Raw genomic sequence first — 216,148 nt, 5'->3', positions numbered from 1 at the left:
TTTTGTGGGACTGAATCCACAGAATGCTTCTTATCATGCTTAGCTCTGTAAATAACATTGCATGACTCAATATTTCCTTTGAAAATGTGCTACCAGTTCAAGAGGTGTTTTCACTCATGTTCCTAAGTATTTTTGATCTCTAAAAATTAAGAAATACATCAGATAACAGAAGTCTGAAGATCTGACTTTATCGGCTTGAATCATAATGTTCAGTAACTAATATTCCCAAAGCCACTTTGCAGCAGATATAAAAATCCAGTTTGGAATATTTCTGAGGACAATTCTTACCATATAATATAACAGTGATGTTAAGAAAAAAAAGTAAAATAATGTTTTCTTTGTTGCATTTTGCAAAATGCTGTGAATACAAAGAATGGGTAAAGGTTTCTAAATCTCAGCTGTTTATCTATACAACAACTTAAGTAATTTAGGTACTACAGAGGGATCTGGACAGGCTGGATAAATTCGCTGAGGCCAATTGGATGAGGTTCAATATGGTGAAGGGCCAGGTCCTGCTCTTGGCTCAAAACAACCCCTGCAGCGCTGCTGGCTGGGGAAGAGTGTCTGGAAAGCTGCCCAGGGCAAAAGGACCTGGGGTGCTGGTCAGCAGCTGCTGAACATGAGCCAGTGTGTGCCCAGGGGGCCAAGGAGGCCGGTGGCATCCTGGCCTGGATCAGGAATGGTGTGGCCAGCAGGAGCAGGGCAGGGATTGTCCCCCTGTACTGAGGCACCACCTCGAGTGCTGTGTCCAGCTGTGGGCCCATCACTGCAGGGAAGACACTGAGGGGCTGGAGAGTATCCACAGAAGGACAATGGAGCTGGGGAAGAGGCTGGAGGACAGGTCTGATGAGAAGTAGCTGAGGGAGCTGGGCTTTAGCCTGGACAAAAGAATGCTCAGGGGGGACCTTATAATCTCTACAACTCCCTGAAAGGAGGCTGTGGTGAGGTGGAGGTTGGCCTCTTCTCCCAGGTAACGTGACAGGACAAGATAAAATGGCCTTAAATAACACCAGGGAAGGTTTAGGTTATATATTAGGAAAAATTTCTTTGCTGAAAGGGTGGCCAGGCATTGTAACAGGCTGCCTAGGAAAGTGACAGAATCATCATCTCTGGAAGTGTTCAAAAATGCGTGGCTGTGCTAGGTGGGGAGATAATTTGCTGGTGATCATGGCAGTGCAGGTTTAATGATTGGATTTGATCTGAGGGTTTTTCCAGCCTAAAGAATTCTATGATTCTATATTGGTCAATTAAAAATCACTAAATAAAAGCAGAAAAAAATTCCAAATGAACATATATGTTTTTAAAATGTCTCTGGAAAATCATTTGGTATGTAATAGTTTGGTCATTTGGTGTCTGTATTTTATAAACAACACAGATTCAAATACCTAGTAAGTGAATAATAGCTTGGAAAAATAACAATCAAGTAACAATGCTGTAAATGTTAAAGAAATGTATTTCCTGAAAAGTTGGCTCTACATCAGTACATGTTTTAAGTCAGAGTGTCTATGGTTAATAACCTCATGCTAGCTCCAAAATACTATGCTCAGGTGCGACTTGTATCAGAGCATGTAAGGGTCCTGCTGTCCTACTGGAGCATGCTGGCGTCAGGAGCTATTTTTTATAGCTTTTTACCTGACTGCAGCTGCTGCCATACCTTTGCATCCTCATCAAAGGATAGTTGGACAGTACAAGCTGCCACAGAAACACACTGGGTAAAATAAGAAGCATCAACGACTTTTTTCATGCACTCATCATACACTCACAAATAAAAAAGGGATGAAGGATCATGAAAAAATAAATTTTTGATCTTAGGCAGAAAGTATGTAATAATAAAAATAAAACATAAATAAAAATGTTATAATAATTATTATTATTACTTTAAAACCACCCCAATTATTATTAAATTAAAAACCACCTGAAGACAATCCAAGAATTACCCAGAAGGGAATAAAACAGGGAAATCTGAAGCGTCTAGAAATGCCTGACCAAAAGTCACTAAAACTAAAATTAAATGAAGTTGTTTCTACAGTGAAATCTACCATAATATTTTATTTTTATTAGCACCATCATAATTTGTTAGAGGAGGAGGAAAAAGAGGAGGAGGAGGAGGAGAAGAAGGTGGGTAAGGAGGTGGAGAAGGAGGAGGAAGAACAAAACACTCCTAAGTGTCACACAATGCAAGTAGAGTACTGTTCTGGAAGTACGGCTATCAAATACAAAAATCCAAAAGCTACCCAGGATAAGAAACAACACATCTACACAATGTGATTTCACTGCAGAGGAAGTGGTTTTGTTGAAGGAAAGTGTACTCTCTCACTTAAGTTCCAAATAATTACTTTTAAATCATAGTCAGAGAGAAGCAAGAAATGAAACTCTTCTGCTTGGACTACTTAAATAATCATCAGAAGCTAAGCTGAAAGAGAAAGGGCAGTATTTCCTTGTTTCTGGGAAATCAGTTTCTAGATAGAAAAAAAATTAAACATAAGACGCCGTACCTGCATACTGGAAAAGTTTTAATCAAGTCCTTCATCAGATAACATGAAATAGGAAATAACTCTGATCCTGTAAATTAAACTGGACAGTTGCCATTAACTTTAATGGAGCTGGATCCTTACCAGAGAGACTACTACACTGAGTGATAAGACAAATTCAATTCAGACAGTTTAGGTTAGAGCAGAGTTAGCCAACAAATATTACTAAAGGAAGTACAAATCTGCCAACAATTTAAAAAGTTTTAAAAAACTTTCCCCTTTACACAAAATTCAAATGTGAACCTTTGATATATTCTAAAATGAATATGTACATTACTGTTGCTCCTACTACCCTCAGCATCAACCTCGAAATAGGAAAATGGGCACCAAGTTGGTTATTTTCAGAATTGTCTGTTCTGTCTGTAAACAAACAGAGATAAGATGACAAGTTTTAGCACTTAATCTTGAGAGTTCAGATTATCTAGCTTTTTATTCAAACAGCACACAGGAGGATACTGGGGGTAAAAATAGAGGGTGCATTTACATCCACAGTGAGATAAGTATTACAGGATCAACGAAGAAATCTTGACACATGCAGAATGTAATGAGGACTGGAATGAAACAAGTATTACAAGAATATTACTAAAGGCAAAAAGGCTAAAAGAATTAAGCACTGGGATATAACTACGTGTTTTTCAATACATCTAGTAATCAAAAGAGACTTCTAAGGCTGTGATGGACGAACAAAGAGAAAACAATTATTATGTGTCTCAAAAGGGAATTTGGAAATACTGAACACAATTTTTGGCCTGGCACAAAAAAACACAAGTGTCCTTCAGGAAACTAAAATTTACATCAGACTTGTCTGGAATTTAAGAGAAGAAACCATTTTAGAATTGTGCTAAGAATTTGCTTTAACTCATACTTCTGCAATCCAATTCCAATATGATTCATTTATTAGTTTCCTCTAAGCAAAAGAGATAACAAATCCTTGAAATCTTACTGAATTATTTGAACAAAATGCACATTATCCAACATTTATACACCGCATTCTCATTTTTATTATACTGCACTGTGTAATGGAAATTATGCTATTACGGGAAAGCTGAAAGGCTAAACTTTTGCAGAATTTGGACACTTAAAACCTTCGCCACTGGTTTTGTGATTTATGGCCAAGGAACTGTGGGGAAGAGAGATGATCCTTTTGACAGAGGAAATTTAAGAAAAAAAAATGCATAAGGAAACTCATCTAATCTGATATTCTGTTTCCTGTGTCAGCAATAAAATTCTTCATGGCACTTCATTCCTGTATCTGCATCTAGAGGCACAATTTGAGCCTTCACTAAAAATACTCAGTTCTGGAATCATAACTTCTGCACAGGACCCCAACACAGAAACATATCTCTATGTCCCATCAACTTGAGAGGTCAGAATCCTTCTGTGGAAGGCTTGACATTCTAGTGAGAGGATGCAGCAAAGTCTGACTCAACAGTTCTTCAGCTTCATATCAAAGAGGTGTTACAAAAAGTCCATACTTAGGTCTTAGGTCCCCCATTCAAACTGCAGCCCTCACACATCTCAGGAAAGATACTCTGGGGGTGTGCACTGGGGGTCTGAGTAAAGAAAGCCTCTTACAGAGTTTCAGACGCTTTACAGAAGCAGCTGGGATGAAGAGCTTTCACCCCATGCAAAGAGTGTCTGATTCCTCTGCAGGACGATCGTAACTAAAGGAAAAGAGCCAGAGGACTGTGATGTAACTCAGATGAGAACTAATCTTGGAGGGAAAACTCACATGCATCAGCAAAGAAGGAATGACCTTCAGGCACCACATGCAAGTAGTACCTTTAATATGGTCATATCTTGATAAAGTAACTGAAAAAAAAAGGTAGCTAGAGGACATGTATGAAGACTGCTGATTACATGGCTAATACAGCAGGAAATGATCTGCTAGCCTCAATATTTTCAGTTCTCAGCAACCTGCCTGCTCTATGGGTTATACATTCTCTCATTCCTCAGAACACCTGGATTTTTGGTTCCCAAAGCTTCCCCAATACTTTGCTTCTCCTGACTACCTCCACCTGCTTTCTCACCACCTGACAATAATACAACCTCTGTATAGCCCCAGGAGGGGGAGGAGAGCATCACTGACTCCCTATAATTTTCATCTCCGGATGGTAAGGATGAGATCTACATTCAGATCTATTTAAAGGGTTGTGTCTGTTTCAGGAATTGTAACTTTGTACCTAACTACAAAAAGAACACCAACGCATTACCCTGTAACCCACATCACACCTCACAATTGTACTCCACATCTAACTTGTCATCTATTGCAAGAAGGAAAAGAAAAAGAAACATCTTAAGAAAGTTTTACCATCTGCTTCTTTTCCTTTTCTGGAATTTCTTAAATACTGTATACAAAAATAAATGCCTCTACTTCCTGCATTATCTTTCTCAGGCACCAGCTTCTCAGTTAGGACACTTCCTGTCTGGTCAGTCTGAAGGCAACCAGAATCCACAAAGGTGCCAGATAAAATAATACAGAAGTCTGATAACTTGAGTAGATTACAGAAAAGCTAATTTCTTATTTTCTTCTATTCAAAGGCACTGTCCACTTTACAGAAAGAGCAAAAACTTCATCTAATAATAAATAAAAGCCACTAGAGAAAAAAGTCCCTACTTTTTATCTTAGTCTTTTGTTAGTGGCAAAAATCATGCTGTGGAAATTCCAAACTTCATTTCTAAAAAACTGAAAGTATGATTTTAGTGGTGCTGAATCTAAAAATGAAACTGTTGGATAGCCTTGAAATCCACATAATTAAAGTGCCAAGTGCTGTATTCCAAGACAAACTTTGTTTGGATAGCTGAGCTCCTGTTGTCTTCATAGTGACACAGGTAAAAAGAAGTTTATGTCCTGAAATACTATTTAGTGTATAATCAGAGTCAAATACAAATATGAGCCTTGGAGTATTCAAAATGTCTTTGGAAATTCTGAAGTAAGGCTTCAGATCTACTTTTATTTTGATCTGAATATAACAAGGCATACCAAAAGCATTTGTTCTCACTGGAGAAAACAACAAAAAAACTCCAGACAAAACTCATTTGAAATGCACATAGTGAAAAATAGAGTGGGCTTTGGGTCAACATGCAGATGATAGCTAGAACTTAGGATATAGCAAGGTAAAGTCAGAAGAAAACATTTAAGAAGGAATATGAGCAAGTTACTTAATTCCCCCAACATTCCACAGGAAATTCCAATACCATTAAATCTTGTTGTGTACTTTATTAAGGCCAGTATTTCACATGGTCAGAAGAAGTTTATCAAGACAGTGGTGGAGAACTGTTTGACCAAGGTTTTTTCTTACTCACCAGCAGCAGCTGTCCAATACATTTGTAGGTCAGTCACTTCCTTATTTCCCACGTCCTTCCTCCTCTCTTCAGCCATGAGGAACATGGATGTCCCTATGAGCCAAGAAAGAAAAAGGGCAATGATGAGAGCAAGATCTATAACTGACCTGCAAGAAATACAGCACTTGGATTATCCTAGACAGGATACTGAGAACTGCACTGCTACTAATTGATTATCCTTCAACTTATCTTCTAGAATATATTCTTTTTTATTCTCTTACAATGGTTCATATTCTGAAATACTATGCTTGGCTGTGTATTTTTGCTGTCATGTGTTACAGAAATGTTATCCTTGTTGTTCCACAGTGGACTGGCTCACTAATATTAGATAGAGATATTACACAGATGTCAGAAAGTAATTAAATTACTTAACTTTGCAGGACCCAAGATTCATAATTTTTAAATCTTACATATAGGTTAAGAATTACAGGGATTGCTCCATTTATTTTATTTCTTTTTTTTAAAAGAACCACAAAAAGGAAATCTTTCTTTTACCTAGATTTTGTCACCTTCTCCACTCTGCAAGTGGACTGGAAGTCCTGAAGAAACTGACCTTCCAAATAGAAACAACTGGGAATGAGCCAACTTTTACTTCCATCAAGCCAAAAAGACAAATATTCAAGAGGAAGTATTTTGTAGTAGCAAAATATGTATGTTAGTGTGTCTGCACACAAACTGATAAATCAAGTGATGCTTGAAACCAGCTGCAACTCTATTAAGGATCTGGGACCTTGCTTTTGTCTCTTGAATCTGCTCTACCCTAAATAAAAAATATGCTATTTTGTTATTTGGACTATTTATCTCTCTTTTTTTCCCTTCAGACTATTAGGTATCATCTTAACTGCTTTGTTTGTTAACACTTCCATGAAAGGAATATGCCAAAGTAGGAGTGGCTAAGTGATAAAAACCATAAGCAGCTGAATTTTTCTTGACAGGCAAGAAAGATGTGAGTTACTGGAATTTATTTCCCCTTCCCAGACAATTACTTGGCTAGGCATCAAAGCCCTTGTAGTCTGATACAGACAACTGAGAAGGAATGACTTTCATAGTTGTGTCACCTTTTATCACAGAGCACGTTACTCTCTAGTGATAAGAGAGGCAACTTGAGAAATGTGTCACATGTTTGGAATTGCTCTCAGGCAGGATAAAAGTCTGTGCTGAATTAGTATGAGAAATACCTGACTTCCAACATTTCAATACTTCTTAGCCAAGGGTCTCCCCAGAAATTTCCCAAGAATTGTATGTGAATACCAAATCATAAGTAACAGATGTTTTAATGACCCTCTTGGTTGGATAAATTTTGCCTTTTTCAACTTAATTTCTTACTATAGTTAGCTCCACACCATGAGGAATGGATATTGGCAGCTCTCTTTTAACAGCTCAGCTCCAGGCAAACCTACATGGCTCCCTTGCAGCTGAATGAAATCACTATTGACTAAGTGAGAGGCCCTTGCACCTACTGCCAGGGCTTTCACTTGGAAGCTGAGACATCCTAATGAGAAAGGGAAAAATTCTGTGCAACCCACAGTTTCCAACTGATAAAAAATACCTAAATATTTCATAAGCAGTGTTGAACCCTTTTGTAGATCAAGGATCAACCAGTTAAGTTCTCATAGGTTCATGAGCTCAAGATTAATCTTACCTCTGCAGCACCTTTCAGTACTCAGGATATCAGTAGCATGGTGACTTGGATCTGCAAGACCATCAGGATCCAGGCACAGGAATTTCCAGAGATGTATGAGGGTGAATTCATTAAGATTTTAAGCAAATCATATTACACCGAGTTTCCTAGGTTATTTGAATGAATGTAATACAAACATCTCACACTAAAAAGAAATACACTCTGTGAATTCTATATTATTGATTTAAAGTGTTTGATAGAAACCCATCAGCCTTTAAGTGATTTATTATTAGATTTTATTATACTGATTCATCTGCTATGGCACCAAGATCCAGCTGCTGACTTTGCTTTTCTTGCACTCTCAGGTCTCTTGTGCCATGACCATTGAATTTTAGTGGCATAAAGAGATTTTCATTCTACCTCTAAGGTCAGTATATGGATAGTGCTGTAGCTCACGGTTTCACAAAACATCCTCTTACATAGCAAATATAGTCTATCAACAATTTAGGATCTCAGACAATTTAAGAAAAAATGTTTCATTTATCCTGCATATTGTATATATTAAAGGGGAAATTTAAATTTATTTTTCTAATTAATTAACTGGAAAAGTAATAAATAAAAATTACATTTAAAGATTACCACAATATTTGCACATCTAACATAAAGGAGGACAAATTTTCAGGTCTAGTCTATAGTACAGAATGATTACAAGAATGAAGAGAAATTTATCACATGACTGAAAAGTAAGCAGTGTATATGTTCAAAACTTCATAACTACTCAAGAGGAAAGAAATTACTAAATTAATCTGCACTATTTACTACTTCCTACTAGCTCACCATATTCCTTTTCTAATAAAAGAAACAACTGTTTTCTACGTTTTTGAAAGGATTGTACAGTTGATAAATGCTACTAATTTACACTAAAGCTGCAGATAGTTATAAAGATGATTAAACAAGGAGACAACAATCCTGCACAACATTCCTTGTGAAGTTAGTTTTGGGTTTGTGAATCACCTGTAAACTTAACTTGATCTTTTATTTTCTTACTCTTCCTAATAAAATCTAATGTTTCAATGAATGCATTTCATATTATGGCACTAAGCCATTTTTGTGAGGATTTCTATAATGTGCCATTTAAGATTCAGTTTATCCTTCCAATGCCGTTTTAGACAGAAAATTAAATCAAAAACTCAGACAACCACGTTAGTGTTTTGATTGGCAAACACAATTACCTATGGGACTCGAGTGCGAATAGCACTTTTCTGGCACATGGCTGTAAAGCAAACCATTGCGAATAACTGGAAATCCTGTCAGGATCTAATTAGTAAAAATAGGACATAAAACCAAGCGAGAAGTCATCTGTGACTTCTTGGTAATCTCATGATAACAGAGTGACATCAGTTGCAACAATTTCATAGTAACTCCTTAAAGTCACCAAAGGTAAAACACAGTGCAAGCCTAACTTGATATGTGATTGCAACTTCAGTTTCACCTTGACTGTAATTGCTGGCTGTCTCAAAAGTGAGACTTCTACATTATTCAGAGAGCTCTCTGGAGCTCGTGGAATGTCAAGAGCCTGCAGGGAAGGCGAGTGTAGCCTGGATTGTCACGTCTGGGTTTACAGCACACAGAAGTGTTCAGTAACAGTGAGAGCAGCTTGATGATTCCCACATGAAAATAGAGGAACTATCCAGGAGCCCAAGGCAGCTTTAAAATCTTACTGTTAAAGAGAAATTAAATTGGCTATTCCTGCCAATGTAACAGTGCTTTACATAGAGATAAATTTCACGGCTTCTTCTCTGAGAAACTTACTACTCAAGGTATGCATGAATGTCAGACTCTGCCACAAATGTCTTTGTAAAATTTCCAGGGTCCACATATTGAGAGGCTATTTGAAAGAGTATTAAAACAATTTATTTTAAAAATTGTAAGTTCTCCCTATGCTAAAACTTAAAATCTTTCTTGAAAAAACAGGAATCACTTACCATTACTCCACAAAACACAATCAATAGTGCAAATAGATAAAAGAACAAAAACCAGAAAAATGGAAAATGGGAAGAAGTATTAGGAAAATTCTGAAAACATTATTATATAATCTTGCTTCAGTATCTTATGTATTGCAGGAAAACTTTTTTTCTTATGAAGTAGCTCAAATTAAAGGACAAATGGTGCTAGCACATACAGTTAAGATAAAAAATATTATTGAGACTATTCCTATTCTCCTATTATTATTTCCACATATTACAAAACACATTACATATTCTGTGTTGGAGGTTATGATTTTTAACTTCTTTCACCAAAAGAAAACTTTTTCACAAGTGCTGCTGCTGTTTCTCCCTTACATTTACAACTACTTGCTTATTATCTTTTCCAGTGTATATTAAAAGAAACACAATCGTACACCAAAGCATTTGGCAGAAAGGTCTGCTTTTGCAAGAGAAAGAAGGTTTTTCTAGTTAATTCAGTATTCCTCTAAACTTTGCTAAGGATCATGGGAAGTGTGCCAGAAGCTGGCTAGTATCTGAGCTCTCACCCTTATTCCCCCATTTCCAGTCTTTTGGAACTAAAATCCTGTTTGGATGTGCTCATCAGTGTAGTTGTTACAAGGAGACAGAGATGGACAGAATATGCCTAGAATGGGTCAGTCAGAATTTTTTCAAGCCAGAATCCCATCCCTGACACAGGCCAAAAGCATATTAAAAGATAAAATCTTGAGACTGGTGGAAGCACAAGTGATGCAATTACTTACACATGGACTCAGACAGAAATGGTCTCTGCACTGAGTCTGTGTTTTTGAGAGCATAATTCAATACAAGAAAAATCCTATGAGGAAATGAAATTTGAGAAATAGCTAAGAGATTTGGAAATACAAGTTTATGGATGTATTTCTAAAGCTCACAGCCTTTTAAAACTTACCCTAAACAGAATAGAAAAATAGAAATTAATAGTATTAACTTGTTGCTGTTGGACACGAAATAAGTCACATGGACACAGCTCAAGATATGATGAAGGAAAGAGAGAACTTTATTTCTTCTCTCGCAATTTATAGGTTTCTGAGCACGGCCAGGGATTGGATAGTCAGGATAACACCTTTCCAACTGCACTGGCCATGAGAGATGTCCATCAAGAGACGTGTAACAGAAGGAATGTATACATATCTATATTTATAGTTACTGTCCTGGGGAAGTTCTTTAAAAACTATGTCAACAAGCCCCAAAGCTGAGTTTTCAGGGCGACATTAACTAACATTATTTCAGTTAGAACTAGGCATCACATGCTCTGTTCTGCCACTCTAAAATCAGCTCTGCTGCTTTACTCTCCTCTTGCACTACTACTGCAAAACCTTTTTCTCCTGCAACTTCAAAATAATCTCTGTCATTTCTGAATCTAGAATGCCACTGAACTTTATCAACTGAACTCTTCTTATTATCCCAGCTTTGCACAGAGCCTCTGTCAAAGTTTTGAATTGTCCCAAAGCTGTTGCTGCCTGCCAGGGCACTGTTCTCAGGCCATCTCAGTCCTGTTACCACAGTTTGGTTGTGTCACCATCCGCTGAAATTGCACCATAAGTGTCACAGAGCTGTCTGTTGGCACCCACCTGTAAAGGTAAGATTTCCCTAAACTAATCATATCACCTTCTTAGGTTTGCATTCTGGCCTCGTCTACAGCCCAATGGACTCAGACAGTCTTCTAGATATACAATTAGACTTTGCATTGTCTTCTTCAGCTGTGTAATGACTTAGTAAATTATTTTTTAACACTGAAAGCATCACATTTACTAACACTGCGAACTGGAATGACTGAAAGGCCAAGGAGGTGCTTTGCTTGTTTCTTTGCAACAAGGATTGGTATAACCAAATCATGAGGAACATGACAATTTATAGAGCTCCAGCTCTGCTGGTCTGCCCAGCTCATGGCTCAAGTGCAAAGCACGGATGTAGTTCAGAAGGCTGTCTTTGCCACAGTACAGAAATTTGCAAATTTTGTAGCAAGAATACATATATTTACTTGAAGAGTGGGAGTTGGCTTAGCAAAACAGTTTGAAAATTATGTCAAAACTGATCTCAAAATGAAAAGATGTCTCAAATGAAATATATGAAATAGTAAACCTCTAATGCATATAATCAAAATCACCTTTCTGCGGTGTTTCTTTCCATTCTCCTCTTGGGAGAAAGTTGGCATTTATCATTATAGTAGTATCTATTATCTCTCTTTAAACAATTCTTAATTTTAGCAGAGAAGCCTCCACCTTCTCTCAATACAAAATAGATGAAACCCTTCTAAGGCTTCGACCCTTTTCAAAAACCCAAAGTCACATATGGGATAAATAAAGAAACAGGATGTTCAAGTAAATTAAACAAAAATAGGAAGAAGACTGTTTATGGAATGGCAACCAGAGTCCTGACATACACAATATTCTCACTGTTTTTTCCTTTGCCATAAGTTTTCTGACCCTTCTGGTTTTTTGTTTGGTTTTGTTTTCTTTCTGGCTGATTTATTCATCAGCTTTTTCTATCACTATGGCAAAGGCAAATATCCTCTGGAAGGAAGACGTTTTCCCTCCTCCACACTTCCTCTAGGACAGAGAAGAAAGAACATCAATTTATTATTCTGCCAAAGGTGGACACCTGGACAGTGAAACCCATCATTCTCAGAACAGAAGTTCGAGACTGGAGTGTGCTTTGGCAAAATCTGCCTAAGGAACAGATCATTTCCCACATTTGCCTTTACTGTAGGTCCAGTGTCTAATTTTCAGCAATATTTAACAGCAGTGGCTTTAGCTTTGCTCATAACCAGCAAAGTTCATCATGCAGTTCTTTAAATAATGTCATTATTTGCTGAGATAATGAGTCCTTGTTTGAGGTATGACTTCCTTCTTTAGCTTGTCTTACTTTACTGCAATTATTATTCCTTCAACAGTGAAAAACCATAAAAGTGTTTTAAAAGTCAAAACCCATTCAGAATGAACAATGCATACAAACAATGGTAAATACTGGTGCATATAAATTTGTCTAATCGGAACATTTTATCTCTGAACAGAGGAAGAAACTTCCCAAAAGTTTCCCACCTACAAATTATTGTATAATCAGACAGTATCAGTTTCAGAAATCTCAACATACTTAAATCAAGGAAATTCAAAACATTTACTGGAAATGAGAGGAATTTAAAACACAGTTCATGCTAATCTTCAGATTTAAAAAAGTAATCTTCCTCATTTCACCTATGCTGTGATATTTATAACATTTGCACTGCCTATATTTAGTCTGTGACCTTTACATTTGACCTTTAATTAAAATAAATCATAGAAAAGCAGATAAAAAGATATTTTTTTAAAAAAAGAGGAATTTAAGGTTGATTTAGCAACTTATTTATATACTACAGATTACTCCTGAAAATGTCTTTTGTACACTACCTTTATTAAAGGTATATAAACACAAACTTGTTTTCTGGTGCCACAAAAATGATTTATCTGCATCTATTTTGTCAGGATTAAGATTAATTTTAACAATGAATTTATTAGTCCTATTCTCCCAACAACAGGGAATTTATAGCTTAAATAATCTCAGATTTATTTAAATCTCAGTTAATTTAAATTTTTTTCTAAATTTGTGGGTGAATGCCAGTATCACCAAGGTATTTGCATGCATACAAGTGGAGGCCAAGGACTACTCTTTCTGACGGAAACTGTCATTTGATTTGCCTAATAAGCTCCAAGGAAATGGAAAACACTGTAAATGAACTACACAGGAAAGTTTAAGACGTATCTGTAGTAGCAAAAAGAGAGAAAATGCTTCAGTATTCCAAGTTCTATTGGAATCCTTCTGGGCAACAAAAATGTTGAACCAATGTATCTATATGCTGAATTACATCAATCTTCAAAAGTACTGTATTCCCTACAGGCCACATAAAATCCATATACAAGCAATTAGGGAAGTCATTATCAATTTCACTTCTCTTTAAAAAATGGTTGAAAAACCTTTTTAATTGAAAACCAATAAATACTCACCTATCTCTTCTTTTGATTTTGATGTAGCTGTCATGTGTGTTCTCCACCAAAACACAGAATTGGTCTCCCTGATGCAGGTACCAAATTGCTTTCAATATCCTGGCTGAATTTTTTCCTTGTGCAAAACATTCAATTTCTTACCATATTATTATAGTTGGGGTCTTTTGGTTTATATCCTAGTCATATCTTTACAAATGTCTATCAGCATTGTCATGTAGTAAAGCATCAGAGATAATAATAGTAACAACAACAACAACAATAATAATAATAATAATAGTAGTAATAATTTGGAGGGAAAAAATTAAGGCAGTTGAGAGGCACTAAAATTTCTTATGTTCTTCTCTATGGAGAAATGTGTGACCGGGATGATTTGGCCCTACAAACATCCATGAGTCTTTCTTAATGAGGGCCCTGTAAATTGTGCCACCAATCAGGTATTGCAAGTTCTTTATTTGCAATAACGTCAGAAAATTATTGACAAGGATTAGCACTACCCACTGAATTTTGATTCTTTTGGACCAATTCAAAGAGTGTTGTCTTCCTTTGGAAGGGCTTCAAAGTTATGAATGACTGCCGAGAAAAGCAGCCTTTGCTAGGAAAAAACAATACAATGCAAGTCATTATGCAATAGAGGAAGTTTCCCTCTAAATTTTTTTACATGCAGCCTTTCAGGGAGCAAAGGGAGGGAAGGCTTTCCATTTGAAATAATGAACCCCAACTACGTTCCAGAAACCTATGGTTACAGAAACACAGGCATTCACACTATTATGTTAAAGAACATTAGGTGCATCTGGAGTCTCCACCCTGAAATGGTTTCCTGTTTTTCAAAACCTCAGCTACTGATGCTAAATGCTAAAAGATTTGCTTTAATGAAGCTCATCTCATTACAGCCCCTACATCCTGTTTGTAAATCTGTCACTGAAATTAAGCTTTCATCCAGCTGTGAGGTATGTCCAAATTGACCACTGTTACATGCCAAACTAGAAACTGGTGTGAACTTTCCTGACTTAAGAACATGTCTTCTCATTTTCACCGTTGGACATCTCATGTTTCTGAGATCTGACAGGAATAATTAAAAACCTTAAAAATACAAACATAAAGGAAAATTGAACCACTAAACTCATCTTTTAATTCTTGAAGAATCTGTTCGTACAGCTATAGGGTTAGCTATAGACTTTAAAAACACTCATTAAAACCATAAAGATACATTTACAGAAACACAGCTTCACAGGATAAAAGCAATTAGTCACAGATCAAATACTGTTAATAAAATGGAAGTGCTTTGTACTTCCAAACTTATTCTTTTGAAGATGACTATTGATCAAAACACTTTCTTAGAAACTCCCACATCAATAGCTATATGTAGAAACAGAAAAAAATTACATAGTCAAATCTGTATTGACATCATTTGATTAAACAAAATCCATCTCAGGGTCCTTTCCAAGGCATATCTCTGTTCTAGCCCATTTTCTCTCTTTGATAAAAAGAGACTGAATCAGGTTTATAAGAAACCTGGAGAACAGGTTTAGGAAGTATTGCACTTCCAGGTTATGCCAAAGATCTTAGAAGACTTTCAAATTATTTATCCCCTGACATCCCAAGCAAAGTCCAGGCTGCAACAGCATGAAATCCACTTAGATATGCACTGTTGCATCACTGAACTGATCTGATTTTCAGACTTTCATATAACCTCCATGGTTAAAAAAAAAAAAAAAAATCAGAAAATTCAAAGCCTCACTCACTATTTTTACAGTTCATGAGATAAAGCACATTGATGGGAATTACTGTATTTTTTCCTATAAAGGCTTTTTGGCTTTGAGGTATCCTCTGGCAATTTAGATTATTTTGAAATTGTCTGCACTCTTAACTCCACTTGATTGTGTAAATTTCCATACTACCAACATCCTTAAAAATCACTACAGAATCATGTCCTAGATAAAATCTGAAAATATTCAACATCCTTTTTGATATTTTAAATTTTTTTCAATATGTTAAACATTGAATTGTGATAATTTCCTACACAAATTAATGCCTGCATAGATCCATATTTTACAAATACAGCAGAAAATGCATTTTACAGTTCTTACTCATTTAACCATACTGGAATATAAATCTATATCACCAGTATTTTATCAAATCTCATGAAAAACAGACAGGTCATAGCAAAGTCCTCAGTAGATGTCATGGTATAAATGCTACTCTTACAAAAAATTTTTAATATCCTGCATCCAAAAATATATAGTTGTTCACATTCCTTATTTTAAGATGCTCCTTAAAGCACTCACAACTCTGCGAATTTTCACTGTTTTATTTTTTTTTTTTTACCAAAAACTTCAGTTATTTCCAAATGGAGGTATTATCCAAGTATAGTGTATGACCAGACCATACACACAACCCATCAATCCTTCAGAGCTAATAAACCTGTCTCAACTCTTGCATGTATGTGCCCAGGATAGTTCTAAATGCACCTACATTGTACCTCAACAGCACAACTGGTCTGCTGGAGGTGCATCCCCATGGTCTCTGTCTATGGCATCCTATGAAGGAATTTTTGCAATGAGATATTTTATATAAAATTGCTATTAAGGTTGCAAATCCACATGCTATAAAATGGAAAAGAATATAATTGAAGTTTGTATGTTTGTATGTTCCTATATATATATATATATTTATTTTTTTTTCCAGGAAACCTTCCATTTCTATACTAAAAGAGATAAATTGATTGTGGTAAGGAGTGAGAGGCTGGACTATGAAGGAGACTCTTTGCACCTGCACTTTGTCTCATTTAGCCACAATTAAAACTACTGAACATTGTCATTTGCCTAATTAAAGTAGTAAGGAATGTTCATTACTCTGAAAATTCAGGTGTTTAACTTAGGCAATCAAAGTTAATAGAGTTGAGGTGCTCCAGAGAAGTGGGTAGAAAACACCAATAAATTAATCAATGGCAGTTGTCTTTCATGTTTTGGTGATCTACATCAAGTATGTTGGCCTAGGTACAATAAAAACACGCGTTCAGTTCAGTACATCTATTATCCTCTGAATAAGCTGCAAAGGAAGAGGTTTTTGAATCCTGTTACTGATAGGAATTGCTGTAATATCCTCATGATTATGAGGAAATGCTTTGAGATTACAGACAAAAAAGAAGACAATAACAGAGCTACAGAGAAAAACAGTTTTAGGCCATATCCACCTTCTAAACATTTTTTACATGAGAAGTAACACTCATTTTGTCCCATTTCCTGCATCCACCACCACTTGTATGCTTGGGATGCAGTGATCATGAAATTATAGAGTTCTCAATATTTGGTGAAATAAAGAGCAACATCCATAAGACTTTTACATTAGATTTCCGGAGGGCAGACTTTGGCTTATTTAGGAAGCTTATTCAGAGAGTTCCTTGGGAAACAGCCCTTTAAAACAAAGGAGTCCAGGAAAAGTGGGTATGATTCAAAACAGATCTTGAGGAACAGACTGTCCCTGTGTGCCAAAAGATGAGTCGATGAGGCAAACCTCCAGCCTTGATGGGCAACAAGGTTTCGAAGGAATTTAGGAATAAAAAGAGGATGTATCATCTTTAGAAGGAGGGTCTGGCTCCTCAGGGAGTATTTAAGGGGGCAGCTAAGGGATGTAGGAAAAATATTAGGGAGGCCAAAGCTCAGTTCAAACTTAATTTGGAAACTTTTGTAAAGTTATTTTTACTTTTTTTTTTTTTTTTTTTTTTTTTTTTAGAAAATGTTTTTACAAATATATTCATGGTAAAAGAAAGGGTAAGACCAACCTTTTTTCTCCATTGGATGCAGGAGGGAACTTAGTAACTGCAGATGAGGAGAAGGCAGAGGTGCTCAATGCCTTCTTTACTTCAGTCTTTAGTGGGAAGACAGCTTGTCCTCAGGACAACTGTCCTCCTGGGTTGGTAGATGGTGTCAGGGAGAAGAATTGTCCCACTGTTATCCAGGAGGAGGCTGTCAGAGAACTCCTGAGCCACTTGGATGTTTATAAATCTATGGGACCAGATGGGATCCATCCCAGGGTGATGAGGGAGCTGGCAGATGAGATTGGGAAGCTGCTCTCCATCATTTACCAACAGTCCTGGCTCACTGGTGAGGTTCCAGATGACTGGAAGCTGGCCAATGTGACACCCACTCACAAAATGGGTGGGAAGGAGGATCCTAGTAATTATAGGCCACTCAGCCTGACCTCAGTACCTGGTAAGGAAACGGAGCAGTTTATACTGAGTGTCATCACTTACAGGATGGCCTGGGTATCAGACCCAGCCAGCATGGGTTTAGGAGGGGCAGTGTTGCTTTATTGGGAACGGCAAGAAGAATGACACAGACTCTCTTGGGAGTCAAACAGGAGAATTTCTCAGTTTATTGCCTCAGGTCTGTTTTATAGACCGATACGTGAAAGTACAGAAAGGAAAACTCTTATTGGTTAGTAAATTAGCACATCACTATCATTGGTCAGTGGGGTTCACCACCCCTCAACCTTCTCCTGCAAGAAAACAAGGAACAGACAAACAGCACCTGCAAGGCTGTTTTCTATCTCTGAGGATTGTTTTTATTCCTCCTTATGATTTCCCAGGCCACTTTCTCAGGCAAGACTGAGAAAGTTATGTGGCCTTCTATTCCACAGGCACTATGCTGCCTGCTTCAGAGTTAGCGTCCATAGGGCAGGTCGTGTCTGACCAACCTGATCTCCTTTTATGACCAGGTGACCCGCCTGGTGGATGCAGGGAAGGCTGTGGATGTTGTCTGTTTGAACCTCAGCAAGGCCTCTGACACTGTCTCCCACAGCACACTCCTGAAAAAGCTGCAGTCCCAGCTTGGACTGGAGCACTCTGTGCTGGGTTAGGAACTGGCTGGATGGCCGGGCCCAGAGAGTGGTGGTGAGTGGGGCTGCATCCAGCTGGGGGCCAGTGACCAGTGGTGTCCCTCAGGGGGCTGTGCTGGGGCCAGTTCTGTTCAATATTTTTATTGGTGACATGGATGAGGGTATTGAGTCCTTCATTAGTAAATTTGCGGAGGACATTAAGCTGGGAGCATGTGTTGATCTGTTGGAGGTTAGGAGGGCTCTGCAGAGAGACCTGGAATGGTTGGATGGATGGGCAGAGTCCAATAAGATGAAGTTTAATATGTCCAAGTGCCAAGTCCTGTGATTTGGCCACAACAACCCCTGCAGTTCTACAGGCTGGGGATGGTGTGGCTGGACAGGGCCCAGGCAGAAAGGGACCTGGGGGTGCTGGTGACAGCAGCTGGACATGAGCCAGCAGTGTGCCCTCAGGGCCAAGAAGACCAAGGGCATCCTGGCCTGGATCAGGAATAGTGTGGCCAGCAGGAGCAGGGAGGTCATTCTTCCCCTGTATTCAGCACTGGTGAGGCCACACCTGAGTGCTGTGTCCAGTTCTGGGCCCTCAGTTTGGGAAGGACGTTGAGACGCTTGAGCGCGTCCAGAGAGGACAACGAGGCTGGTGAGGGGCTGGGAACACAAACCCTGTGAGGAACGGCTGAGGGAGCTGGGGTTGTTTAGCCTGGAGAAAAGCAGACTCAGAGGTGACCTCATCACTCTCTACAACTCCCTGAAAGGTGGCTGTAGTCAGGTGGGGGATGGTCTCTTTCTCCAGGCAGCAGCTGACAGAACCAGAGGACACAGTCTTAAGCTGTGCCAAGGGAAATATAGGTTGGATATTAGGAAAAGTTTTTTACAGAAAGGGTGATAAAGTATTGGAATGGTCTGCCCAGGGAGGTGGTGGAGTCATCCCTGGATGCGCCTAAAAACAGACTGGATGTGGCACCCAGTGCCATGGCCTAGTTGGGGTTAGGGCTGGGTTGGACTCAATGATCATGAAGGTCTCTTCCAACCCTGTGATTCTGTGATTCTACAAGGAAGAAACAGCAAGCAAGACCCAGATCCTCACAGCAATTTCCCTTGACAGAAGTTCCCATGTTTTGCTATACTAAGTAAACCTAAATTCCAGACAGCTCAAGGGAATAACATCCTTGAGCAGAGACTGCGATTTTAGTCCCTGGAACAGCACACCTGTGGAGTCCTTTGGTTACACAAAGAAAACACTTATTTATTAGAAATAGGCCTGATAAAAAAACTGTTCTGTGACAGGCCATCTTATAAAACACAATAAATCTGAGATCAATGAAGTTTGCATGAGGAGGGACTCACAGCTAACAGCCCAGCACCTGGAGAACCTAGGTGCCTGAACTCAAGCAGCCAGCAGTGCCTGCAGTGACCCCCTCCACAGAACAGACTCCTCTGGGTTCCTATGAGAAAATCTTCCAGTTAACCATTAAAAATCCATCCAGAGAGCTCATCAAGCAAAGAGCAACAATTAGACTATGGAGAAAAAAATCTATTAATTTAGATTTAACAGTGATTCCTAACTGTGGGGGATATTGTGTGATGCAACACTTGTCGTATGGAGTTTCAACAGGGAAAAACTACTGAAATTGGGCCTGTTTAATATCAGGTAACTTTATATTTTTTACCATAAATAGATTACAATAAACACACAAAAGTATATGCTTTGGAGGTTTCAAAAGCTTCAGAATATTCAAAGGTTAGATTTAATCTTGGAGATATTTTCCAACCTTAATGATTCTGTGATTATTATTATCTCTATTTTCAAACTCAGATGGGCCTATGCTATGAGGCAAAACTTTGCTCACATTAGACTCTTCTGCTGCAATAAGTTGTGGTACCAGTCATTGCAGCTAGACATCCTACGAACAACAGGCCACGTTATACAATGATAAAAATAAGAGCCTGCCTTTTAACATGTTTACAACATACACAATTTTATGTACAATAATTTCCTTTTGTTCTTCACCTTTTGAACAGTCTGAAGTTGTGAAAATTCCTTCCAAGTATGGCAGTGGTCTCCACTGATGCACTGGAGAATAGGAAGTCAGTATAAATATCTAATGAGCACAAATATATAAAAACCCTTAAATAAAAAATCATAAATACCTAATGAGAAGATAGTTACAAAGAGAAATGCACCCCTGGGAAGCTCCCTCTCTGCCAAGAAGTTTTGCAACAGCAAATGCCTCAAGTTATTTTGGTGAGATCAAAACTGGGGAAGCACAGCTGTGCAAAGCACTGAAACAAATTACATGCTACTGTCTGAAAAGTATCTGCACAATGCTCTCACAAGCATATAGATCTCCAGATAGAAAAAACTGTTCTCCTACTGAAAGGAACTTAAAATATTTCCTCCTTCACTATCACATGTATACACTTCCTTCTTGATTATTATGGGCACAGCATCCTCTGGTTCTCTGCAACTGTTGGGCACTTGTGTCCATGCAAACAACCTAGAATGATGAAGACAATCTGTTGAATAAGGTAACTTTAACTTGTTCTGACACTCTGTCTTTACAAATATGTAAAATTCAAAACACTGGCTATTCTCCTGCAGTAGGTGCAAGTGCTAACATTTAAAGTCACAGCAGGTATATAAAACTTATATAAAACCAATATCATCCCTTAAGTACCTGAATTCTTCTTTTTACATTTCCTTTCAGCTATCAGTAAATTAAGAGTTATTTTGAAATTCTTCTTTCTGGTAATTAGTTTTTCATCTTATTTTCAGTAGTTCAGTTTGACTATCTTTTTCTTAATTATGAAATCACCTGCACATTTATACACTAGTTTCAGCACATCCACTTTTCCTTTGCATATTTATTTTCTCTTCCCAGTTAATCAGAGGGTAACTTCAAAACTGCTTTTATTTTCTTTCAAGACTCTCTTCTACACTGACAGGTCTCACATTTCCTACCACCATAATGGCTCTTGGGACTTTTTCCAGTAATCTCAAAATCACATGCTAAATGTTCCCGTTTCCTTTCCAATATGCCTTTCCAAAAGTCAGTTTCTTACACTTTGAATTACAGCCAATCTCTCATTCATTATGCCGAACACCTTTCTTATGCCTTTGCAAACACTTCCTCACCAGCACCTGGAAAAAGTTAGCAAGATCACTCAGATGACTACATTTTCACAAACCATTAACGGTTTCAGGCATTACTGAATGTAGCCTGCAGTTGCCCTGATAGTTAAAACTAGCAGAACTGTAAGATATTTTATAGCAGGCATATTTGCAGGCATTTAACTTCTCTGCATGTCCTATAACTTCCAATACTAGCTAAATTCTCAAACTCCTTGCTTCCAAATACTTCTCAAATCGAGCCCTGTATTATTTCTTGGAATTGTGAGCTCACACTATTTTTTTTCCACCTAGCTCCTGCTCAGTCACTCAGTCACTTCATTTGTACAAAATCAGTACAATTAATTAAGATTTCCTACTCTTCTTTCTCTCAGTTATCCTGTTGGAATGCCCCCACCTACTTAGAAACATGGAAAAAAATTTCTGAGGTACTGAAACTGAAACCTACTCCAGGAAAATAAAGAAAAAGAAAAAAAAAAGGATAAAACGTCGTATTTGTGAAATGAAACAAAGCAAGATAGCATTAAAAAAATGTTCTTGATACTAAGTTCAGTGTAGACTCTCAGCACATCACACAATCTCAAAACTGAAAAAAAAATATTAGATGTTACTTCACAGGTATGTATTTCTGATTATTTGTTGTGTAAAATATTGAAATATATACATAATATCAGTAGAGGGTATTAGTTTCAGTTAACTGTGTAATAGAAGCCTCATATATGCTTAAATGTTTTGCTAAAAAAATCCTTACTGTCATTAAATAAGAATTGTAAATCGAGGTATAAAAATGCAAGAAACCATCCCTTTAGCTGGCAGAGCATTCAGCAATGAACTCAGAGGCTCACAGGCTTTGTGTAAAAAATCTCTAACATTTTCTACAGGAATCACATCTTAATAACTCTGAACATGTTTTTTACATATGTACTAGAGCAGACACTGTTTAATGAGGGTTTGAAATCTGTGGAAATACCCTTGCAAAAGAGAGGAAATGGAAATCCCCTTTGTGTCCATTATTACTTAAAAATATTTTATATAAAATTAATATTGTAGTCATGATGGAGTTCAATGTTTGGGGATACAGAAAAACCTTCCTGCATTCTGGATATTTTATGAGGATCTCTAGGGACCCTTATGGTTCCAGAAACTCCTGCTTATAACTACTTTCTCAGCAAAAACTTAATCTCTTTTAAATATTGGTCCCTTTAACTTAAGTTGGAATAACTCCAGTATTTTGCAAGACTAGACTAGAACTGAAAGAAAAAGAAAAGGTATGTACGTGTTTAAATTAACCCGTGCTTCAAGCAAGTGCTGCAGACAGACCAGGCACAGGGAGGCGAGGCTCTTTCCTCTGCCTTTTTACACAGGTTATGAACGTTCTCATCTTTTTCTTCAGTCCTCACCTGTGCTGGAGCAAGTTGCTTTTTGACATTCCTGCTGATAATAAAAATACTGCAGCTTAGAACTTCAGTAGTGGCCAAACCTTACATTCAGAGAGAAAACACAGAGAAGAAAAGCAAAAAAAAAAAAGAAAGAGGGGCAGGCGGGAATCTCTGTCGTTCTCCCACAGCGTGGGGCCCGGGAGGAAGGCCGCTGCTCCCCGGAACACACACGGCTCCTGCGTGAGGAGCTTCGGGGACGCTGTGTTTAGTCCTTGGGCAGGCAGACGAGGGTCACCGCACATAAACCTGAACAGCAATATCAGCAGTTGCAAGGGGAGATGAAAAGGAGGATTGTGTGGCTTTCCACAAGCTGTCCCTTAACTGCAAATGCAGCAACAGGCTTGGGTTTGAATCCTAAGCCGAGGCAAGCAGAAAAATGGTCTTTCAGCCTCAGCTCTTAGTCTGTGCTCCTGCCTGCCTTCCTCAGCAGGCAGCCAGGGACACACACTGTACCCGAGTTAGGGCAACCAGCCTCGGGTGTCTCTGGAAACAGCGAGCCAGCGCTGGGAATTTGTCATGGAATTTGCAATGGAATACACCAGCGTATATTTACAGATGATTGAAATAAACATAACTAATTTGGCACCTTCCAATGATGTTAAACAAATTAATTTACCAGAAACTAATTTTTATAATAGAAGAGTGATTTTCAAGTGACTATTGCAGTACAAACGTATTCATAATAATAATCTGAAATTCTGATCTGCTCTTCAAATCAGTATGTTGCAAAATGCCGTGTCAATGAAGAGCCTATTCAACATCCCATTAGAATGCTGTATATTTCTAATGCACTTCTGGTATTTCCAAGAAACGATCTTCATTGTAATAAATAATTGTTGATTTATTCAGAGCAATTAACAAATTCAAGAAATGTTAATGTTTTCATGTACTGTCTGTGTCTTCTGCTAGAAGATTCATAAGGCTCTAGGCCTATTTCATAGACCCTGTTCGGACTTACTCTGAACAACCACCAGCCAAAATTAAACTATCCTGCTACTTTTGGTATTTTATAAACATATAGCCCTTAAAATACACTGCTTTGATGAACCATCTTGTGAATAAATTCATACAAGGATAGTAAAGTAAAATAAGCAGTTTCAATGTGTGATGAGCAGCTTTAAAAATATTAATGTTTAGAACTCATTTTTAAACACATTCACAGATTGAAGGTACATGAAATTTATCAACTCATGCTATCTTCAGTTCACCTATGACACTAAATCCAAAAACAGTCATGCTGGATTTCTTGCTGAGTGTGCCTATTTTATGGCTGTTGCTGCAATCCAAAATTAGTACAATATATAGTATCAGCACTTTCTTGAAAACAAATACAAAGTTGACAGTTATTTTTAAGAATGTGCTGCATCACACATTTAGAAAAAACAAATAATGCCAGCAAACATGAAGGAGATGTACCTTATAGAGTGTCACAGGAAACAGAAATCTCACAGAACAAAAACATCTTCCTATCACCAATAACTAGAATTTAGACCTATTGTTTATTTAAAACATAGGGAAAACTCTGCTTCCTCTCACTATACATGTATTTTGCTCCATATACAACATGACCCTTGACTTAAAACAGACATTAGAAACTCCTTGGCTTCCACTCAGTTTAGCCACTACAGGCTGAACCTGCAGAAGGTTCAGCCAACATCCACACTACTTTAAAAGGATTTGACAAATCATCAGAAAAAACCCGAAATATGAGTTTCCTTGAATTCTAGGGGGAAAGCACTTGAATGACAAAAAGAAAAAAAAGAAACGGATAGAAACATTGCCAGGTCAGACAGTCCTGTTCCTTGCTGCTGAGGCAGCACAAAGCAAAACTCCCAGCTGTACAAGTATTGCATCAGCCCTACAATATTTCTTAGGGCTTTTGAAGGCTGAAACCTGCAGCCAGTTCTCCAAAGTCCAGAACCAAGTGGCAAACTGCATAGTACAGTCCCCACTAAGGGAAAAATGTGTCATTCCTAAATAAAGTAATAAAAGAAATTTAAAAATTAAGGCAAGTTTTTAATAAAGCAGCAGGAATCAACTGTTAACTAATGACAAGGCTCATGATCTGCCATGTCTGAATACAAGCTGGAGGAACGGTAGTACTCACTGGATGGTGCTCCCCTTCCCAGGTAATCTATAGCATCTCTGTATTCGATGCAAATGGGCAGAGCAGCAAGTAGGCGTTGTCTCTAAAAGGTGTTAACAGGAACAAGAGTTTTTCATATGTTGCTGACAGAAGGGAAATATTTAGTAACTTATAATTTCCTCTGAATTTTATTCCTAAATCCCACATCTTCACCATTTTGGTGATGGAGGCCCTTTATGTTTTCAATCTCTTGGGAAGCATCATTCTTCCCATTTAAACTTCAAGTACATCCTTCTAGTACACTGATACTAAGTACAGGAGTTAAAAAGGACATATGGAATGACTAAATACACAATAAAGCAGTTGTCAAATTCAGTGTATCTTGAAATGGGAGGAAGATGTAAAAAAAAAATGCTGTGAGATTAATTTTTTTTTCCTTATTTTTAAACAGACTGCCATGCTAAAAGTAACTGATTTTTTGCTCTTTGCTAATCTAAAGGATATTTTTTTTTGCTACTACTAGTTGTTCTAATAACCTTAGGTTCTTCAAATTTGCAATCTCACTGCCCAAAATAATATGCATCTACCTTTCTGCACACTTTCTACAAACTTTTGAACTTTCTCCACTGTGCCTTCTGTCAACAGATGATTCCTTCTCTCTAGCCTCTCCTGAAGCTTTTTTAATAAACTTTCTGTTTTCTGGACAGTGTTGGCTATGTCCTTATCTCATTTTCAGTTCCAAGAAGGTTTGTTGCTCTCCCGTTCCTTCTGATCCCGTTTTCTCCTCTTTGTTCCTACTTCTTTTCTCAATTTGTTTTCCTCCTTGTTCCTTTAACACTGTCCTTGTAGGATTACAGTTCTATGAATTTGCTTCACTGACCATCATATACTGTCCTGCAAACATGCGAGCATTAAAATTCTGCAATTATATTAAGCTTTTATAGTCATATTGCTCATCCTCTTTTTGCAGGATTTGTAGAAGTTCTGCAAGTGTCTTCCTAGCAAATACTAGCTACGAAGCTTTCCTAGCATTTCCAAAGTAGTTACATGCTCATCCATACTTCTCACTGTCACATGAGTGACATACTGAACTCTGAAGGAACACTATGGTATTTTTTAGTAAACTTTCTGCCATGATAAAATCCTACTAAATCAGTTATTTTTTGCATCTCCTTTGTGACAGATGCACATTTGTGTCATTTGTACAGCAATACCTCACCTCTAAGACAAAAACTATTGAACTACTCTAAAACAAAAGGGCTATTTCTTTAGCAAAAGACCGTGGTTCAAACATGACATGCTGCTGTGCAGACCCCTTCACTGCATAAGCAAAAGATACAAATTAAAAAGCCTAGAGGCTGGCTTTATTACACATGCCAAGTTGTTTCTCTGATGGGGTTCTATTTACTTTCAAATGTTGAGACTTTAAAATAATTATAAATTGAGACCTCCCCAGATTTCCAAAGCTCACAGATGGTTTTGTTTATTTTTTTGTGTGTGTTTTAGCAACTTTGACATTCTCCTAAGGAATTCTTAAGCTTAAACTGCTTACTTGTGCAGACTTCCAAATCTTCCAGATGTTTTTGTTTATTTGTTTTGTGTTTCAATAACTTTGAAATTTTTCTAAGGAGTTCTTAAGCTTAAACTGCCTAGTTGTGCTCTTAAATCGTAATTACTGGTTAGGTAAAGGCTTTGGTTTGCCTTACACTTTTAATAAAAACTATATTAATATATTCTTGTCTGACTTTCTGATAAAAATACAAATAAATGAGTTACATATATTCATTAATTACAAAATAGCAAAAAGTAGAGAATAGAGAAACTGACATATCATAGTGAAAATATATGTATATAAAGACAACTTAATGAGTGTCTTACAATAACCCAGATATATGCCTGACTGAAATGTATACTTTGGTATTGTAGGTCTCTTTACCTCTATACTTAAAGTTGTAAAAGGAAGGTTTAATGAGTGCTTCGGGATGGATTATTTTTCCCCTCTAGGCTGCTGGACCAAATTAAACGAGTGTGTTGGTTTCCTGTAATTGCACACATGTGGTATGTAGCTTATCTACTTCCATAACAAATAACATGTATAAACAGATATATCTGAGCATATGTTTAAAAATCACCAATATGTTTAAGTTATGCTAAGGCAATGATGCATAAACTATTTCTCACAGCTTTATCTGTGTAGGCAATCTTAAAGCCATTTTACATCTGCTTTCTTTTTCATGTCTATATGCTTAAGCCTGTTTGTGTTATAAAATCCAAAAGGTAACTAATTGTATCAGCCTGTTCTATCCCTAATTCCACTCCAAAAATTCTGACTCTGTCTTTGCTGATATTTATTGAATTCTAGAGGCATTTTAGACCAGTTAACTCTCACAGCTTCACCCTGTTCATGATCCCTTTGGACCATAGTGCCATCTAGCTTCTCTTTCCCTGACCTCAGTAATTCCACATGCAGAACACAGTTGAGTGATGTAGCAAAAGAAGGGCCAGGGAACAATCATTAATAGAATTGTCAAGTTTGTTGACTATTTATCTAGACATACAGCTAAATTAGCTGACAATAAACCCCTCTTTGATAATCCAAATGTGAGACAAAAGCATGTATTTTCCTTTGGAATAGGTCTTACTGCTTCCCTTCAAAAATGGGAAAATCAAGATCCTTACTAATGCTCTAGGCAAGGTACCAATGCCTTTGGAAAAGCTCTGGCACCGTATCAATAGTAATACACACTTTACAGGACAGCAAGGACAACATGGCTAAATCCTCACGCATTGCTGAAGGCATTTGTCTCCTACAGAAAAATCTCTGCTTTCAAATGAGTAAAATTTGAAGAGACTGGGAACATTCCTTGAGGTACCTAGAAAGAAAAAATGCTAGAAAAAGTATCTTTCCCTTCACATTATGTGGTGGTAGGGTACTGGACTTCCTTGCATACATATGGAATCTGAGATCCACTCAAAGATGCCTGGGTTTCATTGGCCTTTGCAATATATACAGGATCTAACTCTATGCAACATACCACAAATCTAGTCCCTTTAATGAGGGCATAACTTCAGAACTAGAGCTGCAGTTTCTGTTCTGCAGAACAGAAAAAGTCTTTTCCAGGTCTAGGTCTGACTCATGTCCTTGGCAGCTTCTGGTGAGCCAGGTCTACAGAAGATCCAATCTAGATTGCTTAATCTTTCTTTCTAATTCACTGCTGTGCTCATTAGTACCAGGAGGGATAGATATTTCCTGCTATGTCCCATGTCCCTCCACTGGCACCATTACATGAACTTCTTAATACTGGAATGCCAAGTAGTTAATGCTGTTAATATCTAATAAGAAAATAGCTGAATCTTCAAACATTTACTTCAGAATGAATGTCAAGATAAAGATTTTCCATTAAATCCTACTAATCAACCAACCATTAAATGATTGGGGTATATATATTAAGGCCTTAATCCCTAAATAATTAACAAATTAATTGAGATTTCACTGGTCTTATTCTTTTCCATTTAAACCACCTTAAGTCTGTGAAGAGATGAGGATAAATGGGCTACTGAACATATAAAGGTGGCATAAATGTGCAGCTCTCAGAGATACGCAGGAGTTGTGGCCTTTTGCAATGGGCTTGAATGAGGGAGAGCAACTTAGATCGCTGGCTGGCCCCTGTAGAAGAGCAGCTGCAGCTCAGCAGCCTTCTTGTTCCCAAAGAGCTGACAGACACAGCTGTCTGCACTGTGACAGCTTCCACCAGCATCAGACACCCTTGGCTAACAGCTACGGACAGCCTTGGCATCACTGAATGTTTTTATGGAAATTCTTGCCAAAAGCTTGTTGTCCATAGACTTTCTGAATAAAATTATTTATACAATAGGTGCCATCCTAAGAATGGCTGACACATAAACAGTTTTGTAGACTTCTGTTTGAAACCAAATATTGATGTCAAAATATTACCAAATACATATGACAACAGTTCACCAACTTTGTTCTCAAAATCAATTAGTAGAAAACAGTATTTCAATATAGTACTGTGTAAGTGAAGAGAATAAGAAACAAACACTTCAGTATTTCAATAGGTATCTCATTTACAGATATACACTTGTATGGGCCATTCTACCCTGATTAAGTTGATCATAATTACTTTCAGATTACAGGTAAGAATAACATAAAATAAGCTATTTTATTCATTAGGGTAACATAATATTTATAGTGTTAGATGTTACTAAATGAGAAAATGGTTACTATATTCTTAGTTTAACATGTAGTGGGTTTTTATTCTGAATTATTTGCTCCACAAGTTGCTCTCACACCGATTCCTCAATATGCTTTTCCTAGAACCTTTTTTACATTTGGGAAGAGATGGTTTATACATTTGTATACTTATGAGATCATATTTTTTCTTTATAATTTAATGAAAATTGTCTCTGAAATCTAAAAGAAAATAGGCGAACTGTATTAATAAAATCTGAAGAAGCTACCAGATAATGCCTTAATTTTTTTTTTTCTCAGAGTTCTGCCATACATTCTACAGAAATCAGGCATATTTTATCTTCTGAGAAGCCACATTCTCTCTGCCACCCACAACCTTATGCAGTAAACGTGTGTCTCCCAGGAGTCCTGATCTCCAGATCAGCTTCTGGGCATTAGGGCTCACCAGCTTCTGACATGACAGAGACCGTGGGAGGAGCAGCCTGAACACCTGGGGCACCACGTGCTCTACTGCAAAAGGGTATGGGCTCATCTACCACTCTGACACATGCTGTCAAACAAACAAGATTTCTCTGAGTAATAACTCCATTTTTAAAATATTCCTAAATTCCCAAACTCAGCCAAAGGGATGCTCATCAAGGCATATGAAGTTCTGACAAGTTTTGTCTACCTCAAATAAAATAAAGCCATGATTCAAAAGGCTACATATTTTGTAATTACATACACATATATGTACATGTAAGTACATAATTCTTGAATGTTAATAACTTAGTAACAAAATATCTTCCCCTCAACAGTCTCAAAATGTATTTTTGTTTGGGCTGATACCAAGTATGGGGCACTATCATCTCAAGGATTTTTTTAGCATAGTATGACTACATTGCAGAAGGGACTATAATTATAATCTTGACATTACCATAACGACCGTGGTTGCTATCAGGTGACAGGTATTATATAGATAATCAGTAGACAGCAATATTTAATGATGCATGAGATAAAAGAAAATTAATTCATGCCTTTAATTCAGCTTAGAGCCATCATTTGTTAAATCTACATGTGACCTAATCCTGTTCATATGTACATAACAGTTACATTAAACAACAAAGAGCCGAGCAAAATATCTGCTGTGAAATTTAGAGAGCTTATATTTACTCTTTATATACAATGAATAGTTTTTGTGTTTCTATTTATTTCTATTTTTAACGCAATAGAGTTCTACTGCCTTGATTTAATTAGCCTACAAAACAAACAAAAAACCCAAAGAAACAAACAAAAAACCCCAAAACCAAACAAAACCAGACAAAAAGCTAGTAGCCACAGTGAAAGGTATAAAAATGTCTGTTTGAAATCAAATAGAAGCAGTAGTGAGTTTCCCATGTTGCAACCTACCAACTCTTTCATTTAATCTGTCCGAGAGAAATAATGCCACAAACTGAGAAAAACGAATCTAGAGTAAGGGAAGATGTTCTGTTGACTGAAAAAGGGACAGTTATGCTCACTGGAGGAGCTAATATGGCTGAAAATTTCAAATCCTACAAGATTTTACCACTACCTTTATAAAACAGAATTAATTGAAAGAGAGATTTTTATGGAGAAGGATACCCCTAAAATGAAGCTATTCCAGTATGTGTAGATGGCCATGAGTGACATGCAACAGAAGACAAAGGAGTAATACACAAACATAGATATGGAGAAGCACTACTCACATATCTTCACAATATTTCTGGTTACTAACTCTGTTCAAACCTTGGTGCTCCTGTCTCCACAGCGACAACACTGCTACAGCCATCTCACTGAACCTTAGAATGGAAGATGCAAAGTTTATAGAGAATCACAGGAACAGTGTTTAATGAAATTACATCAAACTCAGTGTCAGAGGTTCCAGGCTGAGAAGAAACTGGCTATCTCAGCACTGTGGTACACAAAGGCAAGGCAGATAAAGGCATCAGAAGAAAACACAGAGCATGTGCGAACACACATGAAGCAAAGTGTGCACAATGTTTTATAAAACTGACTATTTTTGAATGCATCATCTTTGTCTCTCAAGCTCTTCCTTTCACAGTTTTCCTCTGTTGCTAATGCTCACTTTGTTACTTTGCGGCTGACATTACACCTCCATCATATCATCAGCTTCGAAACAGACCAGGAGGGATGCAGGTCTCGCCTGAAGCATAGCTGTGTTTTTAATTCTGCCCTGAGACTATGACACTGCAGGTGAAGACAGCCTGAACACAAGGCATCTTTAGTCTTAAGTGAAGCTTTACAATAACAGCAGCTCTGTTCTTATTCTGTGTGCCTTGGCTCTTGAACCACCAGAGCTGATTCTGTCCAGTAAGGATGAGATTTATTCTTCATGTCTTCATGTTTCTTTAGTAATTAATACTAATTATGCTTTTCATCAGCTGTCAATTCTAGAGCAGCAGTAAAAAATGCTGAAAAATTTTGGCAGAGGCACATTTTTATTATTCATTATTTAAACCATTGTCTTCCAAGAGGATAAGTTCAGCATGGTGAAGTCTAAGGTGCTACACAGCTCCCTTGACTGGCTTGAGCTCCCCTTCCAAGTGGCAGTTTGCTTTTCTTCTGAACAAAACTCTCTAAACTGATGACAAGACTGGGGTTTCAGGTTAGACATCCTACAGTTTTCCCTAAACACCAGTTAACCTTCCTGAAGTGGTTATTATGCCTCTTCAGAAACCCAAAGCTTCAGGCAAGAAAGCAGCCACAAGTGGTTTTTTCTCAGGATTGTTTCTAGTTCTTTATTTTCATGACTATCCATCCATGGACAGTGTAGGGCAGGCTGCACAGGGACCCTTACCATATTGAACTCCTTGACAATGAACAGACAAGGTGGCCCACACTCTAAGTACAGCTATTTTCCTGTAAGGTCATGTTTTCCACACCAGAAGAGATGTAATGATCTAGTGATCTAATGATCACCATGTATGAGAACAGATTGGTTTGAATACCTGCATAACTGTGCTTATTCTGTAATGATGTCGCTTTTGTTAAGTTACTATGATTGAACTCTTCAGCCAAAAAGGTTTGTTCTCTAGCCTTCAAACTATTTTTGGATTTTTTTTTTTCATATTACCCTTTTTTTACACAGCCTTACTCAAATACAAATATCTGTCAATACAGACAAAGCATTTGTCCACTGCTCTGCACATAAAAGCCCAATTTCAATACCGACTCACTCTTTAAATAGAAATTTAAGTATGTGGGATTTGTCCATCATTTCTTTAGTCTTAGTTTACAATTGTCTCCCAAAACTTACCCTGCTCAAGCAGTTGTGCCCTGATCAGCAGAATCAAGAACTTTTCCCTTAGTGAAGAAAATTACAGAAGATACTGAAGAAAGGAGAGAAGGAAAGAAAATAGACTATTACCCTGGTAAAATGATGACAGTGCATGGGAAGGATTGACATAAAAGAGCAAAAAAAAGTAGCTTTCTTAGAAGTTAAACAGTCACGAGAAAAGCTATTTTCGCTGCCATTTGAGAAAGGGACTTCTGAATTTAAAGAATATTGCAATAATCTAGTTATGTGATTTAAGATGAAATAGAAAGCTAAAGTATATGTTGTCACTTTTTTCTTTAATGAAATGCTACACTTAAATGTCTTCATTTGAAAATAATCCGTATGTGGGTTTTTTTAAAAATAGCATCAACTTGGTAGTTAGAAAAAAAAGTTCACAGTGTGCTTATGGCTGACTGAATCTGGAGGTTAGCTAAGATGTTATCTCTGCTTGTCAGACCAGCACTGCTGTTGAATGCGGTCTCCACAAGACTGCTAATGCAACTCATACCTTTTTTGATTTCAGAGTTTAAAGAAAATTTGCTGGTGTACAGAATGTTTTGTTCAAAGAAGAAATCGAGATTACAAGTGCATACTTTTATTTATTAAGAAAAGCATTGAATTCTATTTCCTCACATACAAAGAATCAAAGAATTTGAGATAGTTCATTTTATCATAATCCCAGATCTCTTCTGGCTTTCAGATTTTTTTCTGTTGTTTCTCAGGATCAAACTCTTAGTGCCTCTGTCCTGCTTTCTTCATCTCCCCTTGTCATAATTTCCCAGCTTCACCTTGCTCCCTGTACTTTTTTACACACCTTCTTTGAGGGCAGTGATTGCCCAGTTTTGATGGAAACTCATATTGTTGTAGCTATCTAACTCCACAAAGCAGCTCTATGGTTTTTTATGACTTTTTTGAATTAAGGGTGACTTTAAAAGATTGAATCCAAACTCTCACTTCAGGAACACACTCTACAAGCAATTTTCAGAAATAACCCATGCCTCAGGGTGTTATTTTGAGGCATCAGAATTTAACTTTCAAAAAGCAGGTACAAAAACATGTATTTCTGCATGGACAATCCACAAACAGAGTGTCAGATTTATTTGGGCCATAATACACCACATGGCACTTTTCAAGCACAGCTGTGCAAGTGGCCACAATTCATCCAGACTATTACTAACTCCTACCTGCTCTTGTTTCCAGAAGCCCTGAGAAAATAGCAAGGAATAGGCAACTATTGCACGTGAACAGCATGGCTGATCTGCATTACTGTATCACTACTGCATTGTAAATCCAATGCTTTAATGAGCTCTCACCTCCCATCTAAAGCACATGAAGCCAGCTAATACATGTCAATGCCAGCCAATCTAGGAAGGGCAGCTTCTGGCCGTGCTCAGACAACTTGCTTGGCACAACACCAAAGGAAAGGAGCAACTCAGTTCAAGGAAACCTCATTTGAACTGCTGACTGAATTTTCCATTATCTTCATTTACACCTCTAGAAAGAGGGTTTGGTTGAGACATTTTAAAGGATAATTGTCAACATATCCCTTGTGTCTGTAAATTAGTTGTTCGAGCATGACAGAAATTCAGATTGAAGAAAAGTCACCATTAAACTAGCAGAGGACACATATAAATCAGCTGTAAATTAAAGCATAGAATGACAAAAACTGAGAATGAAATCCATTTCCTTAACCAAGAAGCAGTACCACAGAGCCAGGAGAACTTAAGCCAAGCCGAACTTCCATTGCAATTTACCATGGAGTATTTACAATGTGGAAATACAAAGATTATGGCTGTAGAACAAAGCATACAGGACTTTTCAGAGCAGTAATTTCTAAGAGAAACTGATCTTGAGACAAATACTCTTTCTTAATTACTTTAAATTAATTTTTCATCTGTGTAATGTTATTTAGGTCACCTGAGTATATTAAAACAGTCAAAGATTTACAGTCAGATGTAATTACATCAAACTTTCCAAGGGATTTCCAGTTGTTTTCTGGAATTGATGCATAGCAGAAGGATAGCTGTCTAGTGTTTTGTACATCATAGCATTTTTATACATGTTTGCATTTAAAATGTGGTCTATATAAAATACAGGCATTTCAGATTTAACTTGCATGCTATTTTACAGGGGAAGATATCCAGAAGTTCCGGTTATCTGATGGTTTGGACATTGAATTCTGAAACATGTTATTGCTTTAATTCCAGACTAATGTGTTCCATAGCCAAAAACAGGGGAGAGGAATTGTCTAATTTTTTGGTTTATAGTTTGATTTTTATTTATTTTTTTATTTTTTTGCTTATGTATTTTTGCTCAGTATTGTGCTTTACCAAGTGTCTTGAGTTCCTTTAGCCATGGTGGGAGGTGGCAATATGCATTCTTCTGTGGGTTCCAGCCTAAGGATTATTTTGTAATTGAACAGGGTATTACACTTGGGTGGCCCTTGTTGAACTTTATTTTGGAAGTGAATCAGGATATTTTCCAGTATTGGGATAGGTGAGGTCAAAGCAGTTTTCCTTCTCCATTTGCTACACAAAGACATCTAAAGCATGGCCTCTGCAATTAGGATGAGATATTACAACAAGGATATAGTGGCTCCTTCACTCTCCAAGATATGTGCACAGTGTTAACAAAATAAATCTTGCATATCTTATATGTTCAATGTTTCCTTGCTGGGCCTCCCCATCTTTCTGATGCCATCACTCGGAGGAACACTGTCTCCAAGATGAAGAAGCTTTCTGTATGCCTCAGACTCAAGGAAACTTGTTTTATTTTTACACAGGTACTTGCAAGTGGCTAAAGCTGTTTTCAACACGTTCATACATTTTCAGGATGTCAGTTAAAAAAAAATAATTCTTTTGAGGCCTTCATTGTTTGTGTTTTTCAAATCATGATCTTAATAAGTATCTCTTCTGTGATGATGGAGATTTTTTTATGCAGGAAACCAAAATATTGGTATGGAGCTTTTAAACACATCATTGTATCTCAGATACCAGCAGGTCCCAGTTTTGGGAAAAATAATAAATTATTCCCTTTCTCTTACAGTATTTTTTGGGGAAACTCAAATTCCATCAGGTAAAGTAAGCAAAGTGTGTGGAGCATTATAAAATATGGCCAAAGGGCCTTTTATGTTATTACTTATCGTGCATGTCTTTTCCTTGTTTTTAAAATCATTAAAATATCCTCTTGAAAGCTCTAAGTTTGTGTCACCAATGCAACAAACTCTTGTTATGACAAAGTTTCCTATGTTCCCACGAGTCCATTCTTCTCAGGACAGCACAATTTAGGTGATACTGCTTGTGGATGCAGATTCAGAAAACAACTACCTTCTCCAGACGTTTGTGCCAAAAGGCAAACACAGCACTAAGTATCATCACCATGAGAACAGCAACTGCGTTGGAAAAGAAGGAGGAAGTCAAGCAACAGAGAAGGAAATACAAGGATTTTAAGACCATTCCTGGGGGGAATGGGCATGCAGCACTCACCACTGCAGTTTTGGTGTGAGGAGCTGTCTCCTTTCCAAATGCCACACAGAATCTGTTATTTTGTATCTGGTAGAGGCTGTGAAATCATAATTCTGAAATAGTATATTTAAGAGAATCACAACAAACTGGTAACTGAACAGGTGACAAGGTTAGATGGACAACATCAGTCTTCATATTGCATTGTATTTTATCGCGTGCCCGTGGGCAGAGGCCTTTGTTAAAACAGGCCTTAAAGAGCATTCAAAACAAAATATCCAAACGACATCACCACAAAGGTGCATATGTTTTTGTTTTTAACAGTTTCCACAGACAGCATCATCCTGAAGTTTGCCAGAGAAAGCTGAAGGAGGGTCTTGCACGGAGCAGAGATCAGATATGCTGGGGGAAAGGAAGCAGCTCCTGATGTCTGTGTGCGTGTGTGTGTAATGAGACACCTGCCAGCTCTTCACGAACGAATCTTGTGTTCAGGGAGCTCACTTCAAAGAACTACTTTAAATGCTGGAAGAATTACATCGATTTTATAAAAACAAACTTGCATATGTCTCAGAAAGAGCTGTCTAGTTGCCTGTCTCATACTGAAATCTTTAGAGCATAACAACAGTTACGTGCGTTGCCATATTTACCAGTTATCCCAGATTCCCATATCCACCGCTTTGGCTGGAGTCCTGGCCGGCTCCCGGGGGCGGACAGCAGCCGTGCCGGGAGCGGGGCTGAGGGGGAGGGCGGGAGATCCCGCCCCAGTGTCCGTCCCGGTGCCTCGGGAAAGCGCCCGGCGCTGCCTGGCCGTGGGGTGGAAGAGGGAGCGGGCAAGAAGTGCGTGGTGTCAGACAGGAGCAGCAGGAGAACGTGTAGAGGAAGAAACGCTACCGGGGCGGGGGCCGGGGCGGCTCGGCTGCCCGACGGGCGGTGGCCGCCGGCGGGGGTGGCGGAGCGGCCTGAGGGGCCGCGCCCGTTCCCGCGCGCGGCCGCCGGGCTCCCGGCGCTGCCCCGGCCCCTCAGCGCGGCGCGGCCGCGGCGCTGGCGCTGCTCCCCGTGCCCCGGCGCCGCGGCAGCTGCGGGCAGGGCGGGGCGCCGGAGGGGCCCGCGGCGGCGACGGAGGGGCGCGGGGCGGCGGCCGGGCCCTCGCCGCGGGGCAGGACGGAGCGGGCCGCCCGGCGGAACTCCTCGCTGCGCCACGTGTAGAGCAGCGGGTTGAGGGCCGACAGCGAGCAGAGCAGCAGCCAGCTGGCGGCCTGCAGCGCCGGCGGCGCCGGGCGCAGGAAGAAGCCCAGGAGGCTCACCCAGACCAGGGGCTGGGTGCCCAGCAGGAACACGCAGCAGAGCAGCAGGACGGAGACGCTGCTGAGGCGGCGCTGGGCGCGGCGAGGCGGCGGCGGCGCGGCGGGGAAGGGCAGCTGGTGCAGCAGGTGGAAGTTGAGCACGCTGACCCGCTTGGCGCTGCCCCGCACCCGCCGCACGATGCCGAGGTAGCAGTGGAGCAGCAGCGCGGTCTGGCCCAGCACGGCCAGGGCGAGGAGCAGAGCGGTGTAGCGAGAGCTGCCGTCCGACTGGGCAGAGCCCAGGGTCCAGAGCCCGGGCAGCAGCGGGACCGGGAGCAGGGCGAGGGCCCAGGAGAGCCCGATCATGCAGCCCGTGTGTCTCCGCTGGTAGAGGGCCTGGTACACGCTGGGCAGCTTGGTGATGAGCACGTACCTGTTGAAAGCCACCAGCAGGTGCGAGGCCAGGGAGACGGTGAGGCCGAGGCCCAGGAGCCCCCCTCGGAGCAGCCGGTACTCCGCCGAGCGAAGGGAGGAGGAATTGGGGGGCAGCAGCCCCAGCACAGCCTCCTGGGGCATCCACAGGGCGCACACGCTCAGGTCTGCCGCACAGCCGTTCACGATGAAGGCATTGCTGGTTGTCTGCAGCTTTTTGAAGGAGAAGACTAAATAGATGACCATCACATTGGATAAAGTCCCTGAGATAGCTAAGACTGCGTAGAGCAGCGACAGAAAGATGCGGGTCCCGGAGGAGTCCTCCCAGAGCAGCAGCAGAGGCGAGCTAGCACTCCAGGAAGAGGCGTTGGGCATCTCGCTGAATGCAGCTCAGTTTTGACTTTGCCCTGTAAATCCCATCCTTGTCTGGGTCAGAAGTTCTGCTGCAGGAGTCCTCACCAAACACACGGGAGGCTGTGCAGCTGGGGGACTCTAAGGCAGGTTTCAGTCATAGAAGCTGTAAGGTCCAGAAAATGCTATTTGCAGTAACCATCCAAAAAATAGCAGTGTCCAAGGCAGGTAGGCAGCAAGAGAGTCCACAGATTGTAGCTGGTGAAGGTGGGTCCATAGGGAGGCAAATGGCTGTTGGCAGACCAGCGCACGACTGAGGTTTCTGTAGCTGTGAAAACAGCAAAAGCAGCAGCACCTTGCAATCGGCAGCAGAAACGGCAGCAACTGATACAAAGCTTTGCAGTTTCTCCTGTGCCACAGTACGTACACTGTATATCATTCCAGGAAGATTCAGCCCTTCCACTCTTCATGAATTATTCAGCAGATTTTCAACTTGTTAAATCAAGAAGGAAAAAAAAAAGAAAAAAAAAGCCAAACCCTATCATGCTCCAGAAATACTCCAACTACACAGTCTGACTCTTTTCTCCCTGCCTTACCAGTCTTCTGGGTCTAACCCATTTACACAACTTCCATTTGAAGCAAGGTTTTATACCAGTATCACTCACTTCTGTCTGAAATACAGTCCATAAACTAGAAATTCCTCTGCTGGATACTCGCTTTTTAACAGTTTTTCCTGATCTTATTTTTGTTGAGAGAAAGCTCAGTATGCTTCAGCAATTTTAATTTTAGAACTGGTCTATAATAACAATATACTTTCCAAATGAAATCTTTCAAACACAGTAAATAGAACAATCATTATAAGACAGTACTTATTTGGGGAAGCTGGTTCTCAATCTGAACATTTTACATCTCTTCATAAACCTCAGGCTGTCCCAACCCATAGGAAATCCTGCATTAGCACCCTGCCAGAGGTGAACACTGGTGTTGGTGAGCACACAGGTAACACAGAATCAGTGTAGTATTTGAAACTCCAAAATTAGTTCCTGGAGAGATGAATAACAGCTCCTGAGGTGGACTAAAAACTGACTGAAGAGAAGGCATGAACAGCCAATTCCCAAATGGAGAATAGTCATGGGATTCTCCCAGGAACTCTACCCTGCTTTACTCTAACAGGGACAAAATGTTAACTGTCCTTAACCTGGACAAGACTTAATAAAAAACTCAGTAAGAGAACTAACATTTACTTTGAAAAGCTTTTCAGATATGGAATACTGATTAATTTCATGATGAGCTTAAGAAAAAAAAGCTGCTTTTTCAGCTAGGTTAGATATTGGCTACAAAAGCAAGCAATTGCAGTTCATAAGGTATTACCTGTACCAGAGACCTTCAGAAGGCATTTCTAAATGCTAACAAATGGCAGTTCCAAAATAATATATTAGGAGGTAGTTATAGTTGCAGTATACATTTTATCAATTTTAAAAAGTTAACTTGTGTGGGTTAATGGATGTTGCAATACAGCACATCTTTTATTTGACAAAAAGGCTCATGTTAACAATGGGCAGAAATATTGATCCAAAGGTAGATTTGTTAAGAACATGAATATCTGTGTTCACTTTTAATTAATTAGATGGCTCATGTGCTTAAGGTTAAAGACATACCTCAGTGATTTACTTGATCAGGCCCTTAATTACCATATTTTTTGCCTGCTGCACTTTACAGTGTAGATCTAATCAAGTGTCAAACCTTTTGAGGCCTTTCATTGTTTAGCTGTCAGTAAAGAACAGTTATTATAGAAACTAAAATCCTCCTCTTTCTGCAGTACTGTAATTGAAAAATAGTCTCTGAATTTGTAACAAGAAATATCTCCCTAACTGAAAAGCTTCATAAAGCATACTTTAAAAGAAATGATGATGATTAACTGTTTCATAAGATGTTAGCCACAGAATAATATGCCCAGTAGAGACCTTTAGATTTATTTAATCCATCCATTTGTGTTTTTAGAGATCTTGTGTGCTACTGCTTGTTCTCCCAGAACCAGATATATTCATATTTGAAGGAACAGAAATAGCAAAGTTCAAGGACAAGTGAACACAGGATCTGAAATAATTTTCAGGCTATTTCTTAAAAGCTACAAGGTTCTAAAAGACCTTCTTGACCTTTCACTGTTCCAATTTTTTTGTAGTAGTTAAGAAGTTGATTGTTGCAGAATATTGACTTATTTATGAATAAAAAAATTGTACATAAGCTGGTATTTATGTATTTCATCTAATAAATCAATACAAGTCTAGAAAAAAGGCCAAGGGAGAGGTTAAGTCCTATGTACTAGAAACCCTTTAATTATCTATTCTTCCTGTTTATTATTTACTCTGCACATCCAAATCACCATCCATTATACACCCAAATGCAGTGGCAGAAGCCTTTCGTTGTCTTTTTAGATCAGACTGTCACCAGAATTTGGACAACTTGGAAAGCATCTGCTCTATTCCCAGCTTTCCCATTCCTTTTGAGTAACAGTTACACACTGTCCAGCTATTTCAAGAGGGTGATAGGAATACTAAGCACTAGTAAATAATAGATAAATAATCATGTAATATAACAAATTTGCTGAAAATCAGCAAGAGTTAAACAAATGTTAGAACCATTTGTGACTACATTTAAATTGAAGGAAGGAAAGACAAAAAGCTAAAGAAAGCTAAATTGTTTAGGATTCTTTTGCACAAAGAAACTGCCATTGGTGGAACTAAGGGACCTGTTGCACATGCAAAAGTCAAGGTATATTACACCTGTATAACAAGGGGCCTCACCCAAGAAAGATTCCTCAGTTCAGACAAAGCTTTGAAATTACCGTATTTTGAAATATAACCCCATCATTGTAATTTCAACATGTTGATTAAATACCTGGCATTTACAAAGCAAATACAAGAAGGTTTAGAGAGGTTGTTAAAAAAGGTCTCTCTCTTGCTAATGGCCTTTTGCAATGTCATCCTACTTTTAAGTATATTATATGGTGTACAGGAAAGAAGGTGATTTTGAAGAATTATATTCCATTAGAGATCAAATAATCAAAAGATCTAAGAAAAAAACCCATGAAACAAGGAAGTTTATACAAGCATTTTATTATCAATTAGCGGTATGTATATATATATATATCTACATTTCAAAATTAATCAGTATTTTATTAAGGAAAACTATTTATAACAAAGTACATGAGAAAATTCTTTATGAGAGGTAGAATTACCTTACCATTCATCTATAATTCATATACAGTATATTGTATATATAAGCACACACATATGCTACTTTGTGCATGTGTTACATATACACACTTGCAAAAATGTACAGTATTGCATGTAAATTTTATTCAGTGATTTTGATTTTTATAGCTGCTCTCAGTATTGCTTTTTAACACTTTCAGAACAATTTTCCATTGCAATTTGTGATCTGATCCTTTTAAAAAAAATATGTAGCAGTTCGGTTGTAAAGCAAATGGATGGTATTCACAGGTCTTCAGGAACAAAGACTGACTATTCGACTAAGTTTTGTTTTCAAATTTCTGCACATACTGCAAAAACAACTGGATAACAAATCCGGTTTTGTCTTGTACATGGGGGGAAAATCAAATCTTCACAGCTGCTTATATTATTTTCCTTACCATGCACTTGTGAGTTCTGAAAATTTTACACATGATCTTTAATACCTCCCTGTAACACCATTTCATCCTAAGCCTCATTCCTAAACACATCTGCCTGAACTGTACATTCCACAGAGTAAAGAGCATCTTTACTATGACAAAAACCTTCCATGATACAGGAGGCCACCTCAGCCATTTGCTTAAAAGCAAATGTAAAGATTTATGAAACATCCAATTGATAGATAAAAATTTAATGTATGTCCAACATTTACTGTGTGTTGCTAAGGAAATTGTACACATACTGCCAAATGTAGGTTAAAAGCATGCAAGTATGCAGTAATACCTAATTCATTGTACATTTTTACCAAATTCAGTTTGGTCTACCTTCGTTCTGCAGCATATATTGCATAGCAAAAGTTAACATTCTACACTGAAAATAAAATATAAAACCTTTAAGACAAATTGAAAGTGTGTTAACTGTACAATTGAGTCATCACAAATTTTTTTTTTTTGCAGTAGAAGATGCAATTAATTACATCACATCTCAACAAATATTTTCCCTTTATTTTTCTTTCATAGTGTTCCCTTAAGAAACATTAGCAGCTGGAAGTGGAAAGCAGACTGTGTATCAAGTGCTTTTAGTTGATATTGTAATAACAAGTCTCTCACTAGTTAGACTTCCATCAAATTACCAGAAGATCAATTAGTAAAAAAGTAAATTACATTAGGGTTTAAGCAATAATAATGGACCCAAAAAACAAGAAAAATCTCTTGTTCATAAAAAAAAAAAAGGTATCTTTGATAAACATGTACAAATTCTTTAAAATATACATTTTTGTAGCAAAGTAGACTGTAAATTAAAATATACTCTAGTTTTTACATAATTTTTATATATAGTTTACCAAAATATTCTCTTAATACATATTTTAACACTGTACACAAGTTAATAAATGTCTTAATGGAACTCATTAGAAATATATTTAAGCTGTCTCAACATAAAAAAATTTAGATTTGTATATAACATGGGGTAGTAATTTCCATAAATTCAACTTCAGTGCATCTGCAGTAGTCATTAACAATAAATTTCTGCCTGTTAAGAAGTCTCCTCTTGGTGTTAAGACTTTAATACATCTTGTATTGAAGGTTCCTCCTTTAATGAGCAGCTTGATTTCTTCATTTCTTCTCCATCATGAAGGACAGACTTGAAGAGCTCAGCAGGTTTCACCAAAGCAGCAAGGCTTTAGTACTGAACATACTCAGACTGAAGGGACTGTGCAGAGAAGAAAAACTGATTAAAACTCACTGGAGAGGTTTTATTTATATATAACATGTATTTTTCACTTAAAGAGTAGAGGAAAAACAGAAAGGAGAAAAATAAAGAATTGAAGGAGGACCTGAATCTCTACATAGCTAAAGATGAATAAAATAGAAGAAATTAAAATCTGAGTAAAGTCCATCAATTTTCCTATATCTACACTTTTCCAAATCAGTTTCTTGAGTATTAAAGGAAGTGTTACAACTCTTTTAAAATACCACTGCTACTGTAACTGAATTGTTTCCACTCGTCCTGAATGAGAATCCAACTGCTACTGTAAGAGTCAGCTTACTTTAGATGTCCATTCAGGTAATGATAAAGGAAACACACGATTTAGCTCATTATTGAGGAAAAAAGCTACATCAGTAATTACACAGATAAATTTATGTATGATTACCAAAACCAGATGAAAATGAAGCACTGCAAATGGTTCATCTGGATTAGTAATGAGTCAGTATAATTAACAGAAAACCATAACGTGCTCTACTGTATTTATTTACATTTCTGTTTCCACTCAAGTTTGAAGCTTTATTAAAAACTGATTAATCAGCTTAGACAGTATCCAATCATTTTACTAGCTCCTATACAGATGTTTAAGAAGTCATTCTATTAATATGAATCTTGTACAGTGATGAGCTGTCCCAGATTAGTATGGTTATAAAAAAATAGCAAATAAAACCCCCAAATGTATTTTAAAACCGCATCAGTTCTTCGGAATTAGAGAACTATGGGAGAGCAACATGACTCCTAAGACAGACTGGATCCTCACCGTCTTCTCTTCCAATTTCCTACTATTCCTAAGTAATCATTATAGAAAATGCCCTTTGGCACCCATAGTGGAACCTGCTAGTATAAGTGTATAATAGATTTATAGATACCTTTACAGCTCTAACTAGTATCACCAACTACTTTCCCCCTATATTTTAAGTCTCAGTGTGTATTTTCAAAGTTGTCTTTTAAATGCATGTTTACATCTCAAAGAGTTGAGACCATCTGGATATTCTTCCCTAGGTAGAAAAAGTGATGTCAGCATATAGATTTGAATACCACTGACTAAAAAATGTCTGTTTTTAGTAAGAGCAAGGCAGAAGGAATAGCCCTTCATTAACGTGTGCTTGAAACTTCTCCTCTCTTAATAATCCTCAAAGGCTTCACATTTTAAGAAATGTATTTTAACAACTGGAAAGATGGTTACACTTAATTAGCTGATCAATAAACACTTTAAAAGGCAAGAAATGTAGTTATTTCCTCTCATATGTTGTATAGTAATAGATTACGCTTTGACAGATGAAAGATGACCAGAAAGCACTGTACACTCTTAAAAGCAGTTAGTAACAAAGAACCGAGAACACCAGCCCTTCACTCAGCAGACAGCAGTAACCAGGAATTCTACATCATGACTTTAATAAAAGAAGCAAACCATAAATGAAAGATTTTGAAGTTCAAACTGTAATTCTTAAACTGTTAGTAATCCAAGTTACAAAAATATGAGAAAAAAAATTTCAGAAATCATATAAAAAGCTGCCAAATATCCAGCAGCATATATTATTTGGAAACAGGATAGTGTGTTTCGGCAATTTTCATTACAGATGGGTAGGCAGAGTTTATTTACTTTCAAATGGAGAAATATGTTTTTCAGTGTGTTCCCACCCTCATCATAACCCTACTTCACATCCCTATGATTTCTTCCTAATGTCTCGAAGTCTTCCTAAAGTCATAAAATCTTTATATAGGGAAATTATTAAATCTGAACAGCACTTTTTTCAGATTAATCTATGTGACTTCACATAAATTTTTATTACTAAAAGCATAGTGATAGGTGCAACAACTGAGCTACTGTAAAGTGTGTGGACTCACGTTTGAGAAATTTAAATATAGCAGGAGAGGCTTGTTGTTTTGATTTATTTTGCACTTTAAGAGCACGTATTACTTCTCTGAAATCTCTTCACATGTCTGAAGAGATTGATTGTAAAGTTTCAAAGCCTGTAATTGTGGTTTTCTCTTCCTTTTTTCTTTTAAATCTTTTGAGGACTTTTCTATTTTAAAATTTACATCTGCCATGACTCAAAGTATGGCCTATGGTTCTGAAAGCTTTATTAAAAGCAAACAAAAAAATCCAATCCATTTTTACAATTTGCTGGATTTAACACAATCTTGTTTAAAACAGAATTAAAAATAGAAGACAAAAAATCCAAAGAAAATTGACTGCTGAATTGCAAAGATGAGAGTATCAAATCAGTTAATGGAGAAGAAATCTCAGTGTGTATTCCTACAGTGGTCCCATGCCATGTCAAGCTTGTGAATTTATACTCAAATAACAGACATTTCTACAAAGAACTAAGAATTAGATAGTTTCACTACAGTTAAGGATATCTAATGAAGTTTATGCTGAAACAAGTGCTTAGATCACTTTCACTTTTCCTCTTCAAGAGAAGGCACAGAAAGCCTCGTGGAAGAGAATATAAGCAGCAAATCCGCTGAGACACTAGAACTGTATTTGCAGACATGAGACTGCAGGACCAAGTCAGCCTGAATTTGAATTCTGTTTCAAGACAGAATAACCCTTATAGCATTTAGGCTTATTTTTCAGGATTTGAACATGCCCTTTCCCCAGATAATTGCAAAAATGTAAGTTATGTTTTTGAATTGTGCAGCAACTCTCCCAAAACATTGTTGCAATAGAAGTGTTGCCACAGGCAAGAACTACTGGGAATACACAAGAGCCACTAAACTAACTCAGGATGCATTAGAGAAAATGCACACACATGAAGTGATCCTGACTTTACACATCAGCAAGATGCACTGGTGTTTGTCTGGTTTTTGCAAAGCCTGTCCTATTTTCATTAACGGTAAGTTCTTATTAAGAAAAACCATGCTACAGGTAAAGATTATGTATATGAATTTTAAAACACTGCCAACACTTCTCAGTTTTTGGCAATGTTTCCATCTTGCCAGTTTCCATGACAGCTATAGAAGCAAAAGGTGACTCATCTTAAGACTACCCAGTTACATATTCTTCAATAAAAATACATTTTAAAGAGCGATATTTGGATTTAGAACTATCGTAAGAACAAAGCCTTATAGCAGTACCTTAAGTGTGATTATAGCTGAAGAGAGTAATTCTGCAAATTGTTATTGTGAGAGATTCTGTTAATCAAAACACACACTTTGTAAAATAAAATATTTATTCTATTTGACTGAAACAGCAGGGTTTTTCTTTTCTTTGAAAATCAAGCTTTTCTTCCAGCTCATCAGCATGAACATGATAAAGTGGATTATAAGCTTGCACTGATGAAGGACAAAATCCTTACAGAGAAATACATGTCTGACAACAATAGTTATAGTCATGGTTATTTTTTATTCTTCCTTTTTGTTAAGTGGAACATGGAACAGCAGCATTAATGCTGTTTCATTGCAAAACAAGATTGGTGAATAACCTTCTCTTGCATACTGTGGGAAAAACTCCCTAATGAGCTTAGTGAACATAAACTAGAACTGAAAAATTGCTGTCCTAGCCATCTCAAAATGCTCCTGAACCACTTGTGATAACAAAGATATACAAGTAAGAGTGATAAGGTGATTTTCTAAAATCAAAGTACTGCATGATTACAGCTGGTTAGCTTGATATCTAACTGAGGGAAGGGAGATTTTGGCAATTAAGAGAAAGGGAATTAATCAGTATCATTCAAGAGTCCTTTGATGACCCTAGTGAGTAATCAAAGCACCAGGACATGTAATAGACTTCTGTCAGGTACATCACCTGATGTGCTCCAATTAGAAAGAACACAAACACTGCAACAAGCCTAGGCTGGGCTGTCACGACTTTCAAGCATCTAAAGCAGTGAAGTGGAAATGATTAAACAGAATTCTGTTTTTAAAAGAATTCTGCCAGAACTGGTATCTTGATACTATTCTGTATTTTGCTGATGAGCTTCAGACCACTGGTAAGTGCCACCAAAAGCAAAACAGCTGCATGTCTGTGGCTGAAGTGGTAAGGAAAAACCAATCTTCCTTGGTGGGTTAATTGGTCCCAGAAGAGGGGAGAGGAAGGACTAAAAAAAAAAAACAAAGATAACAACCAACCAATTAAAAAGAAAAGACATGATGCTTTTCCACAGTTTCACATGAAAAGAAAAAAAAAATCCCAAACCAAAACAAAAATCCCTTGAGGAATGCAGGGCATGGCACTTAAATACAAGAAACAGAAGTCACTATTATCAATGGCAAGAACTTTTTTTTTCCTCTCAGCTCCCAGTGCACTACAGTCAAAGAAAATAAAAGAAGCTATGTATTTATAAGCAGGATAGCACTGAGTAGCAGCTTTCTGGACCAGAAAGATTTAAAAAAACTAAAGAATTTGAACACTTTCCAAAAGGATTTTTGAGCTAACTTCACTTGTCAAAAGAAAATCAAGTTGAGATGAATAGCATGAGATAACTCCACAACAAGAAAAGAAGATAACAAAGGGCTATAACACTGATAGAGAGACAAGAAAGTTTCAGGTTAAAAGTGAAATAGTTTTAAGCATGACTCTGTTGAATCACTGGGACTAATCTTTCCAAAAAATTATGTTGTCCTCAAAATAAAGCATCTGTATTTGCCAGTGAGCTGCTCACTACCTGAAAGCATTCAGAGATTAAATGATTGAAAAACCTACTCTTGTCTTAAACCTCAGGACATCACAGTAACTGCACTCAGTCAATTGTGCATAAAACAGGTAACAATTTAATGCACTCCTCTGTGACTGGCAGAGATGCACAGGGCTACAGGGTACATTTAGAAGCAAATGCATTAATCAGAACATATCTGAAAAACATTACAAACAGGAACACTTTTTAGCCACTATTATGTATTGAAAAAATATTACTTCACAGGTAAATCATTGCACTTTGTTATGTAGACTTTGCATGGCATGACTCTTGCTAAGAAATGCTGCTTCTCACATCATAGCATCGAATATATAATATATAATATTTTTAGGTCACCTCACTCTTCAGAGAAGATTAGAGTAGCATCTTGTTTAAAGATCTTGCTGCATTTAACTGTGTATAACCTCTACTCCTCAAGAGCAAGCAACATCAAGCTAAGAATTATCCAAAGGTTATATCCTTTATACCCCTTATATCCTTCCATGCATCATTAAAGTCATTAAGATAGGGCGGAAGAAAATTAAAGATGTTCTTCAAACAGGAGATTTGTGCATTTTAGAAAATTGTTTTTCTTTAAAAATGTTTTCCATTCAACCGAAAACTTTACACTATGCCTCAGATATTTAATTTAAATTAATGTGTTAAGTGACTTCATAATTCTACTGCAAAGAGAGAATTTCCTTCCTCACTGTAAGCACCTCTCTGCTGTGAACTTGGCTATTTCACCTGTTCATGAATTGCTCCTTTCTTCTTCCTTAAACTACACAGTAACCAACATTCCTTGCTTTTCTCCCCATTCCTAAGTCATCCTTATCTAAGAAAGGCATGCTACAATTCTGGAAGTTACATTGTAAACCACCCCCTCTCCCCAATCAGATCTGGGGAAATTTTGTGCCAATGCCAACTACGTTGTACCTCGAGGGTTTATGAGATTAAGGAGAAACACAGCACTATTCTAAAATTTTGTAAATATCTAGACAAAAAATCCCTGAAGTGTCACACATACTTAATTTCCTGTCCTATGCTTATGGAACAAGCCCAAAAACTTGGTTCTCACTGTTAAAAATAATTTGTAGAATTAAGTTAGAGCAACTACCTCTCCAAAGGAGGTGACAGTTCTTAGCTTTTAAGATGTTATATTTACATTAGACCTTTTAAGCTTCTTGAGGAAAACAGGCTTACTGGTTCTGTAATGCTTGACATTATCATTTGGTATATCCTTGCAAATTCTGGGCTATTGTGAATGATGTCAGTTTATTTTCATGACTAAGTCATGTTACAGTTACAAGGAGTTTCTTCCTCTTAGGGTGCTGCATGTAATATTATGCATAGTATGCAGCTCTAAGTAAAATATGGAAAAAAGCCTTTAAAATGCTGCTGGTAGCATATAATTTACAAAAGAAACAACTGAAAAGAATGGGAATGGGCTGACTCTCCAAAGCATTACTGTTCAATACATAACTATGAGACAGTACTGAAAGTGAGACATTAAAAATAAAAATCAAATCAGCCAATTTACCATTTATTCAGATGAGTGATTGCTCTCACCCACTGTTGGTACACTGACTTTTAGTTCCAGTATACTCAACAGGAGCAGAGGACCAAACTCCTGAGGACTGAATTTCTGTAAGCATGTTGAATTAAAGACTGGGAACACCTAAAAAGGATGACTTTCCAGAGCAATGAGAATGCATGAACAAATCTAAGACTCATCAGTGTATCTCAAACATTCCCAGTTTGCTATACAGCTTTTCACTTCTCTCCTCATCTCTATGCCTGAAGCAATTAAATTGAATTAGTTCAACAAGAACAGTCCTCTTGTTCTAGAACTTGTTTAATCATAGAAAAACTATGATTTCTACATCTTACTTGAAAAATCTCAATTATATATAGTTTATTACAATCCCATGTAGTAGGGAAAAACAGAGTCAAATTTAAGAGATGAAGATGTGGCAACATTCCAGAATTCCCTTGCAAACAAATAAATTACTGCTGCTGTTTAAAGTAAAGTTTAAACTCAATGCCAAACAGTGATTCTAAGAACACGGAATATCAGCATTTATTTCTAGATAAACTGTAGTGGATAAGAAACTAATTTTGTTGTTTTTTTTAAACAAGGAGTCTGAAAGCATCAAATATTCTGAAGAGCCACTTTTGGTCAAGTAGATTCTACCAGGATAGAAGTAGGAAGAACACATTGAGTTAGAAAATACAGAATCACATTCCCTCAACTAACTTTAATGTTTTGTTTATATAGATTAGGTTTCAGTCATACGTGCAATTTAATTCCACAATGGAACAATGAGATTTTATTTCCTACTGTCATCTGTCCTCAGAAATAGCAATTCATACTCCCAAGCTACAAAGATGTGGCTTCTGAACTGTGAGTGCCATAACTGGCGCCACATCTCAGCTGTTAACAAGAGAGGAGGGTCTCCACTTCTGCAGGAAGAAAACACAGGCCATGAATGACCTTTCTCAGGACATCCCAGTTACGTGCAATGTACGTTATTAGCTGTCTTAAGACAGACTCATCACACTCAAAACCACTAGCAGGTATAATACCAGAACTTTCTTTATATTGAAACAATTTATCAGTGGTAAGGAGACAGAAGAGTGATGTGCAATACTCCAAAATTAATTTTACACAAAACCTATTTTATTCCCACCCAGTAAGAAAAATAAAAATCCTAAGTGTCAGAACTAATTGAGAGAGGCTGACAGGCTCCCTTAATCATAGGCAAAATCTTAAAAACAGTGTACTATTTTTTATAATTAGTAGGTTATCAAATCCTGGGAAACCAGGTATTTTAAACTGGTTTTATATTTATTGTAGTAGATATGATTATTTCTTCTCTAGAATAGATGAAGCTACTCCTGATTTCATAACTGAAGTTTCTCTAGTCTCTCTTTGAATTTTGTATAGAAACACTTTCAAGTTGCATTAGTTCATCTGTACATCCTCTTGGTACCGACTTTTATGCAGAAAAGAGCACAAAATAAGCCCAAGGCAGTAAAGCTGTTGAGGGATGAAAGCTGCAATGTGAAACCACTAGAAATATCTTGTTTATAATACTTTCTGCATTTGGTGTTAGCAAAGGAGTAGGTTTCAAGTTAAGAGCACTAATCGTTCAAATAAGCCCTATCTTTAAGGATATTCTACCCTCTGTTTACTATGATACATACTAAGGCTTCTTAGAATCTGTTACTGCAGAAAGATGAAGACACGTAATTAATTTACACACTGTGTTAAGGATAATTTGAAATAAAATCTAAAGAGTAAGAAGGTCCATAAAAAAAGTTAGAAAAAATGTTAAGTTTAGGTGTGATTTATTTTTATGAAGCTTCCATATAATAGATGCTTAGAAGAGATGGAAAAAAATGCAGCTGAAATGACAGGTAACAGACAAAGGTGCTGTTCAGAAACATTGGTGGAAGTCGGAAAATTATGCTGAGTTAAGATTTTTTTGCAATAGTTTTGCTCTCAGAAGCAAAGGAGAAAAGCATCAGTGAGCTGCCTGAATGTGCTGTTGGGACTTACAGGAATGGACTCTGGTATCGTGCTGGAGGACTTGTAAGGCCCATAAAGGAAGGCTGGCGCGTACTCATCTGTCACGGCGCTGTGAAAACTGCTTTGGCTGCTCAGGTTGTTGCCACTACTGCTGTTTCTGTTGTATAAGTTGTTGTTCAGTTCATGATTTTTTCTGTGTGGCAGCTGCAAGCTGCCATTCAGGTGACTGGAGATATGGCTTATAGTAAAACCTGTCCTAGAGGACGATGATGTCATTTTGCTCTCATCATCATCTGAAGCAGCATACAGGTTCCCTAGAGAACTGGCTAGTCTGGAGTTTATGGAAACGCTGAATGGAAAACACATGCAGGGAAAAAAAATATTCACAAGGTATGTAGAGACATATACAAAAATGCAACAGACAATTAGAAGACATTAGGTGAATAATACAGACCATTCTGAAATAATCTGTGTTGGCACACAGGTTCACTTTCTAGCTCCTAAGTAACGAAAAGCAGAATTCTTTGCAATGACTTTCCAAGGGTTGCTTATTCAAGCACTACACCATGGCCACCTTTCACCTCTGTCAAACCATACACACATACAGGAGATGGTGTTAAAAAGGTTTAGGCAGTATCTGATTTACACTGAAGTACTTTGTGGATGTGGAACAGTTTAAGAACTCTTTTTCTAGTTCTTGCAATCAGCTTTGTGATACAAGCCTTCAAGTAACCAAGAAGTAATATAACAAAATTTGAGACTAGAAGTAGGGTGTCCTGAAATACCTCAAGCTGGTTACTCTGTTCAGGCAAATTTTTCTGCACACAGTTATTAAAAATGCATCAATCATTCTGAGTGTCATTCAATATATACAATTACTTGGGACAATAGTAATAATGGAGCTAAATAAATAGTAATAATGGAGCTAAATAAATCAAAGGTTCATAAAAAATTAATTATCACTCAGTATTCTGAGAGTAACAGTATATAGACTTGTGAGAATATGTGCAAAACATCTGTAAACTGAGATGAATGAAAGAAACCTTAACAACCCACTTGAGCAAGACAGCACTGTTTCTGATGACACAATCTCAATAAAACTCTCAAACTAGTTGGATAGATTTTGGGTTTTGCTTGTTTTTAAATCTGCAGGCAACTAAAGTTTGGCTAGAACAGCAGATCACTGTTCTTGTTGCAAAGAACAGCAAGGGCTTCATAGGCTGCAGATGCACTGATAGCCAACCACCATATGACACTGTAAGCATTTGTACCAAAATGAGAAGAAGAAAAAAACCTTTTAAGGTTAGAGCCTGAGGACGCGGAAAGTCTGCTTATTCTTTCTGCAGGTGGTGAAGTAACTGCCATCACTCTGGAGGCCTTCAGAGGAGATATGAGTCCTTCTGTGCTACCTGAAGTATTGAGTCTAAAAAAAGTGCAGAGTTCCACTAAGAAGCAAGATTTTACAATTAAAATATACATCTCCAACACATATAGTCTTTCAGTACATAGACTGGTATTTCAAAAAGTGTGAATTATCAAGTCTGTGAACTCAACAGCAAAAACTCAAGTTTGCCTGCTTAAACTTATTTAAAAAAAACAAAAAACCAAAAACTGTCCAGATATCCACTCCAAGTATTTCCCCTGTGGCACCTTATTAAAAAGTTATAGGCTATTTTCACCTTGCTAATTTATGAAGGCCAAGTGTCTATTTTTTATAGATTTAAGTTTTATCATAAATTTTAGAACTCTAAATGTGAATTTGATTAAGACTACTTTTTGAGTTTGTAGAACAAGTACAAGTAGAAAAACCCAAAATTTTAGCTTTCATGAGGTCAGCATCATTTCCAAATGAAAAGTTTCACAAAGTTGCACAGAACATGCAGCTCTTTCTAGGGTGGGATTCTTAGTGACAAGATCCTTCATGTGTTGATAATGAGCTGTATGTATGTTACACTGGACTACTCAAATTATTACTGTAATGGCTGTCCACATTAATTAATTTAAAAATGAGTTTTCTCTAACCCTAGATCAGGGGATACAACAATCAGACCTTAAAGGATGAAAAAAACTTGGGTACAAGTCTCCAACTACAAGCATAGAAGAAAAATTACATTGAGCAGCTTAAATTACACACCAAGAAAGGGTAAAATACTTGTTTTTAATGCTAGCCATCTGGCGAAATCCAACCAAAAATTCAGGTCACAAAACTGAAAAAAAAATGTGCTCTTTTCTGTATTAATACTTGGTAACGACAGAATTTTGGTCTTACATTTGTATTTTAGATTCAATGGGGCAAGGCATGCAATTTGCAGGCATTTAAAAAAGTTTGTTACCTCTCTATGGTCAGAAGTCTGAAAATAGTAATTACATCAAATGATCAGCAATAAGTCAAAACACTGAAAATTAAGACCCTATTCAAGTGATACACATTTAGAAGTAGAATTTTAAAGTCAGTACCTGAAGGGTTGTGATATTGACCTGCTGTGCAGCTTCATGTCTTGCAGCCTAAAGAAACAAAAGCAGCAATCTTTATCCAAGGATAAAACACCTTTCCCCTCTGCCAAATCTTATCTGTGTCTCTCAGGTTGGCTTAAAATATAAAAATAAGAGTTTGAATTATTGACAATCAGTGTTTTAATTTACAGCTAAAGAACAGACAGTTACTTCAGGTTTAATTTCAAAGTTCATATTTTTACTGATTCTGAAAAACTCTTAATTTCTATAAGGAGTACTGAAAAGTAATTATAGAAAGACAACTAAGTTAGATTAAGAATATTTTGTTCAAGTTTTAAGTTTTAAAATACTAGATATAAATTTGAAAATTTTGAAGTATTTTTTACATTATCTTTTATTGCTACATAGTAAGAAGGCATCCCTAAACAGGAAGACAGAGGGCAAAAAAGGAGAGAAGATCAACAAACCAAATGTGCAACTAATAGATACATACCTGGAGAAGTTTCCACCACAGAAGGTGGTACAGGTGGTACTACTGCCTTAAACAAGAGCATGTACTTACCCACACAGATCTGATAGCATGGACTGAATTTAAAACTGCAAATTACCTCAGATTGGTATAATTACCTCAGAGCTCCAGCTGTAATGGAACAAGGCTGTCGCCGACTTTTTAAGGCATTCAGCTTATCTCCCTGTGTCATCCCATCCTGAGCTTCCACATCTTTGTCTTCACAATCATTCTGGGAAAAAAAAGTATGCAAGCAAGGGAATCTATCAACTCCTGGGGGCAGCGTAGTTTCCAAGCACTGAGTATCTCCTTCACAAAGATCAGAATCCAGAAGGCTGATCTACTGTCTTCTGCAGACATGGCACTACTCTGCATAGTTCTAGTACATTAAATGTGCCTCTGTACAAACATATTCATGTAGAGCTTTTGCAGAATCTAACCTCAGTCAGTTCATGATGCTCAAGCCTAATGCTAGCATTTATTTACTTCAAGGAAGTCTGTTGGACATCTATACACACCTGCATTATTAGTTAAAAACTTTGAATAAACAGATTTTTTGTTTCCAGGAGGGAAGCTGACTTTTTGTTTTCCTTCATTCTCAAGAAAACAAATGAAAATCCTGAGAGAATGACTTGAAATAATGCAAACCTTTTGAAGCTTGAAAAATCACCTGTAACAGTTTTAAATATTATTTGATCTTTTTTATTTTTAAGTGGATATTTGTTCTAATTATGGCCTATAAAAAAGCTAATCTGAGAAAAATCAATCTAATACTAATACAAGTCTGAAAAAACCACAAATCTAGAAGTTATCTATAGCTAGCTATTAAAAGCTCAGCTTCAGTCTGTTTGAAATTTTTCCTAATAACATTTACCTCCTTGTATTGATCCAGGTCTTGTGCTTTATTCAGACTGTCACTGATGGAAATGTCATTCAAGCCACAAAGAACTCTGTTAATGTTTCCATCAATTCCTCGCTGTTTCTGCTTGGATCGGACGAGATCCCCCTCCAGCCATAACATTGCTTGCTTCCTTCAGGATACAAAACCAAAGCCATTCTGATCAACAAATTTGCATACATATAAAAAACAGTATGAAAACATGCATACAGATTGCTAACATCAGAATCTTCTGTACATCTTCATCTCAAAAATAATTTACATGTCTATCACAAGAAATTTTAAAACCTCAATACTTAAAAACAACAACAAACAACCCTCCAGAATCACCAAATTAAGTCTGTAGTCACCACAGTACTAAAACTTCATTTTATCAAATCTTCTGGGGAAAGAGGTTAACTAAACAGGAATCTGTAACCATATTTTAAAGGCTCTTAAAATACAACTTAATAATATAAAACAGTGCTTTCATAAACATCATGTGTAGCAAAACTGATGATACGAGACTTTGCAACTCACTAGCATGAGTTTTCTGGATACAGATACTGTGCAGTGAAACTACAGCTGACCTGTGCAGTACAAGTGGATGTAGTCATCTAAAGTCCACCAGGGCTTTAATACCAACTTTTAGAAACTGAAAGACTATATCCTTCACACAGGTGGTAGAATAATAAAAATTTCTTCGCTACAATGTGCATGGGCATAACAGACTTTTTTGATGAGGCTGCATTATTCCTTGATAAGGAAGTTTGCTGGGTAGGTACCAATCATGCTAGCTCCATCCAAGAACTGAGACCCTATTACATACTCTTGAAACATTAAATTCCTACACTGAACAGAGAAAAAAAAAGTGAGGAATTAAATCAGAACACACTTTCACTGGAAACTTTTGTTTGGAAACGAAATATTATGGCAAACTGTAAGAGCTAAGGGATCTGAGCCAATTGCCTAAGCTTGCTCAATAATAAATGCAAAAGGTTAAGAACTTCAGAAAAATTTCATTACATCCCTAGTAAACATCATGAGAAGGCAGAACAAATGTGTGGGGGCTTAGAGGGAGTTCCATTTAGTCCACCTAACAGAAGTACCCTGTGTTGGGGGTTAGGTGTCCTTCTTTTAGCTACCTGTGGAATTTTTACCCATTAGTTTTGGGGAAAAAATAACTGTGGGTACTTGGTGGGTGCTTGAAGAACACAAAGAGTTCGGCTGGACCCAGGGGGGAAGGGGGCAGGAAAAGGGGAGGGTGGGGACAGTTTGGCGGCTTCTTCAGTTTCGGAGAAGGACACTGAGTGCAGAGCTGTTGTGGTGGGGAGAAGGGAATCTCGCCATCACCCAGACAGAGCTGCGGCTTCTTCTCCTTCTTCCCTCTTCGTTGGTGGCCTCGCACCCCCTGTCCTGCCGGGACGTGTGGCAGTGCCAGGCACCGCCGCGGAGCTGCTGATCCACCTCAGCCACCGGCCCTGGATCTCAGCTCATCCCTGCTGTTCCAGCTGAGTGTTCCTCAGAGCCCTGCAGGAGCACCGGCACTGACTGCCCGAGGGAGTTTGTGAAGCAAAGCCTCTCCTCCATCCCTTCCTGTCTCAGCCGAGAAGGCTGTCACGGGGTCCCTGGTTCTGTTTTCTTGCTAATGCTGTAGTTATTGTTGTTTGTTTGCTTGGTTATAAATACTAGTAAAGAACTGTTATTCCTATCCCCAGATCTCTGCCTGAGAGCCCCTTGATTTCAGAATTATAATAATTTGGAGGGAGGGGGTCTACATTTTCATTCCAAAGGAGGCTCCTGCCCTCCCTAGCAGACACCTGTCTGCCAAACCGAGACACCCTAGAAAACATGCTTGAATTTAAATATCTTTGAAATCTTTCAAGATTATTGCATACACAGTAATACACTGATCTGATACACATTTCAGTGGAAGAGTTTCTATAAAAAATGCCCCTAAACTAGTCAAAGCTCCCTTATCAAACCTCAAAGAACCGAAGAGATTAGACTTTGACACCTATTAAGCTTGGGAGATTGAAATTGCAAGAAAGATGTTTCTGAAGATGTTGTTCTACCTTTTTGTCAGATGCAACTTTGCAGCCCAGAGGGCAAGATATTTAATACTAGGAAGATGTAACTGACATTCCCAATCCCATTTTGACACCACTGGTGACATTGCTGGACTTCTGTTTGATTGTTGAAACAGGTATCTACTACCCTTAAGAAAGTAGAAAATTCTTACTGACCAACACTACAGCTCTCAGCTATGACAAACGTTGATAGATCTGAAGGACCTTTGCCTGTCTATAAAATCAAGCCAAGTATTCCTTCAGTCAAACCGAGAAAAGACGTGGGCTTTGTTTTTCCTATCTTGTAGCATAACCTACTACCTTTCTTGTAATTTTGCTCTATTGTGCAAGTCATTTTTAAGAGTGTATCATCCAAGCATCAGCACTGTCTGAAGAAGACTTATCTGGCTCCAGTGAATACCTGTAGTTTAAGAAAACTTGTAGTCTGCAGTATTTTGAATAATAGCAAGCCACCTCTCAAACAGAGGAGTGTCCATTTAGTTGCACTGGAAAATAAACCCCTCATTCATGCTCTATTTCTCTTGAATTACAGTAATTACAGAATTGCAGTAATGCATCTTTATCTCCAATATCCTATCAATTTTAAGATGCAAGGTCAGTGAATCTTTTACAGTATTTACACAGTACCTAGCAGAGTTTATGAATTCTTTTTCCTACTTGTAGTGGATTTTTGAAAAATGTTTTGTCCCATAAAAGTGAAAATGCCTCCAAGTAAATATCATCATGCCATCAACTCAAATATATCAGCATAACCATTACAATAGTAAACACACAACACAGAAACCACTATGACATTAAACTTTCTGTCTACATCACTGTCATTCATTTCCAGTCAGGATCAAATCTGAAGCTGTATTGAAACAATACATTTGTTTGGCAACAACTACTAGTTCCAAATGAGAAATGTTTCATACATCATCCTGAAGAATCTGATGGAGATCATAAGCTCCCTGCCAAGTACTTATTTAATCTTTAGTTACAATAAAGAAAAACCATACAAATTATACCATTTTGAGATTAATTTTAAGTGCCACAGATGATACATAAAGTATTTAAAGACTACTCTTTAAATGCTAATATTTAATAAATCCTATTTGTTGATTTAATCTTTTGTACACATCTGTCTGCTTCCAACACATTTGTCTAACTCCTAAATTCCCCACAACAGAAACATGCAGTCTTGGGGTCCTGTGTCCCTTTAAGGGAACAAAATGCACTGAACTCCAGAGAAGCTGACTGCTTCTGAGTAACTCAGATTAATCACATATTAACTAACCTTAAATATATTGAACAGGCAATAACTTACAAATGTCAGTAGACAAATTAGACCCTATAAATAGTTCAAGATGGATAGGGATGGAGAAGAGCAAAGAAAGTATATATATACATACTCTTCCAAGAAGTGCTGCTGGGGTCCTATAATGGAGCCTGGGCGACATATTCTTATCCAAGCAATGGCTTCAGCATGTGTGAACTTGTAGTGCTTCATTATGTAACAGGCAATCAGTGTTCCTGTTCTCCCCAGGCCAGCTGCAGAAACACAAGTATCAACAGCCACACATGAAGGGATGAGCATTCCAGAATTATCAAATAAAAGTATGGGATGTAAGAAAACTTCCATGCAAAGTTATTCACCATATTAGTATTTGAAGAAATAATTTCTGATTCAGTGTCCCATTTATCACATAATTCTATTTCAATGCTGTAGATATAGGGACAAATCTTTCATACTTAGGAAAAGTTCATGTTTAAAAGAACACCAGCAACAGCGATCACTTGTGGCACTTCAAAAATTCTACTCTGACCTTTGTTTAAAAAAAAGGCCAATATTTTTAAAAAAGCTGTGATCAGGCTGGAGACCAGCTTCATATTTATAGTATCAGTAAAAAAAAATCATAGCTCCTTTAAGAGGCCAGCACAAGTACCTAAAAACCATGGTGCAAACAACATCACATTTCAACAGAGAGCAACTCAGTGGGTTTTTCTTTTTGAACCAGTTTTGTTGTGAAACCAGAACATAAAACTATTCATTGCTATCTATATAAACAGCAATGACTGTTGACCAATGTGTAATTTTAGACATCAATAGCGTAAAATAATTTAACCCACTGCCCAACAAATCCTAAACAAATCCTGTTTTTAAGGGGAAAACAGAGACATATAAAAATTAGCTTTTACTAACAGTGAAATCTCAAAATACAGAGTGAGAATTAATCTCTTTCTAGCTTTGTGTGCCATCTACTAGTAAATTGCTTCCCCATTTAAATCTTATTTCCCACAAATACAGTATTTGTAATTTACAGTCTCACAGTAGCCTACTATTCTTTATACACCAACAATAATCCAAATGGAAACTCTCCAAAGTAGCCAGACATCTCTGCTGACAATTTTATACACAACTACAAGCTCTTCACATTTAACCAGTAACTAACTGACTTTTTTGAAAGTTAAGATTTACGTATGATGAAGGTAGAAGTTCACACATAGTGAAGTCCCATAACTGTAGCTTGGCTGACAAGCTCTAAAGACTCATTTAAAAGGTGAAGTATCGATTTCAGTTCTTTCCTCCAACATTCTGCTAATGTACAAACTTTCAATTACAGCCCTTTGCAATTAACTGTTCTATCTCATCTGAGACTAGCAGTTTCTAGTGTAATAGCTGTGCCCAGGATACCTCTGCAATATAACTCTGCTTAAGTAAAGACTGACTTAACTGTTATTAAACACTGCAGAGGATTATTTAGGTTGGTGTAAAAACTAAAAAGAACAAGATTGTTGATTTGCTTACTAAATATTCAGACAAAAGACCAAAAATACTTCAGTGTAGAAAGCACATCTCTAACTCATCACCAAGTATGCAATCCTTTAGCAGCTAAGCCTAACAACCTCCTGCTAATCAATAACTTATACTCTTATTTAGCCAATTAGCAGATGCCCAGCTTATCAATGCCAGAACTTCTGGGTTCTAGCAACAACTTGTTGGAAAATAAATCTGTTTAACTTTGATATGCACATTTATTGTTCATGGGAAAATTATGAATAGTATTATTCTTGCTTCTGATCAGGCAAGACAGTCTCCACAATGTCCTTACACAACTCTAAACATAAATCAAGCTGAACCCTTAAAGGCCTTTGTAAATCTCTCTCTTGACTAAGCATGTTTTGTGCATTTTCTGGCTGGTTTGCTGAATTAGGCTGGTTTGAAATGCTGGCATCACAATAACTCACATCAACTTGAAATGTAGAATTCATACTCCACAGAAAAATGCAGAACAGTCAAAAAGCACAAAGAAAACCTTTTAGTGTTTTGCATTTCCTAGCTAATTATCATAATGCTGTGAAAGCATAATGCAAAAAAGAAACCAGCATCAACTAAATCTTGAGTTTTCAAGTCACATTAAAAAAACCCACAGAACAATGAACAACAGATTGTCAGTTCCTGCAAGTAACAGTGTAGGATGTAAGGGCTTCATATCCACAGGAAAATAACAAATATTTGGCATATATTTAGTCAAGAACCATAAAGCATTATTACTCTCACAATCTGAAAGTGTTCTTTAATGTTGTATTTCTGGGATAAACTCTATGTATTTATACTTATTTTGAATTTCAGTCTGAGAAATGAATAGGTGCACGTACCTTTACAATGTACTGCAATGGCACCATCAGCATTTTCACAGATGTTCAGGAACCTCTGGACTATACTGTCACTTGGTGTGCTGCCATCGATGAAGAATAGATCATAATGCTCAAAACCAGCATCAGTAAAGCGTTTTGCCTCATAAATTTTTTTGTTTAGTCTTATGATTGATGTGACATTATGCTTCTTGAAATAGGGAAAGTAGGCTTCAGGTGCATGAAGAGGATAACCTATAAAAAAATAAAGCCACAATCATTTAAGGTTTCATGTAGGTTCATGAAGTTCAAAATCCCACTAATCAAAAACTTTTTTGAATTATAAACACGCTAATACTAAAAATGCTTTAATACTTTATTCAGAATAGGCATGTTAAATATTATTAAAAATTGTCCAAAAAATGCTTATTAAAACCACTTTTATATAGAAAGAATTAGGAGTTAAAAAGTTAAAAGAGGGTCTATATGAAACACTATACTGTCTCCCATTAAGCCCCCATTCTTCTCTGCAAGGGGTATTTTTACATAAAGCTGGGGACATGTATGAAATCAGTGTTCCAGAACAGCTGTTTATCTAGAGTCAAGCTGCAAATCAAAGAATAAAAGCATGCTTGAAGAGGAAACACAGCTTATAAGGAAAATAGATGGCTCATCTATATTATGGGCAAGAGAGACAAAGGATAAACTGCAGTACCAAAAATATTCCTGTCCTACTAGGAAGTAAGAGAGCTTTACTGCCTTGATTCTCAGTGGAGAGACAGAAGGATCCTCTAGATGAAGATGGGGGACAGGGAGGCAGGTCAACGACCAACCACAAGACAGCTGTTCAGGACAAGTCGTATACGGATAAGTAAATGCAATTCAAGCCACAACATAAGGAGAAAAACGTACTTGCAATCACCTGGGAGAGGGTTATTTACAGTTTTGTAACTGGATTTTGAGTGTGTTAATTTAATCATTTTCACGATTTTCATAACATATACATGTTATAAATAAAATACAGGTTTTCCAAATTCCATGGAGAAATTTAAATAAATTTAGAAAAAAATTCTGCAAGAAAGGGCTGCTACAATGATTGGGGAAGAAATCCAAACCAAAATATTTTCTTTCTGGATTTTGTTTACATTTTCAGTGGACACTATGTAACTGGCAGCATTTCAGTCATAAAAGAAACATGAGAGAACAAAGAACAGCATGGGGAGGGTAGATATTCAGAAAATATGCTCACATAAATGAAAGGACATGGCACAAATAATATAGTCAAATTCAGAAAAAAACTGATGATAGAATTTTCCTTTTAGCTGGACCAAATCTCTACTTTCCCTCTGTCAGTCAAACAGTCAAGTTTCTCTTGTTTTCATTCCACTAGAATCACATTCCCTAGGTTCTTCACATCACCCCAGGTATCTTCAGTAGGAAAGGCAAGCTTCTTTTAAAGGTCTTTCCTGGTCTGTGTTACAAAACCCTTAAAACAGTCTTCTGTGTTTAATGCAACTCACCTTTAATTCTGCACACTTACTGCATCAAGTGTCAGGTTCCCTGAGAATAGTAAGCGACCTGAGTCTCTCAGGCACTTTGTCACAGGATGAAAAGTCGCTGACTGTTAGAAGAATTGAAATTCTTCTGGCAAAGAATTCCAAAACATTTTGAATTAAATTGTTTGAGCATATATAAAATGCTCACTGGATAACTATTTCTGAAGATTAAAACTGACTTATAACCCTCTATTAATCTGCTCATTTGCTGTGATGCTAGACATGCTGGAAAAATAAGATCATAGCACTGCATTATACATCATACCATTTTCAAGTTTGCTTTTTGGGTGTGGTCCACTAAAAGCCAAAAATTTTCCTGGAATAATCCAGTTGAAGTCACCATTTTCCACTCTCTACAAAAATTTCAGAAGAGAAAAACATTTTAGTATCTGTATATACAAGGTAAAAATAATTACTCAAGATTTAATTTCACTCTTTACTATGTTCTTGTTGTATTAAAACAAAACACTTGAAATGTAATTAACTAGCTTTACTATATGGCACAAATTAATCATAAGCTGCTTCTCAGATCTATCTTAACAAAATTAAATGTAAAGAAAATTTGCTTAAGTTTTCCAATAAAAGCAGAAAGATCCTTTATGTAAGGTATTTCTTCTTGAGAGGGTTCAGTGTTTCAGGACACCTATTAATACCACTGACAAACACCAACATTCTTCTATATTTTAATCAAAGTTATGGAAAAGTGCTTCCTTGTGAGGCACTACCTAAAAAACCCAATTCACAGAAAACAAATTAAAAACCAATTAGCCTTCAAAACAATTACCCTTTGCCTGTAGAAACTGAAATTTACATATTGGCATAAGCTCTGATGAACCAGTAATCACAGAAGAAAAGTGTAAATTAAATAAAGAGACTAGATTTTAATAAAACTTTCAAACTATGACATTTTACATTTCTTGCTCACTTTTAAATGAAAACCTAAAAAGGCTCTTCAAATTCTGTCACTGCTGAAAATGAAAGCTTCTTTGGAAATATGTAACATGAACTGTAGTTCTAAACTGCCTTCTTTTCTTTCTTTAATTGAAGACTGCTCATTCCTCATTTGGCAATGCAGTTATTCTCAGCATGACTTTTAAGGACATGGCACTTGGTTCAGCTGCATTATTAAGCTTGTGTTTTTAGCTCTCAGCTCATGAGAACATCCTAATGAGTGAAAGGTTCTGATAATGGACATCACTGTAATCAATTCAGCAACTGTTTGCTTAGCTGAGCCCATTAGGCTCGCTCCCAATGTCCCTGCACAATGGAAACTCCTGGAAGTTGCCCAGGTTGCATAAGGACTAGAGAACCAACCTCAGTGCCAAGCCAGGACCCGTGCCCCCCACTGGTATCACACACTGACATCTCAGCACCACAGCACCTCCACTCCCTTTAGGGAAGAAGTACTGTTCAGTAAGCTAAAAATATTTTTGTATTTGTATCACCAGTTTTAGTTGTGGATTAAGTTCCTTACAGTTACAGGAGTCATGGTGAATAATTTCAATTTTTATCAATATGAACTACAGGATTCTCTGTCTATGTGTGTGTGTATATATATTCTCAACACTACATGCAAACATCATTATTACTAAAAAAACCCAACCAGTAATTTACTTTCAGTCCAACAAAAGGGGAATTAGCTGCCTTGATAACATAGTAAGATGAAAGAACTGCAAACATGAAATAAAATTTCCTTTCAGCCTGCTCCATTTAAGTCGTATGCAACTTTTGTCAATATAACCACACATCTGAAGACCTAACATAGCAAAAACCTGTAACATTTAAAGTTTTTGAAATACAGCACGGGACATAACTATACACAAAGCTGACCACGATGTGTGAAAAAAAAGAAGACATACCAAAAAATGGACAAAAAATTAAAGATGATTCCAAATTCTTGCTTCTTAAACTCAGCAAACAGCATACTATAAACGTCATTCACATGTATGTACTTTTCACATTCTAAAATAATGTTAAGCCTTAAACAAGATAATGGGATAGCTTTAGTCAATTATTTTAGGACTCTTTTTTAAGCAGACTAATGCCTACTATACGTACAGAATTCCAAACTACCATTTGTTTATAGTTTTCCTTTTTGTACAGTCAACCAGAAAGCAAAAAGCAGCCATTTCATATTTTAAATTTCAGTTCTGTTCATTTAATTCTGCAAAGAGTATACCAATTTTTTTAACCTAATCATTATGGAACATTGCAGGATACAGAAATCCTTCTACAAATGCTTTCAAGTTTAGGGAAATAGGGAGATTTGTGGTACAGACTGCCTACTGCAGACATCTATTGTATAGATGTGCTGTCAATTAACTTTTCCCACTGTTTATTCCACTTCTGACTTCTCTTTCTTGAACTTTAATGAAAAATTTCAGTATGTACCTGAAATACATACAGCTACAGGAAATGCTTTTAAAATGGTTATTTTCAAACTTAGCAACTTTACTCTCATTACTTCCAAGTTTTCTGAAAATTGCAATAGAGGGGAAAAATATGGGAAGAATACTGGCTACAGTAAAGCAACTCAAGTTTAAAAAGAGATTTAAATTTATATTCAAATATTTAGTACACCTCTAGTTTATAAATCTTTCTCCTTAGCCAATACAACTGCAGGAATTTATAGGTGTTCCAAAGATAATGTCCAATAAACTAAATGATTGTCACTGATTCAGTAAAAACCCTTTCCCTTCCTTTAGGTGAGATGTGGTATACAAAGACCATGCAACTCTTTTGGACCAGATGCATGTACACCTTCTGTGCCTGAGAGTTCCTCTGCACACAGCCCAGTCCACAGGTACAGCATGGCATATTTTTAAAGCTCCTCTAAAGCAATGTAGCTTGAGACAACTTTCTACTACCAGCAGATAAAGTTGTGCATGTTACAGAATCCTAGAAGCATTGAGAGCCAACCAGAGTATCTACGCCTAGGTTGTAATAAAGCTGGCAGAACAGTACATGACACCTGTTAGCTTTCTGAGACTTCATTAGGGAAATATTCTAGCTGTACTTCCTTTATTAGGACTCCACATAATGCATCCTTACTAAAAAAAAACCCTCAAGATGTGCATAATCTATGTAACTATAAAAAATTCATCATATATTTGGGACAAATAGGAATGGAAGACAGAGCTAACAAGTGCTGGAAGAAAACATATTTTGTGGGTCAGCTGAGAAACCTTGGATTGTGTCCTGGGAGAAGGTTGGGAAAGCATGAGAGAGGTCCCAGAAGCCAGAAGGGCTACAAGAAAACATTAGATTTATGATATGATGCACTGAAATTGCAAAGATAGTAATCCTGCATGTTCTTCACCAAGAGCAGATAGGTTTCCATGTACATACCTTACATATGAACACTGGGTTTTATTTGAATTAAAACGTGTTTCCAGTATGTTTTAAGTTAGGGGATACTGTATACTCTTATTTTAGGTAACTCAAACACATTCAATGCATTATTAAATGTACAAACCTCATAGTGTTCATATTCATCCACATCAAATGTCTTAAAGTCAAAAAATCCATGCTGCAAGGCCTAAAAGGCAACAAGGTGTCAGTTTACACTGAAATACAATATACAATCTAATTTTATAATATTTTTTTGAGCAAAACTAGATCCCTAAATGTTTGTGGTTGTGGTTTATTGAAGCATTTACATTAAGACAACATTACATTTTGCACAGATTAACAACACAGACAACAAAAACTCCAACAATGTCACTGAAACATGTTAGGCTCAGTATTTCCCCTCCAAAGACATGAGGATGGGACACAAAGTTGTTGCATATCACTTAAATCGTGATTCTCCACACCCCACCATGAGGGTCTTTTTTTTCTGTAAGGCAGATGACAAGTTAAAAAGCAATTCCCTTTTTGTCATGCACTTATTTAATGATTCCTATGCCAAACATATTTTCATGCAGCTGGACATAACAAAACATTGAACACTCGAGAGTTTTTTTATTTTCTGCACTTAGTATGATATTCTGGTTATACCATCATAATACCTAGGCAAAACAGCATATACAAAATGCAGTGCCATGTATAATCTCTATTTTATTATTTCTTTTAATACACATTTCACAGGTATAATAAAGCCCACTAGACTACATTAAACAGTATTTATTACAGGACTGAAAGAAGTTTTGTATTTGATTACTGTATTATTATTAATTATGTCACTTCTGTACTGAAGATTTGTATATAATAACCATATTGAACCATATTCAATTCTATGAATATGAAATTCATAGCCAAAATTTATTCCAAATGGGTGGAAGACATTTCTGCAGCATGTATTTATACTGAACCTATTGCATTTTGAGAAATACAAGTATTGCACAAAATTCTGGAATTAAGGTGTGATAAGAACACATCACTTATCTATGATTTAAAACCAATTATCATCAGACTGCCATTATTTGCTACATACAGAGCACCTTTTTAGGACAAATGAAAAATAGCTTTGTTATAGACAAGATAATTTTTTATCTTGTTCAGTGACTGTTATGAAACCTAAGATACTGAGAGGTTTGTCTGAACAGCTGATTTTGAAAAATGTATTTCATTGAAACATGGTTGGATGGCTGCACTCTGGAACTTGCAGGTCCCCTGAATTACATGTATATGATATACACACATACAAACACCAAATTTATCCAGGTAAATTAAGACTACTTTCAATTAAGGCATACATTTTCTGCCCAAAGTGTTTTAATCTCTGTAAGTGAACTAGACAAAAATTCAATAATAAATTATATGAGAACAAAGGAGGAAAAACTGATTCTCACCGTCCTTTTGATGTATTAGCTGCAGATAAATTACAGTGACTGCACTGACTACTTCAGATCTTCAGGATCCGTAGAATGCCTCACAAATTACAGTCTTTCTGGTAAATGACAGCTCCTTTCCCACCCCCACAGAACTAAAAATATTAAGCTTGATCTCTCTTTTTCCAATTTTTAAAAAATACTTGTTTTGCCATGCTTTTAAGAATTACAGGTGGTCTATAAAGCGTCTGTACAGAATTGTTCCTATAACTTGCTCCCTTAATCAAGGCCAATGGGAAATGAACAAAATTTAAATGTCACCAATTAGGAAATTTAAAAAAAAAAATTTAAAAAATCCCCAAACTGGAATTTAGTAATTCAGGACTACTTAAAATGACACATCAAACGACTAGTAAAGACACATTAGTTTTCACTGGTGTTAAACAGTATTGAAAAGATCAAACACTGAACCAAGTGTTTTGGGGAAAGCTGGGGCCAAGTACCTGCAAAAACAGTTCTGATTAAATCACAGTGTACTTAGGTATCTGCTTCAGTTGACTCCATCAACCTGTCATTCCCTCTCATCAATGGTTATAAATGATCAGATTTAAATAATGTATATAAATACATAAATTCATCTATCTATATAGATATATATATGCATACACACACTATATATATGTGTATCTTAAATATCTATACATACACCATATACATATATAAAAATATATATAATATATATATATAAATCAGATATAAAGGATCAGATTTTTATATATATATGTATATATATATCTAAAAATCAGATATAAAGGATCAGATTTAAATGCAGCCCTAGCACAGTGTCTTGCATTAAGAGCTGTCCCCAGCCAGGCCTGGTGCATTCCAATTCATGAGGTGAAGTTCAAAAAGCTGTCAAAGGCCAGGCTAGACAGGTCAAAGTGCAACCTTCCTCAGCCCTCAGTACTCAAACACAGGCCTCAGTAACTTAGGCTTCACCACTACTCATTCACAGAGTCTGCTCTGAAACCATGTTTTATAACCTATTTTATATTAATATATATATTTATATGCTCTTTTAACAGTATTTTTCTTCATGTTTTAAAAATGAATTTAAACCTGTTTTGCAAGGAAAAAATGTTGTTACCTTATTTACTCCCTGTAAACAGTCCAAGATCGTAAGATTGTATGTGCAGCTCCCAAATGAAGCGTCCCTATAGATTTAATACAGATGAATTTAATATACACAGAATTATTTTAAGAACTAGGGGAAAAGCAAAACACAACAAAATACATTCAAGCTATTTAATCCCCTTTGAGAACTCTGAATTAAAGCTCAAAGACATCTTTTTAGAAGCTTGTTCAAGCTAAAGTACTCCCCTGCCCAAGATGTAGCTCAGACTAAATGCAGTTAGATACTGCAAGCTACTTTAGGTGCATATTTTACATCAGGTAACTACATGCTCTTTACAAAATTATTTATGCTATCCTAGAACATGAAGGTTTGCATTGTCTCTGGATTGTGTAAAGATAATAGCAATTAAAGTACAGTTTGCTTTAACCATTATTCAAGTCTTAATTGAGTGACACTAACAGGCAGGCAAATAGGACTACCAGCTTGGAATTAATTTACAGGCTTTCATTTTGATGCCCCATTACAGATATGATTAAAAGTTATACCAATATAATTAACTTTAAAACTACTTAACCTTAGTTTACCACGTGAAAATTACAACTTGTATGTAAAAGCCGAAGTGAGATTCACCATCAAACACACACCACCAAAAAAAAGCATTGTGGAAAAATGAAGAAGTACTTTTTGAAGTGTGCTTCAGATCACTCCGATTTTAACAAAACTCTGCCTGAGCAGATTATTTCCTTACCACTCTTTAAGGAAATCTTTTATAGCTGTTCTCTTAGCTACCTTAGAGTCTTAAGAACTGCAACTTATCAGAACAGTAAAATTTTATGTTCAGACAGATACATATATAATCTCTAATTTATTCAAAATTTCAATTTCATTGAAAACTTTCCTTTTTTGATAAAACTTGCTATAAGTAGTATGAAGTTTTTCATATGCTCCTTCAGTTCTCAAGTACTTTAAGAGAAGAAAATTCACCCCTATTCTTTAAGAGCAGAAAAAGTTTAGCAGTTTTGAGCACGCAGTGCTTGTAGAAAATGATTTTAAGAAAATTAAAAGCTACTGCTTTGGGAGTGTCATATTGCAGACAGGCCAATCTAAAAATGCTTTCAAATTATTACATTATTAAAACACTCTTAACCATAATGTTTTCGAATGGAAACTTTGAAATGTGTATGAATCTTCCCTTTTCAAATCCAACAGAGTTCTAAAAATGAGAAGCCACAAAGCATTTTCATTACATGGAATAAGCAGAACATATCAAAATTTAATATATGAATTTTGCAGACAATACATTTTTGACTGATAATAGATTAGCATTAATATTTTGAATATCACATGATAACAGATCATTTTAGCACAAAATTATTTTAGCAAACAAAAATGTCTTTTGAGCAAAAAAATTAAGGGCCCCAATGGGAGCACATACATAGCAGAAAGGGTTTAAAATCTGTACCAGTTTTCTGGAGGGGCTGATAAAAATAAAATCCAAACAAATGGAAACCACAAAATTATATGTATAGAGAAATATGAACAGAAGATATGGTCACAGAAGACAGGTTCTATTTTATATCTTATTTTATCATAAGAAGAATAACTTCTATTTTATCTGTATATATAATTACTTCTTTGGCTGATAAGGCATCTGATAGTGCTGGACATAAAAACTATGCTGGGGGAAAAGAAACATATAATCCCTAATCTATTAATAAGGAATACTATGAAAGCGGGAGGGAGGATGGTGACCCAGATGTACAATTCCAAGTGTACAATATTCTCAGCTACAGTTCCTACAGCCAGCTGTTACCAGTGACCTGCACACAGATGCTGGCAGCTAACACAAATTGCCTCCAGCGTCCTTGTCTCAAACGTCTCATTTCTGCCGATGTGCACCTGACTAAAGTAGGTTGCTGATCGTGTTTCATTACAGTATTCTTCCAGTTTTTTATGCCCAAATGAATCGCCAGCTTACTTTTCAAACAGTGACAGAACTCCATTCACTTTCAAAATGAGAAAAAATATAAGTATTTCTAAGAGATACAGATTCACTATGAATCTGAGCTGGCATTACAGAGCTGCATATCCCACATCCGATTTCACAGTTGTTGTAGCTGACCTCATTACTGCATAATGCTTTCCCTTTCCCCAAACCTCTAAATACTGTCAATAACAGAACAGTTTGTTTCCCCAGCATTTGCCAATAAAGAAACAACCCCCAGAAGCTATAAACCAAAATCCATCTTTGAAATTCACATCATTATTTAGAGACTGAACATAATAATATTAAAATATATTTGTTTTTTCATCAATACAGAGTAGTTTGAGGTTAAAAATCTGAAACTGCTTCTCAGTAGGTAACTGGTATTCATGACAATTTGAAATGGTGTTAGCACCGCTTTTTAAATGGAAGTGAGAAGATACAGTACAAGATCTTCAAGAGACTAGAGCGTCACCAAGTGACAGCAAATCAGCCAAAAATAAGACAAAAGTGTCTCAAAGACAGTAGTGCCTTATCCTGCCAAGTTATCTTTAGCTTTTCTATTATAAAAACAAAACAAACAAATTTCCATGAATTTTATAAGAGAAGTGATCTGATTTTTCTCCACCCCTGAACTGTATTTGCTGAAGCTGTCTTCAAATGAAGTACCAGCTGAAGACCTAAGCCGATTAGGGCTTTTTGAGGTCACCAAGCTACATGAAAGTAGATCAGTTTCCCAGTGATCACTTCATGTAAATCCACCCCAGTACTGCACAAAGAATCTGACAGCCTACAGCTTTTCCCTATCAAAGCTGTCTATTTTTTTCTTTTCAAATAGAGGACTCTTCAGGTATCAAATTAACAAACTTGTTAAACAGTCCAGTTGTAACACTGAACTGATCATTGCTCACTAATAAACTCTTGAACAGTTTAATTCAAACAGAGATGACCTATACCACAGAAGTTATGTAATATGTAAGTTCCAGGCTGCAAGAATAAACTCAAGTCAATAAATACTGAACAGCAATAACTAGTATCTCCACATTATTTCCTTCATAGACCTTAGAACATAAGGAAAGAGGTAAGGCATTTGGGATATGCTTTTAATTGTACATAGGAGTTATTTTAGTCCTTTTCAAGGCACTAAAGGTGTGCAAAGAGTGCAAACTTCCTCATAGCACCAACTTCTTTCCTCATAGTACAGTCTGATGCCAAGCAGACACAGTACCTAAGGCAGAGCTACTGCTTCCAGCACAGGTTCAATTGCCTGAGGCTCTGTACTATGCTACATTTTGCAACAGAGAGGGTCCAAATGTCTTGGAACATGGTGGAGGGAGGGGGAAATATCTCAAAGGCCTTGAAAAAGCAGGGGGGATGAATAAATTACTGCTTTCCCATTTCCAGCTAATCTAGATGGTCCCACTGCAGACCCTCATCAGATCTAGCCCTTCTCTCAGCACCAGTAATTCTTGAAGTTTTTGTATATACCCATCTCTACCTATAAATTCAACACCCAAATAGCCCCTCCCTATCAGACTTCCCATTTCTCATCTAGCTTCTTATCTTATCACAATCCTTCTGTTTATTTCCTCACTGCTCTTTGTCTCCCCTCCAGTACAGCCAGATTACACACCCATCTTCCCCAGCAGGACAAGCTACACTGCAGATAACAGAATCTGCTTAGGCTCTAATCCAGAGCCACGACCTGAGGTAGTCAAAAGCAGAGCCAAAAGAAACATAAATGCTTTCCAGCCCCACACCATACAAAAAAGAATGCTCAAGAAATCAGGATGTTTAATTCTTCTAGCAAAAGCTGCTAACACTGTGTTCCTTCTAGAGACAGCAAGGCCTAAGAAGAATGTCTCCCTCTAATGTTGCCAAAGCTTTGAGTTAAAAAACCTCAAATGAAGCAACAAAAGCCCTAACATTTACCAGATCCCATCCCACAGCAGACAAAATCTACCACTAAAACACTGTAATTGTCAAAAGCTTTAGTTGCAGACAATCATTTCTTTCACAGCAACCTGGGGCTTAAAACACATGGAAAAAGACTGCAAACTAATGTTTCAGAATATCCTACTCTATGAATTTATTGCTGTCTTCTCCTGAAGCTGACAAATGCAATTAAGCAATTATTCTTTTGTAGGCATTTTTCCAACGCAGACAGCAAAACCCGAGTAGTCCCTTGGCTGGACTTTGCCTTCTTCAATGTTTTTGCATAGCATACTCTTCCCAGCGAAACGCAAAAAGCTTTTTTTTATGTTATATGAAATTCTCCCCAGAAAGTCTTGCTGTTTCTTCTATTTTTTTGATCCCTCCTTTCACGATTCTAGAGTAGCTAACTATTCTATTGTGGAATCAAATTTCATTAATCCAAACACACAAGGATTACATATGAATAATCAATTAACACTTAACAGGAAATTGTTTTGTGTCATTAAATTTTTTACCGTGGTTCCAATCAGCCTCACAAGAAATCAGAGGCAATTACTTTCATTAGCCCTTACCAGTCAAGCAAAAAGAGCATTTTCTTATCATTGCTACTACAATCAATATCAGTATTATAAGGAATTAATTGCAAAGCAAGAATCTATAGTCTTTGATTGCAGCAAACAGGGTGCTGTAAGACTGTTCTGCAAACACACTATTCCTCACAAGTTTTCCTACAATTTTGGGATATGACAACTAAGTTTCTTCACTTTGTCAAAACCTCTTTTCTACCCACCTATATTTGCACCTTGGCAGGGGTGAGAAAAACAAAGACATTCAATTTACTACAATTTCAAACAGCAGATTACTTTAATTGGTCAACATGGGGTGTGATCAGAGGTATCTCCCAGGATCCTGAGGGAACTGGCTGGTGTTGTTCTAAGGCCATTCTTCACCATATTTGAAATGTCACAGCAAACAGGCCCAGTCCTCAGTGACTGGAAAAAGGGAAACATCACTCCTATTTTTAAAAAGGGTAGAAAGGGAGAGCCAAAGAACTGCAGGCTGGTGAGCACCACCTCTGTACCTGGGAAGATCATGGAGCAGATCCTCATGGAAGTAATGCTAAGGCACATGCAAGACATTGTTTAATGTAGATCGTGACCCCTGTACCTTACACAGAATTTGGAGATGTTAAAAAACACTGACATGCTTAAAGTAACTGGTACTTTTAATGCATTGTACCAAGTATCTTTTATAATTAGCTGAAAAAAAATATGGATACCAGTAGCTCAGTAAACTTCTTGGGCTCTGGAGAGGTATCAATGACCAGGTCAGTGTACAAATTCTCTGCCAATAAAAGCCAATACTGATTTAATACCTTTTTTTAAAATGTACCTGATGGTTTAAGATTTCATAGTCAAACTAGTCTTGACATAAAAAAAATCTACCACCCCAACAGTTTATACTGCATCTGGCTTCTGTGCAAAGTATGAAAAGAGACAATCTGATCTTCATTTGCTGAGTGGCTGAAGAATCAGAGGAATTTGATATAGACAAGGTAGGTCTACATTTACAAATGCATTGGCTGACAGTGAACACTACTTGCAAAATGCTGATTCCCCTAAAAGAGAGGATATTGACCTTCCTGAAGTTGACTTTTATTGCCAGTGTTTGCATAAGAATAACATAAGGTATTCTCATTCACAAAGCATAAGGGCATTTTATAGCCCACACGTGAAAAATATTTGGAAGTCTCTATTAGATAAGCATGATAGCTAAAATTCCTTAGATTCAAGCCTCAATGTGACCTTAAGAGAATAAAGACACATTGATAGAAACTATGATTCAGTGAAAACATTCCATGACCTTAGCATCAGTACCCGTTCTGTAAAATAGAGAGAATATAACAGCATAAAACCCCCTTCAATCCTGTAAGCCTCACTAGCTAAGGACTAGGTAATTTCAAATATTTTAATGACTTCCAAATAGCAGAACAAGATACATTATGAAGAAAAGGTTTAAGTACTAATCACAAACAAACTAAGAACTATTTTCACAACCTGACAGTTTGGTAGACTGAGTTTTAAGTAAGACTTATATCAATCTAAATGATTTATTATTCCCCACAAACAGCAAGTAATTACATGAAATGCAAAAAAATTTTTTCTGGAGATCAGTCATTTTGATATAATACCTGTATCAGACATGAAACACCTTTTTGGGAGGCAATCTAAACCCCAAATTTTTAGCATATTTCAAAACAGAGAAGGTAGCCTCATTTCTTATGTTCACGTACCTAAATGGAAGATATGGTGGATTAGATCCAGATAAAAGCATCCTATAAGCTTCTTCTGGTGTTTTCTTCAAGTATATAACCTAAAAAGGATCGGGGAAGAGGGTGGGATAAAAAAAAAAAAAAAAAAAAAATCAGCCCTGCACCTGGCAAAGTCTTTAACCAGACAGCAACTTCCTCCAGCACACTAAACTCCTAAGAATGCATGTGATATTCCTTCCTGACATACATAGATCAGAAAAAGGCATGTCTATACAAAGAAAAGATTCAGATATCAACAGAAACACTCTGTTTGGTGTCAATCCCTGACTTTAAAAAAACAAAATTGGAAAAAAGTCACATACTGCTACAACTGAGAGACTGGAATGTTGCATGAATTACTGTAAAATAGCTTACATTTAAAGCCTAAATTCTTGCTTACAGACAAAAGATCCTTAGAGGGTAGCTCAGAGAACTTCAGGAAAAAGCTGAGATTCCATCTGATCAAGGAATTGTGAATCTGAACTAGGGGCAAATTTGTACCACATTTTTTCCCAATACTGCAGGTTTTATTTGACAGACGTTCTGGCCCTTCAAAGCTGTGTCAGCTCAAAGACATGCATACATGACACTTGGAACTAAACACTGGTCATTGTCTGTCCACACGGCTCATAAAGGCTCATAATAAAGACACCAAGAGGAAAGAGAAAAAAGATATTGAGAACACAAAATGAAAGAGGAGAGGGAAAGAAAGACTGAACAAGGTCCTGAAAAAAATCAAAATAATCTCAGATGTCAGGAGGAAGGACAATGAAAGCATTACAGTATGTCTTCAGCACCTAAAATGTAGTGAATTCCATTAAGAAAAAAATCAAGGAGACATTTTCTGACTCATCTGTATCAACGAAAAGTCAGCAAACAAAACTAAGCTTCATTTTTAATCTAATATGACAAATCTTCAGAGTGCTTTCATTCTACAACATACACAAATAAAAAAACCCACCCTAACAACGCAAAAAGCCCACTGTGAATAATTTGGATAAAACAAATTTATCCATTTGGATAAACTGGCTAACAGAATTGGTATCTAAAAAGCAATGTAAAAGTTTAAAAACTTACTTTACAGATAGTAACTATTCTCTTAGATCTTTTAGATTTAGGATTTTTTTTTGATTTTTTTTTTACAAGGGACAAGGTTTTCTTCCCTTTCCCCACTGTCATTGCTGTAACTCTAACCATGTGCACCACTACTTGTAAAACCTAGATTCAATAAATACTGAACATGAAATATTTTTTTTCTCTGAAATTTTCATTTTTATGTTCTCAACCTTCTGAGAAGGGGCCTTCTGAGACCCCACAGTTAGGCCATTACACAGGCACATGACATATAGCAACACTGGCCCCATGTACTCGCTGTCAAGAAAACTCATATCGTATTTCCTAAAAAGCTGACAGAACAAAAAGGGAATCAGTATTTTCCAAGTCCACCTTTACACTTAATTCCCGTAATATTTCAAATGCAATTAGGATTCATGTTTTTCCCACTTGCAATTTACAAATCAGAAGAGTACAGAACAGATCCCCTCTCGAGCTGCTTAGATTACCAACAAACAAACCCTTCATGTTTCAAATAGGGCTGAGTTGTCTAATTTGAATTTTTAAATTAGGAAAAAAACACTCCTGCAAGCAAATAACTGGGCATGCCAGTAGTTTGCTATTACCCAGTCATTATTATATATTAATAAAAACTACAAACTTAAGAACTTAACCGTTTTTTTCTCTCATCAGCATTACAGAAATCTAATAAAAGATATTACTTATGATTCCTCTAAGTGTGTATTTTGGTAGTAATATGTCTAGTCCATCTGCTACATAAAAGGGAAAGGAACAGGAACCTGAATAAATAAACCAAACCTCCTCAATTAACTTTCAAACACCAGCAGAGCTGTGGCACACTGTCTATTATCCTGGGTAGGCTATGAAAATTAAATGAGAAAATAAATCAATTCAATAAATACTATGCCTCTGGTTTAGTAACTTTAGGAAGGTTGTGGGAAAAATCTTTTCTCCTTTCCAGTCTGAATCTCACTGATGACACGAGAAACAATTCATCCTAATGTAGGATTAGAGGAAAGTGATTTGGATTTTCAACATTCAAGAAAATGGTATTCAATGGAAAAACATGCAGGGATCTGCCGAAGCCATTCCCTATGTAGTAAAATAAACTGAATTAAGGGATGATGACCAGATTTCCCTAAAATTCATACAACAATGTTTTCAAAGACAGCTAGCTTAGAGACAAATGAAAAGACCATCTGCCCACCTCTCTAAAGAAGCACCCCTTGAGAAGCCATTTTACACACAGGGGAAGTCCCTTAAGGAAGGTTAAAGTATCCATACGATCAAAAATACTTACAGCATATGCACCTATTAAAAACGCTGCATTCGCTCGCTTCCGCTGGTCAAAACTGGTGTAGTACACAATCCTCTTTCTTGATAGACTAAAATACTGTTTAAAAAAAATAAACAAACAAAATAGCATATTTACTAAGAAAAGAATATGCTTTAAGAATACTGTAACAAAATCACTTTTCCAAAACTGCAAAACAAGTCAGAGAAAATTCTTATCAAGTGGTTCTTAAAATTAAAGAAGAAAAAATTACTGACACTCTGAACAATCTTCTTATATCACAGATAAGTAAGAGTCCAGGGAAACAGCCACTGTTTCTGAGCAAATCTCTTGGTTAGCTATACAAAAACATGCTATAAAGTGGAGCTGAACCAAATCTTCAATATAAAAAAAATGGATTTTTCCTCCCCAAGTTAAAATATTTGAAACACTAGCTTATGAACACTGATTAAAGACATTGAAATTTTCAAACTAAAATATCCTCCTGTACATTAAACCTCTTTAGCACATAATTCTGTGGAGAAGACAAAAGAAAAACTCAAGCAATCAACTTTACAGCCATTTTATGTGTTAAACACTTCCATCTATACTTCTTTAGAATGGGGTGATGGACACCTTTAGAAACCTTCAACAGGAAGAATTAAAAAGGAAAAGAAAAAAATGTAGAGGAGAAAAGCCTGAAGGAAAGGCTAGGCAAAGACAAAACTAATTACAATCTCAATTCTTCTTTCTTTATGAAGGAAAGAAGCCTGTGTCAGAATCCTGTGGACAAACCTCCCATTGAACACAAAATCAACAAGCACCAGAAAAGAACAATAATGACAAGCTGCAACAAAACTAGTTAAAGCCAGAGAGAGACAATATTGTCACTTAAAAATGGCGCTGAAAAATTTACTGCATTAACAATTTTTAAAACTTCATTAATTGCCACATTTCCGTTATACTCTGCTACACCATAGCATGTTTTTCCAGACAGATTTTTACAATACCCTTACACTTTTGAAGAAGTCATCAACAAATATATTAGATTATGTTTCTAAATATTTGAAGCATTCTTCTATTTTTAAAAGCTGCATGTTCTATAAAATGCCCTAATACCAGTGCCATTGTTACCCAACTTCAGGTTTTTAACTCTTGACACGGGGAGATAAGCTAACTGCTGCAGAACAGCATTTCATTTGTAGTGCAAACGGTATTTCACTTCCAGAAATCTGTCAATGTCAAATCTCATCTCAAAACTGCAAATTTTAGAACAGTTTTAACCACAGAATCAAATTTAAAAAAAAAAAAAAAAAAATCAAACAGCCAATCAACTCGGGAGAAAACTGATGTAGGTACCACGGTGAGTTTCTTGCTCCCACCTCCCAGAGAAGCAGCACCTTTAGTCGCAGTTCTAACTGTACCTTCCAGTCTGGTCTTACAAGCCACAACTTCCAGAGCTGGAAGGAGTGAGAGTTAATGTGACTGAGTGTAAAACAGGACTGTAATTCCTGAAATAGCTGGTTGCTGTTGATTGGAAGAGGTTGTATCTTGAGGCCAACAGCAGCATCTCTCTCAGTGTATATGCAAACATACAAGGCACAAGTTGTTACTTAATTAGTGAAGCATTCAATTATTATTAAAACTTGACAAAATGAATCCCAGTACTTTAAGATTCCTCCCTTATTCCCCCTCCTCAATTTTTTAATTTTAGTGTTCTCTAACTGCAATTCCACCCATGATGTGTAGGTGGGATAAGATTACAGTAGTTATGCAACAGTGACAGAACTTCAATTATAACTTATTGACTACTACTTATTTTAAAGCAAAGTTCTTTGCAGCGGTTTACAGTTCACCTAAAACATTATTTTAAACTGCAAAGCTAGCTAGTGAGAAGGAAGTTCTATGTAGAAAGACCACATTTCTTGAAGATTTTATTTCATAGAATGGATTTTTTTTAATCATATGAATATATCAAGTCATTCCAATTTTAAGACATTTTTGTACCCAAAGTAGCCATAATCTGAGGCTTCCAGAATATTAAGATGAAAACAATGGATCAGTTTTATTGCATCATTTTCAAAATGTAAGGGTTTAATCCTTATTATATGAAATATTTAAATGTGTTTTGAATCCTGACTAAAGCTTTAACAAATTTAACAAAATTGAAAACTGGTATTAATGCCTTATAGCATAGCAAGCAGTGGAACACAACAGCACAATTTAAGTCTTCAGAAGTCTATAAAACAAATAACTGTTTTTACTTGCACACTAATTACAGAAAATTAAGTTTTACAGTACGTGTTTGCTGAAACATCAATGCAATGCATCTGTTAACATTAGCATGCAATTTGTCAACTCAGTGCACTTTCATTATCAAAACTAAGCTATATGATCTATTTTTAAAAAAATACTGATTTTATGACCATATTTAGTAAGCTACTTCTACTCCTCTAGCCAGGTTAAATAATGAGCTTTCACAACAGTTCTGGGAGATTATACTGCTTTTACAGCTCCAGAGCTCCACCTGAATAGATCAGAGCTTTAGTTCCCTTAGGCACTGCAGAACTCTGAAAAATCAGGAATGTTTCAACAAGGAATTTTTCAATACAGTTTATCTAGGCAATAACTACAGTTGCAGGTAACAGTTGCCAATAGTATTTTTTTTTCCACAACAAAACTAAGGTGCACACACTATGAAGTACTAAAAATATTCTTTAGCAGTGATAAAATTTTATCAGTTTCATACATCATTAAAAGATAAATTTTAACAGCATAACGTAACAGTGTCAGTCAAGGTATATCCCAGAGGAACATACTGATAGACAATCTTGTGAATTAAAAACAGAAGTTACACAGAAAGTGTAGAAGTCTTTGCTTTAGGTAATAAAACAATTCATAAGATGTATGAGAGGGTTATAGAATATTTACTTGCACTGTAAGATGGTATTTTTTCTTTTTTAAAAGCTCCCTATAGATCTCAAGAGAGACTTATTTGCAGACAATCAATGACAGGATTAGAAAGTACTGTGGTGGACAATTACCAGATTGATAGCGGCATAAAATCAACCTATTATTTGACAGTATTTTATATAATGGATATGGTTTAATACAGTTGCACTGCTCAAGCAAGAAATTACTTCAATGTGTTTAATGAGCCTAGATCTATGCAAATTCTACTTTACATATATATACACAAGTGTGTATATACAGGTAATATGTACTTGTAAATAGAAGTGAATACAAGATAACTTAATACAAAATAGTAAATTTAAACACATGCATGCAACCCTGCCTCAAAATCTCAGATATCCTAAACGAGATGCTTTGCAATAACTATAGTTCCATGTGTATATTCAGTAGTTTATTTATATTAAAACAGACAAACAAAAACCCCAAATCCCTTTATGATTCAGCAGCAATACAGTTAGCATACAAAAAGTTAACCCCATAGTTTATAAGCCTGCCAGTAGATTTCCTCTCCTGCCTCTGATCTTCAAAATTTCTATCATTTATATCAGCAACACACCCCAATTACTTCTGCTCCTAATTTACTGAGAACATGTAAGACTATGCATAGATCAAACACAACAGTTTTTTAAAAGCAGCTTTCATGAAATCAGATTTACTTAAAAACAATAAAAAAAAATTCTTTCAGAAATGAAGCCCAGTTGCTTAGTCAAGTGTTTTCTTCCCTGAACAGAATTCAAATACCAAGCAGCAAGACAGCACAGACAAGCATTTTTTCCTTGCTGTTGACTTGGATAGTGCAAATCATCTTCACAGCAATCAACAACTGAAAAATTACAAACACAACAAGGTCAGAAAGGTTTCCCTGTAAGGCACAGCCAAGACTTTGCCTCAAACTTTCTTGGTAAATGCGTATCTGAATAAATTCTTCACCTCTTCAGAACAGAGGTATTCACTGTCTAAAAAAAAAAAAAATCAGTCAGCATAAAGTTACAACAGTTTACTTTAAAATGCTGATCTGCCATTAGCACATTTCAAACCAGTATCCTTCCTCACCCGTCCCCCATGAAAGGGGAAGGAAAGCAGAATACTGCCTCATGTTGAACTTCTCTCCCAAAACAGAAAAAGGTATAGCTGAAAGATTTGAAAGAGTTGCTTGTAGGGTTTTCTAGTTTTAATGCGATCTTATACTTTCACTTCTACTGTTCCTATCAATAGAAGGTTTAAAATTAAAGGAATCTTAAGTCTTTGAAACACCATATCCATACCAAAACCCTCACATTTGTGAGTAATTTCTTTTTGTGCCATACTTCAAGACTCTTAAGAAAATACACTAAGTGCTTACCCAACCAAGCACATCAAATCATCTGGGCTTAAGCACTATGATTGTTTCAGGGTCCCAAAAGTGTTGCAGTATGGCAACAGCAACCATCCCATGATAATCTGCAGTCTTTTTACTTCCTATGATTAAACAATTCCTGCAACTGGTCACAGGGCATCCTTAAGGCAAGGGTGTGCAAGCAGAAGTTTCCCAACAGGGCTCTCTCTCTGTCCATAGTCTGGTCTGCATTTCCCATCTCTGAAACGCTCATCCCAGGCTGTTTACACATCACCTGCTGCCTCATGAGAATGACTATACTTTTGCTGTTGCAGGGTGGAAAGTCACAGATCACCAACTTGTGAACGCCCCAGTTCAGGCCCCAGAACTCATCTTGGGGACACGTGTGAAGGACAGACATGATGACTAATTCTCACCTGGGGAAGCTGAGCAGCAGTCACTGTAGCTAGGCCTAAAGTTCCCAGCAGATCCACTCCTCTGAGGCATGTAAATACACATGCAGAGGCAGGCTTCAGCCCTGGGTGTCCATCTTACAAGCCTACTTACCCACTGCAGATGGCATTTAAATTGAGACAGTGTGGCACAGATTTTAACTACTAGAAGAGCAAAGCTTACATCAGCCTACCCCAGGGGTAGTGCCAATCAGCCAGCCTGGAGTCCATTCATATGTAAGCTCCTATACCATTTTGGCAGTACTCCAAGCTTTAGCTGCTTGATTCCAGGTATTACTTTCAAGTGGTTGTGCTATCAGGTTACCCTTTTCTCTCAGGCACTAGGAGTTTTATTTAACCTATTTGGAATTAGCCTCTGGCAAGCTCCAAGTAACAAACTGCACTTCCTCCCAGTGGAGACCTCTCTGTTCTGGTCCTAGCCAGCTGTACCCTCCACCCAGCAGTGCAAGTACATTCACTCTTCTCAAAAAATAGAGAAGCTACATTAAAATTGACATTACAGTTTGCTAAACCAACTCCACAAATATCAGGGTTAATAGTTCAGTTCCAATTTAGTTCCCTTGCTTTTTTTCTCATTGCAACATCCAATCTTCACCACCATGCTTACAAGACACTTCTGATGATTAATTTGCCTCATTCAATGAGCAAGATAATGGTCTTAGTAAAAGAATAAATACTTTTTAGTATTTATAAATAGCAAATAGTATAAATATAGTATAAATAGTAGCATAGTATAAATATAGTATAAATAGTAGCAGACACATTCCTGTTTAATACCAAACCATTAAAAAAAACCCTGAGATATTTATTCGTTGAACACTTTATTTTCTAGATGAAACTCCCGGTACCTAAGTTCAAGACATAAGGCATACAGTAATATATGAAACTGTATTAAGGTCCCAAACTGATCACAGTCACAACCTGAACCTGGAAAAGACAGAACTGATCTCTCTAGTTCCCATGGGCATAGTGAAATTAGAACAGTAGATTTATTACTGGTTCTTCTCTGGAGTAACTGCTTCACAGAGCAAGCATTCTCCAGTTTTTAATAAATATATAATTTAATATATTAAATTATAATAAACATAAGATCACAAACAGCAGAATTAAGGTGGAAAAAAAATAGATTCATACTGAGTAAGAGTCATTGGTCAGGTGTTTGAATGGAACAGTGGCACTGCAAAATAGGGTGATAATGAATTTATAAGGTGCCTGGTGTTAACAAACGAATTAGCAAATTCATTTTCCCAATATGAGCACAGCCATTCAAAATTACAAATAATAGATTTCAGCTTTTTATAGGTATCATTTTTTAAGTAAGAAGCAATGTAAATTTTCACTAGAAGCACTTTTTTTTCCCAAGAAATTTACAGCAACTCTACGAGCACCTCAATTTGCAGAACTTCCACTTAAGAATTCACTATACCCCTAAAAGCAGCAGGTAGCATGAATCAACTTAACTAAAGTTTGTGCCCCTAGAAATAATGCCATTTTCAATAAAGTGACCCTCTTAACAATGCCAAAGCAATTGCATCCGTTGTCCCATATTCCCCTTCTGTCAGTAACAGGTCTTACATGATAAAGATTTTAAATCTGTTATACTTAGTGAAGGGTCTCCTCACTATTTGCCCCCAAGCTACATTAATCAGCATTTTGGAATGAAAAGATCTTTTAATTCCAAACAACAGTTGACAATTTTTCTATACATGCTGCAGATTACTTCTTCACAGATACCTGGAAAAGGTGAAGCCTGCAGCTGTACATTATATTCAGAGGGTCTGGCTGCAATGGAGCTGGGATTTAGGCACAGCAGCCAGAGTGATGCTGTGATTTAGATTTGTCATCGAAACTGTGTTGATAACACACCCATGTTTTATCTACTGCCAAGCAGAGCTCTCATAGTCCCAAGGCCTTCTATTTCTCTCTCTGCCCCCTTCCTCTTTTCTGAGACTTACTTTAAACAGTGGGATTTCAGGACCCATGTTTTGTTCCGTGAGTACCTATTTTTTCAGTTATTCAGACCAGCATACACACTTCATTAGCTGCAATCCTATGACACAACCAGCAGCTGTTGTTACTATTGCCTTGAAAGTGTTAAGGTTATTCAAAAAGATGAACACAGCCTTCAGTTACTGCCTCACCTCCTAAGCAGAAATGAGAGCATATTATTTTCTTCCACTCTTCAGAAGGAAAGTATCTCAGAATATCCTTAAAGCTTAGCAATAACCATCTAGCTAGTGAACACCTAACAACCACTTTCAAACAGACTAATTTTATTTCAGTTTGAAATTACAAAACTATAGAAACATCATTTTTAAATGAAGCTTACCTTTAATTTCTTATTTAGTTTACAGCAGTATCTGTATAACATTGCCAAATTTAAAGGTCCAAAATCTCCATAGAAACTGAAAAAACAGAAAAAAAGCAGTATTATTTATAAAAAAGAGCTAAGCAAATGTCAATATGCATGTCGTTGATAACTAAAGCTGGAAATAAAGGATACTAAGTAGCCAGTACATACAGAACAACACATACAACAACAGATAAGTCCTTCATTGATTAATTTAAAAGTACATTAGTAATGATTCATTTAAACTTAATTGTAGCTTTAGTTTAAGATAGTCCAGTAAGTACTTTTCCCATTACATACACACGCTAACTACCGAATTTTTTTCTTCATGCCACGATATCCAGTCTGGTTTTGGCCAAAACCACACAGTGAAGAACTTGAAGACATGATATACATTTAAACCATGCTGATGTCATCATAAAGATTCTACAACTGCTTAATATGAACTACTATCAAGAATAAGCTAAATAGAATTTCTTATGGGTGATAAAATTTATTTCATAACATCTAGTCTTGATCTCTGACTAAAGTTTAAGCTAATTTCTTTATATCCATTCCTTCACTATTCCAGAGATTAGATATTACATACACACTTTACATCTAATTATGTTTCATTTTGTCCCCTAAACCCTCTTGCCTCTAGGCTATTCTTCCAATTTATTATTTATTTCATGTTCTAAATATCAACTTCTCCTTGTTCTTGTTTCTCTCTTCCACATTTTAAAACTGTTTTACCTTTGAACAACAACCTCTGGCCTTAAGAGCTAGTAGCAGTAATCTGTACAGGAAAATTATTGCACAACTGGAGTTCCTTGCAGTGATTCAAAGTCCTCTTCCTAACACACCCACTATATAGGCACCTTTACAAATAACAGCAGCCTTTATGCAAGCAATTTACAGCAACATATTCTAGAGCTCCCTCTCCATCAATTGTGCAAAACTGGTCAAAATTTAAGCTGCAAACTTCCTTCAGTAATTCTCCTGTTGTATATAAAAATCTTAATCTCGATGGTCTATGCAAATTTGCTGAAGCACACACTATGAATTACAGTGAGAATGGACTACTAGTTAAACTGTGTTAATCTGATCTGCCTTAAGCCTTTTTGATAAGTGATAGGAAGCTTCCTGCCTCCTGACAAACAAAACAAGCAATCAGCATCTGAACACAGTCTATTTGGGGAATCACAAAGGAAAAAGGTGTTCTGGACTCTACAGTCTTTGAAAGAGTAAAAATGGAAAAAAAGAAATTACATAATAGCTTGATAGGTACTGCCATCTATTCTTTTTCCCCCATGGCAAAAGGTTTATTTTTCAGGAAAACAAATTAAATTCCCGTTGAACATAAAAAGAAAACTTCCACTTTGAGGGCAATCAAACACTGGGAAGCAATTGCAGAAAGGTGGTAATATCAAAACCGAATTGTATAAGGATCTGAACAACCTGTTCTTGTCAACATTGCTTTGAGCCCATGGGTTGCATTACATATCTGCAGATGTGCCCTCTGCTTCATCCATTCTGCACAGACATAAAAATAATTAGGAGTTCTTCATCTTTCTAGTGCTTATAACATCATTTATATCCTCCTCCCCACATTCTCTCAAACAAGAAAACCAAGACCAGTGCAAAAAGAGACAATCATTAGTTTGATCACTAAGACAAGTACCCTTCCTGCCACACGAAGGCTATTTCAGTATCATCTACTTCACAATATCAAGTAACAACACAAGCGTTGGTTAAGATTCAGTTCAGTAGAAAACATTTATGATGTAATTACAGAAGCTAATTAGCTGGGAAAAAGACCAAGCTGTCCAACTACTAGAACTTAATTTGCATGTTGGACAGAAGTTAACCTAACCAGGAGGAAACTGCAGCCCCAGGAAAGCAGGGTTTAACTTCAGAATTCATCAACTTCTCTTGGATAAGTCTGCCAGATACAGTCAATAGTTATCTTTAAAACAAAACCCTCCATACAGTTTTTCATAGAGATTAAATAAAAACATTCCAAGGAAAAGTACGAGTTAAGACAAACAAGAAGCTAAAACTGGAGCTCCACCAACACTGGAGTGAATGTAGCTACTAAGAAAGTCATATAGAAAGCTTCCTAACAACTCCTCTCATACAGCTGCACTAACACATGACTCAACACCCCCCCCACTATCTCACTCCAACTTTAGAGCATTCTTTCACTTAAATGTAAGATAGGAAAGTAAAACTCATGGTATTAAAATTATTTTGGAAAAATAATTTTTAAAGTATTGTGGAAAAATATGGAATGGGATAGTTACTATAATATAGAATACTTTTTTTAAAAACATTGTGAGCGAAGTATCTGAAAGATATAACTAAATATACAATTCATCTAAAGAACTGAGGAAGTACAGCCATGCTTTATGATAAGATTTATTACAATTAATTTGCTAGAAGTACATCAGTATGAAGTCATATATCCCCACTTCTACTTTTTCACATGATTCAGTTTGAACAGTAGTGTAGGAAAAGTACATGAAAATCAATTTACAAATTTATCCACAAGACAAATTACTATTTTGGTGGGTATAAGGATAAAATACATTTGAGTCTATCCAGGAAGCAACTGTCTTCCTGCAAAATGAAGCCATTCAGCTTCTCTCAGTCCCCAAGTTTAAGATGTCACAATCTTTGACTATTTCTCCATCACTGATTACCATTAAGAATCCTGTGCCTCTCAACACAGTGGAGTAAGGGGTAGAAGTATCTGTATTTAAGACTCGTGCACTACCCTTGTTTGTCTATGCTGCAGAAACAAGGTATTTGTCAGAATCCAAACACAATCTAAGGAAAGGCACTTTCAGTCCCTGCTGCATCAGCATTACTACCCATCCACAAAAACACTGTCAATTCCCAAGTTATTTCCCTACTACCACAGAGGCCATATAAATCAGCCTTTGCTGATAAAACATTGTGGTTGAAATGCAAGGCACAAAGTTAAAATAATGTATGTAATATAACCTTTCTCTATTTTATACCTCTAAATTGGAGTAAGTTAATTATCCTTTCTTTGATGGGGCTAAGTGAAACAAGTGCTTTACAAATCCTCAAATCAAAAGAGTTCTTTGAAAGATAATACAAGGCTCTGTACTCAAGTCAATGAACTCTGATCTACAAAAATCTTTCTTCAATTTCTATCCCTAGACCTAATACAGTTTCTGACATGTTTAAGCAGAATGATTTAATTCTATGCATCCTCATTACTTTTTCTACAAAAGGCCATTTTTATACTTGAATTAGTGACACTTGATCCTGATTCACCCAAAGGATTTTCATCTCAAGACCAGAATTTTAAGTAAATGTAATTGGAACATGGGAAATGGGCAGGGTATAGGGAATGGGGATGAAATGACACACCAAGTTGCCAGCTGAATAAAGAATTTTATTTGGCAAAAACTGAAGATCAGCATAAGAAAAGTCAAATAGTCACTGATAACAATTCATCCAGTATTATTTTACTTCCATCTCTTTTACATCTAGATGTTTGAACAAAACATTTAAATCCAGTAAGAGAAACAGGAATGTCTCTGAAACTTAAACCAGTTAAGAGAGACAACATTTACAAAGAGAGTAATTTACAACAGAGGTGGAAACCAGAGGAACAGAAGGCAGGTATGGTATTAATTAATATTTAATTATATTTTGTTTTAATCAAGTACCTAGATGACTCCTTTAATTATTTTCCCCCACATCTCATGGAGACTTGCTATCCATATGCTTCTCAAACCAAGTAGCAAAACCCCAGAATATACTAGCTAAACATTTAAATACTCTACTTCAACAATACTATCATGATGCCACCTGGAAGCAGTAGCATAAGTTTCTAGTATCTGTTTTCTCCTTATAATTGCCTCATAGAACCATTTCTTCCTACCTCTAATTTGTTGCAGTATATCTGGGGCATTTGCTGTACTGTATCATAGGAATCGTCATCCCCCAAGAAAGGCCAGCCCGCTGCTCTACTCTGTTATGCAAACAGTTACTGTAAATTCTTCCAGGGAATTTAATGGTGAAGGAAATGCAGCCCACACCTCTTCAGTAAGAAGTCGTTCCTAAATGCAGTTCCACGGCATGCCACATGAAGGTGCCACGAGTCAGTTCAAGCCTAAACCAGCACTTCTGAATGCAATCACCACTTCTCGCTAAGGATTTAAGTATCTGCCCCTTGTGCTAGAAAAAAATGATAAACTGATTTTCCATCCTGAATGATTATATGGTTCCATGCAACGAAGGAATATCATAGCCTAGCAGACTTTTAACTGAACTGATAACCTCCACAGAATCACAGAGTACGCTGAGGTCCCTTTCTGTGCCCTCCAGGCTCTCGTACATCCCGGGTTGCTCCATTCCAGATGCAGCATCAGGCATTTGCCCTTGTTGAACTTCATACAGATGGTGATTGTCCACCCCCCTAATTCGCAAAGGTGCATATTAATCTCAGTCAATCTATCAGGCCAAGAGACCATGTTGCAAAGATAAATTGCATTACTTGTACTTTACTCCAGACGCCTGATACTTTTCCCCTATAGAGCAGTAGTTTTATACTGCCATTCACTTCCCATCAAGGCATGATGTTTCTTGTGTGCCACCTTATTCAGTCATTGGTTTAGTAACTTGAAAACAGAGGCACCATTTAATAACTGCAACAATTTTCTGGAGTACCTATCCCAGAACTGGAGCAAGAGTACTCATTAAAGTATGAACTTCGCCTTCTTAAAAACTTTTAATCATATAAAGCCACTTTTCTGCCAAAACAGAAGCTCCTCAAGCTTGCAATTACTTAAGTCAAAAGATCAAACCCAAGAACCTGATGAAGTAAGAAAAATACTGCATCCTAACTGCAAAACTTGACTAATTTTTCAGCATTTTACAAATGTCCAGCTTCCTATTAAAATTAAGCAATGAGACTGTTTCTCTTACTGCGATCCATTCTTCTCTTGCTCCTCCCTCCCTCTTTCCTACACAGGAACATTCAGGTTATTAACGCCTAAGAAGGGCCGTGCTGCATTGATTCTGAGCCTGGTCATTAAACAGTACAAGGCCCAGGCACCGCACAAGTGGCCAACTGACTCTTCAGCTACTTGCTTCAAATAATATGCTGAACACTTCTCACATGCAACAAAGTCTCTGGATGAGAGAGCATCAGCCTGTACATTCATTACAACCAAACTGCTGGTTGGGAAATTTTATCTATTCAGGCTTTTTTCTTCAGCTCATGTTTCCTGAAGTGTGGTTCTCCTCCCCACTTCACAAGCAAATGAAAAAATGCGAGCACTGTTTTCATCCTCTAGTCCACTGATTCCAGTAACACGTGAATTGTTAGGAGCTTTCTTAATACTACTTAGGGATTGTGTGCTTCTGAAAAGGGGAAGGATGATACAGCAAATATAACCCTGGAAACATCTGAAGGTAGGAATACTGCAGAGGCCTTGGATTATTACGTACACCAGGTATTAAGTACATTTCCTCTTGGAAGTTCCAAATCCTCCTCAAGATCCTGATTCTCCAAAATCCAACACTTCACAGATTCAAATCATAGATAATTAAAATAGTTATGCCAAATACATGATTTTTTAATTCAGTGCTCCTTGATAACAAAAACAAATTAAAAATGAAGAGGTTCTATCATAAAAAGTTGCCCTATAACCTTCAGGTCATAACAGAAGTGTAGTTCCTTTGGGAAAAAAGTCACCTTGACAGAGGCCAAGATGCACATAAGAGATTTCCTAGACAAGCTACATTCCCATCCAACATAAAACTGGAGCTTAGAAAGCTGCTGTTTTATCCTGGTACCCTTTTACTACAAACAAAAGAAAAATCTCAGTATATTATCAGCAAACACTTTCATCTTTTACTTACAAAAAAGCAAAGACAGAAATGGTAAAGCAATATATTAAATTAAATTGGGAAATTTCCTTGTTTTGATTTTGGACTTAAATCTTACTAAGTTATCTTGGTCATCCAGTAGTCAAGGTTGAGTCTTCAAAATTACTGACGTGAACAAGGAAATCCCTGCTTTCTGTGTGAAGTGACAGCTTTGTTTTAACAAGGCTAAGTTTACTTTTTCCTTTCAAATTATTTAAACCAGAGAAATATCGAAAAGTTCAGGTTTCCTATGCAAGTACTGCTATTGGAGAGCCACAAAAAAGCAGCATTTAACCAAAGCAAAACCAGACAGGCTAACCCTTACTTTTCTCACAGGAAAGACAAACTGCTTCTTTGCATATACACAGGCAGCAGAAGAAACAGTACTCATTTAATATTGCTGTAGCTAAACACTTGAGTCTTGCTCTACTGCTACATAACTGAAATAGCTCTCAAGAAGACTGCTGTGAAATGGGCAAGTAACATACCATAGCTTGAAAAAATGTTTCAGCGTAAAGCACAATTTACAAAGACAATCATCTTTACTACTTCTATAGCTGCTTACACCACGTCAAAGATTAATTTGCTAAAGTTGTTTATACAAGAGATCCAACGTCAGACCAAACGACTGAATAAAACCATTATGATTTATGAAAGCTGTCATTATAATTCATCGGTAAGAGATTCCTGTTTCACACATTTATATTTTGACTTTGTTTGAGAAAACTACTCAGAAATAAAAAGGACATTAAAGTTGCTTTGATAAAACTATGTGAAACTATGTGAAAGCCAAATTAACCAGTCAAGTGTAGTATTCTCAACCCAGATCTGCTTACTGGAAGGTAAAACGTGAAAGACGCTATTCTTAGAGAATAAAAAGCTTCTTACAGGTGCCTAACTCATTAACTGAGGTCTTGCCAAGGCAAGGTTTGTCTATTTGCCAAATGACAGTCTTCATCAAGATGGATTGTTTCTCATTAATTCCATTTTTCTGAAGCAACAGTTACCTGCACTACACTGTCCTGAACAACTGTGTTCCCTTATAAGTAGTGCAGACTTTCTCAGGAAGAACCTCAAAGAGTCTCAGAAAGACTCTGAGAAAATCTTAGAGAAACAGAACTATCAACGAAGAGATTTCAGAATTGCATCATTCCATTCAGGTTTCTTGTTCTCTTTACTGAGGCATCTGTGTATCATTTCTCTGGCATAATGGGTTCAATTGCAGCACATTTAACTACAAAAGTGACAGTTCTAGTAGCAAGTTCCTCGTCAGCTAGCATTTGCTCAGCTTAAATGGTTTTAAGAACATCTTTATTGTCTTTTTAGTGTGAATGTTTAAGTTAGACAGTATTATGAAGTCATTAGAACAGTTGAAAACTTCAAGTGAGAACTGAAGGCTAAAGTGCTCAAGATTACATAACCACACTTCGTGTATAATTCAGTGACAAATCATGTGACAAGCTACAGGAGCAAGTCAACCCCAAACTTCCCAAACCATCAGATCTAGCACTACAGCTCTTTTGTTTAATAAATGGGGTACAGTACTAACATAAAAATTGCTTTCTTATGTCTCTTCAAGAGTGGGGGGGGGGGGCGGGGGGGAAGGGAAGCACGGCAGTGAGTTTTTAAGTACTATGTGATCCAGTAATAGGCTCTCTGTAATCAGGAACTCCAAACCTACATATTCATGAGGTTTTCAGATCAGATACTGCTTCAGTGAAGCAAACTGACACCTCTGTAAAGTCAGCCAAATAAGATTCTGTAACAAAGAAACCAATCTAAACAGAAAAAGAGCTGAAATAAAAGCAGTTTACTTCCAAGCACAATGAAGTATCTTTGTCTAGTCACTACAATGGTGCATCTAAGCAAAGTTAAATCAATAAACAACTGTGTTAATGTAATTACTTACATACCTCACAGGTGCTGAGGATTTCATGCCTGAGTAGACATCTCCTATCCCCCCCCTTGGAACACTCTGAACAAGTCATGTGATTAAAAAGGAAAAGTAGCTGTGGAATTCTGACCACAAGAACCACCCAGGCAGGCCATTTCTATGAAGACACTGCAAACCACTGTTCTGAGATACAGCATTTCAAAAATCACTTCCAAATATTTATTTTGCTATCATACAACAACTTCTAATCACTTTCCCAGAAAGAAGACTTCCTGCATTTCTGAGGAAGTGTGGAGACCATCTGATCTGTTGTACTAAAGTTGCACTCTACTACTACTTACAGACAAGCATTGTCATGCCCCCCATTTCGTGTGCAGCCTGGGAAACACGATGGACTGATGCTAAACTTGTTGGTGAGCTTAAGGGAAGCCACAGTAAAATTTGCACTTCCCCAAGAACTGAGTCCTGCATTCTATTCCTCAATTTACCTCTAGCCTTCCAAATCCAGAAAGATATTAAAAATATATGTAACATGGTAACCCTATTGACTTTTTTATTTCCCTGAGACCATATAAACTTGCTTAGAGATAAGAGAGAAAAAATATATATATATATAAGATCAGGCATGGGTTTATTACCAAATATTGCATACACTGATAGGGATGAGTGCTGCAATACAAATACCAGGGGAAAGTTTAGCAATGATATGTATAAGTTCATTACACAATTCCTTGGTACCACCTGGTAACTATCACTTATTTTCATATCACATTTTAGCATTTTATGAGCACAAAAGGGAGAGTATCTTTATGGTATCAGATACGGGACAACTTTAAAATGGGCCAAACTGATTAGGAACCATCAATTCAGAACATGCATCAGGAGTTACACATTCAAAGTCTTTAGATACCGAGAACATAAAGGAAACTTTGCTTCCTTCCATTCCCTGGTAATTATATCTGGTATCAGGTTGCACCCTCATCTGTAGTTAACACTGGGCTAAGGAATATACCTACAGAATTTCCTTTAAATGTTAAAGAAAATTACTTCCCCCCACCCCCCTCAAATTTCTCAGTACTTTTTTTTTTTTTTTTAAACACCATTGTCCTTACACAAATATCTCAGTTACAGGCCATGGTTAGTACAGCCATCTCTAAATAACTGTACAGAACTGCTCCCCCTTCCTACCCACAAGATCAAATGCCACAAAAGATTCCTTCACACTTCCTAAAAGCACATTAAGAATTAGAATGTAATGATGCAGTCTGGAAGAGATACAAGCTTCCTTTCTTAAAGGAAGTGGAACACTTTCATGGCACACAAATTGCTCAGGACCACCCCCAGTTGAGTTCTGCTTTCACTATTAGGTCAACCCTCCCTTAGGATATTTCAAGGGTTCCTTCCAATCAAAATTCCTTAATGATCATTAAAGAACTTACTCCCAACCCAAGCAACCCATTACAAAAGTCAACTTTCAGAATGAACCACTGGAAACTCCAGTAGAAGACATACAGCTTAAGATAAGAAAACGCGTAGAAAAGATACCCTGAAACTACAAGCTGTGCATAGCAAGTGAGCTAAAAACCAAGGAATATTGGTTTACATCTTCACAGAAGCAGTAGTAGTCACTGGAGAAAGGACAAAAGAATGGTAGATACTTGCAACTGCTTGAAACCATTTGGAAAACAAGTTATACTTGAAACAGGAAAATACTTTTTGTTTCACTTTTGCAGCAGCAAACCCTTGTCAAACAGATAGGTATATATCATCACACTGGAAACAGTTGATCTTGGGATGCAGTCCAGAGCACCAACTTTTTAGCCACAGCACAGAGTAATTACTTTCTTTGTTTGATGTTTTTAATGTCCTTAAATAGTATTTACAACTATAATCAGTTTTATTTTTTACTTTCCATGTGAAGTGTCTAACAAGCATGAACCTTTTACTTCACAGAATATATTTTTTCTGCTGTTCTAAAATATCAAAAGCCATCAAGAAGTGCTATCTCAAAACTCTCTAATAAAACCAGAGTTATAAATAAGTTGCAGATGCTCTTCAAGAGCACATTTAAACATCACATTCTTACAGTTCTGTAAACTTCATACTCTCTATACAGGAAAATACAGAAAATATAAAACAAACTACTGTTTATCTATTCATATGCAGTAAGTCTTCTATTTAAGACACCACCCAATAAAGTGTGATTAGTCCTAATAGACCTCCATCTTTCAAATAAATCTTACAAGGCTCAGATATCCTTCTTCGACCTCAACCACAATTTAAGCCATTTAACTGGCCTTGCAGTTGTTTTTGAGTTCACCTTGTTAAACTAGTTTCAGCGAATAAAGAAATACATTCGGACTAACTTCATGCGCATATTCTATACAAGTAACTCAATGGGCCAAAAATATTCTAGAGTAATGTGTGTTGGGAAGACTCTCAGGTGATCACTTTGAATATGCAAATTACAACACTTACTTTTCATAGACCAGTTCCTCATCGGTACAGAAGTAATGGGTATTTACGGTACTTTTCGGTTTAGTTCGTAAAGTAGCGAAGTACAACCGATCTGAAAGACAGATTAGAGGCACAGCGTGGGACAGCGAAGTCAGCCGGCCGCCGCCTCGGGGCACGCCTGTCACCGCGGGGCGGAAGAGGCTCCGCCGCTCCTTTTTCTGCTGCGTGAGCGGCGGCGGGAGCGCCCGGACCGCTCCGCCCGCGGGCCCTGCCCCTGCCGGGCTCCCCGCACTGCCGGGCGTCCCTCGGCAGCGGCTCCGACCCAGCACAGCAACAGGTGCCGGTCCCGCGCCTCGCCCAGAGAGCGGGGAAAGCAGCGCCGGAGTGCCGAGGCAGCCGGGGCGGGCAACCCGCGAAACCCGCCGGGCAGAGGGGCCGGGGCTGAGCCGGGGAAGGGCGGGAGAGAAGCCAGCGGGATTCCTCTCTAGGGGAGGCTCCAGGACCCCGCGGGCAGGGGATGGGGCGGCTCCCGCCCCGCTCTCACCTTTCACGAACTCTGAGGCTCCCCCCAGCACTTCGGAGGCGGCGGCCGCCGCCGGCTCCATCTTAAAGAGGGCGCGGAGCAGCGAGGTGCGGGGCGGCTCCGAGCTCATGGCGCTCCGGGGCAGCGCCGGCGGGACCGGGGCGCGCTCGCAGGGACGCGACCCGCTGCCCGGAGGGGCCGCCCGCCAGGGCCCACGGTGCTGCGAGCGTGGCGGCCGCAGCCCGCATAGGAGCGGAGCTGAGAACGAGCCCCGGGACTCGGCGGGCAAGCGCCCGCAGGGACTCCAGCTCCACCCCGCCCCCAGCCAGGAGACGCCCCCGGATAAAGCGGCAGCGGGCGGTTACCAGGCGACCGGAGGCGCTCTAGCAACCGCGTTACGGAGCCTTTGTGTCGCCCGGCCCAGGGCTGACGCTGCGAGTGACCGGTCCCCCGCGCTCCCCCCGCTCCCGGCCCCGCAGCACTCCGGCTCCGGCAGGCAGCGGCCCTGAGCCCGGAACCGCCCCGCCCTCCGCCCCGCCTTCCTGGCCAGCGCCGCCGCGCCCCGCTGCGCTGGGGCTGCTTTTCCCCGCCCGAGGGTGGCCCGTGGCAGGGCGCCCCACGGGCTCCAGGCGGGTGTCGCGTACCCGGAGCGGGGCTGAGCCGGTGCGCTGCCTTAGTAGCACAGGCGAGCTCCGCACGGGGACGGGCGGAGCGGCGGGGCCGCCTCAGGCACCGGGGAACCGGCGGGGCGCCCATTGCCCTACCTGGGACAGACACCCTTTGCTGTGACAGACAAGCCGGTTGACCAATCAGAGGCCGCCCTGCTACGCCTGCAGCCAATGAGCTGGCTGCAGCGCGGTGAGCGCCCCGCCCCAGGCCCCCCGCGGCCGCCGCTTCCCGCCCGGGCGGTGGCGGCCGCCCTCGGGCGCGGGGCTGGCGGGGCCGGGAGCCGCTTTGCGAACAGCGAGGGACGGCGCGCACAGCTGAGGCGCGGAGCTCTCCTCAGCCGCTGGTTCGAGCGCTGGGCGCATTCTTCCGCCTCTTCCCTTTAGAAAGAATTGGTAAGAGCCAAACAGGGCAGACGGGCCGTCTCAGTTTTACAACTAAAGCAAAGGTTGCAAAGGAGAGGCTCCTTGAGGAGAGAAAAAAAGGGGATAAAAAAAGTTACGCTTCCCCCAAACAAAAAAAATCCACTCTTGAAATACCTTTAAATGATGTTGTAATACAAAGCCATATGCAGCCCTGAGGTTCACATTAGTATCACCAGCTTTTCCTAACACTATAAATAACCTACTGTAAGCACCAGTTCATATAATTAATCCTGGTGTGTCTGCTAGTGAGGCTAAACATGAGTGTGAAACACTTCTGACTCTTCAGTTTTTAATCTGGTGTCATAAGCACTGGATAATCTTTAAAGCTTTACAAATAAGGTGAGGGACTACAGAAGACAGTGCCGCTGTTTTTGTATTTGCTTATTTAATTTTTGTATTACTTCTAATGCTTTGCACCTTATGGTATTACACTGCTTTTTTTTCAACTTTTTTGGAAAAGCTCCAAAACTATGTAGCAGCAAATTAAATGAAAGTTGTTGGAGGGTATTTGCTTTTCATGGAAATCAGTATTAGTTTTTATTTAGATTGTTCTTTACAACTTTCACTTGTGCATAACTCTTAAGAGAATCTAGTCTTTCACTGATTTTTTTTTTTATTTACAAACAATTCTCTAAGGAGTACTATATCCTGTGTAAGAGATGGGGTATTAAGGTATATTGTCCAGAATATTGTCCAGTTTTTTTGATGTCCCTTTTTACTCAGACTTTCACTACAGTTCAATGTAATACATTTCTAAGTCAGTGCTGCTGCCCTCTACTTAAGGGGAGTTTGAATGAGCAGACTCAAAATAGCTTTAGCAACAGTCTTTGGCAACAAAAGGAAAGACAGAATCGTCTACAGCTTGCTATCCAGTATCTAGAATCTACAGAAACAGTTTGTGTTAAAGCCTAAGATATGTAAACCCATCCAGCTCGACTGGTGAATCAGGAGGCAAATACTAGACTAGAAACTGAAACTGAAGCCCAGCTGTTAAATTTTTGTATACTGCTTATATGCCTTCTGCAAAGTTAAAAACAGCTTTCATTTGCAGAAAAGTTCTGATTTGTGCCAATTAGCCTTTGTAAGCATCGGAAATAAACTAGGCTTTCTTTTCTTCCCTGTAAAAATATGTGCAAAATAACCTCTATGTTTTTTAAATTGCAGTATTGTGTCTCATAGTTACTGCTATGATTATTTAATGAATTTCATTTTGTAAAATGCTAGCTTTAAGAACATTTCCAACTAGTACAACTTAGTTATTCTAATCAATACTGTACACTCGTTATAACATTTGGGATCAAATATCAAGGCTGCAGTGACATCTTGTGGCATTTTTTGGTAAAGAAGCAATTTTCTTGCGCTGTTGTATGATTTTAACACTATATCCTGATTTTTTATGAAGGATTTTTAAAATATACATTTAGATACCATGTTTAAAATGCTGTGTTGCATTAAAAGTAATTTCAACAGAACATTCAGAGGTGGTAATGATTCTGCTTAGACTCCAAAGTATTACCAAATGACATATGGATAATCCCTCAGAAGAAATAATCACATGCATATTATTTTGTTTAAAATACAATTTTTTGGTAATGTGTTTTCAGTAAAGAATCTTAAGGCATTTTTATAATTACCAGGAGATTAAAAAAATCCACTTTAAAAAAATAATCAAACAACCCCTTTTTGGTTCCAAAGTACAATGAATTATGGCTGGAGCTTAAGTCTTATCTTTGTATTTTCTTTGCTAGGTAAGACTAAATGATTAAGGCTATTGGTTTTTTTATGTCTTTTCTTCCTTCATAAGTAGGCCCTACCTAAATTCAATGAATGTATGTGCCAACAAGTACACATTTTTTTAAAAAAAGAAATCTTGGTGCTGCTCATGAGTATGCAAACTGTGAGCTTACTTTAGACATCTTAACACTGAAGAATTTGGTCAATAATCTGAATATAAACACGTCACAAGTTTGCTTTCTGTATTTTATTTTACAATGGTGCAAATTAAATTTAACAGTATCATTAAAAGCTTGTTCTGTTAATTATTTCACTGATACAGAAGAACAAAAAAACACCCCCCCCAAACCAAAACAACTCCTTCACTCCAACAAGGAGCCCAATACTAAGACTTGGCTGAGTTAACATTTCATGTCACATTTCAAAAGTAAGGTTAACGACAACTGTGAATCTTCACAACTCTAGTTGATACTGCACAGAACAGAAATCATGGAAGAAGAGTAAGTAAATGAAACACAGTAAACTACCACTGGGAAATTTGCAATTCTGGAAAGATCATAGACCTGTTTGTATACGACTTAGCACTACAGCACAATAATTAAAAACTACTTTTCACTATTACAACAAAATTAAGCAGATTTTACATTGCCATGTTAAGATTCTGCCCTTTAAATCTTACAAAAGTACTAGGAAGACTTCACTGAACAGAAATCAAATCCTTTAATACTGATAGAAGAAGGTAAAAGAATCCTTCGTTCCCCCTAAAGACTCACACCCTGCTGTAAAGAACTTCTCGTATATTTCACTCTTTGTTCAGCTAACTTCTTACAAAAAAATGATAAAATTATACACCATTTTTGCAGATGCTCTTTGTGTACTAGGTATTAGCTATGACTGGTTGCCCACAGCTACTACCTTTGAATTGATTCTAAGAATCAATTAAAAGCTGATGGAGAGGAAACTAAATCTGCTTTGGATGTCAAATCTGATTCTGTGATCCAGGAAAATCACTGTCTTTTATTCTCTCCTCCATACTATAAAAAAAGCCCAACCCTTCTGCAATTTCATTGGAAAAGGTTTACTCTTTCTATGTCAATAGAAGGTTTACAGGACTAGAAAGTCCCAATCTAACAAAAGCCATTAACAGCAGCTCTGTTTCTTGCTATAAATAAAGTTAGGGAATTCAGAGACTGATAATAGTCCATCCCTGTCAAGTATCACTGTACCTTAAAGTACTTTTTTTTTCATAATGCTTTACCTATTTATTGTACATTTTAAGTCTGTTGTCATAGCCACCAAAAACAGAGGAAAAAAGGAACTAAAAAGTAAATACTCATTGAAAGAGTAGCTAAAATAACCAATAGACCTGTAAAATCACAAAATCTAATAATGTTGAACACCTTGCTCTTTCTAGGAACAGTAAATAAGAATTTTTTAACAAAAACAAAGTGAATATTTTCCTGGGTGCATGTTTGTAATTACTGTATATGCAAAATATCAAAATAAAAGTAAGTATTAAAGAGAATATTAATAAGTAACATTCCATCCAATTCTTCTGGCTGCTTATATAAGTTTCATATTTCATGTATTCATGTTTCTTGTATTTTCAACCACTAGGATTTACCTTCAGCTGCTTGCAGTGTTTTAGCAACTCTAGGCAAATCAATAATAGAAAAAAAAGCCACATCAGAGATCATTTTCCATTAACTCAGCAAGAATAGATATTGTAGGCAATAGTTTAAGGACTATCTGAGATTAAGGTGAGGTACTCTTCTGGCTTTCATAGCAGCTTCAAGAACATCTCAGAACACTGAGTAGCTTATATACAAACTTCAAAGGGGTTTTGTACAGGAGGCCAGAAGCCTGGCCAGCAGATCACTGTAGCTCTTCTACAGCTTCACTGGAAACTGGGTAGGAGCAGGTGAGGAGTGGGAAGGCAAGGAAGCATCTCAACACATAACTGTCAAAAATATGCCTAGACCTCATTTGACAGGATATGTATACTCAAGGAAAATAAAATCCAAACGTTAAGATCTGAAGAGTAGGAGTGCATTTTTGTCTGCATATTTCTGAAGAACTGGCCTAATTAATTAGAGTATCTTTTCAGATTTTAAGGAAAGAGGATGATTTTATCACAGCTAAGCATGACTATATATTCTTTAATAAAATGTTTTTTTTTTATATATTCTTTTCTCAAAACTTACCTTTGTGAATTAGTTAGAAAGAAAATACATATAAAGCCTAGTGGAGAAAAATCAGAGGCTACAAAGAGGGATGGCCAAGATGCAGTAATTATACCTTCTCTCCTTGAACTCAGTACAATTCACTGAGTATTGTTTAACATTTAACACCTTAAATTCATTGGCTTATATTTTATTTTTGTGATTGGCATAATTAGGAAAACCAAACTGAGAAATCATGATATTAGAATATTTTAAGGGCATGCCATCATAAATATTAACCAGTTTATTTACACAGTAGGATCTCTGTAACAAATGCTCTGCTCGGTGCCACATTCCAGAATAGCCACTGTTAGTGTCTTTTTCTAAATTTCTTATGTCAACAGGCTTCACAAACACTCCTGAAGGCTTTCCAGTATGCTTGGCTACCAGAAAATTCATGGCAATATCATCACAATTTTGAGTTTCATCTATTAAGGCATAAACTGCTTCTGGCTGCTGTTGAAAGTCTTCTAAATACCCACTATGAAAAAATGCTGCACCGATAAGCACCATAGAATACTGATCTCCATTTCCAAATCCAGGGTTCTGCAATTCAAAGCTGCCATAACTGTATACACCTGAAGGAGTAGAAATATGCTTTCTAGGAACAAATCCCACTATATGCTCTGGAAATTGCTGAAAAAGAAAAAAAGAAATTCAACACATATTTCACGGTGGGGTTCACTTAAGTGCATTCATAAAAGAGATTTATGCATTTTTTAAATGAGAGGAGGACAACATTATTGCCAGGAAACAATTAAATTGTTGGCATATAGTCTTTTGATCTGCATAAATGTTTCAATTAAATGCAGTTTCACAAAACTGACAGTCTGCCTCATTCCACATCACATAGTGCCAACAAAACATTTACCCTCAATTGGCAGCTGTGTATTTGGCACTGAAAATAACTTTAGAGACAATTTCTCGTGTTTTGCAAAACAAAAAACACAGACTACTACACATTTAAATAAATTCAGCAGTTAACAATTTCATGGTTTTGTAAAGTAAGAGTTAAAATTTTAAAGTTATAGACTACAGATACAGATACTACTAAAGAACTATTTTGCAATTTCTACTATTCAACACTTCAAACTTCCTAAAATCTAACTTTAAAGCCAGAAAACCAATGGCAAAATAGTATGATACAGTATTGCTCTAATTAAAACTATTAGTAACAAGTGCAGCTCACAAATACTGCCTGCCAAGGTGCAAAACATTACCTGCCAAACAGAAAAGGCAAAAGCAAGGTCATGAGCACTGACTAGTGTGTCATCATCCATCATTAAAACAGCTGAAGGGGGCAAAAAAAGAGAAAAACTTTCAATTGATCAAACAATTATAATATATGAGCACAGTATGCAGCACAATATTTGAGAAATGAAACATAAAACTTCTACAACTGTTAAGCTGAATTGCAATTCATTGAAAGTAGATTGATAAAACATAATTAGATTTCAAAGCTAAAGCAAGGTTACAGCTTTGTGGTAACTGGAAGCAAACCTAAGGTTTAGATTATTTGCCAGGCTGTTACAAAACTCAGCAACCTTTGGTCATCTGTAGTACAGCTGGAGAAATATGTGTTAGAAAACTTAGGAGTGTTTGGCAAAGCAACTTAAAATTTTACTAATCTTGTGTAAAGATGCAACTAGAATAGAGTTAGATACTTTTCTTTAACATATGAGACTTACAAAGGATTCTTAATATAAAATTTTACTCATCTCACTACATAAGCAAGTTAAATTGCCCAGGCAACATTCAGTATTATTAACTACAGAAGGAAGACTGTTTGCCTTAAGTTTTAGACATAAGACTACTAGGAAGTGGAAGAGGAAGGATATTCTTAGGTCCAAACTGCAGATGTATTAAAACTTTTGAAGTTTACAGTTAGCACAGATCTTACTACAGTAAATAAGACACTTGGGAAGTCGAAGTTTCCAGTGTCTTCCTAGAAATCATGTGTTTGGATTTGCAGGCATGATAAAAAGGGGGCAGTAAATACAGTTACCTTTACTAATCATCAGTAAGGTCAGGTCTGTAATGCAACATATGGGGGTTTTTTCCACTTGAAACAAACAGGATTTATTGTTGTACACCTCCTAGAAAGAGCTTAGGAAGAATATTTAGATGAATACCCAAGAGACTGGGGAAAGTACGCTTAAATCAAAGGGGGTGTAATTTGAGATAGAAAGTCAGACAGCTAGGGAGGGAATCTTCTCAGAAGAACAGAACATGCTTGAGAACCTAGTCTTAAGAGAAATGGATTAAATCAAGTCTTTAACAGATGATTTAAGTCCAGTTTAGTGCAGACATTCAACAAATACATGCATTTTAAATTTCAGTTTATACGAGAAGGAAGAAAAGTTGAACTACCTATGTCTGCCTCACAAAGGAAATGGAGAACTGTTGCAAAAGACCTTGAAATGCATTTGACATTCCTTTTTTTTCCCTTACTCTTCACTGACAGACTGGTGGTGGTGTGCATCTGATACCATAACACAGGTTTCCTCTATACTACCCACATTCTATTAAGTGACTCAAAAGATCCACTGATTTATTACACAGTATAACTCAACCATCTCTCTTTTAGCATTCAGATTTCAAGCATGAAAATAATAATATTAGTGATATGAACTGCTGATTACCTTTTGTTTCCAGGTCAGGGAAATTCTGCAGTCTGTTTCTCATACGATTTACAGTTTGAACTTTAAAGACAACAGGGACAGGATGAGGCCCCAAAGAATTCCACATTTCCTCTGGTGTCTTCTCACCAATGTTGTTCCACACAACAATTACTTTATGTAGGTGGGGGATTGCTTGATAATGATTTAAAAGCTTTAGCAGTAAGTCAGTTCTATTGTATGTCTGCATAATAAGAGTGAATGAATCCAAGGCAGACTGACTTTGGGTTTTTGGTTCCCTTCTTGAATTGGGCAATTTGTCATCTTTGATAGTGGGAAGCAAAGCTGTTAAAGCCCCTGCCACAAGAAGCAAGACAATGATCACCACAGAGGTGAAGCGTAGTAGGCGGATTCCCATAACTCTTCCTGGAAGCTTACAGAAGTGGAAACACCTTTAAAACAAGCAACAGGAAAAAAAGTCATTAAACCCATGTACAATTTTGTCTCTTGATCAAAACTCACAAAATATTAAGTACATTTTAATTTAAGTAAGTAAATAAGCAGGACTTCAGCACTTTGGCAAATTACTTTCAACTACCAAGACAGGTGTTTCCGTGTTTACTTGCTTTTTACATTTTTTGGTTAACTTTGGATTTCATTATTTTGTGAAAATAAATCTAGAGTAGTTCTTTAGAGTGTTCATTGTTTCCTGTTTTCTCACTAATACATTTTTGATTGAACATTTACATACCTCACCAAATCTATCCAGCTGAAAGTAGAAAGCAAATTTGTACAGAGATTCAGTGTTTTCAGCATTGCAGGAGCTCTACCTTAACTGGGAAGCAAAAAGCAGAGAAGGTGCCATCTGAAAAGCTCTGGCAGGAAGCAGGAAATAAAATGCTCACTCTTTTTCTGTTGCTCAGGTACCATGCAGAAGGAACAACCTTTATAACTCATTTGCTGGACATTTTGTCAATAGTTTGTCTATCTGCTTGAAAACAGTAATCAGTACAGAAAATGTGATACTGATCATAAGGTTATAACACACAGGTGGAGCAAAAGAAACATGCCAAATGGAGCACCACAGGAATGCAACAATCTCAGCAACACTGAACTGATACATCTAGAGCTCCTGAGAAAATGGCAACATGCTACCTATCAGCTAACTGGGAGTGCAGATTTCATTTCAGTCAGAGCTTTCTGGATCCTTGTGATCTTGGAACTAAACAGCTCTTAAAAAGCAGCTTCTAGAAAGACAGTCCCTCAAATATTCTTCACAGAGTGATAGGATATCCTGAGTTGGAAGGACTCATGAGGATCATTGAAGTCCAGCTCCTGGCTCTGCATGGGAAAGCCCCCAAAATCCTATCTCGCCACGTGCCTGAGGGCATTGTCCAAGCACATCAGGCTTGGTGCTGTGACAATTTCCCTGGGGAGCCTGTTCCAGCGCCCACCCACCCTCTGGCTAAGATGGTTAGACATTTCCTAATACCCAACCTAAACCCAGCCTCATGCCATTCCCTCGAGTCCTGTCACTGGTCACTACAGTGACCACTACACTCTACTAGAGAAGAGATAGGTGCTTTGCCCCTCCACTTCCCCTAGGTAGGAAGCTGTAAACAGCTGGGAGACCTCACAGACCCTTCTTGCCCAGGTTGAAAAGACCAAGTGACCTCAGCCACTCTTCAGACAGTTTCCCCTCAAACCCTTCACGATTTTCGTAGCTCTTCTTTGGACACTCTCTAACAGCTTTATATCCTTCTTATACTGCATTCTTATAAAACTGTACAGAACCACCATGAGGTGGGGCTGCACCAGCGCAGAGCAGGACAATCCTCTCCCTTGCCCAGCTGGCAATGCTGTGCCTGGTGCCTCCAGGACAAGGATGTCCCTCCTGGCTGCCAGGGCAACTTGCCATCGACCAGGACCCCCAGGGCCCTTTCCACGGCACTGCTCTCCAGTCTCTCATTCCCCAGTCTGTCTGTACATCCAGGGTTGTCCCATTCTAGGGGCATTTTGGCACTTGTCTTTGTTGCACTTCATACAGTTTTCCCTTTCTCCTTCTTTACTTGCAAGATTAGTACAAATTGAATAGAAGATGAACATTCTAAGCTTGCTACACACTCATTTTACATATTATTGTAATACCATTACTCATCTATGCATATTACTCATGTTACTCTGTGCATAATTTCTAGGTTTTCAGCAGGAAATTCTGATCAAATTCAGTGGTCCAGGAGAGCCAAACAAGTACAATTTTTGAGAGAGTATCTGTGTGGTTTTTTTCACAGAATTTTGAATCATTTTTTCCAAAGTGCAAATACCATGCTTAAAAATCTGAATGTAAATTTTAGTCTAAAATGCCTCGCAACTTACCTCATTGTTGCCACGTAGGATTGTTTTCCTGGCTTGTTTTTACTGGGCAGTTATTTGTGATCCTTGAATCTGCTGGAAATTAAAGGGACTCATTAACTGGAGTTATAACAACAGTTATCCATATGCTACCCAGCATTCTTTTACAAGTAGAAGTTACTTTCAGTTATTGACTGATACATGCATTCACGGCAATTATCCCATTCCTTTTCCTACTGCTCAGTTGAATAATTATCTCTGCCTTTCAACGAACACTCCTGAAAGAAGTCATTACACCAGATGGTTAAAAAGAAAAGAACAGTCTGTTTCTCTGCTTGTAAAATTGCTGCTTTGTGACAGTGAAATGTCTGTGTGTTCCATCCTTAAGTTCAGCTATGGAGATACAAGCAGGTCTCCCGAACCTGACAGCTGTTCTTTTGCTCACCTGACACCACTAAAATATGTATTTGGCTACCACAGTCAGGCAAATAACATGAAATTTTATCCCAATAATATTTTATTTTCTGTGTCATCCCCTTCACACTCTCCTTTCACTAAGATTATCAGTTACATCAGAGGTTTAAGACACAGTGTTTTGGTCTTCCCAAGAGGTTTGGCAGCTTGGAAAAGATGAGTGCAAGCACATAAAAGAAGAATATACAGGATGCAGGACAGCAATATAAAAAAGCTGTGCTCCTAGATTGTTGGAGGGATTTTCATTCCTTTAAAACTCGGTGTACAACCAGAGTCATTAATTTTGATTTGAGAATGGTACTATGAAAACTTAGAGAACAAGAGTTTGTTGAAATTGTTGAATAATTGAACCTCTGTGGAATTCCATAAGAGTAATTTGTTTGAGCTATCTAATTTTGCTTCCTAAAACTACAGATTTGTTATTCGTGTGTATACCAATCTGAATATGTCCACATATACAGGTCTTCTCAAATTTGAGATGAAATCTTACTATTACTATTATTACTTACTATTACTTTGTTACAAGAGGCCAATGAAACTATTTCCAGTAGCTAATTGCTTGTTCTGGTTGCTTCAATTCATAGGAACAGTCATGCCTGACTTCTAAAAAATTATTAGGAGCAGTGGCAATACAGCATTTATGAGGTCCACTACATCCCCATCAAATGTGCTTTTGAAAAAGTGAACTTTAGATCCTCTTTCAGCAGTTTGCAACCTAGTTGCAACACTTACCAGTGCTAATGTAGTGATTAATTAAACTTTAAAGGCATACTTAAAACGAAAATATAAATACTGTTTATGAGACTTTACTTGCCATACCTTCTAGTATTTACAATAGGTGTAGTGATAGGCAATGATAATATTATTATATATTCTTAAAATAAACATTTATTTAGGTTTTAAAATTAGTATCACGGCACTTTCCAACAAGCAAATACAGATAAGTTTTGCCAATTAAGTTATGGAATTGCAATGCCAGATTGACCTCTTTTTAAAAACTCTATAACACTACCGACAAAGAACATAAAATTGACGAAAATAAAACCCCTATATCAAAGAGCAGTATTTTAACCCTCGTTCCAAGAAAAAGAGCTCTCGAACGAGGTCCCCTCCCTTGTCGGGCAGCGCCTTTTAACAGCACCCCGCAGTAGCTGGGTGCAGCCCGGCACAGCACCGCACGCCCCGCTCGCCGCCCCTCGCCCACAGCTTCGCTCACGTTCCGCAGGCGCCGCTATCGCCGCTTCCTCGGCCGGGCTGTGCTTCCCAGCAGGGCAGGGCAGGGCTGAGGAGGTGCCGGCCCAGCCCCGCCGCTCGGCCCCGCACAAGCCGCTCCGGTGACTCAGGGGCGGCCGTGCGGGACCGCGGCAGCGCTACGGCGGCGCCGCCGTGCCCCGCTTCCTGCGGCGCGTCCCTGCGCTTCCTCCCGGCAGGCTCCGGGTTGTAGTCCGGGGTCCTGCGGCGGGCGGAGCGCTCCGGCGGCTCTGGCTGTCACGTACCGAGCGCGCTGCTTCGCCGTCCCCTCCCCGTGCCGGGCGCTGCTACAACAGCTGCACCGGGAGCAGCCGGCATCTCAAGCGGGACGCGAGCGAGCGGCTGGCACGGGATGGAGAAGAGTTCACGTTCGGGGCGTGTTGTGTTTCATTAGCGGGCGGCGCGGCCCCGAGCCCGGGCAGCCTCGCAGCCGCGGCCCGGCCCCTGGCGCACCCCCTCAGCCCCGGTGCCCGGCGGCGCAGGCGCGGTGGCGGCCGGAAGCGGCGTGTGGGCCGGCCGGGCAGCGCTCCCGCCCCGCCTGCCCGTCCTGCCGGCCCGGCGCGCCGCGGCCCCGCCGCCGGAAAGATGCTGCCCCTCTCCATCAAAGACGATGAGTACAAGCCGCCCAGGCTCAACCTGCTCAGGAAGGTGTCGGGCTGGTTCAGGTGAGTGGCCCAGGGCGGGCCAGGCCGGGCGCTGCCGGCGTCGCGGCCGAGCCCCCGCGGAGGGGCTGTGCCGGCTGGTGCCGAGGCGCCCGGGCCGCCCGGCGGGCGGGTCGGGCCTCCTGGCGCTGTACCGGCTGCCGGTGACCCGCGGTGTGCTCCGTGCACAGGTCTATCCTGGCGGACAAGACTTCTCGCAACCTCTTCTCCTTCCTCTGTCTCAACCTCTCCTTCGCCTTCGTGGAGCTGCTCTACGGCATCTGGAGTAACAGGTAACCGGGGCGGGGGCGCGGCGGGGCGAGCGCGGCTGCAGCGCGCAGGAAGCGCCGCGTCCCGCAGGCCAGTGCCACGTCTCCTCTCGGCGGGGCCGGGCCTCCTGGCCCGCCGTCCGGAGGGGCCGCTCGGTAGAGCCTTGGCGGCCGCTGGAGAGCTTCCCCCGACCGGGACCGCTCTCATGGGCAGCGACCGGCGCCGCCGTCCCCTCTGCCGGTTCCCGGCGACGCGGGGAAGGCGCTCCGGCGGGGGGGCCGCGACTCGGCGCGTTGGGAGGAATGCTGTTTGGAATTGCCATTGTGCTCTGTACTTTGCTGAGGAGGAAGCCTGGCCTTGGCCCGATTTACGGGACTTGGGGGCTGTAGCTGCTGCTTGCCACAGAGATTCTCTGTTAGAGAGTGTGGCTTCATCTGTAATTTGATACCTGGATATCGCTGCCTCAAACATCCTTGTCTTGAGGGAGAAACAGGATTTGACACATTCTTATATAGCTGAGTGGTACTTTACATAGCACAAAAATTCTCAAGAGTGAAAAAAAAAAATTAAGAGACCTGACTAGATTGCTACTGGAAAATCTGTAGCAAAATACAAGAAATCCAGAATAACTTCAGTACTGTTGTACAGTATAAAGGTAGAGAAGAGGCAATGGCGCTAGTATTTCTGTCGTGCTTTACTAGTGGTAGAGAAGTTGTTTTTTGATGACTTCTCAGTCTCTCTTAGTAGTTCAGTTCAGAGTGGAGCGGTGTGGAATGTCATCTAAGTCCACCACTGTCCTCCTTACCAAAAGCTGTAGTATGGACACAAATTACTGGAGCTCTTAAAAGTTCTGAGTGAATGCAGTGATGTGGATTTGGAAACAATTGCTTACTAATGTTTACCATGTTGTTCTGAATCTCTCAAATGGCACTATAAAATTCTCAGCTTTGATTACAGTAATCGTTACTGTGGCACCAGTGAACAAGCAGTGCTGTCATGGGCACAGACTATCCTGGCAGCACCCAGACCATTCTGAATGTCTTTGGTTTTGGCTTTGATGGTGATTTACTTTGCGGTTGTGTGAGTATTATTGTGTGCATAGTCAGCCTATTTGAGTATGGACTTTTTTTCTAATAACTCAGCAGATGTAAATATTTTTCTTAGCTGTTCTCATATAAAGAGCTTTGTGTTCATGTGACTTTTTTCTGATGTCTGCATTTTAAACATAACAGGTTTTTTTGGTAGTATGACCTTAAAAAGTCCTGTAGGTGAGATAACTAAACTGAGAAGCTTCAGTGACACAGGACTTTGTCACTGAAAAAATATGGCATATTGAAATTCAGAAGACACTTGTTTTTGTTCATACTTGAGATTAAAAATTAGCATTTACTGCATAGTTTTTGTGTATATTTCAATTCACTAGTTTTGGGTATCTCTAAATCTAGATTTTGGGCTAGAGCAAAACAGTGCCTTAGCAAGTACTTCTTTAGTAGAGAGGGGTAGCAGAAATTATGATAAGGAATGTCTTCAAAGCAGACAGGTCCTGCCTTGGAAGAGCAAACAAGTAACAAGCAAACAAGGAACCCTCTAGGGAGAATCACTTTGTCATTTTGAAGATACAGTTCCATTTCTCCTCACATGAGAGATTCTCCTGAGCTTCTGTTTGCCAAATAGATTGTTTCCTGAGCTCACAAAGGAGAGTTGTCCAAATGCTTCTTGAACTCTCTCAGGCTTGGTGATGTGACGACTCCCTGGGGAGCCTGTTCCAGTGCTCACCCACCCTCTGGGTGAAAAACTTTTTCCTAATGTCTAATCTAAACCTTCTCCAACTCAGCTTCATTCTTGAGGTCTGTCACTGGTCACGAGTTGCTGGCTGAGAGCTTGTTTGCTTTTTAAAGTTGAAATTTGCTACTTGTGCACATTTCTTTAATTTGATGTAAAACAAATCAGCTGTGGAAGTTTATTTACAAACAGTGTGTTTGAGTACAGGGTTTCTACTAGTTTATACTTTGGATGATGTGTTTGGTTCTACAGGAGTTCTTGCAAGCATCCCATGTTGCTGGTGCTTCATGGTATTGGTGGTCGTTGACTGGATCACTTGATTACTTTAGTAATCACTTTGCACCCATTTTTTCTAAGATCTTGTTACTTTACAGGTCACTTAAAAAAAGCCTCAGATGTAATGGGATTGGTCTCTTACCAGGCTTCCTGACATTTGTGCAGCTCAATCACTTGTAGCTGTACCTAGGGTACAGAGCACAGTTATGCCATGAGGTGAATTGCATTGCAGATGCAATTCTGCTGACCCCTGCTAATAAATCCACATGCCTCTGGCCACCTGGAATTGTTAGCTTAGGTCTTGAAAGCAGCACATCTGTATTGCTGTTGCACTTAAGGTAAGTCTTGCCTTACTGAGATTTGCAAGTGTGAACACAGTGCCGTGGTAACTTGCTGCATGATTTCTGGTTCTAGAACTTGTATGGATTTTTGTTAGAGTAGCAGTCCTTATACACTTCTCTTTCCCAGAAGGTTCTGTAAAAAAAACCAACTAAATAATAATAAAAAAAAAAAAAACACCACAAAACCACCAAAACCCAAACACCTCAGAAAGTAGTAGCTCTCTCTGCTTATTCCTTCCGTTTCATAGTCAGTACAATTTAGGGTTACTGTCTCTAGTTACCTTCTATCTGAATGTTTGATGTGCTTTGTGGTGGGTTTTTTTTCCACACAGGATCTTCCTAACTGCTTAGAACCAAACCCAAAATGAACTGTTTTCCCAAAGATGTCACCTGGTTTTGGGGAGGGGGAAGATGTCACCAAAACCCTTCAATAATTTGATAGTCAATTCCATTTTGCTACTTCACAGGCATGCAGCCTATGAGTCTTGTTTTAAAGTTTGTTCAGAACAGCTTTATCTCTCCTGCTTACAGTACCTAAGAACAATATATCATGCCTTCATCCCTCTACCCTAAATGTTACAGTTGTGTCTATGTATAACTCTGTATGTGTCCATAGAGTATATATATAAATATATAGAGCAAGATACTTGGTCCTTCCTCTCCTTCAAACCTACTTCTTTCGCTGTTGAGATTTTAATCTGAAACATTTAAGATTAATTTTGTAATTGTTTACAGTAAGGCTGAAATGGTTTGGCTCTTTAATGTGAAGTGGTTGGAACTTTGGCTAATGAAACTTTGTATTTGACTTCAATCGGAATGTGTTTCTATCCTCTAGAATTTGTTAAACCAGTAATTGCTTCTTGTGCTTCAGTTTCCAAGAACTGAGTTGTATTTGTAATTAGTCTTAGTTAACCAAAGAACTGGGAAATGGACCTTTCAGGACTGTTGATTAACAATTGCTCAACCGTACCTCACTAGCAAATGTCTTTTAAAATATGAAGTTTTTGTTTTCATTTCAATGCACATTACAGACTGCATACTTACAGAGTCTGTTCATGTGTAATTTGGTAAGCTTTGGCAACACTTGTGTGTGGCGTTATCCCCAGTTTACCTATAGCCTATAAACTGATAGGACTTCTACTGACTGGCTAACTCATGTACTAATTTAAGTTACTTTGAACTTTTTAGCATGCTGTAATTTTAACTGTCTTTCTCAATCAAGACTGACAAACAGTTGTGCATTGGTCTTTGAAATAAGCCATTTAATATGTGGTCTCTCAGCCTTCTGTTCCTTCATCCTCTAGACCTCAGAGGTGTGTATCTCCTAGTCAATGCCTTGCCACTGCTAAGGCAAAGATTTAAAGTTGAATTATGTTGATGAGAGATGTGGCTGTGGGTACATCTACTCCAGGTACTTTGGTTTGTGTCTGTGGAAACCACCTTTCACTATCACCAAAATCATATGCTAGGAAGACTTTTTTGCCGAGCGCACTTCTGAAGTGCCTCCTCTCAGCTGTCAAAAGCAGTTTTGGCATCATATTTGCGTTGGTGATGAAGCGTGGATTTCTCCTCTGTGCTAGCAAAACCATGCCTGAAACTTAGAAACACAGTGTATTCTGCTAGTGAGTAAAAGATTAATGTCTGTGGGGTTTTTTTTCATACTCAACATGTGGCGTATGGAACATAACATTCTTTTTCTGTTCTCTTTCAGTTTAGGTCTAATATCAGATTCTTTTCATATGTTTTTTGACTGTACTGCTCTATTGGCTGGATTAGCAGCTTCAGTTATTTCAAAATGGAGATCAAATGATGCTTTCTCATATGGGTAAGAAATTTCAGGCTGTTACCTTAATGTATTATAGTAAATGCTTAGTTAGTCATTTTTCACTTAAAACAAAAGCCTTTTGCAGGACATGTAAAAATTATGTTGAAAGTGAGGGGTTTTTTAAGGTGAGCTATGTAAACATCAAAGTTAATACAAATAATAAAAAATATGAAAGCATTGCTTTTGGGAAGAAGGTTTATCACTTGCAAGATCTCTGATCACACTAGTGGAAACAAGTTAGAGAGCAGAAAGTTGCCCTGCATTGTTGTGTATTAATGGCAGCAGTGAAGAGCAAGCAGCCATATCCTGGGTTTGTCCTCACAGTGTATTGAGGAACATTACAGGGATTCCCAGACTGCTGGTGTCCCACTTCTCCTTTGGAACAGAAAGCTACAACTGAAGGGAGCCAGGTCTCAGTGATGCTGCACTGGAGATGATATGCCATGATTCTTGGAAGCAGCAGGATTCAGGAGCTGTGGCTGCCATTAACACAGATCCTCAAGGCTGAAGTGTGTCATCCCATCCCATCCCTTGGTGGATTTACCTGTTGCAGCTGGCATTTGACAGGCACTTGGTTCCACTGAACATGGCAGTTGTGCCCTATAAAACAATACTGGTACAATATTATTAATTGGTAATGATTAACAGCAAATAAGTTGTAACATGAGCATTCCCATAGCATTATTGACCTGTCAGCATTTAGCTTCAGCCACCTTGCTTAAGTGTGAATCATATAGTTTGAAACTTAAAGCACAGTTCAATTTAGGTGGAAGCTCCAGTGTACATAGAAATCAGTTTAGAGAGAATCATACCATGAAATAATTGCAGTGACAGCACGTTCTGTATTAATTACTGCGAAGCATTTAAACAGCTGGTGTTTCATTTATCAGAGGACGGCCACACTTTATTGTCTGATGTTTGCTACATTGAAATTACATATTATTCTAACCTGGCAGTTTGTTATTGTCAAAATTTGATGTTTGAAATAATTAATCTTAACTTAAAACTTTTACTAAAAGTCTACCTTTTAGAGGTGAAGCAAATTAATACATGTCTGTTTGATATTATAACACCAGAAAACTTTGATTAGATTTTGCATGCTTATCTTAGTTTATGGCTTCCAAATTATGTTTATACCATAACTTTGAGTAGACATAATCTTAAATGGAAGAATTTTGACATATTGAAAGATTTCTTTCCTCTAGATCAGTGAATGGCTGATCTGGATCAGGTAGTTTTCTGAGTACAATATGGTCAGTTTTATATGCTCATCCCTAATTTATATGCCACCTTCCATTTAGCAAATTCCTGTGTAATATAACTGCTTGAGAGCTAGAAGATTGCACTCCAGTCTCCTAAGTTCTAATTTTCAGCATGTAAATGAAAGTAATAATATCTGCTATTACTTTTTTTTGTTTCTTGCAGTTATGTTCGAGCAGAAGTACTTGCTGGTTTTGTAAATGGTCTATTCCTCATCTTCACAGCATTCTTCATTTTTTCTGAAGGTGTTGAGGTATGTTATGAAATCAATTACGCTATTACATTCTATAATTAATATGGATAAACATTTCTGGTTTTAATAGAATAAATTATTGAAATTAGTGAATTGGAAATTTAAATTATGTTAATAGTTGATTAAAAATCTGTGATTTGAACAGAGTATAGGGCCATGTGAAGTTGCTGTTTCATGACAGAGAAAGCCAGCTTTTTCAGTGTATCTGTACTAGCTTCTTAAATTGTATTTTGTTTATGTGTAAAGATTCTGTGAGATGGAGCCTGTCCTTTTTTGCAGCCAGTTAAGGATGTCTTAGAAAGACCTTCCCTTCTCATTGTTAAAGAACAAATGAGGCCAAGAAAGAAAGGCCCAAACTAGTCATTTAGAGGAGAGAAGTTAGTCATAAGTAACATGATGAGAAGTTGGACCAGCTTGTTAAAGAAAGAGCACTGTTCTTCAAATCTTGAAGTCTGATATATATGGCAAGTAGTAATAGCTTAAACATTTACAAGGGCTCTTTTCTTGCAGGTTTTTTGTTGTTTTTTTTTTTTACATGATGGTTTGGGTAATAATTTCAAGATTGAAATTTAGACATTAAGGGCAACATCAAGGATTAAGAGTAAAACTGATAACTATTTCTAACCAGCTTGAATTAATGCTTATACTTTTTAATGGGAAATACACTATAAATTTGTTTAGACTTTTAGTTCAGAAAAAGTCTATCAAGTTTTTCTTTTATTAACAGAGAATTGGGAAGAACTTTTTCTACATTAAACATTTTTCTACATTGATAGGCTTATTAATACTTCAAAATTAGTTAAAAGTTAAAGCTGGGCTGAAATTGCCTAAAAGCCGGAGAAAGCTTCAAATCTAGAAACAGGAGCAAAACTTACTAAAAAAAATAAAAACTGTGAGGGGGCAAGGGTAACATTGAAGCAAGATTCTCTTCTTGCTGATCTGATCTCCCATGCTAAGTATTCTCATTGCTTGTGATGATGACTCCCTTTCTCTCAGTTACTTTAAAATTTTATTGTGCCAAATGTTTTGTTGTCTTGCTATTTACTGCCTGTACCTTTCATCCTTGTGCAGAGATGGTGAATGTTTTTCTCCTCTATCAGTAATTTACACTCCTCAACACTTAGCTTGAGACACAAATTGTATTAGGTTTGTAATGTCTCATTGAGAAAAAAAATTCCAGAGGAAGTAGGGTAAAAAAAGGAATTGGAAAAAATCAATCTAGATTTGAGAATTTCTAAAAAATGTCATAATTTGCCCTGAGTCTTCATTTCATTCCCCTCATTACCTTACCTTTCTAAGGAAAAAGGAAGAAATGGCATTCTAGACTGTTAGAAGGTGACTTAAGCAATCCACATACTGGAACAAACCTGAAAATTTTCAGATAGTGTTGAGCCACATCCCACAGCATAACCAAATCTCATGATAAAGCTGAGCTAGACTCTCAGAATATTCTACTGTACTTTCACAGCTTTAATAATAGAACTTTATTTTCAGACACTGAGAATTGGTCTGTGTATCATCCCAAAAACTGGAAGTTCTGAGTAATTTCTAATTATATCTATATATATGTTACATATAAGAATGCTCCTTTATCTCAGTAGTTTGTGGTGTCTTTTAATAATGTAAAGGGATTGTAAAACTCTACATTTGCTTTTTGGTTTATTTCTTTTTCTTTTTTTTTTTCAGAGAGCACTTGAGCCTCCCGATGTGCATCATGAGAGACTTCTTCCTGTTTCTATACTGGGATTCATTGTAAATCTTATAGGAATATTTGTTTTTCAGCATGGAGGTCATGGTCATTCACACGGCTCTGGTAGGATGTAACTTCCAGTACTGTTTCCTTTCTTGGCAGCCTGTGTTCCAGGGCCTTATTATGCCCCAGTGAGAGCCCCAGTATTGCATTTGATGTCTTGTTAATGACAATTCCAGCCACATGTGTATGTGACCTCTTGCTGTGTTGACTTCTGTGTTTTATTACCAGCCCTGGTAAGCCACTGTTGTACTTCTCATGTTAATATCCATCAACTGGAACACCTAGGAGTCCAGAAGCTGCTTTCTGGAGTTCATGCACTCTCCTGCACCTTATTGAAAGAGATTTGCAGAGCACCTTTTTGGACAAATTTAAGCTGGTCTTAAGCAAGGTTCTGGCTGGAAAATTTAGAAACAGTATTTGAACCAAATTTTAAGCATGAGATGATTCTGCTTCAGATGCTTCTCAACCCAGTGTCTTTTGAATTGAAATGCAGAATTTATTTGCCTAAATACAGATGGTAAACTGCATTTTTTTCTGCAAGGCCTGTGGGTCTGTCTTTGAGCTTAACATATTAACTTACACAGACTGGTGGAAGAACATAGTCTTTGGTCTTCAAGCACAATCAAAGCTTGAATTTTTAATTATTGACTGTCATTAATGCAAATGACAGACAATTTCTGCTTTCTTAAAACAGCTATTTTTAAAGTTCTTATATCTAATGAAGTACATTTTTCAAATTGTACTAGAAGTCTAGCACAACAAGTTTCAGAAATGGGAATGTATAAAACTACTTGACTTCTCAAACCTGGTATATTTTATGTGTCTATTTATATATAAAATATGTCTATACAGCAGAGCTGTAGATGAAAAACACCTTGTGTTGTTTCTTATTTAAAGCTATACCTTAAGATGACCTAAAAAATGAATAGGTTTTGAGTAGCTGAGAAGCAAATGTAAGTGTACTTTTATTCATCATTTATGTATTCACAAATTCACCCTGATGGTGGTATTTGTCTATAGGGCATGAGCACAGCCATTCTCTATTTAACGGTGGTCTCAGCCATGGGCACAGTCACGGAGATCATGGACACAGCCATGAACATAAACATTCCCATGGACACACTCATGGTCATGGCCATGGACACTCTCATGGTCAGGATTATTGTCATGGTAAGTACTGAGCTGATATCATAGACCATCCTGACTCAATCTAAATAACTTAGAGAAAAATAAAAAGAGAGTGTTGTCAGCTTGTTGTGATCCTACATGGAAGTAGCTTCATTAAATGTCTGGTATGCTCTGCCGTCACTGTGTTTTGTGACTCATTTTGTGTGTTTCGCTTGCAGTAATTTCAATGTTAGTTTTTAAAGATTTTGCTTTACCTCTGGTTTTTGAGTGGGCACTGTAATGTTGCATGTTGGCAAAAGATGGAATAGCTGTACGCTATTGCAGTATAATGAAATTAGTTATCAAGTGCCCTGTTCCAATTATTTCATTAAAATAAATTGACAAAGCTGAGCTGTTTTGCTACTGTTCTCCATTTGTATAATTTTACAACTCAAGATATTAGAAAAATGAACTAGTGAACTTTGGGTACTTACGGATTGTTAGTTGTACTTGGTTTGTTATCTCAAATATGACTTTCTCAATTTTGTGTAGTTGTAATCTGTTTTAAGATGGTTATGGAAAAGATACTTATTACGTTAGCTATGCTGAAATCTTTTCTATGAAGGCAAATGATCTGAGAAGAGACATTCATGTAAAATATGGTCAGTAGCCTTCACTACGGGAGAAGAGCTCATGTAGGTGCCACCTATTTGAAACAATGCAAATGAAAAAAGCCTTGTGGTAATGCAGGGTCATCAGTCTTCCTGCCTCAGCCATAAGCTGAGATCTGTCATGACTCAAAATTCAGAGCAGGGGATAGTGTGGGAACTGGCAGACAGGAGGTGACAGTATAAAAATACTTACTTATCCCTTACTTGCTATTCTTAGAAAGCTGGCATTTCTTTTCCAGTAGTTCTCCTGGAATTTGGTTGGAAAGCAGGAGTTCCCTGCTTCTGCCTCTTCCTTGCCATCCACATGGCTCCCCCACTTTGTAAACCAGTGATTGTAGCTATCTGTCTTGTGCAGTTTGATATTCAAATCAGCTGTTGTGTAAATTATGTATATCTTCACTAGAAGCCTATTGCTATCCTTTAACAAGTTTTTCTCAAAATATCTTTCAGATTAGTGCTACAGAAGCATTAATCTGCTTGGATGAGAAGATTTTTTTTACTTACTTGTTCCTTCACTCAGTCTTATCCTTGTTTTTTACATTAGGTATAAATGCTTGCTTAAGTCAAGTATTTCTCGTTAGCAAATTTATTTGAATCTACTCTTCTCGCTTGCATTCATGGCTTGGGTTCTTGAGGGGTCTTATATTGCTATATACTAGCAAGGTCTTACCTCTCCTCTTGTTTTAATTAAGAACAAATGTAGATAATTTATGTTTATATACTTATGTAGAAGTCTATTGTGCAAAGTGATATTATATTTTAAAGAAGTGCATTTTAAGACTTTTAACTTAATTGCTGCATTAAAAACCAATAGCTTGAGTAGAAGCTGATCATTGTGAGCAGCCTGTCTGTCCAAGATATTTCAGAAAGGAGGAGTGTAACAGAAGGATCATTAGAGAGAACCTTTGTTTTGGTTAATATGTCAATAACTGTCTTCACAGATGACCATTCCCTTGAAGTAATGGCTGGATCCAGCAAACAGATTTTACAAGGTATGATGAGAATAAGTATGGTAGTTTATTTGCTTTATCACAGTCTGCCTGCCTGGGTCTGTCACACATCTGTTTTAGAGGGTTCCTCTGGATAAATGCCATGTTTTTCTTGAAGGAGCTGTTTAATGAAGTTCCATTCCCCCTGTAAACAGCTCTGCTGTATCCTGTGCATGACTAGGTGTTGAGACATTCACAGAAGCTAAATGTAATGCAGTGTCAACACAGTTTAAAAGAGACGTCCCAAAAGCTGGGATTCAGCTTCTGTTATTGATGCTGAAAAATCAATGAAAAACTAAGAAAGAGTTAGGTTAAAACCAGAAACCTAAGGAGCCTAATTGAAATATTTGTTCTGTAACATGAAGGTACAGATTGATGTAATGCAGATTGATGCAGATTGATGTAATTGTTAAAGAGTACCTGAGCTTAAAACTTGCATTTCATCAAGTTCTTAGAGTTGGTTTAGAGCAGATGGTAATGCATCTAAATTTCTTAAAGTAGTATTGGAGTCCCTGATCTCCTGAGCATTAGTTATGGATAATTTAGATGTTGGTTTTGAGCTTTGGTGGATTGCTTGTTGGTTTTATTTTGCTGTTTTCAAATGTTCAGAAGTTAAAGGGAGACAATTATGAGATGTAGGAGGTAGTAATTATTTGGCATACCCAAATGTACATAGGGTTTTTTCTTATTGGATGATTTTCTGGTTTGTTTGCAGTCCTTGAGAAGGAATATTTACAAGTTCTTCCAGAATTTACAGTACACTGTATTGTGTTTCTGAATGACTTCCAGTCACTGCCAGCAGAGAGCTCCAAAGGCTAAACTTTGACTAGCTGCAAAGTATGTGTTTCTTTGTACTTGAAGGCAGTGCTGTTCTTAAGAGTAAGGCTTTCCATGCCTGTAGTATTGTTTAATTCTCAGAATTAAATTGTCTTGGATTTCTTTGCCAAGTAACTTCTAGAAGGTGTTGTCAATTAAATATTAGCATGTGTCAAAGCTTTGCAGAACTGTTTCTGTTAACAGTCTGTCCACCTTATGCAGAACTCAATACTGTAGGCATCAAGGAATATGAGTTTCTGTACTAAAATAAAGGTGAGTATTGAGTGAAAGAAGTCTAGCTGCAGCTGTTAATCATTGTTCAAGTTAGTAGCCTTGCTATGAAATACCCATTACTGCTAAGTGCATAAAAAAATGTAAATTCTTCAAATGGCCCATATTCTACAAATACATTAAAATCTTTGTGTGTTTGACCCAAAACTGACCACAAACTTGAAAAGTGTAGATCACATTACCTAGTTCTTGAAAGTCATTTTTGTAAAACATTTCTGAAATGCTCCATTAGCTTTAAGAACAGCAAGTTGTAATGGTATCACTTGATCTCTTACAGGTGTATTTCTGCACATTGTGGCAGACACGCTGGGAAGTATTGGTGTAATCATATCTGCTATACTGATGCAGAACTATGGTCTAATGATAGCAGATCCTATTTGTTCAATGCTGATAGCACTACTTATAGGTGTAAGGTAAGTATTGCCATCACTGGTATTCGGTAGGATTTTTGATGCTAATTACAGGAGAAATCACAGCTCAGAGGAAAAAGGGGTTTTGTTATGCTAATGACTTACAACATTTGCATTTCTTCCAAGAGTGGTGTGTTACCTCTGTTCTATACAGACATTCTGGTGAGCTCTTACATGAGCTGTGTTTCCTTTTTCTACAGCTACAACTTTTGCTCTTAAATCTGCATATTTTGTCCTTCTTTGCATAGTACTACAAAAATGTCTTTCAGGTTCAAACTGTAGAGCTTCATCTCTGTATTTAGTACATGCTTATATAAACCAATGTACTCCAGTAAATGGAGCAGAATGGTTTCAGGGCAGCAGAGCTGGGGCTGCTGGCACAGGATGTGCCCTTCTCCTTGACAAATCAAGGCTGTTAGGTTTTAATTTTGTTTTCTTATCTCAACAAGAATTGTCTTTTCCTTTGTATTTGCACTCTGAGACATCCTTATTATTTTTTTAAGATCTGATGGAAATGTTTCACGTACTTCTGGATTTCACAGTTGTTTCTTACCAAGATCACTGTGAATGTGAAGCTATTTGGATTAGACTGGTCAAGCAAATATTTCATTCAGTGATGTTATGAGGCTTTATTGGCAGCTGTTTCAATGGTGCCATTGGGCAGTGTGCCACAACTCCAGTTACAACCTAATAACTGAATACCTTTGTCTGTTCAGCAGTGGTGAGTGTCATCTGATGAACTGGAGCTACTTCTGCTCCTACCATGTATGGCATGTTTATGGCTTTGCATGGCAGCATTCACAGGATTATTGATGTGAATCTCCCTGCTAGTCAAAGTAGGGCAGCAGGCTTGAGATACCGCCCACAGAAATGTCTGTGCTAGAAATCACTATGAAATCACCACTTTCATATAAACTTCGGAGATTTTGACTGCAACATTCTGTAATTTCACAAAAGACAAATTATTACAAACTACTTCTAGTACTGAAATCTCGAGAAATGGGAAAGAAAATGTGCAAGTTTCCAAACAGGAAGAAACTGTTGCTGAGGTAGAGGTAGTAGCTGAGTAACACACAGGTTTCCATGCATGTTGTATTTTAAGGGTCCAGCTTTGTGTACAGTAGAAAATGACAATTCATTTTTTTCTTCCATTCATACAGTAGTTGAAATAACACTGAATTCCATAAAAGAGGTGTCATAATAATGCTGTTTATAGGTTTTCTAGCACAGATAGAAGGAATGTTTGAGACCTATGTTCTGTGCTGAAAATGCTGGAGAAGTTCACTGTTGGATGTGTCTTTTGATCTGATGCCAGATTTCAGCCTGTAATGCTGTTTTGTTGGTCCACAATGCTATAAATGATCAGTAGAATAATCCTGCTATCAGTGTAGTCAGCTGCATCATAGCTGATAGAAGCAGGCCTTCATTTCTTGCCAGCTGAGACATCCTGGCATATCAGTGGAGCAAACACTAATAGCAGGGTTGGGTGGTTTTGTGTTGGTATTTTATGTGTTTTCTAAGCAGTCCAACAGACTGAACTATTGATGGTTTTGCTTGAAATGCACTTTAATCATAAATAAGATTACTGGCTGTTTCAGATGGCTATTGAAAACTTGAGTCCTTTTTTGTGGTGTTTGACTTTAGTAGTCTTCATTTATACTTCTGGCCATAGAACCACTATTAATTTTGCCTTATTTTTCACTATGCTGGGTTTAAAATGTCCTTTAAGAATTAGTGCAAAAGGGTTTTCAGATTTTCCCATAAGCTGGTCTTCTGTAACAGTAACAGGGGAGCCCAGGTGATGCTTGCTAGGATATATAATACTTTTGTACTTAATCTTTTAAAGTTATCTAAATCTATCCCAGAGGAAAAAACCTACTGAAGTTCTGTGAAATTTAAAACTTGAGGGGAATAACATTGCAAAAATAATTTAAATTGGTAATGGCAAGAGCTGTGTCTAGTTCCAACGGGGGGGGGGGGCGGGGCAGGCTATTTGGGTTTGGACTTTATTTCTTTGGGTTTTTAAATTGTCTGTCTATTCATGACATACTTGTGTATTTGAGGTGGGACAGACTGGGATGTTCAATTTCTAGTACAGGAGTTGCTGTCAGTTTCTGTGGGCCAATTTGAAACCTTGATAAATAATTTTCAGGGTAAATTTGGCTTCAAATGAAATAATTGTCTTCTGTTTCAAATGAATATTTGTTGATTTTGTTTGTGTGCCTTTTACTGTTAAACCAACTTTGATAAGGTAAAGTGGAGTAAGAGTATGTGTGTCCCAACAAGCAGACCCCATTCATGTTTAAAAATCAGGATCTGTTCTGTAATTAGGATCTTTGTGGCTGTAATAAAAGAATCATAGTTTTGAGCCAGAGATGCAAAAGCCAGTCTGATAAATTCATTCAAAAAGTTTTAATGGTGTCTGAGGACTTTGCCCTACTTGGAACTGTATCCTCCGAGTTATTGCTTAATGGTCTGAGTTTGACTTACAGAGTCTGCAGGGTATGAGTAGGGGGGTAGGTTAGATGCAAGACTTCTGCTTCTCTGTTATTTTGTTAGGGCGTTTTGTTGTGGGGTTTTTTAGTTTGTTTTAGTTTGGGGTTTTGTTTTCATTTTTTTAATCTGTATTCTTTTTATGATACTTTTGTACACAAAGAGGGAATAAAGGCAGAACAGCAATCCTTATTACCTTTTATGGAACTATGTCTGGTGAACAGTAGAATATCAAAGCTATTGCATGAGAGTGCAGAGGAAAATCATTGCTCTTAATCCAGGATTGCTTGTGTCTTTGTGAGATAACTATTAATTTGTTTTATATTGAGTGCTTGCTTCACTGTTGGGCAGCTCTCTGGTTTATTTGAGGCTTGTCTCCTTCTATTAGTGGGTCTTCTCCGTTTAGGTTTTTGAAATGATGGCCACACTTGCCAAAGAAATCACAAAAATACCTGTATAAGATGACTAAAAAATTCACTGGTGCAGTGTAAAACTACAGATTTCACCTGTTTTGCCTTGTGCATGTACAGAAGGGTTAAGCAATGCTTCTTCAGAGAAGTCATGAAGTGCTTTTAAATCAAATGGTTGAGCCTTCTTGTAGACAACATCTCTAATTAGTGGAAATTGTCAGCTGCTGACACAGTTGCTCTGTTGCTTCTGTGATCCTTTGCTAAGGGTGCTGTAGGATGACATTCTCTGCCTGACTCCTCATGAGTTAGCACAGAACATTCTCACTGCACAGTGAAAATCCTGTGTGGGATCTGAATTTTCCTGGATGCAGCCACTAATATCTAATGACTCTTTCTTCGATAACTTTGTACTATTTCATGCAAGTAAAACATAAATAGGACATGCTTAAAATAGACAAGTCTATCTTACCAGCATTTTAAATTTTTTTTTCAACAAAAGCTTGACTGTTTCACTGTAGTTTAGGCTGACATTCTTCAAGTTTTTTCCAAAGTGTTGTTCACATAATTATATGTGCCTTGATTCAATAAACAATTTCTCAAGTCTCTAAACTGCTTTTAATATTTAAAACTCAATACTCATTCAGTTTTTAACCTTAGTATTCTAAGCCTTATTCTGAAATCTTGAAGCAATTTTAGTATTTCAGTCAGCTATATGAAACTAGTCATCACACAAAAGCCACAACTCTGGTATAAATCAAGTTTGTCCTAAACCACTATTAGGCCCACATGTTTCTAGAAGGGCACAGCAGACTAAATCTGATACTAGATTGCACTAAGCATGCAGACTTCATATTAAGTGGTCAAAGAAATGAGGCAATTTACTTCAGTCATTTAGTGAAGTCGTTTCCATGGGTTACATAATCTTTTGCATAAAATCTTGAGCTGCTTCAACATGATATAATATGAAAGAGCTTTGGGGGAGGGTGTGCCAGTAACATTGGGAGCATTTCAAGTTTGGGGCATAGCAGTATAAAAAAATTACTTTTTTTAAATGAAGTGCTGCATTCAATAAGATTCAGAATGAATTTTATATAGGAAAGTTCCTCCAAACTAGCATGTTTGTTGTTGGTGTTACTTTAAGCCATTATTGCTAAATGTCAAGCACTGCCTCTATTTACAGGGTAATGGTACCTGCCAGCCTTGCTTGAGAATCAACGTGCTACATTGTTATGAGAACAAAGAATTCAAAATCAGTAAAGCAAATGTTAAACCTGTGGTCCTCGTCTTGAGCAAAGCTTGCAGTTTAAAATTGCCATTGCCTAATAAAAGAATTTTATTGAAGTTCTGAAATAGGCCAACAGTCTTTACACTGTGGATATGGATGGTGGCTGGGAAAAACCCAGAATTTGGAAAATTTGCTGTAGATTTTGAGCTAAACTATTTGAAGAACCCTTGCTGGTCTTGATCCGCAGCAATGTTTGTTTACCTTCCACAAAATCTGTCACAAATAGTCCCTATTTTCTGTAGTGCTGAGAGCACTGAATGCATTTCCTGCTGCTCTCTGAGTGCAATGTCTGTCTAAAGGGTTCTTTACCTAGAGTTGTTTTGAGCTTTGCAGTCCAAGATCGTGACAGTGCCAGGGTCTTGCTGGCTATGCCTACAAAAACAGGGGCATAAACAGGATGGCACTGGAAGGGGAAAGAGTATTATCTGAATTTGATGCAGGTTAAGTAAGAGTCTGATGCTTTCACTCCTAATTTTTAATCAATCCATGTGTAGTAATGGCAGGCTGGATTTATCAGATTCATGTCAATAGTTTGTTTGTTTTGATTTGTTTGAACACCTTTCACTTTTTCTATAACAGTGTTGTGTGCAAATGTGATGTGCTGTAACATTAGCTGCCTTTGCTTTTCTGGCTTTTGTAAAGGATATGTTTTTTTATTCCAAATCTTGCTGTGGGTTAGTTCCTCTTTCAAATTTATTGTCTTGTAAAAGAGTGTGATATTTTAGATTTAAGGCTTGGTAATCAGAAAGCAATGGAATTGTGTCTGCTGTAATAGCAAAGCTTACTGACTGCTTGTGCATGAGAAAGCTTTCCACTTGGTGAGAATTCAGCATTATTTGTTTTCCTCAATAATATTATAAATAAAAACAAACAAGGGGGGAAGCACCAGTGCAACAGTTGTTGTGGAGGCAGACACTTTTTTTTTTTCCACTAATGACTAAGCCAAAAAGAGAAAGCTTGGTCAAAATCTCTAACTGTGTTTTCAGCCAGCTTGGTTTTGTCATCTTCCTTTATGTTTTCTTCAGTCACATGATGTAGAACTGATATTTCTATTGCCTCCTAGTGATTAAGTAATTCTGGTTTTAGTTAATGTTTGAGAAAAGAGCTCCTCTGTGGAGTTTTGGCTTTTATACTGATGGTTTTCTACTTCAGTAGTATGCATGAAACAGTGGAAAACATTAGGCATCATAAAACTGGATTCTGTTGTTTGTTGTGTTAGTTTGGCTTACAGTAAGATACCACGTGAATCAGTATCCCCCTGGATGCAGAGTGGCATCTGTAGCTGCCTTTGCTGTGAACAACATTTGTGAGGGCCTGTCACATCACTGCAGCTGTCTTTTGGCTTTTCAGCTTTGCAAAAGACAAACTTTGTATCTGAGCACTGGCTCTAAGATAGAGGAAAAAGGTGTGACCTGGGATAAGCTTCAACTTTCACCAACAGTATCAAGCCACATCCTGATTCACTTCTATTCTTTGGACTTTTAAGATGTTCTTGTTTCATAGCCTGTCTCTTCTAATCTACTTTACAATTAATTTCTCTTCCATCAGATAATATATATCAGTTTTATTAAATACTGTAAATAAATTGTACAAATCAGACATTTTTATTAGCTTTCTTTCATGGCCTTTCTCACTCTTAGTGGAATGTTTCAATAAAAAGGCAGACTTACTACATTCTCTATTCCTTTAGTTGTTTCCCTGGGAAAAAATATGCAGCCTGTATGTGTGTGGTTTTTGAAATCTTTGGATGCATATGCTAGAGAGGCCTTGTTAAATTTATGGGAATGGAGTAGTGTTCAAAATTCTTGCATTCACTTTGCATCCTGAACTGGTGTATTGGTCTTTCAAGTTTTTTATTAAGAAGCAAACCTGCGTTTTAAATAGGGAGTTAAACTGAAATCAATTCATCAGTAGAGTGTGTTGGCAGCTCCAGCTCTCTTTGATTTAATGCTTGTGACATGGACATTATTTAGTGAGATGGGTCCATTAATAAGAGAACCTTTTTTCCCTAAACTTCTGTAATCCACTGTAGAATGTGACACTCCAATTAAGCTTCCTTTAGACAGATTGACAGTTATTGCATTGCTAAATGTTTGTCTTGGTGACAGGTCTAGTTTAGACAACTCCTGCTTGCCCCTAATTGCTTCTTCCTGTTTCTGAGCCGATGCCTTGGTGGCAGTGCAAACGTGGGAGGCCATGTGCTAGAGAGCACCAGGCAGTGAATTTGGCTGGAACAACCATTGTGCCTGCAAGACTTAATTTTAGGATGGTAGTTTTTCCAGGGGTTCATTAGACAAGAGTCACGCAGCCTCTTGCTCCCTCCTACCCTGGCCAAGGTTTAGCCAGGGTGTGAGCTGAGCAGTCCATCAGCCAGCACTGCCCCATGTTCAAATGGAAATACCTTTCTAAAAATGATTAGGTCATTTGTTCACATCTGCAAATACACAGGCGGTCTGTGCCATGCATTCCACGTCACTTCATGAGATTTTAAACAGAGGTCCTGCAGTGTCCTTTAACAACTGGTCCAGTTAATCTCTTACAAATGTTTCAGGTGTGCTTTTAATCCCATAACTCCATATACTGCAGCTGTGATGCCAGTGCTGAACTCTGAAATGCAGCTTACAGTTTCTGAAATATATAATCATTTTCAGTCCGGAATGTTAGGAGTTGTATGCTCTTGAAATGAAATTGCTATTTAAGCTTTACTGTTGGACTACAGATATTTGTTATGCACTTGAAAATTTTATAATGCTCTACTGAACCAGACATGATGCACTACTCCTAAACAAACAAATCACTACACTGAGTACTTAGTAAGAGTATAACTTATTAGTGGTAGCTTCAGGGTATAGGCTTACTGGTCTCCCTGTTTTATTAAAAAACACGAAGTAATAATAATTAAAAAGGGTATTAAATGTCTTAGCTTGCTGATTAAACAAGACCATTTGGCCAGGAGGAGGGAACCTCTAATTGCTTCCAAATGTTTAACCCTTGAGCTTAGATGAGACCCTACATTTAGTTCACTTCAAGAATACGCCAAGATGTCTGTTTCTGACAAAATAACTCTGTTGTAGCTGGACTGTTCCACACTAATTTTGTTTTATGATTACCCCATTATTATCTTAGTTCATAAGAAAAATATGCCTTAAACCAAACACAAAAGCAAACCAAATTTCAGTTGAGTATTTTTATGGTTGCATGTGAATGATTTGCCATTGCTGTTGGTTTTGAGCTATACAGCTGCTTTGTTGTATAACTTCTAAGATACCAAGAGATTTCATCTCAAGTCCCGTGACTAAACTACTAATCTTTTGTGACTGACCACTTGTTGACTCTGGAAACGATGGGGGAGAAATAATCTTGCCTTTGATAGGACACCATAGCAATTTTGTCAATCCTTTTATTTTCTGTACTGGGTTTTCATGGTGATTTTCTCAGCTTCTGGTGGAGGAACTAAAGAAAAATTTCTCAGCATTAAGTAATCTTAGGTTGCTCCTTGCACCTTTTGAAAATGTAATAATAGCTAATTTCCTTTTTTTCTTTCTAGTATTGTTCCACTTTTAAAAGAGTCCATTGGGATTTTGATGCAGCGAACTCCTCCTTCCCTGGAAAATGCCCTGCCTCAGTGCTACCAGAGGGTGAGCTTTTAAGCTGTTTTTGCTCTGACTGATCAAGCTGCTGACTGACTGAGCCTCAGCTGGGTGTATGACAATGTTTTATGTTTTTCCAGTAATGTCATTCAAAGGTACCTTAGAACACACAAATCGAGGTACCAGTTTAATTTATGTTAGTTCAGAAAAACAGATCCTGAAGCTATTCCTCCCAAAGTACTTTGTGCTTATATGTAACATTGGAAGTGTATTTATAAGAAAACAAAGATTACTCTGGATTTGACCTGTTCTCCTACTTAACTTTTCTATCAGTATGTCATGAAGTGCCTTTGCAAAGTTAATACAAAGCACTTGAAGGAGTGCTGCCTTTCCTTGGGAGTTACAGGTTGTAATCATCGCATGGAGGGTCCACTCAAAGCGGAAGAAGAAAAAACAAAGGGATTGGCAGGACACATCTAAACCCTCACAAAATTGTAACAGATATATGAATATATTTCTGTTAAAGTTAGAATCTTACAAATTGTTTCATGGCAAAATTTGCACATTTGCAAAACGGGCAGTTTTAACTCCATGCCATCTCAAGTCCAAAAACTGATTTTTTGCTTGTGAATGCCTCTATTTTCAGAAACTCTCTCAGTAAAATACATCTAGAATATATATGCAGCAGGGTGCAAAATCACAACACATACAGAAAATTGTGACATGGGCATAAATCTATATGTTTTCATCTTCCTTACAATAACTGAGATAGTAATAAGAAATTTTGGTAAAAGATGACAAAATGCACAGTGAACTAGAAGTAAAAGAATGCATTGGTTTTTATAATACTTTCTATAAGAAAACATAGTATAAACAAATATTTACTGAAATAGACTTTCTAAAATTTGCCTCTATTTTTAGGTGCAGCAGTTGCAAGGAGTCTACAGTTTACATGATCCACATTTCTGGACCCTCTGTACTGATGTTTACATAGGGACTTTGAAGTTATTAGTAGCTCCTGATGCGGATGGAAGGTGGATTCTAAGCCAGACTCACAATATTTTTACTCAGGTACGTCCTATCAGTGGAAATCACATCTCAAAGTGTAAATTGCTTGTTACATTATGTGACATTGTAATCCGTATCAAGAAAGGTTAAGTATTTCTGAGTTTGGTGTCTGTTTTGAAAAGCTTCCCTGCTCCAGCTGTATCAAACAATTCCAAAATACTCAGTTCTGTAGATGAAATTACTGTACCTCTCTGCATTAGTTTTTCATGCCACTTTATGGAAATAACAAATGTAATTGTCTCAGGTGTATCAAATGGGGTTGATCTATATTGACCTATAAGGAATTAAGAAAACAGATGATCCTTCTCTTAGGATAGAGTTTCTCACCACAGACTGGACCTACTCAGGCTTTTCACTGCATTGGCAGCTTGCACATGTGATGGCTTTCTGGATAGATTCATAATGTAGAACTGGTTTGAACAACAAGTCCCAGGTTATGCTCTTGTGCTTAGCTCCATTTTAAACTGACAGTTCTTCAAGCAGCTTGCTTTTCAGGAAGTTAAACTGACACAAAAGAAAGAATTGCTTTTGTGCAGCTTCACATGTGGCAGTTATTTAGGATGAATCAGAAGAGGTAATGCGGCAAAGCCAATGTTAATACATCATTATGTGTGTGCACTTGACTGCGTGAAGAACTCCTTATTCATCAGGTGTTCTCTGAGTGATGTGCTAAATGGGGAGATGAATTACAGAAAATGTTGAGGTTTTTTGCTAGGTCACTTACTGATGTGGGCTGATGCTCAGGACAGGAAACTGCTCTGGCTTTACAGTGTTTTTAACTCTCCTTCCCTTTTCCACAGGCAGGAGTAAGGCAGCTTTACATACAGATCGATGTTGCAGCCATGTAGTCATTTTCTGGAATGGTGCTGTTGGACCAAAGTTTTCAGTACTGTACTGGTGTAACAACACTTCTTGAGACAGAGCCTGCCTCCACCACGTCTGGAATCAACTAAATAGATTTCTGCCCTCGGGCTATGGAGGGAGTTCACTTCTAAGGAGTAAATATTGAATGAATGTTATGGACTTTGGGTCTTGTTTTTTTGGGGGCCCCTAAACTTGTAAGTTTTTGAGGGTTTTTTACTTAGTAAGAATGTGGTACTGGAAAACCTGTCATGTCTTCAGTAAAGCTGCTGAAACCACTGCTCATTCCCATAAAACCAGTGTTATCGGCAATTGGAAACTTGTTTTGTAGACAATGTCACAATGGCTGACATGCTTCAATATAATTGTATGTTTGTACAATTGTTTGTACTTTGCAAACTTAATGAACCAAACCATATTGGGTTTTCAAAGTGCCTTTTATATCAGGAGAGCTATTTGCCAGCATAAATATGGAGCATCAAAGGGTTTTATTACTTTTACAAATAATCTTGTATGCAGTCTGATTATTTACTAGTGATGTATGCGGGGGGTTGTGTACTTACATAACTGTAGATGCTAGACTTCCATTTTATTTGCATCTTACCAGACAGAAAAATTCTAAATGTAAAAGACAAAGCTGTTGTGAAGAGACTTGCTTCTGAGACAAGCTGGGTATTTTGTTGCACATATCTTGTGAACATTATTTTAGTCCAAATATTAGATTTAACTCCAATTCTTAGTCTCTTCATACTGTTGAGAGTAACGGGACATTACATGATGCTGTTCATGTTCAGTCACTTAAAACAATGGGCAGTTGAAGGAAGATGCTGGTGATGGAAGCAATGCTTGACGTTTTTTATTTTCCAAATTATGTGGTGGAAAAAACTAAATCCTGAAATTGTGAAAGCTTAAGTCTCCTTGATTTTAATAGGTTGTTATAATGTTTATTAAAGTGATCAAGTTCAAATTTTTGCCTTTCCAAATGTTGAAAATAGTTGTTTCTGGCAGTTATACCCAAAATGGAAATAAGGACCACTTTTCATGCTGTTTTAGCTTATGCTTTTCCCAGGTTGACAAATCTTACATCTTTGACTATTTTACTGTAGCCTTTTATGTTTTCTTAGGGGAGAAAGTTCTCAATGCAGTAAAGGCTGTTAGATTGGGTTTTTTCCAGAAACATTCTTCTGTCATATATTTTCTAGCATTTGTAATCACTTTACTCAGATATCTGAGTATCACTTTCAAAAGCAACCTCCTGTGTTTGTTGTTACAGATGATAGTTCCACTATGCTGTAGTAGTTCACTTAGTAACGGAAGACTTTTCAAGAGGACATTTTACAAACAGAACATGCTGAAGTAAAAAGACAGGCATTTTGCTGAGAAATTATAGCTGTCACTGATTGGTGCAGATTTTATGTTTTTGGTACTCATCAGGGGTCATAGTAAAATCAAGGCCCTGAAAAGCTGACAATGTCTGTGTAGTAAGTGCTAGGCACTATGAAATTACTGAAGATTGATTTGCAGAAATTGGTTTGTTTGCCATTGATATTGTTGAAACAATCAAAGATGTGAAGAGTTTGTTGCACTCATTCTGTTGTTCCTATATAGCACTTGATTTCTTTTTATGTGAAAACACAACACTTGCCAAATTTGATGGTGGTTCCTGAATTTTCCAGTTGAGATACTGAAACATGAATGTTGATTTTGTCCAAATCTTGCAGGTGTACTCTTGTGATTGGAATTGGAAACTGGGTGCAAAAAAATGGTAGTACAAAGCCACCTATAATACTGGTTTTAATCTTTGCTGCCTCTTCCAGTCTTCAGATCCTTCCATTGCCATTTCCAATCCTGTTTGCCTTCCCTGGGCATGCAGGCACAGAGTGGCCTCCCAGCAGGCTGCGTGTTCCACATCTCTCTTTTCTGGCCTCCTGCCTGGCACTGTCAGGCCCTCTCCCTGTCCCACCTGGCAGATACAGTGCCAGGCCAGAGTGCCTGATGGAAAGATGGAAGTTACAAGGCACAGGGTGGGGTGCAGGAATCTGTAGAGCAGATTTGAGCGCTGCAGTTTAAGACACTATGTGCATGTATGTTCACAGACAAGGTGATGAAAATCTGGTTGTGATTAGAGGGTGGAGGTACTGTTTTGTAGTGTGGTGCATATAGACTGCTGCTTGCTGGCTGCCAGCAGGACTTCCTCATTTTTCAATAGTTACTATTACTGCTATTTGAGGCTAGAGAAGATCAACTGATATCACTTTAAAGGCAAGCACCAGACAGATTCATTGCAACTGTGTCATGATCCAAGAGCAGGCTTTGGTTTAAGTCATCTCTACACCAGCATGTTTCAGGACTGACTGCTCCAGGACTTGTTGAAATACTGTTGTGCTGCCCAAGTTGCTGAGTTTGGCCACTATTTTAGTTTCTTAGTGAAAAGACAATTGCTACTATTTGTTTCCAAGTGGGAACCTGGCAGAGTAGCTGTTTGATGGTGGTGATGGCATTCTTTTAAATGTACATCTACCAAATTTTTAAAATGGGAAATGGAGTGAAAAAGCTTATAAGCCTGTTGTACAACTATTTTAATACTTTTGATTTTTTTTTTTTGCTTATTATGATTTAGCTGAGTGTTGGAAGCATATGTACAAGTCTGAGTTTTCTAGCCAAGCAAGATAGCACTCCATTATGTTCAACTTTTATAGTAAGAAATGTATCATTTGTTTGTCAAATATAATTAGGGATAGTGTAGGGAAGTCAGTCTCAAAACAGGTATTAGCCATTTTAGACTTTCTGAAAAAGGATAAGCATCACAAAATTCTACAAACACATGTTTAGTCAGCAACTGCAGTGACATGTAATATGTTAGTAACCAAGGGACGTCTGATTTTATTTTTCACCTCCTAAGGGGATACTTGCTCAAGTTTTAGGAGAGTACAAACCATGCAGTTGATAGCAAAAGTGCAGCTTTCCCAACCCTGAGAGCCAAAGCACCATTATTTGTGTTTTGCTAATTACTTAGCACTGGCTGCTTATGTAACACTTTGCTATGACACTTTATTGGAGATGCAAGGCATGATTTAAACAAAGACTTGTGTGAATGACTGACATCCAGAGTTGGGTGAATGTCTGCAGATCATGTGCTAAAACTCAGCTTCCTGGTATCCACGTCTTAATTTTGAATCAAGTTTTTAAAGTGTGGTTTTCTCATATTTTCATGTAGCTGATATTTACAGTGGGGTTACTGGTCTGTCTTTGTGGGTTATTTTTTCTGTGACTGAAACCAGTAACTTAAAACCGTATTGTTCCAAAGACCAAGCCTGCAAACTGCATGATTTTTACCACACCTACAGCAAAATAAGAAGATAAAACAAATGTTACAGTGTGTCTGTATTAAAATGCCTCAATGTTTTTTTGTGCTAAGTAACAGTGGAAGAAAACTCCTCTTATGAATATGCACAGTAAGGACTGGTCCTTTATAGGCTAATCTGGTAAGTGTAGAGCTCTGGATAGACTGGCTCCTTTCATCAGGAGGGCCCCTACAGAGAGCTGAGTTACTCGTGTGATTTGCTAAGCTAAGATGAAAAGTAAATAAAGGACTCTGCTTTTTATGTAATAATGCCTACTAAAGCAAAAGTTTAGTTCCATCATTAGTAAAAGCTGCTGACACTATTTCTACACAAAAATTGAAGCTGCTACTACTAATTAAATGGACCTTAGTGACCTAACATTCTTAATTTACTTTTGTTTTAAGAAGTAAAGCTGGGTTTAAAGGTGAAGGAAAATTAATGGTTTCTGTTTTAACTGTTTTAAGTGAACCTGTTCTGGGAATGTAAACAAGATACAAGAGGGGAGAATCTGCTGCTGAACTGCAGTTTTCCATCTTCCGCACAATGTGCAAACAAATTATAAAGTCCATGGCTTTTCTTTCACATTGCAGATTTCAGTTGCAGTTGCACAGTGCAGATTTTTAGTTGCATGCTTTTATAAAATACAAACCCTTATCTTTCTTCATGACACAAAGTCTTTAAATACCTGTTCAGAGCAACAATTTTAGTTAATAATTAAACCCTATCCTGTTTTCTCCAGCAGCCATCGGATTGCTGATTCTTGATTATCGCACCCCTTTAAGCAGAATATTTTTGTTCCTTTCTTTTTTTCTTTCTTTTTTTTTTTAGTAATCTCTCTGATCCTCAATACTGACTCAGTAGTTAATTCCTCCTTTACAATTCTGTGAAAATCCTTATCTGCAGCTCACTGGGGTTCCCTTTTGGATTTGTCCCCTGTTCAAGCTTCGTTGCAATGTCCATCCCTGTGGGGACTTCCTTGGCCAGACACTGCTATAATGTGAAGCGATGCCAGCCATGCTGTGCCTGGCATTCAAAGACTGAGTCTTGCTGTGTGCAAATACTGCTCAACCTACTTGTCTGTTTCAGTGAGCCACAAAAGGTTCCTGCCTATGTGGTAATTTGGCGGAAATAATGTGTAAAAAGAGCTGGGTATTTCACTTCCCATGTGCATTGGAGCCTCTCACATGTATGCTGGGATCTTGTACAAGAGTTAAGTGAATCGCTACAGTATCTTGGCTGAAGTGTAAAATAATGTGAATGAAGCAATTGCCAAAATCATTCCTGGTAGCAAACAGCATAGTGCTTGCCTTTACATTACAAGAATTACTCTTAGCAGTGAGCTTCAATTGAATAGCAAAGTGTGTCAAAGTACCTGTGAAGAAATCTTGCAGGTAACACAAGGCAGCTCACTAAAATTCTGAAGATTATGTATGATTTTGTTCTGGAATGCTAATGTCAGTAGCTTAGCCACGGCTTGTCCCAAGTGCAATATTAAGAAATTTTTAATGTAATCTTTTCTACTTGAATACAGTCTATATAAAATGTTAAATATCCTATATTGCTGAAAAGATATGGGATCAAATTTCTTTCCAATAAATCTTCAGTTTAAAAAAAATATGCATACAGGTCTGCTTTGTTTTCATCATACTGTGAAGAATAGTTGAAATAGCAACCACCATCATCTACAAGCTGATTTTTAAGAGAATTCTTGCAGTCTGTTTGCTGAGAGTTGGCTTGAGGTTAATTGTGGTTGCTGCAGTTGAGTCTAGCTCTTCATAAATGCTAGCATTAACATATGAAGAAATCCAGTTCTATTTTAAGTTGCAGTCTTCTCAACTAAGAAATTCTGTGCAGCTTCTCCCTGCTCTTTCACCAGCTGTCCAAAAGGAAGGTTCTTGGTTTTCTCTGGTTTAGAGCATTCTCACCTGCCTGTATTTACTCTCCCAAGGCAAAGATGGACACAGACCTAACAGGTTTTGCACACTAATGTTCTCTATTGGTAAGAGAACTCCTAAGTTTCTGCAAAGATGAAAGGCCAAATTTATCATATAATGCACTTACAACAACGTATGCAGCAGGCTGGGTTAATGCACTACAGCAAGCGATGCCACACAGATACCTGGTACTCTTATCTTAGTCAACAGTCCAAGACTGGTGTGGATGTCAATGACCTGAATCAAAAGTTTAGAAGTTTCTGGCAGTGTCTGCAGGGTAGAAGCTTATACCAGCAGGTGCAGTTTGCAGCCTTGGGTAAAAGCAGGTCCATGGTCCTGCAGTGTTGTCCTCTGAAGCAATATACAGTCTAACTACAGTTAGACAAGTCTTAAATAGTCACAGCAATAACTTTATGCTGCTATGCAATTAAAGATGGAATAAAAATGTAAATGCCTCATTTTTATTTAAGTAGTCCTTTGACATGCATTATTGTCAAAATTGGAACTATCTACAGAGAAAAGTTTAAGCATTTCCAATTCCAGAGGATGCATAGTGCCTGTAACAATTAAGGAATGTAGCGGATCACCCAATTCCACAGTGGACATCTGCTGTAGCGTGCCTGAAGCAATCTTCTCATCTAGAGCACCTACACGAGCAAGGCCAACACAAATTGTGTTTTCAGTAATTTCTGTAAGAAAGAAGATTACATGTTTATGGACTAATGGTCCTATTATAAAGGAAAAAGTACTCAAAATGCTTAAACCTTAACACTGCTTTCTTAAACTTCCAATTACTAAATTATTGGAGTGGCCTAGAAAGAAACTTCCTCTTCAAAGAAAATAAAGCTTAAGGATGTTGATAAGGAAGAAAGAATTCATTCAGGAATTGTGTTCACTTTGAAGAAACTGCTGCTTCTAATTCATTCTATGTAAAGGATAAAATTAAGAGACTTTAATTTTAACAGTATTGAGGGAATAAACTTTTTAAATGAGGAGTAAAGCTAGATGAATTTGTTAAAAAAAAGATCTGTGACACAACTGCATCATCTTTATTAGTTCCTGTGATTTTACCCTTGGTCTCAATAAATATTTCAGTTTGCTAATGACTAGTGTTAAGAATTCAAGGTGGAAGTCAGTTCTGCATCTTTGGGTTAACCTGGATTCCTGCTGGTGTTCACATAGAGCAGAGTGTGACTAGTCTAAGTAAAACCAGAGCTGAGATTTTTTTTGAAGCTTGACTGATCTAAAATGCTCAGAATCCTTCTGCCTCCTGCAACTTTAATGGCTCAAAGAGCTCACAGTTCCACATGGATAGAAACAGTGCAGGGTTTCCTGACTGAGGCTTTGACTGGAGCCACCAATGCACCTTCATTGATGCTCACTGAACTGTGCTGTGCTCAAGCTTGGCCAAATCCACCTCGTGACCAGGCTTTAAGGCAGCCCAAATCCTCTGCAGAGCAGAATTCTGGGAGTCAGAGGAAGGGAATGGAGTTCAGAGGCTCATCAAGAGGTGTGACTGGAGAGGGGTGGTAACAGACAGAAGCAGTGCAGTCATACCTGGATTTATTCCTTGAAGCCTTCTGTTTTGAATAATGGCAAGAAGCTGTTTTGCAGCTTGATTGACGCTCATGTAGCGTGGTGGCTCATAAATCTTTCTTCCTCTGCAGGGAAGGAAAACAGAGAAATTTCACATACAACCCATTTTCTTATCCCCAGAAATCTTACAGCTTATTTCAAGAGATCTCTAGACCAGCAGGTTGAACTTAAACAGGCCCAGGCTCTCAGGCTGGGTCTTTTAGACAAGAGTAGAATTTTTAAAGAATACAGAAATCTCACCACACCTGTGAAACAGCTGGGCTCCAGCTGTCAGATCATTTAGAGCCTAAAAGCAAAGTCAGCTGCTAGAAGCAAGATGCAGGTTTTGCAGCTACTCTTGAAGGCTGTATTAGACTTAAATCCAAAGGCATACAACTGTTTTTCTGTTAAATGCCCTGTAGACAGATGATTACAGACTAGAAATATATTCTTAAATGAAATGCTGCTTTCTTTGCCAACCGTGGATTCAAACAGATTTTATTTTGAAACTCCAGAATAAACAAACCTCAATGATACTGTGAGACTTCACAAATGTTAATTTAGACCAGTTACAGCATGTGTATAAAGGAACCATTTATATTCACCACTGTCAAACCATACAGATTGCAGAGATGAGTAAGATGTGGCAAAAGCTTTTTGAATACAGTTAAACAAGCATAAGAGCATTTTCTGTATATTGCTTATTTAACTCTTTAAGAAGGGTGTTATGCATTCTGCACTTTGCACTGTTCCAGCCAGTGTACAGAAGAATAAATTTAGAACACTTTTTCAGATATTAATGTTTCAGGAGGTGACAGAACAGTAGAGAAATAACACTTTCACTCACCTACCCCTTTCTGACTTAGTGCTTCTCACAGGAACAGTTACAGAAAAGATCATGTTCTGCTGCAACTCAATTCAGTTACTGTAAATAAAGCCAGGCCCTATTGCAAGGAACAAGAGTTTCACCCCTTGTGAGAAACAAAAGACAGTGGCCATTGAGAAGCACTAGAGGAAAAGACAGGTAAATTCAGTATTAGACTATGGGCAAAGAACCTTTGTTCCTTGTACAAAAAACCTTTATAGGGGCACTGTGTATTTCTATGTATTTTCAAAATGGTGACTCACTTCATGAGATTCTCCAGAGACTGCTCCTTCACTTTAATATCTGTAGAACAAAACACATTAAAACACAGGTTCCCTACAAGTTTCCCACTTAGTTTTCTATGTAGTTAAAGCTTTAACAACATTTTAGATAATTATAATATTACTATATTTCGCTATTAGAATATGGATCACACTGTACTGTTTCATCTGTTAGTTAATCGCAAAATCCTGCGACTTTATGCACATGGTTTTACCCAACAATAGGACTAATTTCACAGATTTCAGAGCAACACAGCCAAATAAAAGTCCTGGTAAATATACAGATGGGCATATTTACCATAAGATAGTTAAATACTAGCACATTTAAGCACACCAGTTCATTGGGTCTACTCTTAAATTATGAGCACATTATGTCACAGAAGGGAAAACAGTCTGACTACTCGACAGTGATTACATCACTGCTATGCAGGAACCTGATTTTCGTTAGCACTTCCTTACTGTCTCAATCAAAATTTAGAACAAGCTTCTGTTACAGGAAAAAAATGGATTTGGGTAAAACTGAAATAGAGAAGAGGGTCAGGTAGGTAAGACTCTGAACAGCTGCAATTTTATGAAACAAGTTGACCATAATCTTTCTAAGAGGAATGCAAATGTTACCTGTACTCAAATCCCACCCCCCAAATTATCATACTGAAACCTGGATACATTTTTAACTGTGAATAAGCATTCCTTGTTGCATAATCAACTTCTAAACCAAAGTGACTCAGATGAAAAAGGTTAAAATGCAAAACTCCAAGATTCTAAGTGCCCAGTTTACCAAATTGCTTCTACATCCATGAAGTCACTTTCAGTTCAAAAGTTCATCAGCACTAACCTTTTTAAATATTACATTTGCTTATCTGCTGACTGAGTCAGCTGGGTAAACACTCAATACATAGACTAAAAGGCAGGAGAGTGGCTGCTGCTCACCGAGTAAGCACAGAGTGTGCATCCCATTCTGACTGTTCTTCTCAATCTTGTCAAAGAAGCTCTCAGGCTTCCATGTATCTGTCCAGAACACTATGGAAACGGTTTCTCCAAAATTGTACAACTGTAAAACAGAGCAAATGCAGTAACACACATGTGCAATAAGAAAAAATAAGAGCATGCAAAAATGTTAAAGACCAAGTCATGAACTACCTGTAAAGTTTTTACTGCATTCACCTTTCCAATGCATAATTAGTAATTTTTAATATACTTTCTATTGTTACTTAATTCTGAAGTCCTTTTAAAGGTAAAAACTTTGCAAGATTAACACCAAAATTATTATTTGTTATTTCTTACTTTGGCTAAGGGGTTTTTATTTCTTACTTTGGTTAAGGTTAGACAGTTTTGAATAACGCCATAATTCGATGTTTTGGTTCTACTGATACAGTAGTGTTTATATTAAAATGGCATTTTGCTGCAGATGGAAGCTCTAGCAGACAAAAGAAGTTACAGTCAGGAGGAGACAGTGGATATGAAGATCTGAAGACAGATTGTGCAGGAAGCAGAGAGGTACAACATGGTTTATGCACATATGGTAGGAATATTGCTAGCAGAACACTCCTAGCAGATCCTATGTCAAGCATACTCACTGTCTCTGTTCTCAGTCTTAACACATTCATTACCCTAAGTCCCTCATCTTGGTGAAGCCATTTGAAGCAATAGTCTTGCCAATCATCTCTGGTGATGCAAAAGTGAAAGTTGTAAGAAAAGTTAAGGCAGTATTTGGCTTGGAAGCAGTTTTTGCCATGAAATAGGGGAAAACCATGCATCAGTTTTGGTCTATTTAGCTCTGGAATGGGGCTACCCCAGATGGATTTTACAGCTTGCCAATATTCTGTCTGCTCAAGCCCACCAGAGAAGCAACAGCTACATGGAATACCCTTCCCACTTTCTCTGTACTCCTGGAAGGAAAAACTGCTTTTCCAAGCCCACAGCAGGAAACAAAGGCACTGTGTGTGCTTTGGCAGAGGACCCTGCATAGAAGCAGCTCTGGCAGCCCTGTGCCACGTGGGGATTCCCCTATACATACTTCTCTTACTGTGGCATTAGGCTGTGGCTTTAACTCCTTTATGCTGGTACAGCAGAACTTGAATCACAGCAGAAACATGTTTATTTTTAAAAGCTCAAATTTTAACCATTCATGCTGATAAAATTTATTCAAAGATTCCTGGAATAAAACTGAAAACATTTCCTCTTTTTAAGTATTTCATTCTAGCACAACGACAAGAACATACTGTGTACATTTCACAACCTAAAGGTTCTTCCAGTAAAGTAAATACAGGTTGAACCAAATATGTTGCTCCTGATGCAACTTGTTAGCTATTTCAAGGCTGTGTTCTAGAAAATTAAAAAAAAAACCAAACCCAAAAAACTATGCTTTGCCAATTTTTCATGTGGCTACCTAGAACTCATTCCCATTTTGTACCAAATCTGAAAAACTAGTAGTACAAGAAGTTTCTCCCCTTCACTGTTACAGCATCCGGGAGCAAGATACCTTTAATTACCCTGGTAGCATTCCTGCAATCCTCCACTAGTGCTGCAATGTCTGATACCAACCTAAGTGCTTGCCTTCAGCACCTGCAACCATTGCAGCCACCTCCCTAAAGCTGCAGTCCTTGTTCAGCACAGAAAGTGCCCTCAATTAACCTTAAATCTTACCCTGTCCCTTTGGCATTTTGATAACCCAAGGAAGAAAAACTTCCACCTCTGCCCTTCAGGAAAGGAAAGGATGTGCAGAAATGGGAAAAATGTTATTATCTGAGAGGTATTTTGTTGGTAATCAGAAATCCTAAACTACTCTGCCTCATTCTGTTACGAATGAGTTGGACATTCAACTTTATAGCCTACAGTGCTTGTTCTAAGTGTTCTTTTTTCCATTACCCACTACAAAGATTCACCATCCTCTTTGCCAACAAAAAGTTAAAGAAGTTATCCTTTTTTGTACAGGCCCTGCCAGTCATTCACTAATCTGTCCTTTATTTACTGGGTTTTGCATTAATACTAAAGCCTGGATGTCAAAAAAGAGTAAAACATTTTTGTTGCCTGTCTCTTTAGCAGAAATACCTTCAGAACATCTTCATGAAGTACTGATATCGTAGAAAACTGTACTTAGTCTCAAAAAAATACACCTGTTTTCTCAGCACCTGGAAAGCACAGAAGTAGTTTCTACACTAATAAGATAAAGTGAGACGTATTTTATTAACCTCCTAGAAATGCTTTTGCAGTTTACACCCCTCTACTAACGAAACTTGTGAATAACAGATTTCCTAGGATTAATGCACACCTATTTTTACTTTAAATTATAGAGGGGGGAATACTACTTTGGAAAGTCCCTGGTACACCATCAATCTGAATGCTGAGGAACTGAAGCAGTAAAGTGAAGACCTCTATTTTGCTTGAGTACTCATAACCAATCACCTTACAAACACCTCTACAGACACAAACCAATATTTCTTTCTCATCCAGTATTTGATCTCTGCAGGTGTGTGACATTTAAGCAAACAAAGGAACTGCTCTTCACCAGGGCAAGCCTGCATTAAAGAAGGAACACATGACTGTATCAGAACTTACACTTAAAACGCTCTCCCTGTATTCATGCAGAATTCAATTTGTTCCTAATTTAGTTTCCTTTGCTGTGTTCTAATTTCCACCCCCTGAACTTGTGCGTAAAGTATCTGACTTTCAAGAAAAGCCTTGTGGCAGAGAGAGCAGTAAATGCCAAAAATTGCACTGCTATCCTAAGGATACAGAAGACAGCAGGTCCTCTAAAGACAAAACCCACTGAAATTAAAAAGCATTTTTTCCACCAACCATAAAAAGCTGCAGAGGGTCCACAAAATTCCAGAAATCATTCTTTTCACTGAAATAGAACTGTCTGATATTTTTGTTAACCAAGGAGTGTTACAACACAACTAAGGATTACTGCCATGCTTTGAGACTGTTCACGAGTTCAGTAAGATGATGAGCTGTGCATATTTGCAGAGACAGGATCAGGCTGTACAGTGGCTGGCACAGCTCTAAAGAGAGGCAACAGCAAATGAAATTTCACAGCCAACTTGTGTGTGCTGCACTCTACATGAAGCACGTTTAGGAGTGGGCAATGTGTGTTCTGTACAAGCCCAAACATCTCAGGCATCACACTTGCACTGATGAGCAGATTTGTTAGAGTGCCTACATTCTGCTCAGGCACAAAAGTGTCAGAATTTCAAAGGGGCGCAGTGAAATGATTGGACAAATATTTTGTGTTTTCAGCTTGAAACCAAACTTCTTACCTTCTCCTCAATGCTCAAAAACTTCACAGAAGTTTCAAAGGTCATTTTGAAAGACCTCAGTCTTTGGAAATACCCCTTTCTCCGCACCCTTCCCCCAAGTAGTAACTGGCTTAAGCAGAACTTTGTGCACTCAAATTTTGCAATGCAATAGCTCAGGTCAGCAAAGGAAGCCAGAAGTCTCTACTCTGAGGCAATGCCCTCCTGCTATTTTGCTTACAAAATACTGCAGAAAGCTGTTCTTCAACTCATAGTTACATCACCTCAGAACAAGATGTAACTTTCTATTTTATTGACATGATATTTTATTGACATGACATGAAAGAATGACAACTTTTGGTGCTTGTTTTCTGTTAGTATTTTAACCCTTCTATTAAGGCCATTTCTTATTTACTTCTTGTTTATGCAAGCAGAATTGATTGCAAATTGAGAGGCCAGAATGAACTGTTAAAGTGCTGTACCATGATCTTGCCTTGGAAAGTCTTCATGCAAGTGGTATTTCAATGAAACTGCTGAGTTACTTTGTTAAAGACCGGTCTGAATGATATCAGATACCTGAAACTGTCCTGATCAATTGTCCTTACTTGACATAGTGGTGTGGTCAATCACCACAAAAATTTAGAGCATAAAAGATGGAACAAGCTGAGACTAAATAGGGAAATTAAAAAAGGAAGATCCACCATCCTCTCTAAAAAGTACTAAAGCAAGCAGGAGAGAAGATGCAAAATAATATTAAAGGTCAGTTGGCCAACAGCTGCAGAGAAACCAAGAAGTAAACATTTCCAAACACAGACATCTATTTTTACAGCATCTTTCCCAGAATTACTGCTGTATCAGCTTCAACAGTGACACAGCAATTTTTCACTTATGAACCTCCCTCCTTTCCTAACATTTCAAACAGCTTCAGAACTGGTCACATATCTGGGGTTCTTCCCAAAAAAAAAGAGTTACTGCATTCTTCAGACCTCCACCCTACATAGCCAAATACCTGAGACCCTGTAGGGCTGAAATGCTATGGAGCTATGTTCCAGTCACAGGTTACATTGCAGATAGTTCTCACAGCACAGGTGAATTATGGAAATTCAGACTCTTAGTTGAATCACAACCCACTGGTAGGAACTAAGAGGCTTTTTCTCCTAAGAATATTCCTCAATGGATTTAGAGACTGCAGAGCACCTTCTATTATCCAGGTTACTTCCTGATAGATCTCAATTAGCACACCCAGAAAAGCTAAGACAGATTATCTTTGTCATAAGGTTTCTGATGTGATACTATGTAATGTTCATCCTCAAAGATAAGGAACCTGAGTTAGGTTTTTCCCTTTATTCTGCCTAACCTGTTAACAGCCCTCCAGACCATATACATCAAATTAAAGGACTCCTACTGTTTTTTGTACTATCTATTGTTGCTTGATAGCAGCTTAAGAGGTAGAACAATTGTCAACAAAGAAGTAGCAAGAATCACTCGATCTTTTTTTTTGCTTGGAATTGGTCGTATGAAACAACCACAAGCCTAGCTCTAGCCCTTTACGCTACCTTATTTAGCACCACAGACCTTTAGCAACTTCAAATGCCTCTCATGAGAACCTTCACATGAAACTGAAATGTTTTACCATTCACATATATGTGTCTTTGTCTCCTTTTTGTACTGCAAGCCAAGAGATTGCCCCAGCTGTCCCAAAAATTTCCAGTCCCCTTAGTAACCCTGGAGAGAAAGGAGCTGCGAGGAAAACACATTTGGCTGAGGGAAACCCACTCCACATAATTGCAGTCTTCAGAAGGCAGCTGAGACAAATCACATAAAATCAGCTGGAGGGACAAGCACATTTTGCTTTGGCTGCTTCTTGGATCTGCTTAGGAAATAGCCACTCCACAAGCAGAACAAAATTCAGCTATCAAAATACTGAAAAAACAAACTTGAATAGGAGAGGATTTGCCCCGCCCCAAGGTAACGTTACCTTATCTTTAAAAACCTTCTAAGATTCTTTCCATCAATATCAAGCAATATTTCCTTCCTGCCCTGAAGGTGACTTAGGTTACTAATATGAAATGAAAATATCTAAAAGAAAAGAACCCCTCAAACCTGATGAAACAGATGTTTCTGGGCCATGTTTGCTGGTGACAAATGGCACTAAGCTGGACAGCAATTGTGAGTAATGAAGTAGCATGACTGATCTAGCACTGATCTAACATTGAATTGGCTTGAGAAACAAATGCCAACTTCTTAAAGGCTCAGAAGCTGGTAGTAACTGAAAAAAACAATCAGTGATGGAAAACAGTTTAACAGTCAGTCATTTTGTGTAAAGTCTCTCCTGTTAGAGCAAAGAGTGTTTTTTAAGATGAAGGCACACCGAGGGTGGGACTCCGAGGCTCCGCTCTTGCAGCTACTACAGGGTTTCTATTTGACTGTGAGCACAGTAATTAATGATAGCATCCTTCAGCTTCTTCATCTTTAAGTAGTATTTTTTTAACTTGACACTGGAAATGTACTCACCTGTTCAGTGAAAACTCAAAAATAAAACAGTAAGCATTGATTTTGCATTTAAGTGATCAGCTGCTAGCAAAAAGGCTATTTTCTAACTGCAATTGTCTTACAAGAATTAAGTGGACTGCAAAAACCCGAGATGCATCACTGAAAGAAATCAGGGCACATACAGATGTTTGTTCTGAAGTTATTCAGGTGGAAAGTGGGTACATCTCAAAAGAAAGGCAGCTCTCTGCTAGAACATGTTTTTTTCCTAGCTACCCAACCAAAGGCTTTCAAAACAAGCAACATCAGAAACACTCAGAAAGGAGCGTCTCAGTTTTGCCTTTTATCTCATCCTGTGACTTGCCTCCAGCTTTGCACTTCAGTTCTCAATCCTCTTTCTTTATGTAAATGTCAGGATCTCAAGCCATTTCAAGTTGCATCATTCCTCCACATGCACCACAGGTCAGCATGATGCAGAATCTTCCAGATGTGTTTGACCACCAATAGTTCTACCTCAAGGATACATTAACAGCACTGGGTCACAGAGAATTCTGTCCTGAGAGCACCATTCTGCCCAGCAACCTCCTCAAACCAACCCAAATGTCATGCATATTAGAAAGGAAGGAGAAATATGCAAACTAGAGATCCTCAGTTTCCTGCCTCTTTATTCTAGGCCTCAAAAACCTTAGCAATCAGCCCTATTCTGAAAAGCTGGGAGTGGGCACAGGTAAAGCCTGTGCTTCCTTGGCAGTGTGTGCAGATAGATACCAAAGTGCCTGACTGTCCTCACTGGTGGTTGTTCTCCACAACAACAGGAGTAGGAGTGACAAACACACCCACGTAGCAGACTCCAGACAAGGGGGTGAACCTGCAGAGAACATGCTAGGAGGCACTCACGTAGGAGCACTTTTCTTGGTTTCTTTCCCATAACCAGATTTATTTGTTTTTTAAGGGAAAATAGCTTCTTCAGCCTCAGAAAGAAAAAATCTGGTACAGTGAAGCACAGCAAAAACAATATAAAAGAGGGAGGCACAGCAAATCACAGAGCCTTATGCACAGTCAGACTACCACTTTGCTGAGTTATACTATCCCAGCACAGTTTATCAATCTGTCAGAACTTCCAAGAAGTTTAATTTTCAAAGTTAAAACCCCACTCTTTTCTTCAGTATTCCAAAACAGCTTCACTTATTCTGTTACACGAGCAAGACAGTGAAAAAAAAAAAAAAAAATTTCAAAATAGATATGCACCCCTCTTTATTATTTGGCAAAAACTACAGCTATTGAAAGGTAACAAACCATCACTGATGCTCTTCACTAAATCACTGTCCAGGAAAACTGCACAGAACCAGAATGTTGTTGGCTGCACAGAAACATTGCTCTGATGACCAGAGACATTCTTTTGTGACCAGACTGTGCTGTAGCTGCATTTCACTGATGGCCTAATCAGCAGTTAAAGCTCACTACGCACATGGCTCTCTGAACGGCGCATAAAGGTGTTTCCTGTTTTTCTCTACTAAAAAGGAGAGAGGGTTTGTATTACAATCAGATTAGAACAAGAAAAAAAGCAAAGCCTTTTCTGTGGTGAAGCAAAAGAGGAATCCCTCCTATACTTGACAGGAACTTTACAATTTGAGACACAATAACTCCAGAAGTAAATCAATGGAAGTAGAAAGGCATGAACTTAAAGGCTTTTGAATGAAATTATAAACTTCCAACACAACTCCAGTTAATCAAAGGCTGTTTTTTTTGTGAGATACACCTCACTTGCTGTTTATGGCAGTAAGGAGCAATCAAGAGTTAAACATACAACTGATTACATTCTGCCTGGCAATATAATCATTATTTCCTAAAATGCCTTATATGACAACAGGAATGTTGACTTAGGAGAAGGCAGCCCCACCCAAGCCAGAATGGAAAAGGGGACTAATGCCAGGGTGAATAACATCCCATTTCCTTTATGGTCTGCTCCCTTCAGCATGGGATAAGGAAATAGCAATCTAATCTCAAAAACTCTGCATATGTGAATAACCTTATGGACTGTTTATAGTATACTCACGTTAGGTTTCTGGTCTATTTTTTTAATTAACCTAAAAGCTCTATACTCCTCCTTCCCATGCCTGGCTGAATTGTGGGGGAAGAAAACTTCAGTAAACTTAAAAAACTCTTTGGGCCTTGCATCTTCCTTCCTAATGAATGTAAGAGAATAGTGAAAAAGAAGCAAGTAGTAGAAGCTGCTTGTCAACAGCCTGACAACAGAAGCAAACCACCACCATCATGACAAAAGGGGAAGGGTGAGCCCCAGCCACAATTCTTGTTTTACCCACCCCAGTAAGTGCAGTCATGTGGCAGCTGCTCTCTGTCTGTAGATTTTAGACACCAAGAAGCTTATTTCCTTCCTAAATTATAATTTTGCCCAAGTCTTGCAGCAATAGGCAGGTATCACTAAGAAAATACTCACAAGAAGAATTATTAAGAGTGTGAATGCTGTACAGCATTCCCTTTAGCATTAGCTAATGGGACAGGTCAGACAGGGCAAGTTAATCAAACTAATCAAAACCAAAGATAATACCCAAACTCATAGCAATAAATTTTCTGCAGTTGGCCAGCATTATTATTTGAATGGAGTTTGGAGTATTGGATTTAGTCAGTGGAAATTTGAAGGTACCAGGTGTTTGCTGAAATTAAAATAAATTGTGTTCTTTTGTGTACTGCTAGGAAGGAATTCCTCCTTCAGTGATAGAAAGACCCCCAACTTGTCTGTAGTACATTTACATTCCTGTGCTTGCTTTGGGCTTTTGTAAAGTGGGAACTTGGCTTAGGGGTCCCATACACAGGGAACCAGTCTGAACTTTGAGAGGGCAGGTTCTATGTTAAAGTGATGAATAAAAACAAGAGGGGGAAGCTTCATCTAATTTATATGTGATTAGTTATGATTTAAACACTGCCACAGTATCTTTCATGCAGTAAAAGTAATAATAGAGCTATACGTGTGTAAAAGGAAATATTTTCTTGGGGATCACTAGACCTTTTCTACTTCAGTCATTCAAGATGCACAAAAACTGTCATTTGTTTTATTAGTCCTTGGCTAGGCAAATCCCTCCTCCCTCATCAGATGGGCAGAATGTGGAGACAGATCAAATTTATTAGAGAAAGAGTGCATCACATTCAAGACTTTGGAATTAGTTATGATCTAAATTGGACATATATGCAGGCTTGTGCATGTATTTCTTATATGACAAGATCAGCATAATTCTTTACAGGATAACAACCTTATTTAAAAATAAACTTATCAGGTATTACCTGATACCTGATGCTAACATTGGTGGTAGAAGGAAGCAAACATGAGCAAAGCTTTATCTGTAAAATAACTTTAAATACCAAAGGCTTCTGGGGGCAGAGGGAAGTTAGAAAGCAGAGCAGAACAGAACTGCTACTATTCATTTTCATGTGAGCTCACTGAAAGGGGCTTTTGCTGACATGTGGCATGCTAAAAGGAAGTGTTAAAAAATTCTAACATTAAGTGTACAGTTGGTACAGATCTTCAAAACTGGGATTGCAACATACACTGCCACAGCAGTAGAAGGAGCACACCAATTCCAAGCTTAGCAGCTGTGAAATAATATATATGCATATAGAAAAATATTACCTGTAAACCACAGCAGCCCACTGCATTCATTATTGAAGCATTATGAATGACCTTGTAAGGAATCCCCAATTTCACTGCACGTAGCACTAAATCACTGTGTGTTGTGGCCCTGTGGTAAGAAAAGGAAGGAATTAAACATTGAAAACATGATGTTACCAAGTGTTACTAGCATTGTAGTTTGTATTGAAATAAAATTAAATTTTTCACAACAAGGAGAGGTGGCAAAATGGCAACGATATCCTATTGGTTACAGGAAAATAAAAACTCCAGTAAGGCTTCCATATGTCATCTGCCACAGATGAAATGCCAGGCATCCTCAGTACGGTAGAGCTCTTTGCAACTTTCTGGCATCATTAAAACTGTAACACTTCTACAACTGTTACTTTATAAAGTAGCCTTGGCAAGTACTTGAAAAGGAAAGTTCCATGTATCCTTTGTCTTCTGCAGGTGTCTGTTGAACACGTGTTGAACTGTAAATGTCAACTCTGGCACAAACTTCCACAAAACTCCAGGATTTCATTACTGACTGCACAGCCAGGCCCTCTCCCATCTGCACCAGTGTGTGCCAGGAAAGCTCCACGCTCAGACAAGAACTCTGAACAGACAGAGGTGAACTGCACGTTTACTTAGAAAAAACATCCTTAGACTGAATCAATTTTCATATTTAATCCAGATTATTCAAATTAACAATGCCTAAATCTGAGTGATGAAGTTTATTCTGAAAGAGTTAAAATACTGTTGTTTCAAACAGAGCTAAGTTCAGCTCCAGGTCTAAAGCTCAAGAAACACCTTGCAGTGATTAACTGTTGCTGGGTTTGCAGTTAAGCAGTTGAGATAGAGCCTTTCTAAAATGGTCAGTACATACAGATTGAGCAAATCTTTGAACTGCAACAATATTTATATATGTATTTTGCTTGTATGTATGTGAAATATGAAAATGCACCTACCCCTTGCCTAAATTTATCAAACCTGATCAATGACGTTAGACATCTCATTCCCAAGATGTACCACACATTTTATGTAGCCATTCCAAAGAAGGAAGGAAAGAAATAACATATGGCCATCAGAACAATGAACTAAGAAAACTGCTTTCACCCCAGCCTTGTTCAGTTACCCTAACAGAATTCCCCTGGTTTTAGCCTGATAATTTCGGTGCTGTGTGTCTGACCAGCACCCAGTCAGCAGATCAGGTGCTTCAGACTGGAACACAAATGTGGCAGCAGCTGGCAAGGCTGTAAAGATCAATATTTAATAAAAGAAATCAATTTCAGTGGAGGAAAAAAAAAGGAATTTGAATTTGGGAAATCTGAAACCCTTATACAAACAGGCTCCCAGACCTAGGAGAAGCCAGTAAAGTGATCTGAACCAATACCTTAGTTACTACACAAACATTGTTCCTGACTTCTAGAAGCAAAAGTCATTTAAGAATGTCTTCTCTAAGAGAAGAGGAGACTGGTTTTACAGCCTTGTGTTATTCCCTGCACATACCAAGGACAAGGAGCACTGGAGGATTTTGTGGTTATGCTAATAATGACCAAGGCATCAGCTGGCTTTATTCACTGAAATTTGCTCCAGCCAGTATTTTTTTTTCTCCCAGTAGGTCTGCCTATAATGACTGTAGCTAAAGGCAGAAGTGCCCTTATGAGCACTCAGTTCCAATACCAGGAAAAGTTTCATGGAGTCATCCCTCCACAGCCAAAACCACAGCAGCATTTTCTGTCACTGATAGAGATGTTAAGTTTGATGGATAGTAATAATATGAATGTTAACACCAGCCTAGAGTGGTGGGCTTTCCACTGTACTACTCAAGTTGTCAGATTCTTGTAGCACATCCATGGGTGTTACCACATACACAGATAAAAACTTGCAGAGAACAACAGTGAGGAGGACAGGGCATAGCCTGCTTTATTGCCTTAACCATGAACCACCAACACCTGGCATCTCCTGTGGCTGCCAAGTATTCTGCTCTCCTGCAAATATACTTGGAACTCTGTGATCAGCTGCAAGGGGCTTCTATCCTCCTCCCCTCTGGCCTCTCTTAGGACAGACACATTCAGTACTCTATCCTAGTAACCTCACAAGTCCCTAAATCCTTAGGGTTCTATGTGAGCATAGGAGCAGTTCTAGCTGTGACAGCAAGAGCTAAGAACATGAACATTTATAGAGAAGCAACTCATTAAAAAAAAAAAGGGTAGTTTTTAACAATTATGTAGTATGTTAACCATAACTGAAGTATTTGGACATTGAAACTAATGATAATGAGACAGGTCAGAGTACTGCTTATAAGTAGCAGCTACATTTCAATCCATGTAGTTCGTATTTTTCATCTTGAGTGCTTGTATCAGTCATGGATCAGAGCACAAGGGTCCAGGTAATGTGGCTCTACACTCTGCACAAATCCTAGTTTTAATGTAAACATGGACTGCAAGTATTATTAATATTTCTGAAATACAGGGTCATCTGCCCATAATTAGTTTAATATAATATTCTCTTGCCAATTGCCTTCAACCTGTATTTACACAAATTATCTGCTTTTGACAGATGTGCACATTGCTCCTTTTTACATAAACTCCATTTTTTCCCTCACAAATAAGGTGCTCAGATTTCATTTTTCTTGTGCCCCTTTGACACTGTGGTATAAATCCTGCATCACCAGCTGGAGATGAAAAGCTCTTCTGCATGGCTTGACATTACAGATTGATGATACCTGACCAAAGAGACAGAAGGAGATCCTTCTGGTCATAGAAAAAGACTATACTTTCCAGCAGGAATAAAAAGTGGAAACAAAAGGCCTAATAAACCAACATGAGAAGACATTTATAATGACATAAGTGATTTTAAAAACTAGCATATATTAAAGCAGACAATACAACCAATAATCTGTATTGATTCTAAAACAACTGAGTATAAAAGCTCAAGTTTATAAGTACAGTTAAAAGAATATTCCCCCAAAACAGCACATTTCTTATTTATGTCATAACCTAGAATTTCTTCTGTTATAAGACAAATAATGAGGCAAAGTATTTTTTATAAAAGGTAGCACAGAGAATGAAATGATAATGAATGAAAGTGTAAGTATCTGCTGAAGGAAAGATTCACACATCCTGGAGGGTCCACATTCCTATCTATAATGGACATCTGGGCAAGGAAACTCCAAAGCAAGATAAAGCGTAGACAACTGCACGTATATTTTTAATACAGTAAGGAATACACAGACACAAAAAGTGTTTCTGGTCTAAAAATCAGTTTCCTCATAAAGAATTAGAATTACAGAGATGGCTTCTTCCTATTGAAAAAAGTGATGAAGCTACAGTAATTATTAAAATGTTGCTCTGTCTTACCCAAAAGGATCACCAACCACAAGAAATGCAACATCACAAACATCAGCTTCTTTTAAAAGGCTATCTGCTTCTTGTTCCACCATTTCTCGGTCAGCCAAAATCAATTCTTTTCCATAAAACTCTTCCTAGAAATTGAAATTAGTAACAAACATCAAAATAAGACACTTAGGAATGTTTTTGTATCTCTCTGAGTGCTCACTCAAGAGCACAGCCAATGGACACTGGAATAAGTAACTCCATTATTCTCCCCAGCAGTCTGCCCCATGTCTTGGTGAACCTCACCTCTGCTTGCAAGAACACCTGAGCTTCCCATAAAGCAGCTCCTGAGCTGACAAAAATTAGTGAATGTGAACTTTATCCTGAAACTGACTTGATTTTCCATGCTTTCTGTGTCAGTTGATGAGCTGCACCTAAAGCAGCTCAGTCACGCTGAGGGCACCTGGGTGGACTCTGGGCAGAGTTAATTTAACCTGCTGCTGTAAGGCATCCCCTCTCACAGCCCGAGCCTAGTGCTTAGGCTACCGACAATACTGGCACCAAACCACATACAAATACCACACTAGCTACACCACAACCTGTTCTCTCAGATTTTTACTTACTACATTTTAGCTAACCACATCTAAGGAATGACTTCATATTAATCCTGCATCTTGAACTCTCTTTAAGAAGTGCTTTACCAAGTATACAGGTAAACATGTATTTGATCATGTCCTTAATTTTTCTTCAGCAGCTCAGTAATCATTGTGTCTCTTTGTACATTTTAAATGCCTTTATTTCCAGCATGAACTTCACACTTGTATATGAAACTTCAGTTAGTTCTAGAACATATTTTCTGATTACACTGAAAATATCTGCCATGTTGTGTCACCATGCATTTTACATGCTCTTTACATGATTAAATTTTTTTTCCAGGGCAAAGACCAAGAGAGGTATTTTTGTTCTAAGTAGTAGTCAGCAAATTTGTGTGGTATTATGAATATTAATAGACTGATAAAACTATTAAAGTCAGTTATCACCCAGAAAGGTCTTCCTCTGACTTCTGTGACTTTGCCCACACAGAACAGTGAATTGACGAGGAACTATCACACCTGTACAGAAGCAGAGTGGTGCTTCCATAAAAAAATCCATCCCATAGTGAGAGTAATAGGTATGGGACCTCTGTTACCAGGTTACAATCCCTTCCCTGAATATGAGTTCCTGCCCATTTTTGGGTAGGTTTTCCTAACTCTATAAAATCAGGATATTATTTCCTCATGAAACAGACTGTAACTTGTACAGGTTCAACAGAGAGGGGACCAAAAAAATGTGTAAGCAAATCTTGCATCTGTGATTTGGAACCACTGATGGTCACCCTAGAATAATGCTGAGATCTGTACTAAACCAACTACAGCAAATTTTGATACCCCACTGGGTTTCATTAGGTAACTCAGCCCAGATGCACATCAGCACAAGGGGAGCTGGTCTGTAAAGCAGAGCACTCCATAACAACACCACACATCCCTTTCTGTGGGCTGTCATCGCACCAGGCTGGCTTTGGCCCAACACTGTGAGCAAATGCACACTCCAGAACAGATTGGGTGCAGTCCCAGGAACACACCTTTCAGTTTGGCTTCATCCAAGGGAATCTATTTGCATGCTTTGAGACTTCTCCACAATGCTAATCACAGCATGCTAAGTAGAGAATATACAGAAAGTAAAATGTAGATTCACTGGGAGCACACTGGGTCCAAAAAGTTCTTTCACCAAACTCAGGGTAGATTGCTATGGTCAACATCAAATAACTTTTAATAAACATTTTAGGCCAACCCAATAAACAAGCAAGTCTTGTCATTTGAATTTTATAGTCTGATTTTAGTACCACGAACACAGGAGGATATCTGTGAAGTCTCTGCAGGCAAATACCTGCTCTTTACTGCTTGAGGGTTTAGGGTTTTCCTCTAACTTTTTGTGGTGCTTAGGAGAGACTGACCTTCAGATTAGTAAATAAACTATTCAGCATTGTCACTTGTATGTAAACCAGGCTGTATTATAAACACTTGGTTATTAACTCCTAAAGTCCATCTTGGGACTTTAGGTGTTTCAGGTAAGACAACGTTTTTACTGTTTTTATTGATCTTTTTTCCCCAGTTATCTCATCTTTGGCATCTCAAGGTTTGCAAAAGCCTTAAAACAGTAAGAAATATATGACAAGAAAACCCAAAATAACCACATCAAAAATCATCATCATTTTCATATTATTCAGTGTTTTCTTTTCAGACGGATAGCAATCCACTAATTTTTCTTTTGATAACAAATGCTCGTTTTGAAAAGTAAAAATACCTAAGTAATCACTTCCATTTAGCAGTTTTCCAATTATCAAACCACAAAAAAGAACATTTTGTTTTGAATGGACTGACTGCAATTTAGACTGCTTCAGTGTACTGAAAAGAGACATAAAACACAGAGCATATCTTCATACAGCAGATAAGCCAGAAATTCTTTCCAAATATTCTAGCCTACCTTGTAGATGGAAACCATATAAGGCTGACTACAAGCTAAAAGTCTCACATACTTTATGAATATGCTGCTCTGGTTACAGGTACATTATGGGCATACAGAACTCAAGAGCCAGATAGCAGCAGCTTATTCAGAGGCAAGATCTCTGGTCTGTGGGCAGCTATGCTATTTTTTTGTATTATTGCAGCATTAAACTTCATCTTTCTGTGACCATCTGTGAACTCCTCAGAGCTACGATTTGCAAATTTTTACTACCCTTGTCTTCCGAGGTGTGTTTACTAATGAAAACTTTATCTCCACGTTGTCCAACAGCCCATCTCTGACTGAACCGTGCCTATTCGGGGAATCCCAATATGCTGAGGCAGCTTGGCCCACGTGGAAACGTGACATAATCAAATTGTAATTCCCAGCAGGCATGCCATAACACCTCAGGCTGATACAGGGGTGCAGGGTTTCAAAGAATGTATTTTTCTGGTATGACTTTTGGGTTTGTTGCTTTTGTTTGTTTTGTTTTAAAACAGATGCGACCCTTTCTAACCAAGTCCTCCACTATCTCAGGGTCTGCATGTATTGGTAGGTTTTGAGATGAAAACTTGTACCAACAGTTGTAGGAAGGAACATTTTATTTTTGCTGTAGTCTTCTTGCGTGGCAGTAAAACAATTTCTCCTATAAAACACAGTATGTGAAGGTCACGTACATACTTCTCCCACGGACCCACCAGCCCCAGCACGGCCCCGGCTCCGTGGCACGAGAGGCCTCGGGCCTCGTGGCCAGACCTACCAGCGCTTCCTTGCCCACGGTGAGCACGGACGTGTAGGCCTCCAGGTACACCCTGCGGCAGCGCCGCACCGCCTCCAGCCCCTTCACCGTGATGTCCTTGGCATCCCCCAGGCCCAGCCCCACCAGGTACAGCATGCTCGGGGAGGGCCCGAGCCGCCACCTGCCTCAAGGGGGGAAACGGAAGCGGGGTCAGCCGGGGCGCCCCACCGCTCGCTGGGAGCCGGCCCCAGGTCCGGGGGCAGATTAGCTCCCCGCTGCTGGCTTCCCGGCTCCCCGTTTGCCGGCTCCCCGCTGCTCGCTTCCCGGCTCCCCGTTTCCCGGCTCCCGGCTGCCCGTGGCGCCGTTGGGGCGCAGGGGCCGCCGGGAGTTGTAGTCCCGGGCCGCGGCCGGGTCATGGCAGCGGCGGGCAGGCTCGGTCCAAGCGGTGTGCCCGCGGTGCCGGTCGCCAGCGGCCACAGCATCCCGGTGCTGGGGCTCGGTAAGTGGCGGTGGGCCCGCCCAGAGCCCGCCTCCCTGCCAGAGGCGTTGTGAGAGGGCGGGGGTCACGCCGGGGCCCGGCCTGGCCGGCTCGGCAGGTTCCACGCTGCCCTTGGCCCGCAGCCGGACTCGCCTCAGGCAGCCCGGACCGGAGCCTCCTGCCGAGCTGCCCGCGCTGAGCCGGGCAGGCCCCGCGCTCGGCCGAGAGCCCCTGTGCTGCCGAGTGAAGCCTCGTGCTCCTGCCAAACGCGACCAGCTGGGCCTGCCGGGGAGCCGTGCTCTTGTGCTGCGAGCACATCGCTCCCCTCCCATCTGACCCGGGGCGATGTGCGGTGGTTTGGTGGTTTGGGTGTGTTTTCTTACCAGGCTTGGGAGCAGACTTTTCTTTAGAGCAGACTCTTATGATAGAATTAACCTTACTGCACCTGTGGAACTGAGATCCCGTGTAGGAACCTTAGCATCTGTGAGGCACAAGGGAATGGTGGTTGATGATGATGAATATTTGATGCAGCTTAGTATTTCTTGCACAGTTGCTATGTAGTGAGCAAAATGGCTTATGTTGTTCAAAAATTACTATTTTTTTTCTCTTTGTGTTTTTTGGTTGATTACTTTAACCTGTAACACTTACTGCCAATTTACTTTTCTTGGAGATATTTTTATAACATTAAAGGAAAAGGAATGTAAATAGTCTTTTTTAAAGAATGGACTTGGTTGTCATATGTCCATTGTTTCAGTACATGCTGAACTGTGCTTCAGACTGTCTACAGAACCAACTTTTTATTGGAGGTAGTAATACATTTCTTGGGTTATGGGAAGAATAAACTGACTAGAAAGTAGACATGCAGAAAGATTCCTTTCTGTTGTCCGCCCAATAGCTGCTCCCTGTCCTTTTGCTGTATTGGAAAGTTCTGAGTAGTCTATTGTTACACCTGAACTCATACCGCAGTGAATGGGTAGTGGCATACAAGAAAATCCAGTTTGAATTTTTCTGGCCCAGTAACTTCTGGCAGGTATGCCTTTCCAGGAGCTTCTCTTGACTTTCAAGGAACTTCTCTTGACTTACAGTGGTGGTGTTGTCATGAGCAGGATTTGGTTCTTTTGATTTCACTTGTTTGTCTTGCTAGAGTAATGCTTTACATATTGCTTTGTACGGTCTGCAGATCTTTGAGGATTGTGTAATAGATAGGAACCAGTCAGGTCATTTTAGGAAATCATTGATATATGCTGCAAAATGCTGAGAATTTAAGAAGGGAGAAAAGAAAGTTGAAGACTTGCCACAGTTGCATTTGTGGTCAGGCTATAAATACCACAATACGCAGGCCAACACAATGGGATCATTATGGTAGCTGTTCTCATTTCTCTTTTCCACATTAATTGCTTATTTTCCTTTCAGTCTTACTGCATTAACGAAAGATTTACTTGGATATGAAATAGAAGCAAACTTCCTTAAATGAAAATGCATTTTCTGCAAGGCCATTTTCTGCAGGATTTGTTTGTCATTTCTTATCCCTCTAAACATGCAGACCTAATTGTTATCTGGTGTCTCAAAGACAACTTTAATTGATACAGATGTTGCCTCTATTGCTAGATAATCTTTCTAAAAGCTTCAGAGAGATAAATATGCTAAATATGCATAAAGATGGTTTCAACTATGCAGTTGTGTCACCTGGAAGGCAGCTCAGATAGCTTTGCAAGTTGTTTTCAAGGTGATGAAACCCCTTTTTTAGTATCTGAGAGCTGACTTAGGAGACAGGTAGTGTGTTTCTTGGCCAGAACATGTTTCTCAAGGGAATGCAACAGCACACTGGAAAAGCATTCTGTCAAAAATATCTCTTCTTGTTCAAGTTTCAGTTATCAAAAGGTATTTGTGATGGTGGTTTTTTGGGTTTGGTTTCCTTTTTTTAAATGGGTTTCCATGCCACAGCTTGTCATTTGTATAGAAGTTCAGTAAGTTGGTCAAGGTTTGATGCAAAAGGGGAGATGGGGGGAAGGAGGTTAAGTCTTTCATTAGGTTACCATTCTCTTTCTGGGGCCTTGTGCTCTTGCATAAACTGTTCCTACTGAGAAGGATCCATTTCCATTAAAATCTCCAGTGGGCAAGACAAATTTTTACACCAGAGAAGGCCATGGAGTACGCAAAATTTGTGTTTAGTCTGAAGAGCTACTTGGAATAACAGGCCAAATTGTGTACATCTAAAATTTCCTGTCTACTTCGATGCATATTCTTAGTGTCTTGTGTCTGGCAAAAAGACCAGTCTACTTGCAATGGTAAAGCAAGCTGACTTTCCTGAGACCCCAAACAATCATATTATAAGGCAGCTCACCTTTATGCTACTAATATGATGTATAGCTAAAGTTTTAATTAACAGATAAAAATAATCTGCACCTTTTTTATCATATGGCTATGAAAACTGCTGGTAACTTTATGTTTCATATGGTTTAATGCTAACTGTTGTGTTAGCCAACATTATTCATGTGCAGAGGGTCAGGCATGTTTATGGTCAATTTTCATTACAAAGGCTGCTTTCTACTTGAGTAGGCTTAAGTCTAAAATGAATTGACATTTTGGCCCTAATAATTGTCTCAAGTGTAAATCTATGCCCCAGACAGTACATTACCTCACAGTGGCTGTAGATTGCGCTAGAAAAAGGATACATTTGCTATCTTGCTAATAAGATTGGTATGTGGCAAACAACTGATATAAAATGTGGCACTATTTAGAAGTTACAGATGTAGTTACACTTTTTCATAGGAGCTACATGTGTCTGAGAATCTGTTGTCGAGACTTTGTACTATAGTAGAAAAATTTATTCTTACAGTTTCCTAACTGCAGAATACTTGGTGCTTACCTAAAGCAGCATCCTCGAAAATGTATCACTTGTCAAAATGGCATATTGTCAGGTTTTGGAATAAAAATGCAAAGTTTGAACTGTTCATGCTTACTTCTGTTAAGTAGGAAGCTCTCACTTGCACAGTTGTCACTTCCTTTTTTTTTCAAGTCTGAGGAGTGAAAATGCCACTCTCTATAGCATTTGATTATAATTTAGTAGCACAAGGGCTTTTCTTCCTGTAACTGAAACATTACAACCTTTGTCAATGTCATGTGCTGAATTGTTGACATCTCTTCAGGATTGTTTTGGTACTTTCTATTGGAACTCTCTTCATCCCCTTTATATGGTAGTTATATTCCCATTAGAACAGGGTTTTATACGTGTGTGTTTTTCTTTGTTAATTTGTGTTTGTTGTTTTGTTTGGGCTATTTCTAGGGATGGTATTAATTAAATTCAGGTGGCTTGCTCAAGTAGCCAGGGATTTCTTGTAAAAATGTGCTGGTGATACAAAAAATGCATAGAATCTTTTTGTGTAATGTTGCTTCCTACGTAATCTTTGGGGAAGCTGGAATTAATAACAACTTGATGAGATAAAAAAGTCTCAAATTATACCCTCCTATTAAAGAATAAAATTAATTGCAATTCCATTGTTTGGGAAGGGCCATCAGGATGCAATTACTAAACAAAATAATCAAGTATTTGTATTCATTTTGCATTACTCAGGTTAAACACAGTGAGTATTTTATCAGTAGTTATAATGTTCTTTGCAGAAGGTCATTCAAGATTGCCCAGCATCATTATTATAGGTACTGTAGCTGGAAAAACAGTCAGGTACTGCTTAGAGCAGCTTCTGGTCAAACAGCCAAAGCCTGGAGGAAAGTAATACACACACAGTCCTTCCAGACTCAGAGGAAACCACTAAAATATCTCTGTCCTCATTTCAGGGTGTTTCATAGATAATGTTCCTGATACTCTGCTGTACCTTTGTCTGAGTAAATAAATTCATAAAAGTAAGTTTTGACTGATTTTTACTTTGCTGATTGCTTTAAGACATTGCATCATTTACGTTGCAGCCACTCAGGGCTTCTTGTATTGTTCCCAGCTCTTTTCACAACAATTAGACATCCTGGCAAAAAGCACAGAATCAGATTGCTCCACTTTCATTACATCAGGTTGTGTTGGGGTTTTTTTCATCAAACTGCTACATAAATTTAATGCTGAATGGAAGTATTTTAACATTCCATTATGTATTACTAATCCAGTTACTTCTTAATTATTAATCCCAGAATTGCGTATTCTCATTTTTAAGCTTAGCTGTGGTCAAAAAAATACCCAGTGCTGATGGACTGGAATAAAATGAGATTTTTCTTTTCAATTCAATGGCAGTAGAGTCAAGCCTTCACTTTCTTTTTCATTTTCTACTGTTACTGCCTTTTTTTTCTTTTTTTTTAATTCATGTCTCCTGTTTCTTCATGGCTTTGGTTCTTAAGGAAATTTATGGAACAGTGGTCCTGGTACCAAGACCTATGGCACTTGCTGCTATTAATCTTATCCTGTAATAAGAATTGGCTGTTTATTTCTTCCCTTTGTTTTATGTCTCAACCTTTTTTTTTTTTATTCTCTTGAGGCTCCGCTTTTCACCCATGGTTACCAAGTTGCCTTAATAGCCTCTTGTGATGAACAAAATGCCACCTTTATAAATCTTTCTGTCTCAATTCATTCACTGTTTCAGTAGATCTGACCTTGAGAAGTTGTACTTGATCTTTGGGGGCCTCCAGATATTTAACTTCTCTCCTGTGCAGAATGTGGCAATATCCCAGGCAGCTGGGCGTGTGTAGACAGTGGAGCAAAGCAGTGTCCTCTCCCAACCTCACTAAACCTGGTGAGCTCCTACCTTCTTTGCTTTCTTCCAGCTTCACCTCCTTCCAGCCTGGTGCTGTTTTACTCCTTAAAAAAGACTGAACGCTCTACAAGTGTTGTTCTAAGGGATACTAATAAATGCAGCTGGAGCAAAATGCCGGGCCAACTTTTGCTTACATCAGAGTCTACACAGTACAGAAATATTCTCCTTTTTTATGAGGGAATTTGCTGCTTTGTCTCTGCTCTCCTGTACACCTACAAATCTTTGAGGCCAGATTTTTATATGTTTGCTGGGGATTTTGCCTTATATTATGGCATATAAACTGTGATTTAATAGCAGAAAAATAGCTTCCTTTCTCACGCTGGATTCTTTTTGGTAATCACTGTATTGCTGATGTGATACAGATGAATTTTAGATGTCCTTCACTAAGTCTAAGTAATAAATCAATTTAGGTTTCTACCACTGTTTAATAATTAAAACTTCTATGAGTAAAAGCAGAGGCACTTCATGTGTATGCTTTTAACGTTCCTTTGCCATTAAGACTTTTAAATGTTACAAGCGTAATTGCCCAAGAGAAGAACAAATGATTTGTAAGTAGTTTGAAATTAACAGAGAAGCAAGCTCCAGTATATATAATTTTTGTGTTTCAGTGTGTTCGTTTAGTGTAAGAAAATTATATTAAAAAGAAAAATAAAATTTGATATTAAAAAAATAAATTGGGGGGTGGGTAAAAGAAAGCCAAGCTTTATCTTTCATCCTTCGTGCAGCAGATTTTAGTCATCATACCTTTTTTTTCTTTGCCAGAGCTTGCTAGCATAGTGTTTTGGCAGTGTTGAATGGTGATGTCACATGCTGCTGTAACCTGAATTGCAGCAGTTCCTTATGCCACCAAATGGGGAGAAGGGAGGTACTAATTCCTGAACTCTCTTCAGTTCTAATGTTTATGCAAAGTACAGCACAGAGAGTAATACAAAATCCTTGTTAAAGGGGAAGGAGGGAGAGAAAGGGGAAAGCCCTCTTTGTGGCTTTGCAGCAGTTTCATAACTTGAAGGTCTGTTTGTCGTTCTTAGTGCCTGAATGGAGGCGCTTTGCATTCTAATGTGTAAAGTTCTAAGGCTGAATGTGCAGTGTGAGAGGAGGGACTAGAGAAGATGTTATTTGTCATAGAAACTGTTAGAAAATGCATTTTAAATTCTTAAGATGACGTGGGGAAAAATAAGCATTTATTCAGCAGTATTCTTTATTGTTGCACTCAGGGGAGCTGGGTTGTTGCTGTCCTTGGAGCTCATGAACACAGTTAGTTACCAGTAGGACACGTGCGTCTCAGCTCTCATAGTGTCAGGTGGTAGTGCAGGAGGAGGATCTGTCATCATTCACAAGTGCACTTTGCAAGAAAAGGGCACTGGTATGATGTCAGAAATTACCCATCAGCTTGAATTATAGTGTCACAATGGTAATTACTGTACATATATTTTCATTGTGTAAAGCTATGAGTCACTACAAATCACAGTTCTCTTTATCTTTACAGTATTTTAAGTGGCTTTGACTTACTGGCCTCATGTTCAACTGCACATCTCAATTTTGCTGTCTGTCTACATAATTGGATGTTGGCTAAGTATAATCATAAGTAATTTATATAACTTATTTTTAAGTCAATCTTTCATAGGAATGATTTTGATAATGTTCTAATTAAGTACAAAATATGGGCTTAGTGTTTTATTTTCTTTTGATCATTCTTTTTTGTGGAAGTTTTATAGAGGAGAAAAAAATTTGTCGTGGGTTTGTCACAGTGGTAGTATTTGTCTCATTTGTAAAATATTTCCAAATGTCTCATGTTAATTAATCAATATCATCCTTATCAGATAGAGTAGTCTAAGTACATGTTTTAAAAAGGAAGGAAATAATATTTTTGTTCAGTCTGTTTATTTGCTGCACATAGTAAATATCCTTAATAGTTATGAAGTTAAAGTTTCTGTCCAGGTATGGTAAGTATTGGAAGTAATTTCAACTGAGTTTAGGGAATAGAATGAAAATAATTTAAAACTGCTTCACACCAGCAATTCTTCGTGCACTATTAACTGCTAAGATCTAGTCACAAAACATTATTCTAAGGAGAAAAGGTTTAGTGAACCCTAGAAATTGGATTTGATTTATGCCAGAAAATCTGCCTTTTCACTGCTTGAGATTTCTATGGAAGGAAGCCACAGTCTTTAACCAAATGGTTTCTAAGGTAACATCTTATAGCAGAGCATCTGAAACCAATTTGGTTGTTAATGAGAAATAGTTCTCACGGTGGTGGGAAAGTGTGGAGTGAAAGAAAGGCTTCAAGATTTGGCAGTCTGTCTGTAAAGACATTTAAATAAATGTGTGTTGCTGCTCTGCTTATGAAATTTGTACATGAATTACACATTCATAATTGCCTTCCAAATGTATAGATCTCTTTCTGGATTTTATTGATAGATCCTGCATGATTAAAATATTTGACTACTACAGATGAATAATATAAATAGCTGGCACTTTTCCAGTGGTAATCTCTTTACTATTGCTGAAAAGAAAATTTGCATTTTTTGGGGTGATAGTTATTTCTGCTGCCAGAAATCCATTAATGAATATCAGAGCCATATGACCATATCAGAGCAATAGCATCCCACTGATACCAGATGCCACTTGCAGACTTTCTGGGATTGCCACGAGACACATTCTGAGAAGTTACTCTTGCACCTATTCTCTGTTTGAGCTTCTGAGGAGATAAATGGTGGGTCAGTGAACAGAAATGTGTGGTCATTTTACAGTAGATGATCTGAATATCCTTTACAGTCAGAGCCTCTTTGGGATGGAGGGAATAGAGTGCTTCTGTCAACAGTGGCTTGTTGCCATTTCTTCCTTCCTCTCAGGAAGAGAGAAAACCTGCAATTCTGGCTTCCCTTTCCCTGGATACATAATAAACACGTAATGGCTCTATCCTACCCTCATGCCTTGAGGCAAGGCTGTATTCCTGCATTTGTATCTTGGTGCCTGTGTAGACTTGCCTGAGTAGAATTGCAGAGTTTAAAACCATGCTTACTTTTTTTGCTCATGTTACTGAACTCTATTAGTGTGTTCTGAGTTGCACAGGGGAAAAACACTCCCAGAGTGACACCTTTGCACTAAGCAATGGATCATATTCAGTAGACAAACAAGCAAACAGAAGAATGGGAAGCATTACCGAAGTAAAACTTAGATACTAAAAAAAAGCCATTCATAATCCAAATAACTTCTACAGAGGCAAGAGAAACTTGCCTTAACTGACTGAGTTTTAGATAAACCAGTGTGCTGCCTTTGCTCTGACCAATTATAAACCATTGATTACAAAATGGGAGTCTGCTCAGTGTCTTTAAGTTATTGTTGATGGTGTCCTTCCAGTTTTTCCAGAAGCGCTTTGTCTCCATAGGCTCCATTCCCTCAGGAGTAGCTGCCCTATTTTATATGCACATTGGGTGCCAGTCCTGTACTCTGAATAAAATACCCAAGTTACTTTGTAAAAGTAATTGTTATTCAATGTGGATCTCTTACCTTGAAATACTCTCTGGTTGCCTCATGAGAATTGTAGAGTGGGGTAACCTCATTGTGAGGTTGACTTTGGTTTCACCTGCTGCAGAGGGAAGCTCTACACTCTAGGAAGAGAGAGGATCCTTGAATACTGTGTCATCAGAAGCTGCATAGGATTTTCAGAGTAACTGACCCTGTTAGATAAAACTATGCCAAATAGTTTACTGTGGTAAACACTTGGGTTTTAGTGCTGAAGTAATAGAAAGTTAGTGTGACATTATCAGCTTGTCTGAGAGCAGCTGTAGGGATGGTGTTGGGGAATGTAACAGAAAGAAGGGCTTCAGGAGAAAAGTTCATGGAGAAGGTCTTTCTGATACTTTGTTGACTGGCTAGGACACAAGTGTGATTTTATTTTATTTTTTTTTAATTTGAATAAAAGCATTTATTAAATCAAATTATTTAACTGCTGCTACTAAAGGGGAAACTTGTTTTGCTCCATCCCTTGCCCAAAATTTAGTGGGTTTCCTCTCTGAGGAATTATTCAGGTTCATGAATAATTCTGAAACTGTACTCTCTTTTTTTGGCCATTTAGCAATCTTAGTCAGCTTGTCAGAGGATCATATGAATACAAAATCAGAAGGAGGATATAAGACAGACAGCAAGTAAGGATTGTCTGTCCTTGAGCCTTTCCATAGAAGAGGCATGTGGTTTTGTGAATGCATTAACAACCTTGAAATGTGTTATGTTCATTTGCATTATGTATTATGTTTTATCATCGCATTTTCTTATAAGGTAATTTGGAGATCAAACTATATGAACACCAAAAAATTCAATATATTCATAAGATATGTTTTAGTGATGTAATATTGAAATAGTAGTAATAAAACTAATAGAATCAAGTATTTCAAGCCTGGTATGATATACAATACCATATATACACAGTGAGTGTGTAAAAGTTGAAAAAAGAATGTTTGAGCTTTTGCTTTTGAGAGTTTTTAAGTGATTACTTGGAGATAAAAAAAAGCAAGGAATGGTATTTTTACAGGTGTTGTCAACTCTTTAAATTTAGTACTGATGTCAGAAGATCATTAATCTCTGATGTGATCTCTAAATATTCTGGCTGGAGTTTCACCAGCTGGAACTTTCCTAATGTTATTTCACTGGAATCAAGTAGCTAATGTTATTCATGTCACTGGACATTTTTATATATTCAAATGAATAATTGTTTCACATTGCCACAGAGAGAGGGAGAAAGCAGGGAGAGAAAGCAGATCCTGGCTCTGTTTTGAAAAACTGTTGGTGCTTTGGATTTCTCTCTCTGTAGTTCTGAAGCTTTGTGAGGGAGAACAGAAAGTTTAATGAGGCTGAGCTGAGATTGTGCATAAATCTGGGAGGGGGGATAGTGGGTGGCTTGTTACTTGTTTTACATATTTGGTGGGGTCAGGGGTCAAGATGTTGCTGATTTTCTGTTTTTGAGGTGTTGGGGGTGGTGTTGCTGAGTGACATGTTGGGGTTTTTTTCCCCCTGTAGCAGCTGCATTGTAAACAGGAGTCTGTCTAATAATCTTTGTATCATTTTATGGGTTGTCAGAACATTCACTCCAGTTTTGATGGCGGTGTTCTTCAGGGTACTGAGAAAGTGGTAACTCTGACAAAATAACAGCGTAACCAAGTAAGCCTGATTTCCATGGATTTGTGTCCTCTGACCTATCCATATTTTCACTGCAGTATCCTTGTCCCTTACAACCACCAGTTTTTCACAAAATCCATAGGAATGTAATTGTCTTGCACATCTTGCAATCTGTCAAATTTGGCTTAGTTCAGTCAGTGAGATAACAGTGCTATTTCCCTAGGAAATAAGTTAAAATATTAGCTAAAAAATAGGAAGCATTCCCAAACTTGCTTATATTTGAGATAGTTTCATGAAAGGAATTCCTATTTCTTATCAGCAAATTCTAGGGAAAAAAATGTATTAAATATTTTTAGAAATAGGAAGGGGATGGAAAGGGTGCAGGTTGATACTAGTTTTAAATGCATGATTATATTCTGTCTTTAAGTATGTATGTTCAGTGTGAATTAGATCTCTGTGAGCAAAGGTGAATGAATCCCAAACCTGTAAGAATGTTAATGAATTCAAATAGCATTGTTTGAATTTCTAATAGAAAAAGAATTAGTAAGTTCAGTCACTTCACTTTTGTCATCCTTCTGCATCTATGACTTGTAACTTCTTTAATCACATGTGTAAACACAAGAAAACTGTGGTTTCTGAAGTCACGAAGTGTTATATTTGTAGCAAAATTAACTTATCAGCCTATTGTTCATGATTAAGTTGGCTTGCAAAGTGGTAATATTAAATAATTGTTGATTCCTTTTTAATTACTGTGTAGTGCACCAGGACTGTTGTAGTTCATTTTTAGGCATAGAAATTGAGATAATTTCCTCCAGCTTGATCTTGCTGTCTTTATTTCTTCTATAACGAGTGTGCATGCCATCACTGAATGGGGAACAATAACAAAATTATTCTGATTTTTCCTTCTTAACCACTCTCTCCCTTTAAATTAAAGGGTTAAATTTAAAAAAGAAAAAAAAAAGTTGTTTGTCCTAAATGTTCTTACTGAAATCCATTATGCATGAAGAGTCTGAGTCCATTTGCAAGACCTCTAAATGAACTCCATTCATTCTGTGCTTAGAAATGTCCATTCAGCCAGAAACAGACACAATAGTTACAACCTCATTTATTTTGCACCAGTACCAGCATATTAAAAGTGAAGGGTTTGTTGTGAAGAAGTATAGTAATTTTTCTGTGCTAGTTATATAATTCTGTAATAAAATTCCCATAGGATTTGAATAATGTAAAATTGCATATATAGTCTTTGCCCATAATTGTAATGTAGTAGCATTGTAATCATCTAAAATTCTTAAACTAAGAATTCTTAAAATTCATGAGGATTTTGAAATAGCTATTTTGAAAACCAAGTTGACTTAGCTGAAGTTATTTTGATGTAAAACAAGTTTTAGAGACATTTATTTCTAGTTGGCTCAAAAGTTAAGCCAACTAGTAATCATTATTAGTGGCTTTGAAAAAAAAAGATTTAAAGTTTTATCTTTTAGAACATGAAAACTTTGTTTATGTTTGGAAAGAAAATTACTTATGATGTGCATGTCAAAATTGTAGAGATGTAATATTACAGTTTCATCACTTCAAAATCCATGAAGATAACTCAAGAATTCACTACTCCACATTTTGTTGGTCTCAAATGTAAAGTGAAAATTGTCCTTTTGTGATCAGAAGGATGTTGTGATCCTGATGTGTTTGGGTGGGAGATCAGACCATATTTTATCTTAGTTTAAATGACTTTGAGCATTGAAATAAGTACCATGTTTGGAGGGAAAGAGAAGGGTAAGAGCAGGTACACATTTCACTTTAAATAATTCTTTAACCTGGAGTTCTTTATTCATTTATTTAGATTTAGCAGTGTCTGAAGCCCTGTTGCTGTGGCCTGTTCAGGGCCTTGTCTCAAGTCTGTGAGGAGCCGTTTCGTGCTGCCTGTTGTTTACAGCGTGAGGGCCTTTAAGTACTAATCAGCTTGGAAGGAGGTGACTTTGGGAGCTGACTGGAACTGGCTGAGCATTTCCTCCAACAAACTGTAGAAAATACTGTTTGTGGGAAGTGTGTGGAGTGAGGGTGAATGGGTGAGGGGCTTATGGCAGGAAAAACAACTAACAGGAAAGGGTAAGTAGAAACATCATCCTCCTTGCTCTCAACCAGTTCTTTATCTGAAGTCCTCCTGCTGGTTGCTCTTCCTGCTGAGTCTCCTCCTCCTTCCGTCCCCTTGACATGCAAAATACACGTCCAATGAATCCCCACACAATGACAGTGTAACAGGATTTTGTTACTGAAACTCGCTGCATGCCCATTCTGTAACTCATTTGTAGGATTCCATTGTTTTGGTTACTGCTGAATTTGACATTATGTGAATGGCACCTGCACTATGGCCCAGCCTGGGATTGTACAATGTAATAATGATTTCAAGCTACCAGGAGCTCAACAGAGTAAAAATTTCAGGATAGACTTTTTGCAAAGTAAATGATTTTAAAAGTTGTTGAGGTTTTCATGTTTTTAAAAGTATTTTCATCTATAAATGTTATGCTTCTGTATGAAAATTAAGAGACATATACTAATTTTCCATAAAGTGTGTTTTCTCTTTGATGATATTCAGCCTACCTCCTTGAATCACTTCTCTACATTTAAATGCTGTTGATATTTGATTTTGATAGAGTTGCTTCTGATCAGCACCATCTTCTCCTGCTTCATGTATTTTCCAAGCCCAAAGATCAGTCAGTTCCCACTTCTTTACTATTAGGAAATGAAAATTAAATAAGAAGGTTTTCTGACAATATGTTAAAAAAAGAAAAAAGAAAAATGAAAAATTTAAAACAATTATAAAATATGCCACTCATAATTCACTGCTGACAATTCACTTCTGCTTTTGTGTGTTTAGGTACTTCCCACCAGGGTGGCTATTCCCATGCCGCAGTGGTCCATGCCCTGCAGAAATGTGGCATTCGTCATATTGACACAGCAAAAAGATATGGCTGTGAGTCGCTCATCCAAAAGGCCATCAGAGAGAGTGGTGTGAAGCGAGAGGACCTCTGGATAACTACCAAACTGTGGCACAGTGATTATGGCTATGAAAACACAAAAAAGGCCTGCTTGGAGTCATGTGAAAGACTTGGTGTTGAATATCTTGGTATGGATTTTTACATATAGCTCATTTATTGTGCTTTCCATGGGAGTACTTGCAAAGATGAATAAATTCTGCAAAAAATTTTTTTTGTAGTACAGATGGGTCACGGAAACCAAATTCTACCTTTATTTACACATTTGCAGGTATCTTGTTCTGCTCTCTAGAAGTTCATATACATGCAATTGAGAGTAGAGTGCTTTTTCTTGTTGCAAAAGATTTGTAAAGGTATTTTTTATTAAATTATTTGAGGAGCAACTACATTAGTTTTTAATATTTTGCTAAAAACACTCAAAACCTATGAAATAAGGATTCATTAACTTACCAATAATATATTGGGAATGAGGTGACAAAGATGCTGGTTTCTTCTGTGATCTGTTTTCTTTTTCTCAAGGAATGGAGGTTCTTTCTAAAACTTACTTTGTAGGTCTTTTAACTTTTTAAAATTCTGAATACCGTCTTTGGTTTGGTCTATTTGATGGAATATTCTTTGGAGAAAATGTTAGAAGTATCTACAAGAATTTAGAAAACCAAAAGCTTAACTAACAGTGCATTTGTAAATTTACCCTGATCATAAACTCCTTGTCAAATATGTGATATTATTACTCCCTTATTAGCTAGGCAGAGTTGCAGTAATGATGCCAATTAATTCTTTGCAACAGATTGTAGGAGAGGAGGTACATGAAAATAAACATGATATTTGCTTATTTTAGCAATACACTTCAATGAGGATGTGAATTTTGCTGAATTAATAATGTATAATGTTAATGGCAGCTGTGTGCTGTATTCACTGCCTTTTTTTTTGCTTGAGTACTTTACAAGGTGAACAGGGAAAAACTTCTATATGTCAAGGACAGAGATACTTGTGTGCACATCTTTGGCTCCATTCTTTCTGGAGATGTATCCCTTAATTTCCTCTACAGGTACAAAATAATACAAAATGAATGAAAACTCCTTTTTCTTTGTCCTGTACAAATGCAGGTCACTGCTATGAGACCCTCATAAACAAGGTTTCAAGCCCTGAGTTTTTTCTTGTAATTGAGAAATAACATTATTCCTCCTGTCTGTTTTCTGCTTGTTACATTTTGTGTTTGCTTTCTTTTTTCTTCTGCTTGCTCTGGCACTGGTGCTGAATGTTGATGAGAGGAAAACTTGACTCACTTCCAAGAAGTCATTTGCAGTGATTCCTTCTAGTACTGTAAGTTGTACTTATTATCTCAGGTAGTAGATTGGACTAAATGCTCACACAAAAACTGAGTTTCTGCTAAGCAGAAATTCCTGAAAGAAGAAAAAGAGTATCTGAGAGCAAGAAATATGCTGTCACCACGTGAGTGAATCCTTGGAATGGCATAAACAGAACTTGTTTGTCAGATGTGTTCAGACCTGAGACTTCTTGTGCACATATTGCCAAGACCAATTTAGGAATGTACAGCTGCCTGCACTATTAGTCTCCATACTAAATTTGTCCTCTTTTTATATTTTTGTTTTGGTTCTTTAATAACCTCATCTATTTTACCTCCTTCTTCACCCTTCTTCCACTGATGTGGAGATGTCTCAAAAATTTATAAAGCTGTTCCTGAGCCACTTAGTCTGCTATAGTGACCTAAATCAATGGTGATCAAATAAATCAGAATTCTCTAATTTCATTCTATGGTATTAAACAAGTATGTGGGGGTTCACATCATCTGTAAAGATACATAGTTTGTAAAGAAAACTGAAAGATCCTAAATAATGAATCTGTGATGTTAGATCTTTATGTTGGAGGGAAAGTTAGTTATTCAGAAGAGTGCAAAAAGAAAAAGCTACAGGAGCCCTGGCAGCTAAATGTGCAGCTAAGGTCTTTGTTAATTTTCTTGAGTGTTCTTATGAGTTACCCCATTCATCCATAAAGACTGAATAAGAAACCTGAGAAATAATCTAATAGGAATTAATAAATCTGTGCATTATCAGGCTATGGAATGTGAACTGTTTACAGCAGTCACAGCTTTTTAAGAGAAAAAGTGCTCCATGTAAAATACTTTTTATGAAGCCTTTTCAGTGAACATTTTTCAGACAAATGGTACTAGGAGACCAGTGTTCCAAGATTTTTATTTGAGCTGGTAGATTATATATCCATGACATGATGGAAATTTGTATTATTTGTGGTCAGTGGTTGTAACAGATACTCCACTCCTTGCATTTTCTAAATGTGATCCTCAACTAGCAGTCACAGTAAACCAATATGGAATGGCAGCAGATTTTACAGGTTTGGCAGTAGCAGAATACATTCCTTTGGATTTAGATCCAAGCTTCTAACTTCTTGAATGCTGATTTGAGGGTTACCAAATTCATAAACAATTTTATTTTCCTTTTGACTGTTCCAAATTTGTTCCATTCAGGAAAATCTGCCCTATCAAAAATTCCCAGCTGGAGCTGGACAAATGCACTATCAGCATCTTCATTATAATAGATGAACAACATGAAATTAGTGTATTATCATAATTCAGATTCTGTAATGCTTCAAAACACTTTGTAGATTGTTTCACATTGATCCTTGTTCAATAGAAGCAAACACAAAACAAAAGGATTGAGTGAGAAAGAAAAATACATCATATCGATATTAAGTAGAGTGACTGTTGAGAAAAGCAAGGAAATATGATTCCCAGCATTAAGACAGCTGGGAAGCATTGCAGAATATGCTTTTGCTTTTAGGCTTCATAGAAGGCCGGGCTTGTTTTTCATGGGACTAGGTTTGTTTTAGTCAAATTTGACTTTTAAAAAAACATTGTATTAGGAATTTGCATAGAATTGCAGAATTTTATTTCCACAACAACATCATGTTGGCTTTTAAATGTGTAAAATGGCCCTGTACTTTTCAGTTAAGAGGAAGTGTGTTGATTGTAGGTGCTGCAACCCTAAGAAGCAATAAGCCATTCTATTTTAAGTGTCTGTGTGAAAGCAAGTGTTAGTTTTAGTTTTCCTGCACCACTGTGCATTGACATTTAATGACCTTCAGGCCTCTGCTCACTGCTGCACCATTACAGCCTGACTGTCTGCAAAGGATGTTTTAAAATGCTGTTAAATATGAAACCAGATTGTGAATGTTTGGAGGTTTTTCCTTCTTTCTCCTGATACTGTGAATCAAGATGGATTTTTTGATTTAAGATTATTTTTTAAAAATACATTGTTAGAAGGCATCTCAAGATATTGATTAATCTTTCCCATGCTACAAGACACCAACCTCATTCTCAACAAAAATGTAGTCTTTTCTTAAAAACCTTCAGTGATAAAGTTATATATTTCTTGATTACTATAACTTTAAGCTATTTCCGTCAATGATTTAAAGCTAATTTCTTGCCTCCAAAAGGAATTTAAGAGTGTTTGTGTTCTCACAGTAGCCCAGGAGGGAAAATATTTTAAGCAAAAGAAAATGTGTGTGTGGGTGTAAGGTGTGAATGTGTGTACAAATAAAGATGAAATCACAGACCTTGGTTTGTGAGGTGCTTGTTGTTTTTATTGGCCTGCAGGTATGAGGGAAAGTTTTCTAACAGCTGCAATAGAAGTAAGGTCCTGGCTGTGCTGGGGTGCTTTCCACATGACTGGCAGAAGGACTATTCTACTCTTTGTCTATGAGATAAGGCACCTTTGCCCTGCATCTTTCATGAACACTTTTTGCAGTCAGGAAGACTGTACCTGGTGATCCAGGAGATGTTTTCTAGTCCTAAATGCCAATATTTTAAAATATGAAGTAACTTTTATTTCAATGAAAAAGCCTAAATTGAAGTAAACATAATTAGATGATATGGGCGTGGTGTACCTGGTAAGAAAACATTTCTACAATAAAGGACTAACAGCTAGTCTTGTTTGCATCAGAGGCCTCAGACACTAATACAGAGAAAGGGGATGTGTTGCATTTTCTTCAGATGTCCAAGGCCAGAGACCTCTCAGTTATCAAAGCTCTTGAAAGTCTTTCTTTGGACAATGTTTCAGTTTCCTGAGCTGAGTACAATGCGTCTGTGTCTGTGGAAATCCATTATGTAACTATTTCTGTGAGTATTTGCAAACTCTGGTGTCTAACTGTCAGGCTTTTGAAGCAGTAACTGGTGGTGAAATTCTGCTGAAGTTTGGTTATTTTTGCTAAATGGATTTTTTTTTAGTAGTTAAGCAGTTCTTATTAGTCTGGTTTAATTCTGGTGTAATTCTTACATTTTTCTGGGAGGTAGGTATCAGATCCCAGTAATTTACACCTGCTTATATATGACACTTGCTTTATACAAGCAAAAAAGTTTAAAAACAAACATGGCAGTCTCTATGCAGTAAGTAGCGCCAGTAGCATGTATCATTTTGGATCAGAATGAACACTTGATATTAGCGATTCTTAAAGGTAATCCTTTGGGTTTATGTCTGTTATAAATCAGTAGAAATTTTATTGGCAACAGGATGTGAGTACTCCTGAGTTTTGAACATAACTTCACCAAATGCTTTAATCAATATCCCAATACTAGTTTTCAGTTAAATGTCACAGAATTGGTTTTTATTCTAATACCATGTATTGGTATTTACTTTTAACAAATACAGCTTCATTGCTCAGAGAAATTAGTAAAGAAGTAATTTAGATAGATTTAGGTCAATAAGACTGCATGTGGTATTGGAAGTGGATTTTATGGATAAAACGGGAAAGAGCGAGCAACTTTTTCCTTAAATGTGATGCAAAACCAGATGCTGCAGGTGATAATATATGAGTGATTATTGGCTTTTCTGACCTATTGTATTTAACAGTTTGAGAGTTTAAAATTGTATTTAAATGGGTGGTTGATATCAGGAAGTGCAAATGGAGCTTGTGGATTTTGTGACACATCCAAAATAATGTTTTTCTTGCTACATCTCTAATGTATTTTCTGTACAGAATTCTGTACTGTTCTAATTAGATTCTTAAGGTAAGTAAAGCACTTCGTTGTTGCAATGATGTACCAAAATTGGAGCTGGTATATTATGATTAATTTCATATTACATTTTCATCTTAAATCAAGGTTGAAGTTGTATTTTTAGAGGGACCCATGGTTAGAGTAATCATTAGTGTAATCCTTAAATTGTGAATAAGAGGAATTTTGTCTTTTTTTTTCTCCATGTTTTGATGATTCCCAAAGCAGAAGATCTGTATTTTCACAAAGAAGTCCTGTAAATGAACGGCGTAGAGCGTAGTGTATTCTAAGAACAAAACGCTCTTCTCATTGCAAACAAGTTGGGTTTTTTAGTTCTTAACTCTATTTGAACTGACAGAAAAGGGATATTATAAAAACACTCCAAAAATGGTACACATATCAGTCATCTATTTATTTTCTTTTCCTGTTTCTCATCAGACTAATATATGCAACAAAGGCCAAAACCTGTTTTACTTGGATACCTGCAGTTATCTGTTTAATCTGCAGTTAGAATTTAAATAGAAATGTAATTGTTTTCCAAGTATCTCTAAATTTCTCCTTCAGAATGTCTAACAGTGTCTACAAACTTGTAAAGGAGTTACAGATTTGTGATTTTTTAAATTTAAGTCTGCCTTGGAACTCATGAGTCCAGTACGTGTACATTTTTTAATTTATGTTGGAAATGCTTCCTTTTTCAATCGAAGGGCAGTCTTCTCTTGCAGGAAGACAGCACACAAAGAGCCTCCTCACAAGGGGCAGTGGAGGGGCAGCTCCACTTCTCTCTGCTGACCAGTGACCCAAGGGATGGCATGGAGCAGTGTTAGGGAAGGTTTGGATTGGATGTTAGGAAAAGGTTCTATGATTCTATGATAATTTCATCAGTAGTAAATCGTAATTGTGTTTGAAATCATGCTAACATTCAAAAAAATGTAATAAAGCATAATTTTGTTCTATTAAAATATGATTTTTAAAAATTTCTTTAAAAATTCACAAAGGCTGACATGAAACTTAGACAAAAAAACCTGCATGAAGAATGTGCTATAGTTTCCAACAGAAATTCGTAAGTATTCTTTAGAAAGGAAAAAGACAGACCCACTGCTGAGGTTGTATAAAATATCTACAGAACTGTCAAACATATTTATCTTCTGTGAAATGGAAGACTTGCAGCACTTAATAAGTAGTAGTCCACTCATAATTCCAGTGAGCAAAATACTTTTGATTTAAATAGGGCTTGTTATGTGTGGAAAGTTGTATTATGTACATATATGACCATGAAATTCTGATTACAGTGACCTAAACATGTGGAACATGTGTGACTTCAGCTACCCTTAGCTGTTTATGTGATGTTATAGAATTAATTTATTTCAACTAACTGGATACATCCAGTATCCAGATACATCCACTGAGTAGTAATTGGAATTATTATGATGATCATGTGTTAGGGGCCACTGTGGAGGGAAAATACTGTCTCATGTGGTTTGATACATTTATTTTTTGGACACTTTAATAAGCAGTCTGGTTCTGTTTCTTTTTTAGATCTTTATTTGATTCACTGGCCTGATGCACAAGTTCCAGGTAAAAGCAATCGAGAGGTCCGAGCTGAAACCTGGAGAGCGATGGAAGAGCTATATGAGAAAGGTGATATAATAACAAAGCCTGTATTAGAAGAAGGAAGTATAGTGTGCTTTGGGATTGGGAGAATCATAGTGAGAGATGTTCAAAAACTTACTTTGAACTGGATGCTCATATTTCAGTGGAATTTGGGTGTGTAAGTTTTGAATATCTCTTTGAAAACTGCGGCATTATTAATTGGGTCCTGCTTGTAAATAATGTGTTGTCAGATTCTGTCCATGAGATCAATAATGATATTCCTGAGGAAATCTAATGATTCATTGAAATCTCTATGCCACCACAGAACACCATTGAATACTACAGAACATATTTGTAATAACATCCTCTTTAAGTATAAATCATGCCAAGTTTTGTCTCCATTAGATTTTTTTTTATAATTGAAGAGTACCATTTTCCAATTTATCATAAGTTGTGCTATTTTATAACTGCGTTTGTGTTTTAAAAGTTAACAAAATAAAATGGCTAAATAAGGAACAAATACTCAACTGCAGATTCTTTGGTACTAACTTTCGGGAAGAATTTTCAAAGAATGGAGCTACTCTCTCAAGTTTGGATAACTCACTTTTGTTTTCAGTGCACAGCAAACTTCCGTTTATGTTCATAGCTATAGGAAGAGTAGACTGTAGATTTAAGAGGAGGATTTTGCTCCTGAAGTATGCCGAATTATTAGAAATGATGTGAGAGAAGATCCTGTCATGCCATTCTTGGGCCATGTGGACCTCCCTGTTTAAAGCTTCAGAGAAGTTCCACAGGTGGGGAGAAGACTTCTTGGGTAAAGCAATCTGTCCACTGACCCAGCGCTACTGAAGCTAAGTGCTTGTAGCAGGGGAGTTGTACAAAGGCAGTTACAGGCTCTGTGTCACTACCAGCTTTCTCAGAGCCTCTTACACTGCAATCCTTTGTTTACTTTTGCTGTGCCTCTGCAAACACAGAAGTGAATTATCTTTGTACATCTTTTGTTCTTTTCATTTTGGGCATAAATTGCTAGAAGTGTTTTCTACCACGTAAGACATTACAACATTCAATTTTTAAAGAAGTGCTTCACTGACCTAGTATTTCAAAGCATGAATAGCACTTACATCCAAAGATGGATTATTCCACAATGCATTTCATGTTTCCACTGTGAAGGGTTTTTTTGAGGCGTGTTTAAGTTACTGCATGCCATTTGTGCCTAGATATGCCGTCCTAATTTGCTGCAAACAGGTTATATTTTCACATTCTATTATTACTCTTATCCTATGGGTGTCATACAGGATCTTTCTTTCTCTGTATCTTCCTAATGGAAAAGACTATAAGCAATTCAGTGGTCTTTTAATGAGTCACTGGAAATACTATTGCTGTCCTCACAAACATAGGGGAAAATTGCTTTTGATCTTTGTCCCTATGCATGATACCTCTTTAAAGACATCTCATGCTAGATTTATTTTTCCTGTGGTTGCATTACTTCAGTATTGGTATCCAATGTGTGTTTTTCAATTGCCATGTTGCTACTCTCAGTCTTTTTCTGAATTTAAGCATTCTGTAGACTCATGATTTCTTTAGCTGAGGATAAATTTTCCAGCTCTGGTTGTCGAAATTACCTCAGATCATTTACAGGGGAAGGAAAATGTAATGGTCTGGTTGAGTCAAGTGCCTTAGAACCTTAACTGCTACGCTTTTGCTTTAGGGGATATAGACTGTGGATGTCCTGACCATAACTATGTGTTCCTGAAACGACATGCAGATGTTAACCACTCTGGAGTTAGAAATGCAATGATTCCTGAGCAAAATGTTAAATAATATGTTTGCATGGTTAACCACTAGATTTTCCACTGAAGATTAAACACTTGCTGCATATCTTTGTGACTTGCTATGTGTTACGTGAGCAACATGGTAGCCTTGGTTTGAATTAAATGTAGGATTTGGTCAAAATCCTTACTTGAGGAAAATAATAAAATCTTCATTGATTAGGGGAAAAAATTACAAGTTCTATGAGCAAGGGAGTTCTTTGTCTTCTCTGAACTTGACATTAGTTTAGTTCAGGTAGTCATTGGTTCGTGTTTGGAATTCTGTTACTTTTTTTGGAGGGAAATGTTTATTCTGGAAAATAATATAAACTAAATGCTTCACATTCAAAGATTGACATTTTAAACAACTAATTTCCTTCTGAAATCAATTCACAAAGGTAATATTGAAATTATTCAGCTTGGTAGTGGGTTTGGTAGCTAGCTGTGTCCATCCTGAAGAGCATCTGAAAGTGCAGAGACAATAAGAACTGTCCTCTGTAGAAAGAAAATCGGTGTTGTGGAACTGTCTGCAAAAGTCATGCAAGAGGATTAAAAGATGTCAGTATTGACATAAGTCTTTGATCTGGCTGAAATTACCAAAAATTTCTTTAATCACTTCTCTGTATTCACAGATAGTTTGAATGCAGTTATTTGTAAATCTCATTCTTCAATTTAAATCCAGGTTAGTATTTATTCTGCAAAATTCTATCTACCTGGGGCAGGAAACATTATTTTAAAGTACTGTAAATGATTAATTATCTATTATTATTTTCAATTACACTAGAAAGAGAGTAAATAAACTCCTAGTACTCAAGACTGTAAAAGTATTTAATGGAGTTTTTTTTTTTAGCGATTATATTAACTTTTAGATTGGTCACATTGGCCAACAGCTGACACAAGCAAAATACCAACTCCATCTATATTCAAAGCTTGGAGAGGATTTTTTTTAAGTTATGTCTCCAAAGATTGATTCAGGTTCATCGGAGAGCCCACACAGAGCTGCTGGGACACAGGGCTGTCGTATCATGCCTTGCAGGGCTCTGGCCTCAAGTGTCTTCCTATCTGAGGATAGACAGAGCTTCTGGGTCTCTGCCCAATCCAGGTCAGTGTGCACTGATTTATAAGACCATGTCCCCAGATAATATAAACTTTGTGCAACAATTTTTTAAAATCTGAATATTCTTCAGAATTATTAAAATAAATATTTTAGGAAGCAGAAAACTTGCATAAAGAATTAAACAGAACTCATACTATACTGATTCTGATTTTCATCAACTCCCAAGTACCTCTGGCTGCAGAGGCTCTATTGCTGCAGGGTTGTTGCTATTTGAAGGCAGCAGGTACCATTGAACTTGTGGAATTGATGTGCTTTCATTGAGATGTGTGGTTGATATTTAAGTTTACTGTTTCATAATCTGTAGCTGCTTAGTAACGCTACTTATATGTACTGCTAATGCAGGTTTGGAGTTGAGCTGTAACATCAGAATATTATCATAAATAGAAAGTAGTAGTTTCAAGTGATGAGAGAGATCCTTTACTATCACTGAAAAATCGCCTCTCTGGCTTACCGCTGATTTTTTATTTCATCAATAGGGATTTGAGGTTAGCATTTTGTGAAAGACTCTTTTGTCCCGATATGATATGAACTGGAATTATGAATTATTTAAAATGATAATCTGAATAGTGTTTGTAGGGATCTGGTTACCCTTTCCAATTTATTGCTCACCATACTGAAGTTTTGGACTGCACTGCTTGGATCCAGCATGATTTGGAAACTAACTGGAATGTGGTTACTGCCCCAAGGCTGGAGTCTTAGGAGCACTTGAAAGAAGGTTTCATGTTTTAGCACTCTCCCCTGTGCTTGAATCCACTGTTCAGCTGCCTAAGGCAGTTGAGCAGCTATCTCAAGATTGCACTTCAGGTTAAGAACAATTTCCCAGAATCCTCAGGGGTGCCATGGCAGATATGAGAGCTTACCCAAAAACACTCCTAGGGATTCTAAAGTCAGTGTTGTCTTTTACTGTAACACTATGACACACTGTATTAATTATCTGTGTTAAAATAACACACCCTGGAAGTTTTACTTCTTCAGGTATTTTAATCCTTCTGAATTGTGTCTGGGACATGGTCCTGTGTCTTTCTGGTTTGCACTTGAGCTAGCAAGTCTTTTGCTAAACATACTTATCTTTTCTCCTGGCTGAATCCTTCAGTAGTTTCTTAGAGTCTATTAAATGTTCTACCAGCATTTTTCCCACTTTAATCTAAAATTTGTATTTTTATACCCTCTAACTTCTCTTTGCTACAAAGGCAAGATTATACTTTTAGTCTGTTTTTGTAGTATTTCTAAAGTATAGACAGAGCCAAGTCATTAAATTCGCTGGTTTACATTAATGTTTTTCCAGGAAAAAATGTGATAGAGTTTTGGTCAGCAAAGGTAGATAGATATTTAGGTAGGTAGGTATTTATGGTGGTATCCAAACCTATAGCAGTTGTATCATTCCATATCATTAATCAAACAGACAAATTTCATGCACATTTCCCCAAATCATACAGAAATTATTAGAATGCTTGTTTCTCATAGTGATGAATTATAGCACTGCTTTATTCGTGAGACCTTCATGTGCTGATTAAGAAAGAATTCAGTGCAGAGATTTCTGTTTTGTCTTACAGTCTAACATAAGTCTTCAGACCCTGGGATGTGCATGCATTTAGGCCTGACCTTGCCTCCAGAGGGAATTGTGCCAACTCTTACAGTAGCTCAGTAGCTCAGGGATCAGAATTCTGCACCTGGTCTTGGTAGTCAGCCCCAGTGATCAGATTTCTTTAATGAACAGCCTCTTGAGGAGCTTCTACGGATCAGCCATTGCAACTTCTTAATGTTGGGAGTTAAAAACAAGTGAATGGCAAAGAAGAATTAGTTTCTTTACTGGTTTTAGAATTTTAGTAGGTACCTGAAAATATAAAACAAAGGAGTTGGAATGGAATTTAGGATAGTGTTTACCTTAACTAAAAACTGCCATTAAAAAATCCTGTGAGACTTCTGATAGACCTAACTGATAGCTCTCTATTCATAGCAGAAAATATCTTGTTGCTAAACTGACTTCTACTACCTCAGAAAAACATAGTTTTAATAATTAGTTTATTTAAAAGCTGTTAAATTCTTTTTTTATTATTGTTATCTTCTCTGACTTTTTAATCTGCGCCAGTTTCATTGGAGCTGTTTCACAGGAGCCAGATTACTCAGGTCACAGTCAGAGTGAAGAAGACTATCTTTACTGCAGTGCTGAGAGGTAGAGAATTCTAGACCTGTGTCTTTGTTCAATAGTCTGCATTTGTGTTTTCCTTTATAGAGTCATGGAAAAAACAGTGCTAGGGAAAAGGGAGGAAAAAATTTCTAAAACTTGGTCAGTGAGACATTTGTGCATAATAACTGGTTATTTCTGTTGTAACAGCTGAAATCAACTAGAATACTTGTAATATCAAGGCTATGGTTTAAATTTTTGTGGTCTCAAAATTGTCCTTTTGTGGAATTATCTTCTCCAGTACCTCAGAGCAGAGGCCAGGCTGCCTACAGAGTCCATTCCAAGATACATACATTGAGTCATGTATTCCTTTGACAGCAACATTCTTGTATAGGCATTTGTCGGCTGGCAGATGAAAGCAGGGTGGCAAACTGCTCTGACATGGAGAACAGTCACTGTATGTGCTCACTGGTAATTGGGCTGTTCCTAGCAAAGTGACCCTTTCCATAAGCAGTGTCTTTGATGACCTTGATTTTGGCATTGTGGCTAGCTCATCATCTCAGCAAGCTTTTCATACACATATGCACATGATTACTCGTCCCTCTGTCTAAAAATGCTGGGAAGAATGAGGGCTTCCAGCCAGGGCTTTTGCCTGAAGTTGGCAAGAGTATACTGTGGTGGTTGTTGTGGGTTCAGATCCCACTAGAACTTACAGCCATTTTACTAGAATTGTTTGCTTATCTTTTTAATGTTTAGCAGTGCAGCTTATGCATAACACAAAGTATTCTTACTTGCATCAGAAATTCCTTGATGTGTCTTGACATATGTTTATGTTATGATTATGTGTGTGATTTGAAGAGAATCTCATAAAGTAACAGAAATTGTTTAGCCCAGTAATTAAAGTCATGTAACTTTTTTCTTGCAAAAAAGTTGTTTTTTTAAAATTCCAAGTGAGAGGATATATCTAATCCACCTTAATATTCTTACCATCTTCATTGTTTGGTGTAGATCAGTTCAGTCATCATATTTTCTTCCTCCATTTTCTATCTGTTCTTAAAAGTAGGAGGCAAAAAGGTTCAGTGAACCAAATACAGTTTTTGTGCAGGTGGCACATATTTCTAGCACATCCTTTGCTAGGTGACATATTCTGCTTTAAGTCTATATGATGAACACCTGACAATTCGAACTTGCATTATAGCTCCACAAAATGTTTGCCTCAAGTGTGTTTATGGTGGTAGAAGTCAGATGTGAATGTTCATAAATTGCACTGAAGTTTTAATAAGCAAAAGCACATAACTTATTTGCCTAGAAACGGTTCTTTTTCACGTTGATAATATTCTGGCTGCATAAATGAGGATGTCTTGTGGGTTGTTATTATGAGAAGCACAGTTCAGAGATGTGTTTTCATGGGGAGGTGGTTGCAGATCGGTGAGGATTTTGGTTTTGCACCACACCCTCTTCAGCAGATAAGACAGCAATAAAGACATGGAAAAAAAATGTTGCACATATTTATGTTAAAGATCATACAGAAACCTTCATAATTTTAATATCTTATTTAAAAATAAGAAATTACCATAGGAAAAGTTCTTTTGGTGCAGATGTAAAAGTGAGAATGAAGCTAAACTTGCAGTAATGTCTGTGCTCTATGGTTTGCTCATTTTTCTTTCTTCATGTCAAGGATTTAATGGGAAATTCTAAGTGTAAAAAATAAACCTTCAGAAGACTTTGTTTCATGACTTATTGTAGTGTATGGTTTATGCCTTTTCTGCTAGCAAGTGAATCCTTTTTGTCAAAACTGTAACTAAGCAAGCTAAGCAAAAAGATTTAAAGCAGATGTTCAGAGTTGTGTACCCACACAGATGTGCCAACAGGTCCCAGTGTGAATATAAGAACTCTTGTGAAGAAGGCAGTGTTGAAATATCTTTCAAAGGAAAGTCCTTGTCCAAAGTAACTTTTTTTTCTCAATAAATAATGTACACGATTTGTGGAAAAGGCATAATTTATCTGTTTTGCTTATGTTGAAGTAAAGCCTTAGATTTTTAACTATTTTAAATCTGTACTGATTTATTAACATTAGTTAGGTTGCTGTTATTCATACCACTTGAGAATCATTATTTTCTCTGATACAAAACTCCAAAAAGTATTCCAGTTCAGGAAACTCTGCCATCATGGTTATAGGGGGAACAAACTATTTAGAATCTTAGTATGTGCTGTCTGTAATACTTTAAAAGTGCTACTTTTAGGGGTACATATTTTATTAGCCTCTAGACAGGTAGCTGAGCTGCTGATAATTTTGGTCACATTTTCACATCACAGTGTGCAGTGGCATTAGTGAATTAAGGTATGGTGAGATTGATTTTGTCCCATGTAATGGATTGAGTTTTTTTATCTGGTCTGATTTGTAATGTCAGCTGTAAGGATAAAAATATGTCAACATAACTAAAATAACATTTCATTGAAGCAGTTAGAATGAACAGCCAGGATCAGAGGCAATGTGCATTAAGCCAGTACTATGCTGCATTATGCCCTTTAGTTAGCCATTTAACTGTTGTGGAAACTGCCTACTTGTAATGAGTTTTCAGTCAGGAAGTTAACAACTGGACTCCTACTCATGGCTGTTCTCCTCTAGTCCTCACAGTTGATCATGATTCACAGGTGATGTGTAGCAGGAGTAATGGTCACACAATTGCAGACAAGCACCTCTACTGTGGCAGAGAATAGGCTAAAAAGAAATCCATTGGAGGAGAAAGTATATTGAGAGCTCCGCCAGCTATTCACCACTCTTCACAGAAGTAATTGTGAACGCAGTTTATTTCTATCTTTAGCACACCTTTTATAGGGTTTTTCAGGGTCTGTGGGCAGAGCAAGCTACTATTGGCTAACACACACAGTTTACATTTTTTCTCTTACACACAAGGATATTGTTTTGCTTTACTCTCTCTTCTGCAGGAAGGTTTCAAGGGCTTTAGCCTTTAATATCACAACTTATTTCAAAGGCTGGTTTGTGCATACAGGCCTTTACTAATATATAAAATATATCAACAGAAGTACGATTTGTGTATTTGCAGTTTTGCCACAGTCTTCCTGTGTGTCTCAGAGAGGGGCACTTAGCCTTCTGGTGTCTGTGTTTTAGCCAGTGCTGTGGGAACACGTGCTGTTTCACAGATTTAGAAGTTAATTCCTCATTGATTCTGTCTAAGAGTAGTCTGCTTTATTTATCAAGGCTTTGGCTTTCAGTCTGCATGTGGGGCACTCTCAGCCTACAGCTTTGATTTAGCAAGTTATGCTGAAATCAAATCTTGTATGGTTTGTATGAGTAGTGCAATTTACACCCAGTGTGCGTGTCAGACAGAGTGTGGACCTTTCCAACCTGAGCAACCTTCGTTAATAAAGATACAGTGACTGCTGTTGACCTGTTGTGAAAAGTAGATCCATTCGTGTTTTTATTCTGTGGCCTGAATAGAAGATACAACAGAATGGGCACTGTTCACTCGACGTGGGAATTCTCTGTTGCTCTGACTCATGTGGAGCAGCAGGGAGGGGGAGGAAAACGGGCTCCACACACCCGGTATCCAGTTTTGTAATTTACAAAATCTTTTTGATCTAAACTTTGCACATTTAATATTCCAGAGGGTATTTGGGAGTTTGATAAAAGTCTGTAGTAGTGCTGGAGAAAGATAAGGCTCACTATTGTACTAAAACACTGTTTTGGTGCCAAGACAGTATATTTATGCTTTTCTGTTGCAAGACTAACAGTGCCCATCAAACTTTGTATAATTTGGTATTATACAGAGTGAAGATAAAAATACCCAATTGTTCTCTAACTTGCAATGCAAAATACTGTAAGTTTAATACTCAACTATATTGCAAACCAGTCCATTAGCATGATGTAGTGCTTCACAGTAGCTGGGAGAAATACAGTGTGATGAAATGTACCAATGTGGTGGGGACCAAGTTTTTTTTGTGTAGAATAGAAAAGATCCTTACTTTTTCCCCCATTCGAATCAACTGTTATTTTGTCCATATGTTTTCGGATGTGTCTTGCAGAGTTTCATGATAGGCTTTCAAAGCTGGATGAAATTTTCTTTTCCAGCATTGTGGTCAGTCAGTTTTTAGCATGCATAAAAGAACCAGTGTTCCTATGCTTTTCTTTGGGCCTGTGAAGTCAGAGTCGCAAGGAACAGAACAAAGCCTCAGAAGATATAACAGGAGCCTTTGGGAGCTAGTGGGGAATTGCAAACTCTTTGTTTATTGCACCTGGCACTTTCTCAAAATCTGCTTCACAGGGGCCAGGCCAATCATTTCCTCAAGCAGATAAGAAGGATGCTTTCTCTCCCTGAGTCAAAGCTCTGTGAGTTTGTAAATAAGACAGTAAAAATGTGTATTTTAAGGGTACTTTCTAGAGGGATTATAGATAATATATTGCAATATATTTTATCTCAGAAAACCTGAACTTCAGGATTAGTTAAAATGGTTAAGTTAAAAAGTATGGACTTTAAAACCACCTGCAATCACAAGAGTTGTAACAACATCCATTGTGCCTAAATTGTCTGAAATGTGATTTTAAGCATTCTAAACAGGTATTAAATTGGAACAACAAAAAATAAAAAGCCTGCCCCCATTTTCAAGAGCATTCTGGTGTATTTGAGACCCATGTCAGGAGTTCTGGGGAACTTACCTCTGTTGGTGTTCCACGAGAGAGGAAATATAAGGAAATGTGTCCCCTGCATCTGCCAGGTTGTTTCAAAGCAATGAGTCAGGACCATTTTACACAAGTTTCTTAATGTGCATGTTTTTTATTTCTGCTGTTGATATGATTTCATGGATCTTGTTTGATAGACATAGTCACAAGTGTCAATCTGTCAGATAAAGCCCAGGAGCTAACCAGACCTTCTGTTTCTTATCCATCTTTTCTTAAATCTTCATTATTAGGAATTAATCCAGAAGATGTAAATATGGAAGTAATTCTGTATAATCTTCTTCTTAAAGGCAGTCTTTCAGAGATTTAGACAATGCAGAGCAACTGTTTTAATCTTCCATCAGGCAAATGGAAGCAGTTCTCTACAGTAGAATCCTTTGAGTGATTGTTCAAATTTAAGCTCAATTTTCCAGTATTATGTATTTGAGTTTCCACCATGGATTGAAATAAAATTTTTAATACAGTTAGAGTGTACAATTGTTTTATTATTTTTTGTATTATATATTGTAAATTAATGCAAAAGTCCAAACACTTTAACTGTCATATATTAAACTGTAAATAACACCAAAGCAATGGAGTTGAAATGAAGAGTTCTAACTTCACCAAAACCAAGTATGTGTATTTAATGAAAGTAAATTGTTTTAAGTGTATTCCCTTAAGAAAATACTGGTTCTATAAAATCACTGAAATTCTAATTATTTCTCTGTTTTCTGGGAAAATGTTTACTTTCTTGGCAGTTTTGAATTAAGCTTTCTCTGTGAGACACCATTCTAAACACATGAATGCTATAATACTGATTTTAGTAGAAATTGTTTAGATGGCTTTTATTGCAAAACATAACTGACCTGAAATTTCTTGATGGGAAATCTAACATGATGGAACAGACTTCAAAGTCTCCTGTGAGAAATATGCTAGAAGCAAAATATCTTAGAGTATACTGTAGGGGGAAAAATTTGAAGCTTTTCATGGAAATGTACTATTTCATGTCTGTGACTGAATTTTGTTTCATTTCAACCTGAAATGAAAGCTTTGTTCTTCAAGGGCAATAATGGCATGATTTTGTAACTCCTTAGCTTTCAACAATAGTGTATAATATTTGGGTTCACCATTGTGTTAAAACCATGTTTTTCTGTGTAGCAACTGACTGCTGTGGCATAATGATTTATTAGTGTTGACACTCCAGGGTTGTTTGTCAAAAGCTCAGCTTTTGCTCCTTCTGGCAGATTACATACAAATTATGTTAATCACTATAGTGCAGATTTTAACCTAATTATGTTATACATCTTGAACAATGATAATTTCTGTAAGGGAAAGACGTCTGGCATTTTATTTGTTAATATATTTTTTCTTCTTTTGGTATTCCACAAAAGAAACTGCATTAAAAAGTGATAGTATGTGTGGAGGTTTTTTTGCTGCAGTTTATGTTTTAGCTTATGCTGCTAAAATATGTGAAAGCTGATTTTATTTTTTAGGACTTTAACAATCTGTTTATATGAATTAGCAGTAAGCTGTAACTTCACTTTCAGAATTTCACAAAGGACTAGCAAAATGTAATTTCTTTTTTTTGTATATAGATACACACGTCTGTGCATCTTAAAGGATTGGTCTGCTCAAATCTGGATTAACAACAGTGATCAGACTTCTGTGTTCACATACAGAGACAGACTTTCCATCTGTAGCATTACAAACTGAAATGCAGCTCAAATCAATCCAGACAAAGTTCACATACTGAAGAAATTAGTCTGAGCCATGGTCCGGAGTGCACAGCCTAAGGAGACCCCTCCTAGCCTAGCCCCAGCTGCTGCCTTGCCAGCTGTGCTTAGCAAAGCAGAAGGACCAAACTATCCCAGGCAAGTCAGGACTGAGGGGTGGTGGCAGGCCAAGACTGGGAGTTGGCCCTTATCATATCTGAGGTTTGAAGGAAGACATCTGATTTCTGGCCTGTCAGCTCTTAATTTGTAGACATGCATGCACACTTGAGGTTTATTTAAAAAACAGACTTCATTTCACCAAGGTCCCATTTGATTTCATTTGCTTGTCAACAGGAGCTGAGAAATCTAGCTACATTTTTAAGCTTCATGTTCTTGCTAGCTACTGCTCATTAAATTGAAGATTTTAGACAGAGTTTTACGTAACATCTTGGAATGATCTAACAGAAAATAAGCAGTATGACATGGTTCATTTGGGCTGCGTGTCCTTGGGTTGTATTGCTTACACCTTATTAGTCTTCAGCAAATGTTCTACTTTCCTTTAGTTTTGGCAAGCTGCTTGGAACACCATTTCCTTCTTTTCATTCTGGTGGAGTCCAATTGTTCTTTGCTTATACTACATCAGCCTTTCCCAGAATTTAGCCTGGAGTTTTTATACACTGGGGAGTTTCCAGTGTGTTTAGATTATAAAATGATTTCCTAATGTGACTGTGACAGAACCATGCTCTCAGATAACACTGTCAAACTAGATTTCACTGCTGTTTTTCTGTGTTTCTTTGTGGTATTTTGCTCTACAGAAATGATCTGAGAAATAATTTTGTCTCTTGAAAGTGATATTTTTCAAATAATCCACCCAAGTAGTTAGGATTGTCCCAAAACTTTTTCTTTTCTATTTTTCTTTAGGTTTGTGTAAATCAATTGGTGTAAGCAATTTTCTTATCAGCCATCTTGAACAACTAAAGGAGGACTGTGTGATTACTCCACATGTTAATCAGGTGAGTGCATACATGTATTTGAAGTATCTGGGTTTGGGTTCTTACTTTGGTTTTTTTGGTTAGCAACCTCCTCCCCTCTCCTATGCATGAAAGGCAACACCCAAACTATTTCCTTAGTCATACAATTTCTTTTTTCATTTCTATTTACATATTGAAAACCATTCAGGAAGATGACCCGAAGGGTAGGGAAGTCCTTCCTCGTATTTCCCCCACCCAGTTTCTACCAGGCTACTTGTTTGTGTCTGGGTACAAGACACAAATGACTGGTCCCTGTGACAGTTTTTTGATGATAAAACAGTTTAGAAATAAAATTCAAGAATCACAGAACATTTAGCATCTTCAGAGAGAACCAGTTTTTGGAAAGCGTATGTTCAAAAACTGTAGTTCCTGTAAGCAACACTGAAAGCCTCAGTTAATTATATATCCATGTAAGGGTGCCCTTCCCTTGCTCCCCCCTCATTTCCTATTCCACGTAAGTTCAGTGAACTCCTCGTTTAGGCAGGTGCTGCGATAGTCCTGGCAGAATTTGTTTTGCTGCCCTAGGCAGATCTAGGACGGCCACCTACATACCGGCAGGCTGCCAGGACGCTCGACAAATGTTCCCTTGTTGCAGGTTTCTGCCTACAGCTGTGCTGGAAGTTCATGCTCCCATTCCTTCCACCTCCTGCCAGAGAAAGTGTGTGTATGCTGACAGGGATGTGGGAACTGGAATGGATGGAGTGCAGGCACATGCTTTTCCCCTTTGTACAGGTGGTCAGGATTTCTGGCAGCTGTTTGTGGTTTAATGTCATTAACAGCCATACAAGGCTTGCTCAGAGTATGACTATCAGAACCAAACAACTCTGATTTTAGCTGTCCACTATGCTAAAGATTACTAAAGGACAATTAATTAATGTTAAAATAGCATAAAACCATATAAAATATTTAAATTCAGTGATTCGAAATTAGCTGTTGAAATAAATGTATGTTAAAGTGGGCAGGTTTATGACTGTTTAATAATTGGTGAATTTAAACAAGGTTCAAGAAACATCTTCGATACACATCTATGAAGACTTACTAGAGGTCAGCATTAAATGTTACTGCCTGTTAAGTAATAGTAGCTTTTCAGTGTTCTACTAAAGCACTGCAAGGAAGAAATGGTGATTTTGTTTTGAAATTTCCTCTTACCCACAGTGTCAAAATGTTTCCAGTAGTACTTTTTCAATGGTGTTCATGCATGGAGACAAGCTGTTTCCTGGTGCTATTTGACAAAACTCCCTTCCTGAGGCTAGAAAAGAGGAGATGAGAAGTTGAAGTGGTGGTGATACTGAGGGGTAGGAGAGGACCCTTGCTAATCATTTCTTTGAGGTGGTACACAGAATCATTCTGAATTGAAAGCAAAAATCAACAGTGAATTACCCACACCATTGACAAGTGCTCCACCTTAAACAGTTCTTTTATAGCATTAAGTTATACTTTTTTAGAGTTAAAGGAATTTTATAAACCATACTTCAGCTTATCCTCAAAAAAGTATGTATTCTGTTTTTTGCCTAGTGTTGAAGAGTTACTGAGTCTGATGGTAAGATTACTTAAGTACCATCAAATAAATAATGAATTTCTAAATTCAAATTGGGACTGGAAATGCTCTACTGAGTTCTTATTTCACTGTCCACAATTTATAGTACAGGTTTTTTACTATATTTATGCATAAAATAGTGTACTGTTTCAATGGACTTAGAAAAATATAAAACATTTGCAAATAGTCATTGTATACAAAGTCTAAATATTGAAGAAATAAGTGGAGCAAAAATACTTCCCTTTTGGAGTTCACGGTGTTCTTACCATTACAACAGTCCCTTTATGATATTAAAATTGAAAGTTGGGTTTTTTCTGTGAAGAAGAGAAAGTAGGAAGGCAGGAGAAATAAGCAATTCTTGTTTTAAAAACCAAGTTTTAAGTACTTCCCTTCATTCTGAGTTCCTGGTGAAAAAGACGGTATCATCGTGTCTTTTAAAAAAGTAGGAAAGGCCTGTCTTTTCAAGAATATGGTATTGCTAAGTTATTTATTTTTAAGCAAGAACCTTTTAAAATTTCAATGTACAATTAAAAGTACTGGTAAGTACTTTATTCTAGCATCATGTAGAGTGAAACTTACAAATTAGAAGTTCCAAGTTTATGTGCCAGAGTTTTGTAATTAACTTGGCAGTAGGAAGTTTGGATTTATGCTCAACTTTGAAGTCTCTCTGAAGGCTCATAGCCCTGTCACTCACTACAGGAAAAAATATATTTTATAAATATTTAATAAAGATATATGTTTCATTTACTAAAGTGATGTGCTGAACCCAAATATAAACTGTTCCACTATGAATTCCATGTAGGAGTGTTCATCAATATTTTTCCGGTCCTGGAGAAGTGTGAATTACTGTGTAATGACCTCAGAGAGACTTGGTTATGTTGCCATTTATATTGAGCTCTGTTGTGTAAATCTGTACAAGTTAGAAATTCATATGAGACGTCAGAAAACAACCCCTTTGTGCATAAACTCACCTAAACTGTTCCTCTATATAGAAAATATTCATAGACTTTCAGTGTTTTCAGTATTTCAGTTTCTTAAAGAGAAAAAATGGGAAGACAGTATTCCCATTGAGAAAATTACTGAATTCCAGATGTGTAGAAACTTTATCACATGAAAAGGACCACAGCAGGGTGGAAAGATTAAGGCCTCTGTGCACCATCATCTGAGGTATGACCTTCTAGGACCATGTATCAGGGTTGTTATTAGGCTCAACTTTTCCCCACTTGCTATAACTGTTGTAAAAAACACAGTGCTTTAGCTGGATGTTCCCTGTGGCTGAGCATGTAGCAGCTGTGAAGTTCTGTAATGTGAACTGCATACTGTTCTATTAAACAGATGCTGGTTTTTACATGCCAATCAATCAGGGTAGAGTGCCTGAAAAGATTGAGATCTTCCTCTGCCATCATGTGACAGCCCTCGCCTGAGAAAAGTCTGGTGACGAAAATAGCAAGGGTGGGGCAAGACAGGAAGCAAGAATTGTTATTTTGAGGGGAAGCAAATGTTGACCACTCACCTTATGCCTCTTGTGGCTCAGGATCCTAGTGCTTTGCATTCAGCTGCTGCTAGAACCTTCCAGAATTTTTTCATTAAAAATAAATTAAATTCAAAAGTGCATATTTTATTTGATGCATTTGATTATTTTAGTAATATATTTAAGAAGAAAAATACTTGCTTCTACCAACACAAAACTGCATGTGTCAAAATTCAATTCACAAAATGCGGGAGTCTCTAGATTCACTGAAAGGCACAAAGTATGATCTTTTCAGGTGGACAATAGTTGTTGCTGTGTATTCTGCTTGTGAAGCAGGCAGGTGATATCTCAGCATACTGCTCTTGATTTAAACACTTCTGATGTAACCTGGAACTGTGCTGCCTAGAATCTTACTAGAACAGTAGGTAAATTCTACGTGCAGTTTAATTAGTAATAGATGCTGAATAAGTCACATGATGCCATAGAGGCACTGCAGATTTTTCATCATTTGATCCTAAATACATCATTCTTTATTTAATATTTTCTGAGCTACTCTATTTGCTATACTTACTGTAAAGAAGATCTGCTAAAATTGCTTATTGCTCTTGTAATAATCTAATAATACACTCTGCTTGTTCTTCCATTTCTCCCCTTGTAGTTTTGTGTAGACACAATGAGACTATTTCATGTCCAGCTTAGTTGCAAACAAGTGAATAACTGTGTGACCTAAGCACTGCTCTTACACATATAAACATGAAATACAAAGGGTACTCAAAGGTCAAGAAACATCAAAGGTTGAAGACATGGATGTCTGCTGCTTGAACCTTGTTCCCAAGTCCACCTAGTAATTTAGATCATAGCAGCTTTAGGCTGACTCAGCCCAGCCTTCCAGGGGCACAGTTTTTTCTTAGCTCATGTTGAATGACTGCCAGCCTATTGTTCCTGACTATTGTTGTCTGAAAAGACAACATGTACTAAAGATGAGAAACAGGAAATATTCATTTGTCCTCTTAGAGGCAGAAGAAATTTTCCAGATTCCATGTATTGAGGTAATTGCTCAGAAGAGTATTTTTTTTCAAAATGCGTAAGAGTTCAATCCCTGGAACAATGCTGATGACCAGTGACAAAAATGCATCACATGATTTTGTATTTTGTAAAAGAAAACATTACCCACTTTGATCTAAATGCAGAGTAATGTATGCTTCTTACAATGAATAGACTGTGAAATATTTATTTAAATAGCTTATTAAGGAACATTATAGAGTTTCTTTTCTGGCTTTAGCTACATGCCAGAGTATGTCTCTCCTCTGAAATCATGAGTGTCTAATAACTTCTTTTTCTCCCAACTACTGTGTCTTTGTAGCTTATTACTTTTCCTCTTTTAACTGGTTCTTGGAAATTTATGATCTTCCTTCCTACAAAGGGTCTCCTTCACACGTCATTCCACAGCATGTCTGCTTCCCTGCACAAGCTGATGGTGACACCACTGAACACAGGATTTGCCATGTGCAACCCTTGCCAACAGACTTTGTTTCCAAGGTCAGGTCCTCACCCTAAGCAAATTGTTCTGGTTGGTTTCTTGCAAACCCAGCCCCTGCACAGCCCCCTCCCCTCACTTGGGCAATTCAAAGATCATTAGAAATAATCATTAGTAAAGAAACAGGAAAGGACATCGATTTGGGGAAGGGAGAGTTATCTCAGAGCACCAATGAAAATGACCTGATGCTGACTTCTGCTGTGCATTTGTATATATTTCTTAAAAACAGAGCAGTAGTGAAAGTCCAGCTGCAGCTCAGGCAGACAACTGCACCTTGTTTCTGAGGGAAACATAAGATATAGTTAACTGTTGTGCCAATTACTGGTAAAATACATGATTAGTACTCTTCATCTGTCTTCTAAAACTGATACCTTACATCTACTTCCCAGAAACAATGACTTAATGCATGTTCTATTTTTAAAACAAGAGAAGAATTTCATTGATATTTTCTACAAAGTGTACTCTCAGGGCTTTTACTAAAAGTTTATTTCTATTTATCTAAGGTTGAATATCACCCTTTCCAAAGACCTCAGGAGCTGGTTGATTATTGTAGGAGCAGAGATATTGTTTTTGAAGGCTACTGTCCTTTAGCCAAAGGTGAAGCACTCACTCATCCTGCAGTCATTCAGCTGGCAAAGAAATATGGCAGAACTCCAGCACAGATTTGCATACGCTGGAGCATACAGGTAATGGAGGGTGGTAATAAAAACGTGTCTCCTTTCTCAGGAAAAAAAGGCAAGTAGTTTGGGGTTTGTGCATCAAAACAGAATTTATACAGAAGGTATTTCTGCTTTATATGTTGATATTGTGAGAACTGATGTCTGTGCTGGAAATTGAGAATGTAGTGCACAAATCATGCCACTATTTCAAATATTATTTATTTGAAATAATCTGGTTGTAGAGAATAAGCCACCAACAAGAGATGTTTCCAAAGTTAATGTTACAAGCAGTACCCCTCATCATTCCATTTATGTCATTCAATATGAAGTACTAAGCAATGAAATAGTGTATTGAGTTGATACACACCATATAATGTGTTGGAAATCAACACAGTGTATATAACTGCAGTTGCAAATGGCATAGAGAAATCTCAGTGTCCCCCAGAAGATGAAAGTAAATATTCAGAATATGTGAGGAATTTCTTGTAATGGTTTGAAGATAGACAATTTTCTTAAAATCTGCAGATTTTAGTGATGAGAAACATAATTCTTTTCAGAATGGGATTGTCACTATTCCAAAGTCAACAAAGGCAGAACGGATAGAGGAAAACTGCAAGGTAAGATTTGGTTATGCACTCAAGTCTGACTAACATCCGAGTAAGAATTTTTAATATTTTGGTTTGCTTTCCCATTTTCCTTCCCAGGAAGGAATGTACTGGGGTAACTCAGTCAAGTTTGGCAAATGATGGTAACATGAAATGACCCCAACGTAGGAAAAAACTATAACTCCCAAATATCAGAAAAGACCTGAAGAGCTAATCACTGTGTTTAAAGAAAAATCCATAGAAGACCTTTTGTAGTTGATTTTTGTAATTATCAGTTCTATTTATTACTTGTATAGTTGTAGGACATCCTAATCTGGTTATGGTTACATTCTTTTTGTGATAGGTGCACAGGTCAAATGGAAGGAATTTGGATGCTATGCATAACAATTTATGGAAGCTTTAAAACTCACTTGGGGATAACTCTGACATGACGACCTTCTAAGGAAATCACAGTCCTGCCAAAGCTGACTCTTCCCCTACCTTCTCCTTCTACTCAATGTGCAGAAAAGCTTCCAGCATGAAGGGGCTGGACAAAGAAAAGTGGGAATGAATGAGAATTGGCAGTGTGATTTCTCCCCTGCACCTTTTTAAAATTTCATTTTAATACCAAATAGTTTTAATTCATTACTTGGTTTGTCTCTCTATTTCTCTGGTCTGAAATTCTTCTCTCTTTAGGGTAGGCAAAACCACAACTGATTTCCAAAAATATCATAGAGATATGAACTGCTACAGCAAATCTGGAAGAAACTTTGCAAGAAGACAGGAAACTTCTGTCTGCTTTTTATATTCTTCTGTGTGTGTGGAGGTGTGAATCAATATACATGTAATGAGTATTTCTGCTGGTGGCCATGCCTGTTTATACAGCTCCTGCTGTTGATTGTTTATTCTGAAATACACACTGCCTTCTGTGGAACAAGCACAGCTGCTTGTGGTAGTGTACTGGGAACCAGATCAGAGAACAAAACCAGTTTAAAAATCCTTCCTTATACTTTTATTTTCCCTATATTAATATATATATATATATATTATATATAATATTTAAAATCCAGGTTAATTTCACTTTTTACAGAGTTAACTCTATGGCATCACCAATTCACACAACTGAGGGACTGTTACATCCAAACTTAAAACTCTTAAGATGGAGAGTGGAAGGAACTGGCACAGTCAATTGAGTGTTGTTCATCACATCTCCCTTGTTTCCCTCATGTTTCTGTGTTGGCCTCTCTATCACTTCTGGTGAAGTTGGTCCTCATTAAACCCTCAGTATATAATACATAGGGTTTATATGACTGGCTTAAGCTTAAAAAGCTTGAGAGAGCACTGAGATTTGAATACAAGAATCATTCCAGAAGAGTGGTTGCTGGATAATGTAAGATGGGAGGAGCTCATTTGGCTACAGTTCAGACTCCACAGAGTCTTTTTATTGAGCACAGAGCTCTGACAAAGAGAACAGAAGCAATTTCCTGATGATAATGTCTCAATAGACCACCTGCTAAGAGAGCACTCACACCATGGTTCACATGGCAGGTGTGGCCACAGGAGAAAGCAGTGGCTGTAAGAACCTGTGTTTGAAGACAGGTGATTGCTTTCAAGTTGGAGTTAGTACGGAGGCACTGTAGCACTGTTTCTGTATTTAGCCGATTTGTGAGAGTTTTGTCAAACTAGAGTCATAGAGAAGACAGTCTTTGGCTTGTTAGCTTTGTGAATGTCCTGATACCTTCTCTTTTTTCTGAAGTTCTGAGAAAGAGAACTGTAACACTCTAAACTGAACATTGGGATGTAAGTGAAATACTGAGCTCATTCTTCCAAAGAGATTGCAGTCAGGGTATTCCTTTACCTACCTGTGGCAGTGACAATAGAGAGTGCTGTCAAAAACAGCTTTGGTATTCCCCTTGTCCTGCATCCTTGCCTGAGGCCAATGTGCTACAAAATCATCTTAACATAGTCTGCAAATAAAAATGAGTCACTAAAGTAGCAAAAGACTCAATGGAGCCTGTCAGCTTGATAGAGCATTTTTTTATGACAAAATATGAGAAGAATTTTTCGAACAAAAAATATATAAAAATTGGGCCTCACATTTAAGTGAATCTTAGTCAGTTAAACACTAGAATATGTATCAGTTTGTTGATTTTCTCTGTGTTCATGATGGTGACTATATATGTATTCCCACAGGTATTTGATTTTACAATAGCAGAAGATGATGTTGAAATTCTGAATGGAATGCATGATGGGAGACATGTTTCCTGGGATCCAACTTCTATTGTGTGAATCAAGGTTTGAGCTGTTTTTGCTTTCGCAGGGATCAGTGAGTCACACCATGTAATTTCAATTCATGGAAGGTTACAGTAACAATCTAATCAAGATAGTGATGTTTGCTTGTAATTATCACTGATTTGAAATGTTTAACATTGGCAACAATGTTAACAAAAGATATTTTTGAGGGCAGCGCTTCTGTACAGAGAGAGTTTATATTTCCATCTCAAATTCTGTTCCTCAGTTCACTGAAGTCCATACAAAGACTCCTATTTATACCACAGACCCTGCATCGGGCTGTTTAATTCAAATGGAGAGGTATTCCATGAAAAATGTAGGGCAAAAGTGCTACCTGTTAGTGTGCAATACAGGTGTTGGGTATGAAATAATTTTTCAAGTACTTCATAAGAGAGATACAAAATATAAAGAAAAAGCTGGATGAATAAAAATGGTTCTGCCATTATCATAACAGTATTTATGTTGTACAATGTACTGCAAATCTCCATCAAAAATATAATCTCATTGCAATACACAATATCTGAACATCACCAAAAAGGTTTTATGCATATCACAGCATTACTATGGCATTGACTCAGAGTTCTATGCATATTAGTTACTAGCCTGTACATAAATCAAAGTAGAAATCTTTCCAGACAAGTCCAGGTCCAGATAAACTCTTTGCACGTCCAAGAGATGAGCAGCAAGCTCCATGAGACAAAAAGACATCTTTGTTATTACCTACTGGAAATTGGGGTGAGCTTCTTGTAGCTTTTTGTGAGAAGTTGTTTAGATTTCATTTTGGGTTTGTTCAGGAAATCCCATTAAGAGACTATACTGTTCCTCAGATTTTCTTATAAAATAGGTATCACTACAGAGAGATGAATATGGATAAATGCAGCTCACAGATCTGTTTTGAGCAATATGCCTGCAGAATCTATTGGCTTAGTATTCAACTTGCAGTCACATTGGTTTGATATTTTAGGAGTTCCTGTGTCTAGAAAGGTATGGAAAATCTGATTATGATTTATATTGTGTGTGGACTTCCTGAGGCAGTTTTCCCAGTGCTGTTCTGCTTTAGTCATATTGTGAAACAAAGCTCCTTAGCTTTTTATCAAGAAATTACTTACTGCAGTCACATATTCTAGCCCACATTGTTTGTCCTCCTAGTGTAGAGCTTCTATACAGCTTGGCTAAAATCTAGACAAATTTACCTTTTAGATAACAGCTCCTCAGAATTAATGTCTAGTTCTTTCTGGTAAACTTGTCCACAAAAATTTGTCTAGATTTGCCTCTAGAATCATTTGTATGAAAAACAAGATAATGTTTGAAATGCTGTTCACTAATACCTGCAAACATGTGGTGTTCTGAGAAATACACACAATCTTCAGAGCAAGGTTATTTTCTCGTTTCAAGCATGGCCTGCAGTCTGGGAGCCTCCAGTACCTGGGGATACCACTCTAGGTGTCTAAGAACAGCTCTGTACCTTACTCAGCTATTGTGATGAGGGATTCCATAGTTCCAAACAGTAAGGCTCATTTATAAAACGGATGTAATTTTTAGGCTTTTTTTTTTTTTTTTTAGCTTTTGCATAAAACTGTGGCAATGACATAGTGAAAGTTGGAAAGATTGTCCAGAAATAAACCTTTCTACCAGTGGCTATCAGCTAATACTGCTTTTGAAAAGTCTCTTTCTAGAACAATGCTTTAGCAATATGAAGAAAAAATTAAAACTGTGCTGTTGAGCTTCGCAGTGTAAAAACAAGGACTAGAAGTGAGTCATCTGCCTGATATTCCCTAAATACGGCTTTAGGCAGGGATGACTTTCTAAGAATTTACAAAACACAAGTTGGAGTTTCACCTCTAGTTCTCTCTAAAGAAACAGACATCACATCAACATACTGCTTCCAACATAAATGATGTGTCAAAGGAACCAAATCTTTATGTAGGTTAGCAAATTCTAGCTCCAGTATTACAACAGGGTCAGTTAGGACTAGCTACATGGCTAGAGCTCCGTGCTTGTTAGAACACTTTTGGGTTTTTGCACTTGATTCTCTGATCACCTCCCTGTTCTGAGCTAATTGGAATTAAACCAGATCTTCTTGCTAATGCCCCACATAGGTGACATTAGGCTACTGTGAGAATTACTTTGAATTCATTAATTTATTTCAGTGTTCCTTCTGGCAAAGAGATTTTTCAATGTTTTTGGTGTCTGCACCTGCTTTTGCGAGGAAGGCGTGCCACTATTTTCTCAGTCTAGGTCATGGTATCTAAGCAGTTCACTGATTAATGAGAGGAGTAATCAGGAATAGTATTACTAAAAAAGCATTCTTAAGGAGCAGCTGTGGCATACTTTTCTGATTACATTCAGGGCAAATTGCTGTTGGTTCAGGACTTTTTTCTTTGGTGAGTTTTTTTTTTTTCTTTATTTTATTTTGTAATCTTTCCTGGCATTTCCATTGCTGCCAATTAGTCCTTTTAGAACTATAGAAGAGTTTAATTTTAGCTGTGTACTAAGTGAGGTGTAATTTGAGACAACACAAGATTTTAAGTGCTGGGAGGAAGCTGACCCAAGCTATCTTTCTCCCAGGTGTGATGAGCAGTTTTACACATTATGCCTCACTTATAGCCATTATTTTCTGCCAGAAGCTATAATTGCCCAAGAGACTCTAAAACCCTGTTATCTCCAGTGGCCTTGGGATAGATCACTGAAGGATCTTCCTTTGACTGTGGCATTCACAGGTTTTATATCATGTTTGTTAATTTAGAATCATTGTGCAAGTCCTCTTAGTTTTGGTCAGGTTGCAGAAGGAAAGACAGACTCAATGGATTCATATTTTATGCTCCTATCTACAACTACATTTGCATTACTCTGGCAGTGATACTTTTCTTCTTAAGCAAAGGCTGCTGAAGAAGAAGCCCACATCACCTCATCTAAATAAACCTTTCTAAAGTAGTCCCAACATTGGTCAAAGAAATAAGACAATAAGAAATTGGCAAGTGAACACTAACAAGATTTAGGAGTAACAGGGAGGATTGATTTATGGTAAGAGACGCAGAACACAGAAGATCAAAAGGGTATAAAAGTGCTGGACATACAAAACCAGAAAGTTTATTTCTGTATTTTATTTCTTCTTAGGTCAGTTAGCCTAGAGGTGTTCATTTTTTAAGACTTTGCTTTGTTTTAAACTCAGAATTTATCCCTCAAGTGAATTCTTGGAATTATATGCATATTCTTCCCCAGGGCTGAAATTTTTCCTCTTTTTCTTATTTCTCTAAAACAAACTTCTCCTAGAGAGAAAATTCATTCACCTTTCTACAGTGACCCTTTTTAAGATATATTTCATCTGTGTAACTCATTATCTTGCCAATAGGATCAGGGAATACACCAGAAAACTAAATTATTCCGTATCATTATGTCATTTATGGTAGTGACTGATTGGGACACTCCTTTTCAGTTGAGATAAACCATTGCTTAAAACAAGATGCAATTTATCAGTGCTATCTACCTAAATGCAGTCAGCTGCCTTTGCGGGAGCTCTGTGGCTCCTAATGGAAGGAAACTCTTGAAACAAACAAGGAAAAGAAAAATATAAACTAAAAATCAATGGAAAAGGTGAGGCCATTTTTCTGTGCAGCCAAGTAGCTTCCTGCCTGACTTTGAGTAGGTCCCTCTCCTATTTTTCTTGCTTCCTTTTGTTTTTCATCTCTTACATTATTGGAGATGAAGGCACCTAAGAATGTTTCATTGGAAGATGATGGAAATGGGTTTTTAAAATGAATATTCAGGAATTTTTTTAATGAGGCTGCAGAAGTGTTTCTATCATACTTGTCCCCCCCAACATGACTTCCAAGGCATTATTTTCTGAGTAGCACGGGTAGAAAATAAACCGTAATACTTCTAAGTTTGCAAATCTACTAGGCCAAGCCAACTGGATGATATTCACAGCTCTGTGGTTAACCCATGCTTTTGAAAATGGAGTAAAGGTGGTGTAGCTCTTGCTGCTACTGATTGAATCCAAAGCAGTTAACTCTTTCCACATTGCCTTCCAAAGCTTTGAAGCTCACCTCTTGCTATTGTGCATGGGGTAAAAAGAACAGATAAGCCAACCTTCTGATAATTTTTTATGTTGCTGTGTTAGGAGACTTCTTCTGTACCTTGTTTGTTTAACTTTCTGCAGCCTCCAGTAAGATACTTAGACACTTGAAAGAAAATGTTGAGTATTTACACTGTATTTGCCAGTGTTGTAACACGTAGCCCTCTGTAAGGCACTGTAGGTGTGGCCAGAGTTGCGGGATGTGCTGCTCAAAGGAGCACGGCACGGACGGATTGGAGCAGGTCTCAGTTGCTGTGCCCAAGAGGAATGTGTGTGATCCTAATAGTGGCTTGGCCAGCCAGTGCCCTTTGAGGAGCATTCTGCAGCTGAACTACTAGTAGGAACTTATATATGTATGTATATATATATATATATATATTTATTTATATATATGTAAGCAGTTTTATCATCCTGTTAATGATTGCTCCATATATTAAAGTGTGTTACAGTTTTGGGTACAATGATATCCATGCAAACTATTGCATGTCACTACTTCAATTCTTTCCCTTCAGACCTAAGCTTTTCCTAATAATATATTCAGCTAAGTGAGCTAAAAATAAAGTACAGATTCTCACAAAAATGAATATAGTAAATCTTTTACAATTGCCTCTTAAAACAAAAGGCCATTTAATTAATATTATTTATCAATATCAAGGACTTAAAACCAGACCATCTAAGTTATAGAATACTGTTACTGAAAAAATGTGTGCTTTAGTCTTTGCAATTTTCTTGTGACTTTTTCTTTTCTCCAAACCAGGTTTTTGATTTTAATCTGAGGAAAGAAGAGATGGAATCTTTGAACACTGACTATCAACAGAAAATTAATTCATTTAACCTATTCCCTGTGGAAAGAATATTTTAAAACTAGATTGTTCTAAACTGGAAAAGTGATGTAACTGAAACATTAATTGGTTTTAAACTGAATAATAAATCTGAATTGTTCTATTAGGTACTCAGTATACTCAAGAATCAATATAAATTGTTTGTATTTACTCTTATGTTAACAAATTAATAAAATACTTTAATTTACTCTTTGTAGCTCTGTTATAGATACAGAAATACTTTCAGCATCTTCTCTGCTCTCTTAGAACTTTCTGGTATAGTCTCCCGTGGGTTGAGTTATCTCACAATATTATAATATTATAATTTTCTTCTACCTGCATGTGCTTCATTTAAGGTGTCATTTGAACCCGTTTGAACAAATCAGGCGTATTTTTTTCCTTACAGATTTTGAAAAGTATCAGTTACTTGCAGGCACATAAGAGCATACTACAATGCATGTAAATCTTGACAAATTATTCAAAAGATGGAATATTTGTCCAGGGATTGCAGCAGAAAAATGAATTTAACTTGTATATTTCTTCTAGTCATGAGAATTTTGGGGAATTCTGCAGGCCATTCTTGATATTTTCTTGGTGACCAAACCTGCACTCTGATAGTGTTTCACAGATCTCCTGTCATGACCAGCACTTCAGAGAGGAATGGCTCCCTTTGTGACCTAAGTTGCATCAGACTGAATAAACATATTTTTTGCTTATATGGACAAAGGTTTTTGAAGGTGCAGAAGAATGACATGTTGGAGAAAAATCCTTTGCTAATCTCTCTTGCAGGGATTGTCACTATCTTTTCAAGATGGATAAGTGTTCAGACACTCCTCTGATGCAATTGTGAGTTGTCCAGCTGCACTGGGAGAGTTCGGTCTGGTGGTGTCAGAGGCCACTGGTCTTTTGATATGCAGGCATTGGGTGGACCCCAGCTTACAGCTTCTTTTCTGACAAGATCAAAGCCTTTTCCTGCAAGGAAATTGCTCTGTGACTAGCCAGGTTTCTGCAATCCTCACCACACTAAGCTCTCACTAGAAGTTCTACAAGAGTTTTTTCTGTCACACACAGTCAGTATTATTTTGTTGTTGCTCATGACATTCCCTAAAACATGAGTTTCTTCCCATCCTGAAAACTACCTAAAAGCATATACATACTTAGGATCCGTGTGAAAAATGAATCTGCCTCTTTATGCTAGACATGTTGCAGAACTTTTTTTTTTTTTAGGCAATTTAGCCAGATGAGTTGTCTGTTACGTATCAGTTTGATGTCCTGACGTGCACAGCTTTCCTGCTGGCATTTGACCGAGACTTGCATTCTGGTTATTTCTGAAATGCATGAATAACATTGTGTTCTTCTTGTTCTGACCATGGGCAATTCTAGAGTCAAGTTCTCAAAGGAACTATATATACACTGGATTTCTGTAGTAGAAGTGCAAGCTTCAGCGGACCAGGCAGTTGGAGAAGGTACTGAGAAAGAGTTCTCATTCTCATGGTGGCTTGTTCTCTGGGTGAGGCTGTAGTATAACCCTGGTGTAAATCCCCTTGCTAAACACTTACCAGCAACTACAGTTTTGGTAGAGTTGGCTGGACCAAGCTGAGTCCTGTGTTTGTGTTTCAGCCCTTGTAAGCAGGTTAGAACCTGTGCAGTTGAGCCGTGTTAACCTATCTTCTAAGAGGGTTTAGACAGCCTTCAGTGCAAATCCAGCTGATCTGGCTCCATTATTTGTCTGTGAAGAGTGAAGCTATATTTCAGTTTTCTCACTGCCAAGGTATCAAGAAGGCTGTAAATGTGTGTGGTCATCTAAGTTTAATGATGCTTTTTGTGATATCCAACTTTTGGAGTGGAACATACCTGCATATTTTTCCAGTGCTGCACGTGGGCTGGGGAAACTCCTCGTATCACTAGAAGCTGAGAGAGGCAGAGATGAAGGCGCTGGTGGATGGGAGGCTGGACATGACCCTGCAATGTGAGCTTGCAGCCCAGAAAGCCAATTGTATCCTGGGTGCACTCTAAGCAGTGTGGGCAGCAGGTCAAGGGAGGGGCTCTGCCTGTCTGCTCTGCTCTGGTGAGACCCCACCTGCAGTGCTGTGTCCAGCTCTGGGGTTCTCAGCAAAGGAAAGACATGGACCAGACATGGTCAGAGCAGGTCCACAGGAAAGATGCAAATAATGGTCACAGGGCTGAAGCACCTCTTATGAGGAAAGGCTGAGAGCTTTGGGCTTGTTCACCCTGGAGAAGAGAAGGCTCTGGGGTTACTTTGTGGTGCTTAAGTATAGAAGGGGGACCCTACAGGAAAGCTGGAGAGGGACTTTTTACAAGAGCTTGTAGTGTCAGGACAAGAGAATAGCTTCAAACTGAAAGCGAGTGGGCTTAGTTTAGATACTGGTAAGAATTTTTTGCTGTGAGGGTGGTGAGGCCCTGGAACAGGTTGCCTGAAGAAGGGGTGCCCATCCCTGGAAGTGTTCAAGGCTAGGTTGGATGGGGCTTTAAGCACACTGGTGTAGTGGAAGGTGCCCCTGCCCATGGCAGCGGAGTAGGAACTGAGTGATCTTTTAAGGTCCATTCCAACCCAAACCGTTCAATGGTTCTGTGATTTTACACAGCCTCTGACAATTAATTTGTTGGCTGTCACATCTCTGAGCTGGTATCCTCTCAGTTGGTAACCAATAGCCTGAGCATGAAAGCCTGCACATCTGAGTAATGAAACCCTGAGTCATTCTATCCTTTAATTAAAGCATGTTCCTTTAATATGTTCCTCTTACTTAAAATTATGTGAGAATTATTTCCTAGAGGAAAATGCCTAATGAAGGCACTTTTATTTAGTGTTTTCTATATACTAGATAAATAAGGGGGAAAGCTTGAAGTATCTGGGGTCTGCCAGGCAGTTGCAGGGGATACATATGTCAGCCTCAAGCATGATTTATCTTGTGTGCCTTTTCTGACAGTTGTGACTTAACGGCTATATTTTCCTCCAGGCTCTCAGGAGGCTAAATATCTTTTCAAGTTTCTAGCTTTGTGGTGGAAGAATAAATGTCTGTTTGCCAGTGTAATTTATCTGAGTCATTCTGGGAGAGGCGTGGAGCAATCGAAGCGTGACTATTAGCATAAATAAGAGAGGGACCCTCTTCCTGAGGGTAGAATACTCATGCTGTCTTTCAGAGGAAAGCTGCTTCCCCATAACAACTGCTGCTGCTGCTAATTGAAAGGCACAATGCTTTAAACTAAAAGACCCAATATACTGAGTTTTGGCATATTGTGATATTCTTCTACATTTCAATTTGGAGTTAACAAGAGCAGAGCAAGGAAGGAAGAGAAAAATTTCTGCAGTAAGTGCAATGGTGGAATACCACCAGAGCTGACATTTCACATATACCAAAGGTGTTTTTTCTTTTAAAAGTTTAAAGGGAGAAGGAATTATAAAACCTAAATTCACTTCTGTGTCTTTCCTTATATAATATAGTGATAATAGTATTAAGTAGTTGCCATTGCAAATTTTGTTTCTAAAAAAATCTATTTAAAACTTTTCTTCATACTTTCAAACATGAGTATCTTACAGCATCCTCTGAACAGAAAGAGGTTAGGTTTGGTGGGAGTTTTTGGGTTTTTTTTTTTTGTTCTGTGGGGTTTTGTTTGTTTGTTTTTTGTTTTCATGTGGAAACACCAACACCTGGTGCTGTTTGACGGTGGCAGGAACTGAGTTTATCCCCCATGGGCCAGCTTCTACCCCACAGAGAGCAGCCTGGCACCATCCTCACCCCATGGGGCTGCTGCCTTCCCGGGGGGGCCGCTGGTGAGTCACTCTGCAGGCCACGAGTGCGGCTGGCAGCTACCGGGCCTGCCACGGCACAAACACACCTTGGTGTAGTGAGAAAATGGAAGAGCTTCTTCCAGGTGTTTCCTTAAACATGACTGACACTGTCCTCTAAGAGGGAGACCGGAGGTAGCATATAGGATGCTCCCTTTAGCCACAGCCTTTCTGTGGCTACACGGGGGCAAGAAAGACAGGCGGGCGGGAAGCTGCCCCTGGCACCCCGCGAGGCGCAGGAGCCGTGCTCGGAGCCGGCCGGGCCGTGCCAACCTCTTCTTCCCCGGAATGCCGGGTGCGCCCGGTGCCGGGAGGCGGCGGCTCCGAGGCCAGGGACGACTGGAGCCCGGCCGCGGCGTCTCTCCCCGCGTCCCCCGGCCGGCAGGGCGAGGGGGTCCCGCGAGGGTGTTCTCCGCCTCACGCCTTCCTGCGCCGCCCGCTGCGGCCCCGCGGGGTCCGTACCGGCCCGGCACGGCACGGCAGCGCCCGCGGCTGCTCACGCCCCGCCGGGCGGGGCAGGGCCGGGGCGGCGGGCGGGGTTGTCCCGCCGGCGCTGGCTGGGCCGGGCCGGGCTTACAGGTCCGTGCAGGGAGGAGACAGGGAATCGGAAACGGGGCGGAGAGCGGCAGCTGCAGAAACATTAAAACCACCGAGCCCCCCAGCCCGCCCACCGGAGTTGCTCCGCGGGCACGCAAGATGTGCGGGGCCGGTCTGGGCTCCGCGCCGCGCTTGAGCGAGGTAAGGCTCGGGGAGCCGCGCACACTCCGCACCGCGGAGACGCCTGAAGTCCCAGCGCTGCGCTCCCTGCTCGGCGCGACCCCCGGGGGCACGAAACGAAAAAGAAGGGGTGGGGAGGAGGCTGCCTGGAGGCTGGCATGCCCGGTTGCATGCCGCGTCCGGCGGAGGCGGTGCGGGACGGGAGCCACGCGCGCTAGAGACCAAAGGGGAGCAGGAGCTGTGCGGGTTCGAGCCCGGGAGCGGTGCGGGTTGGAGCCCGGGAGCGGTGCGGGACGGGAGCGGTGAGGGTTGGAGCCCAGGAGCGGTGCGGGTTCGAGCCCGGGAGCGGTGCGGGACGGGAGCGGTGAGGGTTGGAGCCCGGGAGCGGTGCGGGACGGGAGCGGTGCTGGTTGGAGCCCGGGAGCGGTGCGGGTTGGAGCCCAGGAGCGGTGCGGGACAGGAGCGGTGAAGATTGGAGCCCGGGAGCGGTGCGGGTTGGAGCCCAGGAGCGGTGCGGGACAGGAGCGGTGAAGATTGGAGCCCGGGAGCGGTGCGGGTTGGAGCCCAGGAGTGGTGCGGGTTGGAGCCCAGGAGTGGTGCGGGTTGGAGCCCGGGAGCGGTGCGGGACGGGAGCGGTGAGGGTTGGAGCCCAGGAGCGGTGCGGGACGGGAGCGGTGAGGGTTGGAGCCCGGGAGCGGTGCGGGACGGGAGCGGTGCGGGACAGGAGCGATGGCAGTTTTTACCCGGGAGCGATGCGGATCTGAGCTCGGGAATAGAGAAGGAGGTCGAACCCACTGGTCTCGCATCTCTCGCTTTGCCCCGCTGGGGCTGTAATTTAACAAATCTGCCTGTTCTTTCCTTGCATAGTATTATGGGTTTAATTTTTTTTAAACGTCCACTACAAAACCTTTATATGTAAAGGGAGTTTCCTCTATGTGTGTATTCCATAATTATGCCCATTTCAAAAGCTTGCAATACTAGTTATTTAAATGCAAGGGGTTTTTTTAACATTCTTTGTTTCAGACCCATGGAATGGGCTTGCTCTCTAGCTTAATTACATATTTTTCTTGCTTTTCTAAACTTTTTACTGCTGTGGATTTTGTAAAGCATGTTCTTACTTGTATTTGTCAAGGGCACCCCTTACCTGTTTACAGCTTTAAGATGATCTCTTGTTTATATTTACATCAGTGAATTTACCACTGAGATGGCATCAATAAATTGCATAACTATTCCATAACTTTTCCCCTTCCAAAGTGTATTCAGACTTCATTAATGGAGGAGAATATGGGTCTTCTGTCAAATAATTTCTGTGCAGACTTTCATACATTTGGAGTTAAATGTAATCAAGCAAGCCCTTTCCCTTTTTAAATCTCTGCTGTTGTATTTCCCGCTGAAGAAAAAAGACTGGAACTTACTGCTGGGGAGCTTTGAGATCTTCTGTGTTGGAAGAAGTCCAGTAATGCAGTCCTTGCTGACTCCAACTTGTTGAGTTCTGCATGACAGAACTTTTTTTGTCTTATTGGCTTTATGTATTGATTACGCCTAACCACCTTTTAAACCTATTTTACCAGCTGAATGAAACTGATTCATGTGTGAATATATTTATGACTCTGATGCACAGTTAAACCAGCAGATTACCTTAAACCCTTTAGCATTTGCTATACTGTTTGTCTTCCTTCTTTAAAGTCTGGGTTTTGTGCCTCTTGTTCTCAGGGCTGCAGTTTGTGAGGCTGTAGAGCAGTGCCTGGCAGACTGTGGGGCCAAGGAGCTGCGGGACAGCCACCGGGCTTGCGGTCGGCGTCACCGTCCGGTGGCCGCTGGGGGAGCAGTCCCCGGCCAGGCACCATGAACTCCGGCACCACCACCCCGCAGAAGGTCACCAGCAACCCCACCAACACTGATGTCAACTATGTCATCAAAGAGCATTATAATTACACGGGAAAGCTAAATGAGAGTGTGGACACTGGAATTAAAGTGACGTCGGTGGTTTTTATCATCATTTGCTGCTTTATAATTTTAGAGAATATTTTTGTCTTGCTTACCATCTGGAAAACCAAGAAGTTTCACAGACCCATGTACTATTTCATTGGGAACTTGGCTCTTTCAGACTTGCTGGCTGGTGTGGCTTACACTGCCAACCTCCTGCTATCTGGACACAAAACCTACAGCCTGACCCCTAACCAGTGGTTTGTAAGAGAAGGCAGCATGTTTGTTGCCTTGTCAGCTTCTGTGTTTAGCTTGTTGGCCATTGCCATTGAGAGATACATCACCATGCTGAAGATGAAACTCCACAATGGCAGCAACAGCTTCCGCTCCTTCTTGCTGATCAGTGCCTGCTGGGTCATCTCCGCAATCCTTGGGGGGCTCCCGATCATGGGCTGGAACTGCAAGAACCTCTTGTCCAACTGTTCCACTGTGCTGCCTCTCTACCACAAGCACTATATTCTCTTTTGCACGACCGTTTTCACTGGCCTTTTGTTATCTATTGTGGTCCTCTACTGCAGGATCTACTCCATGGTGAGGACTAGGAGCCGCAGGCTGACATTTCGGAAAAACATTACCAAAGCTACTAGGAGCTCAGAAAAGTCACTGGCCTTACTCAAGACAGTGATCATAGTCCTGAGTGTCTTCATTGCCTGCTGGGCTCCTCTGTTCATCCTGCTTTTACTGGATGTGGGGTGCAAAGTGAAGGCCTGTCCAATCCTCTATAAAGCAGAGTATTTCTTAGTACTGGCCGTGCTCAATTCAGCCACGAACCCTATCATCTACACCCTGACAAACAAAGAGATGCGGAGGGCTTTCATCAAGATTTTGTGCTGCTGCAAATGTCCCCCAGCAGATTCTGGGACCAAATTCAAACGGCCAATTATTGGGGGGATGGAGTTCAGCCGGAGTAAGTCTGACAACTCCTCACACCCACAGAAGGAGGACGGTGACCATCCTGAAACCATCATGTCTTCGGGCAATGTTACCTCATCTTCTTAGGAGTAACCATGGGGGTGTATTTCAGAGTCTTCCTCTGAAATCAAGGAGCTGGGACGCCTCCTGCTCACAGCAGCAGCGTTGGGCTGAGTGAGCAAGTAGCATTAGTTCTAACGAGGCAAACGGTGCACTTGCGAGGCTGGAGTTCAAGAAATGGGACAGACTGTTCTGGCTTGAAAATCTTTTTCCCTGGAGCATGTTTTGTCTTTTCGCTGAAGCAGCTCAGGATTGTCAGGCGCATTCATATCCTGAAATCTCCTTAGTAACTCTGAAAGACTGATGCCTTGGTGAAATGATGCCTGGTGTGTGTGAGAGAAAGAGAGAGGGGGAGGAGGGAAAGGGAGAATGAATCTTTTTTTCTTTTTTCCCCTGTGAGAAGAATGTGAAGTTTTTTCTCTTCACAGCAAACCACTGACACAAAGATCTTTCTGTACTGAATTTAGTGGTGGCTCTGGTATCGTTGGTAATAAGTGTGTTTGTTTAGCACATAACATGGAAAGAGATCACACAAGTATAACTTAGACCACATACAACCATAATTGGCATAATTTTGCAGAGCTTTTAGTTAAGTCATAAGGTTTTATTTGCAGAGTCCAAAACTCTTGGGGTTTTACTTAGTAAGATCATAGCTGTGAATTTTTGCTGTCAGTCTGTATTATATTGAAGACCATGAGCTAGATTCTGCAGTTACTTTCGCCTGTACAATTCCATTGGCTGGATTTAATGAAATAGCTCAGAACGGCATTTGGCCCCATATTTTGATTGCCTTTTTATTCTATAGCATTAAATAAACTGCATTATCATGAAAAATGCAAGGAAGAACTAAACATCATTTCTCTTCAAGATGACTTGAAAGTCTACAAAATAGTAAAAAATACTATTGACAACAGTGGGATTTTTGCCTAAGTAAGAAGAGCTAAAAACTGAAGGTATATTTCAATGTCAGGTTCACAATCTTTCCAAAAGTAAGGATCAGCTGGAAAATCAGAAAAGAGTACGTTGGGTTTCAGAAAAAATAGAAAGTTGAAGTGAAATGACTATCAATAAATGCACTTCCATAACAAAATGTAATACATTTTGGCACATTTTATTAATGTTTATAATTTCAGCAAAGATGTCTGTATTTAATCGTGGAAGAAGTACCTGTTGTTAAATTGAATGTATTTGTTTTACAGCATCATTTTTACTTCTTTATTTTTCTAACCTGTGCTAATGGGGTTGAATGTGTACAATGTAAATAAGATACAGGAGTCTTCATGTGCCTAGAGTATTGCTATAACAAACGTGGTATATCTGGGATAGCTGAGAGCAATTGACTTATGTACAGTCATCAGCAACTCCTAGGATTGGTATTTTGTAAAGAAAATGTATTGCCTTTGTAGTAAAATTTTCAGTGCAATTAAACTGTTGGGGTTTTTTTTTTCTGGTTTAAAAAATAGTATTTAAAATGTTTCTGACTTTTATTGTTCAATTTGCACATACCTTTATTGACTTCTAAACATTAATAAACTGATTTTTTTAAATGATTCTATTATCAGATTACTAGAAGTTTTTTTCTATTGGGGTGGTTTCATGCCAGGTGTAGTTTCCACAGAAGTCAATGAAAGAATTCCTTGATTTTAGGACATGCTGAGATTAAGTCCATTCTGTGGGGACATAATGTGTAATGTCACAGGATCATGTAAAACATAAACTGAATTTTAAACTATAACTTTCTTGTCAGCATGTGTTTTATGGCTGAAATGCCACTAGAAGAATCTCTGCAATAGCAATCCTTCTCCGACAGCCAACGAAGTACAAACAGAAGGAAAAACCTTCAGTTTTTTTCAGTTTTCAGGCTGCCAGTTTTACTGACTGCCTAGAGTAGAAAAGTGAAGTAATTTGCTTGTATCACCAATATAATTTGTAAGTTCAATTCTTAGCTTATTGCAAACAGAACGATGGCCTCAACTGTGTGAGTGCTGCAGCTGCATTGGGTCTGCCGGCGAAGACCGTAGCAGTGTAGCTGAACGGATACTGCGTTACTTCTTCCAAAGGTTTGACTTCCATTTCCTTTCTCGTGGCTGTTCCCTCTCAGAATTACTTTTAAGTTCCATGGAGCTCATACAGGATGCAGTTGGAGAGTGAAGATAAACCTCACCTTCTCGTACTGTATGTCATCACTGTGCAGGGTTTACTGTGGGAAATGAGAGCCTACTCACCGAGGAAGGTTCTGGGTCATAACCTCACTTCCTGAAGGAAATTCCAAAAATGCCCTGAAGACAAAGGAGTGGAAACAGGCTGGAATTTCTCTCCATCTGTCTGCCTGTATGGAAGGAATGATTTCATGTGTGCTCACTTCCTAACCTTTTAATTAGTGACCTGAGCAGGGCTGGAAAAAGAGTCAAATCTGTATTTGTGCACAAGATAAAGTGTCTCTTGGCTCAGACCTTCATTTAGGCAGGGATGATTTACCTTGGGTGCTGACAGTCATGAGGGAAAGCACTGCTTTGTCCCACAGATAAAGTCACTTCTGTGCAGAGTACCAAAAATGCATAAACCATGGAACTTAAACCTTTGTGCTACCAGTGAGTAAAAAAAGACAATGTGTGGGGATGAAGCAATGCATAGGGACATCTGAGTTTGTAGGGGTGTTTTTATCAGAGGGACTGGGGCCTTTCTGCTCCTGAAGCCTTACAGGCATTAAGGTTCTTTGTCCCACACATATGAGATCCTATGACAAGGGCTGAGCTGTGTCATCACAGCACGGTGCCACTGACCCCTTGTGACTACCACCCCATTTCTGTACTGGGAGCTGAGAGCCCACAGGTGAGTCATTTCCCTTCCCTTTGCTGGTACTTCTGTATCCCTTGCTTACCTCATCTATGCACTCTGGGCCTTTGTGGAAAATGACAATTTCCCTTATGGAGATGACTGTGTGATGGGAGCCCCGTTCTGGGAGGGAACTCAAAGCCCTACGAAATTCATGTGATAAAAGATGTGTACACCCCAGAGAGTGGCACTGGGCCATGGGAAGCATTTCCTACATTCCTAGTCATGGTGACTGAAATCTACTTCCTCCATAGACACTCCGCATGCAAGTAAACAAGATTCAGACAAGCAAAAATAACTAATAAAATAATAACATTAGTAACAGTAAGGGTTCCTGCTGTGAAAAAAAATGCAAAGGCCATTTTGTCCTGCTCCGGTGGGGGAGAACCCTGCAGCTCCTCAGCCATGGCCATACATTCCCATACCCAGGTTAGGCCAGAGGTACCGCACGAGTTTTGAGGCTGCAGTGTAGAAAGCACCCTTCCAAGCCCTGGCCTGCCTTCTGTGTGCATGGAAAGGGCATGCAGCTTCATCCTGGTGATGGCCATGTGCCAAACAGGCAGAGAAAATGAACTGAGAACTGAAAGGTGTATTATACTGAACGTCTACCTGAAATAGAATAGCCTGAATTATTCAGAGCAACCTGGTCCTTTGATGTTTATTCTTTTTCCTAGCTGTTCTTCCTATGCAAGGAATAGAACAGGGATAAAAAATGATCATAAAATCTGTCTGTTACTTCCCTGGAAACTCCCTGCCCAGGTATTCCTGCGTGAGGGGCAGGTATAGCAGGGTGCATATTGAGCAAGAGAGAAGCTGCAGCTGGAATGCCCCATGGACCACTCAGCAGGAACTAACCTTGAGCTTGTATGCCACAGGCTGCCAGGACTAAAACTAGGGAACAGAAATGTGTAAAAATACTGTTATCCATCCTTATCTTACTTGTCACCTAAGAAATAGAGGGATTGCCCAAATGTAACATTTCTTAATTCCTAATTTGGCCTGGAAGACCTCAATACTGATTGCATTTTGTATGGGCTGAGGCATTATCAGATGTTGTAAAAAGTGTCAAACCGACAAAGCATTCAAAAACAGGGATACTCATCTAGAGCTGTATAACCTGCTCAGCTCTGAAATGCTGGAAATTCCCCAAGGTTCTCAAGTTTGTTAGGAAAACATCTATTGTATTTCAATAATTCCCCATAGGTTTAGTTTTTTGCGTTTTTTCCCTTTTGAAAATTAGATTAATTCAATAGAACCGAAGTGTCAAGATTTAAAAAACAAACAAAAAAACCCCAAACAAAATCCACCTAAGTAACCCCAAACAAAATCCACCTTAATTAAACTCGTATAATTTGCTTTCACAAACTTTTCTAATCCAGTCTTTCTATTTACAGATGGAGTTTGCTTATTAGCTATCATCTGATTTATTCAGATAGAACCTTATTTCATTTTACACGGTTGGCAAGAATTGCATAGGGTCACAAAATCTCCCTCCAACTATTACTCTATGCAGAGGATTTCCCATGGTAATTAACAGTAATTAAATCCACTCCGCACACAGGAGCTATAAGAGCATGTGGTGCAGTAACTCGTACAAGTTTTCTGATTAAATAAGAAGTACCTAGAGAAATCTGAAAGCCAAGCAGCCAATATAAATTATGATATTATCCAAAAGGTTGTTTGGGTGTGTTTGGAGGGTTTTATTTGTTTGTTTGTTGGTTTGGTTTGAATTTTTTGGTAAATTCGGAATGTAATTAGTGTAGACTTACGTGATCCTCTTAGAAGGATGACAATGTTAAGGACTATCTCCCCTGCGGCAGCAGGATGACACAAACCTTGTGTGTCACAGGTTTGAAATGTATCAAAGCAGTAGCAGCAGCAGCAGCAACTTGTGCATATACAATGCAACATCGTATGGGAGCTCCCCAAGCCCGCTCGGTACTGCCAGATCCCTTACTCTGCTGAAAAACCCTACACGGCAGCAAAGCGGGAAGTGTTTCCTTGCACTTGGAGTTTCCGTGCTACCTTCACGAGACAAAAAGGCAGGAAATCCCATCAGCCACACCCAGGAATGATCCGGCTTGGAAAAGTCCTAATAAAGCAGGGCTCACAAAGCTCTGTCAACCTCTGTGAACCTTCCACTGAGCCTGGGGTAGCAGCCACATAATGGAAACCTGATACAAAGGCCAATATTTATTTTGAGCTTTTGTGAATGATTCCTTGGAGAAGACCCATTTTTAGGTGCACGGTAAAATGACAGTACATAAAAACAGCTTTTCAGAAACGTGTGTGACCAAAACCCCATTAAATATTAAGATATGTCTGTAGCAATTGCAGTGTTTATTCAGAATCACTCTACTAATCTAAAAGTTGGATTAAAATACCAAATGCATGGCTTTGAAAATAAATGGACATTTGGAAAATGGAGGCTAGAGGGAAATCACCAAATAAATACTGGGTTAAAATTATCTGCCAGGCTTTGTGAAATCATGGATGAAAACTGTTTCACTACCTGGGAAAAATCTGTTGTGAACCACAGTTGACAGCTGACACAGGTCCTGACCTGAGCTGTCTGCTCAAGGTAGTCTTGCTCTCTTAAACACAGAAACTCTTGGCATAAGCCTGTTGCTGCTGGAGATGAATAGATCACACAAACCCAGCTCGAGGTGTGGTGAAAGGAAGAGAGAACTTTATTTCTTCTCTCACAATTTATAGGTTTCTGACCACGGCCAGGGATTGGATAGTCAGGATAACACCTTCCCAACCACACTGGCAGTGAGAGATGTCCATCACAAGACGTGTATCAGAAAGAATGTACACATATCTATGTTTACAGTTACTGTCCTGGGAAAGTCTTAGAAAACTATGTCAGCAAGCTCAGAAGCTGAGTTTTCAGGGTGACATAAGCCAAGACTTCTTGAATTAGCAGGGCAGTAGTGTAAATTTCTGGAATACTCTCAGACAGATTCTTGCCCATACTGAGCAGCCAGAGCTGAACAATGTGAAGGTGAGGGTGTGAATTACTTTAAGCAATAGAAATAGAATTTATATGGTTACACATAATGCGCAATAACAATTTTCGTGATGTAAAAATTGTATTTGGCTCAAGATTGTGATTGAGAGTGTATGGGAGAACAGGTTTCAGAGATAATTTGGGATTGCTGAGGGAGGGAGCTGGACTACACTGTGATATTTTCCACTTGAAATGAAGGAATCCTCTGTGATAATGCAGACACAAAGCTGAGGATTTTGAGAATTTTCTCTTGTGAACTCTATCCTTAGATCTGTAATTCTTTCCTGAGCAACTCTGGGCAAGGTCTGATGAGCCCTCCCACACAGAGATATGTATAATAGACACACAGGGATGTTTACAAGTGAATACTTTGAATTTTGTGGTACTATTCAAAGAGCTGGTATCTGTGTCATTTTGAATAAGGGGGAGAGTCTGCCAGGTCAATTATTACCCAGCTACGTGCAGTGTTTCCTTGTGCTTTGATGAACTGGATGCTGTATTGAGTTACTCTAAAGTGGAAGAAAAAAAATTCTACCAACATGTGCAACCCTGTCATGTTTGGAAGAAGGATCAAGATGTTAGCTGGAAAACACGTTCTGATGAAGTGCTGAAAAACAACTCATCACAGCCTGCATTGTTATCTTTCTTGCTTTCAGGCAAGACACAACTATGGTCTAACGAATTCTGCTAATCTGTTCGATGCCTGTTGCACAAGGAATTCATGTGAGCCATTTCCCAAACACCAGGCATTTTTACTTGTTTTTTATTTCCATCACAACTCCCACTTCTGCTGCTGGTTTAGGCATAAGATAAGAAATTGCTTGCAGCTTCTCTCTCTGATCAGGGTTATATGATCCATGCACCTTTTGAACAAATCCTCTGTGTTGGCACAGAGACATTACTTCAAAGCAGCCTACAACTCTACTCCAAACAATGTAACAATTTTTTTTTTTTCTGCCGTTATGCAAAATTCAATACATTTTGCATTTTATCAGTTCTCTTGCTGGTTTTGTATGCCATATTGCAAATGTTGTTTGTGGAAATCTTTCAAATTAACATTCAACTCGGAGACTGTCCATTTCCCAAGCAAAAATATTTGAATTTTATTCTTCTAATAAGTAACATAGGTGTGAGGGAGAGAACTTGTCTGCGCAACTGAGGTGACAGTGAAGAAACAGTGTATCTTTCAACTTGAAATAGTTCGTCAGTGAATGTGGCTTTAGTCAGGACTCTAATGATACAGGGTGAAGTTTTTCTTTTCACTAAACTTGCTGAAAAATGCAGAGGCATTAAAGAGGGTTCAGAGGACAACAAAGCAAGGCGCTTTAATAGGATGAACCAACATAAAAGGCTCAGTGAGCAAAGCCTTTTCCCACCACATCGGCGAGAATGGGGAAACACAATACTCAGCCCAGCAGCTACGCTATGGAAGTATGCTGGGTGGTACAGAAAGAAAACGTTTTAAAGCTCCAGACAAAAAGCAGTCTGTCTATAGAAACCAGAACCAGTTAAAACATGCAAAGTATTTCAGAGTATTTTCAAAGTATTTTGATGTTTGAGGATTCAAAGTACCTTAGTATTTCAGGATACAATTAAGCGCGGTTGTTTTTTATTGTTATTTTATTTCTTTTAAGTAGCACGACTCCTGCACTTGAGCACGGGCTCTGTCCTGCGGCACCCGCAGTCACACCCCGCCGCCCCCCAGCTCCGGACGCACGGCCCGGGCGGGCAGCGGCGGCTCCCAGCCCTCGGAAAGGCCAGCAGCGGCTCCAGGGCCACGTTCGGAGGTGAACACCACCCTCCCTTCCTCTCCGAGCCTTTTCGAGACCACCGAGACCGCTCTGGCCCCCGGGCCCCTTCCTGCGTGCTGTTCCTGCGCTCCCCACGGTTTTCCTGCCGGCCTGGCCCGGCGCTTCCTGCGCCGCGTTTCCCTTCCCCGGCGCTTCCCGGCGCTGTCTGAGGCCGCGGGGAGCCCCGAGCTACGGCGGGGGAACCGCAGCCACCCCCGAACCGGCAGGACAAACCACCCCGAACAGTCAGAAAAGGCACTGAAAATAGCTTCTCTCTTGGTGATAAGCACATGGAAACAAGCGTGTGCTGTGACGGGGGAAGTTTAAAGGGTCTCACCGGAGCCAGAGGCAGTCCCGGGCTGCGGGCGCGCTGCTGCAGCGCTCACAAGGTTTCAGCAGCGCCTCGGAGAGCGAGGAAACGCCGCCTGAGCCGGGTCAGGCAGCGGGTGCTAAGCCCAAGCCCAAAAGGTGAGAAGCCAAGAGCGGCAGCTGTAAAGCTGGCCAGGCTTTCACAGAGACACTGTTTTCGCTGGTGCTTAAGTACTTAAAGAAGTCTATTTACTGCAGAGTATTTCACAGAAGCACCGAATCACCCCCTCCAGAGCAGCCTTTGAGGCGCAGTGAGCGGCTCGGCCCAGCCCGCGCCCCTCAGGCGGAGCGAGGCCCTGCCCCAGACACCTCCAGCCCCACGGGCAGCCTCTGCTCCTGCCAGCGAGGGGGAGCTTTGTGGCAATGTGAAAACAACCAAGAGTCTAGGATTTTTAATTTTTTTTTTTTCTTTCTTCCCCCCACAACTCCAGGAGTGCATTGCAGGTCTAGGATTGGTTGTGAAAGGATTTTTGTTGAAAGCTCGGTTTTTATTTTCACCTGGCTGAAGCAGCACCAGCTGAGCCGCCGGCTGCAGGAGGTGGCAGGGCCGAGGCCGGGCCCGGGGGCCCCCAGCCCCCCCAGCTCGGGTGCAGCTCAGCGTGGGCGCTGCTCCCTCCCCCGAGGCCCGGGGGGAACCCGCGGGCCGGGCCCTGACGGGGGGCGGGTAGGGCTGGGGCCCAGCGCAGGGAGCCTGGGCGAGGCAGGGAAGGGTCTCTAGGGTGTCCAAGAGGAAGGAAGACCTCTGGTCTAGCTTGATTTGTTCCCTCACACTGTAGCGGGCTGTGGTGTTTGTGTGGGAACCGTGTAGATTTACAGTAGTAGTGGTGTGTTTGTGTGCTCTTGTAAGAATTTGGGGCTACAAGACAATGCCCCTGCTGACGTGCAGGCAGAGTAGATGCTGCTATTTGAAATTAAAGCCCAGAGTAATGAAGTCTGGGCAGCTGGCGTTTAATTACAAAATTCATTGGGCACACGCGTGAAAGCTGAGGCACAGATCATAGACAAAGTGTTTATTTCAGTCTTGCCTTTACTCTGGCTCAAACTTATCTGAGTGTTATCTCTGATCCACCTGTGGGCAGCCTTCTGGGAACAGGTTACTGGAGGAACAAGGCACAGAACAGGCTGGTACCACCCCAGCCTGACACCTTGGGAATTATGATACAAATTAGTGCTCGCTCGGAGAGAGAACCCAATTTTCTCACACTGGTTATCAAGCAACCTTCACGATAGCCTTTGTTGATCTTGTGTACATTTATGCAAATACTTTGTTGATAAAATAACCATTGTTTTGATCTTCCCTCTTGAAGAAGTTTCCTTGGGACTGGTTCCTTTAATCAAAGCATTTACTTGTAGGGATAGAAAAAGGACTTCAAACAAACTAAGTCATGCAGGTGCACTGGAGAAAGTGTAAGTATTCCTAGAGGTCATGCTTTCTGTCCTGTTTGACTGTGTCCCTGCATGAAATGAGGCTATTATGGCTCTCATCTACACTTGTCTTCAGAGCAAAGTTGAACAAATAGCACTGGATTTTTAGCTGTAGTTAAAGGCATTTTGATATGTGCC

At 38.4% G+C, this 216,148-nt stretch overlaps 7 protein-coding genes and 1 long non-coding RNA gene across 19 annotated transcripts; 4 read left to right on the top strand and 4 right to left on the bottom strand.

The window, feature by feature from the left end:
- Nucleotides 1–36,957: 36,957 nt before the first annotated feature.
- GPR88 (G protein-coupled receptor 88) lies at nucleotides 36,958–38,536 on the bottom strand. Its single transcript, XM_058843082.1, has one exon. It carries the CDS (start codon nucleotides 38,049–38,051, stop codon nucleotides 36,981–36,983), a length of 1,071 nt encoding a protein of 356 aa, XP_058699065.1. The 5' UTR covers nucleotides 38,052–38,536; the 3' UTR covers nucleotides 36,958–36,980.
- Nucleotides 38,537–41,139: 2,603 nt separating this feature from the next.
- On the bottom strand, nucleotides 41,140–95,052 carry CDC14A (cell division cycle 14A). 3 transcript variants are annotated; one of them, XM_058842785.1, is made up of 16 exons: nucleotides 94,616–94,972; nucleotides 94,093–94,183; nucleotides 83,808–83,883; nucleotides 76,745–76,837; nucleotides 74,353–74,432; nucleotides 68,153–68,219; nucleotides 65,709–65,771; nucleotides 62,499–62,586; nucleotides 60,702–60,932; nucleotides 58,454–58,592; nucleotides 54,970–55,126; nucleotides 54,215–54,327; nucleotides 53,591–53,638; nucleotides 52,428–52,556; nucleotides 51,164–51,482; nucleotides 41,140–42,928 (listed from the first exon to the last, which is right to left on the bottom strand). In XM_058842785.1, exons 1-16 carry the CDS (start codon nucleotides 94,722–94,724, stop codon nucleotides 42,899–42,901), a joined length of 1,833 nt encoding a protein of 610 aa, XP_058698768.1. In that variant the 5' UTR covers nucleotides 94,725–94,972; the 3' UTR covers nucleotides 41,140–42,898. The 3 variants fall into 3 exon arrangements, with proteins under 3 accessions (XP_058698768.1, XP_058698769.1, XP_058698770.1); XM_058842786.1 differs by lacking the exon at nucleotides 65,709–65,771 and having other exon boundaries at nucleotides 94,616–95,052; XM_058842787.1 differs by lacking the exons at nucleotides 51,164–51,482; nucleotides 52,428–52,556 and having other exon boundaries at nucleotides 94,616–95,052.
- Nucleotides 95,053–97,652: 2,600 nt separating this feature from the next.
- Nucleotides 97,653–106,874, bottom strand: EXTL2 (exostosin like glycosyltransferase 2). 10 transcript variants are annotated; one of them, XR_009278029.1, is made up of 7 exons: nucleotides 106,302–106,433; nucleotides 104,636–104,707; nucleotides 103,011–103,094; nucleotides 102,284–102,711; nucleotides 101,647–101,747; nucleotides 100,862–100,932; nucleotides 100,211–100,277 (listed from the first exon to the last, which is right to left on the bottom strand). XR_009278029.1 is itself a non-coding variant. In XM_058843234.1 (6 exons), the coding sequence occupies exons 3-6, from the start codon at nucleotides 103,073–103,075 to the stop codon at nucleotides 99,786–99,788; spliced, it is 1,056 nt and encodes a 351-aa protein (XP_058699217.1). In that variant the 5' UTR covers nucleotides 103,076–103,094; nucleotides 104,636–104,707; nucleotides 106,302–106,874; the 3' UTR covers nucleotides 97,653–99,785. The 10 variants fall into 10 exon arrangements, 8 of the variants coding, with proteins under 8 accessions (XP_058699217.1, XP_058699218.1, XP_058699219.1 ...); XM_058843234.1 differs by lacking the exon at nucleotides 101,647–101,747 and having other exon boundaries at nucleotides 97,653–100,277; nucleotides 106,302–106,874; XM_058843235.1 differs by lacking the exon at nucleotides 101,647–101,747 and having other exon boundaries at nucleotides 97,653–100,277; nucleotides 104,636–104,704; nucleotides 106,302–106,874.
- On the top strand, nucleotides 106,869–134,361 carry SLC30A7 (solute carrier family 30 member 7). Its single transcript, XM_058843233.1, has 11 exons — nucleotides 106,869–107,001; nucleotides 107,169–107,270; nucleotides 111,358–111,471; nucleotides 112,897–112,984; nucleotides 114,671–114,797; nucleotides 115,758–115,907; nucleotides 117,457–117,507; nucleotides 118,889–119,024; nucleotides 126,757–126,847; nucleotides 127,721–127,870; nucleotides 128,668–134,361. Exons 1-11 carry the CDS (start codon nucleotides 106,922–106,924, stop codon nucleotides 128,713–128,715), a joined length of 1,137 nt encoding a protein of 378 aa, XP_058699216.1. The 5' UTR covers nucleotides 106,869–106,921; the 3' UTR covers nucleotides 128,716–134,361.
- An 84-nt stretch (nucleotides 134,362–134,445) lies between these two features.
- Nucleotides 134,446–153,853, bottom strand: DPH5 (diphthamide biosynthesis 5). Its single transcript, XM_058843244.1, has 7 exons — nucleotides 153,717–153,853; nucleotides 150,440–150,564; nucleotides 147,099–147,207; nucleotides 137,658–137,778; nucleotides 136,710–136,749; nucleotides 135,564–135,667; nucleotides 134,446–134,695 (listed from the first exon to the last, which is right to left on the bottom strand). Exons 1-7 carry the CDS (start codon nucleotides 153,849–153,851, stop codon nucleotides 134,472–134,474), a joined length of 858 nt encoding a protein of 285 aa, XP_058699227.1. The 5' UTR covers nucleotides 153,852–153,853; the 3' UTR covers nucleotides 134,446–134,471.
- Nucleotides 153,854–154,068: 215 nt separating this feature from the next.
- LOC131581212 (uncharacterized oxidoreductase ZK1290.5-like) lies at nucleotides 154,069–199,292 on the top strand. Its single transcript, XM_058843243.1, has 8 exons — nucleotides 154,069–154,194; nucleotides 166,915–167,163; nucleotides 173,595–173,696; nucleotides 186,010–186,101; nucleotides 191,168–191,350; nucleotides 191,881–191,940; nucleotides 194,101–194,202; nucleotides 199,032–199,292. The coding sequence occupies exons 1-7, from the start codon at nucleotides 154,110–154,112 to the stop codon at nucleotides 194,194–194,196; spliced, it is 867 nt and encodes a 288-aa protein (XP_058699226.1). The 5' UTR covers nucleotides 154,069–154,109; the 3' UTR covers nucleotides 194,197–194,202; nucleotides 199,032–199,292.
- Nucleotides 154,211–160,175, top strand: LOC131581214 (uncharacterized). The gene is made up of 3 exons (XR_009278031.1): nucleotides 154,211–154,542; nucleotides 157,969–158,034; nucleotides 159,690–160,175. It is a non-coding gene; the product is annotated as an uncharacterized LOC131581214 (long non-coding RNA).
- A 4,200-nt stretch (nucleotides 199,293–203,492) lies between the features above and the next one.
- On the top strand, nucleotides 203,493–208,128 carry S1PR1 (sphingosine-1-phosphate receptor 1). Its single transcript, XM_058842963.1, has 2 exons — nucleotides 203,493–203,641; nucleotides 205,334–208,128. The coding sequence occupies exon 2, from the start codon at nucleotides 205,466–205,468 to the stop codon at nucleotides 206,603–206,605; it is 1,140 nt and encodes a 379-aa protein (XP_058698946.1). The 5' UTR covers nucleotides 203,493–203,641; nucleotides 205,334–205,465; the 3' UTR covers nucleotides 206,606–208,128.
- Nucleotides 208,129–216,148: the final 8,020 nt, after the last annotated feature.

Source organism: Poecile atricapillus, chromosome 7 (assembly GCF_030490865.1).
Source record: "Poecile atricapillus isolate bPoeAtr1 chromosome 7, bPoeAtr1.hap1, whole genome shotgun sequence".
Lineage (NCBI taxonomy): Eukaryota > Metazoa > Chordata > Aves > Passeriformes > Paridae > Poecile > Poecile atricapillus.
This window is presented reverse-complemented; position numbering and strand designations above follow the sequence as displayed.

Bases quoted from the DNA above. Each gene is read 5' to 3' on its own strand.
- GPR88 (XM_058843082.1), bottom strand. From the start codon at position 38,051: ATGCCCAACGCCTCTTCCTGGAGTGCTAGCTCGCCTCTGCTGCTGCTC.
- CDC14A (XM_058842785.1), bottom strand. From the start codon at position 94,724: ATGAGCTCGGAGCCGCCCCGCACCTCGCTGCTCCGCGCCCTCTTTAAG. The intron at 65,772-68,152 runs GTAACAACATTT...GTTGCCTTTTAG, and splicing joins GTTTACAGGGAGTAAATAAG to GCCTTGCAGCATGGATTTTT. The intron at 54,328-54,969 runs GTAAATGTTATT...TTTTTTTCCCAG, and splicing joins ACCTGGATCAATACAAGGAG to AATGATTGTGAAGACAAAGA.
- EXTL2 (XM_058843234.1), bottom strand. From the start codon at position 103,075: ATGCTGAAAACACTGAATCTCTGTACAAATTTGCTTTCTACTTTCAGC. The intron at 102,712-103,010 runs GTATGTAAATGT...CTTGTTTTAAAG, and splicing joins AGCTGGATAGATTTGGTGAG to GTGTTTCCACTTCTGTAAGC. The intron at 100,933-102,283 runs GTAATCAGCAGT...TGCCCCCTTCAG, and splicing joins CCCTGACCTGGAAACAAAAG to CTGTTTTAATGATGGATGAT.
- SLC30A7 (XM_058843233.1), top strand. From the start codon at position 106,922: ATGCTGCCCCTCTCCATCAAAGACGATGAGTACAAGCCGCCCAGGCTC. The intron at 115,908-117,456 runs GTAAGTACTGAG...CTGTCTTCACAG, and splicing joins TGGTCAGGATTATTGTCATG to ATGACCATTCCCTTGAAGTA. The intron at 127,871-128,667 runs GTACGTCCTATC...CCTTTTCCACAG, and splicing joins CTCACAATATTTTTACTCAG to GCAGGAGTAAGGCAGCTTTA.
- DPH5 (XM_058843244.1), bottom strand. From the start codon at position 153,851: ATGCTGTACCTGGTGGGGCTGGGCCTGGGGGATGCCAAGGACATCACG. The intron at 135,668-136,709 runs GTGAGTCACCAT...CCTTCCCTGCAG, and splicing joins TCTCTGGAGAATCTCATGAA to AGGAAGAAAGATTTATGAGC. The intron at 134,696-135,563 runs GTATGACTGCAC...TCTTTCTTACAG, and splicing joins GCTTCAAGGAATAAATCCAG to AAATTACTGAAAACACAATT.
- LOC131581212 (XM_058843243.1), top strand. From the start codon at position 154,110: ATGGCAGCGGCGGGCAGGCTCGGTCCAAGCGGTGTGCCCGCGGTGCCG. The intron at 167,164-173,594 runs GTATGGATTTTT...TTTCTTTTTTAG, and splicing joins ACTTGGTGTTGAATATCTTG to ATCTTTATTTGATTCACTGG. The intron at 186,102-191,167 runs GTGAGTGCATAC...TATTTATCTAAG, and splicing joins TTACTCCACATGTTAATCAG to GTTGAATATCACCCTTTCCA.
- S1PR1 (XM_058842963.1), top strand. From the start codon at position 205,466: ATGAACTCCGGCACCACCACCCCGCAGAAGGTCACCAGCAACCCCACC.